At 45.0% G+C, this 275,464-nt stretch overlaps 4 protein-coding genes across 7 annotated transcripts; all 4 read right to left on the bottom strand.

Moving 5' to 3' along the window:
* Window positions 1–3,219: 3,219 nt before the first annotated feature.
* Window positions 3,220–15,332, bottom strand: SAR1A (secretion associated Ras related GTPase 1A). Of its 2 annotated transcripts, none has more exons than XM_048506122.1 (7): window positions 15,207–15,332; window positions 13,236–13,309; window positions 11,138–11,257; window positions 10,647–10,712; window positions 8,644–8,747; window positions 6,988–7,119; window positions 3,220–5,826 (listed from the first exon to the last, which is right to left on the bottom strand). In XM_048506122.1, the coding sequence occupies exons 2-7, from the start codon at window positions 13,291–13,293 to the stop codon at window positions 5,710–5,712; spliced, it is 597 nt and encodes a 198-aa protein (XP_048362079.1). In that variant the 5' UTR covers window positions 13,294–13,309; window positions 15,207–15,332; the 3' UTR covers window positions 3,220–5,709. The 2 variants fall into 2 exon arrangements, with proteins under 2 accessions (XP_048362079.1, XP_048362080.1); XM_048506123.1 differs by lacking the exon at window positions 15,207–15,332 and adding an exon at window positions 14,914–15,040.
* Window positions 15,333–17,968: 2,636 nt separating this feature from the next.
* On the bottom strand, window positions 17,969–42,357 carry PPA1 (inorganic pyrophosphatase 1). The gene is made up of 11 exons (XM_048506191.1): window positions 42,202–42,357; window positions 37,228–37,292; window positions 28,260–28,313; window positions 26,725–26,844; window positions 24,168–24,254; window positions 22,006–22,132; window positions 20,834–20,961; window positions 20,367–20,452; window positions 20,111–20,180; window positions 19,169–19,208; window positions 17,969–18,294 (listed from the first exon to the last, which is right to left on the bottom strand). Exons 1-11 carry the CDS (start codon window positions 42,263–42,265, stop codon window positions 18,263–18,265), a joined length of 873 nt encoding a protein of 290 aa, XP_048362148.1. The 5' UTR covers window positions 42,266–42,357; the 3' UTR covers window positions 17,969–18,262.
* Window positions 42,358–63,142: 20,785 nt separating this feature from the next.
* Window positions 63,143–88,719, bottom strand: NPFFR1 (neuropeptide FF receptor 1). Of its 2 annotated transcripts, XR_007245287.1 has the most exons (5): window positions 88,068–88,719; window positions 82,726–83,028; window positions 65,839–65,938; window positions 63,952–65,409; window positions 63,143–63,785 (listed from the first exon to the last, which is right to left on the bottom strand). XR_007245287.1 is itself a non-coding variant. In XM_048506174.1 (4 exons), the coding sequence occupies exons 1-4, from the start codon at window positions 88,081–88,083 to the stop codon at window positions 64,518–64,520; spliced, it is 1,311 nt and encodes a 436-aa protein (XP_048362131.1). In that variant the 5' UTR covers window positions 88,084–88,719; the 3' UTR covers window positions 63,926–64,517. The 2 variants fall into 2 exon arrangements, 1 of the variants encoding a protein (XP_048362131.1); XM_048506174.1 differs by lacking the exon at window positions 63,143–63,785 and having other exon boundaries at window positions 63,926–65,409.
* Window positions 88,720–153,544: 64,825 nt separating this feature from the next.
* Window positions 153,545–266,983, bottom strand: LRRC20 (leucine rich repeat containing 20). 2 transcript variants are annotated; one of them, XM_048506662.1, is made up of 4 exons: window positions 266,959–266,983; window positions 259,046–259,195; window positions 223,850–224,017; window positions 153,545–155,215 (listed from the first exon to the last, which is right to left on the bottom strand). In XM_048506662.1, the coding sequence occupies exons 1-4, from the start codon at window positions 266,966–266,968 to the stop codon at window positions 155,070–155,072; spliced, it is 474 nt and encodes a 157-aa protein (XP_048362619.1). In that variant the 5' UTR covers window positions 266,969–266,983; the 3' UTR covers window positions 153,545–155,069. The 2 variants fall into 2 exon arrangements, with proteins under 2 accessions (XP_048362619.1, XP_048362620.1); XM_048506663.1 differs by lacking the exon at window positions 266,959–266,983 and adding an exon at window positions 263,096–263,127.
* Window positions 266,984–275,464: the final 8,481 nt, after the last annotated feature.

Genomic DNA, 275,464 nt, shown 5'->3' with positions numbered 1-275,464 from the left:
ATGCGAATGTGTTCGAGCAGGACTATGGTCCCACTAGCCCAGCACCCTGAGGCCAACGCTGGCAGAAAGTCTATAAACCAGATCCATAAAATCTTCCCCCAATCATCTGATAATCGGAGGTTTTCTTCTCATGCCAGAGGTCCAACAAAAGTAACAGCGTTATCTCAGTAATGTTACAAATCGTGGATTCCTCTCGTACGTCAATCCAGTTCCAGACTACTGTGCACTTGGCATTGTAAACGCGTCCTACGATACAAAAGGGGAAATGTTCCCTTTAACTTACGTAGCGTGTATTTTCCCTAAACACTATGGCCTCCTCTTTCCACTTGGATGATCATTCAGATATATGGGCCCAGATAATAGATAACGAGCCAGGTCAGAAGAGGCCTCTTTGCTAAATTTTCCAGGGCTGCTGATTCTCTCCATGTAATATTTGTTCCTGGGCAGTTGGTTGGGTATACACTGATGGCAGTGATTCTCAGTGCTCTGGTGGCCTCTGCTCCCTAAAAGTGTACAGGAGTGTACTGACCCATCCATGTGTATTGACACATCCACGGGGAGAGTCGATGATGGATAGGGGGTGCCTTTTTTAAAACCATAAGCAGAATGCAGGTGGAGGTGGGGGCAAATAACACACATTCAGAAGATAATTTCTGAGACTCAATCACCAGGTTCCATGGGGAGACTAGTCATAACCTGGAGTAGAAATGCATATCCTGGAGTCATTTACATTGGTATTTTTCTTTTAATTAATCTGTGTGGCCTTTTTTGGGTAAGAACCCGTTCATCTATAGATGCAAATCCATTCCTTCAAACTATTTTAGAGGACTAACTGCAGGACTGGAGAATGCTTGTGAGCAGCTGCCTTGCTCTGCAGACAAATTATAACCACGAAAATAGGAGTATAACAGACATCCAACTGAGCCCTCACAAGCCCTCCCTGCATTGCAGACTTTTGAGTTAACCTGGACCGCTTTGTGCAAATTAGATGCTTAGTAAAAAAAGAAAAGAAAAAAAAGAATTGTTTCAAATTCCAAAAGCCTTGAAATGGAAAGCTGGAGGGGATGTAAATTGGATTCCTGTAAGAGAATGGAAAACCAGGTTTGCCTACGAAGACAAAGTACATAGAAGTAAGAAAATGTTGTGATCCTGGGCTTTATACAGTAAGTAATAGTACCTCGATAACATTACGTAAGGGATTTTGACAAAGTGAGCTTTGAATTCGTGTACCTTAAGCCTTGGAAAATTTTATTGCTGTTTAAAGTACCAGTGGAATCAAATTTTGTTCTACTAGTACTGACTAGCAGTGCTACCTGCCTGAAATTACCTTGGATGGGTTCTATTCAAATGTAATGCAAGGAGCCAAGTTTAAAGACAGATGGGTGCTGCCTTGTTTTTGGTTCAGTTGAGTAAAATGTGTTTCCCCTCCTTAATTATGGAATTTAACCTGCCAGATTATGGTCTTGCAAACTGAGGGCCGATCTATCTCATGTTGGGTCTTCCTCTTTTCCTGCTCACACACACAACTTCCAAGCCCTGGCCTGGATAACTTCAAGGCTACCCCCATATCTTTAGAGATCTCAGAAGCTAAGTATGGTGGGCCCTGGTTAGTATGTGGATTGGAGACCACCAAGGAATACAAGGGTCAAACCTCCCAACATCTCTTGCCTTGAAAACCCTACAGAAGTGCCATAAGTCACTTGATGGGGGGGGGGGGGGGGCTCCTGAACCTCTTTCTCTAGTTGAACACAATAGACATGATACCTCCCTTACAGTATAGTTTTAACTCAGCTCTGCTGAATGCAGTGGCAGCCCCATAAAAATCCCTTGGTAAAAGAACATATGATGGGTAATATTTGTGCAAGAGTAAGGGAAGTCTGTCATTCAGAGGTCAAAATATACATTACCAATATGTTAAAGCTTCATCTCCTTAATGAGATATTGATATATTCCTTCCACGCAGCTTTAGAGAGACCTTCCCTTCACCCCTCTTGCTACCTATGTAGACTCATGAACTGGCAATAGTGCATAAAGGGCACTCAGACACAAGGCTATGCTTTGCACATTATTTTAACACACATAACAATAGATGTAGAGGCCTTTTGTCCTTTGTCCTAGGAGCCCAAGGTGGCAATTTAGTAATTCTAGCATAGGGGTTTATTTATTTTATTTATTTATTCGATTTGGTAAACCGCCCTACCCCCAAAGGGCTTAGGGAAAGACCATCATCAAAGGGTTGAGGGAAAGACCATCATCAAATAATCCCAGGGGAGGTAATATGGATCATACATGTTCTAATGAATTCTAACAGGTTTGTCTGTCAGGAATTCTAAAAGGACCTTCTGCATGCTACAATGCAATGGTCTCTCATGGGTGTCAAGACCTCTCCAGTCCCTCCGTTGGCACCCCATCAGATTGAGTTCACTAGAAATATTCTGACACTGTACAAGCCTTCAAGGCCAAATTGGAGATCATGCCCAGTTGCAGCCTGCCATGAAGGGCGAGAAGTGAATCTTCACATCTAAAAGCCAAAAATACACAAGCACAGGAAAAACACAAGACATTCTCCCAGCACCACCTTCTCCTGGCCCCCACTCTCACAGCAAGAACTAGGACAGAGCTGCAATCTTGACAGCAGTGTAAACCTCCCTTTCAGAAAGCAGGTTGCAAGGAAAAGGTTACCGTGGGTAGATATTCAGGCACACTCTCCAAAACCACCCTTGGTTGCTATATCTGAAAACATTTATTCTTCACACAGTTCTGAAATGGAAAAAAACTGGAACCCATGTAGCCCTGTTTCAGTCTCTCTCAAGCAGAATCTACCATTTTGTTTTCCATTGTAGGCAGAATGCCATGGCATCTGTAGATATTACAGCCACAACAAAGTACAGTTGATACATTTGTGCAAGTTAGGCTTTGATTTAAATGGATTTAGATGTTCTCAATCACTTTTTTCAGTCAGTTCCACATCCAAAAGTGTTTTTATCCTTTTTGTAGTTGCCCCCACCCACCCACCCAAGTGGAGCACAGGAGATTTCTATTTACTAAAAAGAACTGCTGTGGGAAAGCTTTTAATCCTGAAAACCTTCAAGGACACAGAATATCAAAAATAGATCTGCAAGAATTTATACTAAGACAGCCATTTTAAAAACTGAGAATGTTCCTGAAATGCCTCCCAACATTTTGGGCCAGATTCAGTCCACTAAGTGTGAAAGTGAGTTTTTTTTTTAAAAAAACTTTATTAAAATGTGTTGGATACAGACAAACCTCTCTCTGCAAACATGTTTCATGTTTCCAGAAATGGGAAGTTAAAACATTTTGCCAACAGAATGATGTTCTCTTGACTTTCCAATCTGTAGTCCAATTTCTAAAGTATATATTAAACTTTATATCCATACATCAAGGTGTTAAAACTCGTCTATTGACAGTACATGGCAGGCAGAGGGGAGAAACGGGGCAGTCATTCACAGTCACTTTCTCCAGTGGCTATGCTTACCACCTTCATAGAAGGCTGTGCTTTGACAGGGCACAATCTTATGGCTCTGCCTACAAGGTCTTCTGTTTTAAGCATGGAACCAGAACGTGCCATTTCAGGTAAGGGTGAGCAAGTTGCATGTTGATTTAAGAAGAACCATCCATTTGCATTCCTTGAATGTAACAGCCAAGTAGGAGAACTCTATTTGCTCGGTACTGGAGAGAGAATTATTTACGTTGGATCAATGGAGTCAAGAGCATCCGCTGGGCCACTACAGTTTGATGTGGTTCTCTTAACACCTCCTTGGCATCAAACCCATAGGCACTTTAGCCTAAGTGAAAGTCACAGATAGATGAGTGAAGATCCTTCTACAGAAAACCCACAGGCTTCACAGAGACAGGATTACAAGGACTCAGACTTCAGTGCTGCAATATGCTGCCATTCTGGTGAAGACACAGGCGAATAGATACAAAATGACTTACATTCTAGAAGTGGGAGCCCTCTTGGTCCTGGAGTCAGACTTCTGCCTAGTTACCTTTTCAGGAATAGTCTGTTATTTCATGGTTCTTCCAATCAAGGTACAGGGCCGCCATCTCGGGAGTATACCAACCAGTTTACCCTTTGCAAGTCAGACTTCTCAACATGTACAAATTAAGTGTATCATTTCTGCAGCACGTTCAACGTCTTTCGCTGACAGCAAAGTATAGTTGCATTACACATCTCAGAAGAGTATTGTCAGGGGACTACTTGGCACTCAAAGAGTTTACACAGCTTTAGGTAAGTTGAAAAAAAAAACCCTGACATGTCAGAGCACTGGGCAAAGTTGAGATTCCAAAGTTGAAGTAACTGCATTTTCAACACTTGTGGGTACTATGCAATCACCACCAGCACAAGAAGCATTGGGCCTTTCAACTGTCAAGGATCTTATTCTCTTTCAGTGAACCAACTGTTAAGACAAAGGGCACAAGACCACAGCTGCCAATCAAATCACAACACACTATTCACAGCATCGATATACCTCTCTACAGAACAAGCGCCTCGAGTACCAAAGCTGCCGTTCACCTGCTATACTGTTTTGTATTTCATGTTTTCTAACAGAGTCCAGAACTAAGCCAAGATATTTCCAGACCTACTTAAACCTCTCTGAGAAATGTCTTACTTTTCTCTTTTTTTTTGCTTATTATTATTATTTTTTTACTAAAAATGAAGATGTGGAGACAGGAATGGAAATTCAAACACAAGCTCTGTTGAATATAAAAAAAAGAAAAGGGGTTAGTTTACATTAATAGCATTATGATATGCATATGTTGGAACACTTTAATGCCATAGTAACCCAACAAAACCATTTCATGATTTCTACTGCTGTTTTCAGCAATTGCCTGCAATGTAGTAATGATCCATACGTCAGTGAACATTGCTGCTGCAAAAGAGATGGCCGGCGAGAAAGTGATCGTAACTTGAAGGGGTGAGCAAAGGTGATTAACCGCAACCAGACTCCTACCCATAAGGACATGGAAAACGAGAATGAGTGTGCCTGTGTGCGTGTTTTATTGCCCCCACCCCGCCCCCAACTAAACTCCCTGTAAATTAAAAAGAAAAAAAATCATTGCACAAGTCAGTCCCAATAGCACCATCTTCATGATCAAGCAGTGTGACACAGCACAACCCTCTCATCAGGCTATTAAGCCCCGCTCTGTTTACTAAAGTTTTTTTGAATATCATGATAGCTGGTTCAGTAATTTGGGAACTACCTAAATATTCTTAAATAGATTTTAAAAAATCCTAACAGATTCTGGCCCAAACAAGATGAATGTTAAATGAGGAAAAAAAAATCTAAAAGGGACACCATTTACATTAAACACTTTCTTTTAAAAATATAATTGCTTTCTTTGAAGTCAATTGGCTACAGTGGTGAGACATGTTCCTTGTTCAGTCACTAGAGTACTGTGTGCAGAGTTTCTCACCCCAGCTCACCAGACCCACTGCAACTGAAAGCCACGGTTTCCACAGGAAACCACGACCACTGGAAGTGACAACCTGCACCAGTGTACAGAGTGTAATCTCCCAGGCATGAGGAAAATAACTGTATCACCACTGTGATGTAGGGTAACTGAAGACAGGAATTTCTGGGTCACTACTAGTATGCGGTCGGAGAGCCTTCCATGTTCAATAGAAAAGTCCATAAGGAAGCTGTGAACAGGATCAGTCCAGGCGTAGATCCATCTCTCCAAATATCAGTCAATGTACTGTGATAGCCAACGGAAACCTTCGCCATAGCCTTGTCTCTTCAATACGCTACACATGAACACTTCCATGGGGCGTGTGTTCAGGTCCTTCAGTGGCACACTTCCCTAGAAAGTCAAACAAGTTTTTTTTTTTTTGACTCAATATTCTGCCCTTCCCGACTGGAACCGGGCTCAGGGCAGCGTACAAGCATATTTAAAAACAGTTTAACTAGCACATAAAATCCCAAGCACACATATCATTAAAAAAAACCCAAGATGGTAAGCACTGTGTAAACCTATGAAGAACCATCTAGGGCCAGCTCAGGCATAAACCCTCATTAAAGTGCTGTCCAAGTATGGGCAGAGTTAAGGGAGAAGCAAATGAAGGGTGACAGTACATTGATGGTTTATTGTTATTATAGGGAGGCTGGCAGATAGAATAGGGACATATGGGTGGTCTCAACCAAAGGCCCAGTGGAACATCTATGTCGTACAGGCCCTGTTATTCTCAGATTTAATTAGCCTAGGCTTTCAAATACACAGAGGAGCAAACACACTGTTACTTAATGATCATCCACTCGAGTTTGACACAGATGTCACGTGACCATTCTATCTTTTGAGTGGCACAGCTATACAAGGGAACTTCAAGAACAGTATCTTACATCACACTGAAAGAAGCAGGCGAATGGTACCACAAATATGTACCGATTTTAAATTATTGAAAAAAGATCTCCAAAATGTTTGTGCATTCATATCCCTCCCATGCAAGTTTTGTGGCACAAATTCCTCTGCTCAGAAGTAATCTTCAGGGGCAAAAGTAATCCAGGATCAAGATCTTTTCTCTTAAGCTCTTGCAAGCTTCAATGATAGATATGTCATTATTATTAGAGCTGTCACTAAAAGGTTGATTTGACTGTATATCAGAGACAGACGCATGAAGAGGATATTTTCAGTAATTCTCCAGGAATGCTAGAATTCAAATTTCTTTAGGCATTTATGTATGACTTTTGTCTCCAACTGGAAACCAGAGAAGTTTCCATGATTCTTTCCCTTCCACCTTAACCCAGCACCTACTTGTGAGGTAGGCTAGGCTGAGAGACAGCGATTAGCCCAAGGTCCCCCAGCAAGCCTCATGACAGAGTGGGGATTCAAACCTGAGTCTCCCAAATTCCAGCCTGGTGCTGTTACGATCAAACCACATTGGCTCTGACCTTGAAATGTATCTCCAGTATGAGATAAGAAACTTAAAGGGTGCGGATTTTATAATACAGCACTCATATTTCTTACCTTTCCTGTGGTCTGTCCATAAAGTCCAAAAATTTCTCGCAGCTTCTCCTCGCTGATAGCTTCTGGTCTATCGATTTTGTTACCCAAGATAAGAATGGGCACATTGGATATTGTTTCATCAGTCATTAATGCCTAACAGTAAAAAAGAGAATTACATATGTCATAAAATATTTGCAGCAAGCAAGTCATGCTTGTATATATCCTTACTTGCAATGGGTGCAACTGAAAGCTATTTTTGCCAGTAAGTGTGTTCAGGCTTGCCCTAAGACTCTTTCTATTCTGCATTCTCACAAAATTATATTAAGTATTACAATCCCAACATCATAAAACAGGGCAGGCTTCTATTTCAGAACTCAAGTCAATTTAGATGACAGATATTTTCCATGGCTAGAATGAACCAGAAAGTGAATCCAGCAGCAAGCCTTTATTGGCATAGACAACAGGACAACAATAGTAAAAAACTGATTAAAAACATATATAATGCAGGAAATAAATGTTAAGTGAAAGGAAAACTACTGGCATTTAGTAATTTCCAGGAGAAAGTCTGCCACTATCATACAAAGAGAAAGATCAGGATTGTCCAGCAAGTAGCATAATCTAAATAAATCGGGGAGATCGGGTAAATGTAAAGGAGTAAGATTCACATACTTGGATCTGAATTCCTTGAATCTGAAACAGTGTAGTAATTGGTGGGCCTTTTCTTGCTTGATAAATCTGCCATGTAACAAGGCAGAAGGCCTAACATTAAACCTGGTGAGCATTATGGCTCTCCTTTGAGCAGGGTTTATTAAGCAATACAGGTAGTGTGCCAAGTGGCCCTGTTCAAATGGGAGAGAAAAATACAGGGGGGAGCATGTTCTTTTGGCTGCAGTGATTAGGCAGAGAAGTCTCTATCCAATAGTTCACCTTTTAATTTTCTATACGCTTCTGAGTAGGACAAAGGACAAAGTGAATCCACTGACAGTCCAATAGAAGCCATTTTTTCTTCGATTATGGAAAACCAGGGGTTGGAATGGGTATCAGATAGCAGACCAGGTGTCAGAGAGCAGACCAGGGAATTACAGTCCAAGAGAAAATGAATTCGCAGCCAGAATCTAAAAGCCCTCAGCCAAGCGGCTGAGCCAGAAAGTGATCAACTCTAACTACCCACTGTGCAACGTGTGTATGTGTAAACTGCACTAAAAGTCACAGCTGACCCATGGCAACACTGGAGACTTGTCAAGGGAAGAGACGTTCAGAGGCGGTTTGCCACTGTCTTCCTCTGTTTGGGTTGAGAGTTCTGAGAAAAATGTGACTGGACCAAGGCCATCCAGCAGGCTTCATGTAGAGGAGTGGGGAATCAAACCCATTTCTCCAGATTAGAGTCTGCTGCTCTTAACTGCTACACCAGGCTGGTGTACAAGAAGATCCTCCACATATTAACTCCCAGCTGATCAACAGGCCAGAGGCAAGAATCAAGACACTAGCTGGACAGCTAGAAACTCAGCTCTTCTGACTACTTTGCCATTTGGATCCATCACCTTGGAATCGTTTACTACATCTTCCCATTTGGACACATACAACTTACATCAATTTCTTGAGGAGATAAATATTCCACATAGACTAGCAGTAGACAGTATAAAGGAACCTGCATCACCAGTTAGAAATGCTACATACGTTGAGCTCAACTTTGGATTCCAGAAGGCGTGAGTGATCTGCACAGTCCACTAAAAAGACAATCCCATTGATTGCTGGTAGGTAGTTCTTCCAGACACGTCGAGCTATAAGGGAAAAATATTTCTGTAAAGCCTCAGATTAGGAAACAATATGACCACTGGTGAAGCCCAAGGAACCCAGGTTGTGATTCAGCTGTTGTTAAACTGCAGCTTGCTACTGGAACAAAAGCCACCGCCATTTCACATGATTATTCTTTTGACAAATGTCATTTTTTCCTGTTATGTATTATCTCAGTAATCTGAAAGAAGCTTTCATTTGACTTTTCACATTCTTATGGCCACATCATGACAGTAGCTGATGTTGTCTTACTGACTCTCAGCGTGATGTGTCCCATAATAATACTCACATGCAGAAAGTTCTATCCGAGGAGTAATTCTACAGCCATTTACATGATCACAGTGGCATTTTATACTTATTCTGTGATGATGGAAGGAACTGTGGAGTTTCTCTGTGAATAACACACATACAGAACTTGTGCTACATAAAAGCCCTTCCAAAGGATCATCCTGTCCAGCTAATGACATCTCCCCAGTAATCTCCTCCTCTGCTTCAGAATAAGAGTGTGCCGTCGCATTGCAACTGACTCACAGCTATGCCACTCAAGGCAAGAGACAAACAGAGGTGGCTTGGCCTCTGCACAGCAACCTTGGACATCCTTGGCAGTCTCCCACCCAAGTACTAACTGTGGCCAACCCTGTGGCCAACTGAAGAGCTCAAGCAAAGCTGGCTTATTGACATTTGCACCAAAGACTGACAAATCTGCAGTGCTGAACAGCAAATCCTCAGCAAGTAACTCCCTTTGTACCCCTGTACATTTCATGTTTCAATATTTCTTAACAACACCTACCTAAATAAGGCAAGAATAGAGCAGGCATGTGTTCTGTATTTAGCTCTATACATGCTCAAAAACAGTGATTTTGAACTTCAGTAAGCTACTAAGAGCTTAAACATTATTTCCATGTTCATGACACTAAATACTCACAACACTGTAGCTGGTTACAATGTCAGTATAGGGTTTCAATAATTTTATGATGCTACCCTGCTGTGACTGTTAAAATATCATATCCAGTAGTGGATATGCCAGGGTGTTAGACAACCAAGTGCCACTTTAAGGTGTCATGTGGGGGGCGCCATTGGGCTAGTCCTCCCTGCCACCCTGGGGGAAAAAAACTTTTGTTACTATACCTTTAAAATTTGCAGTTGCTGGGGCGCACCAGTGGCAGGGAAAGGGAAGAAGAGCGAGCAAGCCCGGTGAAGAAGCAGCCTTGAAGAATTCCAACGCTGATATAGCAGCACCACCTGCCCTGCCAGGGAGGGCCCAGCTGAGTAGTTGGCCAGGGTATGCCCTGTGCCTGAACTCACCTCACTCACTTGCTGCTTTGCCTGGCTTGTTGTCTCTCCTGCAGGCTGCAGGGAAGCAGTTGGCCGCTGCTGCAGCCCAGCAAATTTTAAAGGTACCTCACCCCAAAGGATTTTTTGGTGGGGGCGGTGAGTTTGGGCAGAAGCAGCTGTGGGGGGTGGGTTGGGGATTTGAGAGATTGCCTCAAGCACCATTTTCCATAGATATACCCCTCATCATACCCTGCTAAACTGGTAGAAAAACAACATGTAACTGAATTACAAACAATCTTAGCCAAAGGGACATATCCCAAGAAGAAAGTTTACTTCTTTAATATAAGAAGAACGCACACAAACCCCATAAGTGAAACCCGCTAAATCAACCAGATTCTAGAACACCAAAATACAAAAGGAAGGAGGAAGCTTCCAGGGTATTGTGTGTATTACAATGGAAAAGTTGACTGATATGAAACTTTTAAAAATCAACTAAATCCAGGATTTAGAAAAACACACCCAAGATACTTTCATTCTGCTTCAAGCCAATGATACCTAGTCTGACAGAATAATCAACACCCAGACAGAAGCACAGTATTTGCTAGTTTTACCTTGCTCATGGCCACCAAGGTCAAAAGTTGTGAATGTCATTCCAGCAATGGTCAGCTCTTCCGAAGCTAAAGAAGGAAAATGATTTATGAGTGATAGTAACAGTAATGCTGCACTGACTTGTGTAAAAGCGCCTGCTGCCAAAAGAGAGAAAGCCCTCGAGATCCACAACACCTTAGGCACATTACATAGTTCAGGGTTAAGAATAATTGCACCCAAGTTGTACAAAGAATTGAGAGGCTTCAAAGTATCATATAGAAAGTCATGTGCAATAACTAATGCCTGTCTATGCAGTCTCCTGCAATCTTTGTATTTCAACACATAAGGATTGATTCTGAACTTTCCTTTGAAGAGCTCACCCACAACGAGAACTCTTATGCAACTTCAGTAAAGCTCTATGCCAGGCTAAGATTAACCTTATTGATCCACACCAGGAACTTTAAAAAAGCAGAAGGACTACATCTGGTAACAACAATAACTAGGCAACACTTACTTGGATGCAGTGTAGGAACATGCTGACCCAATCTGTCATCTTTTAGCATGTGCAGAAGGGTGGTTTTGCCTGCATTATCTAAGCCCAAGAAGACTAACTTGCCAGACTTCTTGTATAATCCTGCAAGAGAAAAGGAAAGTATATAAAAATCTAAACCAAGAAAATTACTCAGGATGGTGAAAATAACCAAGGAGGATTGAGAAGAGTTAAGAGGGGGCTTGCTCTAAATTGGGCGAGTCAGCAAAAACATGGGAAATGAAGTGCAACTTGGGTAAGTGTAAGGTGATGAACACTCGACCAAACAAAAATCCCAATCTTAAATATATGCTGATGGGAGTCTAAACAACTTAGAATGAAAGATCTTGGGGTTGTAGTGGAAAACACTGAAAAAGGCAAACTCCATGTTCGGAATTATTAGGAAAAGAAATGAAAATAAGATGGGTAACATTGTAATGTCCTTGTCTAAATTTATAGGGCAGCCACATTTGAAATCCTGTATGTTTTTGTCACCACATTTCAAAAAGAATACTGCAGAGCTGGAGACAGCACAGAGGATGGTAACCAAGAGGATTAGGGTACTGCAGCACCTTTGCTACAAGGAAAGCCTGGAGCTTTTCAGTCCAGCAGAAGGTGACGTGATAGAGGTTTGTAAAATTATGCATGGGGCGGAGAAAGTGGACTGGGAGTTTTTTCTCCTTCTTCCACAATACTAGATATTGTTGGGAAATAGGTTAAGACTAAAAAAATACAATACAATAACCTTTATTAGGCATAAGCTAAAAGGTTGTTTAGGGCCTGAACAAGAGCTGTTAAACAGGGGTGGCAACAAATTATCAGGAGGTAATTGAACTGTTGAATTTACTGCCCAGGGAGAAAGTGGTGGATGCAAACCTGAATAGTGTTAGATGGATTTTGGGGAGTGGTCGATCAACGGCTACTAGCCATGGTGACTGATGGCCATCTCCACTTCCAGAGGGAACAAACTTCTAACTACCAGTTCTGTGAGGGAGCAGCAGGAGAGGGCTTCAGCCCCTATGCCCTGTTTGTTTAGTTCTTTAAGGTAACTGATTGGTTACTATGTGAAACAGTTAGATTAGATGGACCACTGGCATGATCCAGCAGGCTCTTGTGTTCAAAGAGCCGTTCAATAATAACAAATGTATTTTCAATACAGTACATCATTAATCATCCTTGGCCATTAAGCTGTCAATTTTGAGTGAAAAAACCCCTTAAGACTAATCAATGGTTTCCTAAGATGAGTTCTGAGACTTTTCTCCAGTGCTACTCTTGAAGAAAGCCGTTCTATGCAGCAAGAATGGGCTGTTGCAACCTGGGAATAGGATTCACTACATCTTATTATCCTATACCCAATTTACCATTCTTCTTTTATCTAGGATTCACCTTTTTCTTCCTTTTGTACTAGATTGTGTGCAATTCCACAGTTAGACTGTGTGCTCTGGGTTCAGCAGTTGTGCAATTACCTGTATTCTATTTGATAACAAACACGAAGAACAGAAGAGAGACCTTTGTGATACGTTAATAAATCAGCCAGGTTTAAGAATTAAAAGAGACCAGTGTAGCGATTAAGAGCAGCAGAGTCTAATCTGGAGAGCAAGGTTCAATTCCCCACCCCTCCATATGAATTCTGGTGGGTGACCTTGGACCATTCACAGTTCTCTCAGAATTCTCTAAGCCCACAGAAAGGCAGGCAATGGCAAACCACCTCTGAATATCTCTTGCCATGAAAAACCGGTGGGGTTGCCATGTCAGCTTGGACTTGTCGGCACACGCATGTATAAAAATTAAAGTTAGCATAGTGTCCAAGACAGAAGAGGTGTGTGGGTAAAAAACAATACATGCAAGTGATAATAAGGGGAAGGACAGAACAGTGCTGCAAGATCATTATCTCTAATAAGATGAAAAATGAAAAGGAGTGGAGGAATTAGTGACAGATTTCATGCTCCATTCCTCATAACCATTAGTAACAGACTATATAAAATCCACCAGGATAGATGTGCCCTTATTAGAGAGACACGTAATATCTTAATGTCAATGCTAAGCTCAGGACCTGTTCACAGGCAAACACCTGAAGCCTTACCTAGAAACTGCAGTACGCTGCTGAAGCCATTGTAGATCCATTCAAATATGAACGACATTGTGGAAATCAACTGCCTAAAGGGGGGAAATCATATTTGATTGAGAGCCTTGGCTGCAAACCAGAACATTTCATCTATCACACTTACTTACAAACTTAAACACTGTCAATTAAAGCCTGACATCCAATTACCAATAGGAGAAAAGTTGAACAGCAGTTCCTTCACACGTTTAAAGAAAGCAGGAACAAATCAACACATTTCTCAAAAAGGCTGAAAAAGCTATAACCTATCAACAGCTTACACACTAGACTCTATGTTTGCTTGATTCTCTGTACTAGTGTAATTTACATGTACAGCAGGTTAAAATAACCTCGTATGTAAAAGCAAAGTTCTGTTCCAAGAAAAAAAAAGATATGAGACTGCTCCTAATTGTCACTACTCTATAGAACAGAGTACTTAAATATGCAAGTTACAGAAGCCACTCTGATTATAACCATACACATAGAAATATTAAAGGGCAAGAAAGAATAAATAACAACCGCTACTTCGGTTAACAGAACCAAAACCCTAAAAACATTGCAATGCTTTAGCAGGCAGAAATCAAACATCTGTAAGAGCTCACAGCTTCTTCCATCTACCCCACATACTTGTTAATTCAGGCATGGATTTCCCTCTTTTAACAAACACACCCACCAACTTTTTTTATCTAAGACAGAACTGAATATGCTGACTAGATGCCAGACAACAGTCCTCCTTCAACACTATTTAATGGACCAAACAGGGACAGACAATTTAATCAAAGAACCACCACCACCCCAAAACAAAAACTGCTTTCATTTAAAAGGAATCTGGACAGTAATATCTTCTAGACCATTGGTAATCCATTTCCCTAAAACTGTACCCCCATATTAGTAAATCCATTATGGGGTTTTGGCACTCGCCCCTAGGGGAATGAGTCCCCCAGGCTGGGAACCACTGTTCTTGACAGCTCCACACAGGCTTAAATTTCAAACACAAACTCTGTTTTAAAAGTGATCTTTATGAACATTTCATAACACACCCACAAGAAGCAGATGCACATTTTCTTTCCTTGAGGCTCACACTTAAAAACAAGCTCTTTTCTCCTACTTACTGCCTGGATCTAAACACAAAGGTCGTAGTCGCTGCCTTTTCTCCCTGCCCACGCTTCTCATGACTCACAGCCTCTCAAAAGCATAAGCATCCCCTATCACTGTAATCGTAAAAGTTTCCCCAGATCCCTACAAGCACGGATGTGAAAGTCCTAGAGTAATAACGACGAAAACTTTGCGTCCAGAAAGCATATAGTCCCGCGTGGGGAGGACCCCTTCGCATTCCTATTCACAACCCTCGACGGCCAGTCGTTGCCCAGGAAGACGGCTCGCGAGGATGGCTGATCACAACCACAGTCTCCCCCGACGGGACTCATCTCGAGGCAGGGATACGGGGGGGATGACTGGACCCCGGAGTCTGTTGGGGGCCCCCGACTGCTGGCCTCTGCCTCACAAAGACAGGCAGGGCTGGCCTTGATTGCGGATGGGGGGGGGGGCGCAGGCGCAAGGCGGAGGGAAAAGGCTTTTGCCCAAACGCCACGTCGCGTGGTCACGGTCGAGAGACCTCTCGGAGGGAGAAAGGAGGGAGAGAAAACACGTCCACGCTAACCGGGGAGACGGAGGCTCGGGGAAAGAAGCAGGGCCCGCCAGCACTCCCACGCCGTCGCCCGGCACCGTAGGGCCTTCACTCCCGAAAGGGCTCAGGGGGACGGAGGGACCCCCGCCCGGGACGAAAGCGGAAGTAGCGGCGCCCCCCGGAAGTAGCAGTGTCCCCCGCCTTCCCTCCCTGCCCCCACCCCGCCTGCGTGTCACTCGCTCTTCCCCCTCCCTCCGGCTCAGACCCAGCCAATCATCGCCGCCCTCCCTTCAACCTCCTCACGGCCACACGGTGCTCGCCCTCACCTTCCCCAGCACCGCACACGACCCAACGGCTGCCTCCCTCTCGCTCGGTTCCCCCCGTATCCCTCGCCGCCCTCACTCCTCAGCCGCCAGCGACACGCAGGAACTACGTAGCATCCTCCCGCCTCTACTTCCGGTGGGAGGTCAGGGGGAGGAGAAGGAGAAGCCGCGACGTGTCCTGTAGACGCTGTGATGACAACGGCGGTGACGTCACAAACCCCGCCCACCGGGCGTCTCCAGTGGGAGATCAGCAGGAGGAGGTGAAGCCGCGACGTGTCCGAGAGGCGCTATGGTGACTGCCGCCGAGGGTGACGTCACAAACTCCGCCCCGCGGACGTTTCAGGTGGTTTGGGGGAGAGGTGGTGTGGAGGGAGAGGCGCACGCAGATCCTCCTTTTTATCTGGCTCTTTTTCCAAACTTTTCGGACAGCATACGTGGCTCTCCCTCCTCTTCCGTTTTATCTTCACAACGAACCTGTGAGGTAGGTTAGTCTTATTTACGGGTCACCCTGCAGGCTTACTAGCAGAAGTGAAGAAAGGGCTTGAATCAGGGTTGTCCAACTCTGGTTCATGGACTACGATTCCCATCAATCCCTGCATGTACTGGCAGGGGCTGATGGGAATCGAAGTCCATGAACATCTGGAGGGCCAGAGTTGGACACCCCTGGACCATATGTTCACCCAGGTAAACCTTCCTGCACCACACTCAGCATTTAATTTGTCTTAAAAACACCACAAGATAACTATTTGTGATTTTTTAATGAGTTTCGAAGAGAAAAAGTCTACGAGGAATTTCAGAACTCAGTCCCCAATTGGCTGAAAGAAAGAAAATGATTTGGATGTGATTTGCTGTTGTCTGTAAATTGTAATATTTTATGGCTTCTGAAAGCCTAACGTGATTTTATTTTACCATAAACTGCTAAAACCACCTGCCAGAGATAGTTGATGGCGACTCTGGACACATGCTGGGGAGAAATCAGTAACATTTCTGACTAAACTGAGCCAGGAGCTTGCTGGGCATTTTATTGTTTTTTTTTTCTAAGAACACTATTGACCACTTACTCTGATGTAAGTGCTGAGCCAGTGTGGTGTAGAAGTTAAAAGCAGTGGACTCTAATTTGGACAGCTGGGTTTGATTTCCCACTCTTCCACATGAGCAGCAGACTCTTCTCTGGTGAACTGAATTTGTTTCCCCACTCCTACGTTCCTGCTGGGTGACTTTGGGCTGGCTAGTCACAGCTCTTCAGAACTCTCTCAGCCCCACCTACCTCAGAAGATGTCTGTTGTCGGAAGAGGAAGGGAAAGGAGTTTGTAAGCCACCTTGGGTCTCCTTACAGGAGAGAAAGGTATAAATTCAAACTCCTCTTCTTATGTACAACGATACATTTATTTAAAAGAGGCAGCACTGTTTTTATTTGCCCTGTCCAAGGAACTCTGGATGACACAACACTATTCCCTTTATTTTATCCCCACAACACTGTGAGGTAGATGAAGTGAGAAAGTACCTGACTCCAGAGTCACCCACTGATGGCACAGTGGGGATTATTTTAATCTGGATCATCCTAACCCCAGTATTCTAGCCACAATACCATGGACAAACACCTTTAGGTAACAGAATGATTATTCAGGTACCAATATAGAACGACTGAGTCTTCTGTGATCCGTGCCCTTATAGAACTTTGTATCTAGGGCATGAAACGGTGTTTTGCAATAAGATACATTGCCCAGCACCCATATTGGGCTGAATTATATGTTGGGTCATATTCCAAAATTATCCTGAATAGCTCCTGTAGTTTCAAGCAGACCAGTTGATGAAAATCAAGGGTCTCAAGAGGTAATGAGAATCTAAAAGCACAAGGTTTACCTAAATGATTTTGTAATAGGGACACTCTAATTTATTTTCCATCCTTCTATGCAGTTGGGGACACCAGGGCATCCCATGAATACATCCTCTAAAGGAAGCCTCTTGAGTCTGCATGTTATGTAGATAGTGAGAATGCATCACTGTGCTGTTGTGTGAAAATATTTCATTCTATTCTTCTCTTTAAAGTGTTTTTAATGTGGAATATTATCTGTCAAGTTAGTGAACTGTATAGTTAGGTCTGTATCTTTTTTAAAATGCCAGATGAAGGTGTCTGAGAATCTTATGTCTTTAACCGTACCTGAAAATTAAGGATGGTATTGATGGTGGATGCTGGCGCAGGTATAATTATGTTCCTTGAAGGTAATTCTAGGCAGAAAGTAGACGGCCACTTTTTGCGCAGTTTCCATGAAATTGGAGATTCAGGTGTTCAACTGGCACAGTTGCCACTTAAGCAACCATTGTTGGGCATCTAAGACTTTTACTATGCAGCTTTAGAGAATAGAACAACCGTTTGTTATGATCCTGCCACTCAACTGCAATTTGTTAGTGTAAATCTGGAGAGGACCATAACTTCAGTCTGTTTCTTCCCTTCACAATTGATTGGCATGCAAAGGCCTCTAACAGGCAGGGCAATTCCACACAAGAACTGTGGTGATCAAGCAGATGTTAGAGGTATTATTACAGTTAAAATCTGTACAGTGAATGTGTGTGTGTGTATAGGTGGGGTGGGGGGAATCAGGCAGCCATCTCAGATTTCATACAGTTCTTTCTTCAGGCATGCTGACCTATCCCGGTTTCACAAATACCTTAATTCAGGGGAAGGAGAGGGTATCAGATTCATTTTCCTAACTATCCATGTTTAGATTTGCAGATCTATCATAATGAAGACAGAAAACCCTGAATGAGTTGAAACAGGTTTTTTTTACTCATGTCCAATAAGCAACAAGTATGGGTGCGTTTGCCATGATACTTAAGGAAAAGACTGTCATAGTTTACAAGAGAGTTTACAAAATTACTGCTCAGATTCTGTAGGGCCTAGATACGTTTTGAGCACACATTATTTGGTTACGTATACAACATGTGCACCTGTGCATATTTAGAACTTCAGTTTTAACAACACTATCCATCTTCGTCTAGGTCTGCACATGGCTTCCTGGTAATAGGACACAGCGGCTACTGCAACGTCTGGCTTCACATCACTTTTTCTCGTAGTAAAACCACTTGTCCACTGGAGTTGGCAGAAAAGGATGAAGAAGAAATACACCTTTACTATCATTACAGATCTAAAACATATATAAGGTATCACAACCCACCATGACAATCTGGAATGACATCAAAGAAGCCAGTTACACAAGGTCCAATTTCCTTTTAATCTGCTGCCCATAAGTTTATAAAAGGAGAAAGTAGAAGCAGCAGTACTGAGCCTGGTGGAGCAAAGTGGTCAACTTGTAGCATTGCAGTCAAAAACTCTGCTGACGAGCTAAGTTTGATCCTGACAGAAGTCAGTTTTCAGGTAGCTGGCTCAAAGTAGACTCAGCATTCCATTCTTCTGAAGTTGGTAGACTGAGTACCCAGCTTGCTGGGAGTAAAGCGAAGATGACTGGGGGAGGCAATGGCAAACCACGTGTAACAGTCTGCCTGGTAAATGCCAAGGTGTGACATCACTCCATAAAGCAATAATGACCTGGTGCTTGCACAGGGGACTACCGTTACTTGTAAAAGCAGCAAATCAGAAACTTGGAACCCATGGAGGGAAGCTTTGCTTGGTACAAAACACATTTGTATCTGACGTTACGGAAGGCAGACGTGGCTTAACACTTATGGGCAACTGTTTTTTTTTTTTTTTAAGAAGATGAACAGGGAATAAGTAATAAAAGCAGGCTGGAGAAACTGGGTCCTAGACCAAGGATGTTCAAAGTATTTTAATATTGACACCCTGTGTCTTAGTTTATGAAAAGGTAAATATTGAATGATTGTCAATTCCTAGTTTTAAGCACTCCTGCAAACAAAGATGGAGATCTTACAAGTTATAATTAATTCCTGGATTTCTAAGAGACAACATCCCACACCATTCTCAGACTGTCTAAGTTCAGGAAGCTTACCATCAGCTGGTATTGGATTGGCAGATCCACAAAGTGGTACCTGAAATGGAGACCACATTGAGTACAGAATTATTGTTCTAAAAGGGTAACCGTGGTAGTGTCTTACAGAAAAAAATAAATAGGTCATATATAACCACCCATCATTAACAATATGTAGGTTTTACTGCAGAATTAAACTGTTTGCCCAGCAGTCAGCTCCCCATACTAGTGCTAACTGGAAAACAGCCAACAACTGCTTCAATATTTGCTGTATATTCGCTGTATAACTGCACGTTTGAAGAGTGTATCGAAAAGAACATCTGATGGAATCTTATAACAAAATGAATTCCTGGGATTTAAAAAACACTGCATTTCAAGTGCCAGTGAGAAAAAAAATGTTCTAGGATAAACTAAAGGCAACAGAATTGTAATTTGTCCCCTGTGATTACCAAATTCTTAATATGTTTTCAGCCACCGCCTTAATGTGTGCCCCTGTGACAGAAAGGGAGTCTTGCTTTAATTGCCCCAGGGCATAGGTAGGCCTACTTGTTAAATCACCCAAATTCTGCAGAGCATCCTCAAGATCAGTGGTTCTCAACCTGGGGGTCGGGACCCCTTTGGGGGTCGAACAACCCTTTCACAGGGGTCGCCTAAGACTCTCAGCATCAGTGTTCTCCATCTGCAAAATGGATAAATGTTAGGGTTGGGGGTCACCACAACATGAGGAACTGTATTAAAGGGTCACGGCATTAGGAAGGTTGAGAACCACTGCTCAAGATTAAGCTTGGGTTTCACTTTTTAAAAAAATCACAGCTAAGCCTCTGAGGATGCTGTATTCTGTAGCAATACCAGAGTCAGGAGCTTATCAGTACTAGTGTGGAATCATAGAATAGATACTGCCCCTGCCAATTAGAATGGTACCCCAGCACATCAGGGGTATCAGAGTTAACCAGAATTGCTTACCGCTTCCACAACAGCCTTAGCAGTTGCTTGATTGCAGTGGAAAGGACTGTCTGATAAAGTTGCATTTGTGCTAGAAGAGAAACACAATTGTAAAGATAAGCGACTTTTCTCAAGAGTACATCTCTCCACATGGGGATCTTGAAAAAATGCCTGAAACATTTAGCAAGACACAATCAGATATTTGTACTGAAAAATGCATGGATCTATGGCAACTGCTTCGTAATGTGCACACAGCTTCAGCAGAACAGTAACTTACCAGTTCATTTCTCCCCCATCTTTCTTTTTATATATTAGAGCTTTCCAGCATTCATGAGTGCCTTTGATGATGTCTATCGCAAAATCCTAAGATTTTTTAAAAAAGAAAATAAAGTTCAGTGCCTCCTGCAACAGTGCATCACGTGCACTGTTAAGAATATCTTCTGACATAAGAAAACTTTCAGATACATTTTTGTAAACACAGAATTCTGCACTGTCCCATTCCAGTTTTTCCCCAACTTTTCCAGCCTTCATATTTGTTTTCTGTACATGTCTGCTTCATCCTTTTGGATTCTGAGCTTGTATAGAAAGGGCCCCTTCCCCACCAAAACAGAGACACACGCTATTTCAGGTATTCTGAGTACAAACATATGCTTTGATTCCTTGTAATTTTTATCAATGCAGAACAGCAACAGGCTTAAGCTGTCAAGCTTTGACAGGCTTTTGGCAGCATACACAAACACGTACCTTGTCTTTAAATTCTCCGTTGAATGCAAACTTGTTTTCTGGCTTCCCATCAGGCACCTTATATCTTCTAAACCAATCCACTGTAGCTTCCAAGTACCCAGGTTTAAGCCTCCTGACGTCATTGATAGCTGACCGGAAAGGGGAGAGAAGCACGTATTGAGAATCCAGTCCAACAGGTGGCATTAAGCATCTCACTAACAGTATCAGTCACTGTAGACTGGAGGGTACGTGACCCAGATTCAAATGCATTCTCTCCCCACCAAAAAAAGTATGTTTCTTAATATCTCACTTTGTAACCCACCCTTCAGAAATTCACAGTTCCATTCATATAGCAACTTGGGAGGTGTTTAAGAGGACAGACAACTTTGCAGAACTTCTGAAGCACTACTGGTAGTATTTAAAAAATAATCACAGAGTCCCAAAATGTACAAATCTATAGTAGTACCGGTATTCTGATTTCTCAGCAGTTGCTGAGGGTGACAGTCCCACTTGATCACCACAAATTGTCCACACGATAGTGATCCAGTTTAAGGCATCTAGCCACATGCTGTCCATATCAATAATTCTTGAAGGATAGAAACCCAAGAAGCAAGTACACCCAGCAAAGGATAATTTTAAAATAAGCTGCTTCTTACAAAGGTGGTGCTGTATGTATGGACACTGACTTGGAAGTCCTCCCAGTGCCAAGTGAATGGGGTTGGGTCTAGGTACAGAAGTTTCTATAGCTTACAGTACCAAAAACATCTTTGATTAGCCTCTGTCTAGAAGGGTCTCCAGATAATGCCTGCTCTTGCAGCAGACAACCCAGATCTGGGATCTCTTTTCTGGGATATGAAACCTCAGATTCAGTGACTACAACAGTTGGCTCAAGTCCTCCAAATCTGATCTGGTTCATGTGATGGGGATTCCACAGATTTTCTTACACCTTCTTTATGCATGCAAATTCAGGAGGAGAAAGATTACCATTATCCCCTTCCCATAAGATTTGGGGTCCGGCAGTGATAACAGCCTGTGACATAAAATATGCTGCTCTCGTTAAACAAGCATCACACCCGCGTTGCTCTGGACAAAGTCCTCAGCCTGCCACAGTGAGCATTTAAAGGGCTTTTTTGTTTATAAGGGGTGAAAGCAAAACACAAAAGACTCCCTCTCCTTGCTTCTGGGATACTCACTGTCATAACTTGCAGCTTCAGGGTCTTCAACATTGATTGCAATGACCTTCCAGTCGGTCTCGCCTTCATCAATCAATGCCAGCGTACCAAGGACTTTCACTTGAATTACTTCTCCTCTGCTGCACACCTAAAGCCAGAATGGTGTAGTGGTTAAGAGTGGACTGTGATCTGGAGAACCAGGTTTGTTTCCCCACTCCTCCACATGAGTTTGCTGGGTGACCTTGAGCCAGTCACAGTTCTCTCAGAACTCTCTCAGCCCCACCTGCCTGACAATGTGTCTGTTGAGGGAAGGGGAAGTGATTGTGAGGCGCTTTGCTTAAAGATAGAGAAAACGGGGTATAAAAGCCAATTCTTCTAGAGGAGGAACACTCTCCCAAACCTCAAGTTTCCCTGTCTAATAAGCCAAAATAGCTTAAAGAAATGGAAAGAAGCTTAGCTGTGCTATGCATATGATGTGCAGCTGTCCAGCAACATGCTGAATGGTTATCAGTTCTGCCTAGAGCAGGTGTCCTCAAACTTCTTGAGCTTGTGGGTACCTTGGAATTCTAACATCAGATGGTGAATGCAATCAGAAAACGGCTACTGTAAGCAATGGAGCCATATACAGAAGAGGCTCACATACAGGGGACAAGAGGAGTAAGTACCGTGGGAAAGAGTAGCAAGGGAGAAAACCAACACTGTGCCAGGAAGGTGTTTTCCAGTACTATGGTGCATGAGTATCAAACTTGGAACTAGTGTTATTGTGTTTGTGAGCTTTTAAAAAAAAGTAATTGCTTTTGCACTATAGCAATCTATTACCACATATCTATTTCCATTTCAAATTTTAGTTCTTCTGAACTCAGTTTTCATTTTTTTTAATGTGAATGTCTATAACATTTTTCATTGCAGAGATATCAAGGAAAAGACCCCTTTTTGGTCCCTTTGGTCCAGCTTTGGTCCCTTTTGGCCTGGAAAGGGATGGGGTGGAGAATGTTCGAGACAACTGCAGAGATATTATTTGAAAGGTGATCTTGTGGTATACTGCATGTGTGTGAACTAAAAAGGAATGGCAAGTCACCACGGTAGCTGCAATGATCATGTATCAAAGAAGAAAAGAAGGGGGTTGCACCAAGGCAAAACAAAGGCAAGGAAAAAATAATCAGAGGGAAATGAACTCTTCAATAAATTTCCAACCCCTACACATTTTATGTGCAGCTTGGCCGGGGGAATATGATAATAGAGAAAATAACACAAAATTATAAGCATATGTGTTAAAATTATATAGAAAAAAAATATACATAGGGCAATTCACAGAGCATGTCCAGAGTGTAATATCTAATTACATCTAAGTGTTGAGAAAATTAAAAAAATATACTATGTATTGTAAATTTACAAAGAAGTCACATTTTAAATTAACATCAATTAGTACTGAAAAAACATTTGACATCCACTAACACATCTTTTTACTTTATTATTTTGTGTTATTTTCTGTACATGAAACGTTTAGAGGTTATAAAAATTCTTTAAAAATCCATTTCCCTCTGCTCTGTGCACCATAGACCCAATGCAGGGCATGCATGCAAAGGAAGAGTCAGCAAATAGACAAGTTATAAAACACCCAAGCATAAGCTCTGTCACCAATACGCATGCCTCTGCATTCACAGCAAACATGAAAGCAACATGAAGAATCCTTACTTAAGAAGCTTATGAAAAGCTCTCCACCTCTTTAAAGTTCCATTATGGCTTCCTACACAGACCAAGTTATCAACCACTAATAAGAACTCATGAGCTCAGATCACAGTTTGGTCATTTATTCCTTAACGCTCGTCTCCCATGTTGCTATTCCTCCACCCACACTCATATTCTGTCCCCTCTGGAAGATGCCAGTTTGCAATTCCCATTTTGTGCAAAATACAGCTTATACTTTTGGTCGCCAAGCAAATCATTTTGTGCAAAGCTATATTTTTTTCCTGGCTCACAGGTTAATGACAGGGAGGCAATCCAAACACGACAGGGAAGTGAAGGGGAAAAGCGTATCTCTCCACCTAAACCAGTTATGACTTTACCATCATATTTCATTATAGTACTTTAAAGATAAGCTTATACCAACAGTTTGGGAAGCCAAATTCAATGAAACATTCAGTGAAATGAGAGTTACACCTGCAGTGTAAGAACTTGGTTACCTTGTTTCCAATTTCACAAACATCAATGGGATCATTATCTCCACAACAGCCAGTATTTTCATCTTTATGTCCAGGATCTTCCCACGTCTAAGGGGGGGAAAACATCAAAGTTTTAAATAAGTAGACGTGTGCTGCCTTATCCCTGACACTGAGCAGCATAAACATCTATTATTTTACATTATCAAAGAAGAAAGCTGTTACGTTGATATGTACCAGGGGGCATACATTGAAACATAGAACCATAGAACATACATAGAACCAGGGGGCATACATTGAAAATGCTGGGGGGAAGAATTAGGACTAATAAAAGGAAACACTTCTTCACGCAACGTGTGATTGGTGTTTGGAATATGCTGCCACAGGAGGTGGTGATGGCCACTAACTTGGATAGCTTTAAAAGGGGCTTGGACAGATTTATGGAGGAGAAGTCGATTTATGGCTACCAATCTTGATCCTCTTTGATCTGAGATTGCAAATGCCTTAACAGTTCAGGTGCTCGGGAGCAACAGCCGCAGAAGGCCACTGCTTTCACATCCTGCATGTGAGCTCCCAAAGGCACCTGGTGGGCCACTGTGAGTAGCAGAGAGCTGGACTAGATGGACTCTGGTCTGATCCAGCTGGCTTGTTCTTATGTACCCCTCCACCAAGTTGAAGCCTTCTAAAGTAGCTTTGAAATTTCCTGCTGCAAATTCACAGCCACTAAGAACAGCTGCCAGTAGCAATTTCTCTTGTTAGAAAGAAGGACCTAGGAAATACTTATTTCAGACAAGAGACAGGCCTTTTCCTCAAGTACATGAAGCATTTGATACTTTGGCACATGAAGTCTAGACAAGCATAACAAATAGACAGGCTCATGTGAATGAAAGGTCAAGAGACTTGCATGAGACACACATTTGTGTACGTTTAGAAGAGCTGCAGCTTGCAGGGAATCGGGAGGAATAAAAAAAGGCTAGGGAAATAACGATCTCACTTGCCAGGGGAAACTATCATTCCTGATTGCTTTAATAGAAACTGACCCAACTTCCCTTTAGGTCAGAAGTAGAATTGTTATATATTTGGCAAAACTCCCAACCCAGAAACATTTTACACAATTGGATTTTTCACAGTATCCTTGCAAGCTCAATTCAACTGGACTCATAAGACTACCAGCTTAAAAGCAGTCAAAAGTATTCTCCACAGGATCCAGAAAAACAACATTTACATGAGCAAGGCAAGTGAGAGGAGATTTTGCAACCGGATTTAGGAAGCCTCGGAACATGTTAGAAGACAGGTCTGGAAGTCTAATAAAGATGTCCAGGGGTTGGAAATGACCATGCCAACCAGTTATAAAGATGTGCCTGACAACGTCATCAGTCTTGTTTTCCTCACATGAAACATCAGAGCATCTTACAGCAGGTAGAAACCCACAAGAACACTGACAAAGATTGATAAGAGACAATGAGCACAAACATCTTGGATGTAAGTTGCTTGAAGCCGTTAACAGGCCACAGTTCAAAAGCTGGAGCTACATAGTTGGTTGGATCCAATCTTGGCCATTCCCTTCCTTATTATAGCCCCAATGCCACATGACGTTGTCCATGCAGGCCCTGAGACTCTAAAAACACACTTTTTGCTGGTCAAAGAGGGTCTCCTCCTTTCCATCTTTTACCATCAGTAGAAAAACTGGTTGGATTTAATCCAGTGTGACACAGTTTCAGAAGACAAGGTTTCCTGATTCCACGGGCCACCAACATAGTACCCACAGATTCCTTTCCTGGTGGCAACCAAGAGTTTTTAGAAAGTAGTAGGTGGTGTCAAGTGGAGTTTTTATCCAGCAAGGATTCTGACTCTGCAGATTTTTTAAAAACCTTGCTTTGGCAGCAGCTGCTGCCGCAGCACAAGGATCTTCACTGTGGCAGCCATTTTTGTGGCTGGTTTTGCTTCCCACAACAGCCGTTTTACGGCAACCATTTTGTGGCTGCACCCACCAGGCTATATCAAAATTTCAAAGGCACCCACAAGCTCAAGAATGTTGGGGACCCTGCCCTATTCTCTTTTGAGAGAGCTCAGTTAATGTTCTAATCATGCACAGGTGTCAAACTCGCAGACCTCCAGATATTATGGACTACAGTTCCCATCATTCCCTGCTAGCATGATGCTGGCAGGGGATGATGGGAACTGTAGTCCATAACATCTGGAGGCCCGCGAGTTTGACACCTGTGATGGTTCAGTCAATATCTAGCCTTCCCTTTTAGAAGCATTAGGTACTCAACAGAATTAAGATGCTTCAGGTGTTAGGAGAATGGGTTTCTTTGCAGCCACTGTGTCTGCTTAAGCATAAAAAACCTGCTTGTTTACAACATTCAGAACACTCTTCCCTTTCTCCCGAGAGTCTACCAACTACTCAGCTGTGTAGTGAAAACAATTTCCCCCTCATTAGTGTTAGGAAAAGATCAGACAGACAAAACTTAGTTTTCCTAACTTGGTGCACTGAAATATAGCACTTCCCAGAGGCATCACAATAAACACTAATGCTCAACAACTAACAAGAGAGAACAGGAACAGTATTTTAATGTACCTGTGGAATAGCACCATAATTCCAGATATATCCCCTGTGCGGAAATACATTAGCAACGTAACGTAGCTTTCCTTTCTTCACATCTTGCTTAATTGGGTTTAAAGGATCTTTGGTCGCAATCTGAAATGAAATAATTCACTTTGTGTGGCACTCATAGAAGAATCAATAAGTAAATCCATTTACTCAATCCAAGGATGAGGCTTTTCATAAAGAAGTGGAGATGAACAGTCACATTACATAGCCAGATGAATAGCAGCTCTAAATACTCAGCCACTGTCTTAATAATGTTGAAGGATTCTGTTTCCCCGAGAAACACTCCAATATTTTGTACTTTATCATTTTCCTATTATTAACAAACCTATAGCACAAACCAATGCCTGCTTACTCTACAGAGAATCACACTTCATAGATGATTCATGGATTTACAGCCTCAGAGAAATTTCTGACATCGGTTCTTTGATCTGTCTAGTATATTTTTTATACAGCTTTCTCTCCAAAGAGCAACACACATGGCTGTCCCATGTCCATTTTATCCTCACAACAATCCTGCATGGTAGGATCGGCTGAGAGAAAGAATGGCTCACCCAATGACCCCTCTTTTCATGACAAAGTAAGACATTTCAGATCTGACACCTTGATCCACAAAGGCTACTTCTCTAGCCAGCACATGGATTTAGGCTGTTCCACAGGGGTATTTTCCCCTCCATGGAAAGCAGAGACACCTCAGATTAAAGATCCACAGGACTTTGGGCTCATTTTTGATCAGGTTTCCTGGCACTTCCAGGGATTTCCCCTCTAATCCAGACGGGGGGGGGGGGAGTCCCCTTTGTTAAAAGGGAATCTTTAGAGTGACCACAGAGGCCCATCCCATGTGAATACTCCCTTCATTGCCTCTACAGTAAGGGGGAGGCACAGCTGAGATCCACTTTCAAAAAGGTGGTTTTGCTGCCACGCACTCCCCCCCCCTCCCCGACCTCAAAGGGCTCCCCTGTTCCCTGCTGAGATACACTGTAATGTTACAGTGCATACAGGGGGTCTCGGGTGCAGTGAAAGGCTGGGGGGTGCAATTGCCACCTTTCCTACACTTTGAATAAGCACAACAGGAGGAGAGCGGCAGAGTCAGGGAGTGGAGGCCATTCTCATCCATTCCTACACTGCCTGACATTACTGCCATGGCAGGGATGAAAAAATGCACCTCTGCATGGAAGCAGACATGGACAGTGAAGCAGAATATTTAATAAAGCTAAATAAAGTATCATAACTCCACAGCACTCAGAACCAAAACGGAGCAGGGTTATATTATAACATAGGGAAGGTCTGGTCTGGGCCCTGCTGTGCTAAGCCATAACCAGCCAGAGTTGCCAAGCAAAATAACAAGTGAAAAGTGAAACTAAAGGAAACACTTTTTTGCCTCACGGGATAATGTTAAAATAACTGAACAATACATGAAGGGAACATCACCAAATTCACCATTCGCCATAATAGAACACTAAGAGAAAGCCAAGGCAAAAAGTACAGTTTCATCAAGAAATTACCTCCATCTTAGCATTAGTCCATCGAGGTACTTCCACGACCATGTTGAACAAATTCTGAAAAGAAGTCAGGAAGATATACACCATCACTATAAGCTAGACCTGAATACATAATTACAGAATGATCCTATACAATTGATAATTTTTCTTTTGCATAGCAAAACTGATATATTTTAATCATTAACTGGACAAAGCAAAGGAGTGAGCACGGGTTATTCTTCCAAGAACAGCGAAGGATGGAACCTTATTTGAAAAGTGACTATTTGATAATTGGGGGCAGCCTTGCCTTTGAGTTCCTTCCAATTCCAGTTTCAACTATTGACAGAACTGGGGTGGAACATGGGACGGAGATATAAAAATAAGCCCTACTATGCTAACTCAGGACAGCCGTTAAAGGTACATTTCCCTTTGTAGTTTAGTCTAGTACAAGAGTCCATTATCAAGTCATTAGCACATATTAAAAGTGTAGGGCTCAAAGTTTAAGGACCATTACTGTGACTGACTTAACTTGTAAAAGATTGTATGGCTTGCAGTGATTGTTGAGCTTTTTGTATTTACTTAGCAGTAATAAAAGCAGCGAACTCTGTGTTGTAAAACAAACCGACAACAAAATCTTGACAAAGTAATCATAAGACACCCCCCCACCCCCCAATACTGCAGCTCTGAACTGCTGCAAAATAATTAATGCACCCAGACGCATACACCCCAGCCACCTTTACACTCAAAGACCTCTATCATGCCTGGCCCTTATTTATTTATTCTTTCCATTTTTAACCCACCCTTTTGCAACCAAGGCAGGCGTACAAACAGATTTCACAACAATTGAATCCAGGATGAAAGAGAAAACACTTCTACTGCTCTCGTCAGATTAAATGCAGACTATGGACTACCTTGTTAGTAGCCTTCTTAAGCTGGCCAAGAGCCACTGTTTAGCTACCCCAGTGAACCCTCAGGAACTCATGCCCAGAGAGATGACAGAGTAACTAGCCCAGACAGAGGCAATGGTAATTAAGGTTATGCACACAATGAAGTGAGGGTCAGAAACTTATTTTGTTATATTCTGCTTCCTTCCCAATGAGGACCCAGAGCAGATTACATGGTTTTCTCTCCATGTTATCCTCATGACAACGCCAGTTAGGTAGTGAGGCCCAAAGTCACCAATGAACTACCATGACCAAGAGGGAATTCGAATCTGCATCTCCCAGATCCTAGTCCAATGCTCTAACCCAGTGGAACTTACTCCATGGCTCACTGAGAGCTACAATTGCAATTCCCATCAACCAGAAGAGCCACATGACTACCGTATGCCCTGTGGCTAACTCCAAACACACATGTACAATAATACAAAATATAGCCAGGCGCAGAGTGGTGTTACCCAGCTTTCACAGGTTGTGAACTTATTTCTAAGGAATCTCCACCAGCTGCTAAGAGTGTAACAGCACACAAATATCTTAAAGTAGCAATGGGGAAAATAATTTGGCTTAGCAATGCGAGAGGCAGGCTGGGTAGGGATCTTTTTAGACTATGTATACCAGAAATGGCTTGAAACGTATCTGCAGAGAATTCACAAAAGACCAAATTGCAGTTTAAATATTTTTATATAAATGTTGGTTCCAATCAATCACACAGTGAGAAGTCAAGGCACATACACACAGTTCCTAGTATATAGACAGGGAGGAAAGATAGGTGGGAAGATAGAATGGGATTTGGGGAAGCAGGGGGTCATATGTTACCTAAATCAGCTGAAGAAAGTCTAGAAGAAGGCAAGGATTCAAATGACCAGTATCTGAATCCAGGCAAAGGACAAATTCGTGTCTCAACCCAACCAGACCAAGAGAGGTACAGGGTAGTATTGAGCACTGGAGTTGGGGTCCTCAGTACTTTTATACCCTTTTGCCCAGGTAGGGGCGGGAGCAAGTGAGTTTTAAGTTTCATTTTCCTAAATTCTCTGGAACTTCCCATACTGGTCTTGCTGGCTTGAGCTAATCAAAAGCTCTTCTATTGTTCTAAGTACCCGGGACAATGGGAGTCAATTGCTCTTAGATTAAATCAGGAAGCAGAGAATGGCTTTATGCACAGTAACTCTTTGCAGCCTCCACTAAGGTTATTCAAATTTTGCAGAGGCTTGTGATTAGGAAGGTATTGATTGGTTTTGGGAGATTGTATCAATAGGTTGAGGAAATGCAAGGAAGCAACCATTTGTTGCAGAGCCATTTTCTGAAAAGGTGTAGTGAAATATAGCATCAGATACCAAGGAGGTTTTCAGTGTCTATTGTGTCAAAGTAGTTCAGTGAGGTGTGGTAATCAAGATCATGTCTATAGTTAATGAGGCTTCCAGATAATTGCCTGGAGTAACTCACAAATCCAACCAAACAGACTGTTTTGCCTTAGGCTTGCTCTCAGTTTGGACACTCTGCTATTCACCCATACAAACAAGGAAACTGGCATTTTGCAGCACATAGCATGAGAAACAATATGAAATCCAATATTGCATAAGGCAGGGTATACAGGGCAGGGTTACAGTGGGAAGCTGCAGTATTGCAGTCCAAGTTTTGCCCACGGCCTGAGCAGCCGGCTCAGTTGACTCAGACTTCCATTTTTCCAAGGGTAGTAAAAGGAGTGCCCAGCTTGCTGGGGTAAAGTATTGAGAAGTGGGAAATGCAATAGCAAAAAAAGTATGCCTAGTGAACATGGTGATGTGACGTCACCCCATGCATCGGTAATAACTACCTTTACCTTTAATATTACATATGTAGCTATAATATTTTTACCAGAGTACATCTACACATGTACAGGCATCTGGAGTGAGGAGAGTCTCTTTGCCTTCTTGCTGTCTCCACAGCATAAAGTCCAAAAGGTTGGGCAAGAGGGTGAGATTGTCAGGGGGTCCAAGGATAGCAAGCAGGTCACAAAGAAAAGGGAGTAAAACCCACCACTATCACCACCACCACTGTGGCCAGCTTGATAATTTCCCAGGTAACTGCTACCACTGAAGTTGTGGCTCTGCTTTCTCTTGTATGCAGCCAATTTGCTCTCCTCCCAGGTGCTGGGATGAGAACACAGAGGCTGCATGGTTGGGGGCATTTCTTGGAGGGGACAGATGTTTACTTCCACCCCAAGTATGGGGCCCCACAGGGAGGCTGACAGCTGACCCATCTTCCAGTCCCTCTGCCAACCACTGGAACCACCAGCCAACCACAAGTTCTGCCAGGCAATGGCCTTGCCAGTGGTGGGATCCAAAAATTTTAGTAGCAGGTTCCCGTGGTGGTGGGATTCAAACTGTGGTGTAGCGCCAATGGGGCTGGGCGTGGCACGACAGGGGCGTGGCCAGGCATTCCGGGGGCAGGGCATTCCAGGGCAGGGCTGTGGCAAGGACGCAGCTGCTGCACCGGTCCTTGGGCGGGAAACGAATGCACGCAGGCGCAGGCTGCCACACACGCTGGTGCACCTCTTGCTACACTGCTTCAAGTTCTGCATGCTACTGCTGAGAGGAGGGGCACAACTAAGGCAAAAATCACGTGGCAAAATCACCAATTAGTAACATTCTCTCGGCACACACAAATAATTAGTAACCTACTCTCGGGAAACTGTGAGAACCTTGCCTATTTTACTGGGACATGTGGCAGGAACCACAGTGAGAACAGTCTGAAGAGCCACAAGTGGCAAATCAAAGAGCCATTTTCAGCACCTAAGACACTGAGTATCATCACTTTAACCACTCTACCACACTGGCTCTACTTTTCCTATCATATTTTCAGAAATTTAAGATTAAAAAGATATGCCTCAGACAGAAATTCTGAACTACAAGTAAGAGACTCAAACAAACAACATTACAAAATGCAACCTTCTGTTCCACCCTGAACAAGGCCTATCTAATGTCTTACAGAAGGGCTCCCCAACATTTTTGAGCCTTCCACCTTTGGAATTCTGATAGAACATGGAAGGCGCAGCCACAAAATGGCTGCTGCAGAGGGTGGAGCCAGCCACAAAATGGCTGCTACAATTTACCTTCAGCCACACAGTGGCAATCTTTGTGCCAATGGTGACAGTTGCTGCCAAAGCAACAGTTAAAAATTGGTACAATCAATCAGATCTCCGATGGCCAATCAAAAGCCTTGCTGGACAAAAGCCCTACCTGGCCCTGCCTGCTTCCTGAAAACACTTTGAAGGTGCAAGGAAAGATGATGATGGGTGCCATGGGGCCCACGGCCACCACATTGCAGACCACTTCTGTGGAGCCGTGAACAAAACAGGAGAATAAGGTATGAACTGGCTTCAGCTTGATCAATAGCAAAACCTGTGGGGAAAACCCCGTTCTTCCTTCAGTAGGGGGAAAAAAATTAAGACAGCATCCATAAAATTATGCAGATATATGTGTGAAACAGAGATTCTACACCCCTTTGGGAACTTTTAGCTCCTGGAGCAACATAAACTACAAATTACATTCCCCAGCTGGTTGGTACAATTTTAGGTTTCAAGGAGTTTGACTTATCTGCCATAAACATTTCCACTTTAATTACATGTAAATGTATTTAATCTGCTTGATGAGAACTTTTATCAAGATCAGCCTATGGATGCAATGAATGTTGCAGGGAAGGAAGGCAAGACTGCATGGCAAAATAATCTTGACGGTGGTTATTTTCTGGAGGCAAGAGAAACTTTCAGACTAGACTATGCAAGTTTTAAAATTCTTACGTATGATAAGAAGCAGATTAGCTTTGCTATGCTTCAGACAATCACTAAATTCTAAAATATAGAAAGGTACAGAAAAACCACATTTATTTAAAAGAGTAAAATGAAAACAACAGCAAGGCACTGATAAATTTAGCAAACTGCAAGATACTTTAGAATCCTTCCAAGATCTGAAAAATAACAGGATTAGGGTGCAAGAACTGATTTAGCAATGATTAAATAACCTTTTCCGCTAAACTCGACTCCCTACCAACGCTGCTACTGAGCTTGTGCAGAACACTGAAGGCTGACCTGGAGAGCCATCCCTGCAATAAAGAGAGAAACGTGAAGTCTAGCTTTAGGGTGCATTATTTTGTCGGTAGCACAATAAAATGTTTGCTTTTATCCATTAACTTTTAGATTCCTGGGTCAATCAGATAAGCACCCCTCCTCCAAACAGGCAGGATTCTTCTCACACACAGAGGTAGTTCTGTGGCTGCAACAGGACCGCTGGCTTTCACTCCCACAGTTCATAAACCATCCAGTACAACAAACTTCTGCTCCCCCACCCCCACTCCAGGAGAGGCAAGCTCTGGCAAACGCTTTTGCTGCTGATCACAGTCACCAGATGATGCCTCTAAGCCATTTTATTTCTTTAAAAATTATCTTGATTACAGTCACTCCAATATTTGGACACATTGTGATGGCACAATTTTCTCCATACCATAATACTCATGATCCCTACATTCGCAACTCTACTGACAACTCTGCTCTTTCCCCTTTCCCCCTCATCCCATCTACGATCAATGCCATCTACGGTTGATGCCATTTGATTCTTTGCCACCAGGATGGATCTTTGTGTTGAGCCTAGAAATCCCACTTCCCAAATCATGTATCAAATATGAATTACTTGTCACACACATACATGCTTTTTTCACAATGGGCAACAGTAGACCATAAAAGGATCTCTCTTGATTTTACAAAGATATGTTGCAGAAAGTAAAGATCTTAAGGGTCTAATTTAAATTTTGACAGGGAATATACTGTCAAGGCCAAGCCAAATCTTGCTTCACATCTTCCCAGTAAAAAAATGCATGACACAGTTCTCACTTCTGCTCCAATTTACTGGCAGTTACTTGAAGAACTGTATGCAATAATCACTTTTTAAAATACATACTCCAAGGAGACAAGCACATAAACACCACTTTTTTGCCATTGTATTCAGAGGTTCATAGTAGCCACAGTAGTTCCCATATATTAAAAAACAGTTTTATAGAAAGTGAAAGAGAATCTTGAGACAGCATGTAGGAGTAACAAGGTTTCGCTGCACCAAAATTAACTGCCAATCAAAAAGTGACAAGGTATCTAGGGGAATGAATGAAATAAGATACATGTCACACACATACATGCTTTTTTCATGGTGGACAGAAATGGACATTAAATGTTAAACCTGTAATCATATACAAATTCACAATAAAGAAAAATGAGGTGGAAGAGAAAAAGAGCAGTACAAAACTCACAAGCAGATGAATCGTATAGATTCTCAGCCCTATCCAATAAAGTATACAATTCTGAATTGTTAAGAATTCCTAGGGAGTGACGAATAGCTATTACAGAGCCCTGAATGCAGGCTGGAAATGTTATAGCCATCTTCTTATGCAATTATCAATGGGAAGCTGTGACAGAAATGGCTTGCCTAGACACGGTTGTAGATTAAGAGCCAGAATCTCAGCCTCATCTGTGCATTCCACCCAGCCCAGACCCCCAACCAGATATACTGCTCCTGTTTTGATTCTCCTGGTTCTCCTGGTTTTGCCCTTATAATCACAATTCTGAATCCAGCTGGCTTTCTTACTATTTTCCTCAGTTTCTTTAAACCACACAATCAGCATTCCTCACTGCAACACATGTCCTCTTATCACACATTTCTCTGTAACTGAGCCAACTGCACATGCAATCAAGAAAAATGTGGCACCAAAGTCATTCTTGCAACATTTACAATTCAGAATGCAGCTTTACACTTATATGCATGGATATCTGCCTTTCCATGACAAAGATTTTAGCAATCTGTTCTGTTTGAGCAGCCCAAAAGTTGAAGGAACTCACCACTGTCAAAGTCCCTTCGTCCCACAAGAAGACTCAGAGGCCTCTCCACACGGGCCAATAAACATGCGTGTAGGGTAATGAAAAAACCGGGGAGGGGGGGGACTCCGGACAGATCCCACCCCTAAAATGAGTCTGCCCTGTAGACCTTAAAAGGAGTCTGCCCTGTGTTATTTCTCCCAAACTGGGTTTTTTTAGAATCGTGCTATTTGTGAGCCTTTTCAAAAATCCCAGGTTGCAGCTGCTTGAGAGCGATCGGCTGGGCAGGAGGCGCTTTATTCGCCTCCGTTTTCCTTTAAAAAAAATCACGACTTACATCTGAGTAGCTATTCAGGTGCAGAAGGTTGTATCATGAGACATCAGCATGGCTGTGGGGGTTCATTTGCGCATGCCTGCGTAGCTATGCATGGGTGGGAAGTAAATTTAAAAAAGAGAGAAGTGTCTCCATGCAAGGCACAACAGCAACCTAGATTGTTTCTGTGGACTCCAAATGCTGCCTGCATGGATGAATGTCAATGCGAAAATAGGAAATCAGGTTACTTTATCCCAATGAAACCCATTATACATTTGCTGTGTGGAAAGGACCTGAGGGAAGATCAAGAGCAAAATGCCCAGAACTGGGGAGTGAATCCTCAGTGCCCAGGGTAACGAGTTTCCACCAGCCCTGCTAACATTAGCCCTCACTGAGAGACCAAGGGACCAAGTCTCCAGCCTACCGTATGTTAATCAAGAAATCAGCCCTGCAAGATAGAACCTTGCTAGTTGAGTTTCGTGAACAATTACTTGGTAGCTGTAGCCAAAATAGGCAAAGACACTGGATTGAGATTGAAGCCCCAAAACCCAATAACGAACATCACAAGACTATAATTAATAAGGTTTATTAAAAGACAAATATAAAAAATAGTAAAACTAAGCAACTATCCTAGAATACGTAATCAGGCTTCAGTTCTTTGACCTGGATGTTAGACTGAAGATATAAAGTCCAGACAGAGCTCCAAGTCCAAAATTTAAGAAGCAGATATTTCAGCTGCATTAGGCTCAACCTGGCCAAAAAGAAAAAAGGAAGACCCAAAGGAACAGACTAGAATGAGTGGTCTTGTTTCATGACTACTTGAAGCTATCCTGGTCCTATGGTGCTAAGACACATAACCACGTACTTCTGCAGCTAGCACATAGTCACAGTCAAGTAACTCATCCCTGCCCAGAGTTACTTGGACTAATGTGTTGGGATCAGACTGCAAAACTCCATCTGAGTCTCTGGCCTTGAAGCTCCCAGGCCCACGACGACTGCACCTGTGTCTGACTCCATCTCGTCCCTGATCTCTCTGGAAACTGCGAGACAGTGTGACATTAATTTCCCAGAAAGGAGTCTTCAGTAACTTGACTAGGCCCAAAAGCCTGAATCAAAATTTGAGAGGCCAAGAAATGCCTAGACAAGGCCAGTTTCTTGGCAGCTATCCTTTCTACAAGTTAACATTTGAATAGTTTGCCACGCTGAATTATATACCGCCTCTGTGCACTACATGCCTGCTGAGATTGATAGAAATTTATTTAAAAAGTTCAGCAAATATTATGTACAAACATAACATTAGACAGGATGCTAGAAATAAAAGAAATGTAGTATCTTTGAATCCAACATAAGAAATGAGGAGAAATTTCTTTTTTACGTAAGAAAAAAAAAAGCCTAAATCTTGAGAGAGGCCAAGAAACACTTAGCACGTTTACAAGGAAAATGAAAGATGCAGAGAAAGCGTACGTTATAAGAACTGGACATGAAATATCCAGTTTCTCCATCTCTACTCCGACAGACCCAGCACTGCAGGAAGATTAGGTCACTCCTTGTTTCCTCCCATTGAAATTCAGGGACAGCTCAGAACTGCTTGTTCAGTGAAGGGAGTGAAAGGTAGAGGAGAAGCTGAAGAAGTCACTGACAACTTGAACTCAGGCAATAAAGAACTTGTTTCTCCAGCCTAGCTTGGAGCATACTGTGCTCAAACCATCGTCATTTTTAGTTTAAGATGTACTGCTTAAGAAAGATGCAGAGAATTGCCTTAACTGCCACATCAGGAAGACCCAGACAAACAGCACTTGCCCTTTTGATGGAAACCAAATCAAACTGGTTTCTACTCGCAAAATCCCCCTTTGCACTCTGCAAGAGAAACCAAAACCCTCAAGATATAATCACATGAATTATTACCTTAGGTGCATCTGCATACATTGGAATGTCATGTAATGGGGAGATGTATTGTCTTTTATTGTCCTCTGGAAAACAAAAACAAAGAAGTGATCAAGAGCAATTCCTCAGTTAGATGCAATATCAAAATAAGCCTCAAATACCATGGCTAGAAAGTTTAGAGAATTTGAAAACAAGGCCCGGCTTGATCAGTAAATTCTGATATCAATGAAACCAATGCTACAATTTGTAGGTCTTATAAAGTTCAACCCTTCCATCTTACACATAATACCTAGTCACTATGTCATGACGAATCAGTACTACCATAAAAATCTAAGACTGTCCTCTGCTCTGGATGCAGCCTCTAACCCAAGCTCATTCCTTTCAGATAGGAGATCACCAAGTGCCCTTTGACAAACACGTGTAATTTATAACACCCCCAACCGTTATTCAAGTACTTTCTCATTCATATCTGAGGCCACACATCATAATTCCATTACTCTTATGCCAAACAATCACAGACATCCCCAAATGATTTTCTGTACTAATAAACACACCTGTAAGAAGCATTTGTGAATTTGCCAATCACATCTGAGGGGTTTGGGGAGGGGGGGCAGATCTTCCCATATCCTTGTAGGTACGGATCAGGTGTAAGACACCCAGCAGAACACTTTCCATATGGTTAAAATATTCACAGGTGATGCAAGCACATACTGTATATACTGGCGTTTAAGACTACTTTTGAACCCTGGGAAATCATCTGTAAAGTCTGAGGTCGTCTTATACGCCGTGTACTCTTATATGGCGAGTATATCCCAAACTCTATATTTTAACTGGAAAAGTGGGGGGGGTCGTCTTATACACCCAGTCGTCTTATACGCCGGTATATACGGTAGGTTTTTACCATGCAAAACCATTCCCACACACTCACATGGAATACGGAAGGGGGGATTAGCTGCATCTAACAGAAATATTCTTTAAGATCTCCGGCATTTCTAGTTAAAAGATTTATTAGATAACAAATGTAGAAATGCCTAGAAAATGGCCGTTTGTCAATAAATAGGCATAATGGATGGCTTGATTTGCTATAAAGCCATCTGGAAAATTTCATTCTGATTTTGTAGTCAGGTAAAACATGTAAGGCTCATAACCAGCTTTTTGGATTCTCAAAGCTGTCTTAAGCAACAACAGTCTTTCATCTTTGCTCATAAGAAAATACCCTTGCATAAATTTCTTTTCCTCCTTTCATTCTTTGTTTACTGGAACAGGCAGTTCCTTTGCAGCTTGTCTCATAAAGAAAGTGAAAGTTATTCTCCCAAGCACAAGTTTATGGAAAGCCAATCCAAAGTCTTTGTTTTTAAAAATAGCAAAAAACCAGAATATTTGGCATAGCGTAGAAGGGAGGGAGGAAGTTGATGCAATGTCAAGATATAATCAGTAGAACTGCTTTGCCTTTTGAAACTGATGCTTTGATCAGGCAGCATTTCACAGTATACTAAATATTCATATGGCTTGTTTGTAACCTCTGCATTTTTAACTACTACTTGATGGCACACACTTACAATAGGAACTATGCTTTAGACAGTAAGGTCCATTAATTATACATTATAGGTACATCATCTCAAAAAATAACTTTTCATCAGAAAAAAAAACTCTACATGAACTTTATCAGACATCAATAGGAGTCCGACCATAAAAGCTCCAAAACAGAAAATTACTCTGACTAGTGTTAGACCCATTTTAGCAGCATGCATTATCTTAAATCCCACAGGATATTGCCCTACCAAGTTTAAATCTGTTACCCTCTCTGCAGAAAGATGTCAGGGATTGCTTCCTTTTGCTTAACTCAATGCAGGATCCCTTGGAGCAGACGACAATAAAATAACCAAGAAGCTGATTAACAAAATATAAAATAATATGCTCTAGGATGAGGGCCCAGAAAGGAAGTTGTGGTGATAGAAAGTGCTGTCAGGTCACAGCTGGCTTTTGGCGACCCTGTAGGACCCTGGCATGATGCTGGCAGGGGATGATGGGAACTGTAGTCCATAACATCTGGAGGGCTGCGAGTTTGACACCTGTGCTTTGGATTTTCAAGGAAAGAGATGTTCAGAGATGGTTTGTCATTGCCTGCCTCTGCACAGCAATCCTGGACTTCCTTGGAGGTCTGCCACCCAAAAAGAACCCAGGGCTGACCATGCTTAGCTTCCAAGATCTGACAAGATTGGGCTACCCAGGTCAGAGAAAGAAAATACGGAATAGTTACTAACCTTTTCCAATTCTAAAAGAGAAATTCCCATGAGCATAAGAGACTACAGATAAAACTTTGTGAACCATCTTTCATGTCACAGATACTTGGATGCTACCGATGCAAAGACCAAGACGTTCCATGAGAAAACTTTTATGGTACATCCTTGTTTAGAAAAATGGAAAACCAAGGCTAATTATGAAGAGTTGCCAGGAATCTCTCTCTACATTAGGTGGGTAGGCCACAAAGCAGTAAATGAATTTCTCTGTGGGTAAGTGTAAGGCAATTCAGGATGGAACAACAACTCTTAATATCAAACATATGCTACTGGGGTCTGACTTGGTTGGGCCTGAGAGATTGTGAGGTTGTGGCTTGATGAAAATGGCACCTTAGTGTGCAGCAGCAGTGAAAAAAATGACTGAGTCCTGTCTCTCAATAAACACAAGGAAAACACACAGGTGTGAACCAGGAAACAAAGGTGAACAATGGTGATGTATATAAGGAGCAACTGCCCTCTTATTCTGAAGAGAGCTGTTTGCTATATTCCTTTTTCCTGTCCAAGGGAATTTATAAGAATGCATGCCAAGACTAATTACTCAAAGAAAGGAAGACCGGGATTCAATTTTGGTATGAAGGGTAACTTACAGAAACAATTTAATGTCATCTCCTTCCCTTAAAACTGAAAGAGAATTCTGATTTGCAGAGCAGAAGAATAAGTAATGAATTCCCCTCATTGTGAAAGAGGGCAAAAAGGGATTGTGTAAGTTGGCCCAAAGCACTCCTTCATTCAAGCAGTTCAGTTCATTAATCAACTTATTTCTTCTGATCCAGTAAGAACACTTAAGCAAACATTTGTCAATGTCCTCTCTCTCCCACACAAAGCCACTTTTACCTTCACAGTGATAACTGAGACTCTGAGGGGTGTGGCATTACCGCGGAGGAAAGAAAATCGCCTTAAAGGATCATACTGTAGAAGGCTTTAGTTTTACAGCCACCTTCACTACTGATCTCTGGCAGTCAGGTCAGACTTTAAACTCACCTTTGTTTGTCATGTGGGGGAGGGTGGAATGGGAGCTGCTCACGAAGGGCTCGTTTGACAGTTCCTGCCACTTCACACAAGATATTTCCTAAGAACCCATTCCACCATTACAGATGGCTACTGCCCATAACATGACCCCATCATCTCTCCAAGCTAGCTCATGTCTTAAAGACATTCTGAAACGTGACAGGTCCTGATCCATTCTAAGCTCTCATAAAAGCAGACATTTTATACCATGATATGGAAGAAACAGCCAAGTTTACAGAATATGGGTTTGTGACCGTTTAGCTCCTTTTTTTGGATCATCCAGGAAAGAATGGTGTGTGTAAGTTTCACTTACATTACAAGCTAACAGCATCAAGTCAAGAATAATAATTAACGAATATGAAATATAAATGCATGAGTTTGTATATGTAGCCCAAATGGTCCAACGAGCCAATCTATACCACATAGACTTCATAGCAATCCTCGTTCCTTTTCTCACTAGAGGAGTGACAAAATTGAGAGTTCAACAGCCCTTTAATAGCTAAGTTTCAGGCCATGAGACAGAGCTTACTTTTCCAGATTCATGAAGTTCACATTTATGTGGTAAGATATACATCAGCTGCATGAAGCATATCTGCTTCACCCGCCTGACAATGGGAACTCAGACTCCCAAAACACTTAAGCTGCAATACATTTTGTTAAGTCTTTAAGGTGCTACTGGACACATTTAATTTTTTCTTGCCTGTTATTCCAGAGGACACCTGCTTTACAGCTTGAGGTCCCTCACACAGTCTTTCTGCATTTCTTCCTTCCTTCATTCTCTCATCTCCCTCTAGTTCCCTGAACAGGTGCTATTAGGCACCCAGTTCTCTCTTTTTACAAAGAATTACACAGGCACCACGATTTGTAAAGAGACAGAGATGAACTCAAGCCTGTGCTGGAAGCTACACATTCACACATGCAGCCAATTCTCAGCTGGCATCACTGGGTGTGGCATGCCCTTCCGAGCACAGGAGAGCAATCTGTGCACATGCTTACAACTATTTTTTATTGCATGCAATTGTTTTAAAAAGAATAATCTATGATTGCAGCAAAGCTACCTTAAGAGTCTTTTTCTGGACTTAAGCCAATATTTAATAAGCAATGTTTATGGATAAATTCAGAGGGCTAGCAATCTCACTCTGTTGCAAGAGTCTAGTGACATTTTCAAGCAAAGCACGTTAGTGCCTGAATGAGCTTTCATAAACTAGAAGCTGTTTGTTCATACTGAGCTTAACTTCTTCGCCACAGGGATAAAATTCTGTCAACCTTTGAGGCGCCACCAGAGTCCCACTAGAGCAATTATAGAGGTTACTGCAAACCGTAACACAATTGTCTGACTGCAGCCTTTCAGTATAGGGCGCACCTTCAATCTAAGCAAAAGCGGCAAAACAGAAAAGCTTTAAATAAAACAAGCTAAAGCAGGTCAGCCCGGGGATAGTCTATTTCCATTTCTCCCCCGGGCACCCCTCTCAACAGCCCCTCTATACAACGCATACAAACAGGGCAGAAAAGATAAAAGGGAATTTATAAAGGCTCCTGAGCCGGGCTTTGATCTGAAACCAGCAGGGCGATGCATTGCTGCGGGTGGCTCTTCCCCAGGAGAGGTTGCCTTTCTCCTCTCTTGGGTTTGCAGCAGTGGCCATCCCAGCGAAGCTTTTCCCGCCGAGCCCTCCCCGCAGGGACTCACTGAAGAACAGCCGGTACTCGAGGCTATTCAGGCAGCCACGTTCCTCCAAGCCGTAACTGGCCATGATGCCGGCGCCGAACGAGGCTGAGACTGGAGAAGGGCCAGGCGCGTTCGGGAGGCCGCCGCTGATTGGACAGGCGACCTCCCGCCCGTCACGGCTCTGCGCAGGCGCACACTCGCTGCCCTCTCGGGCTTCTTCATCCTGGCCGCCCAGCGGCTACAGCTCGCCGTACTGCGCAGTCTCCGCGGCGGGCCGATTCTCGCATAGAGATAAGGAAAGGCAAGAGTAGCGTAAAGTTCCGGTCTATATTTGCCGTCACGAAGGGCGACGTGGCTCCATTCATTGGGATGGCGGGCTTCGGTTTTAAAGTAGGTTTGTCTGGATGACGTTTCCTCCCCACACAGCAATCCCAGTAATGGTGAGACCCGCATTGTCTTCGTCAGCCTGCTCTACTCTGTAGGGTTGTTGTGAGGATAAAATAAAGGTTGATGTAGGACAGCCCGAGGTGCTTGGAGGAAGGACAAGATTAAAAAAATGTACTCAAAATATTAACGTTACAGAACTGTCCTGTGTAATTCTGCCTCCGTCTTCATTTCCACTCCCTCCTCTATTGCAATTTGAAGACAAGGCAATTGGACAGTTGATTATGCCTTTTCTATAGGAACCCGGTCAGTGGTTGGATCCAAAAAATTTAATAACAGGTTCCGATGGTGGTGGGATTCAAACAGTGGCGCTGCTGCACACACGCACCTCCAGTCCCTATTGGACGGGGAGGTTGCTTTAGTAACCCCTTCTCAGTGTTACCGCGCTGCTCAGGATAACACTTTCCTTACTCAGAGGTATCCCGCTCTCGGCAGCGCCCAGGAACCCAAGCAAGACCCGACAAGGCTCAGATAAATAAAAGAGATTTATTGAGATGCTGACCTAGGTGTCAGCACCTCCCTTCCGCACAACAGCTCTGCCGCCTAGCAGCTTTGCAACCCCTTAAGTACACTTTCTCCCGTCGGGGGACCGGGAGAACCAAAGACAGCCCACCACCATTCATTAACAAAATTCAACACAACCAATCAGACATTGCAACATGCAGGAACCAATCAGTGTCCGATAGGCATCCCCTTCTCAAGTTTCGGCGCCAGAGCAGGGCGAGGCGATAGGACGTGTTCACTGACGGGGAAACACAAAGGTTTTCTCCAGGTGTCCAGGGTCAGGGAGGCAGAGAGCGATGACGTGTTCCTCCTTTATCTGCCTGCTGATGGGATTAGAGCAGGGCAAAGCCTCGACGGAGGTTTCCCTTTGTCCACGTGCATCAAGAAACTTTACTGCGTGAATGGGATGGGTCGGGTGTTGAGGCAGCGATGGCTCTCTGCCTTGGGCCAAGGAGGTTCCATACAAACACAAGTACAGGAAAACTTACAAATCCTATTCTTATCTAATACAAACTAGTTTCTACCTAATAAATACAAAACAGAATAAATCTTTCAAACGTTTTTAGTTCAGACGCAGTCCAGAGCTGGATTCTCTCCTGGCTCCGCTATCATTCCCATTTCTGGGCTTTCCATACCATTTGCAATCATGGCGTGAATGCTAATTTAATTCGCTTGTGAGTACGGGAAGGGGCCTGGCTGCACTGGGTAGTCCAGGGATGCGAGGCATGACAGGCTCTTGGCAGACAGCGGGAGCATTGGGACCTTTAAGAACATATCATACATATACAACAGAACATCCAAGTACACCCATAAATCAGGGAGATCCCCAAGTAAACCCAACCAAAGAAGGAACAACAGGGGTAGTCCAGGCACTTTCTGAAGCGTTCGAATTAGCAGGCGGGACGATGGAGGTATTCCCGCAACCGGAGGAGACCCAAAGGGCTGGAGTTGAGACAACACGGAAGGCAGAAACGTCGGGCCTGCGATGGACGTCTTGATGTGAGGACCAGTAGAAGCGAGGGTCCGTTTCGAGCAATAAGCCGGTCTCAGCGCAGAGACAGTTGGTGATCACAGTTGGCATTGAAACCCAGCGCTGCGCACGCTCCAGTCCAGGGAATCCGGCTTACAGAATCCTTGGCATCTCCGGGAGGCGGCTCAGGGTAATGCCGGGATCACTTGCTGGTACTTCTGGCGGGGTGGCTGTCAGCTGGCATGGCACCGCTCTTCACATCTTGGCAACGAAGTAGGTCAATGGCATCTTCCGCCAGGCTCCTCGGCCACCAGAGAGGCGAAGCGGCATCGATCCCAGGTCGCGATCTCAACCGAGGACATCAAGCGCAGCGGGGCATGAACGCTTGAACTCGGCTTTATCCAGATCTGTGCCTAGACCGGGTCCCAGTGCGGCCAGCCAAAAGTCCATATAATTTTATGAAAAGTGCCTGGACACCTCCCATGTAACTTGCTGAAACAACCGCTGCATAGGAAAAAACACTTAAACATTCGGGTGAGAAACATACGGTATAGGGTAGAAAAGCGGCAAGTAAGCGAGAAGGGAGTGTCAGAACGGGGCTGAAACCCTTAGGGCAAGAGCAAGCCTAAGCGTAGGTGAGCAGCGTCAATGACATAAGCGTAAACAGGCTCCACGGTGTCTGGACCGCCTGACCAACCAAAGGGCTGGGCTATAGGAATCATGGGTATGCATAGCTAATTACAGACGAAAAAGATGAATTCACAACAGGGTTTCGGATCCCAGACCGTTTCCGCCCGGAGGGTGGCATGGGCCGTGAGGGTGTCAGTGGCGATGTAAGTAACCGGGTTTCCATTGTGGTTTTAATGGTGTCCACCGTGTCTACTGTGAATATGCTTGGAGGGGCAAAAGGCTGGAGTTCCCAAGCTAGACATATGCAGTCTTCTTGGGAACCGTCATTGTCCCTGCGTGCTGCCCTGCATACAACACATTACACAGTAGGACTGGTTTTTAACTGTAAATATGTTGATATGTAAATAGGCCAACTGTACATAGTTTTTAGGAGTGGCCAGCTAAGGTCCTCCCGCCTTTGGTGTGAAAAAGACAGAATGAAAACCAGAGAAAAACTCCCCACCAGGCATTGGTCTGAACAGCAGGGCCAAGCAGCCACCAGGGCTTGTAGTGAACTGAGCTAAAACAGAGTAGCCAGAAACAGAACAAAGAAACCTGGTGACTCATGTGGCAAAATGGGTCCAGATGCTGACACAGTTTAAACAGAAGGATACACCCAAACAAAAGAAGCAGCATAAACGCGGAACTCCTCCTTTCATCCTAGTGATACCCTGAAACCAGCCCCGCCTTCCCCTTATACAGCTTTTGGCAGCAGTTGTGGCACTATTCTAAGCTTTGTGGACATGCAAAGCTCCGTTCCGATCTGTTCGCCCAACTGCGCTTAGGAAGGCTTCACTCTATGGCAAAGAGCTGAGGTGCCGGGTTTGACGAGTCCGAGCCGCGTGTCAGCCTGAAAATCGCCTCCCGGACTCACAATACTAATCCCTTGTCTACAGAATTGGCTGGAGCCTCAGGACTGAAATTCTGCGTGTGCTCTGAGACTGCAAGCGTTTTCTAAAGGGCCAAAAGAAGAAAAAGCTGGCTGGTTGAAAGCCGGCTGGTTGGATCTGAGACATTGCATCCATTTTAAGTGTGGTCTGGATTCTCTCACCCTGGGAGGCAATGTCTCCAGAAACAACACAAAACCCAGACCCACCAACCAAGACGCGTAAAAATTTAAAAGCAGGGGACCCAACAAAATTAGGGAGGCCGAGGCACAAAGGAAGCGAAAAACCAGGCCACCCGCCCGCTACCATGTGAACCCGAGGGCGACAAATCCGCCCAAACCATGAGGCGAAAAAAGGAAAACTACCGCCCGGCCGGCAGGGGCAGGGCTCGAGGGAGTGCATGTCAGGAGAATGAGGGGTGGCGGGCGGGGCAACAGGGGCCACGATGTCCCGGCTAAAATTTCCTTAGCTGCCCGCCCAGCTCACCACGAAGACGGGGCCGGGGCACCCGGGCAGAGCAGAGGCATAAGCGGCCCCAGGTGTGAGTCAGAGAGGGGACCAGCAGTAGCTGTGAGGCGGGCCAGCCCAAGGCAGCGGAGGACAGAGTTGTGGTCAAAAGCGGGTCCGAGAATCCCACCGCCTTTTAGCCGCCACCGTTCTACATGCTGTAAGCACACAGCGAGCCTTCTCGCCTTGCAGTGGGTGGCAGGCGCCAAGAGAGGATACAACATCATTCCCGGAACCCAAAGGGCGAAGCGAGGTCAGGCCGCAAACTCCAGCACCGTTTGAGTCGAGGAGCGCCCAGTCCGTGCAGCGTAAGTAGGCACTTGGACAACTGAGCAGGGGCACGTGGGGCTGGGAGCGGCGGGTCTGCAGCCCGAGGACTGATTCAGTGATAGGGGCCATCAGAGCGGGGCGGCGAGGCGAATTTCCTCAATTCAGGTCCCAAAGTCAGCGAGCAGCCAGAGTGGGAAAATGAAAGGGAGAGCGTTCTAATTTCGAGGTAGGTCGCTGACCCAAAAGGGAGACCCGGGCAATCCTCCATGTTGAGGAAGGAATGCTTTCGACGCCACGGAGACCAGCGAGACGGGTCCGAGGAGGCAGTAGGGGAACAAGCTGCAGCTCGCCACTAGCACCCATGACACGCGACCTCCTCCCCGCGTGGGAGCGTACAGTAGAATTCAGAACAGAGCAGGAGGCCCCAGTATCAACCAACATGGGAATAGAGAGGCCCCACCAAAACAGGGAAAATCGGGTCAGAGGGGATAGGGGGGAGCAGGGCCATCAGAAACCACAAAGGCAATGCGCCCTCCGGCGAAGGGGCACAAAGTCTAGCATCAACTCCGATACAGGCATCGAGTCTGCGCGCCAGGTCTGCAGGCGGGCGGTAGATCATCCCGCAGGGACAAGGGGAGAAACAGGCTCAGGAAGAACATCTTGCACATGGTCAGAGGCATTGGGGAGGGCCAGGCAGCTTGGAGGGCGTAAACCGCGGGGCTAATTCCATGGGCCGAGGAACACCCGGGTGGGGAGAGTGCGTTGGAAGCCGGAAGTGACCTCCGAGGTTGGTGAGGGCTGAATGATCCCAAACGACCTCAGTGGCTCCAGGAGCGAACAGGGACTTCAGGGACGGGCTGGCGGAAATAACCCCAAGCGCCAGGCCGGAGTAAAGATTTGCGTGAGGCGACAAGACTCTGCTTGAGCCGCCCGCTGCTGATCTTTCATGAGGAGCGCTTCCGGCGTCTCCGGGAGGCGCTGTCAACCCGAAAGGGAGAGCGGCAGTTCGTTCGAGCCCAAAGATCCCAGAGCCTGCCTGTTGCTCCGGTCTCCAGGTCCGGGCACCCACTCCAAAGCAGGGGTTCCCGTGCCTGGAAAAAGGACCGAGGCTGTCCTAGAGGAGGTTTGGGAAGTGCGAAGAGGTTCAGTATTAAGGAGACTGGGGCCTGAAACCGGAGCTGAGGGTTGCCGGTAACTGTTGCCACGTGGCTGGGGTTGGACGACCCTCCGATGCCAACAGCAGCACACCTCGGCGCCAGTGAAAGCCATGTTGGCGGCAATAACTGCACTGATCTCTATCCAAAGGGGCATTGCGTGGAGCGGCGGCCGAGACTCTGGGGAGGAAACCCTTGGTAACCCGAGCTCCCACCAAAATCCGGTTCCCACCGTGGCGGCCCGTAAGGCTCCACTACCTCCTGCAATGAATTCTGAATCTGCTCTAAGGCCGGGTTGTTGGGGCATGTGGGGGACTCCTGGAACATTCCCCATGGGATGGCTCGAAACCAGGGTCTCGCCAGTGCTCACAGCTGCTTGTAAAGGCTCCTACTAGCTGGCGGTGTAGTTCTCCTTCGCCTTCTCCTTAGCATGTGCCATCTCCTCCCGCTCAAAATATACAGTATTGGCCGCTTTTAGGAGATCAGCCGGATCCTTAAGGGTGTTATCCGGGATCCGATTCAACTTCTTCCTAATATCCGGGGCACTCCCACCGATGAACACGCTATTGATTGAAATTGAACTGGGTGGTGGGATCCACCCGTGTCCATTGCGATAATTCCGGAACGTAATGTTCCATAAAGGCGGCGGGTGACTCATCCTTGTTCTGAGCTAGCTGGTGAAGTTTGGACAGATCATGGCGGCGTGGAGCGCCATTTCGGAGACCCGAGACCCATTCTCCCCTGCACCAAGACTCAAACTTCTTCCTTGACACAGGGGGCTTGCGTCCGAGCCTGTCCCAATTATACAAGACACAAGCCAGTGGGGTAAATTCAGGCAGAGACTGGGAACCTCCATTCTTAGATCCACAGACTCCCATTTCTGCCTTGCAAAACTGAGCACAACTCTACTCATTCAAAGCACTGCGCTCTGACTTGGGCTTCCGTTCCAGTCCTTCCTGGAAAAAAACCCGTTTGCCAAATTCCTGGGCCTAAGGACACGCTGGGTTTAAACCTGGCCTGGGTTCTTTCTTGTCCTTCGGACTAACTTTAACGCCGAGGCCCTCCGTTCCTTCTTTATGGCTCCCACGGAAAATTCTCTCTCTCTCTCTCTCTCTCTCTCTGGGATCTCCCGTCCCCTTTTCCCTTCACAGGTCCATCTCACCTGTCCTGCAGAGGGCGTCCACAACCTCCGACCAAACGAGACCACCGATCTCCGAACCACTGCAACCACTGCCGTTCTTCGGAACTGCACTCCGCCAGTCGGGTCGGTTCCTCGAAACACCGGTTCTCCTGTAGGTTCAGAAAAATCCCGGACGAACTCAACTGTTACCGCTGCTCAGGATAACACTTTCCTTACTCAGAGGTATCCGCTCGCCGTGGCAGCTTAGGAACCCAAGCAAGACCCGACAAGGCTCAGATAAATAAAAGAGATTTATTGAGATTCTGACCTAGGTGTCAGCACCTCCCTTCCGTACAACAGCTCTGCCGCCTAGCAGCTTTGCAACCTTAAGTACACTTTCTCCGCCGGGGACGGGAGAACCAAAGACAGCCCACCACCATTCATTAACAAAATTCAAAACAACCAATCATACATTGCAACATGCAGGAACCAATCAGTGTCCGATAGGCGTGCCCTTCTCAAGTTTCAGCCAGAGCAGGGCTAAGCGATAGCCCCGTGTTCACTGACGGGGGGAAACACAAAGGTTTTCTCCAGGTGTCCAGGGTCAGGAGGCAGAGAGCGATGACGTGTTCCCCTTATCTGCCTGCTGATGGGATTAGGCAGGGCAAGGCGCCTCGACGGAGGTTTCCCTTTGTCCGCGTGCATCAAGAAACTTTACACGTGAATGGGATGGGTCCGGGTGAGGCAGAGATGGCTCTCTGCCTTGGGCCAAGGAGGTTCCATACAAACACAAGTACAGGAAAACTTACAAATCCTATTCTTATCTAATACAAACTAGTTTCTACCTAATAAATACAAAACAGAATAAATCTTTCAAACGTTTTTAGTTCAGACGCAGTCCAGGAGCGGGATTCTCTCCTGGCTCCGCTATCATCAGCACTCAGAAAAAATTAGTAACTACTTCTAGAGAAGTGGTGAGAATTGGTTGAATCCCACCTCTGAACCCCGTGCAGGACAATTAACTCCCATGTTATAGAGAGCCACATGGTGTAGCGGTTAAGGTGTCGAATACACCCTCTGCCACAGAAACATGCTGGGTGACCTTGTGCCAGTCACTTACTCAGCCCCTGACTCCTGGTCTGGCTGGTGATTGGATGGAAGAACTCCAAACAACACCAGGGACTTAGGTAGATGATGGCAAACCACCTCTGAAGTTCTTTTTCCTTGAAAGTTCCACCGGGGTCGCCATAAGTCAGCTGTGCCTTCTTGTCCAAAAAAGAGGAAAGATGCCATAATAAGGTCTGGGTTTGAAAGACCACAAATTATTTGGCACGAGGGTGGGGGGAATATCAGGCTTTTGCCTTATGTAAGGAATTCCATAGAAGCAGAAATAAAAGGCTTTTTGGGTGTAAAAGACCGTTTATTAAGACATCTTAGAAAGCTCACGTACACGCAGTGGCAGGAATGGCATTTCCCGCCAGAAGCACAGGTTATAACTCTATCCATCCCATCCCCCACCCGGCTTCCCATGGAACGGAGGTCTCATCTCCTCGCCAGAGATAAGGTCTCCATGCGTTAGGAGGAGCTGGCCGTCGCCTCGGCTGTGGAATGTAGTCAAAGGCCAAGCAGCCGACCACATCATCAACACCACTGAATCCTTTACACTCTGCCTCCCTTTAAAAGACTCCCGGGTTTGTGCGGAAGTAGCTGATGGAAAGCAGAAATGAGGGCTGGGCGTCAATATTTTCGAATAGACCCATTGATTATACCCAGAGGAATACCCCACCCACGGTGACCAAATATTGTAAGCGTTATGCGATTAAAGCTGTAGAGTCCAGGATGGCATCAATTTACGTAATGCTTGTGGCCATCAATAATAATTGTCGGTGGGGTCTCTCCGGCGGTCGTGCTAGGCATCGGAAACGGAGCCTCCTTTGAGTAAACTGGAATGGAAGACAGGATGGCTGTTACTAAGAGAATTAGGCAAGTCCAATCGGGCAGTGACATCATTAATTACTTTGGTAATCTGAAAAGGTCCCACAAATCTTTTGCCCAATTTTGAAAATTTATGCACGCCTCTAGAGATTCTTGGTAGACAAATACACCCAGGCCCTGCGCAGAGCGAGAGGGAAATCCGAGCGGTGCTTATCTGCTTTGAAGCTTTTGGGAGTCCTTGGCCTGCTGTAAAGCAGTTCGACCATTTTCCACCCCTCGGCCAGAGATGAAATCCATTGCTGAAACTCGGTGGGTCCAATGCTTCATAGTAGTTAGCGCAACGGAGGGAAGGAAGCGACCAGACACAATTTCAAGGGGTTTTGTACTGCTGTGAACCGCATTGTTATAGGCTTATTCTGCAAACGGGATCAGCTTCGCGCACCAATTGTCTTGGTTGTACTTGGTGTAACAACGTAAATACTGCTCCAGGGTTCTGTTCGTTCTCTCTGACTCACCGTCACTTTGCATCGTGGTAGGGCTGCTAACGCCGGCGCCCCCCAATAACCCTAGAAAAGCTTTCCAGAACTTAGAAATGAATTGGGGCCCAAGGGTCGGAGACCCACCTTAACGGGCCGGAGTGTAGACGATAAACATGCTGAATGAATAGACGCTAATAACTTAGGGAGGGGATGGAAGTACAAGGGATGAAATGGGCTTTGTTTAGAAAATAAGTCCACCACCACCCACAAGACCGTGTTGCCATGAACTTTCTGGCAAATCTGTAATAAAATCCATGGAGATGACTTCCCAAAGGGCGGGAGGCCACCGAGGAGAGGTTTCAATAGGCCATGGGGTTTTCCTGAACGCTCTTGGCTTCCGCACAAACAGAGCAACCTTTAATATATGTCTCAATGTCCTTGCGCATTGCTTTCCACCAAAATTGACGGCGGGCCAAATGTAGAGTTTTGAGAAAGCAAAATGTCCAGCTGAGCGGGCATCATGACAGGCCTCGAGAACCTGCTTACGGAGGGGAGCGCACTCAACATTCCCCGTGCCAAACACCATTCTCCAAACGCAATTGGGAGTCACCTTCCTCCGCCGGATTGCTCGTGCAGCCCGCCTCCTCGAAGTTCCCCGTGAGGGAAAGGAGAGACCAGGCTGGAAATGGGCGGAGGAGGAGGGGTGGACGCCTGGAGATCGGGTGACAGCCAGCCCCACTTGGGAGGGGAGAGAATAGTGCGTGGAATGTCCCGTGGGCAGCTCCACCCCTCCCGAACTGGTAGCCGCGCATCAGCCAGTTTATTGGTGTTTCCGGGGAAAAATGTACCGTGAAGAAGCGAGAAAAGAAATCGGCCAACGAAGTTGCCAGCGGACATCTTAGGGGTGGAGAGGGCGGCCAAGTTCTTGTGATCCGACCAAACTTGAAAGGGGTGTTTAGCCCCTTCCAGCCAGTGGCGCCAAGTGGAGAGTGCTACTTTGATGGCCGCAGTCTCTTTATCCCCTACAGTCCAGTTGAGCTCAGCAATCGGAGAATTTCTTTTGATAAATAAGCACACGGAACCAGCCTACCATCTTTATTTTTCTGCAACAGGGCTGCCCCAAGCGCTTTGTCCGAGGCATCCACGTGAACCACAAATGGGAGATCCGGATCAGGGTGCTTCAGGATAGGTTCAGTGGTAAAAGCTGATTTTAATAGCTGAAAGGCTGTCTGACATTCTTTAGACCAGGAAGGGGGGCCCGAGGGTTTGGCAGTCAATGGATCTTTACCCTTAGTGCGTAAAGAGGTCTGTGGAGTGGGAGAGTCAGTTCAGCTTAATTGGGGTATAAAGTCCACGATAGAAATTAGCAAAACCCAGAAAAAGATTGGAGCTCCTTTCGGTTGGTAGGGCAGGCCACTGGAGGACTGCATCAATCTTAGCAGGATCCATCTTGAGGCCCTCGGAGTGAGATCCGTAACCCAAATAGTCAATAGAGGTTTGGTGGAAACAGCATTTCAAAGTTTGGCAAAGAGGGAGTTGTTGAGCAAGTTTGAATACTTCCCGAACCAATGCTTCATGCTCTTCCATGGTTTGTGAATAAATCAAAACGTCATCTAAGTACACCACTACTCCCTTGTACAATAAATCATGGAGAACTTCGCTGATAAGGGCCATAAAAGCTCCGGGGCCCCACTTAACGAATGGCATTATTAAGTATTCAAACTGTCCAAACTTTGTGTTAAATGCAGTCAAGTGTTCATAGCCTTCCAGCAATTCTGACCCTGTAGTAAGCTTCTCTCAAGTCCAACTTAGTAAAGATGCGCCCTTTGCCCAATGCTGCCTAAAAGGTCCTTGACCAAAGGCAAAGGGTATTTATTGGACAGGGAGACTGCATTGAGACCTCGGTAATCTGTGTGCAGAGCCGTAAAGACCCATCTTTCTTTTACAAACAATACAGGAGCAGCATGTGTGTGTTGGTAGCTCACGTATGAACCTCACAGGCCGAAAGCGAGTTCTTGTCTAAGAAGGCCTGAAGTTCCTTCTCCTCATTGGGACTCATACGGTGGATTCTACCCTTTGGGCAGTTGCGCCTTTGGCTGTATTACGATTTTGCAGTCAGTGTCTCTATGGGGTGGCAACTGATAAAATTCTTGCTCCTGAAATACTCTGGCTAGATCTTGGCACGCCCGATTGGGATGCCGGTAGAATGGGAGCAATCGCTGATGAAGCCGGGGTGTGTCAGGAGAAGTCGAGTTTTCCCCAATTCATGTGTTCCCCACAGGAGGGTCAGTGAATTCCAAGATCCTTTCTTTCCAAAGGAATTTTGGTTCATGTAACAACAACCATGGCATGCCCAGAACTATGGAGGTTTGGCCACCACTGGCCAGAATAAAACTAATTTTCTCCCAAATGGTCGGGCGATGAGGGAGGAGAACCGTTATGCTTTTGAACTGGGCCGTCCTTCGCCCCTCGAGGACTGCCGCCCATTTGGGTGAATGGTATGGGCTTAGCCAGGGGACTTGGTTCTAGACCCAGTTCCTCCGCCACCTGGGGTCAGTCCCAAGATGATTAAGCAAATGGGAGCAGCCAGAATCTACAAGGGCTGAGGCTATAATCACGAAAGTATGCTTAGCTGGGTTGGCCAGAAACGCTTGGATTGTGATGGGAAGCTGCCTTCACTCACCGCTGCCTGGAGTCGAACCATGTCCATGGGGGGCTGAAAGAAAGGCACACAGCTGCTTCCCCACCTCTGGGTAGCCTTCAATAACTGCCTTGAACAGCCTGTTGGGGCGGCCGGATTTACGCGTGGTGGCTTGGCAGATGGGGTCTTGGCGCAGCGGAAGCGGTTGGCTTCTGTTTTCGGCAGTTGGCGGCTAGATGACCTGGTCCTCCGCGGTAAAGACACAATCCCAGCCGCGGCGCTCGAGGTGGTCTCGGTAAAGGCGGCTGGGCAGCTTGGTGGTCGCAGTAGTGAGTGCGTAGTGGCGGTTTTGGCGTGGGCGGCCCGGCACGGGCGAGATTCCAAACGAGACGCCACAGGATCCCAATTGATCTAATCAGCAATAGTGTGAGGGGATCGAGATTAAAGAAACACCGCTTTCACGCAACTTGCCGCCGACAGCATCCGAGAAGTATTCGCATTTCATCGCGCCAGGCCCACTCAGGAGGGAGTCGAGCAGCCGCCGCAGGGTCACGGGCAAATTTTGCAACCCAGCTCTTGTCTTGCTGGATAGATTTGATGGTGCGGATAGCTTCATTTTCAGCACCGGATCTTGGAAGCGAGCCCATGGAAACTTGGAGGAATCACGGGCACCGTCACGAGTATCCTCATCTTGCAGGTTCAAAAGAGTCACAAACCAGTCGGCTGCCGCTTCCATCCAGGACTGAGCCGATGTCCCGTGACACCGGCGCTCAGACCGGTATAAATCGTCATAGTCCTCCATGTGGGCATCGAAGTTGCAAGATGAAGTAGGGAAGTTTGGAAGCCGTCCCATCGAAGCGAGGCAGGTATTGGAGGCCTGTAGTATCCCCTCTCCACGGCTCCTTAAGCCCGCAAAGTGGTTGCGCAGGTTGAGGCAGCGGTTGCTTGAGGGGGGGCTGGAATCGGGTGGAGGTGGAGGTACTAACGCCGGTGCGCTGGCATTCTGGTGGAACGGTCCTTGGAAGGTGGCAGGACTCCAGCAGCGTCGCCCTCTCTGGCGCCCGGCTGTACCAGTGACAGCGTAAGACTCCAACTTGGGTTGTCCTGTTCTGCCGCTTCTTCAGTCCCCTCTCCAAGGCAGCCAGCTCTCTCTCTCCTTGCGATCCAATGCATCCCGGTCTCTTTGCAGGTTTTCACGCTCTTGCTGCAGCTGTTCGTCGCCTCCTCTTCCCATAGCTGCCGCTCACGGGCCCATGCTTCTTGGGCATCTGCATGAAGTCGGCTCACTTCCTCATCCCAGCTCTCTTCGATGGGAGAGGAATAGATCCGAAGGGAGTGCAGGCTCTCTCGGACTCCTCTTCCTCTGAACGCAGGACATCGTGCCCACCGGTGGCTCCATGGGGCATCTCAGATCCAGCTGCTAATCGGGATCTGGGGCCACGGTGGATTCTTGGGAGCATCACCAAAAATACGAAGTCCAGGAATCGTTCAATGGACCTCCTCCTGCGTTGTCAAGCATGAAAGGTGGTCAGACCCGTCTCCTCCGCGGACAGGCTGCACCTGAAGGTTTGTAATCCACATGGAAGCGGGCAGATATCCGCATCCACAGGCTCGATCCATAGACAGCGCCCCAAAGCGACTCATGTAAGTCCACATGATCGCCTCTCGTCCCTCGTACAACGGAGTAAGGGAAGACTTCGTGCTGATACGAGGGACGGAAAGAGTCACCAGCGCAGACCCGCTTCTCCGCCCGGTTCCTCCAGATCCAGAAGGGAAAGGGACGGAGCCCTCTTTGGGGCTACCGCGACCTTTCCCAGAAACATCCAACCTCTCCATGCCGAGGCACCAGAGGTCCACTGCACTAGGAATATAGATGAATTAGGATTCCTGCCACAATGTAAGGAATTCCATAGAAGCAGAAATAAAAGGCTTTTTGGGTGTAAAAGACCGTTTATTAAGACATCTTAGAAAGCTCACGTACACGCAGTGGCAGGAATGGCATTTCCCGCCAGAAGCACAGGTTATAACTCTATCCATCCCATCCCCCACCCGGCTTCCCATGGGAACGGAGGTCTCATCTCCCTCGCAGAGATAAGGTCTCCGCCGTAGGAGCTGGCCCGTCGCCCGGGCTGTGGAATGTAGTCAAGGCCAAGCAGCCGACCCGCTCATCAACACCACTGAATCCTTTACAAATGGGATGGGTCCGGGTGAGGCAGAGATGGCTCTCTGCCTTGGGCCAAGGAGGTTCCATACAAACACAAGTACAGGGAAACTTACAAATCCTATTCTTATCTAATACAAACTAGTTTCTACCTAATAAATACAAAACAGAATAAATCTTTCAAACGTTTTTAGTTCAGACGCAGTCCAGGAGCGGGATTCTCTCCTGGCTCCGCTATCATCAGCACTCAGAAAAAATTAGTAACCACTTCTAGAGAAGTGGTGAGAATTGGTTGAATCCCACCTCTGAACCCCGTGCAGGACAATTAACTCCCATGTTATAGAGAGCCACATGGTGTAGCGGTTAAGGTGTCGAATACACCCTCTGCCACAGAAACATGCTGGGTGACCTTGTGCCAGTCACCCACTCTCAGCCCTGACCCTGGTCTGGCTGGTATTTGGATGGAAGAACTCCAAACAACACCAGGGACTTAGGTAGATGATGGCAAACCACCTCTGAAGTTCTTTTTCCTTGAAAGTTCCACCGGGGTCGCCATAAGTCAGCTGTGCCTTCTTGTCCAAAAAAGAGGAAAGATGCCATAATAAGGTCTGGGTTTGAAAGACCACAAATTATTTGGCACGAGGGTGGGGGGAATATCAGGCTTTTGCCTGATAAAGTCCTGGACTTCTCTGCTATGTTTTGGTGACATCTGCTAATATTGCAGCCCCATATTAGCCAAAGCTCCAAAGTTAAGCAGAAAATTCAGTCTGCAAACAAAATCGCTGTCCCCCTAGTTTCCCCCTCCTTTTGCTCGACCCAGCATGGGCACTCTCCTTGCCTTATCCTTCCTATCTCCCTTCCTTCATATCTGGGGAAAGTTCTGTGCCATGCCTGCCTGTAATGCAGGGAATGAGCAGCAGGTTGGAAGGTGGACAAAAGCCCTGCTAAATCACGTGAGAAGCTACCCTGTAGTTAGTGCTGGTCCACCAGATGCGCCCGAGAAGCACACAGGCAGGCCTTGAAAAACGCTTGCTTTCTCACGGTTCTCACTACCTCTGAATCCAGAGGTACCATTTAGTTGTCATGTATAATAAATAGCCTCTGGTAGGCCTGATGTTTGTGAAGAATTTGTCTAGTAAGTAGCGATCCAGTAGCTCAGTCAATTTCTCCATCTCTGAAAGCAGAGTCAATAATGCAAAGAAGGAAAAAGAATGTGTATTTATTTGCTTTTAATAAGGCATGTGTCCTGACAGCCCATGCTGACCTGACCTCTTCAGATCTCAGAAGCTAACCAGGGTTGACCCTGGCAAGTATTTGGATGGGAGACCTCCAAGGAATACCAGAGTCGTGATGTGGAGACAGGTGATGGCAAACCACCTCTGATCATCTCTTGTTCTGAACATCTCTTGCCTTGAAAAAGATGTAACTTAATGGCACAAAAAAGTATGAAGAATACTTAGTAATTTCTTTAAGGCGTGAAAGAACCCTCATTCCTGAGCACAGAGGATCTAGATAAGATCACACTTCCGACTTTAAAAATCAGACACAAGTACTTAATCCAGAACTGTTTTACAGACATTCCTGCACTCTTTTCTTGCCTTCAGATGATAATTTTTAACCTTCACTCAGTATATGCTGTCACATTGCAGTGGACACACACCTATAATGCTTAACACATCGCAGGATTTTTCAGAAATGGATAGAGACATCACCTCATGATTGGCGTTTGTGGTACTCGGCAGACAATTTGGGAAGAAAGAAGTTGATCTTTGCATTTGTTACAGTGAAGTCTGATTTGCTTTGAAGCATCTAAGAATAACTCAAACTCCTTCCAGAGAACAGGTAGGTGCTCCAAACAGAACTAAAGCTATTCCACACTGAGGATTAAATCTTCCCCATTCCCTGGCCTATTCCCTGGTTGTTTCCTGTCAGATCTCCACTGCCAGCTTTCAGAAGACACCCTCTGGCTTCCATGTATGTCTATTGACTTCACAGCTTCAGCAGCCTCCAAGCTCAGCAGACAGGAAGATTCCAGTAGCGCCGTGTGTACACCTGAGTGTTGCAGGACATATATCCCCATCCATGGCAGGTGTCTGCACTGATAAGACTGCTCATAAATTTTGGGTTAGAAGGAAAAGGGAGGGGGGTAGGTCCCATGTCCCCTCACCACAATCCTGCTCTGAATCAGGCTCATGCATATCTGAAAGATTCGGAGGTCCCTTTCAGACACAAGAAAAAGATTGTACCTGTAACGTACCAGGATACATTTTTAAAAACCCAGATTTTAAATAAAGCACTTTTTGTGGAAATAAACCAACAAACTGAGGGGAAACAAAACCCAACCAGTAACACTAGCTAGAAACCTTGAGAGAAAAGAGAAAATATATATTATATCTTTTATTTTGCTGACTGAGAAGATCTCTTGTGGGTCAAAATCCATTAGGCCTTTTAGTGGCATTGCATACGTGTAACCATTGTTGACAGTTTAAGTGTTATACACTGAAAGTGCACCTGTCTTCTCTCTATATAAAAATCTATCAGTGCGTTTTTCTGCTGACAGGTAATCTCCCAAACTACTGGACCGATTGCTTTGAAATTTTCACACAACGTCACATTCGCGTGCAGCCAGGTTTCCATACTGTTTCCACACCTCCTGTTGTGTACATGTCACAACTGTGCCAGTTATTGTGTACATGCCACACCTGTGACAGTTGGAACCACAGTTCTGTTCCGCAACAGCGCCATCTGTTGGCCGTCAAAGCAACACCCTCTGATACAAGGGAACCAACCATGCCTTCCTTGAAAACCACTGCCTTATGGAGTGAAAGGGATGGGGCGGGCCATCTGCACATGGCCCACCCACCCTAGCGGAGGAAGGGGAAAGTGAGGGAGGGTTCAGGGGTTTGCTGGACCAAACGCTCTGAAATTTGAACACAACGTAGCTCATGCCTCCCAGCGTGTTTTATGCTAGATAATTCACCTGCAAGGGAAGGGAGTGAAAGGGACAGGACCAGCCCACCTGCACATGGCCCACCCACCCTAGCAGAGGAAGGGGAACGTTAGGGAGGGACCGGCCGGGTTGCCATGCAAGGGAACGGGAGAAAGGAAGGGGCGAGGGCCTGCCCCTTGCCCTCCTTGCAATCATTGTGCAATGACACATGTTGAGGCCGTTAAACCCCCTTTTCTTTTCTGCTTCACCAGACTCAGCCACAGCAACGCGTGGCCGGGCCCGCTAGTTGAGTATACACTCTAAGGTTCTATTGGACTCAAATCTAGCTGATCTGTGTAGATTTCTTTTCTATCAGATGGTTAAGGAGACTTGCAGATGAAAAGGGATAGGAACAGCAACGGGAACACAACAGACGAACATGCATGTACCAAATAGTTACAGTATGTCAGTTGTGAGTTGTCGAAGGCTTTCACGGCTGGATTAAACTGATTGTTGTGGGTTTTCTGGGCTGTGTGGCCGTGGTCTGGTGGATATTGTTCCCAATGTTTCGCCTGTATCTGTGGCTGGCATCTTCAGAGGTGTATGACAGAGTCTGTTACACACTGTCATACACCTCTGAAGATGCCAGCCACAGATGCAGGTGAAACGCGATGAACAAGATCTCTGACCCGACCTAACTCTTCACAACAATCAGTTAATTCAGAATAAACAAGTAAGCAAAGTCTTCTGTATCCAATGGAACTACAGTTCACAGCACATAAAATGCTTCTTTATTCGTTTGGGTATTTTATGCTGTTTTTCTCCTTCAAGAGATCCAAAGAAGATTACAGAAAAATACCAGATAGTTTAGCAACAATGTAAATGGTGCAATACAGTTTAAACAAAACAAATATATAAAGGAAAGACTTCTAGGACTAGCCCTGATTGACTAGGGCTGCCTTCAACAGCTGCCTTCACCTGCCTGCAGCAGATTAAAGACCAAGAGCCAGGAACTCTGGCTCACGCCTACGGGGTCGTACCCTCTGGCCATGCACAAGGCTGACAAGACCCGAGGTTTCCTTAGTCTTGCAGTCTGACTGGAACCATGCAATCTCCCAGCTCACTTTGAGATAAGTGTTAACAGAGAAAGAGAGTCATCAGCTTCATATGATGGCTCTGTATTTTTAATAACTGCTAGGAACAGTAAATTTCTGCACATGCAGCTTTAGTTTTTGAGCTGTGCAACAAGTTGTGCTGACATCATTATGGGTATCACTTCAAAAACCAACAGCCCTAGTTGCACTAGACCTTACCCATATTAGTAGTTGCAGATATTGTCATGATGTTTTTTTAAAAATGCAACAGAAAGTATCTTTTTTGTCACACAGTCCATGGCTGTGCAATAACAAAACACCAACGCTTTTACAACACAATTAATAAAACGCTAAACGAGGATTTTGACCCAGATCCCCTTTACAGAAGACAACAAATCAATACAAGCAGTGTAATCACTTTGATTTAGCAAATGTCTTTTGTGCTTGAATTGGAATGTCAAGGATGCTTTTTTAAAATTGGAGTGTGCATCTTGCTGTATGCATTGATTAGAATTTGGAATACCAGCCACAAGATGTGGATTCAGTAGGGTTAGCAACTTTTCTGTGAGGCTCTGCTCTTACATCTGTAACAGCAGAGGCATATCGGGGAAAATGGCGCCCGGAGACCACTCCTTCTCCAGGAGCCCCCCACGCTCCCCGGCACTCAGCGTGCCCCACCCCCTGAGTCCCATCCCCCATCTCCCTGCAGGCCCGCTTTCAAAAGTTGGCTTTCAGAAGCCAGCCTACATGAAGACCACACCCTTGAGCCCCGTCCCCGGGGCTTTTGAAAGCCAGCTTTTGAAAGCTGGCCTGCATGGAGGTTGGGGGGGTTCGGGAAGCCATGTCCCCAAGCCCTGCCCCCACCTTCCTGCAGGCTAGCTCCTAGGGGTGGGGCTTGGTGGCGTGCGCTCGGGGATGTGAGTGTCCCCATGTTCCTAGGGCAGTACGCTCCTGTGTACCAGTTCCTTGATCTGCAGACATTAATCAAAGAGACTCAGCATAGCTCTAGCGAAAGGCCTCATTGCTAATTTCGGCAAGCACGCCAGGTTTTTCTCTTCTGATTGGCTGGCAACCTGGATTTGGTTACAAAACCATTTGGTGGTGTCAGAAAGTGAGGTGCTTATTTTTATTTCACTTAGGTGAAGGGGTCATCCAAATGTTTCATCCTAAATCCAGGTCCTCGGCAACACTGGGGGGAGGGGGAGTGTCAGAATTAGCTCTTAGATATTCATCTGCCCTGGATTGATAGAAACTGAGGCTGCAACTCGATCCCTTGCTGAAATGAAGACACGATTATGCCTGTTTTAGTTGAAACTCTTAATAAACCTGGAAGAAGAAGAAGAAGAAGAAGAAGAAGAGTTTGGATTTATATCCCCCCTTTCTCTCCTGCAGGAGACTCAAAGGGGCTTACAAACTCCTTTTCCTTTCCCCCCTCACAACAAACACCTTGTGATGTAGGTGGGGCTGAGAGAGCTCCAAAGAACTGTGACTAGCCCAAGGTCACCCAGCTGGCGTGTGGGAGTGTACAGGCAAATCTGAATTCCCCAGATAAGCCTCCACAGCTCAGGCGGCAGAGCTAGGAATCAAACCCGGTTCCTCCAGATTAGATACACGAGCTCTTAACCTCCTACGCCACTGCTGCTCCCCTTAAGGGGAGGGATGTTATTGGCTGAAATAACCCCTGGCTCCATGTCAGGTCAGAAAAACAGCCTTGGAGGGGGGAGGTAGGAGCCCTTCCTCCCCTTATGCTATGGTGGTCCCAACCAGAATCTGCCCCTCCCTCTACCCTATTAAAAGGAGTTCCCCAGTGAGAATTCTCTCCTACAAAAAGGCAGTGTGTTCCCTGGGTGGACTCTGAAATGCTATATCATCTGGCTTGGCTCTCAATCCATCAGAATGGCAGGATAGGGATTGTGGCTCAGAGGAAAAGCATCTGCCTTGTATGCAAAAGGTCCCGGGTTCAATCCCCAGACTCTCCAGTTAAAAGGACCAGCAAGAGGTGATTTGAAAGCCTGAGACCTGGACAGCCATTGCTTGTCTGATCAGCCATTTCCTGCCTGATTCTACTGAATCAGACTTATGGTCTGATTCAGTATAAGGAAGTTTCATGTGCTCCTGCGATGTGATTTGATTTATTGTACTTGTGTGCTGCCCTTTCCCTGGCAGGCTCAGGGCAACTTAAAACATATAAAACAAATACAATCACTACAATAGTTAGCACTATAAATAATAAGATATAATAAAACCATATATTAAAATCCAATTTATGTTCACAAATGGTGCCTAAGCATTCCAGTAATCAGTAATTTAAAAATTCCTAAGGCAATAATGCCCAACAGAAGGAGGGAAAGATGATGGTAATAACAGATAATCCAGAGGGAAAATGGAAAAGAAGGAAGCCATGTGAGTGATGTCAAGTCAACTCAACTCTCCTCCATTTGTGTGATACAGCATCATAGCTTCCTCAACCATAAGCCTGGTGGAACAGTTCCATCTTACAAGCTCTGTGGAACTGCAATAAATCCTGCATACAATCCATTTGATGCAACCCATCTCCTTTACCTGGCGAGGTGGGGGGGTGCCCAGCTGCAACCTCCGCTGGGCCTGGCGGGGCGGGGCTGATGGATGCTTGGCTGGAAGGAGGCTGACCTTCCTGGCCGAGGGCAGGGCCGGACTGAGGGGGGAAGGTGGGTGGTGTGGGTACCTACTTAACTCCCCGTGACGATCAATGGGGGCCACCGGACATGGCTAAGCCACCGGACATGGCTAAAGTTAAGCAGAGGCACCATGGATTACAAATCAGTCCTTCCTCTCTTATTTGAGTTACTCCTAGTCACAATTCAGGAATCATAGCTTGAAGAATCCAGTATAAAATACTTGCCATAGACAGGTCATAATAACTGCATTTTTTGAGGTAAATAGGAAAAAAGAGACACTTTTTAATATAAACTGCTGTGTAAGTGATTAATGGGAGGGAAGGCAGCATGGCATAGCCTGATCTTGTCAGATGTCAGAAGCTAAGCAGGGTCAGTTGTGGATAAGGGAGACCACCAAGAAAGACTAATGAGAAGAAGACAATAGCAAACCATCTTTGCTTCGAACTTGCCTTGAAAGCCCCTTGCTGGGGTCACCAGAGCCCTTCGGGGATGGGGCAGTATAAAAGCCTCAGAAATTAAATAAATAAATAAATAAATAAGAGAGCTGTGACTGTACTTTACACACACAAGTGATTAGTAACACTACATCAAGATGTCTTTTCTAAAGAACCATGGATCATACATGGTGCTTTTTAATGAGGGCCATATCCAGTGGTGGATTCAAATAATTTAACAACCGGTTCTGTCGAAGTGGTGCGAACTGCTGAATCCCACCACTGGCCATATCTTTTTCAGGTGCTTGGGAGAGGTCTGTCTCACCGGACTAAGAAAGAGATACCATGGCTGCAACCTACATAAACAAAACAAAGCCAGAAACTGGTTTAATCACATTACATAGGTAAAATTAAACTTGTTCACAAGTGCCAGCAGGCTAACTTCAGTGATTTGTAGATCATGCTATATCCTCAAACTACTGTAAATTTGTAACTTTTATGAAACAGAATCCCAGGCAGTGCTCGTAGGAAATAATCATACTGTTGGTTAGTTCCTATACTGAGATTTTGACAGTGTGGTTTGTCCTGAACATGCCAATCACATCCGGTTTTAAGCGGGCCTGGGTGGCACTTGGGAACTTTGGGGGACACAGGCTCCCCCTTACAAAATACAACAGGGCATGCAATTTGATCTTGTGGAAGTGACAGCTATGACATCATTTGTCTCACCCTAGTGCAGGGGTAGGGAACCTGCGGCTCTCCAGATGTTCAGGAACTACAATTCCCATCAGCCTCTGTCAGCATGGCCAATTGGCCATGCTGGTAGGGGCTGATGGGAATTGTAGTTCCTGAACATCTGGAGAGCCGCAGGTTCCCTACCCCTGCCCTAGTGTAATCTCATACAAGTTAAGGGGACTATTATAAACCAGCATTAGAGTACCAATTACTTGACCTGCTGTTGACTCTGTATATATGTGTATGCATTGTACTATAGATTGATTGCCTTCCTATTTATACTTCTGATCTTTGAGGTTTCTCTTCCCATTCAATTTCATTCATAACTTGTTTGTTTTTTTGAGGTAGCCCAGCCAGTATCGTCCAATAGATGTAATAGCTGACCAATAGCTGTCATATGTACTCCTGTCTAGACGTTCTGCTTCAAAATATTTTGTCAAGTTCCTCTTTAAGTGTAACTTCAGTCAAGGCCCTTCTTGAATACACAGGAGGGTTTAAGGGAAAATGATTCATTTATAAATTGAAACTTTATAAAAACTAGTCTATTCCACATTTAGGTATCAAAAACCAGGACTTGAAGAACACCAAGTCCCACAGATCCAATATATCTTCACAAAGACATCCACAGTGATGAAAGGATTTGGTCTTGAGAATCTTACTTGACATGCATTTGGTCCACATGCTCCAAAAATGATGTAATCATGTCTAGTAAAGTCATTTCATCTTGTCCAGGGATCTCAAATTCCCTTAAATTTCCCAAGCTGGGATGCTAGCATTATTGGGTAAGCAACCTTTACTGTCAAAATCCTCCACCACCAAGCTGTGGTTAGCTACTCGGCCATTCCTCGCTGGAAACAGTCCACTTCTTAGGAAACTACTTTGCCCAGTCTCAGATGGCTGCGCTGAATCACTGCCTTGAGCCTCAACAAAAATCCGATTGCGAGCCCCATACATGAATCCACTGTTATTCCTCTTGGAATACGTGTCGTTGTGCTCTCTTTCCCTAGAGCAAAACTGGACTTTGAAGGCCTCCTGGAATCCTCTCCGAAAGTTCTCATTGAAATACCCATAGATGATTGGGTTAATGCTACTATTAAAGAAAGCCAGCCAGTGGGCAAACGGGAAGAAATAAACAGTAACAAGGTTAAGTTGATGCTCAGTGAGGTTCCCATAATCGGTCAGCAACATTAAACACCACAGAGGCAACCAAGAGAGAGTGAAGAACAACGTCACAATGATCAACATATTGATTACTTTTACTTTCCTTTTAGAGACTCTTCTCCCCTCATTCTCTTCTGAGTGGGAACCTCTTATGGATGCTGATGACTTGAACAGTTTGAAAGCAATCCGAGTGTACATGATCACAATCAAAGTGAAGGGGGCAAGGTAGATGTGAGAAAAAAGAACAGTTGTGTAGATTTTCCGCATCTCCTTATCGGGCCAGGCTTCCCAGCAGGAGTAGAACGGGTAGGAATGGTTGTAGGCGTCCAGCATGAAGTGGTATTCATCCCTGGTAACAGTCAAAGTAACTGCAGAAGGGCACATAATAATTAAGGCCAAGACCCAAATGATAACAATGGTGACCAAGGCTTTCCTTAGAGTAAGTTTCTGTCTGAATGGATACACAATACAACGAAACCTAGGAAAGAAAGAAGAGATATACATTTAGAAACAAGAAGAAGTATAGACACGTCCATTGGTGTTCTGAAATGTGAGCTGTGTAAGAGCTTCATGTAAAGCAAAACATAAACAAGTAAATTATTACAGCACCTCAGAGCAGCAATTCCCAACATTTTGCCTGTGAGTGCCATGGGGAGGTAACCCCGCCCTCTGAACTTGGCTCCGAAGACACGAGTCAGCTGCTGTGCAGAGAAACGGAGGAGTCGAGCTCAGGTAACGATTTCCGCAGACACAAGTCAAAACCTAGTCGCATGTATTGTCTTGGAGAGATCTAAGTCTCTCCTCGTAGGGCATGCATTCCAGACCTTTTACCATTTTGGTTGCCCTCCTCTGGACCCGTTCCAGCTTGTCAATATCAAAGTACAGAAAACAAAGGGGTGAAACGTACCTTTCCACTGCAATGGCCACCAGCGTGAATACCGAAGCAGAGACTGACATTCCCTGGACCAGCCCACTCATTTTACACATGACAATGTCGAACGGCCAGCCTGGAATTATAAGCAGAATGTCACAAGTGGGTATTTCCTTCATCGCCCCCAACAGAGAATCGCTTCATGAATGAGAGCTACCAAACTTCAGCCTTGCTTAAGGCAACAGAACATAAAAGTCAAAGATTTGTGATGTGATAAACATTACATTTGATTGACATTTTGCAGACAGATTCTTCTAAGTGCCACTGCTAATTCCTTAACATCAATCCCCACTACTACTATATAATAAACAGGGGTTCATTCATCAGTCCCTAATATCTGATATATCACATGAAGCTCGAGCATAATGTTCACACTGTGGCAATAATGCTTCCAGCATCTCAAGAAAGTCTACATGAACTACTGTACATCTCATTAAAATATTTTCATGTCAATTCTTAAATTCAGTATCCTGGGTAAGAGTCCCAAGAAACTGAACATCTTGCATAGAAGGAGGGAAATTATCCCAGACTCTAAGGAAAGATCCTTCTTTACCAGTAGCTTCTTTTTAACTAGAAGATGGAAATTCTGTGCTCAGCTGGAAGAAAAATTGCCACTGAGGAAAAACAGAATTTCTATGTTCTTCCAGAAGCAGAGCTGGATCTCTGAATGTTGCTGCTGGCTCTTTTTAACAACCATTTTGTCATCTTTTCAAAACATCTTTTAAAAACCAACCACACAATGTTCTTTATAAAGCCGTAATTCAAATGATACCAAACTTTAATTACTTGCAGATCATTACAATTAGTAAGAGGGGTAACTTACATCCCAGAATTAAGAAATTCATGACAGTTTGAATTTGTGTGATGTATGTTACTTGGAGGGATTCGTCCATAATTATTCATATATTAATTTTTTTGAATGCAGGTAGTGGCCTTTGAAGAAATACCAATGAAATACTGGTGGTTAATTGCCCACAAATATTGTGTATATAAACTGTTGGATAGATATGAGTGATTGAAAGGAAAGGAACACATAGAAGTATATTGTTTTGAAATTTATTTTGTGAAATTATAGAACAGAAGTTATATATTTTCTTTGTACTCCATTGGATAATTGCAAACCTGAGAAAGATAAATAAGAAATATTAGAAAATATTATTGTTTTTTTTTAGATATTATTGCATTTTGTTTGGTTCTTTGGGACCTAAAGCTGTTGGTACAGAGTGGATATTTACAGTATCACTTTAGGGCCCAGGGGTCTGCAATCTGTGGCTCTCCAGATGCTACAATTCCCATCAGCCAATTGGCCATGCTGGCAGTGGCTGATGGGATTTGTAGTCCATGAACATCTGGAGAGCCGCAGGTTGCAGACCCCTGCTAGGCCAAGTCTGCAGGGTAGACTGAATCACAGAAGAACTCTTAATCATTTTAGAGGGTGGATTCTTTGGCCTTGTACCCCACTGAGGTCCCTCTCCTCTTCAAGCTCCATCCCCAAAACTTCAGCAGATTCCCAATCTGGATTTGGCAACCCTACTGCCCCAACCCTACTGCTAGTGGCCGGGGGACCTGCCAACCCTACCTTCTCACCAACCAGCAGAGGATAGGAGGACCTGCCATAGATTAAATCATGATGAACTGAAAGAGATTGCATGGGGGTAATATTTGCAGGAAGTGATTTGAGCCAATGGAAGCTAGGAGGGAGAGTCTATGGTGGATTCCACACAGGCCAAATAGAATGGGTGCAGGACGTTATATAAAACATTTGGAGGGGGGACTTCGCACAGGTCCTGTTTCCAGAATGAGTTTGGCCTGTTTATTCCTCTCAATCCAGGATTTTTGGAAAATTGCTAAACCAGTGATTCTTTTGCACAATCCCCGGTTGGAGGCGCTCCAGTGCAAACACAACAGGCGGGAGACCCTTTATTTCCCTCCCTTCCACCCGGTCACTTTAGGTTCCACACCTAAGAAGAGAAATGTCAGAAAGAATGTGCCTGCCCACAGTTCTGTGTAGGTCCCGCAGCAAGTTGTGGGCAGATTCTCTAAGTGCCCGACAGTATGCAAGGTCCCCCAAGCACGTTTTCTCCCTGTGGCAGCAAGTATGACCGATGTACAAGCAACACATTCATTATTGCCTGGCTGGTGCAGGGAGCTCTCTTTTTCTTTCTTTTTAAAGTGAGTGTTCCGCGTACTCAGCCACTTGGGTGCAGCCAATCAGATTGTGGGACAATCGGCATGGCTGTGGGGATTCATTTCTCTATCCCTGCGCAGCTACGCATGTGTTGCAGGAATTTTTTTGAACAAAGGTAAGCGTCTCCACATGAAGGCATGAAAGCAACCCGGATTGTTTCCATGGACTCCAATTGCTGCCTGAGCGGGTGAAGGGCACACATGTGATTGGGAAAAGGGAAAAAGGGTTCCTTTATAACAACTGCAACCCGCTACACATATGCTGTGCAGAATCCACCTATGGTAGAAGCAGTGAGTTGAGGAACAGAAGAACAGCAGCAAAGTCCTGAATGAGAGTTCAGTTGCCTTTTAACTTGTCAATCTGCTATGACAGTGATGGCGAACCTATGGCACGGGTGTCAGAGGTGGCACTGCCTGTGAGCAGGGAGGACTCAGCTGGCGGGCCTAATGCCTGTGCTCCAGGTGGCTGCTGCCCAAGGGGGGGGGGCACAGAGGAGTCAGAGATGCTAGAGAGGCACAGAGCAGCATGCATGGGACTTGCTGGAGGCTAGAGCAGGCTGGCCCCTGCTCGAGCGGGTGGGGCAGAGGAAGAGGGAGCCAACCATTTTTTTCTAAACTAAAACCTCAGCATTCAGGTTAAATTGTCGGGTTGGCACTTTGCGATAAATAAGTGAGGTTTGGGTTGCAATTTGGGCACTCGGTCTCAAAAAGGTTCGCCATCACTATGCTATGACAACTGATCTCCAGGCAACAGAGATCAGTTCACCCGTAGAAAATGGCTGCCTTGGAAATGTACTTTATGTGCTCTAAAGCAACCATTTTCTCAGGGAAACCAATCCCTGTAGTCTGGAGATCAGTTGTAATTCCGGGGGACCTCCAAGTCTCACAACCTCCAGGTACAAATAAAGGAGAGTCAAAGTCATATTTTAACATGAGAGTAGAAAAGAGAAATGGGCAGGTATTTGCATGAACAGTGATCTTGCAATTGATTCTTAGCTAATTATCCTGCTGATTAAAAAGATACAAAACAAAAAAAGAGGGATCAATCTGTCTTTACGCTGAAGTGCTAACAGTAGTTCAGAAACATAAACAGTGATTTTGGCAAATTAAAAGCTCCCGCTTTTAACACATGCATGGTTGAGTGGGAATGTTCTCCACTGCCTAGTAATGACTCAGAATTTGATCTGCAATGCAAATTAGCTGCAGCGCAACACGAAGGCTACCTAGTAGTGCGGCAAATGTGGGTTCAGGAAGGGTCAGCAACTCTTGTCAAAACTGTGTGGCTTCTTGTGGGTTGATCTATCACATTTAGAGCAACCTGCCTCTGCTACGTTTACTGATGACACTAGGACTACTGTGTGTTTGCCTTATTAGCACAACAGAAAGGTAAATAGCAATTTAACATGATTTTTAAAAACATATTATTTGGCTTTGGTTTTGCTATTTTTTAGACTGGAAAAAAAGATAGCCCAGATCTATCAGACTGCCTTTGAAAACTGGTTGGGAATGTCTACTGGTGCAGAATGCTTTGATTGACTGGAGTTGGTCATAGGGACCATCCCTCCAGTTTGGTCCATCTACCATGGTTCCCAGTCTTTCCTGGCACAATTCATATGATAGCCTGCCAGTACCTCATGTATCAGCAAGAGGAAATGGAATCATGCACAAGCTGGTGTTTTGCCGTCACATCCAATGAAAACCAGACGTGACCTCTCAGCATGTCAATCCCCTCACCCTAAATCCTCCTGGAAGTGACAGCTGCAGCCTCGTGACCTACTTTGGACCACTATGCCTGACTCTTACATAAAGCCATCAGACTGCTGAGCTCATCTTCTGAGGCCCTGTTGAGCACTTCTGAGATTAAAGACAGGGCCTTTTCAGCATGGCACCAAAACTCTTTCAGTTGTTCCCTTCAGTCACTGTCTTAGGTGAACGAGTTAAGATTTTTTTTGTTTCATTTGGATCAAAGATCCGTCCTTCTTGTCCTATGCTTTAGTTTCTGTTTTGTGAGCTTTTAACATGTATTTTAATTTTGTGTTTTAATTGCTTTTATAATGTTTTGTTTTAACTGTTAGCCTCCTTGGTGGCCCTTACTGGGCAGAAAGATAGCATCCAAATGTTGCTGATAAAACCAAACAAATAAATAAAATAAAATATCACAACCTGAATAACTTGGACTGAAGTCACATATGCACCTTAAAATGCCGGAAGGTTGACATGCCACTATAAACCAACTGTTTTGCATGGCCATTCAGAAACTTGATTCCAGTATGGTCCCTAAGCACTGCAACACATACCCTCTGGGTGACCTTGGGCTAGTCACAGCTCTTCAGAGCTCTCTCAGCCCCACCCACCTCACATTTTTGTTTGTTGTAAGGGGGGAAGGAGATTGTAAGCCCCTTTGAGTCTCCTACAGGAGAGAAAGGGGGATATAAATCCAAACTCTTCTTCTTTGTTCAATACAGCAAAGCCTTCTTATTGTTATTCTTGTTTGTAGAGATCACATTGCCTATGCCTTCTCTATGACTGCCCAATCTTTGTGGAATGGTTTCTCTGACAGGCTCTGTCACCTGGGGCATTCAGAAAACTCTGTAAATCTGAACTTTCTGGGCTGAGTTTTTCAGTTCTGAATGGATTGTCTACTCAAATGAATGACACTTTTGTCATACTTTGTGACCCATTATACATGAAATGCCTTCCTCAAGGCTCTTCACTGCACAGTGGGCTTGTAGCACAGTCTCCTCACACTTCTCTGTTTACATGCAAGGAGGTAGCCCACAGCCTGCAGCACAGTTTGTCTGCTGAACTCTGCTGGGCCTCTGCTGCTCCTGGTTCTCTTAACTCTGCCCATCACCTTAGCCTTAAAGGCATTGATCTCTACCCGGTAAGACTAGAGCTGTTACTCTCTTCTCCTCCCTTCCCCTCCACACATATATTCTGTCTCTTCCCGCTGCTGCTGCCCAAAGAAGAGAGAGGCTTGTTTTAATATAAAGTCTTGTGTGAAATAAAGTGTAAAAAGCCCTCCTGATCATAAGGGAGGGTGGAAGCGAAGCGGGGGAGCTGGGGACCATATCCCTCCAGCCTTGGTTTTATTTACTGTGGAGAGAATGGAAAGTGAAAGCAGGGCTCCAGTACAACAAATCATGCTGTGATGGATATTCACCCCCATTGTGCAGCAGGTACCTTGTGCACAATCGACCTATGATATCTGGCTGTTGTTAGTTTTCTGGGCTGAGTGGCTGTGGTCTGGTAGTCTGTGTTACTAATGTTTCACCTGCATCTATGGCTGGCATCTTCAGAAGCAAGTCATGGTAAGATATGTTTCTGCCTCTGAAGATGCCAGCCATAGATGTGGGCAAAACGTTAAGAGCAAGAACTACCAGACCACAGCCACACAGCCTGGAAAACCCACAAAATCCAGTTGATTCCAGCTGTGAAAACCTTTGAAAATACATTCATAGTATCTGTTATGCTTTGCTTATCTTGTGCTGTTCCAATTGCCTTGGGAAGTCTGGCAAAAGAATTCTGTTTTCAAAGGATTGCAAAGGAATATTCAGACAGTTTATTCTTTATCTTTACCTTTTGCATGCTGCCCTTAGATCCTAGTGAGGATGGTGTAATATTGCCAACCTCCAAGCAAGGCCTAGAGATCTTCCCTGAAATTGGCAACTCTAGAATAAAAGCAGGGTAAAATTGTTATCAATCAATAAAAGGGCATTTGTTTTGTCAGGCAAGCACATCAGCTACTGAACAAGGGTGAACTGGCCAACATAAACTTGGCCTTAAAATTGGTCAAACTCCAACTGGTTGCCTGCCTAACAGGAAAATTTGCTGGGCACTTAGCTAAGTGGGCCTTCTGAGACCAATCAGCTTATACATGTCCAAGTGGTCATTGCATTGCCCCTGAAAAATCTCTGAAGTGCTGCCATAATAATGTAATGATTTTAGTGTGTGTGGGTGTGACTTTAAACTGAGAGCTGAGTTGGAGAGAGAAAGAAGGCAAAAGGGGGATGAGAGAGCAATATGATTTGTTGACTCGAGAGTGTGCATGTGAGTGGGCTGTGCTGAACTAGCAGAAGGTGTGAGAGAGTCAGAGAGGACAGAAGAAGAAGAAGAAGAGTTGGATTTATATCCCCCCTTTCTCTCCTATAGGAGACTCAAAGGGGCTTACAAACTCCTTTCCCTTCCTCCCCTCACAACAGATACCCTGTGAGGTAGGTGGGGCTGAGAGAGCTCAGAAGAACTGTGACTAGCCCAAGATCACCCAGCTGGCATGTGTTGGAGTGTACAGGCTAATCTGAATTCCACAGATAAATCTCCATAGCTCAGGCGGCAGAGCGGGGAATCAAACCCGATTCCTCCAGATTAGAGTACACCTGCTCTTAACCTAAGGTGACCAGATTTTCACCTTTTTAAAAAAATTGGGACAGCCAGCCATGAGGCGCGTACCTTTGGGGCAGCCTCCTGTTTCGGGAAGCTGCCGCAGAGTTCTGGGGCGCCCCCTGTTTCCCGCCCTGTGACCGGGCGGGAAACCGGGGAGCGCCCCAAAAGGCAGTGCGCTCCTGCGGCCGCGTGCGTGGGAGGCTGCCACACTGCCTTCTGGGGTGCTCCCCTGTTTCCCGCCCTGTGACAGGGCGGGAAAAGGGGAGTGCCCCAGAAGGCAGTACGGCAGCCTTCCAAAAATTGGGAGATTTAAAAAACCCTGCGGGACGCGGGACAAATTGCTTAAAAGCGGGACTGCCCCGCCAAAAGCAGGATGTCTGGTCACACTATCTTAACCACTACACCACTGCTACTCCTGACAGGATTTCAGAGTGAAGAGACCGGGAGTGTCAAAACTCGAGTCAGAGAGAGTTAAAATTGTGTTAGCATGGCAGATTATGTTAGGGCTTCTGAGTAAAAGGACCCAGTGTTGAGAGAATTAGTCAGTGTTGTCAGAGGAAATACAGAGAAAGTCAGAGCCTCAAGAAACTGCTAGACAAAATAAAGACAGAGTCTGAGATAACTATTAGAGAGAGAGAAGCTGTCCGAAAGTGTCCGAGTGAATTTATGTTGAGTGAAGTCTTCAAAGTGTTTGTTGCCTCAATTTGATTTTATCTTATTTTGTAAATATATTGCTTGAAATTTGAAATTACCTATCATAAATAACATTTTACTTTGTTTGAAGAAACATTGAAATCCCATCCTATTCTCCTTAGAATCATGTAGGTAATTCACTTTGCCTTATAAGCTCGTGCACACTACCAAAAGGAGATAAAGGGTGTTTTTTTTTTGAATTTATATTCCTGGTGGCAGCTACCATATGGGGAAATATTAAGGAAACTAACATTAGTTGGCACTTATTACATATTTACTTATAGAGAAAAAAAGAGTGGACATTGGTTTCGGTGGTTGCGGTTGGATATGCTTTACTGGGATGAGGTATTAAGCTAATAAATGAAAGAGGATTTGGTGTTTTGGAAAGCATTTTTACATCTGCAGTTCTGCATAAGGAGATTTTTTCCAATGCTGTGGTCTTTCCTTATCACACTTCCACTCACTCGCAGAGTTAGAGGGATTAACAGCAAATCACTTGCCGGCAGCTCTCTTCCACCGCCTTTTCACTAAGCCAGAGTGGAAACAGCATTACACCTGTTCAGAGCAATGCTAAGAGAACTATCCACCCTTTTAAGCCTCATTGACTTCAGTGGACTCAGAAAATCATCATGCAGCTTAGGATGACACTTTAAGATTTCTGAAATATTGGCACAGATACAAAATGTTGCTCTAACAGTCTGATTTTTGACCCTTTTTTTAGCAGCAGACAGACAGCTCTGCCCACACCATATTGCAGATTAGAGAAAGATCCACGCGGATCTGTAATCTTATCATGTCTACCAGTAGCTCCAGCTTCCTGTCTGTCTATTGCATTTTATCATCCTTGTTTTTCATGGAGCTTCTCACTTTTGTCCTCACCACAATCCTGTGAGGTAGGTGTGAATAAAGTGTATATATTCCTTTAAATTTACTTCGAGATCATTTGTCTTGTATATTGGGTCTTTTATGGGGCAAGCATTTGGTTTTGCCAGGTAGTTTTACAGTGCAACCATTTGGCCTCGCTAAAGTTGTAAACTGCTTTTGTGTTTAGTTTAAGTAGTGTTATTCTTCAGATAACGGAATTATCTTTTATTCTAAACCAGACAGATAGGGCTTAATTGCCAAGGATGCTCTGGTGGGGGTCACCTCCCTTATCATTTAGAAGACTCAATTCTATTTGACACCCAACTGGTTAATTACTGATCAAATGGTTTAGATGAGCCTGTTCTATAAAACCCAGGACATCTTTTTTACAGAGATTCATTTTAAAGAGATCAATAAGGGATTCTTCTAAAGATTTTCTTGTTGTTCTTGCTATTCTTCTGCCTTAGGCTGAATAGCCTTGTATTGTATTTTTTTAAATACTTGGAACAGTCTGGAGCTGAGAGAGAACTGATTTTATTATTTCTTTTCCTTTATAATAACATTTTGAGAGTATTTGGAGAAAGTGTTTGAGAGTGTTTGGAGAAAGAGCCCTGGTTTTGGTGACTTACTGGTAAGGTAGTCAGCTTTGGGCAACCTTTCACAGTAGGTTAGGCTAATGTAGACGTGACTGGCCCAAGGTTACCCAGCAAGCTTTGTGGCAGAGGGTGGATTTGAACCTGGGTTTCCCTGATCCTAATCCAACACTTCAACAAAGAATACTATGCATAACTCCCCCTTCATTTATATATTTAATGTTTTCTAGCCTGCCTTATCTCAAAAGCTAAGTGGCTTACCAGTCACCAAAACATAGGCATACAATGAAGATAGCATATTGAAAAATCCAAATGCCCAATGAAAACAGCAGAAGATCCCATTTGCCCATGCAGCCTCCCACCAACTGCACACAGTTACCCACATTGCCTGCATTCTCTAGGACTGGGGTCTGCAACCTGTGGCTCTCCAGATGTTCATGGACTACAATTCCCATCAGCCCATACAATTCCCATCAGCCAATTGGCCATGCTGGCAGGGGCTGATGGGAATTGTAGTCCATGAACATCTGGAGAGCCGCAGGTTGCAGACCCCTGCTCTAGGACTTTCTTCAGGGCTGAAGAGGGCTGCCATGGCACAGAGCACCTGGAAGGGCCATGGCCACTCATTCGCTTCCAGTGTGCCTCGCGTGCACACTTCATATGCACCCTTTCCCCACTCACTTGCTTGCAATCACTCTGTGGGTAATTCGAATCTAAAGTTCTTGTGGCTGTCATGAGGACTTTGTAACGTGTGAATCAGTCTTTAAGAGAGACCAACCTTGCAGGGTTATTGTGCAGACTTTTAAATGTGAAGTGTTTTGAATACTCCAAAAAGGGAAACAATGAGATGTCTTCCTAGCGCATGTTGTTAACGGCCAAAATATGGTTTCTGCTTCAATGAGCTATCTATCCATTTACCTGGTGCAGGAAACTGGAGCTAAATTTACAGCACTTTCAGTGAAGAGGATAATGATTCAGCTTTTCAAGAAATAATTGTGTTATGCTTTTACACCGGCAAATGTTTTTCGTCAATGACTGTCTGGCACCTGTCTTTCAATAACATGCTGGTACTCAATAGATGCAAACTAGATTTTAAAAATAAACTAGTGCGGGGAGTATTTCCACCTCCCAGCTTGATGGCTGCTGTAATTAATCAGGAGGGTTTCAAAGGCAGACTTCAGGGCTAAGATGCTGAGCTGGAATTCATATGCAGATCTGATATAACCAGTTGTGGATTCTATAGGGATTTGGGATGGTTAGTTAACGTGGTGTCGTGGTTAAGAGTGGCAGACTGTAATCTGTTGAATCAAGTTTGATTCCCCACTTCTCCACATGAAGCTGGCTGGGTGCAATAGCATATCTGGGGGGTGGGGGAGAGGAGGCATACGACCCAGGAGCCACTTGGCTGGGTTGCGTGGGGGTGCATTTGGCCACTTTCCACCACTACTCGCCTGCCTGCAGGTGCCCACCTGCCACTGCCCTTCTCATTTACCTGTTGCTGCTCACCCACTCTGCTCGCCTGCTGTAGCTGCTCACCCACCCTGCACACTGCCCCCTTGCTTGCCCTCCCACCCAACTCTCACCACTCACCTGCACTGCTCGCTCCCCCTCCTCCTCTTGCCTGAGCACTTTTCGGTGCTGCAGCAGGGGAGGGCAACTTCTACAGCCTCTCCCGGGCATGCTGCTGTTTCCCGAAGCTGGCAGATTTGTGCCAAGCCCCGACCACCCTTCCCTGCCCGAAGCAGCTCTCCCGCTTGTGTGGTAGGTGGACTGAGAGAGTTTGAAGAGAATTGTTTCTAGTCTATGGTCACCCAGCAGGCTCCATGTGGATGAGTGGGGAGTTGAACCCGGTTCTGCAGATTGCAGTTTGCCACTGTTAACCACAAAATCACGCCGGTATCCTTGCAGAGGCATATCTAGGGAAAATGTAGCCTGGGGCAGAACCTGAGTTTTCCACTCCCCCTATGGGCAGCCGCCCTCCCCCACCATGACCAGAATGCAGAATCCCCGCCCCTGAAGCCGGCGACCTCGAATTCCCATCCCTACCTCTGTGCCCGAATCCCCCCTCCCAACCTCTCCCTCTCCCTGGCGCCAGTGGGAGACATGGTCGTGGCCAGCGGGCGCCAGACGCCATGCGCAGGGTTCTTCACCAGGCAGGCTGGTGAGCATGTGGCATCGGCAGCATCGCCAGCAAGGGCAGCCCAGCAATCGCCCCGCAGCCGCTGCTTCCGCTCCCCGCAAGCAGAGGGATGTGGCCACGAGGGGGGCAATTTTCTGCCTCCCCCACGTGATTAAATGGCCTCCACCCAGGGACATGTGACGCCACATGTCCTCGTGGGCAGTACGCCACTGCATCCTTGGCAACCTCGTTGGGGGTGGGATTAACCAATCTTGCCTTGAGAATCCTAAAACGCTGGAAAAGTACAGAGGATTGGCTCTACTTTCACCTGCTCCTGATTTTTGCAGAAAAATCACGCAAGCTTTCATGGATGATCTCAGACACAGGAGAATCAGTTTAAGTGCCCATTGCGCTGGACCAGGTCTCCGTTTTTTCCATTGCCAGAGAGAAAGATTTTTGAGTTTTCAGGTTTTGAAAATGGTGCTCAATCCAAATTTGGTGCTCAATCCAAATAAACTTTTTATTTTATTATTAATTCGAGACCAAACTGACCACCTACGGTATTGTGGTGATCCCAATTACCTATGAAATTGTGAGAAGTCTGAGAGATGCAGGGGGAAAGGTGTGGTGACCTTACATCAGTGACAACAACACATTTCCTGGGTTGGCATTATTTCCAGAAAGAGCCAGCCTGGCCAGACTCATCAGCCTGTTTCAGCCCCACCTCCCAGTAAAATGGCATGCCTGCCTCTCTTCCAGGTTTACAATCTGATGCTCTCCATTGAAATGAATGTGTATATGAAACAAAGGGGGGCAGTCTGCCATTTGTAGAAATAACCAACAATAGGCAAACTCAGATGTACCAATATGCTTGAATCCTAAGTCTGGAAGGCCTGTTTATAGAAACAACAGTGGCAGGAATTAGTCATGCTCTTTCAATTTTCTGTGTGTTTCCCCCCCTCCTCCACTGTGACCAGGATGCTAATGCTTGCAGAAGCTAAATTTGCAAGCACCCCGTTTGGATTGTCCACTGCTTGCTGAATATTCCCTGTTAATCTTAGAATCCAGGAACCTGAAACTCACAGTTCAGACGCAGCGATTTTACCATAACTGGCAGATAGAGGGTGAGGAAATAACAAATTATGTTTGTTCGGTAAACACCTAATCTGTAACATCAGTTGATTATACACTGTAATTTATCACTTTCATGTGGAAATCTTCCGTAGCATCAACAAAGAAACATTAAAATGGCACCATAGATCCCAAAATAAAAGCCTCTGCTCATTCATTTTTCTTGACCCTATGAATTATCGCAGGAAGGCAAGTAGTAGGAAGATGGATAATTTGCCTCTACAACCCACTCAGAGCTATTTTGATATGGCAAATATTGGGGGTGAACAGTAAACACAACTGGTTTCCTCTGTTCTCCATCTCATCCTACATAGATCTTGTGCATTCTTTCTTCTGCATTGATATCTGTGCAGGCTTTAATTCGAGCTCATCCATCCATCCATCCATCCATCCATCCATCCATCCATCCATCCATCCATCCATCCATCCATCCATCCATCCATCCATCCATCCATCCATCCATCCATCCATCCATCCATCCATCCATCCATCCATCCATCCATCCATCCATCCATCCATCCATCCATCCATCCATCCATCCATCCATCCATCCATCCATCCATCCATCCATCCATCCATCCATCCATCCATCCATCGTCTATGAGTTCAGCAATTTACAGCATTGGGAATGATTTTTTTATCCACATTAATGTTCTTGGGGGATGTGGAATGGTATTGTACAGGTGCCCACCTGCCACTGCCCTTCTCATTTACCTGTCGCTGCTCACCCACTCTGCTCGCCTGCTGCAGCTGCTCACCCACCCTGCTCACTGCCCCCTTGCTTGTAAGCTAAGCAGGGTCAGTACTTGGATAGGAGACCACCAAGGAAGTCCTTGCAGGGGAAGAAAATGGTAAACCACCATTGCTTAAACAATTGCCTTGAAAACTCCATGGGTCACCATAAGTTGGATGCAACTGGACTGGACTCTGAGATGTCAGAGGCTGCCCAAATTAGATGCAGAATATTGCATGAAGAGACGCCATTAAGATTGCCTTAGGGTGGCTGGTTATCCTCTTCACTGTCTGACTTAACCCCACAGGTTGGATCAGAAAGGATTTTTTCCCAAATTGGCCAGAGATCCTTTGAGCATTCTGTTTTTCCCAGCAACAACCTGATTCTCCTGCCTGAGTCAAATATCAAGTGCTTGCTCTGCCTCTGCTGCGTGATGTTCACTGGATACCAGTTCTGGCAAGTTCACTGGAGACAAAATGAGGCAGATGGATGAACTTGGCAGTTGGTGAGCAGGCAAATATTTGGAATGGCAGACAAGGAGACTGCTCTGGAGAGAAGAGAGGCAAGGGTCCAGCCAGATAATAGCTTGGTCTTCACCCAAAAGATAAACTATTTATATTGAAGCACCATGCCGGAATTGAGGACTTCCAGGCCCAGATGGAGACCTCATAGGGTCTGGCAATGTTTCACACTTGCATGTATGGTGGCCCAGAGAGTACGGTGTCTTGGTCTGGCCTCCAGCATTGGCTGTGACAAGCCTTTATTTCCCTACAGAGGGGACACACACACAGCCTTCTAAGACTGTTTAGATCTAGGTTTGCTTTGGACTATAAACTCTCCCCTCAGCTTACAGATTTTTCAAGGGTAGCAGGTGTACAGCCTTTTGGTTTGCTGCTGTGAGGTAAATTTGGTGGTACATAAGGAGATTATTGAGATTGCTGAGGCTGGATTAATATACAAACAACTAAGAATATTTTTGCATTTACAGGTTGTTTTAAAATGAATAAATTAGCAGCCCACCTCTCCAGGTAAACAAAGTAAAAACCTGACTGAAGCACAAAAATTTAAACTGGCTATGACTTCAGAGAGTAATTAGACTTTTCTAGAATGCTTCCAGGCATCAAGAGACTTTCATTGACTAGCCACTAGGCTGCATCCTCCCTCTCATACAGAATTCCACCCACACTAATCTACTTTTCCCCATAATAGTACAAGGTCTAAATAGTACAAGGTCTGCTCATCCCCAGAGACAGGCCTAACAATCAAGCAGTCTCTTTTCTTGCAGAGATAGAGCTAAAGCACTGTGCCACACTACTAGGTACAACTACCCTTCAATTTGGCCCCTTCTGTTCATGCAGAATAATGCACTTTCAATTCACTTTCAGTGCACTTTGCAGCTGTGCAGAATAGCAAAATCCACTTGCAAACAGTTGTGGAAGTGGATTGAAAGTGCATTATTCTGCATGTATGGAAGGGGCCTCTGTCTTCTCTTTTTCCTGAGCTGTCCCTGATCTCTCCCTGAGGGAGAATTCAACTCCCCCTTCTCCTGAGTTTGCGCCCACATCTCATCCCCCTTCTCAAAAGTGATTGGATGCTGGAGCGGCACTCCTATGGACTCATCTAAATGGATGATTTTCCCTTCAGGGGCAGACAGCTTTGATAGAGATATTAGTTTATTATGTCTTAAGCCATAAGGGAAATATATTTCACCACACAAGTTGTATTAGAGTAACTCACGAAGAACCAAGCACCCTATATAAAAATATATATTAGGTAGCGAAACTGAGGGGGCAGCCTGGGAAAAAAAATACTGAACTTTTCAGAAAGTCTAGTAAACACACAGGAATGTAGAAAGGTAGGGCCCCACAAGCGATAAGAAAAAGCAGAAGAGTACAAAAATATCGATAAAGGCAGAATAAAGCTTAGTTGGTATAGCAACCATTACATAGGGAACGTAGGATGTTTTTGACTTAAGTCTTCACCAAATATAGAGGTACAAGATGGGCGAAGGGTGGAAAGGCAAAATGGTGATGAGAGGACCAGTCTGTTCATCCTCTTAATCCAGCCAATGGACAGAGGATAGGGAGGGATGTTTGTAAAGGTATAAAATAAGGTACACAGACACCAACACTTTGAACCTCCTCCTGTCTTGTCAGAGGAGCATTCCCGATGCTGCAGCCTCGAACAATAAGTCATTGAACCTGAGGAATCTTTTGGAACTGGTTTATTTAACCTGACAGAGCTCTGCTCTGTGGCAGAGCTTTCTTCTGTGCCTATCAGCCTTCTGTCCATCACACTACCTCAGGACACTCAGAGCCTTACATTGCAGTAGAATTATTTGTGGTGAGAAGCTGGAATCGGAGGCTTTTTGGTACATTAACAAAAACTTAGCCAAGAATATTGAGAGTGAAAATAAGAATGAAAATGAGGATTCTGTGGTAGATAATCAGGCAAAATGAATCGATTATCAATATCAAGTCGAACTGCTGGTAACTTATTTTAGCACCCCATACATCCCTTTATTGTATACAACTTAACAACTATATCTTGTTTTTATTTAGAAACTCTTAAGTGCACTCCTAAGCAGAGTTACACCCTTTGTCCATTGAAGTCAATGGGCTTAGAAGAGTGTAACACTGCTAAAGATTGCTCTGTTAGTCTCTCTTGGGAATACTAATTTCCCAGTCCCTTGTCCTGCAGTTCAAGTATCCTCCTCTAGGACTACAGATGAAGGCATAAAGCTGTTGTAATTATTATGCTGTGAAATTTGGTAGCATCATAGACTGGAGACCAAAACAATTGTCTCCATATCAAATAAACTTAGATGTCTCCATACCATTTCTAGTGTATGGATCCTGCCATCTTTGGCTGAGCCATGCAATGTAGCTATATTGCAGGTCAGGTGTATACAACAAAACAGAAAGGAACAATGCCACATACTTGGGAATAATTTGCTATAAAATTGTTTCAAAGTTTGTAGCTCTTTTTTCCTGCAATTATTTAAAAGAATAATCTATCCCAATACTTTAATGCTGCCTTTCAACATAGTTAACCCACATATGCAATGGCCAATTATGCATAAGTTGTCTGCCTGCGCAATGGAGTGAATGTCCATCGTGACAAGATTCCTTGTACAGACCTATTTCCTGGAGCCCCACTTTCACTTTTCATTCTCTTTGCAGCAAGCAACACCATTTCTAGCATGCCTTTCAATTTGCTTCACCACCACAGTAGGCAGATTTGCCAGTGAGCACAGCTCCAACCTGGACACCTTCCCTCTGCCCACGGCCAGCCTTCCCACTCCCTTGCACTGCCATCCATTCCTTCCCCCTCCTCACCCCCTCCATTTTGTTGGCTCCTTTCTGCTTTTCTAAATGGTCGTATTGATGCATCAATATATCACCATAATAATAACAACAGAGAGTTGACATGCAAGGAACAGTACAGGCTTCTTTTTGTTTCCACCACACCTCCCCTGTTCTGCTTTCACCCTTCCCTATGATAGGGAGGGCTTTTAAAAACTTACTTCAAATAAGACTCTATTTTAAAACAAGCCTGTTTCTTCTCCTGTGGCAGCAAAGACAGGAAGAGAGAGGGTGCATAGGGGAAGGAGGGGGATAGTATATCAACTCTAGTCTTAAGACTACAGGGTGTGATGTGATCTGTGCCTTTAAGGCTAAGTTTATGGGCGGAGTTAAGAGAAGCAGGAGAAGCAGCGGCCCAGCAGAGTTCAGCAAGCAAACTGTGCTGCAGGCTGCCTCCTTATGTGTGAACAGAAAAATGCAAGGGAACTCTACTATAAGTCCATTGCACAGTGGAGAGTCCCAAGATAAGCATTCCATGTATAATGGCCCAATATTTGTCAATCTGTACAGCAATTATTATTCACAGAGACTGCACTTAAAAGAAAGGATATATTTTAGGATAGGAAAAGAAGAGACTCATACTCTGTAACACATGTCCACCAATGACACTTTCTTCTGTGGACATCAACAACAGCTATCAACCTAGCTCCCAAAGCAAAATGTCCATCTTTTATAGATCAGTCAATGCCATGGCCCTAACTACACTTGGGACTGTGTTCAGCAAGTCATTTCACTCTCCTCTTTTACGTTTGTATTTTTCTCTGGTACAAGTTTCTGTTTTGCTTCTTCACTCACCTGTAATGAGGTTGTCCACAAGAGTGGTCGGCATGCAGAAGATCCCCACCAAGATGTCACTGATAGCCAGGTTGAGGATGAAGACGTTGGTGACGGTTCGCATCTGCCGGTTCTTCAGCACAATGAAGCACACCAGCATGTTGCCCACCATGCACAGGAAGAAGATGAAGATGTAGGCGATGATGAACATGGCGGCCACTGGGGCAGAGTGCTGGTAATAGGCAGAGAAGGTGTGGTTCTCCTTGTAAAGCGGGCTGTGGATCTCATTCTTCGGGCTGCTTTTGGAAGGGGAGAAAGTGTTGTCTGAGGCGGGGGCAAGAAAGAGAAGGAAAATCAACTTCTTTGAGGTACCTCTGTGTTTTTGGTATCACCTACTACCTGGAGGTGCTAGGACTGAACCTGGGGTCCCCTGCATGCAAAGCAGATGGTAGAGCCCTGAGCTATGGCCCCACTCCCTGAGACAACAGGATAGTACAGGGAAGCCAATTTTTAGTCCAGGTGGTATAACAGACCCCTGTCCCAGCAAAACCTCTCCCTGTCTTGTTTTGTCCTCTCACTCCCTGCATAGTCTGATCCAAACACTTTCCCCTGTTCCACCTAAGGTTGCTAACTGGCCAGGAAAGAAAAAACTTAGCATCTTTAATAGAGACTTAGTGGGCAGAAATGGGCAGGCTACATTTAGTTTTGTTTATTTACACAATTTATATCCCACCTTTCTGCCCTTACAAGGGTCGCCAACGATGTTAATAATCTGAAACATCTAAGATAAAATGACATTATAAAACCCATCAAAAGCAATCCCCACCCCCAATGTGCATCATTAAAACAACTTCAAAAAGAGTTTTAAAAATAGCTAAGATGCATACGACACATTAAAATGTCATTTGGGTGCTGTGTGGTTTCCGGACTTTATGGCCTTGTTCTAGCAGCATTCTCTCCTGACGTTTCGCCTGCATCTGTGGCTGGCATCTTCTTTAGATCCTCTGAAGATGCCAGCCACAGATGCAGGTGAAACGTCAGGAGAGAATGCTGCTAGAACACAGCCATACAGCCCGGAAACCACACAGCACCCAAGTGATTCCGGCCGTGAAAGCCTTCGACAATACATTAAAATGTCAGTTAGGAAGGAGGAATCATTGAGGAAATGCCAAATGAAACAAAGAAGTCTTCACCCCCTAGCAGAAAACAACAACAGAAGGGGACAGACAGTTCTCCTTGGGGAGAGAATTCCAGAACTTTGGTGCAAGGACTTGCCCTGGTTGGCACCTGCCTTGTCTCAGAAGGCATGGACACCCAGAGCAGGGCCTCTGAAAATGTCAGGCAGCTTCATGAAGGATTAGATGGTCCTCCAGGTATGTTGGTCCCAAACAATTCAGAGCTTTGAAGAACAAGACCTGCACCTTGAATTGTGCCTGGAAAGCAATTGAAAGCCAGTGTAGATTGGCTGTGACTGGAGTGATATGATTCCTATGACCCATCACATCTTAATTGCTAGCAGATCAAACTTCTATTAAAGTTATATTATGTTAAAGGACCAGTTAGAGGGAACAGTTTAAAAACTGATAAACCCAGTGGACCCTCTAATACTCCGCACACTTTTGGAACACTTCAAAAGAAGGTCAAATCAGGCATCTTCTCTTTTTGCCACATGATTTCCTGTCATGTGGTCACAGTATAAAGGATCAATGTTGCCATCAGGTGGTTAAAGGTTGTTTCTAGGTAGGGATGCCATCTTCCAGGTCCCCTTGATAAAGTAAACAAGTCAGATGTTTTCCAGAGTCCAGGAGTTGCCATGACAAGTCACAAAAAGGTCCAGATCCCTGTACACTCACCCAAAAGTGACCCTGATTCCAACCAGCTTTCATGTTGATGCCCAAAGAGAGAGGAATGTGACATTCCCAAAACATCTGAATGAACGTCCCGCTACGCTGCAATGTAGGTCATCCCTAAGGCTCTTTCTTGATTCTTTGGGACTGCAAAAATCGCCCAGTTGTCCAGATGCTCTTCAGGAATCCTGGCATCTTTCACGCGTGGAGATGTTATATTTCTCCATCACTCATATAATAACATTATGTCAAAAGAAATAAGTGGTTTCTTGACAAGTCTTTGCATTTTGGGGTTCAGGTGGAATTTAGTAGCAGGTTTTCAACAAGCATTCATGGAAGCGTTGTCTATGACATCACTGAACAACGTTCAAACTATCTACTACTGCCCACAAGAGTATGCCGCACCAGTGACGTAGGTATAGATTTTTTTATGGGGTGGGTTCGGTGACTGAGGGCTTTCCGGCCGTTCCATTCCATGCATTGTTTCAAGTAAGCCGGACATATAATGGGAGGAGTTTGAACCCGAGGGAACCCCCCCCCCCTCCGCCTTACCCATGTCCCTGCCGTATTCTGACTATTGCAATGGTTAATTTTAACTTTTCAGAGGCTCACATTTGGATCACCTTTAAAAACAAAAAAAAAAATGCAGACCTCCCTCCCCCAGCCAGTCTATTTTCACCCTCCCCTAAAGTTGCCAGCTCTGAATTAGGTAATACCTAGAGATTTGGGGGGGGGGGGGAGCCTGGGGAGATGGGACCTCAGCAGAGGATAATGTCATAGAGTCTCCCCTCCAAAGTAGCCATTTTCTCCAGGGGAACTGATCTTGGTTGTCTGAAGAGCAATTGTAACAGTGGAGGATCTCCAGGTGCTTCCTGGGGGTTGGCAGCCCTTCCTTCCCTGCATTGCACCATCTCATATATCAGAACCTCTGGTTTTTCAGTGTTTCTCGGTGGTTCCTTGGGGCAACTGGAGCCAGCAGCAGTTGCTGTGGCCCAGGGCAGCCCATTATAGCAAAAGCAGGTCATGAGCCTAGAACCCATTTTGGTCCTTGCATGTCAGCTGAGTTTGAAAAGGTGTGCTCTAGAATCCTCAGTGACTTGGTGACACCTGCTTTGGGACTTTCTCTCTCACACAGCACACACCCCATCGGCTGATGATGATTAAAAGAAGAAAAGAATGAAATTCAGCCACAAAAGTCCTTGCCTGCTCTCCCTGCCCTGACAAAGCTGTTCCTTTCCTCTGCGATATGAGACCCAGATAACAAGCTAGCGGTGTTATATTCATCTTAGCATAAATACAGCACTAAATTTACACTACGAGTTGTTTTATCTGGAAATTATTTTACAAGTTATTTTATCTGGAACAGCCCCTAGAAAGCCCAAGAAGCAATTAAATTGTCTCGATGCAAGTCAAATACACTCTTGATTTATTTATTTCTTGCCTCTAAGAAAGGGGCGGGTGATAGATGGATTCTGTGTTTCCTGGCTTCCAGCTGCGGCAGAGCCTTCATCGTGTCCCCTCGTAGCAGAAGCTAATAAAACCATTCTTCTCTTCAACTACCCGCTCTATAAATTCAGGCCCGGCCTCTGAGAAATGAAGTTTGATTTTCTCAGGCTTCTGCTCTGCCAACGCGAAAGAGCCCATTGTCAGAATTCAGTCAAGGTGTTCAGCTGATGTATGAGGCAGTTTTGAATCCAACTCCAGTGGCACCAGAAGACAGGGAACGATAAGCAAGCTTTTTAAAAAATGAAATGAGGAGAAAGGAGCCTTGGGACAGGAAAGGGCTGGATTAAAGACCAGTCTCTTCTGATTGTCCACTTGGTTGGCTGTTCCCACCTTAAGAAGAGACTTTATGTGAAACATAGAGAAAACTGTGAATTGTTTGGGGACCAGCGGAAAGCAACAGGATGGTTTGCCAGAAGAGTGAATTAAAGGGGCCATTTTCCTCGCAGAAGAGAAGACAAATAGTAAACAGAGAGGCAGTGCATCTCTCTCTATGTGTCTCTCTCACACACCATACACACATATCAACAAAAACTTGGACAAGCAATATCAAAGCTGGGATCAAATTCCCTACTGCATCCCCACCTGACCTCCTTAATTTCTCCCATATTAATGAATTATGACCACTGTCTTACACTGGAGCAAGATCTGTGCCTATTAGCCATTACTAAGCAGAGCCTCCATGTTCAGAGGCAGTTCCCACCACCGGTGAGGACTGGAGTCAGGAGTGGGCTGGCTGCTTGTGAGCTCCCCAAGGGCACATGGCTGTCCACTGGGTAAAATAGCAGGTTAAGGACTAGGGTTCAACTGGCTCAGATGTTCACTCCCATCAGCCCCTGTCAGCATAGCCGCAGGGCTGATGGGAATTGCAGTTCATGAACATCTGGAGAGCCGCAGGTTGCAGACCCCTGGGCTAGACAGACCTTTGGCAGGATCCAGCAGGGCTCTTCATCTATTCTTAGGAAGATCAAGGGGGATACTTATGACACTGCTGTGCTTGGAGTAAAAGCCCTGCATGCCCTGATACTGGAGTCACCAATGTCTGGGGAAGGGGGCATGTATAGGCTTCGCTTAGCCGACTCACTCACACATAAATATCCCCTCTTGCATGTTGAAATGGCACAGTCTTGGAAGGGCTGTGATTTTTCCAGGCTGGATGAAAATGGATTACCAAGTTTGTCTGAATGCTTTTTAAAATATCCTGTAATATTATACTGAAACCCAGAGGTGAATCTAGGGAAAATGTAGCCTGGTGCAAAATTTGATCCCCCCCACCCCCATGGATGGGTGGCCACCCTCCCCCACAACGGCCAAACAACTTTTTTTTGCACCAGGTCTTGAAGTCAGTGTATGAATCCGAGGGAAGGAGGAGGGGTGTGAGGGTGATTTTCCGCCCCTCCCACATGACTAAATGGCCACAACCCAGGGATATTTGACCCAATATGTCCCCCTGGGTGGTACGCCCCTAACGAACACGAGAGACAGTTCTTCAGAGCAATCTCTAGCGATCCAGCTTCCCCCATTTTGTCTCTGTTTGACTCTCAAAACCCGGCATGTAGTTTTAGCCAGTCAGTTCTGGATATGTGCCAGTACAATAAAACCCTGAAGGCAAACCTCTAGGACCTAGGAAATGTTTAATTAATAAGAAACCATCAGATAAGGTAAGACAATAACAAAGCTGTCTCTGTTAGACGCAGTTTAGTTGCTTCGATTTAAAGAAACAGGGCAAAGTATTAAAGCTTATGGGACCCACAGATGGGAATTGATGCTTCTTTCTTCCTCCGCTCCCCTTCCAGTTGTTCTGCCTCTTCAACATAAAGCATCTTTTGCACATTGAAAACAAAATCCCCCACCCCAACAGTTCCTTTTGTTACCCGATCAATCTCACACAACACATCCAAAGTTCCTGGAGCTAAACACACTTGAGGTTTAACAGACCTGCGTGTGCAGGCAGGTGTATGTGAGGTCAGCTCTGAAGCGAACTAAAAGGAAATAAGCTGTGGAAGCTCTTACCTTCCTCACTTTCCATGGTGCAGGTGGGCCTCTGGTTCTCCTCTGAGGGCAGGGCTCAGCAGGTGGGACGGGGCTCCTGGAACCAGCCCACTCTTCAGCCTTTCCCTTCTCTTGCCTCAGTCTCTGTGGTGGGGTTTCGAGCAAAGAAAAGGGTTTCTGCCTGGCTCAGATGGGAGTCCTCTCTCCTTTTCCTGAAAGCTACAGGTTTTTTTCCCCCAAAGGATGCTGCTGGTGGGCTTAGATTCTCATTTCTTCAGAACTGTCCATTTCAGATCCAGGATGAGAAGATGAAACAAGGCACTGTGTTGCTTCTCTTCTCGAGCAGCGGAGAGTCAGTACTAGGCAAACAGCGTAATAATTGAAGGAATAATCATGAGGTAAAAAGCAGTTTGTGGGGAAGTAGGTGGAGTTCCCACAGAGACTTGAGTTAAAGAAGCCCACAGACTTTGCAAAGATTCGAATTTTGCCCCTCCACAGAGTGCAAGCAGGCTTCTGCCTGAAGCTCCTCTGAAAACCCTCGCCAGCAGCTTCCCGTTTCTCAAAACTAGGGGGAGGGATGTCTCTCCAAATACACCAGCCCTTCCTCATAAACAGCTCCTGGATCCTAATTTCCATCAGCAGTGCTGCGGCAGGCTGAAATCTCAGTGCGGTCTCCAATCCAGCTGGTGACCGAAGCATAAGCTGTTCGACTGGCTTCGCTCCTTGCCTGTCTTTGCTCTGCCCCCCCGCCCCCTCAGCTATCTGGAATCTCTTTTCTCAATCAGCTCATAGCACAGAAACACAAAAGAGGAAGAGGTTCCTATCTCAGTTTAGAGAGAGACGCAGAGGGTCCCAGAAGAGAGGGAGGGGGAGACAGCCCCCCCACAGTGCCATAGTTACCACAACCACTGGCAGGTGCACAAGGAAACAACTGGACGACTCTGGCACCTGCAGCAGCTGCTATTGATCAAGGACAGGCAAAGTGAAGAGCCTCAAGAAAGAATGTCAAACAAGCAAGGAAAATCAAATCAAGCCAATTCTGTGGAAGCCACCCCTTGTTCTGCTAGCGCATCACCTGTCTGGTTCACTTTTCTTAACAGCTAACAGGAGCACGTACTCCATTAACTCTTGTCAGATGGGTCAAAGTAGCCTTAGCAGCTTTCTCTCCTGATATTTCTAAGACGATTCCGGTTTCCTCCCCACGTCCACACAAAGGCTATTCTCAGGGACGACCCCAATGCCTGAAAAGGAAAAGCAAAACAGTGCCCACCTGGTGATGCCAAAATGAAAAGAAATGGCAGTTTTCAAGTCTTTAACAGCATCCCCAAATCTTTAGTTTGAAGATTTGTAGAACCACTTCTGGGCGGTTTCTTTGTCTCCTCTGAAGACTGCCAGATCAAATCTGGAAAAAAAGTCATATTTTGAAGCCCTGATTTTTGTTGAACATATAAAGCTGTCTTCTCCCAGGTCAGGCTCCATTTGCCCCTCCAGCACAATGCTGACTGCTCTGGCTGGAGGTGGCTTCCTGGGCCTCAGACAGATAAAGGTTTTCCCCAGAAGTTTCACCCAAGATGCTTTAACCTAGAGGTCTCAAAAACAGAGTCTTAGAAATTCTGCCTACAAACCTGATTACCATGGAGCCACAGCCGTCCCCAAAACACGTTGCCTCCCTTCCCTTCTTGTTTGTGGTATTCTTCTGGTCCACTGTTTTCTGAAATAGAGAAAGCTTTTTTAAAAACAAGTCCATCTCCGCCAAGACATTCAGCTGGTCAATACCAACAGAACATAAATATTTGTTCTTCAAGTAAGGAGCATTTGAGGTATAGTAAGGCACAAGCCAAATCTTCAGAGCCATAAACATTTTAAAATAAGTATTTTTCCATATTTTACAAAACCTGGAATTCTCAAGCTGGTGAACACAATGCGTCTCCCACATGTCCACACAAAGGTCACTCCCAGGGATTCTCAAGTAGGAGCACAAAAGGCTGCAGAGCACAAGGTTGCCTTGCCAACATGGTTGCTCAGAGCATAGGAGGTGTGAGGCAGGCACAAAGGTTCCTTGCTCACAAGTAGATCTCCTTTAATTTCCATAAGGAGATCTGATCTTGCCATAGAAATGCCCAGGCAGATTGTACCCTTCAAGTCAAAGGCAAGCTAGTGTGGCCTAGTGGTTAAAGTGTCAGACTAGGATTTAGGAAATCCAAGTTTGAATCGCCATTCTCCCTTGGAAGCTTGTGGGTGACCTTAGGCCAGTCACAAGTCTAAGGCTAACCTACCTTACAAAGCTGTTGTGTGGATGAAACAGGGGAGGGAAGAACAATGTAAATGCTTCTCCTATAGTGGAGAAAGGAGGGATATAAATACATTTGAGACACAATAGGGCATGAAAGGAAGAAGAAGAAGAAGAAGAAGAAGAAGAAGAAGAAGTAGAAGAAGAAGAAGAATCAAAAATACATTCCTCACCCCACAACACACACCTTGTGAGGACTGAGAGAGTTCCAAAGAACTGTGACACGCCCAAGGTCACCCAGCAGGAATGTAGGAGTGCGGAAACACATCTGGTTCACCAGATAAGCCTCTGCCACTCTGGTGGAGGAATGGGGAATCAAACCTGGTTCTCCAGATTAGAATCCACTTGCTCTTAACCACTACACCACACTGGCTCTCAAGCGTGACAGCCTCCAATCTGGAGAACCAGGTTTGATTCCCCACACTTCCACATGAAGTGCTTGCTGTGGGGAGAGGAAGAGAAGGCGGTTTTAAGCTGCTCTGAGACTCCTTAAACGTAACGAAAAGTGGGACATAAAAACTTTTAAAATCTAAATAAAAGAATGGAGAAGTACCTTAATCTCTAGATCACTGCTGAGATACCTCCTACAGCAACAACAATGAATGCCCAAGAAATCAAGAAAAAGGATCTGCATCATATCACATCATCACCTTTATTAGGCATTTGGAAGACAAAAAAACCCTATTGCATGGTTAATTAGCAGTGCAGACTTAAGATGCGCCAAAGAAGCCCATGGCAAAGCCTTTCCGGACTCTATCACTTTTGTTTGTGGAAGGGAAATTACATGTCTGAATGCACCCTCAAAATTCGAAGACAAATCTCTCTACACGAAAAACTAACCCATCGGGCAGAAATATAAGGTGCCTGGGTCTGTGACACACACTTTTTAGTGTACTGGGAGGGACTTTTTTAAAATTGAGGAAGCATTCAAAAATACAATTCATCACCTGCAATCTTATGTGTGATTCGGTCAGGAAGAGCTGACCCACCACGCTATTTCTAAACACTCCCAAAAGAGTGTATGCAGATGTAGTTTAAATCAGAGTGACGACATAATACACTACACACTTCATTGCCCTTTTTACTCTGCTATCCGCAACAAATATATCAATGATATCCTGTCAGGCCTGACAGGTGGTGAGGAAGAGAAAGTTTGCTTTCTGATGGCAGACGTGTATCCTGAGGTTACATTTAAAGTAGCGATATTCATGTTTTTAGCAGCAAAAATCAGAGAACGTTTAACTGATGTTCAAAACATACAAGCTAAGTTATAATAAAGGTGGGAAAAAAACCCTTTATAATTACAATCGGATCCTGCTGTGTGTGGATATATGATACTTGCTTTGGTGGTTTAATACTATTGGAACTGTGGTGTGTCTACACTCTAAAGCTTGAGAAAATCCTCACAATGTGTTTTATATTTTTGTAAACTGTGGGGAGTGGGGCTATGGTTGAAGTATCTGTTTATATGTGTATGGCCTGTGGCTAATAAACATTGGTTGATTACACTATTTCTAAACACTTGAACCAACTTGCAGTGTACACTTGAGGCCTTGTTTGAAGTTATACAGCTGTGCAGGGAAAACAACAACCCAGACCACATTTTTTGACACGGTCCATTTTATAATTGGGTCTGCCATTCAGCCTGGGATTTTCTTTAGCACAATGTAGGTAGTCAGTTTATCGCTAGCACATCTTTAATTTGCCAGTATATTGCCAATCTAGCCTCCCTAGCTCTGTTCAAATGCAGTCCTGATTTCTGCTCTCATTTCCATTATGTGTCAATACCTACCAGACAGAGAAGGAAACCAATTTTCAGGTGTGCAAAAAGTAGTTTGTCTACGCTGAGATGTACTTTGCGCTTCCCCAGAACACTCAATACTAGAGCATAGCAGTTTTCTAAGCGTCTTTCTTCAGGCACCAAACCTTTTAATAAATAAAACAAAAACTATCTCTTCAGCAACCTCTGCACATTTGAGGCAGACTTAAAGCATCATGTCAAGAATCCTACGGCATGTCCTAAGAGCGACAACCAGTATGCACAGCATGCTAGCCTCACTGTTGCCATACATAAAAAGAAAGTGTAGCGGAAAACATACCCAATACTTCCTTGCAACTCTGGATTCCAGGGGATGCTTCCTCGCAATAAAACATGGCTGCCACGTATTATTTTCTAATTTAAAAAAAATTCTGATAAGCTTCAAATCTAAGGCATTTGAGACTTCTCAAAATACCATCTAAAAGCCCCAAGACACTGGTTGCAACTCACAAAGCCAAATTCTTGCAAGATTTTAGCAGGCTCTTATCAATACCTCCCTTAAAAGCGATGGACAGTATTTGTGGTGCCTTAATTAATGGGAGGTTTTTATTTCATTTAAATCTTGGAGGTTTTTATTTGATTTGTGTGCTAATTACATTATGTGTTCTGAAGAGCTTGATTGTGACAATATATCCAGCAGCTTGGGCCACTGATCTAGAAACGTTTAAAAAGAGACCAACTTTCCCATCTTTCAAGACAGAAGAAAACACCGCAAACAACTGAATTGGTCTTGTTGAAGGCTTTCACGGCTGGAATCACTGGGGTGTTGGGTGGTTTCCGGGCTTTATGGCTACTAGAACAGGGCCGTACAGTCTGGAAACCACACAACACCCCTGAATTGATTTTCTTTGGGTAAGCAGAGTTGCTGAATACTCACATCCATAAAAACACCATTCCTGTGCATTCTTCTGTAGAGCAGTGCCTTGACTATTCTACAATTACTACAAGTCCTACTGGGCAGTTTGTTAAACAGACTTGTGCAAGAGGAGGAAGAGAATGCAAAGATGATGTGAAAGGCAGCAGGGTTAAAGTGCTGGACTTGGGGAAACACGGATTGTGGGGCTTGTAACTCTCTGACAACCTAACCGACCTCAGAAGGTACTTGCAAGGGTAAAACTGCATAAATCTGACATACACTGGTCAGCAAAAAAGGGGGCAGGACAGAACCACAAGACAAAAATAAATAAAACTAAGCAATCATTTTGAAGCATTTTCTTTGGCGGCTCAAAAGGACAATTATTCTATTTAGATGACCTCTTTTCTACTCTAAATAATACTCAAAGCACATCATCAAGAAATGACTAGGAGTACTTTGGAAAAAAAAACTTTCAAAACAACAATTTAGAACACAATAGCATGGAAAGTAGAGTTGCCAGCTCAAGGCTGGGAAAACCCAGCAGATTACAGGGTGGATGCCGGGGGCTGAGAAAGCCTGGGAGAGCAGGGTTCAGGAAGGGGAGCGACTTCAGTGGGCTATATTGTCACAGAGTCCATCTTCCAAAGCAGCCATTTTCTCCAGGGGAGGTGATCTCTGTTGTCAATCCAGGAGATCTTCTGGCTCTTCTGGAGCTTGGTAACTTTACTGGAAAGGTGGGTATTCACCAGAGACAGGGACTTTTCTGTGGTAGTGCTAAGATGGTGAGCCACTTTCATAACAACATAAAAAGACACTGCTGGATCATGCCAGTAATTCACTTAGACCTGTTCCGCACAGGCGAATAAACACGGGTGTAGGACAGTAAAAAAAACCCACCGGGGGGGGGGGGGCTTCACACAAATTCTGTCCCTAAAACAAGTCTGCCCTGTGTTATTTCCACCAAACCAAGTCTTTTCAAAAATCCTGCGTTGCAGCTGCTCATGAGAGAATGACCGGGCAGGAGGTGATTTATTCGCCTCCATTCTCCTTTTAAAAAAATTTCCAGTTTACATCTGCATAGCTACGCAGGTGCAGATGATTGTATAGTGAGATCTCAGCATGGCTATGGGAATTCATTTGCGCATGCCTGTGTAACTACACACAGGTGGGAAGTAAATAAAAAAATGAGACACGTCTCCGTGTGAAGGTGTGACAGCCAACCGGATTGTTTCTGTGGCCTCCAATCGCTGCCTGCCCGGATGCATGTGAATGTGAAAACAGGAAAATGGGTTACTTTATCCCAACTGCAACCCATTATGCATTTGCCGTGCGGAAGGGGCCTTAGTTCAGTGTTCTGTTTCAAGGAGTGACAAACTAGGTACAAAGGCAAGGTCTTCCGCCTGACATTGCCTCCTGGCACTGGCATCCAGAGGTTTATTGCCTCTAAATGTAGATGTTATCTTTAGTTGCCATAGCTAGTAGCCATTGAAGGACCAATACTCTTTGAATCCTTCTGATCTGTTTCAAAGCCCTCTTTGCTAGTGACCACTGGATTCCAACATTTAATCATTTGTTGAGTGAAGAAGTCATTGTCTTTGTTTATCTGGAACCAACTTCATTGGGTGATTCCCTTCTGACAGAAACTCACTTGATATCTAATTTGCAACCTCTCAGGTGCCAGGCAAAGCCTTTTTTTTCCACTCAAGATGACATCATGTGAATGCGTAAAACAAACAAAAACACAAAAAACCTACTTCAGTTTAAAAACCAAACTGGAGCAAAATGTTCACTCGAAAGTAACCCAAGTTGTGCTCATGGATTTGGAGTTCAAGAGACTACATTAAGTCCCATAGGAGAGTAATCATTAGCTAATAGGGGCTTCTGTGAGCAGCCAATTAGAAATAACTGTGATTACTGCCAGGTTGCTTACTAGCCCAACAGTCTGAGTAACTCAACCTTAACTTTAATTCTGGTTAGATCTATGTTCATCAGTAAACTCACATGCATTTCCCACAACTTGACAGATTTATATGCAGATAATTGTCAGTGATTTTGATGCAGTTATGTTAAAAAAAGGTTTCAAGAAAGGGAAATTATAGCCAGATCTGTTTTCACACATGTATTGTATTTGCAACACCACTGTTACATTCACTGCCAGCAGGTGGCTCACTGCCACAGCATAGTATGACAACTTTCCATATATTCAGAAAAAGGAGACTGTTGAAAAAGAGGACTTGCGCTGGAGCCTTTAAAGAAAACACACACCATAATTTCTGCACTAAAAAAGGGGCAGAGTTTAATTGCTGCCTAGCATAGCCAAAAGCAGCACAGATAATTTTTTCCTGGATAGCCCAGGTTTGCCTGATCTTGTCGGAATTCAGAAGCTAAGGAGGGTTGATTTCGGTTAGTACTTGGATGGGAGACCACCAAGGAACACTAAGGCTGTTACTCATAGGCAGGCAATGGCTAACCATCCCCTAATTTGAAAATTCTATGAGGTCACTGAAAATCAGTTGCAACTTGATGGCAAAAAAAAGCCATAAAAGAGGGTTGCTTATATTCACATACAAGTGACAATGATGTCCAGTAACTATCTGTGTATGTATAATGTGGTGTTGTGGTTACGAGGACTCTAATCTGGAGACCCGCCAGGTTTAATTCCTCACTTCTCCACATGAGCAGCAGATTCTTCTCTGGTGAACTAGATTTGTTTCCCCGCTCCTACATATCAAGCCTGCTGGGTGACCTCCGGCTAGTCACTGTTTGTTCAGACTCTCTCAGCGATACCTACCTCACAAGGTATCTGTTGTGGGGAGAGGAAGAAAAAGGAATTTGTTAGCCACCTAGAGTCTCCTTACAGGAGACAAAGATGGGATATTAATCCAAGTTCCTCCTCCTCTTCTAAATCTCAGTGCATTCATGCTGCTGAATAACTTGTTAGAAGACTTTGTGATGCTTGGCTGAACAGTTCAGATGTCAACCCCCATTATGAAATAATACCTCTCTTCCTCCCACCAGAAATGATCCAAAAATCTTTTGAGACCCAGACAAGCTAATGAAGTTTAAGAGGCTTTCTGGAATAAAAGAATTCCCAGAGATCCCACCTAACCGAAAGACACTTAAATGTGGAATCGGGTTTTTCCTTCCCTGCTCTAGAGTCTTGGGACAACAGGTTATGGAAGCAACCTTATATCCCCCATTATGTTTTCAGCCTCCCAGTTATGATCCATTTTTCTTACTCCATAAAAGTGAATTGACAAAAAAACCACCATCCAATTACTTATTTGTGACAGGAGAAGGCAAGCTGCAATTACCATTATGAAAAATCCATTATTTTGTCCTTCTCCTAACACAAGAAAATGTAAAGGGGCAATGGATTTTATTTTCACTGAGCGTAGAATAATAGCTTCAGCTGTCCCATTGTGCTCTTTTGTTGTCATGGTATCATTTACTAGTTTATTTTTTCCACATATAGTCACAGCCCATAATAATGTACTTGTTTTGCATGCATTACAATAGCCAGAGACTGCTGCCATTTTGTTTACTGTACTGAGGATTCTTGTACTTAGAGGGATAGAGGAATACTTTCTATGTGCCTAGGGAGCTGATCCCTTGGGCCTTGCAATTTGACTGAGGAGACTCTTAAATTGGGTTGATTTTACTTCTTTCATTCTAGGGCTGCTTCCGCACGGAGGCGGAAGGGCTTGGGTTGGCATAACCGACGCCGACCCGACGACACCGGGACCGTCCGCATGGTCGGGCGGCGCGAGGGCGCCCCCTGTGCGAATGGCAGCCTGCCGTCCCCAGGCTGCCATATTCCGCCCATGCGGAAACGGCCTAGGTTTCCTGATCTTTCACTTTTCTTCCCTCCTCAACCAATGAGGTATAGTCACACACATTTAGCCCAGCCTACCTTTCAGGGGGGTTGTGAGGATAAAAAGGAGGAGAGGAAAATGATGTAAGCTGCTTTGGGTTCAAGGTATAACTGAAGTAATATGCTGTATATTTTAGCTTAGACCAGCATGGCAACTGCCTCTTGCATTTTACACAGGAAGGATATGGGTCCCCGTCCCCCCACACACACTCATGAACTATGAGACTTTAGCACCCTGTTAATTGTAAGCAGTCCGGAGCAAAACTCTGTTCAGGTGGCAAAGAAATGTCCTAACAAACAAATCAGTTTCAATGAAATAATTGATAGGTTCTCAGTCCATTGATGTTTCTGCAGTAGGACAAGCTTGGAAATCCCTGGAAATTTAAGCATAGAACTTGGGAGTAGTAACGCCATAGAGTCCATCTTCCAAATCAGCCATTTTCTCCAGGGGAACTGATCTTTGGAGATCAGATATAATTCTAGGAGAATGCCAAGCTCTGCCTGGAGATTGGCATCCAGGTTCTGCAGGCATGATGATTTCCGTCCATGGAGTGCAATTTTCCCTCTTCTGCCCCATCTGAATCAATCAGAAACATCCCCCAAAGCCAGCGTGGTGTGGTGGTTAAGAGTGGAGGACTCTAATCTGGAGAACCAGGTTTGATTCCCCACTTCTCCACATGAACGGTGGACTCCAATCTGGAGAATCAGGTTTGTTTCCTCACTCGTCCATAGGAAGCCTGCTGGGTGACGTTGAGGCAGTCACAGTTCCTTCAGAACCCTCTCAGATCCACCTGCCTCAGTCACAAGGTATCTGTGTGGGGAGGAGAAGAGAGAGGAAGGCAAGTGTAAACCACTTTGAGACTCTTGGACGGAAGTCACTTTGAAACTCCTAATAAGTGGGGTATAAAACCCAACTCTTCCTCTTCAAATCCCAAGGATAATATTTCAGGAGCATTTTGGGTGCTGCAGGAGGGGGACAAATTGTGTTCCTGATGATGAACCAGAAAAAGTGAGGTTTACTAGGAAGTATAGTATAGCCATTCAGAAGGGCCCAGATTACAGCTCTTCCCAGAGGGCAAGGACTGTACTTCCCAGAAGCCCTTGCTGTGGGAAGCCACACTCCCCTCCTCCTGCCATGGTATTCTTCTCTCTCATTGCAGTGAGCCTTGAAAAGGGAGGAAAGTGCAGGAGGGAGCCATCCTCCCCTCAGTGTGCTTTTCCCTACCAGGACTAGGCCCCTATGGTGAACTTTGAAGAACTTCCTGCCTGGGAACACAGGACAATCTCTGTCAAGCCACAGCTGAGCGGGAAGAGTCTATTCACAAAATTAGGGAAGCCTGTCTCCATGTGTTTTGGGGGGATATGTAAGCAAGCTTTTTTCCCATTCAACAATTAGGCTAGGTTTTCGTTATCTGTGGCAAATTGCAGGGCCAAGTGTGGAGGAAAGGCAGAAGGGGTTGCCCCCTCGGTGGGCACTATTAACCATAAACAGTTTTATAGAGTTCATTGTATTTGTCGTACAATGGACTTTACTGCTAGTTATGTATAAACGCTGGTCCAAGGATTTGGGTCATCTTAGGATAGGTGGGAAGACAGCCTTCCCACACTGCACCAAACAGAAACAGGAATATGGAAACCATTTTCCTTGCTCCTCTGGGTTACAGCAGCCATGGCCCATCCTCATGCCCTAGATGTGGAGCAAGGTATGGTGGTAGATGCCCATTCTCCTTGCCTGCTGTGGTACAACAGGAAACCACTACTTCAGCCTCACCACTTACCAACACCAATCAGGCAAGGTGAGGTGCTGCAAAGAGAAGGAGGAAGAAGGCCAGACCAGGTCCTGGACAAGCTGTTGAGGTCTGTGGACCCACCAGATGGACCATGAGCCACAAGATGCAGGAACAACTGACTGGTTGCTGCCCCTCTGCCTCTGGTCCTCTCAGTTTATTGGTCAGACCACCTTTGTATGTATGTGATAGATTTAGGGGTGCTAGCTCCCACATTAGACATTCAGATCCCCTGGAATTACAATTAATCTCCAGGCAACAGAGATTAGTTCCCCTGGAGAAAATGGACGCTTTGGAGAGCGGACTGTGTGGCATCATACCACACTGAGATCTTTGTCTTCCCTAGGTTCCACCTCCAAATCTCTGGGAGTTTCCCAACCTAGATTGGGAACCTATCCCCCATCCCCCACTGGTGTTGGGGAAGACCTGTCAGCCCCAGGAGGATTCATCGAAAGCAATTTTTACACTAGGTTTTATATGAAATGTCAAGACGTCACCATCTTTTCTGGGGAACAACCCGTAGTAAATTCTGCTTCACTTGCTTGACTTCTTTTATTTTAATCATCACCTCCTCCTTTAAACCAGACTGAGTCATAACACTCAGTTTCCTATCAGATCCCATTCTTTCATTTTGCCCTGAAATATGCTATCTCAAAGATCAAGCTATGAGGCACAGCAATGCAGCTAATCTCCCCATTATTCTTTTCCACATTTCTGTGGATTTAGGCCATTGAGGATGGAAGGAGAAACTGATCGGTTATGCTGTGCTTAATGCAGGGGAGATTCCCAGAGATAATAAAGCAGCACCAGAAGTAGTGAACTGCTTTGTCAAGTGACTAGAGTTGCATTGAACAAGACATTGTTAGTCTTCTGGATTCTCTGAGGTTTCAAATGCCTCGGAATTAACAGATGTTCTATTTGAGATTTGTCTGTTGAAGCCCTGGGACTCCTCAAGGGTTTTCTAAGTTTCTTCTCTCAAGAAGCCAACCTGACACCGGCAATAGCAACAGGTTTTACTGTCATGCCAAGAAAGGTAAAAAGATCAATGGGAAAAGAAGGCTCTCAATTAGGAACTGTGGAAAAGCAGAGTAGATCATAGAGAGAAATGGCATTGGCTTCCACCACTGTCTATCATTAGTAATTGTGCAGGCACACACACACACACACACATACATACATTTTATAAATAGTGCACAATAGGACAAGCAACAGTTCACTATGAGTCCAATTCTTTCAGAGAGAATACTGTAGCAAAATTATTTACTACTGGTGTAACCATTGATGGTGAGTAGATATAGCATCAAATACGGCAGATGAATGGTGCAAGAAGGGATCCGCAAAGTAGTCATGAAACAGCAGCAACCAGCAGAATGCCTGCGCACTGAAGTAGAGTTTTCAAGTAATGTTTCTTCTTCAGTGCGTGTTCAAGTTCATAACAATTCAACTAGCCAAAGGCTAACACCACATTCTGCCAGACGAAGATTCTAGGTTGCTAACTAGATAGCCATTCTTTAATGTTGCTTGTCCTATTGTTTATATCATGGACTATGACACTGTGATTATTTATATGAATGATTTTTCCTATTAAAGGAATGTGTCTGATATAGATTGTTTTAGTATTGCGCACTATTTATTTCACACATTGAGATTGATGTATTATACTTGGTATGAGTGTTCACGTGTATAATATATAATATACTGTTATATCTAATATACATTTCTTGTCCCATATTGCTGGCGAGGGTTGGGTCTTGGCCGGACTGCCGCTTTCCTATTCCCACAGTGATGTCTGAACTTATAAAAAATATTAAAGACATAAAACTTTATTTCAAAAAAGTTGTACAATTGGAAGAAAATATGGAGAAGACCAAGGAAGAAATCAAAACTGTGAAAAAAAGCTGTGGACTCTGTAAAAACTGAAGTCAAATCGCATGATCAAGCCATTCTTCGTTTGGAGTACCAGATTAGACAGAAGGCATTAAGGCTGAGAAAGTTTCCAGAGGATACAGATCCAAAAAAGGAAGATGTGAAGAAGTTCTCCTCAGCTTTAGCCAACTATCTAAATATTAAAGAAGAAAAATTGGCATCAAGGATTGAAAAAAATTACAGAATCTCATCAAAAAATCCAAAAGCGAAAAGACTGTAGAGACACTGTCATATATTTTGACTCCAAAGAAATGACAGAACAAATTCTGGAAATACACCAGAAGTCATCAATAATGATAGGAGACACAGACATCATTGTGATGACAGAGATTCCTTTGAGAGTTCTACAGAAAAGGAAAGAATATGCATTTTTGGTGGACATTTTAAAGAAAAATCAGATAGGATTCTCTTGGTTAATTAATGGTTTTTATCTAACTGTTGTGTGAGAGATTAATGATAGTTAAAGAGGGGATGATAAAGTTTGACACAAGGTTAAGACAGGGGATAAGGGATGGAGGATGAAATTTGTGAGAGAATTCTTAAACTTTGGGAAATTAAGTTAGGAAGGTAGACTTATTTTCTTTTCTTGTATTACTTCAATACTTTCTTGTATTACTTCAATACTTTATATATTAAGAAATGTTTAGAAATAAGGAAGACATGATGGTGGGCTTGTTGCTTAAAAAACAATGTAAAAAGGATATAGAAAAATTTGACAGCAGGTTTTCGGGGGCAAGTGTATATAGTTGTATGTAGGTCCAATGTTGTTTTTTACTTCCATAAGTAGAATAGAGTATATGGATCATTTATGTCTTTCCCCTTTGTTATAGTTGTTGTAGTTCATGTTGTATTTCATGGAGCAAAAGTGGTGTAGTGGTTAAGAGCAGGTGCATTCTAATCTGGTTAAGAGCAGGTGCATTCTAATCTGGAGGAACCAGGTTTGATTCCCCGCTCTGCCGCTTGAGCTGTGGAGGCTTATCTGGGGAATTCAGATTAGCCTGTGCACTCGCACACACACTAGCTGAGTGACCTTGGGCTAGTCACAGCTTTTCAGAGCTCTCTCAGCCCCACCCACCTCACAGGGTGTTTGTTGTGAGGGGGGAAAGGCAAGGAGATTGTCAGCCCCTTTGAGTCTCCTGCAGGAGAGAAAGGGGGGATATAAATCCAAACTCTTCTTTTTCTTCTAGTTCTATCTAGTTGTTAAGAAACAATAACAATTATATTTATAAAAAAGAGAATCTGGACAGAACGGAAACAGAATTTTAGAAACATACTATTTGATTTGCTTCATTTATATCCCATCTCTCCCTCTCCCCCAATAGGGACCCACAAAAGCTTTCATCATTCTCTGCCTCTCCATCTTACATTCACAAGAGCCCTTTGAAATAGGTTAGGCTGAGAGTGTGTGGCAAGGCTAAGGATGTTCAGCAAGCATCCATGGCAGAATGGGAATTTGAACCTTGATCTTCTAGAGCCTAACCACTATGCCACATGGACACCTGGCAATAGATACATGTGCACATGTGGATTTCCAGTAATAAATTAATTTCTGAAGTGTGGATGCATTTCTAGACTTCATACTACTAGCCATCCTGGCATTGCCTTTGACCTCAAATTTTTTTCCTGTAAAGTGCCGCCTGAATGTATCATTGGGAGATTCTGTTCTCAAATGTGTTTGCAATCCATTCCTTACTAAACTTATGGTCAGGTTGAGCCTCTAGTTGGCTTATTAAAGTTCCCATTTCAAGCTGCCCTTGTGCTGTCTGAACTGTATCATATTGCAAAAACAAGACCTATTTCTGAAAATAAGGAGGAAAGTGAAGGGGGGGGGGGAAATAAGGGTTATGTTTCACTGTATTCATTCTCCACCAACTCTTTTATCACACTATCCATTTACTGCACTATACGAACATGATAAGAGGTGATAAAACCACCCTATGCTTGCTATTAGTTAAAGGGGTTTTGTGAACTCACCGCCAGTCTCATTAATGTCGTAATCCAGGGCACCCAAATTCATTTTAGCTAACTGAGGTCAACGGCTGGACGAGGTAGCAGACAGTTTTAATTGGCTCTCAGACAGCTCAGAAGATGCTCTAAAACCCCCAAGGGTGTGCTTTTCAAGAATGATGAATGAAAGAAGGAACACCAATTACAAGAAGAGAAATTATTAGGACAGTGTTGAAAATAACTTCTGTGAACCTGCTAGGCACGGTGCTGTGTAATTACAAGATCAAGGACAGTCCTGGATTTATCTGTGCTATATCTATATAGAGAATGTTTTGTTTGAAAAATCAAATAGCAAATGCTGTGGTAGGCCTGAGATTTAGAAAAGAGGGTGGAAGGAATGGTCTGGGTCAGCCTTCTATCCTTCTGAGGTCAGTAAAATGAGGTAAAGTGTAGTCCTCTGTTCAAGCACCGAGCCATTACTGACTCATGTTTATGGGGTGGTTTGTCATTCCCTTTCCCAGTGGTCTACACTTTACCTCATTTTACTGACCTCAGAAGGATAGAAGGCTGAGTCAACTTTGAGCCAGCTACCTGGAACCGAATTCTGTCAGGATTGAACTCAGATCGTGAGCAGAGCTTGGACTGAAGTCCTGAAGCTTACCACGCTGCATCACTGCGCTCTTTATATTTGCTATTAAATAATAGAAAAGCCACAGGAGATTTGTTCAAGCATCTCCCAATATCACACCTAGTGTAACCCATATAAATGTCAGCTTACCTCAGTGTGTGCTCAACCATTTGGTCCCCGAGCCCCTGGATAGCCTTCCAGCAGAGAAACCTATTTTGCTTCCTGACTGGATCACTGTATGTGGTAAAAGCCTCATAAAAAGGCTATATCAGGGGTAGGGAACCTGCGGCTCTCCAGATGTTCAGGAACTACAATTCCCATCAGCCTCTGTCAGCATGGCCAGTTGGCCATGCTGGTAGGGGCTGATGGGAATTGTAGTTCCTGAACATCTGGAGAGCCACAGGTTCCCTACCCCTGGGCTATATTCTCACACCATGGTAAACTACCATTTGAAAAGTGATGATCTAAATTCACAGCCACGGAGTTTGGAGTGTCTTGCTGGGAAGACGGCTGTCTGTCCCAATCACAAGCATCTGCGGGAACGTTTTGGACTAAGGGTGAATTAAGTAATTAGTTTGATTAACAGCAGGAAGCTAAGGGTACAGTTAAAAGGGAATTCTTTCTTCCTACCCACTCAGGAGGGTGTGGCCTTTCTAAAATGGTGTATTCTATAAAACACATTTCAGAATAATTCTCCACCCACACACCTCCTGCCAATTATATTAGGGGCTATGGAACATAGGCAGGATAATTCTGGACCAGTTTGGCGTAGTGGTTAAGAGCAGTTGGACTCTAATCTGGAGAACTGGGTTTGATTCCCCACTCCTCCACATGAATGACAGAGTCTTATTTGGTGAACCGGATTTGTTTCCCCTCTCCTACATTCCTGCTGGGTGACCTTGAGCCGGTCATAGTTTGCTCAGTACTCTCTCAGCTCCATCCATTTCACTAGGTGTCTGCTGTGGAACGGAAAGAAGTTTGTAATCTCGTTACAGGAAAGAAAGGGGGTTATGAATCCAAATGCTTCTTCTTGCTGCTGCTGTGGTCATGCCTCTGAAGATGCCAACCACGGATGCAGGAAAAAAATTAGCAGTAAAAACTAACAGACCATGGCCACTCAGCCCAGAAAACCCAGAAGAGTCACCCAGGAAGCTTCCATGGCATGAGTAGAGATTTGAACCATGATTTCCTAGATCCTAGTCTGACAATCTAACCACTACACCATGCTGGCCCTTGGGAAGAGACTTAATAGATGGTTTTGCTTCACATTGTTAGCCTGGTGTTCACATTTTTAGGTGGGGTCATGGCTTCTGACCCAACAGATCAAACTGAGAACAGAGAGAGGACCATGGGGTGATCCTGCATTGTTCTACTGGACTTTCTTCCATCCTGCAGACTTCACTGGAAAGGACTATCAGCTTCCTTGTTCTTATATAGTAGCAGGCTTGACACCTACACTTAGCCAGAAGTGTGTCTAGATGACAAAAAAGAGAGAAGCCTTTGTAATTTCAAAAAAGGGGTGATTTTTTTCCTTTCATGCCACTGATGCACCATAAATTAGTAACAGAGGTATGTGTAAGAAAGAGGGCTAACAACTGTTGCACATTTCTTGTATTTGCAGATTGAGACAACAAGAAAGGTTTCAAATTGCAGCTTTCAAAAGCTTTCGAGTACATTAAAAGCTTAAGCCCAGCAGTTTAACCATAAAGCCATTCTAGTCACTCTGCTGTGGAGTAGGTGTGCTGCAGGCAGCAGGTACAGATTGAAGCAGGTAAGTGTTCAATCAGAATCAACGATCCACATCCACAAATCAATAGTGCTACTTTTGAGCAGGTGTTTTGAGGCCTGCCTGTGGCCTTCACCTTTAAAACATCCGCATTATTTTGAAAGGCATGGTTTGTACTTTTGAATTGCTAGTTCCTGCTGTATGTCAGACTGTTTCCCTTTTCACCTGCCATCATCAGAGGCCAATTGCTCACTTCAGCACCATGGAAAGCACCAACCTAGCAGAATGAAAGACGGCACCTTCTTCAAGGAAAATTATATGCCACATGCAGCTGTGAGCTTCTTGTACTGAAGAACAGCTTGGACAATACACACAGGAGACAAAAAAGCAAACAGAGCTGATCAGCCTTAAAACTGCACCCCCAAACAACAACAGCTATTCCACCTGCATGAGGAAAGCACAACATAGCGATTAGAATGCTAAACTGTGACTGGAAACTCCTGGGTTCAAATTTCTACTTTTCACAAAGCTGACTGGGTGACTTGGGCCAGTCATTCTGTCTTAGCCTAGCCTACCTCACTGGATTCCTGTGCAGATCATTCATTCATTCATTCATTCATTCATTCATTCATTCATTCATTCATTCATTCATTCATTCATTCATTCATTCATTCAATTTGGTAAACCGCCCTACCCCCAAAGGGCTCAGAATGCAGGGTTGTAGCTACGGAAAATAGCACCTGGGGAAAGTACTGAAATTCCATCTCTGTCCAAACATCTGACCCCCCTCCCCTCTTTTAGAAAGCTTTGTCATAATATCAGTTCAAAAATACACGTCAAGCTTGCTAACTTTTTAATTGTGAGCAGACTTTTTCATTTTACGATCGTTCTGAGTTTGGGCAACTTTGTAACAGTTATTTACAGCCCCATCCAAAGGGGTGTAGCCAACCTAAGGCCTATAGCAGTGCGGAGGGTGAGAGAGTGGTCTTTCTCCCAGAATACTGCCTTGGCAGACCTGGCAAAACAGTACCCTGAAAGGAGTGTGTTTCAAAACTCCATATTGGGATTGTGTCTGGCAAGAATGCCTCAACGATTTCCCCCACACACCCACAACTTCATGCCTGGCCCATACTCAGGAAATAACATTTGAATATGGAAAACAGCACACCCTGGGCGAAGCCCGTTCTCTTTTGTCTATATTTGTTAAACTTTTCCTGTGACTCATCCCCTTGTGACCATCTTATATTGTAATGGCCATTAAAGGTCGTTACCTGTTTTGTCCAACACCTGGCAAAAACCCATCAAAGATAATAGGTCAGCCATCAGCTCAATGGTCTGATACTTAAGACCATTACCTCGCCTTGGAATAGCAGGAAAAATCCTTTCTGAAAAGGATTTCATTTGCCCAAGACATGCTTTTTCCCTATAAAAGCATGTCTCAGACCCCAGTCAGTTGTTCAATATTCATTCCACCATGGTGGTCAGTAATATTGTTCCATCCGCACAGATCATCCAGAGCCTAACCATTAGGTCTCTGTTTCCTGGACATCCACTACAAGAATGGTAATATAATCTTTGATATCCCATCCCTACTCTCTCCTTTTCCAAAATCTGTCTTTCACCTCTAAATTAGGATATCACAGCATGTGTTTTTAGCCTAGTAACTGAGTGATTGTGAGTGAGATTTATTTTATTCCATTTGTTATTTTCCCAATAAAAACCATTGAAAAAGAAATCTGTTTTCTCTGCTGGTTTCTTATGGTGAGCTGAAGCTCATATACAAAGGCTATATATGTATGTCTCTGTCTCTCTTCCTGTCTCTCTCTCTCTCTGTCTCTCTCTCTCTGTCTCTTGTCTCTGTCTGTCTCTCTCTGTATGTGTGTGTGTATATATAAAGTTACCCAACGCTCCTCAAGCAACCTTGTGCTCTATAGCTAATTTCCCTAATCAAAGAGGGTCGTTGAGTCCCACCATTTTGGGTAAAAGGGGTGGGGGCCAAAAGGGCTGTTGGAAACAGCATGGCCTCATGCCAGTGCATCTGTGCTCTCAGGGGACTTACCCCTGCGGAGGGGGCAGACACGCTGGAGGCCGCATGTCCTGCAGCCCCACCTCCGCAAAACCCAAAATTCTGGGCTGCGACAGGGCTGCGCTGGCAACCTGCTTGGATGCCATTATGTGTGTGCAGGGGACAGGGTGGGGTGGTCCAAGGGATTGAGCCAAAATTTGTTGGCTTCCTCCCAGGGTTTAGGGCCGAGAGCGTGGTGCCCTGGCCCTCAGAGTTATGCCACCCTTTTGGTTTAAGTCCTGTTAGATTGATGGCAGTGGTGGTGTGAGGGAGCTTTTCCAAACTCCCTGCACCACGGAAACCCTATTAGAGGTGGCAGACTGGCACAGTGTTGGTGCCACATTCTGCTGCCCCCAGGTTTGGATGGGGCTGCCTGTCTTGTCCTTCTTTAGAAAAATCTATTTCCAAATTAAAGTGAATAAGAACAACATTACATGCTTCCCCATGTGTTTTGCCTTGACCTTTCCCTTTCTGAGCAATTAAAATGCCAATCTTGCAACCATTCCAATCTTCTCTGAATTCCACTGCTAAAATATTTCTTTAAAATGGTCTTTCATCTACTACAAGATAAATTATAAAGATTTTTGGAGTGGAGAGAAGAAAAAAATATTGCCAGCTGGATAAGCAGTAACTGGTCTATTTCTTTCCTCAAAGTGGTCATGATTTTAAATTATTGTGAATGAATAAATCATACCATTTATTCACAACACACCATTCTCTGTTTGCTCCTTCCTTAAAAGGAAAATTTCAACCAAACAGTTGCACAGAAGGAGAATTTTTAAACTTGTTCCCCATTTGAGATGTTACCTTGTAAGCTGCCGTGAGCCTTTTGGGGGTAGGGTGGGGTATAAATATAAAAATAAATAATTACATAAATAAAATAAAGTAAGGCCTGCCCTGTAAAATAATCTCATCTAAACATTAAGGAACTTCAAGTTGAAAGTGAGTTAATTGCAACACCAAATTAAAAAGAATGCTCTTTTTTAGGCAGTTTTTTTTTATTCCGGTGTGATTTTCAACATTTTCCAGTTTGTGATGCATTCTCAAGAATCCCATCTTCACTCAATCCCATCAACTCACCCACACATCATGAAATTGTCAAAAGTTTTTATCGTGCTGTGTTCCTATGAAGTTCCAAGCCTCACAGTAAGATGTGCGAAAAAATTCTTGCAAGCGTTGGGCCTAACAATGCTTGTCTACATTCCATTCTAAAGAAAACCTCCATTCTACAAGGTGACCCACCCTAAGAACCAGCAAGATTTTTGCCTACCTTTACAAATTTTAACTCTCATCAAAATCATCATCATTTTTCTGTGTGAGTTTTCTGCAGCACCTGGTAGCAAACATTTTGCTTTAGAGTGTATAATGAAGTTAACTATATTTAGAAAAACCAACTGGCAACATGCTGGAATGTTCCATTTGAGGAAATCATCCTCCCCTCTGTGCCCAGTTACCATTTACCTGGACTGCAGAGCAGGATACAGTATTCATTTTCTCAGTTTGCCTCATAATTATAACATGACTTTCATTTTATTCACCAAAGACATTAATTGGACCGAAAGACCTTTCACATAGATGGATAACAAGCAAAAGTATATGATTCTGGAAGATATTTATGATCAACGCTCTCTTCGAAGTAATAAGGTCATTGAAACTTTCTGTTTATCAAGTCAATTGCAGAACTTTGCTTTTTAAAAACTTTCCTTAGTGAAGTAAGGTGAATGGGTCTCTAGATCACATTTTGAGAAGTCTGGAAGAAGAATGCTCTTGGAAAGAAACCTGAAAAAGGAGATCCATTTCTTCCACTCTCTACACAAAAATGCAACAACAACATGAAGAAGATGGAGCAGAGGACCAATATAGTACAGCAGAGATGGTTTGGAGATGCAGTAAATTTGCAACAGAAAGGGAGGGGAGACACAAGAAAACTGTGAGTGGAGGAGGTTATGGAGGTTTCTTTGACAGGGAAGAAAGCAGAGAAGGAGAGATGGGGGGGATGTGCTTCGGAGGGATCCAGCATCCACTGGTGATTTTTATACCAGATATAACCCGTGCAAGTCCTCCTTTTGCACACCAGCAGATGTGTTTTGCACCAATGTGCAAAACTGCACATAAAAATAGAGGTTTAAGGGTGAAAGTCAATCACAAGAACATGAGGCATGCTGACTTGCATTGGTGGAGCAACCAGATGACTCAGAGAGAGAGAGAGGAGGTATTTCTCTGAGAGGAAAACTTTTGTGAACTTTTAGATTTAGATTCCTGTGAGATAACATCAAGTCCCTTAACTGTGTGTGTTGAATATCTACTCTGAGGGAATTTCAGTCAGGGAGTGAATCTGAAATATACTGACTTCAGTGCTAGAGTGAGGGAAAGGCACTGTGCTCCGAAAGCACGTGATGGAGATCCGGCATGGCGTGCAATGCTGACATCTCCAGGCTTGACACGGCACTTTTCTTTCCAGCCTGGTTGCCATTCCAAGGGCACCCCCTTTGAGTTGTGCCCAGGGCACATGCCCTGGCTATCCCACCTTTGATACGCCTCTGACCAAATGTGATTCCTGGAGTTCCTTGGAGTAAGAATAAGCTAAAATGCACTAAATACACAAAATGCTGAAATTGGATTAATGTATTTTCATGGCAATCAGTTATGCAGTTCTGATAGCGGAGCCAGAAGAGAGTCCCACTCCTGGATTATGCTTGAACTAAAGATTAGAAATTTGTCTTGTTTTTGTGCTAGCTAGGTAGAAACTCACTGTATTAGATAAGAAATAGGATTTGTAAGTTTCCTTGCATTTGTGCCTGCATGGAACCTCCTTGGCCCAAGGCAGAGAGCCATCTCTGCTCCACCTGGGCCCATCCTATTTACGCGCAAAGGTTCCTGATACACGCGGACAAAAGGAGACCTCAGTCGAAGTGCCTCGCCCTGCCTAATCCCATCAGCAGGCAGATAAGGAAGCTCTCGTCATCACCCCGGACACCTGGGGAAACCTTTTGTGTTTTCCTGCCAGTGGACACGTCATCGCCTCACCCTACTCTGGCGCGAAATCCAAGAAGGGGATGCCTATTGAACTCTGATTGGTTCCTGCATGTTGTAAATGAATGATTGATTACTTTGAATTGTGCTAATGAATGGTGGTGGGCTGTCTTGTATTCTCCCGGGCTCCCGATGGGAGAAAAGGTATTTAAGAGGTTGTAAGGCTGCTAGGCAGCGCAGTTGTTGTGTGGAACGGAGGTGCTGACACTTAGGTCAGCATCTCAATAAATCACTTTTATTTATCCGAGCCGTGTCGGGTCTTGCTTGGGTTCCTGGGCACTGCCGGGAGCGGGATACTTCTGAGTAAGGAAAGTGTTACCCAGAGCAGCGCCGTAACAGTTCTTCCTGTTGCATTCTGAAGCGGTATTGTCTCAGGAGGCACTGGGTGAAGTAAGGATGTTGTGAACTTGTTCCTCATGAAAACATCCCATTTTTGATCTCTGCAGCCAGCTGTGAGCTGAGCCTTGGATCTCCATGCCTTGCCACCATCCAGTCTGAGCAGCTTCCAAACAGCTTTGCAGCCAGGCAGAAGAGTGGGCTACCTCCTGCCTCACAGATGCTTTTGCATCTTCCTGGCAGGTAATTCACCCCCGTAGTCATAGAAGGTCAAGTCAGGTCACTGAATCATGTGGGCAGGCAGAAGGAAAAGACGACTTCCACAAGGCAGTCCAAAAACCTATCTTCACGAAATAGTACTGCTAAAGGTGAAAGGTGAGATTCTTTTAAAGTGTTCATTTGTAAATAGAGGACTGGGGAAGGCAACAGCAAACCACCACATAAGCAAAAGTCTGCCTAGTAAATGTTGTGATGAGATATGGGTAAGTAATGATCTGGTCTTAATATACTGATCAATCCTTAAATGGACAGTGTATATCTATGGTCCCCAATGTGGGGTCCATTTTTTCCTCCCCCAAAGCAAAGGTGGGCTTCAGAAGGACTCAAGGTGCATCAGTGAAGGCCCATTCAGAAATACCTCATTCTCTGATACTTTTTTTCTTTTCTTGTTAAAGTGCGTGTAGGTATGAATAAAAAATTTTAAACCAAAAAACACTCAATTTCATTGTAGGAAAAAACTCAGGCTTGCAACTTTCCAACGTTTTTGACATTTTGGCAGCCATATTGTGGTGGTGTCCGAAATACTAAAGACTCAAAAATATGAGGGGACTTCTGGTTTATATGATCCCACAGTCAACCCTGAGCTATTAATTCTGACTATTTGTTCATCAAAACTCGTAGGGTTAACTGTCATTATCTGCTCCGGTTCAACAGCTACTGAACTCTGCATTCCTCCTTCCCCTCTCCTTTCTTCCCCCTTCTTTCGAATCCCTCTCTTTTCCTTTGCCCTTTCCTCTCCTTTTCCTGTTTGTCCTTTTATTGAGACAGTAGTGAATATCCACACCCTACAGGACTGTTGTTTTGCCTCTTGGACTAAGAGCTGATTCGAATGCATTGTTGGAATGTTTTAACTTTTTTAGATGTTTTATTCATATGTATTTTATAAGTATGATGTAAGCCGCCCTAAGCCTAAAATGGGCTCTCTCTCTCTCTCTGTGTGTGTGTGTGATATGTCTAATAAATTTAATTTAATTGCTCCAACCACATATAGATGGAGCTGGATTTTGTACCAGCACTGTGACTGATTAGCAAAGGACTGGAATATCTTCTGATCCACTGAACCTTGTAAGTTAAGTGGTCTCGGTCACAGCAGCACCTGCCAACAACATCTATAGACCACAAGCCATACTGAGAACATGAGAACATAAGAACTAGCCTGCTGGATCAGACCAGAGTCCATCTAGTCCAGCACTCTGCTACTCGCAGTGGCCCACCAAATGCCTTTGGGAGCTCACATGCAGGAGGTGAAAACAATGGCCTTCTGCTGCTGCTGCTCCTGAGCACCTGGTCTGCTAAGGCATTTGCAATCTGAGATCAAGGCGGATCAAGATTGGTAGCCATAGATCGACTTCTCCTCCATAAATCTGTCCAAGCCCTTTTTAAAGCTATCCAGGTTAGTGGCCATAACCACCTCCTGTGGCAGCATATTCCAAACACCAATCACACTTTGTGTGAAGAAGTGCTTCCTTTTATTAGTCCTAAGACCTTTTATTAGTCCTAAGACTTGAAGACTTGAAGGTCTTCAAGTATATTTCCTTGAAGACTGGAGGTCTTCAAGTATATTTCCTCAAGGATGGCAGGAAGTTGGAAGCAGTTAGATGCCACCTAGGCTGAGTTTGTTTGCTCCTTTGCTTGTAGGCATGTAGCCTGGGGTAGCTGGGACCAGAAGCCAGCATTAAAGGGCAAGCATTAAAGAGTTCTGGTTCGCCCAGTGAATTGGAACCTACCCAGGATGTGTTTATTTCTATTAAAATATCTGGCTTGTATTTTGGAAATGCCTGTTAAGATTCTTAGGGTTTTTTAGGGAGAAAAGCAGCATAGACATGCCTTCATAAAATCAAAATAATAGTATTGTTCAGTCCTATGCCATCTGATTGCAGTGTTTAACTTTATATCTTGTAATCTGCATTCAGCCTCAGCAAGAAAGACTGACTACAGATTAAAGTGAGTGAATAATATGTTCAGAGAGGCCCAACTGCCAGGAAGCAAGGTGGTGAGGTAGGAAGCTGGCTAGCTTATATTTTATATGCATGGAAGGAACCAACAGAGCATTGGGCAGTTCCCTTGGCAAAGCAGAATTCATTTGTTCTACAGCCAACCAAACCAATCTGATGCAGAACTAGGGAATCTGGACCCTTTCTAGCTGAAACATCTTGGTGTAAAATTTCCCAAGAGAATGGCTTTTGGATGGGAAAAGTAATGGGAAGAGAAGGGAAATGGGCATACAAGTGTCAGGGCTTGAGACTGAAGTCAATAAGCAGACTCTGGATGCTGGATCAGAAGTCTCTATTGAAAACAGTTAATACCTGGCATTCAGAAAGCCAGTTCTGCCAAACTACGAAAGTACAGTTGCCTTTATCCCCCTAGAATTCCCGCCACAAATCCGCCCTCCCTGATTCTCATGGAATGTGAGAATAATGCAATGGAAAGAGAGTTGTTTGGGAGTTGAGCATTTCAAGGCCAGCGCAGTGATAGTCCTCAGCCACCTGCCACCCCTTCCTGCTGGGAAGGTGCCAGGGTTGCTTCTAGTTATCCACAGTTGCAAGCATCAAAGAAAAAGGAAAGGAAAGGAAAAAGGTCTATTAGCATAGACCCCTAGCCGGGTGTGAGACCTCGCACCCCAGCCCTGCTCTTTGATGTGAGAATAGAGCCCATTCTGATAACAAGGTTGTCTGGCTGGGCCTTGGGGGACATGGAAGACCCTGGCTGGACTACAGACTGTCTCCTGCTGGATGGACCGCCATTTCTCTGCAGGCCCTTATTACATTTCCCTGCATGCCACGACTGTCATAAACAATCCTGGTGCCTGTCTTTGCTAGTTCTCATTCCCAGGAAAAAGCACATTTCCCTCTGTCTGCTCTTTTTGTTTTAATTTCTGTCTTTCTGCTTTAGTCGGTTGCGTCTAATTACTAAGAGCATGTTGTGCACACTCTTTCTGCATTCTAGCTGCTAGCAATCCGAAGAACAGAGTTTCTACATCCCAGATGCCTTTTATTCTTCCAATTTACTTTTTATGCTTATTCTACTTCCAGACTGTTCTTTGACGTTGACTTAGACATTTATATGTTAATTCCAAACTGTGAGCTTTAGGCTTCAGAAGAAAATCAAATGAAACAGCCAAGAACGTTTGTACACTATGGAAACCAGCAAACACTGACAGATACCAACAGACGCCTGGGAGATACTTGGTTAAATGGGGAAAAAATTCATTTATATATACATAAAGGGTTGAAAGGAGCTTGAAAGCCATGAAGAAGACGTGGTTTTTATACTCTGTTTTACTCTACCTCTGTCTCAAAGCAGCTGACAAACTCCTTCCCTTCCTCTCCCCACAACAGATATCTGGCGAGGTAGGTGAGACTGAGAGAGTTCTGAGAGAACTGTGATTGGCCCAAGGTCCCCCAACAGGCTTCATGGGGAGGAGTGGGGAATTTAATCTGGTTCTCCAAGTTAGAGTCTCTTGCTCATATGGAGGAGTGGGGAATCAAACTCGGTTGTGCATGTTAGAGTCTGTTGTTCTTAACCACAAACCGTGTGGTCTGTCCCATCAAGGGCAATCTCTTCTGCATAAACTCTGTGGGGTGATTCAACTTCCTTTGAGCCTGCCAAGTTTCCTTCCTCTGTGCCTTCTGCACCCCTCTGCCTTCCTGGGGTTGCATTTTCTCTAGGCTAACAGATGGGTCTAATATCCATGGCTCTGCAGAGGTTGAGAGCCCTGGGGTGAAAGGCGGGGTGAAGGGAAGGGAAAGGAAGCACATGGCGGGAGCGTGGGATTGGATTAAATAAAGCACTTTGTAAGGATTTAAAAATTTCACTTAAACTCCGCACAGTGCAGTTTATGTTTGTTTCCCCTCCCCACACTGAGAACTTGCATAAGGTAGTGTAGCTCAGTGATCAATAACATTTAAAAAGTGATCAATAACATTTTAAAAGTGAAACTTCAAAACAAAAGGTGATGGATAAGAGGGAATGCAGGCAAACGAAAAGCCACATAGACTACAACCCCACCAGCATACCTCCTTCGCAACAAACTTTAGCATGAAAAAACACTTTGTGAATAGAGTGCAGTTCCTGAATTACCAATAAAGACAAGTGGGAGAAAATCTGTGATACCTAAAGTGATTTTCTGTTGTGAGAAATTTTGAATTTATTCAAATTTCGTTGATTATATTTTTTTAAATTGTGCTTCTAGTTATAAGTTTTTTTATTATCAGGAAAATGTACTTTGAAACATTGTACACTTATGCAGTGTGACTTTTAATAAAATGCTCCATCGAAAAGTTAAATTGTAAATATGTACTGGACAAGCTGCATCAAAGGTTGAATGCCACGCACTAGCTTTGAATTTAAAATATTTTTTCTCAAACCATCAAAAGTTGCGCTCAGTGGTTGGGAAGTTCCGCTCAGTGACGGAAAAATTAGAGGGAACATTGAATTGAAAACTCTTTCCGGAAGTATTCTTTCTGAAGCAGGGGCGTAAGGAGGCAGCCCTGGGCAAACTGTAGCCCTGGGCAAAACCTGATGCCCCCCCCCCCCCCATGGGCGGCCACTCCACCATGACCAATTTTTTTTGAACCAGGACATTGGTGCCTGCAGGGAGTGCCTTTTTAGACATATCTGCACGATAATTTCAGCATATCATCAGGAGACTGTCCTTATGCTATTCCCCAAGTTTGGTGAGGTTTGGTTCAAGGAGTCCAAAGCTATGGACTCCCAAAGGGGGTGCACCATCCCCCATTGTTTCCAATGGGAGCTAATAGTAGATGGGGGCTACAGTTTTGAGGGTCCATAACTTTGGCCCCCCTGAACCAAACTGCACCAAACCTGGGGGGTATCATCAGGGCAGTCTCCTGATGAGACCCTGAAAGTTTTGAGACTGTGCCTTCAGAAATGTCCCACCCCCAGCCAGCAACCCCCATGGACAGCAATGCAGAAAACTCAATGCAGAACAAAGATTCTTGGGCAAACTTCTGGGATGTTCCTGCAGGGGGCGCATTTTTGGATGTATCGGCACCACAATTTCAGGGTATCATCTGGAAACTTTCCTTATGGTACCCCCAAATTTTGGTGCAGTTTGATTTAGGGGGTCCAAAGTTATGGACCCTCAAAGGGGGTGCCCCATCCCCCATTCTTTGCTAAGGAGATGGGGGCTACCCTTTGAGGGTCCATAACTTTGGACCCCCTGAACCAAACTGCACCAAACTTGGGGGGTGCCATCATCTCCAGATGATACCCTGAAATTTTGGTGCTGATACATCCAAAAATGCACCCCCTGCAGGAACATCCTAGAAATATGCCCAAGAATCTTTGTTCTTCATTGAGTTTTCTGCATTGCTGTCAATGGGGGTTGCAGGCTGTGGAGGGCACATTTCTGAAGGCACAGTCTCAAAACTTTCAGGGTCTCATCAGGAGACTGCCCTAACGATTCCTCCCAGGTTTGGTGCAGTTTGGTTCAGGGGGGCCAAAGTTATGGACCCTCAAAACTGTAGCCCTCATCTCCTATTAGCTCCCATTGGAAACAATGGGGGATGGTGCACCCCCTTTGGGAGTCCATAGCTTTGGACTCCCTGAACCAAACCTCACCAAACTTGGGGGGTAGCATAAGGACAGTCTCCTGATGAGACCCTGAAATATTGGTGCCGCTAGTCTAAAATCTGAACCCCCTGCAGGCCAAAAATGGAAAACCACTAAAATACCCAATAACGAACCCAGCATTTTGATGCCCCCCACAAGGTGATGCCCTGGGCAGCTAGCCACCTTGCCCAATGGGCATTACACCAGTGTTCTGAAGTTATGGCAGAGGTGGGATCCAGCAGGTTCTCACAGGTTCCCGAGAGTAGGTTACTAATTATTTGTGTGTGCCGAGAGGGGGTTGCTAATTGGTGATTTTGCCACGTGATTTTTGCCTTAGTTATGCCCCTTCTCTCAGCAGTAGCACGCAAAACTTGAAGCAGTCTAGCAGGAGGTGCACCAGCATGCGTGGCAGCCTGTGCCTGCATACATTCGTTTCCCGCCCAAGGACCAGCGCAGTGGCTGTGTCCTTGCCACAGCCCCTCCCAGGAATGACCCACCCCCGGAATGCCCGGCCACGCCCCCATCGTGCCCCACCCAGCCCCACTGGTGTTACGCCACAGTTTGAATCCCACCACCATGGGATGTAGTCGACCCACGTGGTCAGCGTAAGAACGAGACGAGACGCGGAGATAACATCTGGTGGAGATCGCCAGCAGCGGGAGACCGGAGGTCCGTGTTCCTAGCGAGTCTCCCGTCTGCCGGTTCCTGGCACCTTTTATTGTTATTCTATCGGGCGCAGGGAGGGAGGACCGGGGAGTTCGGAGAGCGGGAGGTCGCGGGAGATCATCATGTGATGCATGATCTCACCTGGCTACGTGCGGAGAGGAGCGTAAGCGTCTGAGCCTAATCCTCACCTGGGGGCAAGGCCATTGTCCCTGCGCCCGGTGATTGAGCCAGGCAGTTCATGACCCGTGACTCATGGGGGGGGATGAGGAGTGGGGAAGCAAGTGCGACCAGCAAGGCCGGTCCGTTGGCGTCCCAACGTTCGACCACGGTGCTGCTGGGTCAGCAGTGCATCACTACATTCTCCTTTTTTTTACATTTTTTGTGAAAAGGGGACCAAATGCTAAGGGCGATTTAAAGGACGCTTGTCTCCTCCGCCATCTGGTCAAGCTGACTAAGCTGCTTGTGTAACATTAGAACTTGGCCGCGGGTAAGGGAAATTGAGGGGCTTCTTACACACGTTACAGGCAATATTACACATACATTGAACGAAACAAGATCCGGATAACGAGGCATACAATTAAACCAATGCAGAGCTGGGGTACAATAGCACTCAACCATCCTCCCGGCAGCCAGCTCCAGAGGGCTGACCACCAATGGGCAAAACATCATACTTCAGATTAGATACAACTTCCAGCAGATTCGCGAAGCTTTCATATGAATCAATTGGGAATTATCAGAGATTTAAAGCAACATATATCACGCAGACATTCTCACAACCTTGGTGATGCAAACAACAATGAAGGTAATCAATAGCGGCACGATTATCCTAAGGATTAAGCTTGATCGAAGGGGTCACTGCTGCTTTCGGAGGCCAGGGCATCCAGAGCGGTGGAGAGTAGGGAGTTGATAGACTTACTCAAGGGAGCACAGGCCAGAACGGGCCGATAGTCTTAGGTGTTACATGAAGAAAGGTCCGGGGACTCCTACAAGGGGAGAGTCGCATGGAACTTATACTCAAAGCGCTTTGGTTAGAGCCGCCGCGTCATGGCCCGGGCAAAGGGGTCGAGGGATACGCGAGCGGCACCCGGTTAGCTTGGGTCTCCCGAGGTGAAGCCTGATGCAAAAAACAGTGGTGACGACAGCAGTAGAGAGTCCCGGCAGGCAGATATAGGCCGGGGAATGCAACAAACAGCCCGAATGCGACAACTTCTAAAATTAAGGCATGCGAGTAACTTCGAATAATCAGTCGGGTCCATGCAGGTACTCAAGCAGATTCCCTTTGGAGGTCGGCCTCAATGGGCTAAAGAGAGCAAGGCATCAGACATTGGTTGGCTATAACAATATATACAAGACATGCATGTTTGTAGATAGAAGCTGACATCCATATAAAATGAGAAACAATAATCATAGCTAACGACAGTACATAGGCTAAGATGTAAAAGAAGGAGAGGGCAACCCGTTGGTTGCATAATTGTCCAATCGCGATGGCTCTTTGCTGTTTGACTACCAAAGCTACAGACGCTGCATGGCGTTAGAGTCCATGGGTTTCTCTCAAGGCGTAGGGAGAGCTACTGATAGTCTTTGGCATTTACCCAGGTTCAGTGATTCTCGCGATGAAAGCAAGGTTGTGAGAGAAGGCGTGTTCCGACAAATTATCTGCTGCTGAAAAACAGCGGAGAGTTCCAAGGGTTAATCTATCAGGAATGTTCCTAGCTGCAACGTTCCCAAGTTTCAGCCAGAGCTGCAGAGGGAGAGAGAATGGCGTGACTGTAGATGAGGGAGCAGGCAAGCACTTGGCCGGCATCAACCTCTGAGCCTACAGCTGGCCCGAGGCTGCCGTTCCCTAGGGGTACCAGCGGGGGAGCTGTGATCCTTGTGCCAATGGAAGAATGGGTGTGCTGGCTCCAGAGAGATCCTCCCATCTCGGCCCAGGCTGGGGGGGGGCACCGCCCCTCTCGACAGGGCAGCTGGAGTTGGATCCTCCAGGGAGGAGCCCGCTCCATTTCGGGATAGAGGCTGGCACAGCTGGCATGGCGACAGCTGGACTCCTGTATGGAAGAGAAAAACAAGCAACGCTTTTCCCCTAGGGTTTTGCGCTAGCAAGCTGGGTTAGTAGATGACAATAGAGAGGACCTGAGGGCCCCTGAGTGGGGGCGGGCGGCAATTTTTTGAGATGATTGATAGAGAACGATACTTTGGATATGGTCTGCTGGATGGTAGAGACCTTGATTGGGTCGCCGATGGAGGGGGGACTGCTACTCCCCTTTCTTTCGGCTGACGTGGCTTTGGGCTAAGCTTTTCGTTGAAGCTTACAGTTGGCCATTCATTCCGACAATCCATCACTTGCAACATATCTGGCGCTAAGAGATACAAGGCAGGGAATTGCCCGAAGGCTTAGGAGAAGGGAGAGGTCACAACCAGGTGCAGGCAACTTAAAACAATTCACAATTATAGTCATATAAAGTAATTCATAGCATTCATAGGAAAAGATTTAGAGAAAGCATTTAAAGGAGAACAGTTCCTGGGCTTGGAGGGTTTGATCACACTGAGAGCAATTTGAGAGGGGTTTGCAAGAAAAAACCTTTGTCAGATCCCAGATCTAGAGGTGAGGCAGTCAGGCCAGCCCTTATGAGAGAAGAAGGAGGGTGTGCAGAAAGAAGGCGGGGGGGGAAGGGTTTTGGGAGAAGTCAGCTCTACCTTCCCCTCCTGTAAGGAGACTTTGGCCGCTTGAGGCTAAAGCTTCCTACCTTCACAGCCGGAGGCTGTAAGATAGAGTGTGGTTGAGAGACCCCTTGGCACTGTGACTAGCCAGGGAGCTCCTAGCAGAGGGAATGTGGGAGCATGAAAATGATGTTTGACTTCATATGTTAACTTGGCGCCCACGCCAAATGTAGCAGCAGTGTAGAGCTCAGATGGATCTAAGGGAAAAGAGTTCTCAAGGAAAGGTTTGAAGAAGAGTTTTTGAGGAGTTTGAAACTTTAAGATGGAGGCTGTCTCGAAGCAGGTCCTTCCATCGGCCTCCTAGGGAGCATACTGCACGAGCTGTAAGGCCCCTGTTTAAGGTTTGATGATGCTGTAATGTAATAACCTTTCAAGGCATTGGCACACACATAATCAGAAGGAGAAAAACTTTAATTGAAGGCACAAAGAGCATAGCTTAGAAGCAATGGAAAAATCCCACTACTTATGAGGGGAGACAGCTTAGGGAGTCTCTTGAAAGGGGCAAGACATACAGGACATACATAGGCATACAGGCATAATAAACTGCTCTCAAAGTAACAAGGGAGGATTACAACTCTGATTTGAGATCTTGCTCTCTCTGAGGTAATTGACGATTTTTGCTGCCATACTGGGAGCTTTGGAGCTTGAGAGTTTTTGCATTAAGGCATAGAGAGCTATGAGATCTGGTTTTGAAGCCTTACAGCTGGAGAGGAGGCCAAAGGGGGCTTCTTCTTCTTCCACGTAGAAAGGACTTTTGGCTTAAGGCCATTGTGTTCAGAAGGCATCTTCCCCTTTCCATGCCCTCATTGTCCTGTAGATTGGCTATAGGGGGCATTCTGAGGAGAAAGTTCAAAGCGAGCAGATATATTTCCTCTTCAACGTTAGCATTTTCTTTCTGTGTGCAATTCGAGTTCAGGGACTGTGGACTCTGCAGAGATTTTTGAAATCGCGTGCCATTCTGGGGCACTGTGCGGAGGCATGAGTGACTTTGGAAGTAGAAAGGGGGTTAGCAGGAGCAGGAAGTATAGACATGGGGGGGGGAGCAAGCTGGCAAGACCATAGGCCACGCCATGGTCTCCCGTGGGGATGGGATCCACTCATACTGAGCTGGGGCAGCAAAGAATCTCATGTGGGGGGGAGCTCGGGGGAAGGAGAGTTTGAGGTGTCAGGGGATGCTTGGTTCCGGGCTGGGGAGATGCCTCCGCCTTGCCAGCTCTCCCAAAGCGGGCATTGGGAGCTCGGGTTCTTAGACTTTCCTGGAGGAATCTCGGCTCTCTGGGGGAGAGACCCTCCTCTCGTCAGGGTTTGTAGGCTCCCGCCGGGCCAGCCTACAATTCCTCCGAAATGTCCCTGGCTTGCCGCGAATTGGAGACATCTCCCCGCCCCGGGCTGCCCCATGGCTTGGCGGAGAGGGCAGCTAGGAGAAAGAGCTGGCTTGATGGGCCGAAAAGACCCGGAGCATCCTGGCGAAGCTTTGGAGCATGTCGAAGCCAGGCTCGGGGAGTTCCTTCCTAGGCCTGTGGACAGCTTTAGCTGCGGCACTCCAGCGGAGGCGTTCTCCTGGCAAAGGCGGCATGAGGAGTTCGCTCTGGAGCCTCCCTCGTTGTCCAACCTGCCTCTGAGGGGCCTCCCTAGGGAGCCTGTTCACAAACTCTGCATATAGGGCTCTTGAGGCTTCTGCCGGGTGCTAGAAAAAACTTTGGGTTGGCTGTCCGTGATTGGGGATCTCTAAAACGCATGCTTGTAGAGCGCATTCAGAGGCTTTTAATCAGACCGTGGGGTGGCCACCCGGCAGAGGCGACTTGTGCATTGCCAGCGAAAAGCTTCGCGAGCCATAAAGCTTCCTTGCAAGGGTGGTGTAAAGGCCCCGCCATGAGGCTGCTCCTCTGCTTATGCACTGCTGGCCGATACTCGGCTTTCCCAAGATCACATACCGCGCTTGGGGTTTAAAAGCACGCGAAACGGCGGTTTTCCAGGTCCTCCGGAACCATTAGAGTGGTTCCTGGCTAATCGCTTCCAACATGCCTCTGGGCCATAGGGGCTGGTGATTCCCTCACGATCCCGCATTGCTTTGGCGGAGACTCGAGTGAAAAGGATATTATAGCTTAAGGGCGTACTGACGCTTTCGATGTACCTCGGGCTTGAGAACAATGCCATCCTCCCTCGGTATCTGTGGAAATGGGCCAGGGGCACAATCAAGCAGAATATCGGCATCGCCTTCCGTCAGGAGTTTCTTTCTTCGCAAGATCGTGGGCTAATACGTCCGCGTAGCGAGTTTTCTGAAACTTCCAGCCATTACGCGGGCGCTGACGGAGGTGCAGTGATGGCTTCGGAAAAATGAAGGCGTGAGCAGGAGAGGGCGGCTGGTTATGCGCTGGAGAAATTTGAAATGGGCGGAGGAGGAGCAAGTGGGGGCAGAAGGAGGACAGGCGTCCAATTTGGTGGATAGAGAAAATTCCGAGGGTTGAAATTAGAAGGTGAAAGATCGAAGGGAGGCCAGCTGACCTACAGCAACGCGGAGCCATAGAGTCTGCAGGCTGATGGTATTACATAACGGCTAAATTGTCTCCATCGAGCCAGTAGCAGTGACATCGGTAGCGAGGCTCGTGTCTGAAAGAGTGCCCGATGTTTTCCCCAGTCCTGCGATTCAATGTCCCCCCTCTGGGTACCATGGACACTGAGCTTCAAATCTCCTCAACCAATTTGCGAGCTCCCTTCTCTTTACTGGGGACCCACACCGCACCGCATTTTCGATTGCGCCTAACGCTTTCCAGTTCGCCAGCGTGCTTGTCGCTTAAGCCCTGCTTTTGCAAGCTCCCATACTCACGGTGTTCAATGACGGACGAAGGGAAGTGTCCTAGGACGCTGAGAGTCTCTGGATCGCCCGATCCAGAGGACGAAGCGATACCACTGAAAGCGGGTGGCCTTCCTGGATGCGCTACCGCATCCAGTGGACTTCGGTACAGCGGCCCTTTCCCAGGCTGCACGGTGAGCAGGGTGGAGGTTCGAGGATTCCCCGGTTTCCGACACCAGCTTGTAGTCGCACTCCACGTGGTCAGCTTAAGAACGCAGACAGGCAGCGGAGATAACATCTGGTGAGAGACGCCAGCTTAGCTGGGAGGAACCCGAGGAGGAGTCCGTGGTTCCTCATGAAGTCTCCCGTCTGCCGGGTTCCTGGCACACTTTATTGTTATCTCTATCGGGGCGGTAGGAGGGAGGACGGGGAGTTCCGGGAGAGCGGGAGGTCGGAGATCATCATGTGAGTGCGCGATCTCACCTGGCTACGATCTTGCGGAGAGGAAGCGTGGCGTCTGAGCCTAATCCTCACCTGGGGGCAAGGCCATTGTCCCTGCGCCACCGTGATTGAGAGCCGAGCAGCAGTCTTTAATCTGTGGACTCATGGGGGGGGATGAGGTAGAAGTGCAGTGCGCTGGGAGTGCGACCAGCAAGGCCGTAGGTCCGTTGGCGTCCCAACGTTCTACCACGGTGCTGCTGGGTCAGCAGTGCATCACTACAATGGGAACCTGTTACTAAAATTTTTGGATCCCACCACTGAGTTATGGTTTTAATCTTTGTATATATTGTATTTCTGCTGATACAGAAAAATGACTGTAGTGTAGATTATTGTTTATTCAAACTGATTACTGACTGTAATAAACAAATGATGATGAATTGAAAACTAATACGTTCCTACACCAAAAAAAAAAAGAAGATCCTATAAGAGATATCACTTTTTGGGCATAGAACACAATTGTTATTTTACTTCACTGCCCCTCACTCACGTATTCTAACTTCTGGCAGGACACATGCTGTACATTTCACTAATGAAAGGCGCACTTGAAGGTCAGAGGGACTTCATACTGTGAAGTGAAGATTGCAGCTGCAGAAGCCAAAGGAACCCTCATTAATTTTCCACCAAGCCAGTTTTCGAATAAGTGTCATGGAATTGCCTATTGCAAGTTAAGGAACACAAAGTTTGTTTTTCTACACATGGCTGATTACTCAAGTATGTTTCAAGTATAAGGGTAATAATTTTTAACAGGAAAAAAAATCTTAAATAGTGGTCATATGTCACTAGGGGAGGAGCCTGTGGCTCAATGGTAGAGTATCTGCTAGGCCTGCAGAAAGTCGTAGGTTCTGTTCCTGGCATCTGCAGTTAAAAGGACCAGTGAGGAGGTGACGGGAAAGACCTCTGGCCGATACTCCACTGCCAGTCTGAGCAGCCAATACTAACTTTGATTGACTGATAGTCTGGTTGAGCAAAAGGCAGCTTAATCTGTGCGGTGGCAGTGGTGGCGTTTCAACCAGCTGAGTCCCAAAGAGAGAAACACACCATTCCCATAACAAAACATTGAATGGTGCCTCTCTGGGCTATTGATTCTTGAAAGAAAAAAGAGTTTTCATTCTTGGCAGCAGCCACCTCTCTTCTAGGATTGCCATCTGCTGCCTGGAGAAAAAAGTCCTGTCCCTTTAACAGAAACTTGATGGACTGTTATCAAGTGAGATTATAGTTTAGGGATTGCCAAAGTGGGCTGTACCACCCTCTGAGGATGGTGAGGAATTTTGGGGCAGCAGGGGGTTGGCAGAGATTCCTGGGCCAGCTGGCAGCAAAAAGGTCTTGACCTTCCATCCTTGCCATGTGGTGACTGGTGGTGAGTTTTGAAGGCAAAACAGCAGCACTCTTCCCACCGTGTGTGTGCGAGAGCCAAGACAAAAAGCCCCATCACTGCTATTTGGGAAGGAAGAATTTTTACAGCAGCAGCAGAAGCATTCTCTTCACTGTGTAGCCTAGTAGGGGGGAAGGAGCCAAGGTCAAGAACCCCGCTGCCACTGCTTTTCAAGGCAAGGATTTTTTCTGAAGGAAAAGTAACACTGCGTGTGTGTGGCTGAGGGAGAGGGCAAATAAGTGGAAGGCAGCTGCAGGATCAGGGTGGGCTTGCTGGCTGGTTGTTTTGCAAGGCAAGGTGTATGTTTATAAGGGAAAGCAGCAGCCCTCTCCTTTCTGTATCCTGGAAGGGGGGGTGGGAGAATCAAGGCAAAGAGCCCCGTCATTGTTGGTTGCAAGGCAAGACTTTTTTAAAAAGGAAAAGCAGCACTCTCCTCACTGTTGCTTTGAATTTGCAGTAGACCTAATACCAATGAAGTGGTGTATGTTGCGGGGGGGGGGGGCAACACTCAGGACGTGGCCTGGGAGCCAAGGGGGCAACAGCCCCAAAATGTTTGGGAACCGCTAGCTCAGTGGTTCTCAACCTTCCTAATGCCGCAACCCTTTAATACAGTTCCTCATGTTGTGGTGACCCCCAACCCTAACATTTATCCATTTTACAGATGGAGAACACTGATGCAGAGAGTCTTGGAAAGGGTCCCTGGGAAAGGGTTGTTTGCCCCCCAAAGGGGTCCTGACCCCCAGGTTGAGAACCACTGCACTAGCTGAAGATTTACTGCAGGTATCAAAGGGAAAGGGAATTGTATTGTATACAGTCTTAATAATAACACTTAGCGCTTTCAGTGGTCAAAGAACTGCATATATGTCAGCTTGCAATTCTTACAACATCCCTTTAAGGTAGGATTGCACCCACATCCTCCATGCTGCAGCTGGGATGCTGAGGCTGTGAGAGATTGCCTTGGATTGGGTCCAATCCGTGAGGTGAGGCAGAATACTAGTCTTGTAATAAATGGATATTTACTGTCTAAGTGTTACTGCGCTGCCTGAGTAACTTTTATTCTCCCAGATCCGCCAGCTCTCAGCAGTGCAGAGGAACAGAAACAGGACCCAACACAGCGAGAATAGTGAAAATAAAAATGAGTTTATTGAGGTGCTGACCTACGTGTCAGCACCTCCACACCATGGCAACTGCAAATGCCTAGCAGCTTTACAATAAGTTTTATACACAGTCTCCCGCCCAGGAATCCGGGAGGGTACAGGACAACCTACAATCATTCATACACAAAAACTTAGGGACCAATTAGAATCCAGAGGGCAGTCCCTTCTTGAATTTCGCGGCCGAAGCTGGGCGAGGCGATGACTTAGGCACAGGCGGGAAAAACACAAAAGAGTCCTTTGGATGCTTGGGGTCAGGAAACGAAACCTAACGACGGCACCCTTATCTGCCTGCTGGTGGGATTAGGCAGATGGAGGCTCTTCTTCCAGGGTCTCTTTTGTCAGGCGTTCATTCATGGTTTTAGCACATGAAAAGGGATGTGCCCAGGTGGAGCAGGGGTGGACTCCTGCCTTGAGCCAGGGAGGTTCCACACAGATACAAACACAAAACACAACTACAACTCCTACTTTCTATCTAATACAACTTATTCCTATCTAACTTATAAAGAAATAAAACATAATTTCACCTCTATTAGCAATGTCAGATCAGAAATGGAATGATTCATTTCTGACTCCGCTATCATTAGTGTTGATTGAATTTACATTTAAAAAGAACAATAATGACTCAGATACCAACGAGTGGCTTAATTAGTTTGACTACAGCTAAGGGAAGGGTAAATGTGGAGAAAACAGTAGACGCTAATCTACACCGCTACGTTCTTAAGTTTGTCTCAGCACATGGCAGAAACTGAAGCAGCGCATGACTTCATGGTGCTGAGTGGTCCAGGGCAAAGAAATCAAGCTAATTTTATAATCTTGCCAATGCCTAATCAATAGGTCAGCTCATTAGAATATGACCGCCACCTCTTGTTTACATACAAACAGATAGTTAACACTTCCATGACTGGTTGTGACATCCATTTTCAGTTGCCAACATTAAGACAGGGACCTCCTAGCTCAGTGGTGGCGAACCTTTGGCACTCCAGATGTTATGGACTACAATTCCCTCACAGGGACCACCTAGCTCAGTGGTGGCGAACCTTTGGCACTCCAGATGTTATGGACTACAATTCCCATCAGCCCCTGCCAGCATGGCCAATTGGCAATGCTGGCAGTGGCTGATGGGAATTGTAGTCCATAACATCTGGAGTGCCAAAGGTTCGCCACCACGGTCCTAGCTTGTTCTCTTGGCCTCTCCACCAGGCCAGACCCTTGGAAGCCCCAAGCTATCCAGTGAGGGCCATTCTCTCCTCAGGATCAGAAAAATAGCCTGAGCACGGCTTTTGTTTTCCAAGAGCCCATCGCCTCCTCATTTCTTTTGGGTTGCCCTCATTAACTGTTTTCCTTCTGCGCTCAGAGAGCAGTTCCACATAACAGGAAAACGTTGCTCTGTCCTAATTTTTGCAAGCAGTGAGGAGTTCTTGGGGGCAGCATTTACCCAATTTCGGTCCCCTCGGAGGAGAGACACTGAAGAATTAAGGTGTTTGTGGAGCATTTGCTTTGTGTGCAAATTATACAGGCAGGGGACAAAGAGCCACTCCTAGACGGCAGCAGACAAATGATCCTACACCAGATCCCTGAGGGAGAAATCCTGCATCCCTCAAGGTGCTTCAACCAGCAAAGACTATCAGGTGTGACCACACTTCCTCCCTTTGGCTGAGAGAAAAGATCTCTTGCAGTCAACAAATTCATTTCCCAGCAATTAAGGGCCACTCTTTGAGAAGCATTACTGTTCCTTTCGCCCTGTCTTCGAACTACTACAAACTGAAACTCCTTACACTACCCTTACTTGGCTTTCCACTGAAGCTAGTTTAGACCAAGAACCTCCTTCCAATTTGGAGCTTTAATTTCTAAAAGGTTACTCAGCTGGAAACAACTGGTACCTTTCCTTCTGGGGAAATGAAAACCTAGCCTCTCATCTCATGACTTTCTGCTGCTCCTGCTTTCGGTGGTTAGCTCAGGTGCCCAAGTCCTTCGGAAGAGTGGGCGGGGTATAAGTGAAAGGCAAACAGACAGGATGCTGCCAGTTATACCTTTCTTTTAGGATCAGAATAAGGCCTTGATAGATTCATTACAACATGCAATTGGCTGAACAGCAACATATGCCACAGATGGCCCTGCTCTCCTTTTAGCTGGGTCTCAGCTGACACTGAAGTCTATTAAAAGGAAAGGAAAATTGAATTAAGTGCTTGAGTAAAAAGCTGTTCTTTTTCTCTTGTTTAGCTCTGCATCTGACTCATCTTGTTCAGCACTGTCACTATTTAATCATGAGTAAATAGGCCAGAACGGGCTGCTTCAAGTGCCCTGAAGTTTTGTCTTACTTGGAAAGTCAAGGTCTGTGCATGCAAAGAGGGGTTGTTAATATGAGCAAACAAAGAGATCGCACGCAGCAAAGATGAGCTCATTTGAACAAGAAGGCATCAAATCTCAGCACATTCATGGAAGGATGGATGGGTGGGTGGGAACAGACATGGCATTTTAAAATATACTAGCAGGGCCCGGCCACAGGTTGCTGTGGCTTATTGTGGTGAAATGGGAAAGGAACAATAGCAGCAAATCAATTGCAGAGGCCAGCAGTACGTGCTTATGCAAACACGCAGCCTGATACTGTGCGATGTCAGTGATGTGTGTGCCTGCATTCCTTGGGGGTAGGGAATGGAAAGGCTCCCCTCCCACACATCTAGGCTGGCTGGTCATGATCCTTTACCTGGGAGTAAGTTTGGTTGGTGGCAATGGGTGTCACTTCAGAGGAAACCCTCTGAGGGGCACGACGTAGCCATTCAAAGTATGTTGCGGTTGCTGTACAGAGCTTACTCCTGAGTAATGTGTGCCTGGTTCTCTTAACTGTAACCGCAGTATTCAGGGAATCTAGGGTGCCTGGCCCCTCCCTCCCATCCCTTGCATGTCGCCCCTCACTCTCTTCCCTCCCTCACTTCTCTTCCCTTGCATGCCACCCCTCACCCTCCCTCCCCTTTCCCTCCGCTAGGGTGGGTCATATCAAGATGTTGGGCCCCCTGCCTCCCCTCCCTTGCATGCCTCCCCCTCTGTCCCTTTCCTCTCCCTCCCTCTCTTCCCTTGCATGCCACCCCTCCCTCCCTCTCCCTCCCTTCCCTCTCCCTCCTATGTATGTTTTCACTGCTCATATCTGGCCATCTGAGTGAACATTCTAAGCTGCACGAACATTTTAAGGGTGACAGTTACACACAGGCAGCTGCATGTCCTTCAACATGGAGCGCCAGGAAAAAAGCATTTTACCTGGGCCAGGTGTGAAATATCATGTATGTGAACATCTAAAAACACTCTCACCTGGCTGACTATAGTGGCTGGGAATTTTCAGAGGAATTGGCCCAGCAGTTACTGAGTTATACTACCGTTAACAAAAACACTGTTAGCTTTATATATATATATATAGATGTTTTATTTCATTTCTAGGCCCACCAGTAATCAGCAGCTAGTAGACATTCCTACCTTAAAGGATTGTTGTGACAGTGACTGAGGGAGTAAATATGAAGCATGTTGAAAACAAAAGGGAAAAGTATGCTATGAATATGAAATGTTGCTTTCTTCATATCAAACTGCCTGGAATGAATGTACTTAGGAATATTGTTTTTCCATTAATGAAGATGGGGTGAGAGAAAGATCTACTGAATTTCTGTATTGTGATAAGGTTTAAAGAACTTGCTGAGCCTCCATCAAGGAAGAAAACTTTGCAACCTTAGATGTGACAGGGATCCAATAGTTGTGTGGGGAGAGGAAAGAGGGGCTAGCTAGATTATCTGGGTTACAATAGGGAGGAATGTGCCTATTGTGGCCCTTCAGCTTTTGGAATTAACAGTCCACTTCCTCCTCCCCCCCCCCCCCCCCCCCGCACTAGAAACCTGTTAATATTTCAAGGTCAAGACCCTGGTGATCTGCTGGTGACCCGTGTTTGTCTTTAGAGGGTTCTTAAGGACACAGTGTAGAATGCTGACATAGATTCCGTGGCTCAAGAACTCAGGTTGTTTAGCTCATACAGTTTCTTCATATTGGGAAGTGTAGATGTTCCTCACATCCATTAGCCCCAAGGCTAATGACAGTGAGCCCTCTCCCAGCTAATACAAGTTAATTAGGACAAGAAAACCAAAATCATCCACTTTGGCTCAGGCTGTAAACTTTCTGAGGACCTGTGAATAAAGACATGCAAACCTAGGACAAGTACAGAAGAAATGGCGTCCATCATAGTTCCTGAATGCCTGCTGGTCTCCCTGGCCATCTGTCATCCAATGGTATGGTCTACTGCCTGTATTCTAACACAGAATTTTTTTCTAACCAATTTCATCTGGTATCTGTTAATGCCTTTCTTATGAGAATTGCATCCATGTGTTAGATTTCCATCCACGGTGTCGCTGGCTAATATTGCTTTTTGTTTGCTTGTTTTGCGAGGCGGCAGATCTCATCAAACAGGTGCTCTGGATAGGTACTACATCAATTTAACATGCCAAATAGATGAATAGAGTAGGCCAATTCTGATGGCACACAGTCGAGGCCACTTAAGGGGAACAAATTGCCATGGGCACATAGTTTTGTCAATTCTTTGCAGCACCTCAGTCAGAATATAGTAATGATTGAAATGGTTAATAAACATATAATTTATTTTTTAAAAAGAATATGGATTTCTGAAGATTTCCATTTCATGTTTCTGATCCTCCTGGTTGTAGACAATACTTTGAAAATGCAAAATCTGTTAGAAGTTGGGAAACACAAGCCTAACTACAGGTTACCAAGACCTCAGGTTGTATCTAGGTTGGCACAAGGATGTTCAGTCAAATGGGAATTTCAGATGACTGGGAACTCAATTCCCAGGTGCACAGGGCTCCAATTAGGATTGGGACTGTGGCACATGAGGAAAGGATGTTTATATTTTCCCCTTCTGTGTGGTTTAGTGGTTAGAGTGGTGGACTCCAATCTGGAAAACCGGGTTTGATTCTCTGCTCCTCCACATGAATAGCAGATTCTAATCTGGTGAACTGGATTTGTTTCCTTGGTCCAACATATAAAGCCTGCTGGGTGACCTTGGGCTAGTCACAGTTCTCTCAGAACTCTGTCAGCCCCACCTACTTCATGAAGTGTCTGATGAGGAGAGAGAAAGGGAAGGAATTTGTAAGCCTCTTTGAGACTCCTTACAGGAAAGGTGGGTGTAAATCCAAACTCTTCTTTCTCTAACCTAAAATGACCCTTGCCCATTGGGAGAAACCTGTGTATACCTCATTAGTACACGTGGACACTCACAAATGGGGTAAACAGCATTTCCTGGGACCATTTCAGTGTGCCTACTTTGTTCGTGCTAACCTGAAGAAAAACTATGAAGATAATAAGCGAGGGTCTGTGTAATTTAAATTATGTCACTTAATTTAATTGGCATGCCTTATGCAGAATGCAGTATGCATATTTTATTGGCATTCTCGAGATATGATTTTTGAGGGAGGGGTTGTGGGCCCTTGTGGTACTTTGTTGGCAATGGTGTAGTGCTGATTTAACTAAGGATGATAAGGACCTGATTGATTGGGGTTTTCATTCAATGATCCAAACGTCTGTGGCTCTGGAATAGGAGTGCTTGAGCGAGTCAAGGACAAGTCAGTCAGTTAAAAGAGATCTCATTCATTTCAGACCCTATCATTTGCCGGCCTTAATGATAACCTTTTGAATTATTTTCTCAAGATTCTTCATTCTCATTCTCCAGTGAACTAAGTCTTAAAAAAAACAGATGATGTGCTGTCTGTGAAATTAGCTGCAGGAAACCCGCATCTTTTCTTCAAGCTGCCTTTGACATTCTGGCATGGCAATGGTGGAGGAAAAAATATTTAGCAGGAAGAAGGAGAGTGAGGCAAATCAGTCTTCCTGACAACCCAGGACAGGAGTCTCCCTAACCAGAGATGACCCCAGAATAAAATGCTGACACTTCCAACATGTCCTTTGGGGGGAAAAACAGCTGGTATAGACCCAGAGCCACCCACAGGTATGTGGCAGGGGCTGGGAGGAGAAATTTCTGCCACTGTCTAGAATGAAGTCAAAATGTCATGAGGAGGTGACGATACTGCTTGAATGTGGTTAGATAATTTATATTGCATTTCAAATTATAAGCCATCAGGGGGCAAGTCGGGAGGACGTGTATTTTCAAAGGCATTCGCGGGAGCTGAAGAGCAGCAGCTTTTAACCTTTACAGACCTACCTTTAATCCTCACTTTCAGCTTTTCCGAAGAAGAGCACCATTGGGTCTGTCTAGTTCGGCATCTGGTCTCACACAATGGCCAACCAGTTCCTCTGGAGGGCCAACAACAGGAGACGGAGGCTGAGGCCTTCCCCTGATGCTGTCTTCTGGCACTAGTATCCAAAGGTTTCCTACCTCTGAATGTGGAGGCTCCCACCAGTTACCATGAATCTATCTAATCCCCTTTTAAAGTTGTCAATGTCTGTAGCCATCACTGTATTCCCTGGTCCTAACAAACATATTACATGAATTTCATTCTTGGTTTTGGACTCTCTCTCTCTCTCTCTCTCTCTCTCTCTCTCTCTCTCTCTCTCTCTCACACACACACACACACACACACACACACACACACACACACACACACACACACACACACACACACACACACACACACACACACACACACACACACACACACACACACAGAGAGAGAGAGAGAGAGAGAGAGAGAGAGAGAGAGAGAGAGAGAGAGAGAGAGAGAGAGTCCATCATCTGATCTTTTCTCTCTCTGGCTGATTTCGAATGGGCCAAAAACAGTGGTGTGAAAACGGTGTGAAGACAGTATAAACCCTTTTACACTGTTTTAAACCCTTTTACACGCTTTTCACACTGTTTTCACACTGCTGTTTTTGGCCCATGCGGAATCAGCCTCTCCTTCTCTTCCCCCTTTTCCATCCATCTCTCCCCTCTTTCCAAAAGACGGCTGCTGTGCCACTGCTGTTCTCGCCCACCTTACGCAATGCCAAGAGTCAATTCATCATCTGAAGACCACCATACTTGAACAAACTAGATCCAGGGCCAAGAAGCTCAGGGGTATGAATGAAAAGCATTCCACGGCTTCTGTCGCAGGATTAGGAAGTTGGCCCTCCAGCTGGAGCTTTGAAGCCCACTGTCCGGTTTCGCTTAAGCAAAAATAAGATTTGAAACAGCGTGAAAACATCTAGGGAATATCCTGACTGACATTTAACTCGTTTGCCTATGAAATGTCAGTTGTTGTAAGCAACCCAGGCGAAACTTTTGTGACCTTTACAGAGCTAAGAAGTATGATTTCCCCAGACATGTACGGCATTTCTGTGTAGTTAAGAGATAAGGGCCATTATGAGCTCATCTTTGCTTCTCTCTGTGATAGAGAAGTAAAGAGGGTGGGTGGGTCAGAAGCTTGCATAGAACTGCAGGAAATACAAATGGGTGGGTTGTTTTGTAGTCGACCCACGCGGTCAGCGTAAGAACGAGACGAGACGCGGAGATAACATCTGGTGGAGATCGCCAGCAGCGGGAGACCGGAGGTCCGTGTTCCTAGCGAGTCTCCCGTCTGCCGGTTCCTGGCACCTTTTATTGTTATCCTATTGGGGGGCGTGTAGGAGGGAGGACCGGGGGGAGTTCCGGGAGAGCGGGAGGTCGGGAGATCATCATGTGATGCATGATCTCATCTGGCTACGTGCGGAGAGGAGCGTACGCGTCTGAGCCTAATCCTCACTTGGGGGCAAGACCATTGTCCCTGCGCCCGGTGATTGAGTCAGACAGTTCATGACCCGTGACTCATGGGGGGGATGAGAGTGGGGTGCGCGTCACGACCCGGCAAAGGAGCCGCAGGTCCGTTACGCCCCAACGTTCTCTGGCGCTGCTGGGTCGGCAGTGCACTACTACATCTCCTCCTTTTTTACATTTTAGAAAAGGGGGGGCCGAAACGCTAAGGGGCGATTTAAAGGGACGCTTGTCTCCTCCGCCGTCTGGTCAAGCTGACCAAGCTGCTTGTGTAACATTAGAACTTGGCTGCGGGGTAAGGGAAATTCGAGGGGCTTCTTACACACGTTACAGGCAATATTAGACATGCATTGAACGAAACAAGATCCGATAATGAGGCACACAATTAAACCAATGCAGAGCTGTACAATAGCACTCAACCATCCTCCCGGCAGCCAGCTCCAGAGGGCTGACCACCAATGGGGCAAAACATCATACTTCAGATTAGATACAACTTCTTGCAGCTCACGCACTTTCATGTGAATCAACTGGGAATTATCAGAAAGACTAAAACAACACATATTATGTACATTCTCACAACCTTGGTGGTGTAACAACAACAAGTAATCAATAGCGGCATGATTGTCTAGGGTCGCTTGACAAAGTTCCTGCTGCTTTCGGAGGCCAGAGCGTCCAGAGCAATGGAGGTAGAATTGATGGAAGCTTACAAGGGGCACAGGCCAGCCGGCCAATAGTCTTGGTGTTACAGGAAACAAGTCCGGGGGCTCCCACAAGTGAAGTTCGCGAGGGAGACAGGCCCCGCCTTGGAGTGGCTGACCGCGTCGTTTCGACAGGAGGGATCGAAAGGCAGAGCGGAGCGGCGGCGGCGGCGGCCGGGCTCCTGGGGTGGAGCTTGGGGTAGCAGAGAGTCCCGGCAGACAGACAGGCGGAAATGCAGCAATAACAAATAACATAACTTCGAGAATTAGGGCATGCAATAAATTCAAACAATAAAACATGGCTAAACGATACATAGGCTGGATGATGTACGGAAGGAAGGCAACCCATGGTTGCATAATTGTCCAATGCATGGCTCTTGCTGTTTGACTACCAAAGCTACAGAGCGATGGCGTTAGAGTCCATGGATTTCTCAAGAACGTAGGGAGAGCTACTGATAGTCTTTAGCATTGCAGGTTCAGTGATTCTCACGAGCAAGGTTGTGAGAGAAGGCGTGTTCCAACAATATTCAAGCGGCTGAGAACAGCGGAGAGTTCCAAGGGTTAATCTATCAGGAATGTCCCTGGCTGCAACTCCAAGCCTCAGCCAGGGGGCGGCAGAGAGGGAGAGAGAATGGCGATTGTAGATGAGGAGCAGCAACACGCGGCATCAACCTCTGAGCCACAGCTGGCCCAGGCTGCTGTTCCCCCCAGGGGGGTGGCCCCAGCGGGGGCTGTGATCCTTGTGGAAGAATGGGTGTGCCGGCTCCAGAGAGATCCCTCCCATCTCGGCCCAGGCTGGGGGGAATCGGGCCCTCGACAGGGCGGCGGGAGTCCCGGATCCTCCAGGAGGCCCCGCTCCATCTCCGGGATGGGGCTGGTCTGGCATGGCGAGCTGGACTCCTGTATGGGAGAGAAAAGACAAGCTATGCTTTTCCCCTAGGGGTTTTGCGTGCTGGCTGAGTTAATCCTTATAGATGACAATGGAAGGCTCGAGCCCTGAGTGGGGCGGGCAATTTTTTGATAGAGAATAGAGAAGAGTACTTTGGATATGGTCTGCTGGATGAGACCTTGAGTGGGTCAATAGGGGAACTACTCCCCTTTTTTTCGTTTGTTTTGGCTAAGCTTTTACGTTAGAAACGCAGTTGGCCCATTCCGACAACGATCATTTGCAACAATCAAGGGGTTACGAGATACAAGGCAGGGAATTGCCCGAAGGCTTAGGAGAAGGGAGAGGTCATATCCAGGTCGGATGTTTGTTTGTAAAACAATCCCAATCACCGTCTAAGGTGTGGGTTTTTTGCAAAGCAACTTGAACAATTCACAATTATAGTCATATCGTAATATAGCGTCTATAGGAAAGATATAGAGAAGATGCAAAGAAAACAGTTCCTGGGCTTGAGGTTTGATCACAGGAGCAAATTGAGAGGGGTTTGCAAAAAAACCCTTTATCAGATCCTAGATCTAGAGGTGGGGTGCGTCAGCCCATTAGAAAGAGGGAGGGTGTGCAGAAAGGAAGGCAGGGGGGGGGAAGGGTTTGGAAGTCAGCTCTACCTTCCCCTCCCGTAAGGGGACTTTGGCCGGTTTGAGCTCGCTTCCTACCTTCACAGCGGAGGCTGTGTAAGATAGGTGTGGCTGAGAGACCCCCCTTGGCACTGTGACTAGCCAGGGAGCCCTCAGCAGAGAATGTGGGAGCATGAAAATGATTTTGGCTTCATACGTAAACTTGCACCACGCCAATGTGGCAGTGTAGGCTCAGATGGATGAAGGAAAAGGTTCTCAAGGAGAGGTTTGAAGAAAAGTTTTGAAGGTTTAAACTAAGATGGAGGCGGCTTGAAGCAGGTCCCATCGGTATCCTGGGAGCATGACGAGCTGTGTCCCGTTTAAAGTGGATGCTGTAATGGTGAAGCCTTTCAAGGCATTGGCACACATAATCAGAAGGAGAAAAACTTTAATTGAAGCACAAGAGCATAGCTTGGAAGCAATGGAAAAATCCCCCCTATGAGGGGAAAACTTTAGGGGTCTCTTGAAAGGGGGCAAGACATACAGAACATACATAGGCATACAGAGCACATATAAAGTAACAAGGGAGGATTACAACTCTGATTTGAGATCTTGCTCTCTCTGAGGTACTGACGATTTTGCTGCCACTGGGAGCTTTGAGCTTAGGGCTTTGCACAGGCGCAGAGGCTATGAGATTTGGTTTGAACCTACAGCTGGAGAGGGCCAAGGGGCTTCTTCTTCTGAAGGACTTTTGGCTTAAGGCCATTGTGCGAGCATCTTCCCCTTTCCATGCCTCATTGTCCTGTAGATTGGCTATGGGGCATTCTGAGGAGGGCTCAAAACGGCAGTCCTCTTCCGTCAGCATTCCTTTCTGCTGCAATTCAGTGACTGTGGACTCTGCAGAGATTTTTGAAATCATTATGCCATTCTGGGGCACTGGCGGAGGCATGGTGACTTTGGAAGTAGAAGGGGCTAGCAGAGCTTAGGAAGTATAGGCGTAGAGGGGAGGCGAGCAACGAGATTTAGATTAGCTGAACTTAGATTAGACTCAGAGTGAGAGCATAGAGGCAGGAGTGTCCGGTGAACTTGGCAGTTTCTGCAGGATGTTTGTCCATACTTGGATGTGGATGGCTCCCTGGTGCATGGGGTCGATGACCCCTGGGATGATGAACAACCCCTGTTCAGCGGCGGAAGCTTTGGCAAGACCAGCCTAATGGTCTCCGTGGGGATGGGATCACTATACTGAGCTGGAGCAGCGAAGATCTCATGGGGGAGCTCCGGGGGAAGGGTTTGAGGTGCGGATCTTGGTTCCGGGCTGGGGAGGTGCCCGGGCGCGGGCCTCCCCAGCGGGCATTGGGAGCGCCCGGCCCTAGACTTTCCTGGGGGGCTTCGCCCTCTGGGGAGAGACCCTCCTCCGTCCAGGGTTGTAGGCCCCGCCGGGCAGCCTACAATTCCTCCGGAAATGTCCTGGCTTGCACGCAATTGAAACACTCGTCTCGGGGCTGCCTCATGGCAGCGGAGAGGGCGGCGACTAGAAGGCTGGCTTGATGGGCGAAAGACCCGATATCCTGGCAAGCTTTGAGCATGTCGGCCAGCTCGGGGTTCCCTCCTAGGCCTGTGATCGCTTGCGGCACTCAGCGGAGGCGTTCTCCTTGGCAAGGCGCTTAAGGAGTTAAGCCCTGGGCCTCCTCGTTGTCAACCTGCCTCTTGAGGGCCTCCTGGAGCCTGTTCACAAACTTCGGCATAGGGCTCTTGGGGTTTTGCGGATGGTGGAGAAACTCTGGGTTGGCTGGCCGGCATTGGGGACTTTGATAAATGCCTTATAGGCGCACTCAGAGGCGACCGTAAGGGTGGCCTCAGGCAGGACAATCTGATCGTTGGGGTTGGCGAAAGCATCGAAACCGTAAAGCTGAAGCGGCTGTGTAGGCGCCGCCGAGGCGGCTGCCCTGCTAAGGCATTGCTGGCGGAACTTCGCTTTCCCAGATCACAAATTGTGCAGGGCTCAGGAGCATGCGGAAGGTGGTCTTCCAGTCGTCCGGAACCATTAGGTGACTCCTGGCATGACTGCCTCAGCATGCTTCTCACATAGGGGCTGGTGACTCCCGTCCCGCGCTTTGCGGAGCTTCGGTGAGGATATTATAGCTCAAGGGGCGGTACTCGACAACCCGCGAACTATGCCATCCTCCCCGGTATCTGTGAAGTGGACGGGAGCACAATGCAAGAATCTCGGCATCATCTTCCGTCAGGGTTTCTTTCTTCTGCAGATCGTGGCTAATACGTTCTGCGAGAGTTTTGAAACCCGCGCCATTATGTGGCGCTTGACGGAGGTGCAGCGGCTTCGGAAAATGAAGGCGGAGCAAGGGGAGAGCGGCGAGCAGCGGGAGAGTTTGAATTGGGTGAAGGAGCGAGGGCAGAAGGAGGACAGGCGTCCAATTTAGTGGATAGAGAAAATTCTGGGGTTGAAATTGAAGGTGAAAGATCGAAAGGAGGGCGGCCTACAGCAAGGGAGCCGTAGGTCTGCAGGCTGATGGCGACAAAACATTGTCTCCACGTCAGTAGCTTGGCGACATCGGCGCGCGAGGCTCTGTGCGAAGAGTCGCCCGATGTTTTCCCAGTCCTTAAGATTCAATGTCCCTCTGGGTACCATGGACACTGAGCTTCAATCTCCTCAACCAATTTGCGCAGCTCCCTTCTCTTTACGGGGACCCTGCCGCATTTCGTTAACGCTTTCAGTTCGTCAACGTGCTTGTCATAAGCCCTGCTTTGCAAGCTCCCATACTCACCGGTGTTCCGTCGGACGAGAGAGTGTCCTAGGACGCGTGTCTCTGGATCGCCGATCCAGAGGGACAGGCGATACGAAAGCGGTGGTCCCCTGAATCGCCCGATCCAGCGGACTTCGGTATCATGACCCTTCCCCAGGCGGCGGTGAGCAGGGTGGAGGTTCGAGGATTCCCGGGTTTCGGCACCAGCTTGTAGTCGACTCCACGCGGTCAGCGTAAAGAACGAAAGCGAGACGCGGAGATAACATCTGGTGGAGATCGCCAGCAGCGGGAGACCGGAGGTCCGTGTTCCTAGCGAGTCTCCCGTCTGCCGGTTCCTGGCACCTTTTATTGTTATCCTATTGGGGGCGTGTAGGAGGGAGGACGGGGGGGAGTTCCGGGAGAGCGGGAGGTCGGGAGATCATCATGTGATGCATGATCTCATCTGGCTACGTGCGGAGAGGAGCGTACGCGTCTGAGCCTAATCCTCACTTGGGGGCAAGACCATTGTCCCTGCGCCCGGTGATTGAGTCAGACAGTTCATGACCCGTGACTCATGGGGGGATGAGGAGTGGGGGTGCGATGCGACCGGCAAGGCCGCAGGTCCGTTGGCGTCCCAACGTTCTACTACGGCGCTGCTGGGTCGGCAGTGCACTACTACATTGTTTGACTCCATAGCCAATGCCTCATTCTAGCATCCTACATACTGTCAAAGATGGGCTGTCTTTGGCTGGGGCATGCACACCAACTTACTGTTGACTGAAGTTAATAAAGTAATTTGACACTCTCCCACCCCCCAATACACATACTTCTCTTTATGCAACCATGAAGGTCTCTGCTATTTTTAAATCATTTATTCCCCAATAATTATTTATTCCATAGCTCAGTTTGGAACCAGTCCACTTATCTGTTCTTTCTTGCTTACAGTTTGAAAGTGCTCATAAACTTTCAGCTGTACAGATGCTCACAATTTCTTTAGAGCCACGACAGAGTGTGTCTGGGTATTAGTAAACCTTTTCCTCCCCTGCCACTCCCACCCGCATTATTTTTAGGGAGGAGAGACTAAAATGGCGGAAGGTTAGTATCACTTCTCCTTCCCCAGCTCCTATTGAGAGCGAGAGTAAACTTTCCTCACTTGGAATTGGCTTTGCAACATCACCACAAAACTAATTCAGAGTAAGGGTGGGAAGTGTTGACATTGCTAAACAGACAAATCTGATTGGTTGAAGGACATAGCCTGTCCTGTAAGAGAGACAAGATGTGCTAATACCAGGACTAGCAGACAAGGCAATGTGCTAATACCAGGAACCAGGTACAAAACACTTGGAAAGGTTGGGAGTCAGGGAACATCATTATCTCTCTGCCTCCCCCATTTTACACCAAAACAAGTTTTCTGAAGAATATGGAATGGGGCATATCTCACAAAGATCTTCATACTGAAATCTTGAGTGTGAGGGCTACACATTACACTGCAGGCTTTAATAATATGGAGGTGACTGATGGGTCTGGAAAGGGAAGATTAAGTGAAAGAAGGTCTTCTTAATACACCAACTTCTACGTTCTTTTTCATCTTTGCAACAAATAGAGAGGTTAATAGAGGTTCTCTAGCTTCAGATTTCAGCTGTAGCTGCAGGGGCATAATGTTAGTTTGAAGTGCATCTCCCACTGATACTTATTTTCTCAAGATATGACTCTGACAACAAAATTGCCTCCAGTCCAGTCTTAAGTGGTAGATGAAAACTGTATTATGCTGCCACTATAGCTGTTATATTAATTGAGAAAGCTGAATTCTTCTCATGAGCCACTGTTATACCACCCAAGCCAATGTGTTGTATCTGTATGTAATGGGGCATGGAAGATCTGCCTCTGGTCAAATTTCAGAAAGATCCAATGATGACTGGATTCTTTTTTTGGGAGGGGGGTGTTTCTGTGAACTGCCAGCCTTTGAAGCCCTTCCCCTTTCCATTTTCTCACCAAAATATTCCCTTTGTTTTTCTTTTTAGCAGATTAGCAAATAATAAAAATGTGGAGGAAATTGCAGGGTGCTGTCCTTCACATTTGTTACACACTTCTAAAGTTACAGGATTCCAAGACTTTTGCTTTTAGTGAAAGTCAAATGGTAAAGTGCCTCTCAAGTGCCTCTCAGGTTAGGAAGAACATGTAGGTAGCAGGTCAGAATACATCTTCCAGCACTTAAAGGGCCAAGCAGGAGCTGTATCCAGATGAGAAGAGAGAAAAGGATATTGTTGTGTATGTGAGAAAGTATGTGTAATGTGAATGAGAGAATGTGTAATGTGTAATGTGAATGAGAGAACACAGTACGGCATTGTGTGTTTGTATTCATACCTAAAAAGAGTTCTGTGTGTGAGAAGGAGGGAAGGGTGATGGGGCTGCCGCTTGTGTTTGTGACACAAGTGTAGCTGCTCCAGTGTTTTGTGTGTATGAGAGAAGGAAGGTTGCTGCAAGAATGAGAGAAAAAGAATTTCCATCTGGAAAGTGAGCAATTCTCTGTTTCCTAACTATAAATGCCTACATAGTCCATTATTTGGCTATATTGTGCCAATTGCGGTCGTGTCATATCCTTAAGTAATCTCTTCCGTGCCCATTCTTGGGTCTCTGGTGTTGACTCAGGCCCTTTCTGCACGGGCCGAATACAGCGCCCTGGGGACGGCAAAAATGCCGTCCCCAGGGAGCTGTTCGCATGGGGGGTTCAGCTGCTTCGCAGTTGCGCCCCCCTCGCGCCTCCCCAGCGGCGCGAAGCCGAAGCAGTCGCGCAGGGCAGGGGGGCATGTCCCCTGGCCTCGGTGACGCACCGGATGGTTGTAGGGAAGGTACGTCGATCGGGCGACAGTGCAGTGCGGCGCCGTCGTCCCGGTAGTTTCTGGGACCGTTCGTGCGAACGGTCCCAGGGGGGTTGGGTTGGCGTCATGTACGCCGACCCAACCCCCACTGTGGCCATGCGGAAACGGCCTCAGTTTGAATTCTATTGGACTGCATTTACATGCCTGCTTTTAACCCACCCTAGTTCATCTTCAGACTTCCCTTACCCTCTCAGGGCAATATAGGGATATCAGCTACTCCGTACCCTTCTTACAAATGATAAAGATAATAAAAGCAGAGGTCACAAGAGGTAAGAAACATGACCTGCCTTGTTAGCTGATGTAAAGGTTATTGAGATCATATATAAGAAATACTACCAGCACTTTGAAGTGAGATTATATACTAATTTCTGTTATAGAGCTGCAGCGTAGCCCAACTTAGAACTTCTGTAACTGAGTAAATGTACCTTTCCAAAATCAAGAGCATTTTAGAATCCCTTTCCTCTCAAAAGGCTGGAAGGCCTTTACAAAATCATTCATACACCAAAAAGAATAAAATTTTTTAGAATAAGCTAACCATTTTAAGGTCTGTCCCATGTAAGCCGGAGACTGTTCTATAGTGTCACAGATTGTGCTAATTTACAAATTAGTCTACATGCACCCATGTTTTCCCATGGAAATTACAATCTTCTTTCCCTGCAGGGCAGAGAACAAACCGAGGACCCTAAAATATCCAATTTTTGGGGTGTATGAGTCTTGTAGGTAACATAACTTACTGTTGGGTTTTTTAACCATATGTTTTTCTGACCCCAATAGCTCCAGGCTAGCCTGCTCTTGTCAGATCTCAGAAGCTAAGCAGGGTCGACCCTGGCTGGTATTTGGATGGGGGACCTCCAAGAAATACCACACTCGTGACATAGAGGCAGGCAGTGGCAAACTACCTCTGAATGTCTCTTGCTTTGAAAACCCTTACCAGGGGTAAGTCAGTGACTTGACAGCAACAACAACAACAAAATGTTTTACTAGACCAAAATAATTCCAGTGCTTCATTGGTCTTCACCATTTAAAAACTTAGTGATATATTTATTATAACACATTATATTTATTATTATTATATCTTGATTCCCCATAAGGGTCCCAGGATGGTGAAAACACCTTTCCTCCATTTTCCCCTTGCAACAACCTTGTGATATAGTATTGTTGAAGGCTTTCACGGCCAGACTCAGTTGGTTGTTGTGGGCTCTCTGTGATCTACCAGACCACGGCCACACAGCCCAGAAACCACTTGTGACATAGGTGAGGCTGAGAGAGTATGACTACTGCAATGTATTTAAGCACAGAATTGGTTTCTCCCTTTCTCTTCAGGGAGACCTCTGCTGCAATTGTCACAGCTCCTGTGTCTGCAGAGAGGACAGGAAGGAAAATCTGGCCCTAGTCTTTAGCCAGAAGACCAATTTCACACACCACCTTCTTCCCAGCAAGATCCCTGCACAGAAACCATCAGCCTGGTTCCAAATGAAATTAAATGCCCACAAAGGTTTCTCTTTTGTGCACTGTCCAACTGATCTCCCTCCTCAGTCCTCCCACTCCCCTAAACCCACATGCAGGCAAAGGCGTAGCAAGGGGAAAAAGCACCCGGTGCACTGGTGCGTCCTCCGCCCCTGCCCCGGAACATCCCAATCCCACCCTGGAATGCCCCTGCCACGCCCCCAGAATGCCCTCACCACACTCCCATAGGGGTGTGCGCCCAGTTCATCGCACCCACCCCTGTCCCCTTGGAGCTACGCCTCTGCATCCAGGGCCTCCATCTTCTTTGATTATGGCACTAAGTGAAGGTAGCCTCTCCAATCACTAAATAAATAAAGCAATTGCGTGGTGGTCATGGGAACTGGAAGGTCTGTGGCCTCCAGCGTAATACCATTTAGCAGACAATAGCCCCATTCAAACTTGAAACTCAACTGAAATTCTACTCGCTCACCCATCTTTTGTTTACAGCTTGCAAACAGAAGCCAGCATTTCCATGGGGGGTGCCTGTGAAAAAAAATATGCAGCCTCTATTGGAGTGACCCCAAAATTAAGGCGTACAAAATACATTGGTGAGCTCTGTGTGTTCCAGGCTTTTTGTAGATCTATCCCTGTGTTATGGGCATAAACCAGAGGTAAGGGTAGGGCCTAACCCTGACCTGGATGACCTGGGCTAACCCAATCTTGTCAGATCTTGGAAACTTAGCAGGGTCAGCACTAGATTGTATTTGGATGGGAGGCCACCAGGGAATGCCAGGGTCGCAATGGGGAGGCAAGCAATGGCAAGCCACCCCTGAACTTTTCTTCCCTTGAAACCCTACAAGGTCACCATAAATTGGCAACGACTTGACAGCCCTCTCCATCTGCCACCCCCTCTGCTCTACAGGGGTCCCTAACATCATCGGGACCCATTATTCTCTTCTGGGAGGGTTGCATATAGGTTTCGTGGGACATTGTTTTAGAATGTAATTGTTTTTAACCTATATGTATGTTTTTATATATGATATTATATTGTTCACCACCCTGAGCCCTTCGGGGATAGGGCGGTATATTAAATCAAATAATAAATAAATAAAATAAACCAACAGTGGGGCTGGCCAGTATAATCCCCAATCCTCATCGCATGATGCATTTGAATTTTGACACAGGATGAACATACTATAGGACCATACAGGTACTAAAATCTGTATGCTTCTGAAAAAACCCTAAAACAACCCCCAAAGTCCCCAGGACTGAAGAATAATCCAATAGTACCCCTTCCTCCAATTGCTGAGGAGGTATACAATTGTTGGAGGGCGGAAGAAGACAGGTACACAGACCTCCAGTTTCCTTGTGGAAGAGAGAAGCAGTACAGTGGCCCTGGGTTCCTTGTGAAAGCATGAAGTTGTTTTGCACAAAGGGATTAATGCAATATTAATGCCTCTTTCATTATCTTGCAAGCAGCCCAGTCAAAACAATCTTCACACCTGATCTGGGGAGCAGGTGAGACAATGGGATACAATTCTATGAATTATACAGATTCCCAAAGCAAACACAAAAGGCATTTTCTGTGAAAAGAGTCAAGCTCTGGACCTCATTTGAAAAGGTCCCCCCCTCAAGTAATGATGCGCTTTGTTCTTTTGTTAACCACCCTTTTCTCCTAGACCTTTGCAAAAATTGGTTGTTTATTTATCACTGGAAAGAATGCCTCATTTATTGAAGGAGTTAAATACAAACATGATACTTTAGAGTTAAGATATTTTTTTCCTTTCCGAGTCCCAAATGGCATGGTGTAACTGAAGATAGTTTCAGAGGGTGGCCATGTTAGTGCAATAGAAAAGTTAGATTTGAGTCTAGTAGCACTGTTACAACAGAGTAACGAATTAAAATAAAGAAGCTCAAAGAAGCTCAAGCCGATACAGAATAAAATCAGAGATTTTTATTCGGCCAACTGTGGGCAAAGACAATAATCAGGGGAGCGACACTAAAATGGCGGTGTGTTCTCACTTTTATAGAATTAATGACAAGCAATATCAAAATGGCAGCAAAGAATACACCCCAAAATGCCAACATCATCAATCAATCACACAAAAGGTGGAGATTTCCCCTGTTCCCACAGCCCTTTGGGGTTGTCCAAGATCCTTATTGGAAGATGTCATTATTTCACTCTTTGACATTGCATGAACCAAAAACCTTTGTTCCTCTTATCATGTATGTTTCAAGTTGCCCTATTTCTCAGACAAAGAGCCTGAACTTTCTCATAGGCTTTTCCTATTGTTCTCAGGAAGAGGGCAACTTTTTAAGGTATCTTTTGGGTACAGCAGGATCTCAAAAACAGTTCAGTTTGCACATTTTGTATAATTGTGAACAATGGGACATTTTTGGAGCTATTAAGCTAGGTTAGCAATAGAAAAGAATAGGTTTAAGGCCTGCATGATTTCTTTGGTCAAGTCAGCTGCATTATGGTTGACATGTCTCCATTATAGGAAAAATAATGGAGGGAAAGAAGAAATAGTCTTTCTGTTAAATCAAAAACCTTTTTCTCTGTCTCTCTCTGACATTCTTCCACTTGCTCTGACTTTCTACTACTTGATCTGACTTTCTTTTTCTTCTGCGCCTACAGCACCTTAGATACCCACACGATTTTGTGGATGAAGACCACTCTAACTGGTATTTGCGTTTGATCATGATTTGAGTGGTAATGCAGAAATTAAGGCTGCCATCTTAACAACACTTTCTGGAGAGCAGCCCACTAATTAACACAGGACTTACTTCTGAGTAGACCTACTGAGAATTCCTTCTTTGAGGCGCTGAAGCATTTTTGACTAGGCTGAATTCAGCAGGTGGGGAGGGGAGAGACTGGAAAACCTGGAAGGGGGTGGGAGGAATACCAGAATGTAGAAGCTTCACTTTATTTTAATTATGCAGTTCTATCAGCCTAAAGATCATGAGCTAAATCACAATAAAATCCCCTGAGATAAAATTAATCATTCATTTTCTATCCATTATTACCCTAGATTTTTTTTTGGCAGCTAATAGAAGCCACGTTGATGATTAACAATGTTGTCCTAGGGCAGAACTGCTCCAGTCTCACACACTGAAACAAACGGACATAGACTGATATAGCTCTAGGGCCCCTTCCACACATGCAGAATAATACACTTTCAATCCACTTTCATTGCACTTTGCAGCAGTGCGGAATAGCAAAATCCACTTGCAAACAATTGTGAAAGTGGATTGAAAGTGCATTATGCTACATGTGCAGAAGGGGCCATAGGATTGTGCTGAAAAATTCTGAAATGAGACATTGACAGGGCAGCAGCAGATGAGCGGAAACTGCTATTGGCAGCATCCACACAGTGATTTTTGTTTCTGTGTTCATTTTTGAACTGCAACAAGTGTTTCTGTTGTTTTGAGCATCCATGTGACACCATCCTGTTAACTGTTGGAATTGTTGGCATGCAGCAGCAGCACAAGCAGCATGGAATTCTGGGAAGCTGCACGAACATTCTAAAGGTGACAGTTAAAAAACGTTGGTAGTGTTCTGTTCCCTCACTGACTCACTTGCCTGACTAAGTGAAAAGATGTTCTCTGTATATACTGTATATGTTTTCTCTCTCAGTTAAGTAAAGTTCTCCTGATGCTTATGAACTTCTGTGGTAAAACCGCAGGTCTTTTGAGAGATAACTATTCTAATTTAACGTGCCTCACAATCCACACTTCTGCTCGTTACTTTTGCTTGACAGGATTATATTCTAAATATACCTGTTGCCCTTCATTAACAACATACTTTCAAAGCTTCCTTTGCTTCTCACAGCCACTATTTCTCCTACTGTGCCATGGGAAGGCTTAAAAAAATCAGTAATTGCTAAAATGCCACAGTGCAATAATGTCACTACGATCGATTAAGCACAGCTATGTGGTTTTTGGTGGAGCAGTGTGGCGTAGTGGTTAAGTGCTTGCACTGCCACTCACGTGGTCAGGAATTTGAGCCCCCTGTGGGTCAGATATCCTGGCAGCTGGCTCATGGTCAACTCAGCCATCCATCCATCCATTCCTTGGCCGGTAAATGATTCATAGGGTCACCATAAGTTGGAAGTAATTTGATGGCATTTAACACCCCCCCACACAAGTGGTACAGAGGAGTAAGCTGTAGTACTGCAGTCAAAACTCTGATCACATCCTGAGTTCGATCCCAACAGAAGTCAGTTTCAGGTAGCCAGCTTGGTTGACTCAGGTTTTTCGTCTTTCCAACATCAGTAAAATGAGTAAACAGCTTGTTGGGGGCAAAGTGTAGATGACTGGGTAAGGCAACAGCAAACCATCTCATAAATGTAGTCTGCCTAGCAAACATCATGATGTAACGTCAACCTATGGGTCAAGTGATGACCTGGTACTTGCACAGTGGACCATCTTTACCTTTTATTTTCCATTTAATATTTCTGTCATCTTTGTTTGTACCACCCATCTCCAGCTTGCTTATTGGTGACTGGACTACTGTCATCATCAGGCCATATACCCACACCCCTTGTCCTGGACAAGGAGTTTCAACCTTGATTTTTTTTAAAAGAACTACTAAAATATTGATACATTGATGTAAATGGTAAATTAAGCCAGTTCTCTGAATTCCAAGCTTTCACTAAAAAAGAGAGTACGTTTCTGGATCTTTCCCTGGTGGAGATATGCCTTTTCCTTTATATCTCCAAAAGGAAAAGGGCTAGATACTTGGCAGCTTTTTAAAAAACAAAAGCTGGGAATTCAGAGAACCTGCTTAACCTTTTGAAAGAAAAGTACAATGATATATAGATATTTTGGTGCTACTTTTTAAAAAAACTGCAGCCATTATATTGATATAAGCATGTACAAAAAAAAGTAGGGGGTGGTATGACATCACCAGCAACGCCACTGATGGCGACAGCACCCTCCCTTGGAAAACCTTATTATTTAAAGCAAGTTTTAAAAGAACATAAACTGACTCCACAATTATGAAAATGCAGAGGGAGGCAGACCTGGGGAAGAATGATGCCAAAATTATTCTAGTGCTCGAGGCCTGACTGCCAATACAATCAACAGTACGTTGAGAATGTGGGAAAGCGCTGCATCCTCTAGCAGTGAATCCCACATTTTAATCTCATGTAAATAAATATTTCCTTTTGTCTGTCTTGAATCAATGGCCCATCAACTTCATTAGATGCTGTCAAATTTTAGTTATTTGGTAGAGGGAGATATTCCTCCTATCTATTTACTTCCAAGTATGCTTTTATAAACCTCTATTGTGTCCCTTTCCCTCAGTAGTCTCTTTTGTAAACAGGAAAATCCCAATAAATGAACACTTTCTTCTAGTGCATTTTCAGGATGGACAAAAGATATGACTTTAAAATGGGACAAAATATGTACCCCTGTGGTGGTAATGATGACAGATTGCCCATTTTTAAAAGCAGAGAGGTGGGTAAGAAAAGACTCATAACGTAACGTATAATGAAAAGGGAAACAAAAGAAAGAAGAGGCTGGGACAAGATGTCTAATGGGAACTAAAAAATAGAAAGGTATCAAATGTTTTTGTAAATTATTATTTTTTTAAAATAGAATGGTCTGCAAGAGGGTTGGGGAAATGACTAGGATTAAGAACAGAATACCTGACCATTTGGGGATGTGACGTCATTGCAAAATGGAGCAAATGTGTTCACTCACACAAACTCACACAGCTAACTTGCAATAAGACTGATTTAAGGCTTAGGATAGAGGATGGCAATAAGAAGACATCTCTTAAGGAGTGGGCAAGTCTGTTTTGCAGAAGACTTCCAGAGATGGGGACCTGAGCAACTTGTTGGATTTGCTTGGCTACATAAAGAAGAACATACCTGATTAAATACTATGTGACAGATTAAAAGAGAGATTATACAGTGGCTAGAGAACCAGAAGGCTGTAGCGGTTAAGACAGTGGACTCTAATCTGGAGAAATTGGTTTTTATTCCCCACTCCTCCACATGAAGCCTGCTAGGTGACCTTAGGCCAATGACAATCCTGTCAGAATTCTCTCAGAACCACATGGAGGCAGGCAATGGCAAACCACCTCCAAATGTTCCTTGCCTCGAAAACTCTTCGGGGTTGCTGTAAGTCAGTGGTGACTTGACAGCACATGCACACAACACAATGGCTTAAAATGATAAGACTTCACAGGAAAGGTAACCATTTTGTTTGTTACCAAGTTAGTTCTTATTCACATGAACCTGTGAAGTTGGCTTATACTGAATCAGCCCATCTAAATCAGAACTGACTTCTACTGAATTAGCCCATCTGTTGACCAAGATCAGTATTATATACTCAGACTGCCTGAAGCTCTCCAGTCGCTCAGGCAGAGGTCTTTCATATCACCTACTACCTGATCCTTTCAACTGGAGATGGCAAGGATCAAAGCTGGGGATCAAAGCTCCACCGCTGAGCTCCGCCCCTCCTACTTTAAAGAAAGTAGAAAATGCTTTGCTAAATGGAACAGGACACAGAATTTAGCATGAGCTGCAGAAAATCCTTATTTGTATTTTGTGGAACAAATCACATGAAATCTAGATGATTACAGATGTAACCTACTTGCCACGTTTGTCCCACTTTTGAAATCCTCACGCTAACCCAGTGCTGCTGCAAAAGTCTCCTTAAGAACATAAGATCAGACCAGAGTCCATCTAGTCCAGCTCTCTGCTACTCTCAGTGGCCCACCAGATGCCTTTGGGAGCTCACATGCAGTATGTGAAAGCAATGGCCTTCTGCTGCTGCTGCTCCCGAGCACCTGGTCTGCTAAGGCATTTGCAATCTCAGATCAAGGAGGATCAAGATTGGTAGCCATAGATCGACTTCATAAATCTGTCCAAGCCCCTTTTAAAGCTATCCAGGTTAGTGGTCATCACCACCTCCTGTGGCAGCATATTCCAAACACCAATCACATACTGTGTGAAGATATGTTTCCTTTTATTAGTCCTAATTCTTCCTCCCCAGCATATTCAATGTATGCCCCCTGGTTTTAGTGTTGTGTGAGAGAGAAATTTCTCTCTGTCAACATTTTCTACCCCATGCATAATTTTATAGACTTCAATCATATCCCCCCTCAGACATCTCCTCTACAAACTAAAGAGTCCCAAATGCTGCAGCCTCTCCTCATAAGGAAGGTGCTCCAGTCCCTCAATCATCCTCGTTGCCCTTCTCTGCACTTTTTCTATCTCTTTGATATCCTTTTTGAGATGTGGCAACCAGAACTGAACACAGTATTCCAAGTGCGGTCACACCACTGCTTTATATAAGGTCATGACAATCTTTGCCATTTTACTATCAATTCCTTTCCTAATTATCCCCAGCATAGATTTTGCCTTTTTCACAGCTGCCATGCATTGAGTTGACATTCTCAGCTAAGACACCCAAATCCCTTTCCTGGTCTGTGACTGATAGAACTAATCCCTATAGCATATATGTGAAGTTTGGATTTTTTGCCCCTATGTGCATCACTTTACAAAGTGAGCAGCAGTGGCGTAGTGGCTAAGATCAGTGGCTAAGAGCAGGTGCACTCTGATCTGGAGGAACCGGGTTTGATTCCCAGCTCTGCCACTTGAGTTGTGGAGGCTTATCTGGGGAATTCAGATTAGCCTGTCCACTCCCACACATGCCAGCTGGGTGACCTTGGGCTAGTCACAGCTTTTCGGAGTTCTCTCAGCCCCACCCACCTCACAGGGTGTTTGTTGTGAGGGGGGAAGGGAAAGGAGATTGTAAGCCCCTTTGAGTCTCCTTGAGAAAGGTGGGGATATAAATCCAAACTCTTCTTCTTTACATTTTGCTACATTGAACTGCATTTGCCATTTCTGAGCCCACTCACCTAATATATAAAGGTCCGCTTGGAGCTCTTCACAATCCTTTGTGGTTCTCACCACCCTACATAGTTTGGTGTCATCCGCAAACTTGGCCACCATGTTACCCACCCCTACTTCCAGGTCATTTATGAATAGGTTAAAGAGCACTGGTCCCAAAATGGATCCTTGGGGGACACCACTCCCTACATCTCTCCATTGTGAGAGCTTCTCATTTACACCCACCCTTTGCTTCCTGTTTCTCAACCAGTTTTGAATCCATAGGAGGACTTCCCCTCTTATTCCTTGATTGCTGAGTATTCTCAATAGTTTCTGGTGAGGAACTTTGTCAAAAGCTTATCCACATGCCTGTTTACACCCTCAAATAACTCTAGTAAGTTTGTATGGCAGGACTTGCCTCTGCAAAAGCCATACTGACTCTTCCTCAGCAGATCTTGCTTATCTACATGTTTAATAATTTTATCTTTAATGATAGATTCTACCAATTTACCAGGAACAGATGTCAAACTGACTGGCCTGTAATTTCCTGGGTGCCCCCTAGATCCTTTCTTAAAGATTGGTGTGACATTGGCCATCTTTCAGTCTTCAGGGATGGAGCCTGATTTCAGGGATAAGTTGCATTCATGCCAATAAGGTTTGCTTTGGCGGAGGAACTTCAAAAGACTCAGACTCTTTGTTTGCCAAAGCAGTAGGTCGTTGTAGCTGACCAATGGCATAGAAACAGAGAGAAAGACAGGGAAGACTTCTCTAAGAATATAAATGCTGAAGAAAGAAAACAAAAGAAATCCCAAGTGGTGCAGCAGTCAGCAAGTTGAGACCCTAGGGGCAGACCACTGCGTTTCTGTTTATCAGACTCCGAATGTGACTCTGCAGACTGCTAGGAAAGGCTTTTTAAAGGCAAACAAATAACCTCTGTAAAGCCTTTTCAAAGAAATAACAATCCATGAGCATCAGCGCTTCCCACATAAGTACTTTCTCACTGCTCTCAGGGTGAGCCATGAATGAGTCTGGTAGTTTTCCACGGGCACTTTCCCCATAGATATTTTTGCACTGACGTAAAGAGCAGGTCAACTGATTAGAGCTCCCTTCCACACCTTTCAACAGAATGTTTCTTTTTTAATGAGGATAGTGTTATGCTTGTTATATGGAAGAAAACCTTCCTCATCCTTTGAATGATTTGCAGATTACTTTTTTCTTGAACCTGACTACTTTCCCTCCCTCCCTCCCTCCCTCCCTCTCAAGCAAGCTTCCCTGATTTTTTCACTTCTTCTCATGACCAAGAAACACAACCAAGGATGGGACTATGTTGATGATGAGGCTGGAACATGCAAACAAGAAGCAAAGCGTGATTCCAGGACTGAGATTACAAGGGCCAGGCAACAGATTTGACTCCTGTAGTAATCATGCCCCAGAGGTAGCTTCTTTACTTTTCCTCTTTAGCTGAAAGGCAGCTATTTGAGAATAAAGGGGAGAAAGCACTGCACTGGAGGATGCAACATCAGTGAAGGTCAAATCCGTGCAGCGGGTGACCTGTTTCTGCTATCAGGATCCCACAGGGGGCAGTGTGGTCTAGTGGTTAAGATCAGGGCGACTCTAATCTGGAGAACTGGTTTTGATTCCTCACTCCTCCACATGAGCAGCAGACTCTTATCTGGTGAACCAAAGGTATAAATCCATACTCTTCTCTTCTTCTAAATTCTGTGCATCTCTGTGTAGGGCAGTGGTTCTCAACCTGGGGGTTGGGACCCCTTTGGGGGTTGAACGGCCCTTTCACAGGGGTCGCATAAGACTCTTTGCATCAGTGTTCTCCATCTGTTAAATGGAAAATGTTAGGGTTGGGGGTCACCACAACATGAGGAACTGTATTAAAGGGTCGCGGCATTAGGAAGGTTGAGAACCACTGGTGTAGGGCAAGCAGAAATTCAACCCTGGGGGATCCTTATAGTTTAGAACCCATCTTTTCATATGCCCCACTACCAAAGATATTACCAGGCACTTTGTCCTTGTGTAATTCATTTTTTTTACCATCAAGTCACAGCTGAGTTATGGTGAATCTCATAGGGTTTCCAGGCAAGAGACATTCATAGGTAGTTTGCTATTGCCTACCTCTGTGTGATGTCCCTGGCATTCCTTGGAGGTCTCCCATTCAAATGCTTGCCAGGGTCAGGGCTGAGAGTGTGTGATTGGCCCAAGACATCAAGGAAGTTTCCATGGCAGAGTAGATATTCAAACCTGAGTTTCTGGGATCCTAGTCCCACTTACCAGATGTCAAAGTTGAAAGACCAAAACAAGAGAATCTCAAGGAGATCACTGTGAAGCTCTTCTTCATTCCCATCTCACATAAGACAGAATGGGGTGGGTTTGGGTGAGGGAGAGGTGAGCCTGTTGACATGAACCTACAATTGTGATGGCGCCTACTCCCTCAGGTAGATACAGAGGGAATCTTTTGGTAAAGAACATGAGTATTGTAAAAGGGAATTCTCTGGTACAAAATGCTATTATTTTAAATAAGATTCATAGGCATAAAATATTAATAAAGATCAATATGGATAAATAAATGCAGTTAACTGAAACCAGTACTTTGTGAGCAGTTTAAAATGGGGCCTCCATTTCCCATCTGGCCTGGGGCTGTTATCGGCTTTGCACAGGCCAGATTTTAAATGTCAAACTGGGTGGTGTCTTTCTGGGACCGACATGTACACAATTGCTGAAACTCTGCTGACATAAACATTTAGGAGTGGGAGTAACATTGATTGGCATAGCATAGATGACAGGCACCTATTGACAAACCAGGAGCATTGATTATGCAGGAGTGAGGCTTCTAAGAGGTGTTACATGCTATACTTCCAGCAGGATGGTGCTCTTGAAGGAAGTCTTATTTGAAAGTGATCAGAGTTCACAGGATATATGTTGAATGCCTGTGAGATATTTTCAGTACAATCCCGAGAAGCGTTATACTGTCCTAAGCCATGGACTCAGAATGGTGTTACACTGCTTCATGCTACACTGTTGGGATTCAGTCCTCCCTGGGAGTAAGCCCTACTGACAAAAATGGGCCTTTCTTCTGAGCAGGTTTGCTTAGGCTTACTTCCTTGACATATTGAACTGCTGAACTGTTAATATTGAATAAAATCAAGGGCAAACTGAAACACAAGACCTCAGGAAATATTTGTTCACAGAATTCATCAGAAGAATTTACTTCAACTGCCTATGGAGTATGTATTTTATGGGATATGCAGACGATCTCATAGGAAACAACATCTTGCTTTAATACTTCGAACTTTGGTGGTTTTTGTTTGTTCGGTTTATTAGAACAAGTCTGTGTTGCCCCCCCAAATCAATTGCATGCTAAACTTTAAATACAATGCCACATACAATTTGGATTGCCCCATCACAATAAAGAATACAAGTTAGAAGTACAAAATGTAAGGAAGGATAGCAAAAGCTGTTAGGGGCTCTTTCATTCAACTTGTCTACAAAAATCAGAGTCTTTCTTCTTCAGAAGGTCCTGACTAAAGGAGATAATATGATCAAAATATATAAACATGGACAGCAGTTTACGTCTTCACATGGAACTGGAACTAGAAGCCAATGAATAAGAATCAAGGGCAGACTGAAATGCAACCAATTTCAGGCAACATCTGTTCATGCACCATGGAATTTGTCAGAAGGATTTACTTTGAAAGGACTCATGTTTACGAAATCCCAAAATCAGGATTGTGTCTTTCTAGCCAATCAAGATTCATTCTATTTTTTAGACAATGGTATGGAGTCCAGAAATATATTTTGTCACACAATTTGATATTCCTGTCAATAATCATCAGGCATTATAATAAAAAACCAAAGCGTACCTATTGTCTGGACTTTTACATACAAAACGAGAAGACAGATGCGGTATCTCTGTCCCTCTCGCAACAACTTTTGAAGTCAGCTGTCTTTTTATCGCAAGTGAAACTGCAAGCAAAACTCTTGATTCCAGTTTGCTAGGTTGGGTGAAACGAGGTTACCAAAAGTGACTGGCCATCTCCCAGGCATCCAGCTAGCCACTGCTATCCTAAGTCATAGACTCCTGGCATGGGAAATGCTGAATTCCAGGGGTCCCCAGTTCTAACTCTAATAATATCTCTTCAACATTTCAGAAGCTTGGTTTAATAGGATGTTATTTTAATCTGCACAGCCAATCAGAAGTCCTGCTGGGCAAAAAGCCCACATAGCCCCACCCACTTTCTAAAAGCACTTGGCAGGTGCTAAGAAAGGTCCTGGTTGGGGCCATGGGGCCCGAGGGCACTGTGTTGGAATCCCCTGCTGGACTGGTGGGATTCAAATAATTTAACAACCGGTTCCGGTGGTGGGATTCAAACAATTTAACAACTGGCTGTTTACAAGCACCATTTTAACAACCGGTTCTGCCGAAGTGGTGCGAACCTGCTGAATCCCACCACTGCCCTGTTGTATTCCATTCATACCTTTGCAGTACCAGATGAGATATACAGTTGTCTGTCTTAAAGAAGTTATTCTTCCCTAACAGTTAAAATGTATTCACTTTTTGGGGAGGGCGGAGTAGGCATTACAATTTTTCAATTTGCTGACAGCTTAACAGAGATCCGTTTCAGTAAAGAACCGCTGCCCTTTGGCAAAAAAATCATGCCTCCTGCCTCTTTGCAAGCTCATGAAGCCTCATACGTACAGGAGCAATGCAGCCGGGGAAATCTGGCAGGATTCTCCTAGATCAGCACACACCACATTCCCACTCCCCTCAAAACTACAACCAAACAGCAATCCCCTTGCGGCTCCGCCTCCGAGTCCTCTGCCCTTCAGACATGGGCAACGGCAGGAGACATCAAGAGGTCAAACTTAATCAGTGGCCGGGCAATCACCAGGACCTCCTCGCTGAGGGGGTTGGACTTCAGGTTCACACTCTGGAGAGACTCCATTGAGGCCAGCTTCTCAACAGGAACCTCTGCCGAAAGAAGAAGGGAGAGGAGGGGGTCCAGAATTAGCAATAGCAAAAATAGAAGCCAGGAGAACGTCAACTTTGTAGACGCAGAAAAAAATTCTCAAATGATATACAATCATTAAATCTCCAGCTAACCCCTCCCTTCCAAAGCAGTATTGGATTGGACAATAAGCCAAATAATTCTCAAAAACAGTCATGAATTTGGAGCATGAGTTCATGAGGACTCTGTGGGGGCCAATGTTTTGACTGGCCCATCTGCAGCAAGAAAGAGGAGGTGTTTTGCCGGTTGCAAGAATGGAACTGCCAGTGGCACATCAACTTTGCAGGCACGGAAGAAGTCCTAAAATCATTAAAGGCCCACATTAAATCTCCAGGCCGTTTTTTTTAAAAAAGCAGCACCAGGTTGGATGACTGACCAAGTGTTCTCAAAAACAAAAACAGTGATTGCTTAAGAACTGCAGCTCAGAGACTTATGCAAATTATAATCCCTACAGCAACCCTGTTGCTCCAAAGCAATGAAATGAAGTTCTAAACAAATGTAATCAATGGTGATTTATAATTAATGAAGCTATGCACATATCCATATTTATGAACGGTATTCAAAAGACTGAATAATTCCTTTCCCTCCCCCTCTCCCCTTTTGTCCTGGAACCCAAAGGCATCCTTGCACCATGAAGAAGTTTTAAAAATATATGTAATTCAACAAATAAAACATATCATGAGTATAAACGTCAGGAGAGAGAATACATTCAGATGCCAGGCTAAAACACATTTAATCCAGCTTGTTACAATGGGCACAAACACAGCTTGGCTGTCATGTGCCTGGTTTCTCCCCCTTCTGTTCACAAACAAAGCATGACAGAAGGTTTCTGGCCTCCAAGATTCATCTGCCTGTAATGTCTAAACTCAAGAGTTGGCTTCCTCAAAATAGGCTGAACTTGCAGAGGAGGCAAGCTTACTCCAGTTTACCTAGTTGCTTGCTATGGAGGAACAAACCTGCTCTGACTTGCAGGTCCTATTCCACCTCTACCCCTCTCCCAGAGGTTTCCAATGCCTCCTGGAAGGGTCTCTTTCTCTCTCTTAGAATCATAGAGTTGGAAGAAACCCCAAGGGCCATCAAGTCCAACCCCCTGCCATGCAGGAACACACAACCAAAGCACACCCGACATATGTTCATCCAGCCTCTGTTTAAAAACCTCCAAAGAAGGAGACTCCACCATTCTCCTAGGCAGTGAATTCCAATGTCGAACAGCCCTGACAATCAGAAAGTTCTTCCTAATGTTTATGTGGAATCTATTTTCCTGCACCTTGAATCGATTACTCCGTGTCCTAGTCTCTGAGGCAGCAGAAAGCAAGCTTGCTCCCTCTTCGATATGGCACCCCTTCAAATATTTAAACATAGCTATCATGTCCCCCCTTAACCTTCACTTCTCTAAACTAAACATTCCTAGCTCCCTAAGTCTCTCTTCATAGGGCATGGATTCCAGACCTTTTACCATTTTGGTTGCCCTCTTCTGGACACATTCCAGCTTGTCAATATCCTTCTTAAATTGTGGTGCCCAGAACTGAACACAGTACTTTAGGTGAGGTCTGACCAATGCAGAGTAGAGTGGTACAATTACTTCCCTCAATCTAGACATTATACTCTTATTGACGCATCTCAGAATCGTATTGGCTTTCTCAGCTGTCATATCACACTGCTGACTCATGTTCAATTTGTGGTCTACTAAGACTCCCAGATCCCTTTCACATGTAGTGTTGTCAAGCCAGGTGTTACTCATCCTATATATCCACGCATTTCATTTTTTCTGCCTAAGTGTAGAATCTTACATTGATTTCCATTGAAATTCATTTTGTTAGTTTTGGCCCAGCTCTCTAATCTGTCCAGATCATTTTGAATCCTGCCCCTGTCCTCCAGGGTATTAATTTGATTAACATGCCCTCTATTTCATTATCCAAGTCACTGATAAAAAATATTAAATAGCACTGGGACCAGGACAGAACCCTGGGGCTCTCCACTGCTTATTTCTCTCCAGAATGAAAATGAGCCATTGATGAGCACTCTTTGTATCCGACCAGTCAACCAAATTCAACTTTGAGGCCTTGCCTCAGCATCTTTCGCTTCCCAACTCCTGGGCACTCCTGGTGACAACGTACTGCCTGGTGTGCCCCTGGAGGAAAAGCCGCTTGTCAACTCCGAGTTTTCCCTCTCCTAGCACCCCCTTTTTAAAATAGCATGTCCAAGATGGTGGAGATCTATGTGGTACATAGAACTGCTATCAGCAGCCAAAGTTTAAAAAAATTATTAAAAAGAAAATATTTACAAGTGATAAGACAAGGACCAAAGAGCATTGATTTTAAATGGTTCTAGCTGGAAATGAATTTGCTATAGGCAGCTGAAATGCTTACGTAGGCAAGCTTAGACGTAACTGTGAAATTAAGAAAACTGAACTTTGAGAGAAAAGATACTATGTTTCAGAAAGGCAATGCTATACTTCTTTCTCTAAAGGTTCAAGGCTGTTACTATGGAAATGTGGCTGAGCTAGCCAGCAACCCAGATAAGAAGTAAGTTTAGAAAGTCAGCTGAGAAAACGGGGCGGAGAACTGTAGAAGAATCTTCTGTGCATGTACTGCTTGCTGGAGCTCCCTTTATTCCAATAGAGTCACTCCTATTTCAAGAATCTCGACAGCTGTGGTTTATTGAGACTCTCACACCAGACACACAACCCATTTGGTCAACAAATGCACACTTTTAGCAAAGCACCAAATTGAGCAAGCGATCGGAAAGGCTTGAGACAAAAGCAATTCCTCTGTCGCTCTCTGTATACATGCCCTATCAGATGTTAGACTATAGGACAGGATCTTGAGTTTAGGATGTTATAAATCTCTACAGAGTTTCCATTAGCTGGAAGTCTTCTCCAGTTCCCTGAGGCAGCCCATGGTCCACCGTGCCAATCTTGGATGGCGAGTCCACTGTGGGCTTGCCAGCTAAGGCAGCCACCCCCTTGCACAGTGCTGACTGCCTCCCCCAGTTCCAATCTGGGCAAGTGAGCCTGCAGCATCTTTGCCAGCTGTGTCAGTCCATTTCAGTGCCAACCACTTCTCCTAGTGCTGTTCTGGGTTGGTGAGGCTGTTGCATACGCACCAGCAGAAGAAGCCCCCCTTCCCAGGCCAACCACCTTCCCCACTGTCAATCTGGGCTGGTGAGGCCACTCTGGGCTTGACAAGTGGGGTAGCCAGGAGAATGATGGTTCTCCACTGGGGAGAAAGACTGGGCACAGGTAAAGTTAAAGGCCCTTTGGGCACTTGTGGTTTTTGGCATGGCTGTGTGCTTTGCAGAGGAGTTTCTCCCTGTTTTCTTGTTTACATACGTGGAGGTGTTCTGCTGCTTCCCCGGAGACTAGCCTGCCCACTGAGGAGAATGCCTCTGGGTTTGGGTGGTTGTTTATGATTTTTGTTTTTGTTTTTTAAAAAGGCTGTTTCTTCGATCTATCACTCCTGGGATAGATTGAAAGTGCTTAATTTGAAAAGCAGGGGGGGAGGGGGGCTGTCGATCCTTTGCAAATGCTACCAGAACTGCTCCTGCATGGGCAGGGAAAGATGTGGAGAAGCAGAAAAGCTGAAGGAAGCAAAACACGTACCACTCTGCACTGCTTTCCCTGCACATGCGGGGAGGGGGGTTGTGCTTTGCCCATTCCTGGAAACTGTGGGGCTTCTCTGATCTGCCGCATGGTAAATTCTGAAGAGGGGGAAACGTGCACAGTTGGGAATCTAATGGCACCTAGAAGGTAATGGATGCTTGACTTGAAAAGACCAAATGTGCACAAAAGGCCAAAGTGAATTTAAAATAAAAGGTAATATGTGATGTGAAAGTCCTTTACCTTAAATCCTGGTGAGCAGCTGCCTGTCTGAGTGGACAATGTTGACCTTGACAGACCAATTGTTTGACAGAGTATAAGATGACTTTGTGTGTTCACCTCCGCCCACATTTGTCTTATATAAAACCAGCTGTGAGTGGTAATGCTTCTATCTTCTCTTTCAAAGCGGTGCTGCTGTAATTCACAGTAAATTACAAAGTCTTCTTGCTACATTCAGAAATCTATTTTGCACTCGCCAATTTTGTTCTGCTTCGTCTCTTGCCTGGTAAATGGGTAAAGGGATTTGAACTGACACGCATTTCAGGCATGACATTTTTAATCTGGAAATGTTGCTGACCGAGGAGGTTTCCAGCTGCAAAGAGATGAACCCTTCGGGGAAGGCGAAGGTCTGTCACTGGGGTTTTGCTGACAAAGCCAATGACAAGCCAGTGATATTGCCAGGGAGGGAAGTAGGGAACATTTCAGCCCCCACATCAATATTATTACAGACCACCACCTGATTCACTTCAGCCCTATTGCTGAATCATGTCTTCAAACCATGAGGATAGACTCTAAGGCAGGAGTATGTCAGGGCACTTGGAATGCCACATTTGTAGTTGCCATCAACCCAAAGAGTGACAGGACTACTTCATGCCTTGTGCATGCCAACACTAAACATGTAGGATTGTCTCTTCCAGTCACTGTTGAACCTTAGCCAGCCTTTGGAAATTTGGAGTGAGGGATGACAGCAAGAAGGCAGAGAACATGGGGAAACAGCAGGGAAACAGAACCTGATTCCGCATTGGCCAAAAACAGCGGTGTGAAAACGGTGTGAAAACAGTATAAACCCTTTTACACCGTTTTAAACCCTTTTACACCATTTTCACATCGTTTTCACACTGCTGTTTTTGGCCCATGCGGAATCAGCCAGAGATAGAAATAAAGGGGGCTCCAGCTTTCCACTTCAAGTGGCTATTTGCAGGGAGGTTTTGGCCTTCTGTGCACTTACTGTTTGTGGCATGGCTGTGTGTGTGTTTGCACTGAGATTTCCTGGTGGTTTTCTGTAACTGTAACCTTTAATAGGCATAATTCAAATCCATGGGGATGAATATAACATTTACAATGAATAACAAAGAAATCACTATAAATAACATCCAGTTATAGTAATCCATATAATTTATGCCTAATAAAGGTTTACTGTACTGTACTGTAATCCATATAATAAAAATATTCATTCAAAGCATTAAAATACAACATGGATAAAATGGTTAGACCAATTAAAACAGCACTTAATCAGATAGTACATTTAACTGGAATGTAGATAAAACCCTTATTTGTCTAAAGTTAGCAATGTTAATAAAAATGAAGTTACTAAAATAGAAATCTGCTTATTTGATCCTGACAATAGAAACTGAATTTTTAGAGCATTATTAGAGGAGAATTTTCTCCATAATAAGGATGGAAGAAATGTACTGCAGGGCTCATCAGATAATTGGCATTCTAGAAAAACGTGAGAGGTGGTTTTCTGTTCCAAAGGGAAGTCTCTAGCTGTGAAGTATTCCTAGATGAGCAGGGCAGATCTGCCATTTTGCCCGCCGGCTGCTGCGTTGCATGGAAGGCGGAGGAGATAGATATTTAGGCTTGGGGTTTATTAATTGGCAATGATCTATATTTGATTACTTAAGAATTAATATAGGACTGTTTTTAGAATTGTATTTACGTGGTAGTGTTTTAATTAGAATTGCATTTGAGGCTATATTGGCTTTAACCTTTGATTTTAAGCTGTCCTGTGTCCAACTTTGGCCAGGAATTGGGCAAGGTATAAGTTTAATTAAAAAATAACAATAATTAATTTTTTAAAATAAAAATGAATTGCTTTTTGCAACCCCCTTTTGGTGCCTTTTCTTTGTTTCCATCTTAGGTCTTGCATTATCTCACTAGATTAAAGATAACTAGATAGACCTTCACTGCTAATGTCCAAAAAATTCCCCTTCAGATCGCTCTTAACGTAGTGGTGGAGCTATTGCCCGCCTGCTGCTTCCTTGTTTCCTTTTGGTTTGTTTGCGGAGTTCTTTTTGCTGATTTCTTTTTTGCTGACTTCTGCATTACTTCACTGGCACAGTCTTTTGCTCCATCATTAGACATTTAGACTTGGGAAGAAAAAAGAATTCCTTCTAATCGATCTCAAATGGTGGAACACGGGCAGGAGAAAGTGGGGAGGAGTGAGAAAATCTGAAGAGATAGTAACGCATACCATCTCCTTCACTTTCCCTACAAAGGCAGGGGAAAAGTTGTACTTTCCCTGATTTTGGAAACGATGGGGATTCTCTCATCTGTGGCACAGTGAGTTCAGGAGCAGGGAAAACGTGTGAGCAATTGAGAATCTGAACTGAAGGTAATGTATGCACAAAAAGCCTCTAAGTCAGTGCTGCTGGCTGGTTCAGAGTGAGCTCCTGCAATACGAAGCCTTTACTGTGTCTTCTCACTCTCTCCCTGGCACAAGTCTCATAACTCAGGGGAGAGCGAAATGGCCCAGGCTGCTTTGTCTCACACTGGGCACAGAGAGCAGAGATGGTGAAGGCAATAATGGGTGCTCAGGCTTTCCACTGCAGAAGCCTGCTCTGAGTCAGCCAGCATTGTGAAGTCTCTCTTCGGCTCATTCCGCACATGCAGAATAATGCACTTTCAAACTGCTTTCAGTGCTCTTTGAAGCTGTGCGGAATGGCAAAATCTACTTGCAAACAGTTGTGAAAGTGGTTTGAAAACGCATTGTTTTGTGTGTGTGGAAGGGGCCTTTGAGAGAAGCCTGTGTGCTCTTTACTTATTTCTCTGATTCCTGAGACACAGCAGCTCAGGGAACGGAGTGAGATTGCCAAGGCCTTTGGAGAGCAGGTTGGCCATGAAGAAAGCGGGTGGGTGTGTTAAACAACCACCACTGAATTCTGGACAACTTGCTCTTTTGCCAGGTGGCTTCCCTGGTGGTGGTTTTACTTTCTCTTCTTTGTACCTGGCTTGGTCTCCTCCTGGCAGTAGCCCAGGTGCAGGGTGGAGAGTGCACAGGTTGCAGAGAAAGGTGCATTTGGAGGGAGGTGATTGGAGAGGCTGGGCCCTTTTCTTCCATCTCTGGCACAAGTGAGGCTCACAACTTACCCATTCTCCAGGTGCTCATGGGAAATATGGGAGAACTAGCAGTAAAGCCCACTGTAGGATAAGAAATACAGCAGGCCTAGATAGGGTGAGGGGAGGGGAGGTAGGGGCCTGGAGGGATTGCTGGGGGTGGGGGAGGGCAGGGAGCTTTTGGAGCCCTGGAGCAGCAGCAGCAGCAAGGCAGAGAAAGAATTTCTGACGACGAATCCATCACCAGTAAGGGAGAAGGTTTGTGTGTCCTGCTTCCTTATTGGTGGAGGATTTGTCATCAGACATTCTACTCGGCGCTTTATTATTGATAAGATAGAGTGGAGAAGAGGAAAGCCTCTGAGTATCACTGTCTAAGGTTAGTACTGATTGTACACAAACTGTTTTTCAGGAACCGCAGGATGTTTTTCTGAAAGTCTCCATTGCCTCCTGGGTATGCAAAACAACTGTCAGCTGCGTTAAACGCGTGACTGTCCATGAATGTACTGACATCAGTTCACCGTTGTCAGTAACAGTAAGCAATACAATGGTTGACAACACAAGCATTAAGTTGTCTTGTGGTTTTTCAGACTTTTCGGGACACCTGTCTGCTACCAATTTGTTTGCCAACCATTTCTTAAGAACATTTATTGCATGTCAGCTCTGATAGGCATAAGATGGCTACAATTCCCATTTCACCCCCAGATTCACTGGCTTGCCCTGATTGAGTTCTCTTTTAGCTGAACGTTCCCAAATAATCTTAACGCTTCAACTCCCAACACTGGTTTGGGGAGAACAGCAGTGAAGTGTGTCTAAACACCTGATATGATAACAGAGCTACAGAAAATATTGACCATGACCATGCTACGTAATCAAAGAAGATTAAGCTGTCATCTGGTTAAACTTTCTGAAAACCAGTGAGTGTCTATTAAGATGAGCAGAACAGATTTAAATCTGCAAGCGAAGAGAAGAGGCTTAGACCTTCCCCAATACATCATTTTTCTAACATGAAATTACTCCTTGGGATGCTATTTGCCTAGTTGTGGAATTATGATGTGTTGATCATCACTACACATGCAGACCTGAATGCGATAGATACCCTCCCCCCTCTGCCCGCCCAGAGCTGTTTCAGGTCAAGAAAACCAGGCAGGGTGGAAAGACCAAAGCAGCTCTCTCTGAACAGTGTGGTCTGGCTTCAAATTGGGCCGGCATACATCTGAAAAGCACAGAAGTTCAGAGAATAACCTGAGGACATACCTGGGGAAATATAAGTTAGGCCCTTAACGAAGACAATATTTAAGTTAAATAGATGGTATCGGTATCAACCATACTCCCTATATGTTCATGTGAGTGTCAACAAGCAGATGAAAAACAAAGCATCATAAGACACAGTTCCTTCATTTATCAAATGAAAAACAAGCTTTACTCTGCTTCCTCTTTGGTTGCCAATTAAATAAGAGCTAGAATCTTGAGATAATATTGTGGAAAACTGTCCAACTATTTTTCTCGCTGAAGGCATAATGCAGTGCCAATCATGTGCAGTCAGGGCAACACGTGTACACTGAGCACATATCAGCATGAATGTGACCCACTTGCTCCTGGCAAAGTCCCCTACAAATATGCAAGGAGAACCAAGAATCCAGACAGAGAGGAATCATAAATGAAGTTTATTTGGGGGAGGGGAGGGATGGTAGGAACAACTGGATTGAAGAATTTGCAAACTCAAGCAGTCAAAATAATATTGAATATTCAATACAGAGGCCCATACTAGAAAGTCATCGTTAAAAGACCAACATTCCAGGCATACCACACCCAGAGCAACCTATACTGTTCAGAGAGGGAGAGGCAAGAAGCCAGACAAGGGAAAACAGTTCTGTTTGTGCAGATCTGATAACTATTTTACTTCCTATGGGGAGCAGTGATTTCTGAGAAATCAACAATCTAAAAATATTGATAGACTGGAGAAGAAGGGTGTCAGAGACATGAGTTGTGTTAAATCTGTCCTGGCAGGCAAAATGTTAATTTGAGGATGGATTCTGTCTCCACTTATAGGTCAGCTTTGCAAAGTATTCTTTTCTTTCCCAGGTTGAAAACAGTAGGGACAATGCTGGCAGACAGGCATTCCACCAGAATGGTTGAACTAAAGGAGAAGAAAGACCCAGGGATTGATATTTCCAATTAATGAAAGAGAGGCGAGGCTTCAGGTAAGAAGAGGCTTGTTTGGACTTGTTTATCTCACTGAATAGGCTGGCAATTCAAATCATCTAAATTTCTTTACCTTCTGACCTGGTTGCAAGCGACGCTAATCTGGGTATAGATTTTTGCATGGCAGGATGATAATTCTATGAAGACAGACTGCATACTGACTGCTTAATGATCAAATTAATCTGAAACAAGATTTGTTTCTTACTGAAACTATTCTCTCCGCTGGCTCTTCTGCCTTTAATGTGGTCAAGGGAGAACAATTATTTATTCACTACATTTTTATTGTGCCCTTCCTCCAAACTGCTCTTGGTATACATCTGTTGCATCACCTCAATTTTATCCTGTTGGGGAATTGTTTCCCTATTTGGGTAATAAGCAGAGTGAGAGGAAAGACCAGGAGACTTTTGCTGTGATTATAAAAGAAACTTTACTTAACTAAATCAGGGTAGGGTATACATGGAATAAACACAATAAATCCTTACTATTCTAGTACAAACTTAGTTGCAGGACTTAGGCACATGTGAGCCCACATGTGGCCTAGGCATTCACCTCTTAAGGTGAATCCATCTTACAGGTAGAAAGAAAAACCTCGTGTGTGTGCATTGTGCTCAGTGTGAGAGAGAGAGTGTGAGACAAAGAAACATAGGCCGCTTCCGCACAGAGGCAGAAGCAGTCGTGTCGGCATAAGCTACGCCGACCCGACGACGCTGGGACCGTCCGCATGGACGGTCCGGGAACCAGCTGGGACGACGGTGCAGAGCTGCGCCGTCGTCAGAGCGACTCACCAGTCCCGCGGCCCTCCGGCACATTGCCGAGGCCAGGGGACACGCCCACCCGCCCTGCGCTTGCTGCAGCGTCGCAGGGCAGGGGGGCGTGTCCCCAGGCCTCGGCGAAACGCTGGAGGGCCGGGGACAAGGTAAATGAAGGGAGGGAGTGGGGGGGGGGGAAGCACCTGGAAGCCGTTACCGTTCGCACGGCAGTGGCTCCCAGCCAGCGTTTCCAGGAAAGTGTGCTTCCGAGCGCACTCTGGAAACGCCGGCTTGGTGCTGGTCGGGCGGCGCGGCTGCGCAGCAGCTGCACCCCCTGTGCGAATGGCTCCCTGGGGATGGCGTTTTTGCCGTCCCCAGGGCGCCATACAACGCCAGTGCGGAAAGGGACATAGTTAACTTTATAACCTCTGACCTACATGCTCTGCCTCACATAAGCAATGTCGATTAACTGCCCAATGACTAATCAATGAATAGATAGCAAGATAACTCACTAGCTAATTAGCATGAATAACCTCACTAGCTAATTAGCATGAACACAGTTAACCCCTTGTTGTCAGGATTGTGAAAGACACTTGCAAATCCTAACAACTCCCCTGCAAGATAGGTTAGGCTGAGAGACTGACTGGTCCAAGTCTCCACTTCAAGAATGATGGCACAGTGCACATTTGAAACTGGATCTCCCAGAACCTAGTCTAACACTTTAACTGTTGCTCAGAACAGATGGGTTCATGCAAAGACATGGTTTCAATCTCAAAGAGAGGGGAATAAAACATATCCAGGACCATTACTTCAGAACTGATTCTCTCTTATCTCTTCAAGGTATATTGCAAGAGCCAGTGTGGTATAGCCGCTAAGAGCCGGTGGACTGTAATCTGGAGAACCAGGTTTGATTCACCACCCCTCCACATGAGCGGTGGGGTCTTAGCTGAAGAACTGGGTTTGATTCCCTGCTCCGCCACATAAAGCCTGATGGGTGACCTTGGGCCAGTCACAGTTCTCTCAAAAACTTTCTCAGCCCCACTTACCTCACAAGGTGTTGTGGGGAGAGGAAGGGAAAGACTTTGTAAGCTCCTTTGAGACTCCTTATGGTTGAGAAAAATGGGGTATAAACCCAAACTTTTTCTTCTTTCTTATACGAGACCAATGAGATTGTTCTCTAAGCAAATAACAAAGGCAGAACGTCTTCCATTTCGCTAAAACGGACTTTCAGATCAAAGGTTTGTTTTCAAAATCCATTAGCATATCTTCCCATGAATTAAGATGAAATGGTCCCTTTATACCACACAATCCCAATGTACTGAAATTGTTTTCCATTCAGCTTTCATTTGCGTGTGTCATTAACATGAGTGGGGGCAGGGGGGAAATAGTGTAATTTTGCTTCTCTTCTTTAGCAGTGCTCAGGTCTAAGGTTGCCACTGACCCACAGCAAGACATTTATTCGTGAGCTCCTTGAACTTGAAAACTGCTCAAGAGCTGAATTAGATCCATGAAATGCATTTTTGTCTAATGGCTTTGATCATTCCTCCCTCCCCCCCTTCCCATCCCAAAATAAAGAATTCAAAGAAAGCAAAAATATGAGAGGGGGCAGATGATTGCCTTTTATTTCACCTTCAAAGGACAAACTTGCAATGCTCAAGCACAAAGCCCAGAGATGTTGTTCCTTCAGTGCTTAGCAGGAAATCAGACAGAAGGAGGCCAAAGATAGTGTCTGTACAAAAGAAAAAAAAATCTATGAATGCTTTCCCAAGGCTTATGTCTGATTGTGTATTTATATTATGGCTAATGCCAACCAGGTGGCATTTCAATGCCCTGTAGATAATAAATCTAGATGTGGTGATGGCATAGGCAGCAGATGAAAAGACAAATTCCCTTGAGGTAAACAGGTCTATATTTCCTACTTAACTTTGTACAGAGCTTTCAAGAAAAACGACTAAGAGACCAGAGACCAGAATCCCTTTAACTCACATCAAGGGCTTTGACAGTCTCCATCTCAGAAGATTTTTCTTCCTTCAAATTACACAAATATAAACAGACAACCTGCTCTTGAACTCACAGAGCTATTAGGGTGAATTGTCATAGTACAGCCTGTCTCATTTTATGCACTCCTGCCACAAAAATACTGACTAAGGGAGAGCTAGACAAGAAACATGAGGAGCTATACTGGGAGATATTCTCCGTTCCACCTTCCAGAGGGCTTTAAAAGGGGGTTAGACAGGTCCATGACTAGACATGGAGGACTGGCCCATCAATGACTTTTAGCTATGGTGACTATAAGTAAGGTCCATATTTAGAAGTAGCAAACCTATGACATCAGTACTAGGAGGAAACATTAAGGGAAAGCTTAGGCCTATGCCCTGTTTGTCAGCTATATTATGTTGGACTAGTAGAACCACTGGTCTGATCCATCAGGGCTCTTCTTACATTCCAGTTGCTCATTCGGGAAAATCCCAGAAGCCCAGATTGGAAGGATTTCATGACACACTCTCATTACTCACAGATGAGAACATGCCAAGGATGGAGCTGCATTTTCCCATCCCCTTCATTCCCAAGGTGACCAGATGGTCACCTTTGTGATCCGGGACGGAGAGGCAGCGGCGGCACACGCGCGCGGCCGCAGCAGCACATGGGCTTCTGGGGCTCGCTGTTTGCCGCCCTGTCACAGGGCGGCAAACGGCAAGCTCCAGAAGCCTGTGCGCTCCTGCGGCCGGGCGCACGGGAGGCTGCCGCACTGCCTTGCACCCCCAAGGCAGTGCAGCAGCCTCCCCACAATCGGGACAATTTGTTGAACCCGCGGGATGCGGGACAAATTGTCCAAAGGTGAGCCGGTCCCACCAAAAGCGGGACGGCTGGTCAGCCTATTCATTCCACCCATGATCAGCAACTAAACCTTAGATTCGGCAAAGGAGCATCCTGTTTTGATCCTACCCTTAAAGTACAGCATTAAATCACAGGTTTGGAGTATTAAAAAGAAACCAGCGCAAGTTCACCAGGAAAGAGCAGTATGGATTTACATGCTTATATTTAAGTATTTAAATCCATACCACTTATATTTTTATTCCCCTCCACCAAGGGCTCCTTTCTCTTCTCATTTGTATCTTCACAACAACCCTGCGAGTTAGGCTAAGCTCCAACAGAGTGACTGCTCCAAGGTCACCCAACAAACTTCATGGAAGACTGAGGATTTGAACTTGAGTCTGTCAGATTTTTAGTTTGACACTCTAACCACCACATTGTGTTGCCACCAGACTTTCAAAAACACAGATTATTCATAAGCTGTATTTGTCAATGCAAAAGGACAGGGAGTGGCACTGTGGCTCACTGGTACAGCAACCGCTTGGCATGAAGAAGTTTGGGATCTCCATTTTAAAAAATAATCAAATAATAGATTGATATGAAAGATCTCTAACTGAGACCCGGAGAAACACTGCCAGCCAGAATAGACAATATTGATCTGGACAAACCAATTGTCAGCTCTGATAAAAGGCAGCCAGATATATTCATGTAAATATTCTGTAGGGGGTGTGATGGACTGCAGAGGAAAAGTTAATTTTAAGTGCAGGTTTATGTGAAAGCAAAGTATTGTTTACAATGAGGAAGAAGCCTTGAGAACAGGTCAAGCCACCTGATTGGCTGCGGCATTCTGCACTCTGATTGGCCTAATGGCTTGATGATGCAGAGTGGGAGAAGGTAAACTCCCTGAGCAGAGTAAGTTTAAAGGCTTTTGGACTTTAGAACTCTGGGAGTTAGAGCTACCTGCCTTAACTGAGCCTTTAAAACATAACATCTCCGAGGAGAGTAGTTCAGACAAAGAATGTGACTGGTTCTACTTAATTCAGTCTGTGTGAAAGCAAATAATATAATAAACAGACTGAAAGAACTGGTGGTGGGTTTATTGAAGGCCAAGCTGAAGGTGGAAGAGTGTATTTCCACAGGGGCCATATAAACCAGGGAGAGATATAGCTTCCAGGAAGAGGGAAGAAGAATCCCTGAGCACCAGTTAATTTGGGGTTTTGGGTTTAGCTTTATTTTCTCAAGAGTGTTTTATGTTTTAGTTAGGGTTTCTAACAGAGAGTGAGGGTGCTTTGGTGAAGTACGAAGCCTATGTTAGACCCAGTGTGTAATCCATTAGCCAGAACATCTTGAGTATAAGGAACTGTACCATCTTATGACACAACTGAATAACATCTAAGTTAACTAAGAACTGAAACTGAAATATATTAAGCCTTTGCTGTGCCTAAAAACCAAATACTGACTCTCTGTGCCACAGCTCTTATGTATATATAATTTTCTCCTGCCTCCTCCATTCTTTCCCTCCAAGTTATTTGTCTCCCTTTCCCCTCTCCTCTCTGTTAATAAACCTTTATTCTGTTTTAAAATATGCCTCAGTATTTTTTTTGTCTTATAAAGGGGCTTGCCTAGAAAGGTTTAAAATAATTTTAATGACACTTCTGGAATAATTACAGGGTTGAGGGAAAGTGCTTTCATAACAAAATGTTACCATATCTGAAGCATCTCAGTCCCTGAAGGGGAAAAGGTGAGAAAATCTGACAAGGCAGGTCAGTGAGTAATTTACCTACCCGAAGAAGTTAAAAAGGTGAGGGGGTCTATCTAGCCATGATTGTGTGTTGCATCATTAAAGTTGTACTTTAAAGAGTAACAACATTTATTCCACCATAAGCTTTCATGAGTCAGAGGCCACTTCTTTGGATGTACGACTCATGAAAGCTTATTCTGTAATAAACTCTGCCATTCTTTATGTTACCACTTGATTTTAGTTTTATTATGTGTAGTCATGTGAGTCATGTGACTCAGTGGTCAATGTGACATGCATACACTTTTCTTTAACAAACACAGTTTCAGGAGTGGGCAGACTGGCTTGGGGCCCAAGGTGTTTAACTCTTTCTCTGCAAAGAACTTCCTCGTGTTAAGAAGCTCCTCTCATACCTATAAAATTCCAAAAACAGCACAGAGGGCAATAATTTGGAATATATACATGGTGGCCAAGGGGTCTGTGTGAAGGCTAACCACTCATCTCCACACAGTGCATGGTATTTTTTTATTTTTGGAGTTATGGGCCACTCTTCCCCATATGGGCTCAGGGCAGCATATATTAGTATGTGTCATTAAAAGACAGACAATTCAGTTTCTGGTGTATTAACCCAAGATGCTAAAACCAACTTCATTAAGGGGGGGGGGGGAAGGGGAAAGGGATAAAAGAATGGGATAGGGCAAGGGATAGGGATAGGGAGGGCAGCTCTGATGGAAATGCAGTTGCTGCCCTCAACCACAGGCCTAGTGGAATAACTCCATCATAAAGGCCCTGTGGTTTAGACTTTCAGACTAGGATCCAGGAGACCCAAGTTCACCCCCCCCCCCCCCCGCTGTGGAAGCCAACTGGATGATCTTGAGCGAGTCACACATTCTCACCCTAACCTACCCCACAGGGTTATTATGTGGGCTGAAACAGAGGAGAGGAGAATGATATAAGCCTAAGGTGACCAGATTTTCATCTTTTTAAAGCGGGACGCGCACGCACGCGGCTGCAGGAGCGCACTGCCTTCTGGGGCGCTCCCCGGTTTCCCGCCCTGTCACAGGGCGGGAAACGGGAGCGCCCCAGAAGGCAGTGCAGCAGCCTTCCAAAAATCGGGACATTTAAAAAACCCTGCGGGACGTGGGACAAATTGGTTAAAAGCAGGACTGTCCCGCCAAAAGTGGGACGTCTGGTCACACTATATAAGCCACTTTGGGAGAAAGTGATGTAGATACACATGAAGTAAGCAAACCACCAAGTAAATAAACAAACAATTCTGTCTCAAAGAGTCCCTCCCAAAGCTGTTTTTCTTGAAAACAAGAGAGATGGGTCAGGGCTCAGTTCTATATGCTGGCGTCCAGCCTCTTTTACACTGGGATTGCAGATGTACCAAGGCTATTAATCTTTCTGTCATAAATAGATCTGTTGCTTTATGATGATTCACCCTCCTCTGAGACACAAGCTTTAGACGGCACAGGGGCCACCTAGTAGAATCTGCAAATCCTAACAATCAGAACAAGCTTGGAGAAAAAGGTTTGCCTGGCAATTCTCTCTTCTACTTTTCCAGACAGTTGCATCGACTCCCTCTAAACTTCGCCGGAATGAGTGACAAGCTTGCCTGAGGCCAACAAACTGCTGGGAAAAAATTAAACTTCCTATAACGAAGCAAATCTGATTTGTATGGAATAATGCCTGCAGGATATACTCTGTGTGTTATTAACAAGCAGTCAAAACTTTGCCACAGAAAGGCAGCAACTTGGCTTTCTTCCTGTGGTTGCCGGGGGCTGGGATTTTGGACTTAAAATTCTGGCCACCTTGAAACCTCTTAAGGAACCTCAGAACTGGCAAGTTTTTCTGGACCTGATGCTCATGCCATGAATCCAAGGTAATGAGGGATTCTATTGCTTCTGCAGGAGAGAAAAGTAATGAAGCCTTTTGGAAAATCGAATCTTTTATCTAGAGATATCAAAACACATCATAAATCCCTTATTTCAAAAAGGAGCATACAGAGAAGTACCAGAAGAGGTGGGTGGCTTCACGGGGATATATTTGAGTTGGCTTTCAAATATGTGCATTCAACAAAAGCAAGAGCCCAGAGTGCAATAATCCCCCCCCCCTTCATTATCCAAGCAGAAACAGGATGGTGTGCTGCTTAAGAAACATATTCAAATCAACTTGGGGCCTTTCCCCACTTCTCCTGCTGCTGCCGTCGCTGCACGCTGCTCTGAGCGCGCGGCATCCCTGGTGCGCGTTTGGGCGTCCCCACGACCGCGCTGCGCGGGGTCATCCAAAGGCGCCGTGTTTGCCAGCACCAGGGATGCTGCGCGCTAAGCGGGCGCAAGAGCGGCAGCGTTGGGGCGGCTGCGCTGTTGCCGCCCCTGACGTGGGGAGTGCAGTGGGACCCCGCGCTACTTGCGGAGAGTAGCGCGGGGCTTAAGGTAAGTGGAGAAAGGGCCTTGGAGTTAATGGTTAATTTGTACTCTGTTTGCACAGGTTAAGGCAATACTGCCTTACCAGGTAGAAGACATATCAAGTGATACAGCTGCAGATCAAGTGTTTCTATCTAATTCTCACCTTGTCAGGCCAGCAGTGGAAGGAGGGGCAACTCACATATTGGCATGAGTCAGTTGGCAGAATAAAGGGACTAGATTTGAGTCCATTAGCACTTTAGAGAACAACAAGATTTCTGGCGTGTAAGCTTTTGAGAGTCACAGCTCCCTTTGTCAGAAGGTATGGAGATTTCTGACAAAGGGGAATTTGACTCTCAGAACCTTACATTCCCGAAATCTTGTTGGTCTCAAAACCAACTTCTGGACTCTAAACCAAGCTTCTGGACTCAAATCTAGCTCTTCTACTGCAGACAAAGGAACAGTTCTTGCGACTGGTAATTTTCCATGAGGAAGAATGGGCAGGGTCTGAAAGGCTTTAAAGGGTGTGGTGCCCCCAAGTGGTGGAGCACCCTCTTGGGCTTGTGCTATTGCTTGGCCCTCCAGCACCTGCCGCCCCTGTTTGGTCTCAGAAGTGAGGGAAGAAGGCTCACTAACTGCCTCTCCCTCAAGGACTACGCAGTTCCCCAGACTTGGGAATCGCAGGCACAGCTTCTTCCTTGGCCATGACCCTCCCATCCTTTATACAATGTTGGTCCACCTGTTGAGCCTTCCCTGCCAGTCAGGGCCTTGTGGTTGGGGGCTAGCCCGCCCCTCCTTGTCCACAATGGCTGTTCCTTCTGCTCCTCTTGCCCTGTTCCCGCCCTCCTTACCCTCCCTCTGCCCCACCCCCTTCCCTGCCCTGACGCCAAGGCCTTGCTGGTGTTATGGGCCTTGTGTTTGCTTGGGGCGTGTCTCCTGAGTCCTCCAGCTGGCCCATGGACCTCCTCGGTGCTGCCCCTGCAGTGGTTGCCCTCAGCGGTGGGATTCAAATAATTTAACAACTGGTTGTTTACAAGCACCATTTTAACAACCAGTTCTGCCTAAGTGGTGCAAACCTGCTGAATCCCACTACTGGTTGCCCTGCATCCCTGCCTGGGCCTGCAGTTTGCGCCTCTTACCTTTGGCCAGTTTGTCCACAGCTGCCCGCCTCCACCCCCCGAAGCCAGGGCAGCTGTAAACAGCATGTTTCACCCTGTCAGCGTGGTGTAGTGGTTAAGAGCAAGTGACTTCTAATCTGGAGAATGGGGGTTGATTCCCCACTCCTCTACATGAGTGGCAGAGGCTTATCTGGTGAACCAGATATGTTTCTGCACTCCTACATTCCTGCTGGGTGACCTTGGGCTAGTCACAGTTCTTCAGAACTCTCTCAGCCCCACCTATCTCACAAAGTGTCTGTTGTGGAGAGAGGAGGGGAAAGGAGCTTGTAAGCCACCTTGAGTCTCCTTACAGGAGAGAAAGGTGGGATATAAATCCAAACTCTTCTTCTTCCTATCCTCCCCAGCAGCTGAAAGGGAGGGATGTGGAACATCTGGCCTGACAATGTTTCCTTGTCACAGCTGGTCCCCATGCATTTGAAGATTTCTCTAGGGGGGGGGCTTGCTGGCGGGTGGCAGCTTCGAGTCCCGGGCAGCAGTGGCTGCCTCGGTGCTGGATCCAGCTGCCATCCCAGGACAAAGGGAGGTCTCTGATAGAGGCTGCAGAGAGATTTGGTGGGAAATCACAGCAATTCTGGGCTGCTGCAAGGAGACACAGTGGGGCAGGCAGTTACTGCTAAGAGCAGGATGAAGCATCTAGGGGGAGCAGGAAGTCTCTGGGGATCTGCCATAGAGTAGTGGATCTGTTGCCCTGTACAAGTGTCCCTATTCTTCCGCATACTACCGAAGCGCTGAAGCTCTCTCCCCAGGGATATACATGTTGTAAATAAACAAATGAAATGTATTGTCGACGGCTATCACGGCTGGAATCACTTGGGTGCTGTGTGGTTTCCGGGCTGTATGGCCATGTTCTAGCAGCATAAGCTGCTAGAACACGGCCATACAGCCCGGAAACCACACAGCACCCAAACAAATGAAATGTTTGGAATAAAAAGTAATATCACAAAAACAGCACAAGTCCCCTGTGTTCTCTCCTCCAAAGAAACCAGCGTGAGGTAGATGGAACTCACAGCAGTCAGAGAAGCGGGCAAACATATCAGGATGTCTTATTTGTTGGAGAAAAGAAGGCTCATGCACAGGGGCAGGAAGCAAAAGTCTCTTTCATTTGAGAAGTCAACTTTGGGAAGTCATTAATAGTCAGGGCAGGGGCAAAGAAATCCTGGGAGGCTTCTCTTGCTTTATGCTCTGCTGCCCATTCTCCACCCACGAACTGTGGATGAGCAATAGGGGAGCAGGTTCCTCATGGAGTGATGCTTTATCAGGAGCCAGGCCATATAAGTGCTCAAGGTACCACCTATGGGGGGGGGGGAAGGGAACAGCTGGAGATGACCTGGGGTTTCAGAATGGATCCTCGTAAGTCTTGCTCATTTATTGTGCTGATCACGATTCTCTGAATGAACAGAACTTAAACTAACTACAGCTGTGATGTCCATGAGCAACCCATGCATTAATGAAGCATTGCTTTTTGCATTGCAGTCCACTCCCATTTTGTGGACAGTTTGACATACTATTGCTTTGTCATCTGTACTTTTCACTTTCCAGAGCGATACTCTATTAACAAGGCAGTGAAGGCCTATGCCACTCCATCAAACACCCAGTGGTAGTCCATTACCAAGGGAACAGCTTTACTGGCATTGGATTCTTTTAAGTGTGAGCAGAGGGCACCATAGGAAAAGAGGAGAGCTTTTCTTCAGATGCCCTTATGGGACTCTGGAGTGCTTCTGCTGCTCTAATTATTCCTCCAAATACTGCTTACAAAAACTACCCTCACTAGGGCACTGCTTAAGGGCTGTAGCAGCATCCTGAGAAAGAGCACTCACACATCTGTTCTTCTTTGAGGAATTAAAAGCTTTCTGAAAGCAATTAGCCAGATGGAGTGTGGCAAGGGCCAGCCATTGAGGACAGGTTGTTAAAGACAAGTTATAAAAAAAAAAACCTTGTACATGCTGTAGATAGCCAATGTTAGGCCAAAAGATGAAAGTTTTTAAAAAGACAAACATCTTCAGCAAACGACAAACCACCCAACGGGGAGGTGCTTTCCAACTGGATGAAAAATTATCATTCCAACACAGAGCTGTCACAGTGCTTTTGAATTCAAAGACTAGTTCCTACCAATATAGGTATTTAATTCAAATGATCTGACAGACACAGGTTTCATAAGCAAAAGACCAGACCATCTTTTGTATTATCAGCATCCCATTACCCTCACAACAACTAAAATGATGGGGTGCTCCTTTTGGAAGGGGGAACAACCCTTTTCTGCACTTAACAACACTAATGAAGACATCAACAGCATGAAGTTGTAATTTCTGAGCATGAATACTGTGGGTTGGCAGGATGTCACTGCAAAGATGCGGAGAAGTCCAGGGATGGCTCCAACATTTCCTGTAGAAGTGACAATTACCCAGTAAATATCATATTGATTTCTTCATTCTGTACATGAGTGGTTTTGACATAGTGCCCACTGAAATCAGCAGGGGGGAACAAAGATTGGAATGAACCAGTCGTTCAGCATTGAAGACATAGCCTGGAAACATTATCCTAAGGATTCTGAACGCAAAGACCGGTGTGTTATTTAGTGTGATGGATCACAATGTTAAAATAAAGATTTGGATGATATATGCCCAGACTCTAGCTGATATCAGTGAAGTTTCTGTGCAGAAACCATACTGTTTTGTTTGTATGCCCCCTGAATGCTTCAGTTATATGGGAACTGTTCAGACCAACAGGGGAGTAAGATGAACTTATTAAGGTTGACTACATAGATAGCTTATGTGGGAATGTTTCCCGTTTAGCAGCTACAATCTTAAAATCATGACCTCAGGATACAAATCACAAAAGAAGGGAAGAAGTAGTTGGGAGCTCTCCATTTGATGAGATTTTGCCATCAAGCCTTCAAACTTCTTTTACTATAATTGTAAAATGCAGAAATTAAAAAAAAGATTTTAAAGTAAAATGGAAAATTCTGTCAAATAAGAAAATAATAATAGCAACAATAGCAACAATAGCAACAACAGCAACAACAACAGCAACAGCAGCAACAGCAACAGCAACAACAACAATAATAATAATTTGGATTTCATAGTCCGCCTCATCCCCGAAGGGCTCTAGGCAGTTTACAACAACAGCATCCATAATCAATAATTAAAACAACAATTAAAAACCCTTAAAATTCAATAAGCAGCGTACCAATCTCTAAACAGAGACAGCTTAAAAATCCCATATTGGTGGCGCCTGCTCCTAAGGTCAGGCGGGGGCTTGCATCTATTGTAAAGCGACCTTGACTATTTAACATTTTGGCCCATTCAGATTTCTTCAATGGCATTCCCAGGACCATCATTATATTGTGGGATGCAGGATATTACTTATCTGAACGCATGAAGCTGCTTCTCCTGAATCAGACCAGTGTGTCTGTCAAGATTAGTCTTGTCTAGCCTGATTGGCAGCAGTGCTCCAGGGTTTGAGGTAGAAGTCTTTCATATCACTTTCTAGCTGAGCCTTTTCAACTGAAGGAACCAGGGATTGAACCGGGGACCTTCTGCATGCAAAGCCGGCATTCTATCACTGAGCTGCTTGGTCAAATACAGATTATCTGAAAATTCTAATGGGGACCCTTGAAGGGTTTACACAGGGCTTCTGAAGCAACTAATCCTGCTTTGATCTCCTGTTCTGGATGATGCAGGAGCCTTGCTTAGAGAGGCAAAAAATAATTATCTGTATTGATGCAATGTCTGATAAAAAATTCTCTACAAAGTTAATAAACTCTGAGAAAAGCATACAATCTTGCCCCGCCAATTATAGTGCAATTGTTATACATGGTAGGCTGTGGTATTAGGATGGGAAAGTACACAAGGGAAAAAAACCCTTAATTATTCACAATTAAAGGGGTTTTTTTGTTTGCCACATAATGATATTAATTCCAGCCCCAACAGGAAATGACAACTACCAAAGAGTTAATTACTGGGCCTTTCCCCCTCACTCATTTTAAGCCCCGCCACGGTCCTCAAGAAGCTGGGGTTCGCCGTAGCCTCTAATGACAGGGCGGCGATAGCGCGGTCGCCTGGACAGCTGGCCAAGCAGCCGCTCTCAGCGCCAAGGTATCCCTGGCTCTTGTAAACGGAGCCTTTTGATGACCCCGCACAGGGATGCCGTACTTGTGGTGAGTGGGGAAACGCCCACTATTACCAAGACTCCCAAGCTGTAGCAATTAGACCCTCGATAGGTGTGGAAACACGTTAGTTATTTCTATGGTTCTTATTTGGTCATGCAAACATTCCTACCAAGAATTAATAAAATAGTGATGAGATGAACACAACATGTGTGTATCGCTGTGTATCTTTTTCAAAAAAAGAGGGATGTCTAAAGAAGTACTGAGAATGGTTAGATGAGGCCTGCAAACCTACAGATTCATTTAAAGGTGAATACCATTCAGCGCAACATTACTTGCTTCCAAGTAACATAAATAGGAATGACTTGTAAGGCCCCCCAAACATGAAGTTGGTAGGCTTTCCACTTCAAAAGGCATAAAATTTCAAGGACATAACATATAAACATAAAAGAGTCCTGCTGGATCAGATCGGTGGTTCATCTAGTCCCGTGGTGGCGAAGATAGATAGATATTTATTATTACGGCCTTTTGGCCAGCCAATAGTTTAAAATCAGAGTACATGTGAATACATAGCACTCCACTTATACAAAAATATAATATAAATTAAAAATCCATTATAAAATCTATTAATAAATAACATTAGCTTCAGGTATTATTGAGAAATTGGTAGGAGCACTCTTGGTACTCAGATGTTATGGACTGAATTACTTTATCAGCCCCTGCCAGCATGGCCAATTGGCTATGCTGGCAGGGGCTGATGGGAATTGTAGTCCCCTTTGGGGATCGGGCGGTATAGAAATTGAATAAATAATAATAATAATAATAATAACATCTGGAGTGCCAAAGGTTGGCCACCACTGATCTAGTCCAACATCTAGTTTACCATCTTGTCTCACACAGTGACCAATCGGTTCCTCTGGAGATCTGACAACAGGGCATAGAGGCTGAGACCTTCCCCTGATGTTACTGCCTAGCATTGGTATTCGGAGGTTTATTGCCTGTGCATATGGTGGTTCCCTTTAGTTACCATGGTTAGTTACTATTGATAGACTTATCCTCCATGAATCTCTCTAATCCAGTGGTTCTCAACCTTCCTAATGCCGTGACCCTTGAATACAGTTCCTCATGTTGTGGTGACCCCCAACCCTAACATTTATCCATTTTACAGATGGAGAACACTGATGCAGAGAGTCTTAGGCAGGGTCTTCTAACCAGGGTTCTCCAGCTAAACAGAACTACACCCCATCAGCCCTGCTACTTGGCCATGATGGCAGAGGCTGATGCGAACTGTAGTTCCTGAACATCTGAGGGCTATTATAGTTTGCACAATCTCTTGGTCTTAGGTAACCCTGTGAAAGGGTTGTTCGGACTTCAAAGGTCGCTAATTCAGGTTGGAAGAACCACTGCTCCCACTGACCTCTTTTGCAAGACTGACTACACTTGTGGCCATCATTACACTCTATGGCAGCAAATTGCACATTTTAGTCACTCTGTGTGAAAAGAAGAGGGGGAGGAAACCAAGACAGCAGACAGCAAGAACCCAACTAAAAAGGAAAGAATTCTACCACATCATATTTTCATAGTGTTAAAATGTATGACTCTCAATACGGCAAAAATAATTTATGGTGGGAAGACAAAGAATCAAAGGAAGAGCGACAGACAACACAAAAGTTGCACCAAGCCTGTCCCAAGTGCTGTCATGCTGATAGCGGAGCCAGAAGTAAATTCGTTCCACTTCTGGACTTTGTTTGACTAAGGATTAAACTATGTTTTATTTTTGTGTTAGTTAGGTAGAAGCCAAATGTATTAGATAGGAAATAGGATTTATAATTTTCTCTGTATCTGTGACTGTGTGGAACCTCTTTGGCTCAAGGCAGGAGTCCACCCCGGCCCCACTTGAGTCCGATGCTCCTTTCATCGTAAAGGTCCCTGATGGACGCTATCAAAAGATCTCTGGGAAAGAGCTCTCGGGCCTCGCCAACCTGGCCAGCAGGCAGATAAAGGGGCCATTACCGCTATCAAAGCTCACCCCTGACCCCAGCACCTGAAGGACCTTGCTGTGATTCTCCGCCAGGGCACTCTACCGCCACTCTCGCCAGTTTCGTCCACCGCTGAATTCAAACTATGAAACCCAAGGAGAGGATGCCTATATCGAACTCTGATTGGTTCCCTTCGCATAAGCTAAAAAAATGCATGATTGTTGTTTTGAATTTTGTTAGTGAATGGTGGTGGGCTGGTTGTATTCTCCCGGGCTCCCGACGGGAGAAAGGGTATTTAAGAGATTGTGAAGCTGCTAGGCAGCACAGTCATTGTGCGGAACGGAGGTGCTGGACACTTAGGTCAGCATCTCAATAAATCTTCTTTGATACTACACTTGCCGTGTCGGGTCTTGCTTGGGTTCCTTTGCGCTGCCGAGAGCTGGGTACTTTGGGAGCCAGTAAAGTTACCAGGCAGCGGTAACAATACAAGATGGATGGAGCTTTTCCCTTGAGTAAGCAGAGTTATATCTACCCATTTAACCCCAGACTTGTTCAGCAGCAAGGTCCATCCACAATGCTGACTTATGTGGTGAGCCAGCATGGTGTAGTGGTTAAGAGCAGGTGGACTCTCATTTAGAGAACTGGGTTTGATTCCCCACTCCTGCACATTAGCAGCAGACTGATCTTGTGAACTGGGTTTGTTTTCCTCACTCCTCTACAAGAAGCCAGCAGGGTGACCTTGGGCTAGTCACAGTTCTCTCAGAACTCTCTCAGCCCCACCTACCTCACAAGGTGCCTGTTGTGAGGAGAGGATGGGAAGGAGTTTGTAAGCTGCATTGAGACTCCTTACAAGAGAGAAAGATGGGGTACAAATCCAAACTCTTCTTCGTCCTACAACCTCAAATGATCCTTGCCTACAGGGTGACCTTGGGCTAGTCACAGTTCTCTCAGAACTCTCTCAGCCCCACCTACCTCACAAGGTGACTGTTGTGGGGAGAAGAAGGGAAAGAGTTTTGTAAGTTCCTTTGAGATTCCTTAAAGGAGAGAAGGGAGGATATAAATCAAACTTGTGCGGCTGAACTGCTGTTTCAAAATGTACCTGCACAGTAAAGCTAGAGTACCTGTGCAAAAGAAGAAAAAAAGAGAGGAAGTGATGTCCTTCTGCATCACAGGTGAATCCTACCACCACCAGGAATAATACATTTTCAGCAGTAGTATGTAGCAGCTATTTAGTGCTACAGTGAGTGATGCCCATTGCAACTGGTTGTTGACAACCCATCCTTTGCAAAGCTAATTGCCTGCAAATGTTCAGAGATGATCCGCTGAGATTTCCTCACAGTGGGAGCTGATGCTCCACAGACAGCATGTGTGCAAAACAACCGCTTTGGAATTTGAAGGCACATAAGCAGAGAGTCTGTTAAGAATTTCAAGCTGAACTTTGTCGAGACGGCTGGTTGAGCCTTCAGGGAGAGAAGAGCTCTCTGTCTGCTTTTAATACAAAGGCTTCCCAAAGGCGTTGCTTACACTGTTGTAAATAAATTACAAAGGCATAAGAAGGGTTGACTGCTTTGCCAAAGAAAACCAAATCCCTGCAATTGCTGCCCTACAAACTTCTTCGCACCACTTGAGGAAGTGAAGAACTGACAGGTTCACTTTTAGGCTGCATCCACAGCACTATTTTGCTCTGCCTTGGCTTCCTAACCACAGGAGGGGGCTTTTTCAGCATCCATACCACACTGCACATTTCCCAAGCTTTCCTTGTCCTCAGTACTTTGTTTCTCAAAGTTGGTTTTGGTATGATCTTTCTAGAAAGGCTGCCATCTAAATGCCCTAGCAGACAGTCTAGACCAGGGGTAGGGAACCTGCGGCTCGAGAGCCGCATGCGTCTCTGCCCTTGCACTGTGGCCACAAGTCGACCCTGGCCCATCATGCCCTGCAGGCCAGCAGGCGGCATAACACCGTGGTGGGCGTGCGCCCGCGGGCTTCCCCTCCCGTTGGGTGAGGGTGCTTTCCCAGCCGGCGGGAATGGTGCCGATCTTCATCTTACCGCCCTGCAGGTGAGCGCGTAAACTGGAATGGGTGGGTAAAGGTAAAAAAAAACCCCAGTATATATGGTGGTTATCTTTATTTTAAATGTCAAAATTATTTCTGGCGGCTCCAAGTGTTTTCTTTCATTGACCGGGTCCAAAATGGCTCTTTGAGTGTTAAAGGTTCCCTACCCCTGGTCTAGACCAGGGGCCTGCAACCTGCAGCTCTCCAGATGTTCGTGGACTACAATTCCCATCAACCCCTGCCACCATGGCCAATTGGCCATGCCAGCAAGGGCTGATGGGAATTGTAGTCCATGAACATCTGAAGCACCAGAGTTGGACACCTCTGGTCTAGATGGGAAGGAGCTTGTTTAAAGCCCTGACCATATTGCTCCTCCTCTCACAGCCACAGGCCTCCACCCATACCACCAGAGGGCTTTCTCAGGTTTAAAAAACCCTCTGGTAATTGCTGTTGTGCTACTGTAAATAACATCATATTTTATATTGCTACAATACACTTCTTTCTGTGAATTCTTAGGTTTGGCTTTTTAAAAAGTCCCTAGCCCTCCTTGCACCCTGACCTAGATGGCTCTGACTAGCCCAATCTTATTAGATCTCAGAAGCTGTCACGGGTAGTATTTGGGAAGGAGCAGTGGTGGGATTCAAATAATTTAACAACCGGTTCTGGTGGTGAGATTCAAATAATTTTAACAACCGGTTGTATACAAGCACCATTTTAACAACCGGTTCTGCCGGTGCGAACCGGCTGAATCCCACCACTGGATGGGATCTCACCAAGGAAGTCTAGTGTCATGACGAGAGGCAAGCACTGACCAACGGCCTCTACACATCTCTTGCCTTGAAAACCCGATGAAGGAAGGCCCCAGAGGTCAGCTGCAACTTGACAGCCCTGTTCGCCACCACCAGCACGTTTGGGATTTCTGATGAAAGGGGCTGGGGACTTTATTTTTAAAATGCTAGGAGTTCAAAGGAACTACTAGATTGAGGTGACAGACAACATAACATTGTTTGTGCAGTAGCATGACAGCAATCACTTTTTTTCTTTAAGCCTGAAAAAAGCTCTCTGGTGGTGAAAAATGAAAGGGAAATTACAGCTGACCAAGGAGAGTGGGCGCAAAAGCCTGCGTGGGATGCGCTGCTGTCTGTGCAAATGCCTCTGGAATCTACCACAGCAGTGATAATAGAAAAATGGAGGATTCTCACCATGTGAATGCAGCTTTATTTTTAAGCTCTTTGGGGAGCTTCCCACCCATTCATCATGGGATGATGACCCTTTGATGTTTTGCAGTGTGTGTGTGGTAGATCACATATCTTTTGCTAGCTCACTCAAGTTCTGCTGACTATGGGCTGGCTTGCAAAAGATCATGCTCTGCGACTGCAGAAACAGATAAACAATAATCTTTGATAAGAAATACACAGGAACTTGGAAACCTTTAATATCCTACCTTAAAGCAAGATATCTCTTATTACCTGTCTCAGATATCTCTTGTTACCTGCTTTGTGGTATAGGCGGCATGTAAACAAATTAGATGAAATATATTTTTCGAAGAATCTTAAACAGTTAGGTTTAACAGTATTGCAGTATTTGTGGCTCCTTTGCTTAGTAATTTAGAGATAACTCTTTTTAATAAGCTTGAAAAACCCAAAAGATCAGCAAAGTGAAATTAATTTCTACCTAAAGTTTTCCAGTAAATCTTAAGTTAAAGAAAGGATGATTTGTGTTTGGACAAAGGTTGGAAGTCTGTGTTAATTATAATTATAAGTGTCAATGTATGTAAGTGGTGCTTTGCGTGTTAATTTGTTTGAACATAACTAAGAATGTAAGACCCTGTGTCAATTTTTTAATTCAATAAAGGTTATGAACAGAAAAAAAAGTTTTTTTTTAAAAAAAAGGCTGGTCTACAAAAGCAAAAGGCCATGTTCTTGGATTGTATCTCTTCAGAATTCAAGTTAAGGGTTGCATATTTGATTCCCATGCTGTGAACATAGAAAATCAGCATGTTAAGGAAAAGAGTACTCACATAAGTGAGATGGCATTATTGTACGCTCCCCATATATGCTGGGGAGCATTCTGCCATGCAGCCTCATTTCCTGGAGGGGTGTCCCCCAAGAACAGCTCCATCATAACAGCCTGGCCTGTGCTCTGCAAACAGGCCCAGTCAGCTCTCCTCCAGAACAGTGCCCTCGGGTCCACACAGTGAGGCTTGGGAGCATCAACAGGTACTGGCAGACAGACAGGAACTGGAAGTAGAGACATGGAACGGGATCTGATAGGTAGCCTTGCACCTGATGGGCCAGGTGATCCAACAACAGCACTGTATCTTCCTGTCAGCCCAAATAGGCTAGGGAGTCATCAAGCTCAGCTGCCCTGCTGGCAGGTGTTGAGCTCCTGCAGCTGAGCTGTGCTTTGGCCAGGATCCTGGGAATAAGTACCGTATATACCCGTGTATAAATCCTCAACCAAGATATAGTCGAAAAAGCACCCAATTTTACCACAAAAAAACTGGGAAAACGATTGACTTGGCGATAAATTCGAGGTGGGAAATGCAGCAGCTACTGGTAAATTTCAAAAATAAAAATAGATACCAATAAAATTACATTAATTGAGGCATCAGTAGGTTAAATGTTTTTGAATATTTTTTCAAAGAAAAACAGTAAACTAGTTCTGTAAGTGGAAAAGAGGGTCAACAAGAACAATATGGTATCAACAATAACTTTAAAAGTACTAAAACCTTAGCTTTTTTTGTAAGGAAGGGTTTTAAACAACGATCTACAATAAAACTGGAATGAACATGCCTGTTCACTGCGGACTAAAACTACCCTGCTTTTTAAAAAGAATAGTTCATTATTTTTTAATGTACATATTTTAAAATTGCAATACGGTAGGTGTCATTTTAGAAGGACATTCACACAACCTGTCAGGGAGGAATGTTTATAGGTACCAACATTTCAGAGTATTTTAGAGACTCCTCGATGATACACCTTAGGGAAGTTTCCAGGAAGTTGTTTGTGTCCAAAGCGGCCCTCAGTGCTGCAGGCCCCATCTGATTTAGCTCCCGCTGGAAACAATGGGGATGGGGCACCTCTTTGGGGGGTCCATAACTTTGACCTTCCAAACCAAATCCCTTACTAAACTTGTGTGGTATCATCAGGAGTATCACCTGATGATATCCTGAAATTTTTGTGCCATAAGTCTAGATCCCGGCTTCCAGATAAATTAGAATTATAATTTATCACTCTACCAGCATGGCCACAATTGGCCATGCTGACAGAGGCTGATGGGAATTGTAGGTCCTGAACATCTGGAGAGCCGCAGGTTCCCTACCCCTGTGCTAGTTTTAAAAACTTTCGCAGGTCATTACAAAGTATAAACCCTAAAATATTTTTTAAAATACACCTGACTCGTGTATAAGTCGAGGGGGGCTTTTTCAGCTTATACATGAGTATATGCGGTATTATTCTCACTGCCTGTCTCTCAGACATTACTGCATACTTCAAGTCCGATACTTCACCTTCTTTGGCCACCTCGGACTGGGTCTTCTGATGCTGTTGTTCCTACAGAGTGAAAGTGTTCCCAAGGATCCGGCCCAGTGGGGCCCTGGTGACTATTTCAGGGGCCGGTGGAAAGGCCTCCATTGCAGGTTCAGGCACAATGGCTTCCGGTACTGCTGGACCACTGTTTGCTTTATTTTATGTACACCGGAAGTCCAATATTTGCAGCTGCATCTAGTGATTGCCATGTAAACCATCCATTAACTCCTGGAGACTGTCATGATGCAACAGAACAGTTTTCCATTTGGCATGATAAAACTGCCACCAATTATGGATAGGTCATTACATTTACAAAAGGTGCAAATGCTTCCTCCAACAAAGCTGGATGTCAACAGCAAGTAAATTGAAATTATAAACCATAAAGGATAGATATTCATCTGTCTTTCCTCCCCCAATACAAGTAATTTAATTTTAATCCACTTCAACCATGTCAAATTTAAATTCTGACATCCTCCCATCTTCTGAGTTGGAAAAAATATATCTGCCTTTGATCTGCATGCTCTGATTTGGACTCGTTATCTTATTTTAAGAAACTGCTAAAGGACTTTTACTGGCTTTCTGAAAATTATGATCAGCCTCCCAAAATGACCATTAATCCATCAAAGGTTTATTTCAGATTAAGGAAATTCCACAAGCATTTCCCACCGGTAAAAAATTGGGTTTAAATAAGAAGTTAATCAGGAATCTAAGCTTTTCTCACTAATAGAGCACAACTCCCCAGAACCTCTTTTTATTTTAATTTTTGAAAATGAAAATAAAGACCCTTAATTAGGCCATGCTTCAAGTTTCTCCTTGGTCATTAACAGAAACACCTGTTGCCCTTGCCCACTAACTGCCAGGGAGTTCAGACGGGCGCAGCTGAACACTGGCAATTAGGGCTTGCCCCGCCCCAGTCTCCATGTGGAGTTTGGGGGCAGTTGGGCTCTTCTCACTCCCCATCTCTACGTGGAGGTTGGGAGTGGCAAGGGCTCATTTGAGCCAGGCCTCAGCGAGGCTTGGGTCCAGCTTTAAGCTACAGACTTAAGTGCTGGGATCCTTCCAAATTAATGGGTGAAGTAGTAGAACTTAGTACGAATCTGAAGTTGTTACGGACGACGCAATGAAGAGACGAGATGCAGCGATATCATCTGGTGGAGAGAAGCCAGTGGCGATATAGCGTGATCCGTGGATCTGGCTACTCTGCTGAACTGGGGTCCCTGGCACCTTTTATTAGGGTTTTGGGGAAGGCGGGAGAGGGGGAGAATGTTGCACAATACATGACTCAGAGGGGCTGCGTACGTGCGGGAGGAAACGTTCCTGTCTGGGCCTAATCCATACCTGGGGGTATGTACCTTTTGTCCCTTTGTCCGGGACATCTTGTGATCCGTGAGTCATGGGGGTCTTGTGACAGGTGAGCGTGTGCGTCCAGAAGACAACAGATGGCGCAGGCATTCCTGTGCTCTGTCTGAGGCTCTGCTGGGTTCGCTGGCTCATCCCTACATGAATCAATCAGGAGAAAGATGTGACAGTATGTTTAGCCACGCAATGGCTCTCTTCATGCTTCTGGGCGTCCCCAAAGACAATATTGTATAGTGGTTAGAGTATCACACTAGGCTCGAGAAGGCATTAGGGTTGAATCCCCACTCTCTCCTAGATGACTGCTGGGTTACCACAGTCCAGTCACACACTATCAGCCTAACTTATCCCACAAGGTTGTTGAGTGATCAAAATGGAGGAGAGGAAACAATGTAAGCCAAATTGGAGGTCCCCACTAGGGAAAGATGGGTATAAATATAGAAAGTTCCTTCTGCATAACACTTGAAGACAAAATTTCATTCATTAGTCTTGGATGTGTTTAGTAATGAGAGCACCAAAGCAAAGAAATAAAACCTTTTGAATTTGCTGTCAGACAGAAAATTGATTTTTTTCCCTTACAGCCAACTAGCAGTTGTCTGCGTTTCTGTTAATCTTCAAGGGTAGGGATGGGCTCACAGTAAACTGCTGGTGCTTTTTTCTAATACAGCTCACAGCAGGTGCCAAAGACAGCCTTCCAAATCTTCTTTCCCCTAGCAGGGGATAAATGATAGTGCCATCAGTTTACCAACAGCGATAAGTAGAGAAATATAACCTATTTAACTCATTAGGTTTCAAGTGCAATCCTTTCACAAGAATCTTCCACACCAGGAGAGGAAAAAACTAAATTGCCCGAAGGGGTCCTCTGTGAAGAAGACAAGCTGAACGCTATTCTGAGGAAAGTGTTACAGAACTCACTGGTGTCACTGTGATTTAAAAACCCTTTCTGGATATCATGCACTCTCTAGGAAACCAAAGTACTTCCATGAAGGCAAGATGAAAGCAGCCTACTCTCAGTGTTATGTGGCCTAGGAAATGTGCTATCTCCCATTGAGCTCCAAAGTTCTCGGTGATCTAGAAACCACTTGGAAATGTGCTAGGTAAATACAAAGTGACTCTTCATGGTGACAGATTCCATTTTATTTATTTTTTTGAAGTGACAGATTCCATTTTTAAAATTTATTTACTTCATGTATACCTTCACTTTTATTTCGACACAATGGAGATCCAAAATGGTTAACAACTTTTTCCACTTTTATGGTCACAACAGCCCTGTGATAGGTTAGGCTAAGACAGTGATGGCGAACCTTTTCGAGACCAAGTGCCCAAATTGCAACCCCAAACCCACTTATTTATCGCAAAGTGCCAACATGGCAATTTAACCTGAATACTGAGGTTTTCGTTTAGAAAAAACAGTTGGCTCTGAGGCGTGCGTTACTCAGAAGTAAGCTTGGTGGTAGTCAATGGCTTTGCTTTGAAGCAACCGTGCAACTCTTCCAATGGGTGAGTCACGACCCTAGGAGGGTTTACTCAGAAGCGAGCTTGCTCCCAGGTAAAGGATCGCGCTTTAACATGAAAATCATGCGGTTTAACAGCACCTAACAGGGTTACCTACATTGCTTCCTCAAAACTCGGTCTTAGATTTAATGCTAATAATCGAGCCCAGCAGCCCAGGCCAGCCTAGATGGGGGTGGGGGGCACTCTGCTTGCTCGTGCCCGCAGAGAGGGCTCTGAGTGCCACCTCTGGCACCCGTGCCATAGGTTCACCACCACTGGGCTAAGAGCATGTGAGTGGCTCAGGGTTACCCAGTGAACTTCCATGGCAGAGTGGGGATTTGGCCCTGGATCTTCAGATCCAAGTTCCACTATACACCATACTGGCTTTACAACCTGGCTATATCCTAACATATGATAGGATCAGTTTTAAGGTTTGGTACTTACCTTTAAAGCCCTAAATGATCTTGGACTTTTGCCTATATGTGACCACCTTGCCTGATATACCACCCTCCCCTCAAGAGCTTCACGCTCCTCAGGAAAGAACTTGCTAGTGGTCCCTTGGCCCAGAACTATCCAGTTGTCTTCAACTTGGGACAGGCCTTTTTGGCTCTGGCCCCAACCTGATGGAATGCTGTCTAATGAAACCCATGCCCTGTGGGATTTAGCTCAGTTCTATGGAGCCTGTAAGACAGAGATGCTCCACCAGGCATACGGTTGAGGCAGCAACATTTCATTAGATCAGCTGGCTTCCCTTCCCCTTCTTTCCCCCTTTCCTTTGAATTCTTGGATTATTGTTGGCTGTCTGTTACGTTCATTATAAACCAACTTGCTTTTGGGAACAATCAGTGAATGTATAATAGGTCTGTAATTAAGAGTGCCGTCTCTTAAGCTAAATTAGTAACGTATAGTGATAAGCACAGAACAAAAGATCTGTCAGGTTAAAATAAACCAGTCCAAGAGGATTCCTCAGAGTTCAATGATTTATTGTTCAAGGCTGCAGGTTGGGAACACTCCTCTGGCAAGCAGACAGGAGGAGGTTCAAAGTGCTGTTGTCTGCATAACTTATTTTATACCTTGACAAATATCCCTCCCTGTCCTTTGCCCATTGGCTGGGTTAAGAGGACGTACAGACTGATCATCTCTACCCTCCACCCCTGCACTCCCCCTTGCACCTTTATATTTGGTCAAGACTTAAGTCAAAAACATCCTACGTAATGGTTGCTATACCAACTAAGCTCTATTTTGTCCTTATCTATGTTTTTGTGCGCTTCTGCCTTTTTAAAAATCTACCTTTCTACATTCCATTCCTAGGTGTAGGCTTTTCTGAAAAGTTCAATATTTTGCCAGGCTGCCCCTTCAGTTTCATTAGCTCATATATATTCCCCATATAGGGTGCTTAACTCTTTGTGAGTTACTTCTAATATAATTTGTGCGATTAAAATATATCTTCCTTGTGGCTTAATATATTATAATCCAATATCCCTATTATATTTGGGTGCTGTGTGGTTTCCGGGCTGTATGGCCGTGTTCTAGCAGCATTCTCTCCTGACGTTTCGCCTGCGTCTGTGGCTGGCATCTTCAGAGGATCAGAGGAAAAAAGCCTTTGACAATACATCCCTATTATAGTTTTATAATATATATTTTGACTTATATGTTATTAATTATTATTTGTTGGAAGCTGCCCTGAGTCTGACTTGGTTGGGAAAGAGTGGGGGAGGGCGGTATATAAGTTTAATAATAAATAAAATAAAAAATTAAAATTAAATATACACATACATACACAAACTGGCTTTAATACAAGCTTTAATATAAGGAAACTTCACTGGGGAATTCTTTTAGTATCTACTCTCAACCAAGTAGCCCGGTTGTTCTCTTGCAGGATAAAGAAGAAGAAGAAGAAGAGGAAGAAGAGTTTGGATTTATATCCCCCCTTTCTCTCCTGCAGGAGACTCAAAGGGGCTGACAATCTCCTTGCCCTTCCCCACTCACAACAAACACCCTGTGAGGTAGGTGGGGCTGAGAGAGCTCTGAGAAGCTGGGACTAGCCCAAGGTCACCCAGCTGGCATGTGTGGGAGTGTACAGGCTAATCTGAATTCCCCAGATAAGCCTCCACAGCTCAGGCGGCAGAGCAGAGAATCAAACCCGGTTCCTCCAGATTAGATACACAAGCTCTTAACCTCCTACGCCACTGCTGCTCCTAAAGCTAGAAGTGATCATGACAGCAATAGTACCCAAGATCAGTCTCCTGTCCGCATGTGGGGTGGGGAAAGAAAAATACTCTTTTGTTAATGTGAGGTGTGAGAAAGGTTACAGGTTTGAAAAAGAGTTTGGATCTATACCCCATTTTTCTCTCCTGTAAGGAGACTCAAGGCAGCTTACAAACTACTTTTCCCCTCCTCTCCCCACAACAGAAACCTTCTGAGGTAGGTGGGACTGAGAGAGTTCTGAGTGAACTGTGACTCACTAGCCCAAGATCACCCAGAAGGAATGTAGGAGTGTGGAATCAAAGCCGGCTCTCCAGATTAGAGTCCACCTGCTCTTAGCCACTACACCACGCTGGCTTATGCTAACATCCAATTAAGACTGTATGTACAGCAGCTAGCTTGATTTTAATGCCTTGGCTCTAACAATCTTTAAAATGTATTGTTGAAGGCTTTCATGGCCGGAATCACTGGGGTGCTGTGTGGTTTCCGGGCTGTATGGCCGTGTTCTAGCAGCATTTTCTCCTGACGTTTCGCCTGCATCGGTGGCTGGCATCTTCAGAGAATCCTCTGAAGATGCCAGCCACAGATGCAGGCAAAACGTCAGGAGAAAATGCTGCTAGAACACGGCCATACAGCCCGGAAACCACACAGCACCCCAATCTTTAAAATTTCCTAAGAGTAATCTACACAAGGTCGTTAAAATTACTTTCCTGTGCTTTTATGTTTTTAAAGGCCGCTTTTTCACACAATCAGGATTCTCTGTGTTGCTCTCCTTGCCAACGCTTGTGCTGAGGAATGCACACTGAGAGCAGCGCTTCCACATGGGAGTTCTCTGCACACTCTCCTGTTATCTGACCCTCATTTTTTTTTATGAGGAGCTTTTTAAAAATTGGTAAACATCCTTCTAAAAGCACTACAGTGGTAAAAATGGTGCCTGTAGGGATCTGATAGCAGGGAAATGGTGCAGATGTGGGTGAACTTTTGACAACATGCGCTTTCCCATCCAGATGATAATATCAGATTTGAGAAAGTGAATACTGAACAAAAGGAGATCCTGGAAAGAGAACAATTAGAGGATGCCAGAATGTGGATATTCCCCTTCCCCTTAGAAAAGCACTCCATTTTGGAAGCAAAGGCAAAGACAAACTTCAGTGAAGAAGCAACCTACGCTGTGTGATCTGCATATTACAGGACAGTGGTTTCTACGCTTTCCTTAACAGTTAAATTACTCCAGACTGGAAAGAGCTAGCCTCTCACAAGAATAAAAAGCCAGACACACAAAATAGATGGGTACCACCATTAGAGCCAGCTCGACAGGGAATAAAAATTAATTTGTGCAAAATGGGTTTCCTCCATTCCCTCCTAGTTATAAATTGCCATTGTGAAAATTCCATCAGAGCTTACCAAAATAACTCTTTTACAATGAAATCCTCTGCAGTTACTACAGTCTAAGCCCACTGACTACAATGGACTTGGACGGCACAGAATAATTGAGTGGAAAGACCTGAATTTTGCTGAGTTGTTGTTGTTGCTGAAGACTTCTTTAACAAGGATTCAATTCTCAAAGTACTGATACCATTCCAGAAGAAACTGTTGTAAAAGTGCAAACTACTTTGTGAAGTGAAACTTTGACAACCTCTCACAGCATGCATAAACCCCCTAAAATACTGTTTCATTTGGCAAAAATATTCTTCTTCTTCTACATGCCTCCCAGGACTGTAGACATTTCATTCCTTGGATCTGCTTTGCAAGTGTGGAATCTTGTATCTGTGTGGAATTTTACATTCTGAGGTGCATCAATGCAATTCCCTATACAGTTTCTCCTGTGACTAATATATAGTCTCTTCCTGCCCTCTCCTCCTTCTCAAACATATCTATCTTTGTAAAATAAAAAAATCAAAATTCTTCCAAGCAGAATTATGCAAGACAGGAGGAATAATCACAAGCAGTTCATATAACACAGGCAGGGCTTTGAATAGGGTATCTTTGATGTGTAGATTTGGACCTTATGAACCAGGTACTCTATAAGAGCTTGTATTGAGCTCTTATGCACTCCCTTGTGGCAACCCAGTAGGGTTTTCAAGGCAAGAGATGGTTTGTCATTGCTTTATTCTGCATATTATTTTATTATCAAAGCTCTCCAGCCAACAGCAAAGGCAAACCATCCTCATAAGAAAGAGCCTACTCATGCCTGTTTTGATACTGACTTTCTTCTAAAACTCGACTTTGAGCCATCTTTGGCAAGTACCGTCGCAGCGGGAATAATAATGTTTTTAATATTTATTTTGCCCAAAGACAATTATTTCAAGCCAAGATATTAGAGCAGGGGCGGAAAGCATCAAATAAAAAGCTGGAACAATTTGATAAGAGGCTGCTAGGTCAGGAAATAACAGACTTTGGGGAGTTAAATGCCTCAAGGTTTGGGAGATACAAGTCACAGAACGCTATTCCCCAATATCACTGCAGACCTGGTCAATATATTTTGCTGTGGTCAGTTCCTCTTTGGTCTACTTGGACCTTATTCCATCAGATATCCTAGAATGGGCACCTGTTGAGCCAGAAAAAGTGATAACTGAAATCACCAGACTGAAAAATGGGAAAGTGTCTGGGCCAGATGGTCTTCCTTCTGAATTACTCAAACAGCATAAAGAGTAGTGGGGTGAGGTGCTGGCACCCCTGTTTACCTACAGCATCTCACCTGACCAAATGCTCTTATTGTTCCTGTATGTAAGAAAGGTGACCCCCAAGTCTCCAGACAATCATTGTCCTATTAGCTTCTTCCCATAATTGTATACTAAACTTCTGGCTGAATAAATTACTAAAATGGATAAGAGAACATCTGTCCAGAGAAGAACAATCCTGGTTAGTTTCTGAGATGTAGTCGTACCCACGAGGTCCCAGGGAAGAGACGACACGCGGAGATTTCATCTGGTGGAGAGAGCCAGCAAGCAGGAAGCGCGGGATCCCGTGATCCTGGCAACTTCTGTGCCGGGTGGCGCTCGCTTCCCTCTTCACACACTTTTATTAGGGTTTCAATGGGAGGCGTGTAAAAGGGATTACGGACGAGTATGGAGAAGCGGGAGAGCGGGAGAAGCGAGGAGATCATCATGTGATGCATGATCTCATCGGGCTGCTACGTGCGGGAGGAAGCATCCATGTCTGGGCCTAATCTTCTACCTGAGGGCAGGGAGCCTTTTGTGTCCCTTTGTGGGACACCTGAGTGACAGCGGGTCAGGCAGTTCCACGACTGCATTGACTCATGGGGGAGCGGAGGGTTGGGGGAGCGATGTGCAGGCACCGGAAGGCCGTCAGAGCCGACACCCGGCATGCCTAGTACTCCTTCTACGGTTCTGCCGAGTTCGGCGGGCTCACCCCTACATCTCCCCGTTTCTTATATTTTAGGAAAGGAAGCTTCGAATTAGTTGGGGAGCAATTTAGGGGGGATGCTTGCACTCCCAGGGACTTTCTCAAGCTGGCTGAGCTGTTTGTGCAGCATGAGGACCTGGTTGCTTGGCGTAGGGGAAAGTCAAGGGGTTTCTTACAAATATTACGAAGGCAAAGGCAGATACACGCACTGAACAAGGCAAGACCCAACAACAAGCAAGTATACAATCCAAACCAATGAAGGAATTGTACAATAGCGCTTTTAACCATCCCCCCGGCAGCCAGCTCCAAAGGGCTGGACCACCAGTGAGGCAACACATCATATTGGCTCAGATTAGATACAACATTTGTAACTCACGAACATTCATATGAACCAAATGGGAATTATCAGAGAGATTAAAACAACACAATATTATGTACATTCCCTCACAACCTTGGTGATGCAGTAATAACAAATAATCAATAAGCGGCATCGATTATCTAAAGTTAAACGCTTTGACGAAGTTCTTGTTAAGCTTTCGGAGGCCAGAAGCCGCTGCCAGAGCGGTGGAGGAATGGAATTAATGGACTTCGCAAGGAGCACAGGCCAGCCCGGCCAATAGCGTCTTTATGCGTTATAGGTGGCGAGTCCGGGGACTCCCCACCAGGGAGGTCCAGCGAGTAAAACATACTTGGCTTCGGAAAAGAGTGACCGCGTCGCTCCGGCAGGAAGGGTCGAGTGAAAGAGCCGGAGCGGCGACGGCGTTTGGGCTCCCGGGGTGGAGCCTGAGAGGCAGGACGATGTGTAAGACGGCTTGAGGCAACAAAGAGTTCCGGCAGAAAGCGGCCGAAGGGATGTAGTTGAAGGTTCTCTCCCGCAAGTCCAGAACGCCAGCCTTTAGGGAGGAGGATGTTTCCATATATGGGGGAATGGTCCTCGATATGCGTGCAGTTCCAGTTAGCCGAGCGGTGACTGGAGCTCGGGCCAGTCTCCCGTCCCGTCCACGTCCAGCAATGCCGGGGCGCCAGAATGTTGAACTCATACGGTTGGCGGCGGTTTGGGTGATGAGAGAAAGAGCCAGCGGGAGGGTTTGAACAATGGGTCCCCAATCGGCGCTCATGTGGAGTACCGGATGGACCGAAGGCGTTCGCCATGAGAGGGGCTCAGGCCTGACTCTTCCAGGAAATCTCCAGGGGCCTTGCAGACAGGGAGTAGGCAGGAGCCAGCAAGCTTCCTACTCCGAGATTATTAGCCCAGGCAGAAGGATGAGAGGCGTTGGCAGCGGACAGCGAACCACTCCCAGATGTTGACTTGGTTGATCTCCAAAGGGGTGACCCGAAAGCGTCACCGGCAAGAGGCAGCAGAGCAGTGCAGATGATGGTGGCTCATGGCGGAGTTTACCAGTGATGATCGCAAAGATGGCAGCGCCAGAAGAGACCCTCGGGCGTCTCGGGGCAGCCTTGCTGTCGCAGCAGCTCTCGAGCTTGGCCGGTCGTTGCCTTGACGTCTCCCCAAGTCATCTGGGTCCTCGAGCCGTTCTGGCGCTGGCGGCGGTTCCGTCGGGGCCGCGGGGCCGGATCTTCCAGGGAGATCCACTCCATCTCCAGGATCGGGTTGGTTTCCTTCTGGTGCCATTCCATGGGTTGGCTGGACATGGCGAGGCTGGAATCCACTGGAGACCTGTAGGGAGAGGGATTGAAGCATACCCCTTTCCCCAGGTTATGAGGGGGCCGGGCCCCGCCAAGCAGTCTTGGCTCCGGTGGGAGTGGGCCTGAGAGCAGGTTCGATTTGTTCGATTTCAATTCTGCAGGGGGGGCAGGCCATGGAGGCCCCGCTGGAGGCCCCGCCTACCACTCCCCTTTCTTTAGTTTGTTTGGGCATGGGACAGGGGGTACGAAGGGCAGACAACCCCTATGGGGAGTTGGCTTCAAGGACGTCATCAGGATGCGTCAGAGCGCTGGTCCGAGCCCCTAGAGATAGGGGGGGCGAGTGGACCGCCAAGGGATTGTGGGTATGCATATCTAATTTGTAGGACAAAAGGACTTTGGGGGTGCGTTTCAGAGAAGGGGATGTGTCAGAAGAGCAAGACAATCACACATTTGGGAGTTGGTCTTTGGGACAAAGGGCTGGGGGAGGTTCCACCCTAGGGCAGGTATACTTACCGTGATCGCAGAGGTAGAGGCAGGCATGGCGTTCAGAATTTGGGACCGAATTTGAGTATCTTGGCTTGGCGCCGGCCAGAGACCATTCCTTAAGGGGCGGTCTCGGTCAGAGACTCCGGAATAGCCTACGGTCTTTAATAGATTTAGAAGTGATGATAGTGCTTAAACTATAGTTCTAACCTGGGGCCTGTCCTGGCAGTGCTGCGGTACCAGGACGGGCCCAGATTTTAATCCAGGGAGGGCCAGTCAGCCAATTGGCCCTCCCGCCCAGCCTACTGATGAAAAAATGGAGCGAAGTGAGAGAGAGAAGGAGGGTGTTCAGGAGTGGGGGCTCTGGGGGTGGAGGGAAGGAAACACAGTTAGGAAGAGCCGGGAGGCAGGGGGATCTCAACGTGGCCCACTGCTATCTGTTCTTCTTCTGGGTTGCAGCCATGGCCGAGAGTGGATTTTATCCATCCCAAATTAGAAGTAAGCGCCTTTACCCCTTGACTCATGAGATCCCTGCCCCACAAGTGCTTTATGGATGTCCAAGGCCGATGGGAGGCCGGACCGTGAGCTGTCGCTCAAGCCCAACCCTGGAACTCGCTGTTGGACCCGTGGCGGGCAGGAGTGCTCCATCTCGCTGAAGTCTGCTTCCCCCCCCAAATCTTGGCGGGCAAGCCTCGGTTGGCCACCTGATCAGAGCCACTTTCGGCTGCTCTGATGGCTTGATTACGTCGGCGCCCGGTGTCCACAAAGTCCCCTTGAATGGACACCCTTCTAAAGTGAAGCTCCAAGGTATGGGCGGGGAAGGCTGCCGATGGGCGTTTCCACGCCCCGCTACACAGTGGTGCCCGGCTGTGCCCCGATGGCGATCTGGGCTCAAGCGTGTGTACCTTTATTGGATGGCTGACAGGCAGCATGTGCCAGGAGCAGGAAGGATCAGCTGTCGCGCCCAGCGCTGGTTCCACTGGGCAACCTCCTGCCGGGATGTTTGTCCACACCTGGAATGTGAAGCGGCTCCTTGGTGTGTAGGAGTCAATGACTCCCGGAGCGACAAACAGTCCCCTGCTCAGCGGCGAGGAGGGAGCTTTGGAGCAGGATTAGCCCTGATAATGGCCTCTGGGGGGGATAGGATGCAGCTGTTACTGGAGTGAGGAACAACGAGGATCTCATTGGGAAATTTGAAGGGGGAAAAGAGGCTTGGAGTGCAGGAGAGGGAGATACAGGCTGGGGAGGGAGGTGGTTTGGAGTTCGGGCCCTTGTGATTCTACCGAAGGGCTGGTCTAGTATTCTCCCTCCCTTGGTCCTGGGCTGCAGGGAGAGGCCCGAGGTAGGAAGGAGTTCCCGACGAGGCACTCACTTCTCCAGTGGAAGCCCTCCCGGCATCCCAGCGGGGCATTTGATCTGGGGCTTCCCTGGGGGCCTTAGATGCTCCCAGGGGAGAACCCCCCCTCACGTCGAGGGTTGTAAGCCCCCCCCACCGGGCGACCTACAACCCCAATCCCATCCGGGAGGAGTGTCCCCGCTTGCCGCAGTTGGAAGCTTACTTTCGTCTTACAGAGGGCTGTCCCAGGGTGAGTAGAGGGAAGTGCTTTCTGCGGACTGGGAGAGCTGGCCTGATAGAAGCGGAAGATCCGATATCCTGGCAAGCCTTAAGCATGTCGGCCAGCTTTCGGGGAGTTCTTAGCCCTAAGCCACGTGATCGCCCTGCGGCACTCAGCGGGCGTTCTCTTTGGCGAGGCTAGCATGAGGAGCTTCCGATGTTGGAGCTGCGTCGGATTTGTCGAAGGCTTGCCTCTGCAGGGCCTCCTGGGAGCCTGTTCAGGAATTCAAGCGTAAGGCTCCTGAGGAAGCTTCTGCCGAACGTTGGAAAAGCTCTGGAGTGCGAGCTGTCCGGCAGCAGGCACTCTTACCGCCTTGTAGGCGCATGATCCAGAAAACAACAGCTTAAAGGGGTGGCCTCCGGCGAAGAACGATCTCTTGGCGTCGGGAAGAGAAGCCGAAGCGCTTCACAGCCATAGAACTCTTGCTTGGCCGGTATAAGAGGCGCCCAGCCAAGAGGTTCTGCTCCTCTGCTTATGCATTGTTAGGCCGGTGTCGCTTTCCCCAAACAACAAGTGCTTCGCGAGGGAGTTCAAGAGCATGTAGAAAGAAAGTGGTTTTCCAGTCCTCTGGAACCATTCACGTGATTCAGCATGGCGGCTTCCAACATACCTCTCACACTTAGGGGCTGAGTGATCCCCACATCCCACTTATTGCCTTGCGGAGCTCGGTGAGAATGTTATAGCCTATGGAGGCGTGCTCAGCGACCCGTTAGATGGATGGCGCCGTCCTCCCCCATTGCGTGGTCCAGTGTAGTGGAGGCTGGAGCAGGCGGCGAGGAGGAGTCGGTATCGTGCTTCCGTCAGGGTTTCCTTCCTCACCTGCAGATGCGTCATTAAGAGTAATCGGGCTCTGCTACCAGTTTTGAAACTGGCGCCATTAGGTGGCATTGGCCGGAGTCGCGGTGAGAAAGCCGGAGTAATGGGAGGGGAAGGCCGGAGCAGAAGGCGGAGCGAGAGAAGGAGTCGGCCTGGCAGCGAGAGCCTGGCGGGAGAGTTTGAGCGAAGGGAGGAGGAAGCAAGTGGCGAAGCGGGGGGAGTAGGACGAGGCATCCTGCCATTTTAGTGGATAGAGAAAATTCCGGGCTTGAAAATTGAAGGTGAACAGAAGGTCAAAGGAGGGAGACACCATGGACCTGCAGGCTGATGGCGACATAACACTGTCTCCACGTCAGTAGCAGCCGACTTTATCGGCGGTAGCGAGGCTCTCTGTGCAGAGTGCGCCCAATGCTTTCCCAGTCGCTTACAAGATTGAATGTCCCTTTCTGGGTACCATGTGGACATTGCCTATCAATTTCCTCAACCAATTCAGCGCCCAGCTCCCCTCTCTTCACGGAGACCCTGCCGCGTTTAAAGCTAAGCGCTTTCAGTTCAGCTAAGCGTGCTTGTCCAAAAGCCCGTGCTTTTACAAAGCGCCCCATGCTTACCAGTTGGATTCGATCAGGCGAGAGAGTGTCGAGAAGCATAGCGGATCCCTGGATCACGCCGGTGATCCAAGCCGGATGAAAAGAATTAGGTACCCGAGGGGATGGAGTCCCTGGATCGCAGCCAGAATCCAGCCGGGCGATCCCGGTACCGAAGCCCTTTCCCGAAGGCGACGGATGAAAGTCCGCGTGCGGAGGTTCGAGGATTCCGGGTTCGGCACCAGCTTGTAGTCGTACCCACGAGGTCCCAGGGAAGAGGCGACGCAGCGGAGATTTCATCTGGTGGAGAAGAGCCAGCAAAAGCAGGAAGCGGCTTGGAAGGATCCCGTGATCCTGGCGAAACTCTGCCGTCTTAAGCCCCTCACACCTTTTATTAGGGTTTCAATGGGTGAAGCGATGTAATAAGGGGTCCGGGCAGAAGCGGGGAGAAGCGGGGAGAAAGCGGGAGAGCCGAGGGAGAGATCATCATGCTGATGCATGATCTCATTCGGGACTGCTTCGTCGCGGGAAGGAAGCATCCATGTCTGGGCCTAATCTTCACCTGAGGGCAGGAGCCTTTGTGTCCCTTTGTGTGGGACACCTGGTTACCGCGGGTCAGGCAGTTCACGACCTGTGACTCATGGGGGAGCGGGGGTTGGGGGAGCGTGTGCGCCCGGAAGGCCATAGCCGGCACCGGCATGCCTAGTGCTCCTTCTACGGTTCTGCTGGGTTCGCGGGCTCACCCCTACATCGAGATCTGAAGAGATTAGGCTTGTCTGGGCCATCCAGGGCAGGGGCCTTCTGCAGAACCATTTGTATTTGTCTATCCTGACACAGGAGCCGTGTGGCATAGTGGTTAAGCGATTGCACTCACACAGTCAGGAGTTCGAGCCCCCTGTGGGTCAGATATCCTGGCAGCTGGGTCATGGTCAACTCAGCCATCCATCCATTTCTTGGTCAGTAAAGGAGTACTTAGCTCATACCTAGGGGGCAAAGAATAGCCAGGGAAAGCAATGGCAAACTACCCCACAAAAGAGGTAGTTTGCCTATGAAATCACTGCTCGCAATGGCACCCCAGGGTCGGACATGACTGAAGGGGAAACTTTTTACTTTATCCTGACACATTTCTAGTGAGCCATGCAAAGATGTCATCTTTTACTCACACAAGGGCATTGTTGGGCCCAACCTATACTCTGAATTGGCTTCAGCCCAACTCAGTTTTCCTACGTTAAGGTTCCTAGTGTAATCCAGGTGTAAATACTATGGCTATGGAAAACTACAGTGGATAGAAGAGATTACTGGCTGATTCACACATGACTGTTCATCACTTGTATCTGCAACACTGTCTTGTTTTTCACACATCAGTGAGCCCTTCTAGATAAAGTGCCACGGACAGAACTACTTTCAAATGCCAAACAATGCTTTTGAAGAGCCTGTTCGCATATTTAGCTATCATTAGTTGCTGAATAACCAAGTGAAAAGGACTGTAGGGAAAAGTTATTAACTGAGTGATCACAGATCAAATTTTGCATAATACATAAATACCATTATGATATACTATATTTCAATAATAAAAGCCCCCATTACACTAAAAATAAGCATCCACGCAAAGAAAAGAACTGGGGGTAAGGAAAGAAAGAGGGAGGGAAGCAAGAGGTGGTCACAGTAATTCTGGGGCCCAGGGCAAAAGTCCAGCAGGGTCTCCATAATAATTGCTCCTGCCATCTCTCTCCCCACAATGGGCCAAGCAAGGGGTGGTCCTTGCCTCATGCAAGGTCATTGGGAGCAACCACTGCTGCCAAAAGCCAGCTTGCATGAGATATGACAGGCAAAAATGGCAGCAATGGAAAAAGTCTGCTCTTTGTTGTGGGGCCAGAGTTATGGCTGGTTGCCCCCCCTTCCCCGCCTCAGTGTGGGGTCCTGAGACAGCTGCCCTGGTTGCTCATTAGCGGAGACCACCCCTGGAGAGAAGTTATGGTTGCATTCAGATATAACAACAAACAACAATTGGTATTATTCTATCAAGAACTAGCTCTGTCAGTCCTTAGGGGCTTTCTCACAGGTAAACATCCCCACCTCTCGTGGCTCAGAAATGGGTACACAAACCACAGTTTGTGTTCATTATACCTGAACCCAGAGGTGGGATCCAACCAGTTCTTACCACTTCTCTAGAAGTGGTTATTAATTTTTTCTGAGTGCCGAGAAGGGGTTACTAAAGCAACCTCCCTGCCCAATAGGGACTGGAGGTACGTGTGTGCGGCGGCGCCACTGTTTGAATCCCACCACCATCGGAACCTGTTATTAAAATTTTTGGATCCCACCACTGCCTGAACCCGAAAATACTGTCTGTTTCTGGGGTGCTGTGTGGTTTCCAGGCTGTATGGTCGTGTTCTAGCAGCATTCTCTCCTGATGTTCTTCTGCTATTGCTGATTTTGCTGTTCTGCTATTGCTGATGAACACATGATAAACAAACCTGGACACAGAATATTATTTGAAAACACAGAAATTCTGGACCACTCTGACAACCACTATGTCAGACTACACAGAGAAGCCATTGAAATCCACAAGCACATGGACAATTTCAACAGAAAGGAAGAAACCATGAAAATGAACAGAATTTGGCTGCCAGTTTTGAAAAACACTAGAGTCAAGACAGTGACTAATCAGCTCCACACAAACACAGGATGACTATAGACAATAAACAATCAAAGGGAACAAAGGCCAGACTACTTCTATTCAGATGCCTCACCTACTGACCTTGCTATCTCCATTGTTACTCACCTGCTACACTTATTTATTTATTTATTTATTTTATTTATGGGATTTCTATACCGCCCAATCCCCAAAGGGCTCTGGGCGGTGTACAGCATGGGTTCCACATACAATATATAAACAAAATCCCATTAAATTAAAAGTAAGTTTAAAAGTTTAAATATTTAAAATGCAGCAGTAGTCAACAAAATGGCATCAGCAATACCCCAGATTGAACCCTCCCAAGAAAGGGGAACAAGACAGTAACAGAAGTGGGTCCCCTAGATGACAGGGGGACTCCGAAAACCGGAGGAATAGAATAGAAGGGGCACCTAATCAGCGGCTGGGCACTCCAAAAGCCCGGTGGAACAACTCAGTCTTACAGGCCCTGCGGAATTCACCAAGATCCCGCAGGGCCCGGACAGCTGGAGGGAGAGTGTTCCACCAGGCCGGGGCCAAGGCTGAAAAAGCCCTGGCCCGAGTGGAGGCCAGCCGCATCATTGAGGGGCCAGGGACCACCAGTAAATTGGCCTCTGCTGAACGCAGAGGCCGAGTAGGGACATATGGGGTAATGCGGTCCCGAAGATACGAGGGTCCCAGGCCGCGTAAGGCCTTAAAGGTTAACACCCACACCTTGAAGATGATTCAGAACTCAACTGGGAGCCAGTGCAGGCTGCGCAGCACAGGTTGGATGTGATCATGGTAGGCGCCCCCTGTGAGCAGACGAGCCGCCGCATGCTGGACCAGCTTCAGTTTCCGGATCAAACGCAAGGGAAGGCCCGCAAGGGAAGGCCCAACTTCATTGTTACTCACTTGTCAGGCCACTCCTATTCAGATGCCCTATTGACCTTTACTCACACTTGCTTTCCTTTTCTACTATCAGATCCTCTGAAAATGCCAGCCACAAATGCAGGCGAAACGTCAGGAGAGAATGCTGCTAGACACGGCCATACAGCCCAGAAACCACACAGCACCCCAGTGATTCCGGCCGTGAAAGCCTTTGACAATACACTGTCTGTTTTTTTCCTGCAACCGATTCAACAAAACAGTTTGATGAGAACTATGCTCTTTTCTACTGAAAGATCCCAGAAGAATTGTATATTCATCTGCCAGGTGCTGGCCCTTCTTTGTTCTAGAATGCTCTGCTTGGGTCCTAGAGCCTTGAGGACAGAACTAAGTAGGCACTAGGACCCAAGTGGAGCATTCTAGAATGAAGAGGAGCCAACATCTGGTATTTGTATAATTTGCTCTGGTAGACCATCAGTTGTTTCATAGTCACCATCACCAATTCGTAGAAGCCACTCACTGAATGGTCAACTGACCGAACATTGTTTTTAAGTGTTAAGATCTAAATCTTCTCCCAGAATTGATGGTATCTAATGCTGGCTTTGACTATTTTGGTTCTGTCACCATGTTTGATAACAGGGAGAGTTTGCCTAAAGCCATGATGGCGAACCTTTGGCACTCCAGATGTTATGGACTACAATTCCCATCAGCCCCTGCCAGCATGGCCAATTGGCCATGTTAGTAGGGGCTGATGGTAATTGTAGTCCATAACATCTGGAATGCAAAAGGTTTGCTACCACTGGTCTAAAGTCACCTTCAAGTAAAAGGACTTTACCACTGAAAGGTTTCAGTTGGCCCATAATTTCTTTAATTGATCAACTGCAGTTAAAGCAGTACTGGGAGTCATAGTAGATTCATCCCAGATGATGGTTTTAGCAGATCAAATGATTTCTGTATCAGAAGAATTAAGCATAATATTGAAAGTTGGTGTGTCATTAAAAGACAGTATAATTTGAATTGAATGAAGTATTTTTTCCCTTCTTTGAGTATATTAGCAGAGATTACTATGGATGCAACAGGCAAAGAAATGTGTATTCTCCATAAATAGTGCTTAGGAATATTTTGTATAGATAAGTTTTTCTGGCACCTCCTCCTCCACCAAGTTATGGGCCCTTTTTTTTATAGAATACATGGATCAATCAATCATCGTGCAGGAGCATTGCATCCTGACAATGGCGAGCTATGCAAATATCCTCAGTTGTATATTCTTGATTCTGAGGAGGCAGCAGTCCAAAGAATGCTTATGAAAGAAAATGGTACAGTGAAGCTCTATTGCAAACCTTAAGAATATTCATGACACAGATAATCATTTTGCAGAAGTGCATAAAATGTTTTATGAGGTTGAACAGCAGAGTATTCAAGATGCTCAAATGAATAATACTCCTCCTTCTAATGCATTAGATGTCATTGCCATGAAGAACAGTTTCCAAACTAAAAAAGTATTAAAAGATTAGCCCCTTCATTGAAAGCCAGAGTAAACAGAAACATTGTGGCCTAGTGCCAAAAGAAAGCAAGTTGGTGGCAGGAGCAACTCAAGGAAAAGGGCGTTGTACAAGCAAGGTGCCACTGTTGGCAAAGCTCTGTTTCTGGTTTCTACTCACCTCACCTCTGAAGGGGGAGGTCACAGAGAGCAGGGCTTGTGAGACAGATTGTAGCAGGAGGGCTGGACAATATGGCAGGAGGCCATTCTTCATGATGTGCTTCTGGTCTGAAAACTGTTTCATGGTAAATTTTATGTTTCTCAGTGGTTGTTTTGCAGTTATACTTCCAGGCTTCTTTTGTTTTTTTAATATTGATAATATATTAGTTGTTATGGTATTATTTTGACTTGTAAGGTGTTTTGAGTTGGCCGCTAGAAAAGTGGCATTCAAATTCCCTAAATAAACAATGACCATTATTTACTAGCTCTGAGTTCCCATAGAGAAGTTGCTTGATTAAAAGTGCCCTTTCCCCTGATATACATATGCTCAGAGGTGGGATCCAGCAGGTCCTCACCAGTTCCCGAGAGTGGGTTACTAATTATTTGTGTGTGCCGAGAGGGGGTTACTAATTGGGTCTGCTTTTCCGTTAGAAATTCCATTAGGTCTAAAAATCATAAAGTCCTGTTGTTTCCTATGTGGCTGGTTAGCGAAGGTAGAAAATGGGATAATTCTCCCTGTTGGGCTGTTTTAAAAACATGTTTTAGAAATATGATAAAGTTCCTTGTTTAAGGAAAGTATATTTCTTTTGATTTCTAGAAACAAAATTAAGTATTTGAAAGTATTAAGTATTTGACAGGAAGTCAATTGGAGGAGAAGTAGTTGTTTCTGTTGGCAGTAGACGATAGGACTTGCTATAATGACTTGCTATAAATTATGGACAGAAAGATACCAGCTGGAAATTAGGAACTTTTTTTTACAGTAGGAGTTTTTTGCAGTAACAGAGAAATTATTAGTGCCCCGCCCCCAGAATTCCCGGCCACGCCCCCGTCGTGCCCCACCCAGCCCTATTGGTGCTACGCCACAGTTTGAATCCCACCACCATGGGAACCTGTTACTAAAATTTTTGGATCCCACCACTGCATATGCTCACACCAGCGTAACTCCTTCCCAGGATACAAATGTAACATGTCAAGAGAGCATACACAGTGGCCTCTCCCCATTCCCAGAAACAGAGGCCCTTTCCGCACACGCAAAATAATGCGTTTTCAAACCACTTTCACAACTGTTTGCAAGTGGATTTTGCCATTCCGCACAGCTTCAAAGAGCACTGAAAGCAGTTTGAAAGTGCATTATTCTGCATGTGCGGAATGAGCCAGAGGCAATACTGACATGTATCAGCATAGCCCCCTCCATGTGGTGGAGGACTTCTCAATCTATCCTGATGCTACAGGAAAGAACTTTGCTGGACTGGTTTCCATGCCGCCTTTATCTCTGTATGAAGGATGTCGCACTCCCTGAGAAGCCCTGTGGTTATGAGTGGAAGTGCTTTCAAGCTTACAACTCCAGGTGAACCTCTGTTCAGGAACAAAAGCAGCAGTATATCATTTTTGAAAAGAAGACCAATATGTAAGAAGTGGAATCTCAGAGGTGTCAGCTGCATGAAGAGGCAAGACCGTGGCACAGCAGCCAAGCCTCAGTCCTGGGATAAGGTACCCAGAAGGGTCAGAGTTTATTATCTTCCGGCTCTGTCTTGTTTGCCACAAAAACACATATTTTGGGTTTCATGTCGGGAGAAAAGAGGGAAACAGAAATGTCATGGTGTACAAAAAAAACCTCTGCTTTTTCAATGCACAGGCAATATGATAACAGAAATTTGCTAGTCATTCATCTGGCTACTCATCTTTTTTCAGGATTTCATCGTTACACTATTTTTAGGCATTTTCCCTCTTCGCACATTGAAACGAGGAATTTGCAGAGAACCACGCAGTATCATCAGAAAGAATGTGATGAGATTTAAATATCACGAGCTAAACATGTTTTACATACGAGGATTATTAGGCAATGACTCAGCCACTGAACTCCCTGGAATTCTTGCGATGCTGTTTGCGTGGGTTTGCAAAGTCATGGCAGGGGAATGAAAGGGTAGGTTGATTCTCCCACACCCCTAATTAAAAGCAATCAGATTTGAGGAAATCTTTCCAGCCAAACAGCAAAATGAATCAGCTGCTGTCTCGCTGAAGTAACAAACAGCTCTAAAAACCTACTGCTGTGCTATTACACTTGGAGCAAAAGCCTATTATTTTCACTTTTTGTGCTAAAGCACACAGGATTATATGGAGTGGGGAAAATCCTTTAAATAGACAGACTTTTTGCACTTGTCAAAGCAAGAATTTGCCTTAACTTTTATCCCACTTTTCTTCTATGAATTTTTTCAAGCAAACCTTTTTTTCATTTCTCTCCATTGTCACCACTCTTTGTTCAAACACAATTCATACGCAAGACAGCCTTTCTATTAAAGTCAAATTTGTGAGCTGGAAATACTTGGAAAGTATTTATTATTGGCTGTTGCCTGGGTGCTTGGTGCTGTCTGTCTGACTGACTGTGAAAAACAAACCATAAAAACAGCACCTCAAAAAACCACAGGCAGTGTGGTTCCAATTTAAGGATGAAATTTTCACAATTCAGAGCCATAACAAAGAAGAATTGATGAAATTTCTGGACCACTTTTACAGCATCCATTCAAACATTCAGTTCACCCTAGAAAATGAAAAAGAAGGACAACTGCTATATTTCTGGATGTCATAGTCATCCACAAAACAAGCTAACAATTGGACCACATTGTCTAAGGGAACTGACCCACACAGACAGATATCTACATACAAACGCCAAACATCGCCCACAACAAGTAAAAAGAGCATAATCAAAACTGTGATAGATTATACAAAATGGATCTGCAAAGCTCACCTTCTCACTGATGAACTGAATCACCTAGACTGGGCTCTGCAAGCAAATAGCTACTCTACAACAGAAATCAGAAGAACTATAATACCAAGAGAAAAATGCAAGACTGAGTAAAAACAGTCCCTCAAATATATCACTACCACACATCAAGGGGATCACCAGTAGCGTAACTAGGCGGGTACAAGGGGGCTGGAGCCCTGGCACAATTTTGTAAGTCACGTGGGGGCGGGGGACACTGCTGAGCTGCCTCCCCTCTCAACTGTGTCCCCACTCAAACTCCTCGTGGAGTTCATGCACGGGGGCACAGTTGAACACTGAACTCCATGTGGAGTTTGAAGTGGGGTGAGTCCGCACTGGCTGGCTCAGCATTCAAATGTACCCCTGCTCCCAAACTCCAGGTGGAGTTCAGGGTGCAGTTGCAAGGGTCGAACAATCCTTTCACAGGGGTCGCCTAAGACTCTCTGCATCAGTGTTCTCCATCTGTAAAATGGATACATGTTAGGGTTGGGGGTCACCACAACATGAGGAACTGTATTACAGGGTCGCAGCATTTGGAAGGTTCTCAACTGTGCTAATGCAAATACAAGCACAGTTGCAAATAAGACTGCAAATGCAACAGCAATGTAAATGAACACTCAGACTCACCCCTGAAAGGTGGATAAAATATATACCGTATCACACAATTGCTCCACACTGTATCACAGAGAGAACCCATCTTACCTGACATGCCTCTGAAGATGCCAGCCGTAGATGTGGGTGAAACGTTAGGCACAAAAAAATACCAGAACAAGGTCACAATGTCACGAAAACCCACAACAGCTTACTGGCTGAGTATTTGTGAATTCCCCTGCCTAGTCTATTTTGATTATTCATTGAAATCATTGATTATTCATTTATTTCTTATTTTCACTGTATTGGGTTCTCCAGGGTCCTTCTAAGTCTGTAGCAGCACTTGACCACTTTGCTAGAGATTCTTTATTACTGGTATATGGCTGACTCTAAAGATTTCAGGATTCTAGGAAGGTGTAAAACTTAAACTCATTAAATTTGAGGTAAGAAGTGATAGAAGGAAGATAGTTCTCATACATTCAGGCTACTTTAGTGTGCATTTGGGTTCTAAGTGGGCAGTGAGACACATTCATACATATACTTGGTTGACCTTCCCATCCTGATGCACACTGCTGTAACCTCAAGGCTGAACTAGTGTAATGCTCTCTATGTATTTATGTGTGTATAAAGTACCATCAAGTTGCAGCCATGTGGGGTTTTCAAGGTAAGAGATTAACAGAGGTGGTTTGCCATTGCCTTCCTCTGCAGAGTAACCCTGTAGTTTCTTGGTAGTCTTTCATCCAAGTACTAATCAGGGTCAACCCTGCTTAGCTTCTGAGATCTGATGAGATCAGGCTAGCCTGGGGTGTCCAGGTGCTCTCTACTTGGGCTGCCCTTAAAGGTGACCCAGAAACTACATCTAGTATAAAATGTGGCTGCACAGCTTCTGACCAAAGCTGATTTGAATACGCTGATTTGAATATGCAACTCCAATTTTATATCATATTTATTGGCTCCCAATCTGTTTTGCAATCTGAGCCCAATTCAAGGTGCTTGTGCTTACCTTTAAGGTCTTTAACAAGCTAAGGGCCACCTCTCTCCCTTTCTCTCTGGGTCAGCCCATGTGGAATCTACACAATGCATGTTTAGCTTTTACTCTATTATCCCAGCCACTAACAATATTTTCATACTGGTTGTGGGATTTCTATTTAGTAGGGAAGTTTGGTAAGCAGAGCTTCTTATTTGGGATGGGGCAGAGACGTAGTGGGGGGAAATGGCTGCTGGGGCAAAATGGCAGTCCCCACACCCCTGGGCCCCATGGTAGCAACTCACTCCGCACCCCACTTACTGAGCTGGTGGCAGTCCCAGGCAGTCTGGTGGGGCCGAGGGGTTGGCTGGCAGAGGCTGTGGGATGGGGATGGGCTGAGGGGCGCACTGTGGCACCCCCGGTGGTTGGCTGAAGAAGTGGCTTAGTGGGGTCAGCTGAGGGGGGAAGGGGGAGGGGCGTGGGGGTGTTTTTCCACCCCCCATGTGACCAAGCAGGGGCCCATCTGGGGCATTTGTCCCTACCCTGTCCCGTGGTAGCTACACCACTGGGAAGGCGGGAGGCTTTTGGTTCTAGTGGTGACTTCATGGGGGCTTTATGATGTGCACAAGTGTGTTCAGATTGTGTGAAATTTGTCTGTATCGCTAGACAGTGGACATGCTTGAGTCCCCTAGCAAAATAAAGTACAGGTTATACATTTTAAAAACAACCAAATATCTGATTCAGGGAGAGGAAGAAGTGAAATGAACTCTTTATGAGCTTCACTGAAGAAGCCTCTTGAGTTCTGGGAATCAATTTGGCGCTGTAGGTTTCAACAATCTTTTTAATAGCAAAAAATGGCCTGCGTACATTAAAAACAGGGCTCGTTTATGCTCCTACTCCTGATTGCTTTTAAATTTGTACACTCTGGGCCTCATTTGAAACTCTACCCCCAAAAAAGTTAACAACCTAATAAGGCGGAAGTCTTGTAAACAATTCTATTCGCAATGCCCAGCTTGACAACTCAATCACACTATAAGCATTCGACAAAGCTAACAGTCGCATTAAGGAGTAGAATATAACAATGAATACACAACCCCAAATTGTCCTGAATATCTGTAGAGTAAGACTTCTGCCCTATTTCTGAATTGATGGCTCAAAGATCCCACTAGGATCTCCAGCAGGTAGCCCAGTATGCAGGGAAATGAAGCAGTGGAGGTCAGTTCAGACGGCAGGTGGAAGAACCCAGACAATTACATCTTGCAAACAGAAAAATAGCACTGGAACGAAGGAGAAGGAGTGAACCTTTCTCCCCGATTTGCTAGTTTTCTGTTTACATTGGGATTTTAAAGCAGAGGAATAGCCAACGCTGAGGTCTACAATCTCCAGAGGTACAGTCCATTCTTTCACCCCAGCTGAGTACCTCTTCATTCTCCTGTATACATGAGCCCGGACTGGGAGAGTTAGCAAGAGTCCAGGGCCAACAGACAGTGCTTTGAGGGCAAAACAATAGTCATCAGTCACACAGTATGAACACTGGAAGCAGAGCTTTAGACAAAGACAGTGTTGGACCATCAAATCTAGTGGCATCCCGTTAGTCTGGCAGTGGCTCTCTAGGATCCATTTCCACTTCAGTTACTTGAAATCCTTTAGCTAGAGATGCCACAGACTGAACCTTTTGTATGCAAGGAATATCCACTGCTGCTCAGTAATAGGCCTTCCTCTTAGGGTGGCCAACTCTGACTTAGGAGATTCCTGAAAACATGGTGTGGGTGTGTGTGTGTGTGTGTGCGTGCACGCGCGCTTAGGGAAGGAGCAGTTGAGGAGAGCAATGAGCTCAGCCACAGAGCCAATCCTCCACAACTGCCATACAGGGAAACTGAATACTGGAGTTGGGAGATCCATTGAGATTCTGGGAGAGCTCCAGGCCCCATCTGGAGGCTGGCAACACTATCAAGAGCTGCCAAGCAAGCAAGAGCTGAGGCAGCAAAGACCAGTAGTCAGAGCAAGTCGGTTAAGTCTGCACTGGTCCCAAGCCTCCAGTTGCCATTGTGAAATGTTTATAGAGTGCCAGAATCACAGCGGTCAGCTCTATGAGTTCAATGAAGTGGTTCTAGCGCTCCAAGAGCAAAAACCAATTTTTTTTCTTAATTTATTTGGGCAAGAAATTATCATTTGAAAGGGGAATATTACTGATAATAACAGGTAGAATTCTGGTGTAACAGTATCACAAGCAGCAAATCCCACCAGGGGAATCAGATTCAAGATCAGCAGCACAAGCAGCACCTTCAAGACCAGCAAGATCTTTCAGGGTCTTAAGATTTTAAGAGTCAAAGTTCCCTTTGTCAGACACAAATTGGAATGGGGATCTGATGAAGTGCATACCCTCAAAATCTTGTTGCACTTGAAAGCGCATACCCTCAAAATCTTGTTGGTCCCAAAGATGCTACTAGCCTTGAATCTACAGCCTCCACTGCAGACTGACAAGGCTACTCTCTGAAACCATCACACAATTTCTCCCTGTTCAGTACTTGCTATAACTCTAATATAATGACTATCAAATATCTGGAGCCTTCTGCATACATTTGGTCTCTTTTGGTCAAGTGTAGATTACCCTTGGGTCAGATTCTCATTTGCGCACGTTTTCCCTGTTCCTGAACTCACAGCACTTAGATGAGAGAATCCTTGAAGTTCTAAAACCTGGAAACCTGTGACTTTTCCCCTGCCTGCTCAGGGAATTCTGAAGAGATGCCCGCACATTCCTCTCTCTTCAGGCTTTCTTGCTTCTTCCCCACCCAAATTCCACCATTTCACATCACTCAGAGGGGTTTTTAATTTTTTTTGTATGAAATCTAGTAGTCTATTGATGGAGCAAAGAACCGTGTGAGCAAAGTAACAATGGAAAAATTCAGTTTAAAAATTAGGCATTAGGGAACAGAAACAGGGAAGGAAAGGATGGGCAGTAGCTCTACCACTTGCACCTTCACATTTAAGAAAACAGTGGCTCTGTAGATTTACCACTGGAGCAATGAACTCTCTTTAATCCAGCAAGTGAAGGCTAGATCAAAGACAGGGAACAAAACAAAGGCACCAAAAGGGGGGTTGGAAGGAAGCCAGTAAGGCATCAGCAGGCAGGCAAAATGGCAGATCTGATCGGTTTGGTTCAGAACGCTTCGCAGCAGGGTAATCGAATCAAAACAGAAAACCACGGGGAAACCCCACTGTGAAACACACAGCGGCACTGCAAACAGTACGTGCACAAGGGCCCTGGGGGAACTTCACAGTGCTGGTTTGTATGCAAGAGTACAAACTGAAGAGCATCATTTCGTCAGGTGCAGTCATCATGACAGACTGGTTGGCAAGGAATCAGCAAGTCAGATGAGAAAATGCCACATCCTTACGTGAGAAACAGGTTCCTGTGGGGCCATTTTATTACACTTTAATCTCTGCCATCACTTATAAACACAAACAGGCAGGTTGGTGAATGGAGCAGAGGAGGAAACAAAACAATTATTTAGAAACTATTCATATCCAATTGTTGAACCTTTAAGCAGGCTTAAAGGAACGAGAGAGGAACAAAATCTAAGAAACTACTGGCACTGTAGCTAGCAAGGGAGGAATGGAAAAATCACATCTCTCAACAGGCGAATTATCTAAATCAACAGGTGGATAATCTAAAAATTTTACATGAGGTTTGAATAATAATTTCCTTCCTTTTATAAACAGTTTTGCCAAACAAAAAAGGTCCACAAAATCTGGACACTTTCTGAATAAATGTAAGTTTCCTAAATTGTCAAAAGATTTTTAAAATATCAGGGGCCAACAAACAAAATAAAGCCGATAAAACAAAACAAATCATACAGTCTAAATGGTTATACAGCCAAATTTCATCAAGCTTACCGGTATGTTCACATTTTGTCTCTGACTGACAGTATTATTGATAAGGTTGCACCACGAAGTTGGTATGAAACTGAAACTTGCATTGAGTTTGACAAAAAGTAACAATGAAACCACGACAATGAAACCACACACAGCCATCTTAGCATGGATTATAAAACAGTAGGGAGAATCCAATGGTATATTTTTGAGAGTCAGCGTGGTGTAGTGATTAAGAGCAGGTGCACTCTAATCTGGAGAATGGGGTTTGATTTCCCGCTCAGCTATTTGAGCTGTGGAGGCTTATCTGGTGAACTAGATTAGCTTGTGTACTGCAACACACGCCAGCTGGGTGACCTTGGGCTAGTCACAATTCTTCTGACAACTCTGTCAGCCCCACGTATCTCACAGGGTGTTTGTTGTGAAGGGGGAAGGGAGTTTGTAAGCCCCTTTGAGTCTCCTTACAGGAGAAAAAGGGGGGATATAAATCCAACTCTTCTTCTTCTTCTAATGGAACTGGGGGAAGGGGTGATTTTTGCCCATTAATCTTCCCCCTGCTGACTGCTTTATGATATTCCTGAGGGCCACCTGTTTCCCAGGAGCAGCAGTTTTCACTGCTGTGGGACCGGTCAGGCAAGAAAATCCCTTTCCAGTGTTTGGACAAAGCCTTCCTCACTAGTGCTTGATGTGTGGTCGAGGTGAGGCTAATACATGATGTAAAGTGTGGCTGAAATATGGCTGTAAGGCTGCTTGGTTGAAAGGCAGTTAAGGCGTGAGTTAAGTTGGAGTACCCGATGGGATACAGAACCATCCCTCTATAAGAATCCAGGAAATACTACTGCAAAATCAAACATTTGATTCCCTCTCAGGCTATTAAATTTAGGATAAAAACCTGAAACTGTATGAGGTCTTAAGATTTTTTATTTCTTTGACACTGATCACATATTTCATACTGTGATATTGAAATATTGTTGAACTGTATAAGAAAAGGAAAAAGTCTCTAGCATGGTTATCTGAGGGGAAAACAGAGAGAGTAAAAGGGGAGAGAGACCACCTTAGTTTATTTTGAAGGGGTACCAGGTGGGACAATCTGAAAGAAACCTGCAGAGGAGAACAGGAAAAAAAGAAGATCATAAGAATTAGGGAATGGGTAGAAGAGAGGTGTGGGAGATTTTAGCCCTTGTGATGCCCTGCCTTTACAGTTGTTTTGTTTTTTAAATTTTTAAAGCCTAGGACACCTTAAGGACCACCTTTTCCCATCTGAGCCAATCTGCACATTCGGATCCTCTTCTGTGGCCTTGCTGTGGGAAACAACATGGGATGGGCATTTTTCATCAGTGGAACCCAAACCATGCTATTCCTTCCATTGCTGCCGGTTTTTATGCAGCAAGTAAAGGCAGAGCACTTTCAGAAAGGTTTTGGGATACATAGATTTATTTGGAAGAATAAGAAAGCTAGAGTCCCTTCTCATACTCCCATGCTGCCAGTAAACCAGGGAGGGTTAGATGTAAGTGATCACAATCCTTATTGTGAGGTAGCCCAAAATACATAATATATATTATTTAGGACCTAGCTTCAGAGCAAAAGCCCTGAAGAACCCCTACAAGGCTTGGTTGGTAAACAGTATTAGCAGAACCAAAAGGAATGATGCAGAACCCCTTGCTTACAACGACACAGAAAATTTGGAATAATAGAAAGAAAGTCTTAGCGCTAGAAATTTCACTAGCTTCTACAGGCTAAGCCTTCTTCACGTCTGGACAATAAAAGACCAAGCCTTCTTCCCATCCAAACAAGACACAGGCATATATTATATCTGGTAAAAAAGAAACACCTACAGAAACACCTACGGACACTTAAAAACTTTTAAAATAGATGACTGCCTTTTCTAGAATATGTGAAGAGGATTTCACAAAGTAAACAGCTCACAAAATTTATCATGTGATTTGCATTTGTAATGTACTGTTAAGTGAACACAACTAATGATATGATTTCTGTAAAAAAGCAATAGACCAAGTACTGGAACATATCTCAACTGCACTAGTATGTTTCACCTACTGCTGTTGAATTTTTATTTTCTTATTGTTGTTATTGTGTACTAAACTTGAGGTAAAGAGTTATACAAAATAAAAAAGAAAGGAGTCTTCTAATTGTTGTGTAATTTCTCAGCTACATGCCACTGGGTTTGTTTTTTCCCCTCTTTTACTGTATTTTACAGGGTCTACAACTTTGGCACTGCATTGTCTGTTTTCAATGTTGTTTTAAGCTTTATTTTGTGGTTTCTAAGAATACTGTTAGCAACTTTGCTGATTAAGAGCTTCAAAAATTGGGGTGCCACATATTCTTAATTAACAGCAAAAAGACCCCTTATTTATTTGTCAGTTAGGAAGCAACCTAGTGTCAGGTTTTATAAGCAATGATAAAGATGGCATCTCTATTTACTTCTAAGTGTTCTGTAAGAAAGCCAGCAGTTTTGACCTACAGGATGATTCAGAGCAAGCTCACAATGAAAACACTCCTGTTTGCAAAATCCAAATCAATAACGCCATCCTTGTAATGCCTTTTATTAGGACTGCACAAAATGACAGAAAATTAGCAAGAGAACATCCCCCCCCCCACCTCTTCTTATTTTTAACTGTCGTAACATCCTGTCTGAAAAAGGGTTTTTGGCAACCTTGAAAGCTTCCAGGTTTTGGTTGATCATAATAAAAGGTGTCATGTGGATTGTATTATTGGTTTTCGATTTTCAAACGTTGTGTGTATCTCTGTGTGTTTGTGTGTGTGTGTGTGAGCGAGCGAGCAATTGTTCCCCACCTGCCTACTGTAGGGTTTCATACATTTGCCTATAGTAAAACCACAGCATGAAAGTAAAAGGAATCAAAATGACACACATTATCAAGCTTTCAAGTTCCCCAGAATTCTTCATTAGGCTGGATATTAAAAATAAAAACAAAAAGGTCAGAGGAAGGAGAAGAACACATCTTTCAAGCCATAACGCTAAGGGGTGTTTTTTGTCTGCATCCCATAGTGTGTTTGTGTGGGAAGCCTTAAGAACATAAGAACATAAGAACATAAGAACTGGCCTGCTGGATCAGACCAGAGTCCATCTAGTCCAGCACTCTGCTACTCGCAGTGGCCCACCAGGTGCCTTTGGGAGCTCACATGCAGGAGGTGAAAGCAATGGCCTTCTGCTGCTGCTGTTCCCGATCACCTGGTCTGCTAAGGCATTTGAAATCTGAGATCAAGGCAGATCAAGACTGGTAGCCATAGATCGACTTCTCCTCCATAAATCTATCCTTGTTGACTTCAGTGGGCACAGAAAATAGCAAACGATCATGGGAAGAAGAAAATAACAAAGGGAAGTTTCCCGCTGAATACCCAAGCCTCAGCAGTTGGTCAAATCTGAAAGTAGATATTGGACCAGCTTCTTCAAAATGTGAACAATTCTCAAGAACCTACATGGGAATGAGGAATAAGTGAAAATATTACTTTAAAAAATTTCTTTGAGGATCTGTGCAAATGATTATATGCTGAAACTTGATTTCCATTTATGTCAGTGGAATTCCACTTTTTTCAGTAACTACCACTGTGGTTAATGCGAGCAAAAATGGACAAGAAGGACCCCACCCGTTCACAATACAAGGAACATTCAAGTCAAAAGCAGAAACAAAGGAAGAGCCAAACAGAGCAGAACTAAAACGTAATTTGAATATGAAGTGGATAACTATCTTTCTTGGGCATGAATAGTTACTAGGGATAATTAACTGCTATCTTGGGGGATATTCTCCTAAGATTCATTTAATTGCTACTGCTTGATAACACCATTGCAACACTTTCAGACATCAAGTAATTGGTTCAAACTGTCTGCTCATATGAGGCAGCTGTTCTGCTCTGATTTTGTGCCATCCGATACCACTTGATTTATAATGAATATGCAACAGCTGGCTAGGAATTCTGGTAAAAAAACCCTGAGACGATCCAGAGCCAATGACACAACCAATCCTAAGAATCAATTTCCTGATGCGGTTCCCTATTTACCAAAAGAACATCTGACTGAACAATGTTTAACATCTTAAATACCGTATATACGCGTGTATAAGCCGAGGCACCTAATTTTGCTACCAAAACCTGGGAAAACGTATTGACTAGTGTATAAGCCGAAGGTGGTAAGCTGGGAGGCAGAGGGAGCTCCTTATTTGGGCAGTGACTCCCCCTGATGTAATTGCCCAAATAAGGAGCTCCGTTCACCTCCTGGCTGGGTTTGAGGAAGCCCAGCTCCTTATTTGGGCAATGACATCAGGGGGAGTCACTGTACAGATGCTGAAACCCCCACCACGTCCCTGCCCCTGAAGCTTCCATCGGTTGGCATGCACAGAGTGACAACATTATTTTTCAGCACTTCCCTGCCTCAGTAATTAAGAACGTAAGAACGTAAGAACAAGCCAGCTGGATCAGACCAGAGTCCATCTAGTCCAGCTCTCTGCTACTCGCAGTGGCCCACCAGGTGCCTTTGGGAGCTCACATGCAGGAGGTGAAAGCACTGGCCTTCTGCGGCTGTTGCTCCCGAGCATCTGGTCTGTTAAGGCATTTGCAATCTCAGATCAAAGAGGATCAAGTGTTAGTGTTAGTGTAAAACAAGGAAGGCATACAAAGGTCTAGGTTAGAAGCTAGCTGCCTCAGGGACCTTATTTGAGTGGGAAAGTGGCACAGAAAAGTTTTAAGCAAACAAACCTTCCTCCTCAATGTGCTAATTTGAAAGAACAAGATTGTGATGCCTCACTTATGATCCAAATTGGTACCAGTCCATTGGTACCAGTCCACTGGTACCAGCCTACCTATTAGTGTTGCATGCTTAGATCAGGCCTTCCTAGTTGGCAGTCATGAAATGTCTGTTTAGCCCCTGAAGGATCCCAGAGCTCCTGTTCCACTGTTCTATGGACTGACACAGTTAAAGTTCTATGGACAGATGCAGTTTCCAGTTAAAGGTTCTATGCATCCATACAAATTCCTACTATGCTCAATTCCTAGTCCTTCATTTATACAAACTACTTTGTTCCTGTCTACTTATCAGCACCTTCTTCTAGGGGCCTGCAACCAATTGGCCATGCTGGCTGGGCTGATGGGAATTGTAGTCCATGAACATCTGGAGAGCCGCAGGTTGCTCAGACAGATACTTGGTTCCAATAAATTCTTGCATTGCTTTACAATTTAAATATGCCTCACTGCTGGGTCAAACCACTTATGATCCACTAGTTACAGATGGTATTGTTTAGACTACTGTACAAAAGGAGGGCAGGATCTCTTTTTCAGTCTCAATAGAACAAATGAGTAAAATACCTTGTCCAAGTCAGAATCAGCAGTGCAAGACCCTGAGATGAAAAAGGATATTACTTCAGCCACCTTCAACCCCACTCAGTGACTCCAATCTACAGCAGTGCCTTTTTAATAAAAGTAGAAAAGAGATGACCAGGGAGGGGGCAGAGACACCTTAGTGAAAAGCCTGAGCTGCCTTCTACAATAGCTCTCCTTCTGTAAACTCTTCGATGTGTAATTGTTCTTATTTTTCGTCAAGACTGTTAATATGAGGAATACATTAACACCAACTCCACCAAATATTCAATCAACATATTCAGATTTTTGAAATGCGGCTCCTAATAGTATCACAGCATCTTATCTTCCAGAACTGAAATCTGATGCACAATGAGGTTCATTTGAATTTCTTCCACTGAGGCAGCACTCTGCATAAGAAGCAGCAGCAGCAAATGGTCTGAATTAACTGTGTGGGCAGATTCTCGAGGTATTTATGCAGACCGGGGGGGATAACTCTCTAAAAATGACATTCTGATGCCCTTGATTTGTTTTCTCTCAATCACTGACAGGATTTTATATCCTCAGTCTTTTCACAAAAGCAGCAAGCATTGAAAAGCCCAGGAACCATTATGGAAATTACAGCACATAACAAACTCACATGTACTCACAAAGATTGTCCAGTCCAAATCTCTCTTCTTGGGGGAGGGGGGATCCCATTTTCCTGCTGTTTCTATCCAAGTTTACCAAACACAAGAAGAAGAAGAAGATATCCCCCCTTTCTCTCCTATAGGAGACTCAAAGGGGCTTACAATCTCCTTGCCCTTCCCCCCTCACAACAAACACCCTGTGAGGTAGGTGGGGCTGAGAGAGCTCTGAGAAGCTGTGACTAGCCCAAGGTCACCCAGCTGGCGTGTGTGGGATTGTACAGGCTAATCCGAATTCCCCATATAAGCCTCCACAACTCAGGCAGCACAGCTCAGGCGGCAGAGCTGGGAATCAAACCCGGTTCCTACAGATTAGATACATGAGCTCTTAACCTCCTTCGCCACTGCTGCGCCACAAGGATACTATTGTGATGGTACTTTGGGGGTATGATCCAGGCAGCTTTTAATTAACATTTTAGGTAATATCAACTTCTATTTATTAGATAAGGTTTGAGTGTTTTGAGGTTTCAGAGTTCATACTCTGGGTGGAATTTTAATTAAAATACTGAAAAATAACACTTTTAATGGGCTTATTTTGCAAGGCTGATGTTGGTCTAGCAGGAGGTTATCTCCTCCCTTTTAATAATGAATGTAACAGAAACTGAAGGCAGGGGATCATCAATTAATCATTCCTAGACAATGTAAGTGACATTTTGAAGGGTGGCTGCCATTGCTCTCTGGGAGAATAGCATGCCAATTCACAATTAGTACTACTACCTTTAATATAACAGAGAAGAAATGTGACCACGGTGCTGCATACTGCAGTGTTTTAGTCTCTTAATGACAAGTGAAGGATCACATTGGGAGTATTCAGTTTTTTAATCTGTTTCCCTCCCTCTCCAAAGTCAAGCTGCGAAAAAGATGAATCAAGAAAAGAGCATATCCTTTTTTAAAAAAATACAGAAGATAGGATGGGAGGTCTACTTTCAGCAACAGTAACAGAGATTTGAGAGCCAGCATGGTAATGAAGAGTGATGGGCTCTAATTTGGAGATTTCAATTTCTCCACTCCTTCACAGAGGCTTGCTGGCTGACCTTAGAATCATAGAAACACAAAGTTGGAATAGACCTTCAGGGTAATCTAGATCAGCCCTACTGCCTCCCCTGTGCAATGCTGGAAATTCACAATTACCTCTACCCACACACACCCAGTGACCCCTGCTCCATGCCCAACAGACAGCCAAAAAACCCCAAACCCTCCAGAATCGCTGGCCAACCTGGCCTAGAGGAAAACTGCTTCCTTCACAGTTCTCTCAGAACTCTCTCAGCCTTCACAGAGCCAAGCAAACTGCCTCAGAAAGTTGCTTGCCTTGAAAACCTAATGGAGTTTCTATAGGTCACACGCACAAACAACCAAGATTCATTCTGACATATTCAAATGCAGACTTCTTAACTGCGACTCCAATGGCCTCCCTCTCCTGCGTTAACACATGCCTTTGCTTAATGGCAGAAAATATTCCCTTGGAAATGCCTGACCCCTTTTTTTCCAAAAACAGGCAATTTTTGAAAATCAGCACCCAAATTAATAGGCAGTTATTGGCAGGAAATGTCACAACTAAGCATGGGATGGCCGAGTTCTCTTCTAACATTGCATGCTCATTTGTCTTAGAATGTGTTCAAAAGTACTGCTGAATTATGGCCTTCAGTAAAATGTGTAGCCCCTTTAATACAGGCCTAATGGGATGTTATTTTCTGGGGTTGTTATTTACCGCCATGCCATGAACAATTCCAACAGCCCATTTCTGCACATTAAGACTCCATTAAAAGGGCAGGCCATTGACTTTCCAAGGCAACACTGCTGCTGATATTCAGGGAATGGTGCCTGTGCTCTCATGATAGGTAGGACTTGCATAACCATATTTCTCTGTGCATGGGGGGATAGCTGGATCCAGTGGTAGACTAATGCAAAGCAGCACATGCAGGATGAAGGAAGGAAGTGATGGGGGTATGGATACCCCCCCCCCCAAAGATTCACCAGGCATTTTCCCTTCATTCTCAAAGCACAAATGCTCCCACAACAATCATGTCAAACAAAAGAATCTCTGCAATGAGGTGGGGTCCTCATAATCAAGACCACCAGGGTACACAGAAAGGAATGAACACAACCTGCAAACACTGTTTATTTTTCAAAAGGGGCTTTTCAGCCCAAGTTCAAACCATCATTTGTGGGGAAAGAGGGCCTGCAGAACAGGACATATGACTCAGGCCTCCTTCGCCTCCTTTCACAAAAGAGACAAACAAGTCTCTACCTCACAACAGGTCCATTTTCTCCTAGCCAGAGTTTTACAGCTAGCTGCTTACTTGCCTGTCCTCCTTTCCTCACACAGCAAACACAATAGATGGCTCCTGAAGGTGAGAGAAAACAGAGCACTGGGAATCCACTCCTCTGCTCTTTCGAGCTTTGTGAGGAAACAGTGCTACCCAGCAGTCTAAAAAGACAGAAGATAGAAAGAAAGAAAGAAAGAAAGAAAGAAAGAAAGAAAGAAAGAAAGAAAGAAAGAAAGAAAGAAAGAAAGAAAGAAAGAAAGAAAGAAAGAAAGAAAGAAAGAAAGAAAGAAAGAAAGTGGAAGCAATGTGGGAAGGGAGACAAGAAAGGCCAGCAAGAGCTTTGTTAATGAACCCAGCCCTGTCAACTCCAATGGGTTCGCTGATCCAGCAATAGATTTTTCACATTAATTTTTGAAAGCCCTTCTGATCATCCTGAAATAGTAATCTGAAGGGTGGGAGGAACTACTGTGGTGTGGCCAGGGGAAGGCGGGAAGGGGTGGGAGAACCCAAGGAAAGCTCAATGCATGGCGATCTCCTTTTTCCCTGCAAAGGGGAGAAAGAGCTTTTGGAAATTGTGGGGATTCTCTGATCTGAGGGCTGGGCGAAAGTCGATGAAAGGAAAATGTGTGCATAACCGAAAATCAAGTCTGAAGGAAATGTACACTCACAGCGAAGGAGACTGCACATGTGTGAACGGCCTCAAGTCAGCTTACAGTTCGCACAGATTTTCCTTCCAAATGCCCGAGTGTGAAAAACAGGGTTGCACTTAACCTATAACTTTTGTTCAGCGAGTGGGCTCTCCTGCCCTGTTGCATACTAGGAGGAAAAATACTAGGACAGTTTTCAAAACTGGTCTGCAATGCCACAGCTCGGCTAATAGCGGGAGCTCTACCCTTTTCAGGATAAAGATGACACCAGATTTGAGAATTTATCTGCCATTTTCTGGACCACCTTTGTTCCAAAATGCTCCATTTGGGTCCTGGTGCCCACCTAGTTCTGTTCCCAAGGCACCAGAACTCAAGTGGGGCATTCTAGAACAAATACAGTCCAGGAAAATGGCAGATGAATTCTCAAATCTGGTGTCATCTTTATCCTGAAAAGAGAATAGATGGAATAGATATATTATTATTACCATTCTGCTGGTGCTCCAATGGCTGCCCATTTGTTACCGGGCTCAGTTTAAGGTATTGGCTATTACATTCAAAGCACTTCATGGCCCTGGCCCCACTTATTTGCAGTGTCGCCTCTGTCCCTATGCTCTACCATAACAACTTTCCTGAAAGCAAGAGCTTCTGCAGGTGCCAACCTGCAAGCAGACAATATCATCAGCTGTCCGTACATGAGGCTTTTCCATTGTGGCCCCCCACTCTGTGGAATGGCCTGCCTGAGAAGATCAGGAGAGCTCCTGCTCTCTTGGCTTTTTGTAAACCATGGAAACTGACCTATCCAAGAGGGATTTCTGCACATGCAATAAGGTTACACTGTACAAAAGGATTCGCAAACCTACTTGAATAAATGATTGGGACTGAGGTCTATATTGCTGTATGTAGCTTATTGTGAACAGGATCCTATTATTTAATTTCTGTATCTTTTAACGTGTTATGTTAACACTTATGCTGTGCTTCAGTTCTTTAGGGTGGTTACAGACTTCTCGAATCTTCATGTATTGGTTACTGAATGTCTTATTTTGTTACTTGTTCTGACTTAATTCGCCTTGATTCCCTGTGGTAAAGGCAGAGTATAAATAAAGCAAATAAATAAATAAAAACAGCATGCAAGCTTTCAAGCTGTCCAGAACTCTTTCTCAGGCTGGATGACAAAGGAGGGGGAGGGGTGCCTTTGCCAGAGAAGAAAAAATGTCTCAGGCCATGATGCTAGAGGCTTTCTCTTGTAAGAATTTTGTGTGCAATGCTAAACAGGCACGTGCTAATTTAAAATGGTGACATCCCACCACAAATACCAAAATCAGCAGTGAGTAAAATTTCTCTCACAAAATGCATAGTTTCGCTAACCACAACAGCTCTTCAGTTTCAATTCATTTGAATGTATTGTTTGAACGGGTAGAGGTATGAGCTTACCTTGGGGGACAGAGGTATGAGCTTACACTGAATTTCTTTCAGTTTTGTGGTGTGGGATGTAATGTCTGGTAATGTCACTCACAAATTTCAGGGGAAAAAAATCAGACTCTGAATATGAGGTGGCAGCTCAACTTGCTTCCCCCTTGCAGATAGTAAGCCTGGATGTGGTTTCTCAATGATGGGAAACAGAGCTGTGATTGTACAAGTTGCTTGGTACTTCAGGGGACAGCCTGTTACTGAATGTTCAAAATGAAAAGTGTGTGATTGCCACAAAAATGTCACACTGATGGATACCCATTCTCCTTCCACTCTCCATCTGGAAGACACCAGACAAACACACACTGGTTGTGATCACTCAGTGGCAACAGATTAATGGTCAGAGGTTATCACATGCCCAGAACTGAATCAGGACACTGAAAATAGGTTGTAAAGCAAAGCAGCAGTTGCCCTGGCTCCAATTAAAACCTTATCTTTGTGACCGTAATATAAAGGTGTTTTTTTTTTCAGTTTTAGCAAAAGAAGTAATTTGGTTTTGAGAGGTTGAATTGTTTCTTCTGGCTAAAAACTGCATATAATCAGAAGCAATTATTCATTGACATTTTAGAAAATTTTCTTGATTTAGTTTTTTGTGGTTAGTAAGTATCTTCTTTTTCCGCCCTAGATGCATGAACCTGTGCCTGTAGTACGGCTTAATTTCCTGCTGAGAAACAGTATCATTCAGCTTCCTCTAAAAAAGATGACACGTATGTCCTCTTCAATGGAAGTCCTTTACTCATGTTTTTGCAAAGATAATGTTTTTCAAAGGCCAATGACGCACAAGGCATCTGCTGTGGGTTGGAGACAAATGTGTGTCGCCGCACGATGTCTTGTAGGGACATATTTCTAAAGCCTTGCAAGCACTTTCCGTTCTCCCCGTGGCAAGCAAGACCACTTCTAGCACAAATATAATTTTGCTTCGCAGTCAGAGCAGACAGACTTCCCAGTGGGCAGAGGTTCACCCCAGACCTCTTCCTTCCTTCCACAGCCAGGATGCCTAGTCTCACCCCACCACACACACTCCCTCATGCTGCTTTGCACGCTTCCCCCTCACCCTCCTCCTTGTTGCCAGCTCCTTCCTGCTTCTCTAAATGCTTGTTTTAACACAACAATATCGAGCAAGGTCTCTTTCTGGCTCCACCCCACCTTTCCCACTCTGCTTCTGCCCTCCCCAATGACTGGGAGGGCATTTTAAAAAACTTCTTTCACACAAGCTTCTATTTTAAAAAACAAGTCACTCTTCAGGTGAAGAGCTTTTGCAGCCCAGCTACTGATGATCTTTTCCACTTGGATCAAACCTGGAACCTGCTGCATTCAAGTGCCTGCCCACTGCCTATGAGCTAAGGGCTGCACATGCACAGCTATCTGGTCCAACACTGAGGTGAACCAGAATTACTCCAGCAAAATGAAAATGACAGGCTGACAGAAACAGAGGAGATGATTCATACCAAACCAAAACCAACAAAAGATGCTCTGTTTTGTCAACAAAGAGACATTTGGTCACACCAGTGTGGTCTTACCCACAATCTCATTTTCTTCTAAATTGATGGTTTCAAGAGCCTTCAAAGAAGTCAGCTGCTCTGGAAAGTGCTGAAATTTGTTTCTAGAAAGGTTGATGACTCTCAGATGTAAAAGGGTTTCAACCTCTGTTGGCAGGCGGTGGATGTAATTCCCTTCCAGATCCAGTTCTGCATTTGGAAAGAATGAGGTGTTGTGAAAAACAGATCCATTTAGAAAATAATTAAGCCAACCCCATCTTTGCTACAGCAACAGCTTGACTCCCATGATAAATTCCCACTGATAGAAGAGAGCTCCCAAAGTGAGCATGGGTAGAGGAAGTCAGAAGACTTCAGCGGGGGAGGGGGGAATTAGCAATAAATATTCCATTAGCAAAACTTTCCCACAGGATCTAAGCCAGGGGTGTCCAACTCTGGCGCTTCAGATGTTCATGAACTACAATTCCCATCAGCCCCTGCTGGCATGGCCAATTGGATGGGAATTGTAGACCATGAACATCTGAGGCGCCAGAGTTGGACACCTCTGATCTAAGCCAATGCTTCTATCGACAAATATAAAACCAAAGGAGTGGCAGAATAGATGGTGTCATCAACTGGAGGCCTAGCAAAGAGAGGCTTCCCAGATGAAAAGTCAAGACCTATAATACAGCCAACCTTCAGGCTCTATCTGATTACATGGAAAACCTCTTCAGTGCTATCGGCAAGAGGAAACATCTGCCTAGCAACTCTTTCTGCAGAATGCAGCTATCCTGTAGAATTCTAGAGATCTCCTATTGGAGACTGACGTGCCAGGAATTTAAACAATCAGGCTTAATTCCTGAGCAAACAAAGGCACAGAATCACCAGTGAGTTCAGGTTTAAAGGAGTGCTAATTAATAGCATTCCTTTCTAGAAAAATGGTTGGGGGAGAGAGGTGAACCACTTCAGCATACAGTAGGGTTATGTCACCATGTAAATTTAATATTTTTCCCTTATTTATGGATCCTCAGGACTGGGGGACAATGACCAAGTGGCAGAGAACAAGGAATGCTATAAGATACAGCTAAGATTAATTACAGTCTGATATGTAGGTGTTCAGCTGGGATCTCTAACAGCCATTTAAAAAATCCCCAGATAATTAAAAAACAGATAACTTTGGTCTTTGCTGAATATTTTCTGTAATGAGAAGTCTGCAGAAACCTCTGAAGACCAGTTTAATGTAATGTCACCTGTAATACAATGTTTAAATTGTTCATTATTAAATACCATTCATTATTTAGCACCGTGTTGAAAAGTCAGAAGACTACCCAAATGGAATTGTATATAATGAACTACTGCTCGCACCCTGTGTACTAAACACCCAAATGCAAAGATACAGTTTTGTGGAACAGCTCTATCGACAAGGAAGTCAAGAAGTGCAGCATGCTGCAAGTTGCAACCTTATGTCTGCAAAACAGGCAAGGCTAATGGCAGACTCCTACAGGACAATGCAGTATGAATAAGGCGGCAGAATAGACTATCAGTCAGAATGCAGATGAAGGATCATATCTAGGATTGTCTGCTAGTTTTTAAATATTTTACGTACACGACAAGAGCTGCCCCAAGCCCTAAAGGGGAGGGGCAGCAATGTAACCATTAAATAAATAAGCAAGCAAGCAAGAAAGCATGGGTTATCTAGGGCAGAGCCCTCGAGTGCTACAGGTTTCTAACGGCAAGATTTTTTTCCTCACCTTGCCTCTGGTTTTTTAAAATTATTCCTGGTTCATATGTATAGGTGAATGACTGCTCCATTTCAAACTGCAGGTAACAGACTCCAACTGTGAATGCTCATTATCATTAAAAAAAAAACCACCCCTCCTCTTTGCTCTTTAGACAAAGGAGATTCCACAATCACATCACAGAAAACATCTGTCTGACAAGAGGGAGGCAAGAAAGCTTTTGGCCTCTAGGGAGAAGGATTAAGTGTAGCAACTCAAAATGGCAGCCAAAAAGCTGGCATCTAAGATAGTTCTGTTTGGCAAAAATCAAACAAACCTTCATCTTAAGCAAAAGAGGGTTATACAGAACAACAGCATGGCCTAACTTACACGTATCATTTACTGGAGTCCCATCCAAATGATCCTGTGAGATTTCATGCACGCTGAGGGCATCGGCTTAGCCTCTGCTAGGCTAGCAAATTATGGCTACACAGAGCTGCCGTTTGTGCGACCTCACAGCTTCCACATGGATCAACTTTCCTGCCTCATTTTTATCCTGCCTATCTTCCAAGAATAGCATGCGTGACTTACCCGCCTCCATTTTATGACAACAATATCCCCATGAGTCTGGTTAGGGTAAGAGGTGGCAACTTGCTCAAGGAGACCGAAGTGAGCTTCATGACATGGTAAGTATTTGAACCCAAGTGTCCAATATTCCAGCAACCGCACCACATTCACAGTTATGAGCAGTGTATGTGCTACTCCCTCCGGTTTTTAATTAAAAGGACTTCATTTCTTCATGCTGCCATAGTTACATAAGAACTTGTTAACCTCATCTGTCTCTGGGTTCTTTCTCTTCACAACAGAGTAACTACTTGTCCATAGAAATATCCACTTCAAGCTTAACTGTTTACTGACCCAAACATTTCTTGCTCCTTGATTTGTACCCCTCCCCGCCAATCCCCCATGATGGTATACATATCATTACATACTCCGCAGAAGTTTACTTTGCAACAGTAAGCAACTCAAAATGAGTCTTTCTGAAGCAGGAAGGCCAAAACACAGAGCATACCTGTTATTTAAATTTCATGGGAAGCATTGACAACTTTTCACCTGCAAGCTGTAAAAAACATATTCATTTCATACATTTTTCATGCACATCTCCCGTTATTTTGTCTAACCTTGAATGACTTTCCCTGCCCTACCGATAAACCTTTTTTGCCATGGATGGTGCCTGAGAGGATGCGAAGAGCTTATCCCTTGGAAGGGTGGGGTGGGGGGCTTCCATTCATTTCCATAATGAATTGTACAAACTGCTATTTTGAAAGCTGCTATCTCCACAAAACACTCTCTCCTTGAGAAAGTGCCTCTGGGTCCACACATTATAGCTGAATGCCACTTTTTCTTGTTATCAGTAAAGCAACCTGACAGTCTAATTTTCAAATGTCGACAAGAAAAAATAATATTAGAGAAAAAGAAAGCTATCACATTAGTTAGCATCTATTTTAATAAGTAAATTGATGGTAGTGAGTATTAAACAACTTTACTCTAGCAACGTGCAGCTATGTGAAGATTTGCCTTGCTCCGAAAGCAAAATTGTAGCACCTTCAAAAAAAAAGGAATCTTCTCCCAGGAACATTTTGCTGTCTGGCCTCACCAGGCAGAAAAGGTCTCCAGTGATCTCAACCTGAACCTACAAGAAATTCTTCTCAAAAGGCTCAACTAGACAATACCAGTGACATAGATCAGGTTGGAGATCCTCTGACCTAACTCCTGTGTCATGTGTCACATAAGGGAACTAATATTCCCAAGCGCTGAAGGATGAATTCAGATTGGGAGTATGGTACAGGGAGACCAAGGGCTTTAGCCTGCCCTCTCAAACCATCTTCCTGAGCCAAAACAGCCACAAGGGGGATGCAGAGTCCACAGAAGGGCAGAGCCCCTACATGGCAGTTTCAGCTCAGAAAATGGCACAGAAAGGAAGGCTGAAGAATTTCCTCCTTCGCAGGGCTTGTGAGCCAAATACAGCACTGCAGCACTTGGGAATGTTAGTTCCCTGATGTTACATATAACAGGAGTTGGGTTGGGGGAATTCCTATCATATGTTTAATTCTATTGAGCCCAGAGACAACTCCACTTCCACGTTATTTGGAAAACCCTCCTCTGTACCTTAAGCTGCCCAAATACCTCCTTTCCAAGCCTATGCAGAAGCTTACTTTGGATACTCCTGATATGATCCTCGACTTTCTTGGCTATCCTCTTTCTTTCCTCCTCTCTGCCCCCAACCTGCCTCTTGACTTATACATGACACAAGTGCACATGCACACAGGAATAGCTAATATCTCCCATGGATAATTTAGTATTTGATGCTATGTATGTGCCTGATCACAACTTGGATGCAGTGTTTTGCTATTTCATTCAATAAAACCTTTCCTAATTATATTGCTAAATTCTAGCCTCTGTTTCCATTTTTGTGCCTGCCTCAGAGGTTCACACTTTTGTTTTTAAGATCCTTCAGAAGCATTTGCATGTGATTCTCCATAACCCTTCTGATACTGAGACCTAAATCTGAAGATTTGTTAGGATTGAACCTGATTAGCCTTTCTGCTGTATGCAAGAACATCCAATTGCTGAGGGCAGTTCCCCCCACCCCATCACAGAAACCCACACATTTCCCCAGAACAGGAGTTTGGGGAGCTTTTGGTTCACACTGAAGAGAGGAGGGCAAAGCATCAGTCCACATTTTTGCCCACAGAAACTCATTCTTTATCACTCACAAAATAGAGATAGGCCTAGGAATGTCAAAGCATATGTGCCCAGGATCTAAGGTGATAACCCAAGTAGTGATCCAGAAGGGAAAAGGAGCAGGAAATTATGTATTAATATGTGTCAGGGACATGACTTTAAAAAAGGGGAGGTCTTTGCAGACAAAATCTTATTTTGGACCCAAGTTCAGGCTCCAGTTTTAAGGCCAAAGGCTTGAGTTGTTGTTTTTCTTTTTTCTCTGGTCTTGGAATGAAGGGAGGGGCAAGATGAGTATCAGGTATCTAACAAGATCGGCTGAAGGGAGCAGGGCAGAATCTCTGAACAGAGATAAGGTGTGGTGGAGGAAGTCTGGGTTACCTACTGAGCTTCAACCAGTCCAAACTGGATTAGTGTGAATGAAGAACTTTGTTGTATGGAATAAGTATGGGGGTAGAAATGCCCCCATAAGTATGATTCAATTAGGTGTTTGCCCTCAGCCCTCCAAAACGTTAATGGCCAGAAACTCTATTTGTTGGCTTTTTTTGACTGGCAGATAGAAGCTATGTTCCACATCCTCAAGATGAATAGGGGGTGGGGGAGGGGAGGCCATCAAAAATATAGGTTTGACAGCAACCACTGACATCCCTCCATTTATAATATGGAAGCTTCTGGTTACTCTATTTTGTTATTTTCATACACTTCTCAAGCACTTTGTGCTGCAGACTAGAGTGGAAAAACAGCTTCAGGCTGCCCAACTGCTATTTAATCAGTCTCCAAATGGCTATTAGTTCTGCAGACGAGTACGTTGCATTGCAATACTGGTGCGATGTGCAAAAACGTCAGCATGAAACTGTAAATAAAAGTTACTGCAGGATCCAGTTAATCTGCAGGTGAAACATCTGTGTACGGTCCTGGTCCATGAAAACCTCTCATTCTCCCAGGGCACAGAAAGTCGAGAACAGAGCACCAGCATGGCAGACCGCTTCCCATGGAGTTCTGCTCAGAATCAAATCGTATGCAGTTGTGGAGTTTCTCTTCAAATTGTTTCTACAAACTGTTTCACCCCTCCCCCAACTGTGATGCCAGATGTACTATTTCTTCATACTTGAGCAAGAATATGATGCCTATCAGCAAACTTAGAACCCCAAAAGTGGCAATTTTTATGCTACTGCTCCTTTTTTAGGTCCCGCTGCCCCCCCCATCTCTGTTGTTCTGCCCCCCCATCAACAAAATGATCCCCCCATCTCTGTTGTTCTTCAGAGAGAAATGATAGTCACCTTTAAAGCCTTACAGATGTCATTGTGTAAGACTGGTGGTCATGCTTCTTCTATCAAAACAAATGACAGTGGCGTGTTTTGGCTGAATCATGCCCAAGATGTGCCCCCCCCACACACACACACACAAAAAAAAAAGGAAAGAAAGAAAAGAAAACTCTGCTCAAACTATCCTCTGGAAAACAAAAACTTAAAGAACAAAAAAAAACTTTGAGAAAAAAGGAACACCTCACTTCCATAATTCATAAATTCCACGCAACATGGTTGGAAAACTGTCTTGCTCAAAACAGCAGTAGATGCTGAAAGCTGACTGCTGAAAAAGAATTCAAAAGCAGCAGAGAGACAGATTTTAATCTCATATGCCAGTTTCATCACCTTGCTTCCACTCAGTATGACCTGTCCATATTGTCTACTCCCTTCCCTCCAACAAGGGAAAACAAAATGGAATTCTAACTGAACCATGTACCTCACCAATTTTATAGCTTAACTACTGCTTGTAGTCAAATGTCCTAGGATAATATTGGTGATGTTGATGATGACACTTTATTACGAAGATTCAAATGTCTTCTTTTTTTCCTCAGAACTCCTCCATGTCAACCACCCCCATCCAATCAGTGCGCAAACAGACTATATCATTCAAGAGTGCTGCCAAGACATTTATTTTGTTGACGCAACTCTGTACCATTTTGGCTGGCACTTGGCCCAAGTACCTTTGCCAGGTATAGGATGGTTTGCCAGATTTTTGAAGCAATCTCTAGGCAAAAATGCTGAAAGGAATGCAAGGTTGGGACAAGCCAGTGGGCTAAGCCTCCCTACCCCCACTCCCCACCCTGCTACAACAGCTCAGCATGCAGAACCTTTAGAAGAGGCCTGGGAAACAGGCCCAACCAAGCATGATCAAGGCAACACATAGTACATTCTAATACCGTGTTTCCCCGAAAATAAGACAGTGTCTTATATTAATTTTTGCTCCCAAAGATGCGCTATGTCTTATTTTCAGGGGATGTCTTATTTTTCTGTGTTCTGTTCGTCGGGCATGCTTCCAAACAAAAACTTTGCTACGTCTTACTTTTGGGGGATGCCTTATATTTCACACTTCAGCAAAACCTCTACTACGTCTTATTTTCAGGGGATGTCTTATATTCGGGGAAACAGGGTACTCATAACTATATCCTAAGCCAAGGCTGCCTTTAGTCCCATCATAACAAACACCCCTTTACACTCAATTCTTGGTCCAATGGACTGATCAAACTTCTTTCACATCTCCTACCCCACCCCTCCTTCTCTGATCAGTGGCAGGATCCCAGTCTGTCTGGCTGTCCATCACGGGGCATCAACCAGGAGTGCTAATTCTAACTTTCCCAGACTTTCCCCACCTCCTGGCACATCCGTGAAGTCAACCTTTGCTTTCTCGTGCCCTCAGGCCCTGTAACTTACTTTCCTTCCCAATGCCAAACTGCACCTTGCTACCATGCATCACCTGGCACACTAGCGGTACATCTAGGCACAGTGCCAACTTGCCTGCACGTGCCACATATCGCTACTGTTGCTTCTAAAATTGACCAGCAGCCGTTATTCTTGCCTGGTCTTCTCATGCTCTGCTCTTTCACCTGCATAGGAAAGATGCCCCTGTGCTGTCCTATTGGAGGATGGACTTGCCTGATAAGAATTCTGCACCTATTTTGCTTCAATTTCAAAGTTAATGCTTGAAACCACAGTGCAAAAAAAGGAGAAATAATGATGGTTTCAATGAATTTGAATGATATTTGGAAACTGCCTCAGGAGCAAATACGCAAGAAATGGAACATTTAAAAATTTAAAATAAAATTAACTATTGGCAGACACATGTGGGGGAGTGCATGCATTCCAAAGCACAGCGAAGGTAGTTTGCAGTTCCCCATCTGTCAAGACATTTGTTAGCAGGGCAGAGAATGGCTAGGTTTAGATACTACTTGAAGCCGTGGTTTAAGTAAACTACATGGAGCATGAAAAATGGGGAAATCCCCCCCCACCCACCCCCGGGTCCTGTTTCAGCATAGGAAAACAGTTGGGGAGGGTAGAAGCCTCCCTCATAATGGCGTTCTAATCTCTTAATATGCCTACCTTTTAATTTTTAGCAGCAGCTGTGGGGTAGCAGCATTGGGTATGGGGAAGCTGAGACTAACTTTAAAAAAGAACACATCTTCAAAGCAAAGGTATTGTCTCACTGTCCTTGAGGCTTTTGTGCAGAAAGGCCTTTGGACTGTGAGGAAGAAGAGGAGTTTGGATTTATATCCTGCCTTTCTCTACTGTAAGGGGTCTCAAAGAGACTTACAAACTCTTTCCCTTTCCTCTCCCCACAATAGATACCTTGTGAGGCAGGTGGGGCTGAGAGAGTTCTGAAGAACTGTGACTAGCCCAAGGTTGTACAGCAGGCTTCATGTGTAGGAGAGGGGAAACAAACTAGTTCACTAGATTAGAGTCAACTGCTCATGTGGAGGAGTGGGGAATCAAACCCCACTCTCCAGATTAGAGTCCACCGCTCTTAATCATCACACCATTCTGGAAGGCCTTTCCCTTCTCTTTCCCAAAAAGCTACAAGTGCAACCTGATTCCAGATACACCCAGTACCACCTGATCTCCTCCAGTGTGCAGCACAGCCTACACAGGGATTGAGCAGGGACTGAAGCATCTTCCACTTCCCATTCTTTTTTTGGTGTTCTTATTATGCAGCCTGATGAAGTGCTCTAGAGAAGAAGAAGAGGAGGAGGAGGAGGAGTTTGGATTTATATCCCCTTTCTCTTCTGTAGGAGACTCAAAGGGGCTTACAAATTCCTTTCCCTTGCCCCCTCACAACAAACACTCTATGAAGTGGATGGGGCTGACAGAGCTCCAAAAAGCTGAGAATAGCCTAAGGTCACCCAGCTGGCGTGTGTGGGAGTGCACAGGCTAATCTGAATTCCCCAGGTAAGCCTCCACAACTCAAGTGGCAGAGCGGGGAATCAAACCCGGTTCCTCCAGATTAGAATGCACCTGCTCTTAACCACTACGCCACTGCTGCTCCTTGAAAGCCTCCACAATATTTTTAACAATTCTTTTGGTTGGCCTTAATACAACATTTATTTAAATATTCACACCCTATTCTACTCCTGAATGTGGACCCAAAGCTGCTTATATTTTTCTCCTTTTGATTTTGATTTCTCCTTTTGATTTTATCCCCATAACCACCTTGGCTGAACATGTGTGACTGTCCGACAGTCACCCACCAAGCTTCTGTGGTAGAGTGCAGATTCTAACCAGGGTCTCCCAGATACTAGTCCAACCCTATAACCACCGACAAAATACTACCTAGCCCTTGATTCTTTCCATTTATTGGGCGCTCTGAAATGCTGAGTGCCATTTAGGGTAACACTGATTGATTTGTGAACTGAGAATTCTGCATTTGGCAGGGAGATAGTCTGAACCTTGCAAAAATTGGGCTCTTGTATTGATTGACAGTTTATTGATTGACAGTCTTACATTCCATTTCTGCTTTGAAGGCATAAGATTAGAACCAAAAAGCAAACAATAAAAGTCTGAACTCCCTAAGAAGATCGAAATGCACAATGAGAAGTACAATGTTTGGTTTAAAAGACAAGACATTAAAGAATTTCTGTCTGATTTGACAGGGCATCGACTTCTTAATTCCCTCTAGCTACCGCACAGTTTTCTTTCATGTAAGAAAGTTTTCCGTGGGCTGGAAATCTTTGATGTCAAATAGAAGATACTTGTTGCTAAGATAAAGGGCAAACCTGTTAATTTGGTTAATGAATTTTTAGAACCGTTAATTGCAGGAGACCAGTAGATCACAGTTGAGTTTCATTGATCTGCAGTCTAAAGAATATCGCTTCCTAGAATTACATTGGTTTGTAACCCACATAAGCATTTCTATGTGCAAGACCTAACACAGAACATGAAATTTTAACCACAACAGGGACTAGAATAGAACCTTGTTTTATGTCACTCATAATAAGGAATGACTGAGATGGAATTACATCAGTATTCTCTTAGTGATGGAATATCATATATGATTCTGTAGTTCTAGAAGTCAAGTCCCCTTTGATAAACTAAGTTTCCAAAGAAGTTTCAGTGCTTCATCAATACAGACTGGTACTTCCACACCAAACACCTGAACACACCGTAAGTAGAACCTAATTTTTGTGTTCATATTTCTCCAAATATTTATTTTCCCTAATCAACACTGAGATGACAATAGCCTCCTTTCCAGCATACTGGAGTGGTAAGTGATAACAAAACAAACACAAAAACCTACCCTATACACTGCCACAAGCCTCACTCTATAGACCTAGCAGATAAGGTAGTACATCTGTTTCTAGGGTTGTACCAATTCAGGCTGAAGGGGAAATCATATGACCGAAAACAAATCAATCCATCAGGTCTTTATACATAGCAATTCCGTAACCACCACAGGAGCCTTTACCAACAATCCGCAGCAGTATATTCAGCTGGTTTGCTACCTCTACTGCTGATTGTGAGGACTGTCTGCTAAGTCCAATTGCTTTTGTCTGCTTTTCACACTGTGCGCTTTACTTCATCACCTCTATGACAGAAGAGAATGTCAACTGTTAGAAAGGGAGCATTAAAATCCTAAGGGGAGAACGAAACCTCTACAGCAGCTTCAGCCTCCCCCACCCCCAATCAGTTAAGACTGGAGACACCATCTAGTACCACCGTCTAGTAGAACATACTCCACTTTCTCTTCAATACATTGAGGTTTTAATGGTTACTTTACCAAGACTAGAACATACACAAGATTGAGGAAAGTTACCCTGCCTACTACTATACAGGAAAAGCCAGGCAAGTCTTAGTTGCTTTGCATGCTGGTGTTTGAAAGTCGCACAATGCAAGGGTACAACTAGATGGGATTTGGGGGACCTCTGACTGCATCTACCAATTTGTTTCCAAGGCTGAAAAGAAGCTGTGTATTTGTGGCAGGGTAGGTTTGCATTAGAGCTGCCACACGGGGTTCAACCCTTTCCCTCTCCATTGTGTTCTCCCAGATGAAACCCACTCCTCCAGCTGCTAATAGCCTCAGGAGTGGAAAGCGACCTCTTTCTCTCCACCCCAGAGGTAACAGCAGCTTGGAAAGGAAGTGGGTGTTTCCACTGAGAAAAATGATTACCTTACTCCCCTCACTCCCCCGGGTTTATTTCCAACCTTACAAAATACTTGCCTTGTCTTCAGTGGGCCAGGATGGGTATCAGCCCTCAGCTCTGTCTCTCATATATTTTCTGTTTTCATGAAAGGAATGTTTTGTAGGGACACTTAAGCATCATAACAACTTCATGCGACCCAAGCTAGCCTAATCTCATCAGATTTCAGAAGCTAAGCGGGGTCAACCTTGATTTGTGCTTTGATGGGAGACCACCCAGGAACACCAGGGTCACTACGTAAGCCGTTTCTGCATGGCCAAATAACAGCGCCCTAGGGACAGAAAAACCGCCGTCCCTAGGGTGCTGTTTGCACAGGAGTCCTGCCCACCCCTGAGCGGCATGAAGCTGCCGCTTTGAACCTTTAAAGCGGAATCTTACCGTCAGTGCAGTGCAAACCTCCGCCAGCGTGGGTGGGTCCCTGCAGCCCTCCAGAGCGACACTGGACATGAAGGTCAGTGGAGGGGGCTGACCAAGAGGTGGCTCTGTGTGGAGCCGGCTCTCCAGCTGGGGGGAAGTGGGGGCTGCTCGTATGCTAGGGTGCAAACAGTCCCTGAGCTTCCACTGGCATAAATTAGGCCAGTGGAGGTTCGTTTCCGTGCGTGTGTGGAAAGGGCCGTAGAGGCAGGCAATGACAAATCCCCTCTCAATGCCCCTTCCCGTGGAAACCCTACCAGGTCTCTGTAAGTCAGCTGCAATTTGATGCCCCCCCCCCCAATCTGCTCTTTTACATATATGTAATCCATTATGATATATTATGATTCAGTATTCTAGGTTAGTTATTTTTATGACGCTTTTTGAATGCTTCATTAATCAGGAACATTGAGAATGTGAAACATTTTAAATATTTTAAATGAATAATAAATATTAAAATGCATTTGACAGGTCATTCCGCCTGCTCTCCCCCAACCCCCCGCTGCTGCCTCTCGGCTAAACACTTGTTCAAATAAAATGAATGGCAACTTATAATTAGGGGACAATCCTAATTACATTTATTCAGTCTGCCTCGAATAAATGGGATGTACTCTCAAATAACGACCTTGGGGCTGGGATGCGAGGCTGCCTGCACTAACACCCAGCAACATGAAAAAAGTCCAAATATATCCAATAGAGTTCATTGTTGGCAGACAAGGAACTCAAATGGCACGTTATCCTTTGAACAGCATGTTCTTGGCAATTCATCTAGGTGGGGAATACGTGGGGAATATATAGATATATATTTGACGTCAAGTCACAACTAACTCATGGCAACCTTGGTGGGGTTTTCAAAGGTAAGAGACGTTTAGAGGTGGTTTGCCATTGGCTGCCTCCGCATCACAACCCTGGTACACCGTGGAGGTCTCCCACCCAAATGCTTACCAGGGTCAATCCTGGTTAGCTTCTGAGATCTGAAGAGATTTTCAGATCTGAGATCAGCCTAGTTTGGGGCTCTGCAGGTCAGGTGACACACCCACACCCCGCCCCTCTTCTTCCCTCTCTTTCCCTCCCTCTCACTAGACTAGGATCTGGATGATGCAGGTTCCAATCTCCGCTCTGCTAAGGAAGCTTGCTGGGTGATCTTGGTTAGTCACATACTCTTAGCCTAACCTACCTCACAGGGTTCTTGTGAGGATAAAAAGGAGGCAAGGCAAAATATTTAAGCTGCTTACAGGGGGGAAAGGAAGGGTATAAATGAGGAAAGTGGGCAAGAAAGCAGAAACAGAATGCATTTATAATTTTTATGTAATTCATATATATATATATATATATATATATATATATATATATATATATATATATATATATATATATATATATATATATATATATGTGAATTACATATATATATATATATATAATTCATATACGTAATAACTCTACATACTGTACATTAAGATACACTGATTTGATTGTATAGAATTTAATGAATTTACAGTAATGACTGAAAAGACTGAATTTAATGAGGTATAATGATTGAAAAGATTAAATAAACATATTTTTTTAAAAAAAGAAAAAAAGCAGAAACATCGTCCATTTCAAATGTTCTGCCATCATATTCTACATCCCTAGAACCAGTAAGCCTATTTATATAGTAAGGTCACCTTTTCTCCAGAATAATAAAATAGTTACATAAAACAAGGATAGTATCACCAAAGTTTCTGCTTCCTCATTTCTCAGATATATCTTGCTTGCTTTAAACTCACAGTACTGGATACACCTACATTTCAAGGCCCGGCCCGGCAAGCTTATCTGGAACATGCTGTCTAATTTTCAACATTCAAAATGGAATGAATTAATAACCAATAAAATCAAATCTATAGGTTTAGCTTTAGGCTTACTCCTCAATCAAGAAGAACCATATATGTATAAGGAATTCAAACAAAGAATCCTGGACACTGAGATGCAACACTTATTTTCGCATGCCAACAAAATCTGTTCTCCCCTGAATCTTGGTCTCACCCTGAAGTATACAATATTACCTGCATATTTTCATAATCTAACAGCACCAGTTTTGAGACGTGCATTTATGCAAGCATGAATGAACACACTGCCCTTGGCTGACCTCAGAGGAAGATATTTAAAGATCCCATCAAAAGACAGATTATGCCATTGCCCTGACAAGCAAAAAGAAACCATAGTGCACATCTTGCTATACTGTACCCAGTATAGCTCCTTAAGAAGAGTCTTCGTTGATCCCCATCTGAATACTGACCACTTAAACTCTGATATGGACAAGACTCGCTTTCTTTTAAATGATCACAGTCCAAGAAGAACCGAAGATGTGGCTAAGTTTCTAGCAAAGGCATTTTATCCCAATGTTCTATAAAGTTTTAAATGTTTATACATGCCAATAAAGGTCATTTGTTTGTTTGTTTGTTTGAAACTCATAGTTGCTTCCCAAACAACTCAGATGTGAAAGTTTTGCAAAGACACCAAAGAATCAATATTTCATCCCACCCTGCAGTCCCTTTGGGAATAGAAATGATAAATTCTTTAGGAATTTCCTCCTTCGTAAACAGGAGAGGGAATAGTGAGCAGCCGTCAAGGATGCCAGAACTGTCATCTGCAAAGAGTAGGGAACGGAGCAGCTGACGGAGGTGGGCCAGAATAGGGAGACAAAAAGCATGAAAGTGTTTTAAATATACGCATTTTATTTAAAAGATTTATTTACGCAAAAAAAGAGTGTGATATAAAAAGTTCACCTTACATCCATACACAAAGATCCTACATTTCCAAACTGCTGTCTATTGACTTCAGAAATCTGTCTCAGATAACTGTCAAGGGCAGGGGCGCAGCTTCATAAAACGGTACCCGGGGCTCACCTTGGGTGCTGCACCCCCCACCCCAGCTGCACCTGGGCCTCAAATCCCCGTGGAGTTCAGGTGGGGCCCCAGTGGGACTTGCCCTACACATGGTGATTGGGAGCGGCAAAAGAATGCTTGATCCCGGCCTCAGTGATGCTTTGGTCCAGCTTTAAACAGCAGGCTTCCAAATACTTGCAGATAAAGTGAGTATTCTGGATCTTGTCGTTTTTGTCCCCAAGGCATAACATGGGAAAAAAAATAAAACTTAATTGCCATAAAGATATTCACTGCACCACGGTTTAAAATTTCTGTAGAAATATCTCAATTTGACAATTAAAAATGTGTGCGATTAAAAACCCATCTGCATCCCTGATGTAGAATTCCCTCCATGCTTTTAAACCATTTAAAGACTCTAGAAAGGCAAGCAAAACAGTTGAGGATTAATAGCTCTACTGACTTCTGATCTGTTGTATTGCTACACCTCTTAATCAGTGCGAAGCTACTAGGGCAAAGTTCTAAGGTTTAATTTCCTTTTAATTAGAAAGTATTAATGGTATTTCTGTAACATTTGTTTTATTTTCAAATACAAAAGCATACCAAAAGCTAATGTCCTCTGATAAGCTGACAACACAGTCTACGCCAAATTGTCTACTCTCTCTCAGCGTGGTGTAGCAGTTAAGAGCTGGTGGATTCGAATCTGGAGAAGCGGGTTTGATTCCCCACTCCTCCACCTGAGTGGCAGAGGCTTATCTGGTGACACAGGTTTGTTTCCGCACTCTTACACTCCTGCTGGGTGACCTTGGGCTAGTCACAGTTCCCCCAGAACTCTCTCAGCCCCACCTACTTCACAAGGTGTCTGTTGTGGGGAGAGGAAAGGAAAGGAACTTGTAAGCCACCTTGAGTCTTTTTACAGGAGAGAAAGGTGGGGTATAAATCCAAATTTGTCGTCTTCTACCTTCAAGGCTATAAGTACCCTGTTTGAAAGCATTGAAAGCATGCCTTATACTAAGTCAAATCATTGATCTCTCAATGGAAGTAACTCTGACTGACAGGACCTCTCTAGGGTTTCAGATCCAGTTATTGAGGACTGAACTTGAGATCTTCTGAACGTAAAACAGATACTTTGCCCACAGACTCTCCAAGGAAGAAAAAGTTCTCCGCGCTCTATTAAAACGACACACTGCTTTTAGCTACTTCTCAACTCCTTCCTCATAAATACGAAAGTCTCGCCTAGCTCTGGAGCATTTACTCTCAAAAGCTTTGACTCCCAGCTCTCAGGCAGCCATCTTCTATCAGTAGCTCCCTAGCAACGCAGATGAAAATCTCCTGCTCTAACTGGTATTCCATATCTCCTGCCCAGGACAAATGCCCAAGTTTCCTCACAGTAGGGATGAGGGCCGGGCACAAGTCAATTATGCCTCAAACCTTGAACTGCACGCAGCATGAAGGATTTTATTCAAATCCCTCCTTCCCCTCCTCTTTTCCATCTTTTTTTGCACTGAAGTTATCATCTGCAGTAAAATGGTAACCTCAGCATTTAAGAAGCTACAGCTTCGATTATATAGACTTGAAAGCATGACATTTAAAAAAAAACATTTTTAGTTCTGTGGGTATATGACAGGTGCCACTGAGTGGGAGATTACTACATCCAGGACTCAGCAGATGGGTGGGGCTACCTTCCACATCTCTGCAGATAGGCCTTCCCTCACCCATCTGCTGGGTGGTGTGATGGCTGATCAGGGACCACCCTGCCTCTCCCTGCTGCAGGGTTCACAGAGAGAGAAGGGTGGCTCTCACCCATCAGCCAGGTCTCAGGGTTTGGAGCAGCACCTTGGACTTGGCAGGCAGGAATGCTCTGCCTCACTACTTCCAAGCTTAGCCAGAACATGTGCAGGCAGAGATAGCTGGCAGGGTTCTCCTAAATCAGTGGTGGCGAACCTACGGCACGGGTGCCAGAGGTGGCACTCAGAGCCCTCTCTGTGGGCACGCGCAAACAGAATGTGTCCCCCCCACACACACACACATCTAGGCTGGCCTGGGCCACTGGGCTCGATTATTAGCATTAAACCTAAGATCTAGTTTTGGGGAAGTATAGGTGTAACGAACTTGCCCCACCCTGAAGGGCTGGCGTACAGCAGGCCTAATGGAGAAGGCCTTAGCAACAGCCAGAGTAAAGAAAAAGGCTCCACAAGCAAAGAACCCACCTGATTGGTTGGAAAAGGTCCAATAACGTTTGGCCAAAGCTAGGGGGAGCTAGTGTGCTTACAGCACTTAGAGTGCGGACAGTTCTAATCAGAGTCTGTCAGAGAGCAGTCGAGACTGGAGATCAGTCAGAGTTTGGGGTCTGAAACTGACAGTTGACAGAGAGAAGAATTCTGACTCAGCTGTGTTAGCTGTCAGGATCCCAGACGTAACTCTCACAGAGCGGAGGAGGGCTTGCTAGAGGGTAGGGGAAGGCCCCTGAAGGCTGAGCGGAAAGGGGACCCGGGCCGGCCAGAGGCTTCTCCAGTAGCAGAACCAGACCCAGGGAGTCTGTCCTGCCCAGTTCAACACCAGTCTTGGGAGGCTCCCAGTCCAGTGGCAGTTTGGCCCAGTTTGGGACCAGGTGGGAGAGGGAGAGCTTGTATGCCCAAGAATCTCACAGGAGCATAGGAGCTGGGTTGTTAATGTTGCAGTTCAGTGGGGGGGTGAGGTACAGCTTAAAAAGCACTGAAGTATCTGTCAGTGCAAAGGAGAGGTTGGATATTTTAAAGAAAAACCTTTCTCTGAAGAGACACCTGCATGTGTCAGAGTGTGTGCTATTGAAACTAAAGTGATGCCAACAAGCGTCTCCTGAAACCTAAGTGAAAAAGAACCTCTCTGTAACCGCCAAGAGCTTTGAGTACCTCTCTGAGGCCAGTTTTAAAAAAAAAAGCCTTTCTTTTCGCTTTTAAGAATAAATTTCAATTACCCGTGTTCAAATTTCCCCCTTGTGCCTGTGAGAGAGAGTCTGTGTGTATTATTGTGTGTCTTTAGACGTTGGGTGACTGACTAGAAACCCCAGCCATTAGGAGTTCCCTCCAAAGTAATTGAAGTAATTTCTCCTCAAGTCAGAGTGGGAGAGAGGTGGGAATCTTTTAAAGCCTTTTTGTGTCTAATGTAACAGTGTGGGGTTCTCTAGATTATCGCCGAATTAAACAATGGCGAAGTGAAAAAAAGTTAATTAAAAGGAAGGTTCCTGAAAACAGCTACCAGGAATCCTTTCTACCAGAAGCTTCGATCCCGTTACAGTAGGCAACCCTGTTAAGCGCTGTTAAACCCCACTGATTTTCATGTGAAGAACTAAAGCGTGATCCTTTACCTGGGAGTAAGCTCGGTTGCTGGCAATGGGGCTTGCTTCTGAGTAAACCCTCCTAGGGTCGTGATTCACCCGTTGTAAGAGTTGCATGGTTGCTTCAAAGCAAAGACACTGACTACCACCAAGCTTACTCCTGAGTAACACACGCCTCAGAGCCAACCGTTTTTTCTAAACGAAAACCTCAGTATGCAGGTTAAATTGCCGTGTTGGCACTTTGTGATAAATAAGTGGGTTTTGGGTTGCAGTTTGGGCACTTGGTCTCACAAAGGTTCGCCAACACTGTCCTAAATTCATGGTCACCTGCTTTTGTGTTCAGTTAAATTCTGTATTATTTTAGAAGGGCCATCTTATTCTCAGGGTAATCTTTTGGGGGTATATACAGCATGTCTTCTGAAAAATAAATGTATCCATTTATTCTTCATTTTCTTCCCTACTCCTTTTCACTCCACCCCACTCCTCCAACTATATTATTTTCCTTTTCTTATCCTTGCACAAGCCGTGTCTTGAATGGCCTTGATAAGCCTGATCTCATCTGATCTTGGCTGCTATGTAAGGCCCTGCTCAGTAATTGGATGGGAAACCACCAAGGAATACCAGGTCGCTATGCAGAGGAAGGCAATGGCAAACCACCTCTGTCTGGCAAAACCACCTCTCTTGCCTTGAAAACCCCACTAGGCTGCCATAGGTCGGCTATGACTTTACACACACATCCTTGCCCAATCCCCTTCTCCACATATTATTCCCTCCCTGTTCAATCCCAAAGCAGAGCTACACCTTCCTAAACTTACTGATTGCAAAGGACATATAAGGGTGAACCTGTTTCCTTTTGTACTGCTGGAACATGGTTTCATCCTCATGTTTTTACCTCATTTCCATTTAGTGAACAATTGCTTGGCAGAGAGGAAAGGGGGATGGCTGCAGGCACATTATGCAAGCAACAGGAATCCCCCACCTCCACCCAAGATCTCTGCTTGCCAGAAACTTCTGGGCTGTTGGTCTTCAGCTAGGTCTCCTGGGCTCTGAATACCAGTTAGAGCCCTAGGCCTCAGAGAGAACAGAACAAGAATGCACTTAACAGCAAGAGGAGGGAAAAGTTAGCGTTCCCTGAATGAAATCCCTTCAGCTGCAATAAGGTTAATGATTTCTTTCTCTCTCTCCAGATGCCATAATTACCATAAAGATATTAACGGAGAGATGGGAGACAGCAAAATAATATTCCTGCAAAGTAAAAAGGTGACTCATTAAGATAATTTTGTGGAAATAATAGAAGTTCTTGGGGTGCTCCCTTAACCCCTTAACCTCTCCTTGACAGCTTCTAGTGAACCCTTTCTTTAAAAAAACCCCTTGTTTCAAAGACAAACCCCTTGTTTCAAAGACAAAACGAATAACAGTATGCACTTACAGACCTCAAACACACTTGACATTGAAGCCCCTAATAATTACCCAAAATGGATTCCAACTTCTGTTGCAAACTTTTAAAAAGAAAGATTCAAAAGATGCTTTCATGCTGCCTTGTCAAAAAAAGTAGGTTAACAGTATGCTGAAGAGAGGCTCCATCAGCCAATAGCAGTCACTGGGATGGTTATTCCCTTAAATAATTTCTTGACTTCAGCTTTTAGAAGTTCCAGTTTTACCGTGAAGATGGCAGACACTTAATTTGGAGCTCCTTTGATAATGACTATTTGAGTATGGAAGAAATACATTTCCTGGCATGTTCTGGGGAATAATGAAGCTCCCTCAGCAAAAATAATAATAATAAAAAAACCCAGACAGGGGCTCTGAGAAGAAATTGCTTAGGTTGTGCTTGCTATTTATGAGATTAAGAGCTTCAGCCCAATCCAGAAGGGAGGGGGAAACCACTCGTGGAGGTAGGACAGGCCTGGGGCATTTATTCCAGTAGATGGACAAACACACTGGCAGGTGGATGCCATGGCCCTCTGGCACACCTGGATGCAGCACTGGGCACCGCGTCAGCACTCCCACGCTGCTGCCGGCCCCATCAGTGCAGTGGGAGTGTGCCAGAGGTGTGGCTAGGGGAAATGGCGCTCAGTGCAAAATCGGAGTTTTGCTCCCCCCCATGTTCGTTTGTGTTTTTTGTGTTTTTTAGTGTTTTTTCAGTTTTCGGCCTGCAGGGGGCGTAGGTTTTAGGCTAGCAGCATCAAAATTTCAGGGTACCTTTAGGAGACTCTCCTGCTGATACCTCCCAGGTTTGGTGAGGTTTGGTTCAGGGGATCCAAAGTTATGGACCCTCAAAAGGGTATTCCCATCAACTATTAGCTCCCATTGGAAACAATGGGAGATGGGGCACCCCCTTTGGGGGTCCATAACTTTGGACCCCCCCAAATCAAACTTTACCAAACCTGTCTGGTGTCAGCAGGAGAAATCCTGATGATACCACCCAGGTTTGGTGCAGTTTGGTTCAGGGGGTCCAAAGTTATGGACCCTCAAAAGGTAGCCCCATCTACTATTAGCTCCCATTGGAAACAATGAGGGTGGGGCACCTTCTTTGGGGGTCCCCCTGAACCAAACTTCACCAAACTTGGCTGGTATCAGCAGGAGTGTCGCCGGACAATATCCTGAAATTTTGGTGCCACTAATATCCTAAAAACTGCGCCCCCTGCTGGCCAACAAAATAAAAACACTAAAAATATCAAAAATACATTTTTGCTGGGGCCCCCCAGCACACACACATCCCTCCCCGTGGTAGCCACGCCACTGGAGTGTGCCCAGGGCTTCCACACTGAATTTGCAGCCAGTTACGCCATGGCCGAGGTGGCATAAGTCCATTAAGCCCCATGAAGGGCTTTCTGGTGGTGCTTTCCTATGCTGCCAGATAGTCCTCTTGAGGCGGTGGGGAAGCACGGCAGTGGCACTGTTCCCGGACGCTTGTATGGCTCTGGATCGGGCTGTAAGAGTTCCTGCTCAGAAGTTCTGGCACTGCAGCTTACACGTATTTGAGCTGCACCTGAGACTTATCTGGTGAAGAAGAAGAAGAAGCTGTTTCAAGAATTAAATGAAAGATAACACAATACTAGTAAATCACTTAACAACTGGTGTATGGTATCGGGTACATCTCAGATGAGAAGATCTAGGCTAGCCAGTGAGCTTTTCGCCAGCAGCAGCCCTCCTCCTTTAAAGCAGTCTATCTGGATAATATCTTGCAGCAGCATATGTTAGACAAAGTGGATAAGTCAACTGGGTTTTGCAGCTCCATTTCAGCTTTGAATTGTTATGTGCTTCTAAATGAGGAACATATTTTAAATTCACCTCAAGAATGCACTGCCAATTTTCTTTCCCCAGAGGAAATCCACACTACTGACGAATTTCTTATATATTCTTATATCTAAGGATAGCCAGAACGAACGCTTCTCCCAATTATTTAGTGATTCTAAGTCGGGGGTTAATATAGCTGATACTACCATGACCCATTAATCAAGCTTATTACCCACTTGGGCTCCTGTCACTTCCAAGAAAATTAAGTCCCCAATTTTATTTATTTATTTGATTTTTACTCCACCCTTACCGGACCACATTCAAGTTCTTGGGGGCTAACAACCAATAAAATAACATACAGCTAAAATACATGTTCCGTACAAACATATAAGTAAAACCTTAAATTTTTTTTCCTAACATTAAAATTCCAGAAGGCACCCCTATAATACTAATTGTGGGGAAACAATCAAGGGGGGGGGGGAGAAAAGGGAAAGGGGAGAGGCAAAGAAACCCGCTGGCAGGGAACTGTTCTCAGCTTTAGGCCTGGAGGAACATCTCAGTCTTGTGGGCCTTCAGAACTGAGCCAGGTCCTGCAGGGCCCTGGTGTCGGCTGACAGAGTTCCACCAGGCTGGGGCCAGAACCAAGAAGTCTCTGACACTGGTCAAGGTCAGCTGGGTAATTTTGGGGCCAGGGAATACCAGTAAGTTGTTACCAGCTGAGCCTAATGCTCTTTGGGAAGTATTGGGGGGGAGGCGGTCCTGCAGATACAATGATCTTAGACGTAGGGCTTTAAAAATTGACCCCAAAACATTGAACCTGATCCAGAGCGCTAGTTGTATAGGCACTCTCCATGGGAAGCCCCATAAGGACTTGTGCCACCACATTCTGGACCAGTTGAAGTTTCTGGAGTAACTTCATGAGTATCCATAAGAACATAAGAACAAGCCAGCTGGATCAGACCAGAGTCCATCTAGTCCAGCTCTCTGCTACTCGCAGTGGCCCACCAGGTGCCTTTGGGAGCTCACATGCAGGATGTGAAAGCAATGGCCTTCTGCGGCTGTTGCTCCCGATCACCTGGTCTGTTAAGGCATTTGCAATCTCAGATCAAAGAGGATCAAGATTGGTAGCCATAAATCGACTTCTCCTCCATAAATCTGTCCAAGCCCTTTTTAAAGCTATCCAGGTTAGTGGCCATCACCACCTCCTGTGGCAGCATATTCCAAACACCAATCACATGTTGCGTGAAGAAGTGTTTCCTTTTATTAGTCCTAATTCTTCCCTGTAACTAAGAAGAATAAGGCTCCTTGGGAAAACTTTTATTACTTCTGATACATCTAAGGCCTTTTGTCGTGGCCGATCCCCTGGAAAGTGATGAGTCCTCAGGGGGTGAACAGAGCCCAGTAAGGTCAGACCTGGTTGGGAACCAACAAGGGCTGGGCTTGGAGCAGATAGGATCCCTGCAGGCTCTACAGGGTGAACAACAGGCAGGTCAGGACTCAGAACCAAAAGTACCTCCAAAAGCAGGCCCTACATCCAGTCCTGCTCCAGCTGAGGAGACTCATGCACCTAGCTCACCTGGACCCATGGTCAGCAGAGACAGTGACGCAGGGAGCTTTTGCAAGTTAAAGGGAGAAATGCATGTCTGCTAGCTCAAAGAAAGCACCTTCTGCAGCAGGGGGAAACAGAGTCACAGGGTGAAGACTAACATGTTGGAAGCAGGTTCACGGAGCATATTGGCCCAGATGCAATGAAGCACATAGCTGCTGCAACACTTCCCCTGACTTGTGAACTCTGTGTATTCAAACTGTTGGACCAAACCTCTCATGCTGAAATTGCTTGACGGACTCTCTGCCCAGACTCAGCTCCCTGCTGTAACTCAATACCTCTGCCTGGCAGTCCAACCTGGGACACTTTTCAAGATTGGTGAGCACCATTTTTCAGCTAATTTGTCCATTCGTATGAACAGAACTGGAATGTTTCCCCAAGACTTTTTCCATTGTTGTACCCATCTATAAGCAGGAGGGCAGGAAAGATCCATTTAACTATAGGTCAGTAAGCTTATTTGATGTTATAAGAAAAAATTATGCAAGACACCTATCAAATCTAGAGGACTGGATTTTTGAAAATGACTTGCCAGTTCCAGAACAAACTGGATTTAGGTCAGGACATTCAACGTCAGACCATTATTTCTTAAATATGTGAATGGACCATCTTGACAGCTATACGTGCATCCACTGATCTTAAAGCTGTGCTTGATTCTATTCCAAGACAGCACCTGTGGAGTAAACTAAGCAATCTGAATACTGAGAGCAGGTTATTGGAGTGTATTAAAGGCATCTATACTAATACAAAGCTAAACGTCAGACTGGGTATCCACAGCCGCCTAGCCCAGTTGTAACTTCAAAAGGAATATGCTAGGGTTGTAATCTTAGCCCTTTTGCTATAAAGGTTATCTTTCAAATGCTTATGTATTTTGATCTTCTAATGGACATTACAGATCCTACTTGGTTCTGTGATTGTCTCGCTTTGTTTGTTTTTTATTGTCTTGCTATGGCTTCAAGCTAATGCAATGAAACAAACTAGTCAGAAATAATTTGCCTAGCAATGGGGACCGAATTTCATCTTGCCAGAAATTCAGAGAAAGAAACTGCTTTTTTTCCCCTACAGACTTGCTTCTGGCTGCAGTCAGTTATGCAGGACCTAAACTGACAAGCTACAGAGAATCTGCCTTGAAGTCAATGGCCTTTGATATGAAGAAAATCAAAGCTGGAGGCTTCGCTTGCCTTTTCTGCCAGACCTGTCAGACATCCAACACTGTCAGGGAAGGCTCTCATCCAGAAGAAGTCCTGACTACTTGAGAGTTTGTCATTTGGCCCATAAGGAGACAAACAATATTGAGCTGTGGAAGCTTATGTGGTGAACGAGATTAGCTTGTGCACTCCAGCTCATGCCAGCTGGGCAACCTTGGCTACTTACAGCTCTTCAGAGCTCTCAGCCCCACCTAACTCACAGGGCGTTTCTTGTGAGGGGAGAAGGGAAAGAAGTTTGTAAGTCCCTTTGAGTCTCCTTACAGGAGAAAAAGGGAGGATATAAATCCAACTCTTCATTTTCTTCCTACCTTGAGTGCTGGCTAAAGCTCAAGCAAGCAACTGAATAATCAAAAAGTGACATGATTCAGAAGGTCTACAGCCACCAAATAAGCACCTGCTGACATTACTTGCTTCCACTCTCTGCCTCATGTATAAATTATCCTAATAGATATGGGGAATTGCACACGATGGCTTAGTCAAAATGTCTTAACCAGGCAGTACTATAACAAAATGAAATACAATCAGAAATACTCAAAAACTCTGTGTAGTCTCTAATTGGTGTCACAGGCCTAACGCAACTAGCAGTGGTGGAGGAAGATAGTTGTATTGAAGGAGTGTTCAGAAAGCTGTCCCAACAGAAATCTGCAGCTCCTGGAGGGCAACAGAAATCTTTCCAGAGATTGTAAACATAATCCTGGTCCAACTGGAAGAGTCTTCTCTCAAGACCAGAGCATACCAGAATCTGGATACCCACACTAAGTCTTGGGTTTTGATTCTGTGTCTTTTGTGACCTGCATTTCATGATTTATTTTTTTTGCTGAAAGACTCTGAGATATGCATATGATTTGAACAGAAAGTAATATTTGGGTTTGACCACTGAAATCAATCTTTATGTTTATGTTTTTGGGCTGCTGATGCAATGAAAGACTGATTTATGTTATAGTGCTGTTGATGCTAATGAAATCTTTAAGTTTACATGTTCTGGGCCTTTATTCATTATTTGATGTTGTGGCTTATGTCTATGATACATGTATATTTCTGTACCCTTTTTCATTATTAGAGACAGTGATTTATGCCTATGACACTAGTTAAAGAGGGCACTAAAAATTAAACTGCTATGTATCAAAAACATATCTGCATTTATTACAAATTAGAATCATCAATATATTATAGAAGCCCCATAATACCCTGCCTTATGCACACAATATCCCAATGGCAATTAACAAAGTGGTCCTATGGGGTACTTTTTTGACCCTTAAAATCTGTCATGTTCACCTGCTAGCCTTCCTCAATGGTCAAAAATAATGCAGTAATACAGTGTAGTAGCTACCACACTACAAATTACAATTATAACATTTTTATGACTGAGACCAATTGTCAGAAAGTTGTTTAAAATTGGGACTCACGTCTTTTACATAAAGTCATGTCCTCTTTAAGAGTGCAATGCAATGTGCCAATCATGCCGAATTCTGCTATGGCAAAATCCTATAACGTCTCAGCCACAGGAAATTCTTTTAGAAGAGAAGAAGAAGAAGAGTTTGGATTTATATCCCCCCTTTCTCTCCTGCAGGAGACTCAAAGGGGCTGACAATCTCCTTGCCCTTCCCCCCCACACAACAAACACCCTGTGAGGTAGGTGGGGCTGAGAGAGCTCCGAGAAGCTGTGACTAGCCCAAGGTCACCCAGCTGGCGTGTGTGGGAGTGTACAGGCTAATCTGAATTCCCCAGGTCAGCCTCCACAGCTCAGGCGGCAGAGCTGGGAATCAAACCCGGTTCCTCCAGATTAGATACACGAGCTCTTAACCTCCTACGCCACTGCTGCTCCATTGTGTGCCATTCCCCGTGTCTAGTAGGAGTGTTGGTTGCACCTGCTGCCGCTTTTTGAAAAATGGTGGATTCGTGTATAAATTTAGCAGATCGCTTGCTTGCTTCTCCCAGCCTTCCACTTCCAGGGTGCAAAAGCAACAGCAAGTTGCTTTGAAAACAAGCGCTGACTGACTGACTAGCTTATGGTAGCTTGATCACAGATTAAGTGTCCTCCACATTCGTCAGCAATGGAGCTGCCACTGCTTTTGGTAAACAGACTGCAATATTCACAATTCTCCTGGTTAAGCAACTCTCCACCCCCACCCCCACCCCCACCCTCTAATGAATGGCAAGGAACTTATTTTTCTCAGCAAGTTCTCCCAAGTACAAACTTAAAGGTACAGTAAATTACCTAAAGACTAAGATGAAGGAATAGTTCCAGTGTCAAAAAGGCAATTTAAAAAATCCACTAATTGGCTCCTTGCAATAACAACCCTAAAATTATGTTCAAATCCTGTCCCCCGCCCCAGTTCTTCCAATTGTATCCCTAGTCTGCCTTCAAAACTAGGAAACAACTGTGAGAGTCTTTTATGCGTGGAAGGTTAATTGGAGACTTCAGGCTGAAGCCCTGGCATTTTTTCATTAGCATTCAAAGTTCTTTGTTTGAAAGGACTCATTACACATTTTTTCCCTTGGGCTCACGATCAAACATGTATTGTGAATTCTGTGCTGTGACCCTAATCCCAAGTGTGCACAGAACACAGATGTGGACTGGGCCTGGGATTCAGGCTCCTCCCCCTGTGCCATTTTTCAACCCAGAGGCGAGGCACTATTGGCCACATTGGGACAACTAAGTGTACCTTATCAATACACATGGAGCCCCCAAAGGGGAAAGGTCTGTGTCAGTTCAGGAAAACAACATGGGAATGAGGTCTCTTCTCCCCGTCACCCCGCAAAGAACTTGTAAAATAGGTTGGATTGAGCTGATTCAGGGAGGCGGTGGGGGAAAACATAACTTGTGCGTAGGCCCTGAGGTGACCATAAAACTTCTGTTCATTAATCAGAAATCACACAATGCTCTGAATGAATTCAGCAGAGAATTTCCATGGGGAGAAGGGTTTCTGCCCAGGAGCATGATTTTCCCATTTCTCCCCTCCTGTTCTAGCCCAAAACACCCCCTGAAATGCTGTTCGTGGGACACAGGGGATCCCCAGGACCAGCATTTCGGGTCATTTGGGGCTCTGGTTACCAACTTCCAGATGGCACCTGAAGATATCTTGCTAGTACAATTTATCTCCAGACAAGATCAATTCCCCTGGAGAAAATTACTGCTTTGGAGGGTGGACTATATGGCAGTGGTGGCGAACCTTTGGCACTCCAGATATTATGGACTACAATTCCCATCAGCAATTGGCCATGCTGGCAGGGGCTGATGGGAATTGTAGTCCATAACATCTGGAGTGCCAAAGGTTCGCCACCACGGCTATATGGCATTACACTCTGCTGAGGTCCCTCTCCTCCCCAAATCCCGCCCTCCCCAGACTCCACCCCTAAAATCTCCAGGTACTTCTCAATCCAGATGTGGCAACCTTATTTGGGGCTGCAGTGGGAGAGAAGAGACAAGAAAGTCACTGTCCACAACAAGAAGTCCTTCTGCTCCCAGAGAATCACTGTGGCACTAGCGTAACGTCCATTGGGCAGGATGGGCGGCTGCCCAGGGCATGAGACCGTTTAGTCACGTGGGGGGCATGTGAGGGATGTAGTCACGTGCAGAGGTGGGATGCAGCCGGCTCCCCAGAGGTGGTTACTCATTTTTTTTTAGTGCCGAGAAGGGGTTGCTAAGGGCTAGCCTGGCCCCTCCCCCTTCCCCCCTCAGCGGCCGCTCGCATCCCTGCCCTGCCAGGCAAACAGACTTGCAGCCAGCAGCACCTTCAGAGTTCAGGCTGTGAAGGAAGTTGAAGGTAAACAAAAGGAGGAGGTGGGGCGGCCAGCCAGCAGTCGACTCTCAGCAGTCGACTTTCAGCTCTCTCCGCCCCCTCCCTTCACACACACAGAGACTTTCTGGAGCCAGGAGGCGAGGCGAGCTGCATGCAACACGTGGGTCAAACGCAGCAGAGGAGAGACTCCGTCTGGAGTCTGGAGAGAAGCGGTAAAAGGGGAAGAGACCAGGTAACTAGTGGCAAGTCTCAGTGGTTCAGAGGCGGCCAGGGACCTTGCTGCCGCTAAAGTGTGCTCCTATCCCTCTGGGATGGAAAGAAAATCCCCTTTCTCTTTCCCTCTCTTCTGTCTGCAAAACGGGCTTTGCATTTGCTGGGATGAAAAGGAGGAGCAGCAGGTCTGAACTCAGTGGTTGGCAAACACAGGGCAGGCATTCCTCCCAGTGACCTGCAATACTAGCTCCTGCAAGTTTCCCTGAAAATTGCAGCATTAACCCTCTTTGGAAAAGATCCTCCCCTTCCTGCTTTGTTTATCAGATAGACTCTGTCTTTTGAGTCAGAAAGGATTAATGACATCAACCCTCTGGATTTTTGTGATCCATCATCCTTGGGATTCTGGGTTCCATTCAATTCCCACTGGCTCTACAACCCTGTACACAATCATTGAATTGCTTACTTTGTACTCAAAACAAAATTTTTAAAATATCCGTTTTATTTACACTGTAAGACCCCTTGAGTTCTGCAAAATGGAAAGAAGGTTAAGAAACATTTAAAATAAATAAGTAAAATTAATAAAGAGCTTCCTTGACATTCTAAAACTTTATGTTGCTATTCATTTTCCATTGGTCTAATTACAGAAGGAGAGGCTTACACCTCTGATTGGGTGGGGACTTGCTGCCAGAGCCTTTGCCAATGGCTGAGGGTGGAGTGGGGATGCTGGCAGCAGGGCTTTTGTTCAGAGCGCGTGCAGCCCTTAGGTGGTGGCAGAGGTGCTGGGGATGAGTTCTGGGCAGGTTGGAGTCCAGCATCTTTCGACTGGATGGTGTTTGGGGGAGTCTGGAGGATGGGGGCTGAAGGATTTCTCCTGCTTCCTGAGACTTAGAGCTCTTTTCAGTGGTTTCTGTTGGTGAGGAAAATAACAGTTCATTTGGGGGACTTTTGTACCTGGATTTCTGTTAATGTAATGGGTCATTCACTCTTTAATTGTTGTCCTTGCAGTGGGTATTCACAAGGTGATGGCCTCACCTAAACATTCCCCCTACTTCTGGTTGTGGTGGGTTTTCCAGACTGTGTGGCCTTGGTCTGGTAGATCTTGTTCCTAACGTTTCACCAGCATCTGTGGCTGGCATCTTCAGAGGTGTATCCCAGAGAAACTGGTTGTTGTGGATTTTCTGGGCTGTGTGGCCGTGGTCTGGTAGATCTTGTTCCTAATGTTTCGCCTGCATCTGTGGCTGGAATCTTCAGAGGTGTATCACAGAGAAACTGGTTGTGGTAGGTTTTCCAGGCTGTGTGGCCGTGGTCTGGTAGATCTAGTGAATGAGCCTATAATTGTTATAGTGAATGAGCCTAATGACTTTGTCATTAATATCAGCACGATGTATCTGTGCCTGAGCCTGTGTGTGTGGTGCGGTGCGTTTTCCTGTTTGTCACTGCTTCACATCGCACACCATTGTTTGTTTGTTGGTATTATTGAACAATTGTAAATAGCTTTTGGTTTCTCTCCTTACTTAAGAACATAAGAACTAGCCTGCTGGATCAGACCAGAGTCCATCTAGTCCAGCACTCTGCTACTCACAGTGGCCCACCAGGTGCCTTTGGGAGCTCTCATGCAGGAGGTGAAAGCAATGGCCTTCTGCGGCTGCTGCTCCTGAGCACCTGGTCTGCTAAGGCATTTGCAATCTGAGATCAAGGAGGATCAAGATTGGTAGCCATAAATCGACTTCTCCTCCATAAATCTGTCCAACCCCCTTTTAAAGCTATCCAGGTTAGTGGCCATCACCCCCTCCTGTGGCAGCATATTCCAAACACCAATCACACGTTGCATGAAGAAGTGTTTCCTTTTATTAGTTCTAATTCTCCCCCCCCAGCATTTTCAATGTATGCCCCCTGGTTCTAGTATTGTGAGAAAGAGAGAAAAATTTCTCTCTGTCAACATTTTCTACCCCATGCATAATTTTGTAGACTTCGATCATATCCCCCTCAGACGCTTCCTCTCCAAACTAAAGAGTCCCAAACGCTGCAGCCTTTCCTCATAAGGAAGGTGCTGCAGTCCCTCAATCATCCTCGTTGCCCTTCTCTGCACTTTTTCTGTCTCTTCGATATCCTTTTTGAGATGTGGCGACCAGAACTGAACACAGTACTCCAAGTGCGGTCGCACCACGGCTTTATATAAGGGCATGACAATCCTTGTAGTTTTATTATCAACTCCTTTCCTAATGATCCCCAGCACAGAGTTTGCCTTTTTCAAAGCTGCCATGCATTGAGTTGACATTCCCATGGAACTATCAGCTAAGACGCCCAAATCCCTTTCCTGGTCTGTGACTGATAGCACTGACCCTTATGGCAATGTGAAGTTTGGATTTTTTGCCCCTATGTGCATCACTTTGCATTTTGCTACATTGAACTGCATTTGCCATTTCTTAGCCCACTCACCTAATTTATCAAGGTCCCGCTTGGAGCTCTTCCAATCCTTTGTGGTTCTCACCACCCTACATAATTTGGTATCATCTGCAAACTTGGCCACCACACTACCCACCCCTACTTCCAGGTCATTTATGAATAGGTTAAAGAGCACTGGTCCATAATGGATCCTTGGAGGACACCACTCCCTATATCTCTTCATTGTGAGAACTTCCCATTTTTTATACCCTTTGTTTCCTGTTCCTCAACTAGTTTTTAATCCATAGGAGGACTTCCCCTCTTATTCCTTGATTGCTGAGTTTTCTCAATAGTCTCTGGTGAGGAACTTTGTCAAAAGCCTTTTGGAAATCCAAGTAGACAATGTCCACTGGTTCCCCCTTATCCACATGTCTGTTTACACCCTCAAAGAACTCTAGTAAGTTTGTAAGACAGGACTTGCCTCTGCAAAAGCCATGCTGACTCTTCCTCAGCAGGTCTTGCTTTTCTACATGTTTAATAATTTTATCTGTAATGATAGATTCTACTAATTTACCAGGAACAGATGTCAAACTGACTGGCCTGTAATTTCCTGGATCCCCTAGACCCTTTCTTAAAGGTTGGTGTGACATTGGCCATCTTCCAGTCTTCAGGGATGGAGGCTGATTTCAGGGATAAGTTGCATATTAAAGTGAGAAGATCAGCAATTTCATGCTTGAGCTCTTTAAGAACTCTTGGATGAATGCAATCTGGGCCAGGGGATTTGGTAGCATTTAGTTTATCAATGGCTGCCAGAACTTCTTCCTTGTCTACCAGTATCTTCGCTAGTTCCTCGGATTCACCTCCTAAGAAGCTTGGTTCAGGTGCAGGAATTTTCCTCACCTCTTCTTAGGTGAAGACAGATGCAAAGGCTGTTCAGCTTCTGCAATCTCCCTGTCTTCCTTTGTCATCTAACGGGCCTACAGCTTCCCCTAGCTGGCTTCCTGCTTTTGATGTACTTGAAGAACTGTTTGTTGCTGGTCTTGATGTTATAGCAGCCATCGTTCCTCATAATTCTTTGTCTCCCTTACAGCTAACTTGCTTCTCTTTTGCCACCATTTGTGTTCTCTCTGGTATTCTTCATCAGTTAAGTTGGACTTCCATTTTCTAAAGACATCTTTCCCCTAATAATTTCCTCAACCTCCTTAACCATGAGGTGGCTTTCTTTTGGACTGGGCTGCCTTTTCCAAACCTGCGGAACACATTCCAGCTGAGCTTTGAAGACTGTGTTTTTAAATAACCTCCAAGCATCTTGGACAGTTTTGACTCTCTTGATTTTCCCTTTCAGCTTCTCTTTGCTATCATCTTTGAAATTTCTACCAGCTTTCTGAAAGGCAAATGTAGCTTCGGTAGTAGTTGTCCGCTTGTTCACAGCAGAGATACTGAATCCTGGCAGCATTGTGAGGTAAAACTGTTCCCTATCATCCCAACAACACTGGCTTCCCGCTGCAGGTCCTGGGTACCCACCTTCGAATTAGATCTAGGATCCACCTCTCCTGGTTGAACACAACCATCTTTCGCTCTGATGTCCGTGTTTTGGCATATCAAAGGAATGTTCTCTCCTTACTATGACCTGAGGATGCATTTTTTTCCCGTTTATATGGGGATAGTTAAAATTCAGCCGATACACTTTCATTTTGCTTTTATTGGCCTCTCCGTTTCTTTTCCATCTCAAAGTCTCTTATTGCGCTTTGGTGGGGAATGAATGTATATTCTAATTAAACTATGCTTCACTGATATTGATATCACGGTGTAGCGCTACTGCCAGCAGGAATCAATATCCCCCTGCATTATTAACGACACTATGCTCTCGCGTCGAGGCCACCCCTTTAATCATATAATCATATCATTTCCGCGCAACCTGGGATGTAGCATCCCACTGGTTATATCGATTCCACCATGTCTGTGATGCGCTATATCAATGTATCGCTTCAGAAATACTTGCTCCAGCTCCCCGGTGACTTTAGATTGAGGCTTCTACTATTAACGCAAAGACCTTGTATGATATCTCTGTCCTAACCTGGGATTTATGTGAACTTTCCTCTAGCCTTTATGAATACTATCACTTATACATTGCATATGCTAGCGTATGTGGTTGATTTAGAAAAACCTCCCTCTCTGTCTGCATCCCCATAGACCGTATTCACAGACAGAGTCACCTCTGCTCATCGGCTTTCCCACAGGGATCAGTTCGCTGTTCGCCACCTTTTAATGTTGGCCCAGCAGCCTAGTTCCTCTTTAGTTAGATGACACATCCCGTTACAGGCCTGCCTTGTCCCAAAAAGTTCCCCAGTTCTATTAAAATCTAAACCCTCTGCCCATCCACACACATTTGAGACCCTGTATCTCCGCTTCTTCGCCCTCTTGGCGTGGAGCAGATAGCATTTCACAAAATCTGCGCCAGAGTCCTGGATTTTAACCTGTTTCTAACTGGCCTAAATTTGGCTTCCAGACTCCTGCTGCATTTCCCAGTATCATTGATGCCAATGTGGACCACAACTGCTGACTCGCTGGCGCACGCTAACCGCAGCCCTATCTGACGAAGCGTGACATCCGCCAGCGCCGCTTCCGAGCAGAAGACAGAAGTCACCATCACCGGTCATCATGCCTCTCCTGAAACTAACTCTCTATGTTCCTGTGATCAAATCACCCACTACAAGGGCCCCCCCTCCCGAGAATCACTCAATCACCGAGGATATCTGACCACCAGCTAAGGAAGAGATTATCTGAGGAGACTTCTTCCACCACCTCGAACTAACTTTCCCTCTGTCTCACAGAACTTATTTCAAAGACTAAGTTATTGTTGTTTGTATTGCACAAAGTTATTTTCTAAAAAGCACTTTTCACAGTAAAAAAATTTTAAACATTTTTTTTTATTTATGGCCATTGCTGTATGCTCGATTTGAGTGGGGCATATTCTATAATGTGATGATTTAGAAATGACCTCAAAAAAAAAAAATTTGGTCGTGGTAGAGATTGCTTGTCGAGAGGGCATACAACTCAGGTTTTGCCCAGGGCTACAGTTTGCCTCGTTACGCCCCTGCACTGTGGGAGTCTTATTTGTTATTCCACTGTTTAAATTTTAGATTGTGTAGACTTTCTCCAAAGGAAAAACTGCTCTTGGCTTCTAACACTGCCTCTAGCAGCAGCTACTCCGCCTGACTCGGCTGCCTTCAAAGGAAAGATGGGGGGGAGGGGACGGGACAAGGCATCCGTATACTGATAAAACTGTACCCAGAATCTTTGGGGGGAGCCACCAGACATGGCCAGTTTTGAGTAGGAAAACAGCGGATAATAAAATAATTGAGCACCATATCCCACAGAGCCGCTCAGGCTTGGAAGCTCTGGATCATTTAGCTAACTCTAGCTGTCAGACCACTAAGTTTCTCCCAACTCTTCAGACTTTCCTACAACAACTTGCATATCTACTTCTACAATCGGTTCTTCTCTTTCTATTGATTTCAAGGCTCCAAATAGGTCAGCTTTTCAATCACCAACCCCCTTTCCCTCCTTGGCTCCACTAAACAGCACATGTGTGTATGTGTGTGTGTGTGTGTGGGGGGGGGGTGTTTCTGCATTCCTTTCAACTGCTTCAGTTTTGGTTGTGGTGGGTTTTCCGGGCTGTGTGGCCGTGATCTGGTAGATCTTGTTCCTAAAGTTTCGCCTGCATCTGTAGCTGCAGGCGAAACGTTGTGAACAAGATCTACCAGACCATGGCCACACAGCCCAGAAAACCCACCACAACCAGTTGAATCTGGCGGTGAAAGCCGTCGACAATACATTGCTTCAGTTTTATTACTTCCACCATTTATATGCATCATATTTAACTGATGCTTCTTTTATTTAAACCTGACAGTTCGATTATCATTCACTGACTGGGAATGAAATTTCGATATTAATGCTTCACTGTCCCCTTTATCCTCAGAGCCCTCCCCATCTTCAACACCTTCTACTAACACATTATCATATTACAAAATGAATTTCAGTCCTGGGAACTCCAGAGGTCTGGAGGAAATTAATTCTGCATGCTGGTTGTGGATACAATATTAGTTCCATTTCTCACAGCTCTATTAATTCTAATTCAATGTTACTTTTCTGAGCCAGGAGTTCACTGAAAATTTGTAAGTCAATGCTCTCTTTTTTTTCCCTCCCAAATTGTTGCCAACAGTTGCTGCTAATGTTTGGTGTTGTTATAAGCTAGGAATGCTTCACCTACACCCTTTTCAGAATAAAGATGACACCAGATTTGAGAATTCATCCGCCATTTCCTGGACCATATTTGTTCTAGAATGCTCTGCTTGGGGACAGAACTAGGAAGGCACTAGGACCCACACAGAGCATTCCAGAACAAAGACGGTCCAGGAAATGGTGGGTGAATTCTCAAATCTGGTGTCATCTTTATCCTGAAAAGGATATAGGTGAAGCACCCCTAGCTTATCTACAGCCTTTGAGGGCTCTGTGGACATTTACTAGGATCAAGAAACATTTGAGGCCTCTGTGGACATTTACTAGGATCAAGTGAAACAAGGTGTAATAGAGAAAGCAATGTAAGTGAAACAAGGCTGAATGCAGAGTGCCCTTTTGGGATGCCAGGCTCTTTGGCAAAGAAAAGCTCCTCATATTGCAGCACGATGCATGAAATCAAGAGCAATGCATGTTTCCACTTGGGTCTAAGGCTGCAACAGAGTCCTCAGCAGGATAAGCTACCCAGTCAGAAATGGGTGCATAGTTGAAGTTTGGTGGTACAGCATCTGCTTGGTATTTAGAAGAATCCAGATTCAGTCCCTGACACTTCCAGTTCAAAGTACCAGGTACTGAATGATATGAAAGAAAGACCTCTGACCAAGACTCTGGGAGCCGTTGTCAGTATAAGCGGGCAATTCTGACCTCAATGACCCTACGGTCTGGCTCAATATAAGGCACCTTCAGGTATGCATACAGATGTATGTCATGAAGCGGCATTGCTTATCTTTAGAAGAGGACTTGACACTGGTCTGTTTCATCATGTGTTTAACAGCACTTGAAAGAAACTGAGGTTTTTTATTGTTTGGCAGCGATTCTCAGTGGCTTTGGTCAATTGTATTTCGATAACTTCCATTTACTACTGAGGTGTAGTTTTATATACTTTTGGGCACAGCCTCAAACAAGGTGAAGAGGTTAACCTAAAAGAATGAACCGTGAAACACGAGGGAAGCATTATTTCTGTAAAGAGGAATCTGAGTTGTTCCAACTCTTCGCTTCCTGCACCCTCTCCAGAAACTGTAAAGCTTACCTCGAAGCTGGTTAAAGGTGGTGAGGAATTTGCTTGTCACAGACTTAAGTTCATTGTTAGCCAAAGTGATGCGATGTATCCCTTCAGTGACATGCCTCATGACTTTGTAAAGGGCAATTGGGAAGGTCATCAGTTTGCAGTCTGCCAAATCTGCAGTGAAACACCAGCAAGAAGAGTGAGAGAGAAGAAAAGGTTTCCCAGAGGAAGATGTATCGCAGTCTAACATGTCAGACATTTTAATTGCCTCTTCTTGAGGAGGGAATGCTTTTACCCAACAAGAAAGCTCAGCAGCGGGTCACAACAAAGTTACTGTGGTAAAATCTGTATGTCTTTTAGAAAATCAGGGTTTTAACCCAGCAACCAAATTTAACGGCACTCAAATCTTTAAAATCATTTATAGAGATTTAATTTTAAGAAAGCGTTATTGGGACTGAAGACGGTGGTGGATTCCGGATGGGCCAAAAACAGCGGCGATAGAAAACAGTAGTGAAAATCTTGATGTAAAAGAGTTTGCACCAGTCGAAGATGGCCCGAACCTTTTTTTTTGGAGACCGAAAGGTGCGCCCCAAACTGCAACCCAAAACCCACTTATTTATCGCAAAGTGCCAACACGGCAATTTAACCTGAATTCTGAGGTTTTAGTTTAGAAAAAACGGTTAGCTCTGAGGCGTTATGCGTTACTTTCGGGGAGTAAGCTTGGTGTAATTTAGTCGTTGGCGTTTATGCTGGAAGCAACCATGCAACTCTTCAAAGGTAGGTGGAATCATGACCCTAGGAGGTAGTTTTACTCAGGAAGCAAGTCCCATTTGCCAGCAACTGGCTGAGCTTTACTCCCAGGTAAAAGGGATGCGTGGCTTTATTTTCTTTTGCAAGAAAAAATCAGTGGGAGTTTTAACAGTGCTTAACTATTCAGCAACAGGGTTACCTATACTGCTAATAATCGAGCCCAGCAGCTCAGGCCAGCCTAGATGTATGTTGGGGGGGGGCAATTCCCCCCCCCCCGATAAACTCTGTTTGCGCATGCCCACAGAGAGGGCTCTGAGTGCCACATCTGGCACCCGTGCCATAGGTTCGCCATCACTGGTTTACACTGTTTTCAGAACGTTTTCATACCTCTGTTTTTGGCTCATGCGGAATCCACCTGAGTTTCTCTGAAAAAGTCTCTGCCCCACTGATCTTTAAGTGCCAACTATCCATAGGCAAAACTCCAACAAGTTCAAAGAAGGATGCTGAATAATTAAGGACTATTCAGTTTGTCCAGTTGTGTGGGATACCTTTCAGCTTCTCTGATCTGAGGATGTGGACAAGATTCCTTGAAGTCTGAAATCTTCAACCCACTTTTACATTACCCCTTGACACTCCTGGCTGCTTAAATCTCCTAACTGGGTGCAAGACACAGTAAATGGAGCGGTGGTCGCCCTTACCTTGAAGCAGGCAGTGGCGTGTCCACTCCTGGAGAAGCCTACTCTGGACCCAAGAGAGTGGAAAAACTACTATCTGGTCTCAAATGTACCATTCTTGAATAAGTGGTGTCTGGACAACTTCAAGGATTCATGAACGAACAGGATTGCTTGGATCTGTTCCAATCTAGTTTCAGGCTTGATGATGGACGAAAATGACCTTGGTTGCCCTGGTAGATAGTCTGCACTGAGATCCAGGACAAGGGGAATGGGACTCTGTTAATTCTCCTGGGCCTCTAAGTGGCTTTTGATGCCATCAAGCATGGTATCCTTCAGGACCAGCTTTAGGACGGACTGGGAGGCGCTGTTCTGCAGGGATTTTTGTGCTACCTCCCAGATTGGTTTTGGAGTGCAATTCTCTGGGAGTGCTGCTCTGCCCATTGGCCTCTGGCTGATGGAGTCCCACGGGGTTCTATTTTATCCCTAATGAATTTTATCATCTACATAAAGCCTGTGGAAAAGCTTATTCAGAGACTTATACCATTTATGCACTTGCGGGTCTATCCCAAAGTGAGCATACACTCCCTTCGGATCAGATTCTTAACTGTGCTCACATTTCCCCCCTCCTCCGCTCACTGCGCCACAGATCAAAAAAGCCCATGGCTTCCAAAAACTCTTAAAATGTGACATTTCCTTTTTCTTCGCTGAGAAAGAGAAGGTCTTTATTGTGTGTTCAGTTTGCCTTGGTCCTGCTTGCCTCTTCTGCCTTTTCTCACCTAACCAACAGCAGCTCCTCCCACCCTCCGCCACCAGAGTGACCAGAAGAATTTTCTTTTTTCTTTTCTTCTCTCTCTCTCTCTTTTTCTGAGAGAGAGAGAGAAAGCAGCAGGCAACAAGAGAAGTGGAAGGTAAGAGAAGTGGCTACTGGTTCACCTGGGGAAGCTTTGCAGCAAGAGAGTCCCATTTGAACTGAAATCTGCAGGAAAAACCCACAGGGAAGAACAGGGCAGTGGGGTAAGACCACTGTATAATCAGCCCTGGGATGAGTTCCCACAAATATGCAGATATCTCCACTCCCAGTAAATCCCAGGAAAGCTGTGGAAACAGTGACCAGCTGCCAAGAAGCAGATTAGGGATGGATGAGGGCTAGCAAATTGAAACATAATCCCAACTAACAGAGCGGCTGTTAGCAGGGGCGGAGCGAGGGGGAACTGTGCCTAGGACACGAGCACGCCCTGCGCCCCTGCCACGCCCCAGAACACTCCCACCATGCCCCCTCCACACTCTCACCACGCCCCCGCAGGGGCGTGCACCTGGTGCGTTGCGCACCACCATCCTGCCCCCTTGGCGTTACGTCACTGGCTACTGGTTTGACCCAGGAATTGGGATGTCTCCTTTTCTTGATGGGGTTGCCCCCGCCCCCCCCCCCAGTAGCAAAGTTTATAGCTTGGGGGAGCTGCTGGACCAGGCCTCCTGTTGGATAAACTGGTGACAACAATGGCCAGGGGTGCTTTTTACCAGCTTTGACTAGTGAGCCAGCTGTAGTGCTCTCTGAGCAGGAAAGATCTTGCCACTGTGTTGCATGCCTGATAACATCTAGATTAGATTACTATAATGCATTCTACATGGGAGCTGCCCTTGAAGACTTCCTGAAGCTACAGTTGGTACAGAATGCAGCCACCGCAATGATGACTAGAGTGGGCCCTAGGGGCCAAATTACTCCAGTTTTGACCCATCTACACTGGCTCCCAGTTTGCTTCTGGGCCTAATTCATAGTGCTGGTATTAACTTTTAAAGTCTTATATTGCTTGGAACCAACATACCTTAAGGACTTCCTACTCCTACATGCCAACACATCCACTCCGGTCATCTTTGGAGGCCCTGCTTTGAGAAGCCTGAGGTTAAACAGGTGGCAACTGGAGATTATGCCTTCTTGGTTATGGTATCGACGTTTTGGAAATCCTGCCCCGAGGAGATTAATCTGTTTCTCTCTATCGTTTTCTTCCACCAGTGGCTGAAGGCTCTTGTTTCATTTAAAGTTCCCCTGCTAATTGTTATTGGCTCTCCTCTCCTGGTGTGTCAAGTGTTAGACAATTTATTGAATTTGTTTAAATATTTCAGATGCACTTTATTTTACATGCTGTTTTAATGTTACAGTTTTAACATTGAACTGTTTTAAAGTTTGGATATTTCCTGCCTGGGGGACCTTATTTGGGAGAAAACAAAACATAGCTACATTTTAAATAAACTTAAAAAAAAATAATCAGTCCCTGAGGAAACATTCCTTTGGAAGGGTTCAATCAAATTACTAGTCTTCACAAAAAAAAGAAAAGAAAAATAATTGTGTGCTGTTGAGTTGCAACTCACTCATGGTGACGCCAGCCCCCTGGGGCTTTCAAAACAAACGATGAACTAAGGCTCCTTCTGCACATGCAGAATAATGCACATTCAATCCATTTTCACGTCTGTTTGAAAGTGGATTTTGCTATTCCACACAGTAAAATCCAGCTTCAAAGTGGATTGAAAGTGCATTATTTTGCATGTGCGGAAGGGGCCAAAGATGGTTTGCCATTGCTTGCCTCTGCATAGCAATTCTCATCTTCCTTGGTGGTCCCCCATCCAAGTACTAATCATGGCTGACCCTACTTACCCTCCAAGCTCTGATGAGATCAGGCTACTCTCACTGCTTCTTCTCAAGAAGTCTATGGATAAAAAGGGGGGGGGAGGATAATGTAATAGAACGGATGAGAGAGCATCAGCCTCCTCTTCAACGTGCCACCTCCAAGCCGCTGCTCTGGTGGCTTTGTGGAAAACCGTCCTTGACGCCAGGTAATCACAATTCCCAGGACACGTCTTTTAATTCCCCTTCCCACTTTACTGGGAGTGGTAATGCATGGTAAGGCAAACTCAAGAAAGAAAATACATTACATGTGGTGAAATTTTTGCTATGGGATTCATTCACCAGGAGTTAGCATTCAAGCATTAGAATGGCCAGGCTACTGTGTAGGGTATCTCTGAACTCATTCACTCCTGATCCATTGTTCTTGGAGCACACCTGTGCACCTGGGCTGTTGGTCTGGTGCTTGAGGGCAAGGGGGAGCAGGAGGACATTCAGGAGTGGTGTGTCACTCTCCATCTTTGCTCCAACACTGCCAAAATCATATTTTTGTCCTTCCCTTCCAAGCTATGACAGCAGTTCCTGTTCATTTTCATAGAGAGAAGGAGACACACCCTCTCTCTCACACACAGACTTTTGCTCTGGTTGGGAAACTATCACCAGCACATTTTCTCATCCTCCTCACATAAAAAGGTAAAGTTTCCCCTTCAGTCGTGTTCAACCCTGGGGGTACCATTGCAAGCAGTGATTTCATAGGCAAGCCGTTTTTGTGGGGTAGTTTGCCATTGCTTTCCCTGGCTATTCTTTATCCCCTAGCTACATGCTAGGTACTCATTTACCGACCAAGGAATGGATGGATGGCTGAGTTGACCATGAGCCAGCTGCCAGGATATCTGACCCACAAAGGGCTCGAACTCCTGACCGTGTGAGTGGCAGCGCAAGCACTTAACCACTATGCCATGCGGCTCCTCCTCCTCCTCACATAGAGGAGACTATATATTTTCCACCTACAGGCCAAGTTACCCACATAGCCAGCATTTTTCTCTAGGAAATCAAAAAAATGAAACGTTTGCCCACCTCAGCACTGCAGTCCTGCTCTGAAATGCTGTAATTTTTTGAACACACCTCCAATGTTGTGATTGGTCTCGTCCACTGAGTCACCTTTCTATGTGCGGGAGCTCTCAAGCTTCTCTCAGTACGTCTCAGAAATTCAGTACATCCCCAAAACGTAACGTCTTCACTCCCCCAAACCCCTGGCCTGGCCCAAGAGCATCTAGCCCTTGTTTGGGATGCAGTTGAAGAGGTACTACATCCATGCTTGTCTGGAAACAGGAGGAAAGACTGGCAAGCTGATCTTCCTAATGGAAGTCAGTGTGAGGGGGGGAAATCTGCTCGAGGTCAATTTGATTGGCAAACGAGTTCCATGAGGAGGAAAAAAACCCCACATTTGATTATCCTGTTCTGTTCAGAGTTAAATGGGGTTAAATCAGCCCCACACTGGCTGGTACAGTTACCATTATATTGGAATACTCTGCCCATCCATCAGAGACTTATCCAAAGTATAATTTGCATTTCACAAATATACCAGACGTGAACTCTCAGTTACTAAAAGACCACGTGATCAAAACAAAGCACAGTGGCCTCTGACAGGGTATTAAAAATCCAAATGCTTATGGAGCATTGTCAACTTAGCTCTAAGCAACAAAATGCTCTGTTTTAGTTGAGGAAAAACAATAAGTGGCTAATCAGGTAATTCTAGTGCCTTTCAGGCACATATTTTTGCAGTTTTCAAACATAAGCCTAGGATAAGGTGACCAGATTTCTACTATTGAAAAGCGGGGGGCACGCACGCGCACCCGCATGAAGCATCATCGCACTTTTATGCAGACCCCCCCCCCAGCTCAGGAAGCAGGAGAAGCGCCTTTCTGGAGGGGTGGTTCCGCGCAGCGCGGGAGGCGCTCCCTGTTTCCCTGAGAGGGTCGCCGCCGCGATTAGCGAATTGTGCTCCCGCGTCGGCGATGCACGCATGTCGCAGGAGCAGCCATTGCCTAATTCAGGTTCAATACGCACCAAAGAAACCTGGCCCGGACGGGACATCCATCGCTCGCAAAAGCGTGAGTGTCCCGCGAAAATCGGGACGGCTGGTCACCTTAGCCTAGGACATTAATTCCTTTGGGCTCCTTCCCTTTTTCAATGCAAACAATTATTTTTTCTTTGACCGTTTTCTTGGAGCACTCTGCCCTCTTCTCCAGCTCTCACATACAAAACGAAAATTAGATATGCATGAACTTCGAGACGCAGAAGATTGCTGCTTTAAATAATTCTGAACCACAGGATAGCTATTCAGTTCCCTTCTTAGCACTTGATTAATCATTCTCCCCTTGCTATTTCCTTAATTTACTTATACCAAACTTTTCTCCCCAATGGGAAATTGAAGCTTACAACATCATTTCACATCCACCATTGTATCCTCACAACAGCCCTGATAGGTAGGCTAAGCCAAGCAACCGCAACTGGCTTAATGTCCGCAAGCAAGCTTCCCCAGTTGTGGTCTCCCAGACCTTAGTCTGATACTCGAATCAATGCAAAGACTCAGGCTTGTGCACAGAAAGGGAGAGATTTATGGCACCTTAAAAACAAGCACATTTATGAAGGCCTATACTGTATATACTGGGGTATAAGACTACTTTTGAACCCTGGGAAATCATCTGTAAAGTCTGGAGTCGTCTTATACGCCAGGTACTAAGTGGGTGGTACTGAGCAGGTGGTACTCTATATTTTAACTGGAAAAGTGGGGGGGTCGTCTTATACCCCCAGTCGTCTTATACGCCGGTATATACGGTATTTCCCTGGACTAGAATTCATCTTATTGTCCCCTGCTGTAGTAGACTGTAGCTCATGGAAGTTTATGCCTTATACACCTGTGGAGAAATGCATTTTTCTTGGGAGGTTTGAACTGAGCAAAACCTTCCCTGGAAGTTTCAAAAAGTTTTCTCGCTTGGCAGATTTCAGGCAGGAGAGAGATAAGTCAATTCAACCGCTTTCTAGCTCCATCTCAGCCACCCTCTTGGAAATGCTGATAGCATTGTGAGAGACAATGGGATGGTCAAGTCCCTGCCTCCCAGAGGTGGGATCCAGCAGGTTCTCACAGGTTTCCGAGATTGGGATTACTGGCCGCTAATATGCCGAGAAGTAGTTACTGAATTGGTGATTTGCCACATGATTTTTGCCTTGATTCGCCTCTCCTCCTCAGCAGTAAGCGTACAGAACTTGCAAGCAGTCCCTAGCAGGAGAGTGCACCGGCCGCGCAGTATGGCAACCGGCGCTTCTGCATGCATTTATTTTCCTCACCAAGGACCAGCGCACCAGCTGCATCCTTGCCACAGCACTGCCCAGGAATGCCCACGCCCCAGAATGCACCTGGCCATGCTCCCATTACGAGCCCCGCCCTTAACCCCATAAGTGCAGGCTACGCCACAGTTTGAATCCCACCACCATGGGAACCGGTTACTAAATTTTTTGGATCCCACCACTGCTGCCTCCCCATCAGAACAGACAGGTGGGGGATTTGGCAGGGAACAGGGATCTGGAGGAACAAAGTGCTAGGAAGAGTTCAGGAAAAAATTCTGGTGAGACTACAAGGAAAAGCTTTTTCCATAGAATCATAGAGTTGGAAGAGACCACAAGGGCCATCAAGTCCAACCCCCTGCTATGTAGGAACACATAATCAAAGCATTCCTGACATGATAATCATTAAAAAAAACTTCCAAAGTAGTCCCACTCTTTTTTGACCTGGCCTGACCTGGTAAAATGGGGAAAGAAACAGATGTTATGCTCCTGGGAGCAAGGAGAAATGTCTGTTTTGTGCTGATGCCACCCAAGCAGTCTGAACTTACCTGAGGACATTTGGAGGAATTGTTTCAATAACTGACAACAGCGGCCAGAGTGGTATTAGCAATTAAATGGAAAGCAGAAGAATGCCGTAATCTCAGAGTGTCAGGGAAAATGTACATATTAAGAGCATAAACATTTGTCAGAGGCAAAATTAATGAACTTTGCGAACAGAAGACCAAATCAAGCGTTCCAAGAGAAATTGAAGTAGCATTTTGAGTATTATTCTTGAAAACAAGAATAATGTATTTTTCTTTCCATGCTGATAAAGCGACTGAGTTAGAACATAAGAACATAAGAACATAAGAACAAGCCAGCTGGATCAGACCAAAGTCCATCTAGTCCAGCTCTCTGCTACTCGCAGTGGCCCACCAGGTGCCTTTGGGAGCTCACATGTAGGATGTGAACGCAATGGCCTTCTGCAGCCTGTTGCTTCCGACCACTCTATAGTCTATTAAGGACAGTGCAATCTCAGATCAAGGAGGATCAAGATTGAAGCAGCCAGCAGTCGACTTCTCCTCCATACAAGTCTGTCCAAAATTGCCCCTTTGTAAAGCTTGGTCCAGGTCAGAAAATTTGGCCATCACCACCTCCTGTGGCAGCATATTCCAAACACCAATCACACGCAAAGTGAAGAACTGCTTTCACTTTTGTAGGAGGTCCTAATTCTTCCCCCCCCCAGCATTTTCAGCAATGAAGCCCCTTGGTTTCTAGTATTAGGAGAAAGAGAGAGAAAATTCTTCTCTGTCAACATTTTTCTACCCCATGGCATGATTTTTTTTGTGGTAGACTTACAATCATATCCCCCCATCAGCCGCCTCCTCTCCAAACTAAAGGAGTCCCAAACGCTGCAGCCCTCTCCCTCATGAGGAAGGTGCTCCAGTCCCCTCAATCATCCTTGTTGCCCTTCTCTGCACTTTTTTCTATCTCCTCAATATCCTTTTGAGATCTGGCATGATAATGGGAAAGACTGGATACAGTTACTCCAAGTCTGGTCATACCACGGCTTTCTATAAGGGCATGTACAATCTTTGGCAGTTTCCATTATCAGATTTCCCTTTCTAATGATCCCCAGCATAGAGAGTTCTGCTTGCTTTTTATTAGCTATACATGCATTGAGTTGACATTCCCATGGAACTATCAACTAAGACGCCTAAATCCCTTTCCTGGTCTGTGACTGATAGCACTGACCCCTGTAGCGTGTATGTGAAGCTTGGATTTTTTGCCCCTATGTGCATCACTAAAAGGTTAGAATGTAAAGTAAAAGGTTAGAATGAAGAAATCTAATGTTGGAGCTGAGAAACAATAGTAAAATTGTTATATCAATATTCCTTTTATTGTGTATTAAAGTTAACAGTTAACTTTTTAAATTATAGATTTAATTAAATATTTATTTTGCATATTACTCTTGAAAACATTTAATATTGAAAGTGCATCTGGCCATTAGAAATTAAGGCATGATCGAAAGTCTCCAATGCTGGAAATTTTAAAAGTAATATTAAAATGTTTATCTAATTAACTTTCTCTCAAATTCAAAAGATGTATCCCATGCGATTTCAAGTTATAGTTTACTTTTAAGATAATAGATTAAATCAAATGTTTAAAGATACTGTGGGAAAATCAGTAAACTTCAGAAGCTTTCTTAAAATATGGAATATTACTAAAGTTAAGATCCATTTTAGGTAATAATGCAGATATGTATTTTTTTCTTTTTGTTAATTACAAAAATAATTAAAACTATTTTTTAAAACAAACAACTCTTACCTGAACCCTGTGTGTTTTTTATCTAGCATACGATAAAACTACAAAAATAAGCGGTCTGTTGACCAGCAGGCTAGAAATAATATCTAAGCATGTTTTTCTTTAACAAGCATATGTTGTGGTCACATCTTATATTTCGTTCAGACAGGATTGCAGAATTATCAGGGAAGAAAAAAGGAGGAGGATTATGTATATACATCAACAAAAGCTGGTGTCAGGACATAACAATAATTCAAAAATTCTGTGATGAAAACTTGGAGTCCTTACTTATTAATTGCAAACCCTTTTATTCCCCTCGAGAGATAAATTCAGTTCTGTTCTTTTTGGTTTACGTTCATCCCTAAGCGTCTGTAAAAAAAGGCGGCTGGAGAACCTCCTCAGCCGATCAGATTATGGAGGGCTGGAAGCCAAATACCCTGATTGCTAATGTTTATTGGCTAGAGATTTAAACAAAGCCAAACTTAAGGAGATACCTGCCATCACTCCGGCATATCAACTGTCCCACCCAGAGCCAATGAATATCTTAGACCACTGCTTATACAAATAAACACTGAAAAGATGCTTATGGGATCTTTGCTACCACTTGAGCAGCTGGTGAAATAAACCATTCTGACAGTCATTGCATGATTCCACCTTAGCCTGCTTTTGGCAAACAAAGACATTTTAAAGCCACAAAACCAGATAATCTCAAATCAGTGAGAACTTGGACTAGAGGGGAGGCCAAAGTTAAAGGCTACAGGGGCTTACCTTGACTGTACCAGACTAGGAATATTTTAAAAGATTTGACCTCTGTAGATTTTGGATGAACTCACAGATACTTGTAACAACATATGCTGCCTCTGTCAGAAAGCAGAATTCTTTGTATACCAACCAGGAACTATGCGTGTATATAAGCCAACAACAAACCTAACAGTTCACAAAAGCTAGAAAACTTATGAACGGTTGCACGTCGTTCCAAAGAAGAGGCCTACATGAAAGGAGTGATAGAATGCTGTATAATCAGCTAAACAATGTATTAATATACAAGGTTAGATCAGAGCAACAAAAGGAAACTACTCTGAAAAGCTAAAAAATCAGTTTTCACCAACTAAAGGAATGACAGCAAACATGTGAGAAAACTCCTCAAAAATATCACAGTTTACAGCAAATTCCATTAACTCTCCCAAGCTGAAGGAAATCAGCAAATTGGCAGACTTGAATCTGACAATGATGTTCTACTAGTAGGTTTTGAAAACAATCTACAGTCACCTTTTCTCCACAACCCCTCTATCTCAGACGCTACCAACAATAGCCAAACTTCCTAAGCTAACTGGAACTCCATTTCCACTTATTTAGGGTTTACAAACCTCCTGGGTGATTCTCAGAAAAGGAAGTGCAAGATCTATTTCACAGGACAGAAGCCTGGGAAAAAAGCACCAGGTGGCCCAGACAAGAATACTTGCACCTGCCCTTCTCTGCTTAAAGAGTCTGTGCTGTCCAATTGGCACCCCATTTTCACCCCAAATCTTCAACAAATCACTAGAGATGTGCTACATGTTTCCTTCCTGCTGCAAACACTCCACTATCATTGGGTCCCAGTGCCAAGAAGCCTTCCATCAAGGGGAATCCTGGAAACGACTTACAGACCAGTTGGCTCTCAACATCTGTAGTTATGAAAACTTTTGAAAGGCTGAAGTGATGTACCATTTGAGAAAAACCATCACGGATCCACTGTTGGATACCCACTTGCAATTTGCATACCGAAAGGCAAACAGATCGAACCAGATCTGATGCTGTTAATGTATGGCTGCCACTATATCCTCATGCGCATCTTGTGAATCGCATGCCAAAGACCTATGCAAGTGGGTCCTCTTTGTTGACTTTAGATTCAGCATTCAAATGCACTATTATCAGGACCGGACATTCTTCTGTAACCATAGAAGCTAAATCCAGCTAGTAGTCACCTGAGCATATTTGTAAGAGTGGATCACAAGCTTCCTAACTAGATAGAGCAACCCATTGCCAAGGTGAAGCTAGGGAAAAAGTTACAGACCCAGACACCTGTAAAATGAGCACAGGGCCCCCCAAGGCTAGTGTGTGGTAGAAAAAACTTTTCACCACTTCTCTTCTCTCTGTATACCAAATGAACACTGCATCTCAAACGCATCCATCTGTTAAAAAATACTGAAATTTGCAGATGATACAGCAGTGATTGGTCTCATTACCGAGGAACCAACGATTTAGAAACACAGATACAGACGGGAGGTTGAAATAACTAATACTCTCGTGGTGCCACTGGAACAATTCTAGGAGACCTGAACACACTTAAAACTGCAGGAAATGGTCACAGGGTAGATTTCAGGAGAAAACCCTCCCATCCTACCTCACTCTCAAGCCAATACTAGACAACACCAGTATCAATAGTAGAGACTCTTTAGCAATTTCTAGGGCTCCCATCCTATCTCTCATGACCTAAAATGGTCACCTAGGCTATCAAAAATGTCATCAAAAAAGTTAACAACAAAGAATGTTCTTTTTCATGCATGCCAACTCAGAAAGCCTCAGAGCACTGCCCAAGGAGCTGCTGATACAGTTCCTGACCAGGAGGGAATCATTGGAGTCTGTCATCTGCACCTCTATAATCTGTTGTAGGTTTGGTCTCTGCAAACCCAACAAGATCAGACACAGACTCTCAGAGGAAATAAAATCAGAACTGCCCAGAAAAAACAAATTGCATGCTAACCTGCTCTCCATTGAGGGAATCTTGTATACTGCACGGGCTCAAAAAGGAACTGTAAAGAAATATTTACTAGACCCCTCGCATCCTGGACATATAAAACTGACTAATTCAACTCTACTCCCATCTGTAAAAGCGTCGCTAAGCAGAGCACTGCACATGCCCAGAGACAACTAGACACTTAAGGAAACAGTTTTTTCCCAGGAATGCACCATCACTCTGTTAAAACAAATGAATTCCTCGATAATGTTAAACTTATTTATTATATACTTTATTATATAATTACTGCACCTTTACTTTTTTTTTCATCTTTTCATTCCATTACCCATCTTCCCTCCCCACTTATGACTGTACTTGACTTATAGCCTCGAGGCCACATTTTATTTTACATTTTATTTTATTTTATTTTATTTTATTTTATGATTTTACATTTTATGTTTTCATTACTACTGATTGTTTCCTTAGATTGTTTACTAGACCTATATGACAATAACTATTAAGCAAGCACTGTACCTTATGATTCTTGACAAATGTATTTTTCTTTTATGTACACTGAGAGCATATGCACCGGAGACAAATTCCTTGTGTGTCCAATCACACTTGGCCAATAAAGATTCTATTCTATTCTATTCTATTCTATTCTATTCTATTCTATTCTATTCTATTCTATTCTATTCTATCTAATACAATGTTCAAAAGGGACACCAGGCTGTCTTCCCCAATACACAAACTCTGTCTAACTCTGTCCTTCAAGAAGAGATGTCAAAGTACTCTTTTCAGATGTTATGCAAGGGCAAATAAAAGATGATCAATGAACCTCTGGTGCTTCTGCTAGATGATCAATGAACCTCTGGTGTTTCTGCTCTGACTTTTTGTGTCAAAAGCCAGTTCTGCAACATGGAAAAGAATGAGGGGGGCAGAGCTCCAAAGTGGTTTAGTACCTTAATTTATAGGAGGGAGTTAATACCATCTATTGGCCTGCACACCTGAACAGAAGCTTCAAGATAATGGAGAGCCAGTAGAACAGGGGTACCCAGGGGGAAGATACAGATCCTTGAAAAGGCTTATCAAGTCCACTAGCCAGCTGAGGCAAAAAAGAAAAGAAAACCACCCTCCCCTCGCTCCTAATCTGGCCTGGTGAGCCCTCTGCAGGCTTGCCAGTCCAGTGTTAGGGTCTGTTTCTCCAGTCATCAAATGAGACTCAAGAAGATTTCAAGAGCTTTATTGGAACTGTGTCACTCCAAGGCTCAGATAGCAGAAACTGAAGTTTGGCTTTCTGGCCTCTGGTATATACCTGTAAGTTACAGTAAGGCTCAACTCCACCTCACAACCCCATAGTATCAGCATGTGAAAGGACAGTGGGAATAGAGGCATTGTTTAGGACAGACAGTTCACTCCTTCAGGAAGGCAGATAAGGATGAACGGCTAAACTCTATTGACTAGTTTCATGCGAGTAGGGAGAGGCCTCCTTAGCCTAGAGTGATGATAATGGCTGGGCCATCTGCAGCCGGGTGTGAACGTGCGAACTGCCAGCCCAGAATGCTGCGGGCCTGACATCCAGGCATCCACCCCCTTTACTCCTGGTCTGCTGGGGGCTCGCCAACTGAGACAGTCACCCCCACCCACCCACCCACCCCAGTCTTGGCCTGACCAAGTCATATTTATGTCATACCGAGCCCTCATAACAAATGAATTTGACTCGCCTGCTGTAGAACATCTGAAATGTTCTAAGCTAAGGAGCCTGCCTTATTTTTTATCATCTGCTGGAGCATGTATACAGAAAGGGATATATGGATTGTATTTTATCCTATTTCTTTTGAATCTTTTGCTGAAACTGCTGCTGCATTGAGAGTATGCTTGTGGACATTTTCCTTTTAATAAATGCCTTATAACTTTTGATACTGGTCGTGGTTCTATCCACTAAACAGATCTCTGTCAGCTTGAATATGTTATTTTAAAAGGAACTCCAGGAGGAAGGGTAGGGGAAGTCAGTTGGTGAGTAACTACTCCCTCGATGGTGCAAAAGACAGTAAATTACCCTGTGATAACCAGTTGCTGGATAGTGGGAGACCCAAGGCAAAGCCTTGGAACTGGGAAGAGAAGCTAGGTGTCCTAGTCCTCCCAGTGGGCAATTCTTACAAAGGAGAAGTGGCAGTGGCAATTAAACAGAGAGAACCCCCTCCCCTGGGTGTTGAGAAAACCCTGGAGGACACAATAGAATAAGATCTTCAAAACAGAGCAGGGCTGTTCTGCCACAACATCTGTTAAGCTCTGACATGCCACAAGAGTGTACTGTTTTGACTGTGATGGACTATCACACCTAGACATCTGGAGTCTGTCATCCACACTTCTGAAGCAGGGTCCCCACATTTTTGAGCTTGAGGGCACCTTTGGAATTCTGACATATGGTGCTGACCTCAACTAAAAAATAGCTGCCATGAGGAGGCGGAGCCAAGCACAAATGGCTGCCACAGGAGGAAAAGCCCTGCATACATAAGAAGGCCAAGTAGAGTGGATAAGAGGGGCAATTTTTTAACAAATACACTGGAAGAGGAACGAAAGAGAATGGTCCAGTCACCTGCCACCTCCCGCTGCTGGGTCGGTGCCCGGGTTGCATCTAGTTTGACTACAGTTGCAAGCATCAAAGGAAAACGAAAGAGCAGGAATGGTCTATTAACATATCAGAGGTGAAGACAGTTCCCCCCCTCCCCACAGGCAGGTGTGAGTCCTTGCACCTTAGGCTCATATAACCATGCCAGGTTCCATCCTGACAGTTCTAAAAGGTTACTGTTGAAATGAACAGGAGTGTGTTCCATGCTACTTCTTCTTCAATTACCTCCGTGCTCAACTTGGTTTACCTGCAAAATGGTATCTCAATGACTGCCCTGCAACTCAATTGAAAATCAAAGCATGATCTAATGAGCCACGGCACTGCTCCTTACCTGGCTCATTAAATAATTTCCTGGAAACGAGGAGTCAAATAGGGGACAAGTGCAGAGAGTACAGTGCTTTCTCTTGCTACAATCTGTATCATTCAATAAAGAGCACAACGGTGACTCTTCATGAAACAAGAGCAATACAAGAGGCTACTGTAAGTCTTCTAACTTTCAAGGGTTTTTTACTTTTTACCAATTCTGGTTTGATTCAAGAATTCAAGTTTCTTTGGCTTTTGCCACACAACTTATTTACAACATTTTAAAGCTGTAAATAAAATGTTCCCTCCATAGCAGAGGCGTAGCTAGGGAAAATGGAGCCTGGTGCAAATGTGAGTTTTGCTCCCCCCCCCCCCCCCCATGCTCATTTGTGGTTTTTGTATTTTTTAGTGTTGTTTCAGTTTTCGGCCTGCAGGGGACGCAGTTTTTAGGCTAGCAGCATCAACATTTCAGGGTATCTTTAGGAAACTATCCTGATGATACCAGCCAGGTTGGTGAAATTTGGTTCAGGGGGTCCAAAGTTATGGCAGCCTACCACTCATGGAGGTAGGACAGGCCTGGGGCATTTATTCCAGCAGATGGACAAACACACTGGCAGGTGGATGCCATGGCCCTCTGGCACACCTGGACGCAGCACTGGGCACCACATCAGTACTCCCACACTGCTGCCGGCCCCATCAGTGCAGTGGGAGTGTGCCAGAGGTGTGGCTAGGGGAAATGGCGCCTGGTGCAAAATCAGAGTTTTGCTTCCCCGCCCCCCCCCCCCCGGTTCGTTTGTGTTTTTTAATATTTTTTAGTGTTTTTTCAGTTTGTGGCCTGCAGGGGACGTAGGTTTTAGGCTAGCAGCATCAAAATTTCAGGGTACCTTTAGGAGACTCTCCTGTTAATACCAGCCAGGTTTGGTGATGTTTGGTTCAGGGGGTCCAAAGTTATGGACCCTCAAAGGTGTAGCCCCCATCTCCTATTAGCTCCCATTGGAAACAATGGGGGATGGGGCACCCCCTTTGGGAGTCCATAACTTTGGACCCCCTGAACCAAACCTCACCTAACTTGGGTGGTATCATCAGGAGAGACCCCTGAAAACTCCCTGAAATTTTGCTG

Source organism: Sphaerodactylus townsendi, linkage group LG08 (assembly GCF_021028975.2).
Source record: "Sphaerodactylus townsendi isolate TG3544 linkage group LG08, MPM_Stown_v2.3, whole genome shotgun sequence".
In the NCBI taxonomy this organism is placed as follows: domain Eukaryota; kingdom Metazoa; phylum Chordata; class Lepidosauria; order Squamata; family Sphaerodactylidae; genus Sphaerodactylus; species Sphaerodactylus townsendi.
Note: the sequence above shows the minus strand (reverse complement) of the source record. Positions and strands in the feature narration are given on the sequence as shown.

Excerpts from the sequence above, each read along its gene's own strand:
- SAR1A (XM_048506122.1), bottom strand. The coding sequence starts at position 13,293 with ATGTCGTTCATATTTGAATGGATCTACAATGGCTTCAGCAGCGTACTG. Across the intron at positions 8,748-10,646 it reads CCTTGGTGGCCATGAGCAAG|CTCGACGTGTCTGGAAGAAC; the intron begins GTAAAACTAGCA and ends TTTCCCTTATAG. Across the intron at positions 7,120-8,643 it reads AATCCAAAGTTGAGCTCAAC|GCATTAATGACTGATGAAAC; the intron begins GTATGTAGCATT and ends TTTTACTGTTAG.
- PPA1 (XM_048506191.1), bottom strand. The coding sequence starts at position 42,265 with ATGGCCAGTTACGGCTTGGAGGAACGTGGCTGCCTGAATAGCCTCGAG. Across the intron at positions 37,293-42,201 it reads CGAGTACCGGCTGTTCTTCA|AGGACAATAAAAGACAATAC; the intron begins GTGAGTCCCTGC and ends TTTGTTTTCCAG. Across the intron at positions 20,962-22,005 it reads TGAAGCTGCAAGTTATGACA|CTATCAATGACGTCAGGAGG; the intron begins GTGAGTATCCCA and ends CTTTCCGGTCAG.
- NPFFR1 (XM_048506174.1), bottom strand. Across the intron at positions 65,939-82,725 it reads TGTGGACAACCTCATTACAG|GCTGGCCGTTCGACATTGTC; the intron begins GTGAGTGAAGAA and ends TTATAATTCCAG. Across the intron at positions 65,410-65,838 it reads GTGGCCATTGCAGTGGAAAG|GTTTCGTTGTATTGTGTATC; the intron begins GTACGTTTCACC and ends TTTCTTTCCTAG.
- LRRC20 (XM_048506662.1), bottom strand. Across the intron at positions 224,018-259,045 it reads CACCTTTAACCAGCTTCGAG|AACTGGATCTGGAAGGGAAT; the intron begins GTAAGCTTTACA and ends TTCCAAATGCAG. Across the intron at positions 155,216-223,849 it reads AGAAGAAAATGAGATTGTGG|AGGTTCCTGTTGAGAAGCTG; the intron begins GTAAGACCACAC and ends TTCTTTCGGCAG.